The 288,358-nt window shown below is 44.8% G+C and overlaps 4 protein-coding genes across 4 annotated transcripts in view; 2 read left to right on the forward strand and 2 right to left on the reverse strand.

Moving 5' to 3' along the window:
- Positions 1-30,354: 30,354 nt before the first annotated feature.
- CRNKL1 (crooked neck pre-mRNA splicing factor 1) lies at positions 30,355-42,654 on the reverse strand. The gene is made up of 11 exons (XM_054383529.1): positions 42,554-42,654; positions 41,328-41,494; positions 40,683-40,861; positions 39,842-40,012; positions 38,844-39,035; positions 37,921-37,980; positions 36,683-36,763; positions 33,818-34,057; positions 32,940-33,041; positions 31,012-31,260; positions 30,355-30,522 (listed from the first exon to the last, which is right to left on the reverse strand). Exons 1-11 carry the CDS (start codon positions 42,637-42,639, stop codon positions 30,355-30,357), a joined length of 1,695 nt encoding a protein of 564 aa, XP_054239504.1. The 5' UTR covers positions 42,640-42,654.
- Positions 42,655-48,131: 5,477 nt separating this feature from the next.
- Positions 48,132-156,601, forward strand: CFAP61 (cilia and flagella associated protein 61). The gene is given in 26 exon segments (XM_054383385.1): positions 48,132-48,274; positions 49,370-49,520; positions 53,033-53,109; positions 53,921-53,988; positions 55,433-55,446; positions 55,449-55,576; positions 60,828-60,960; positions 62,951-63,104; positions 67,723-67,814; positions 69,353-69,531; positions 73,296-73,335; positions 75,117-75,256; positions 78,775-78,901; positions 79,899-79,976; positions 80,769-80,975; positions 82,850-82,984; positions 99,913-100,040; positions 115,574-115,672; positions 118,852-119,020; positions 120,943-121,117; positions 128,260-128,552; positions 132,795-133,122; positions 134,106-134,191; positions 137,166-137,371; positions 153,637-153,727; positions 156,380-156,601. Coding segments are annotated over 26 exon segments (3,663 nt in total).
- Positions 156,602-156,708: 107 nt separating this feature from the next.
- On the forward strand, positions 156,709-159,836 carry INSM1 (INSM transcriptional repressor 1). The gene is made up of 2 exons (XM_054383807.1): positions 156,709-156,742; positions 158,491-159,836. Exon 2 carries the CDS (start codon positions 158,502-158,504, stop codon positions 159,834-159,836), a length of 1,335 nt encoding a protein of 444 aa, XP_054239782.1. The 5' UTR covers positions 156,709-156,742; positions 158,491-158,501.
- A 14,722-nt stretch (positions 159,837-174,558) lies between these two features.
- RALGAPA2 (Ral GTPase activating protein catalytic subunit alpha 2) overlaps positions 174,559-288,358 on the reverse strand; it is a 126,212-nt gene continuing 12,412 nt past the window's right edge. The window contains exons 4-39 of the mRNA XM_054383527.1: positions 281,734-281,791; positions 278,673-278,716; positions 277,931-278,105; positions 276,894-277,009; positions 273,833-273,971; positions 273,219-273,418; positions 272,110-272,340; positions 270,139-270,312; positions 268,578-268,715; positions 267,266-267,414; positions 266,726-266,837; positions 265,266-265,503; positions 264,547-264,711; positions 261,525-261,662; positions 260,265-260,359; positions 257,523-257,613; positions 257,184-257,360; positions 255,541-255,734; positions 254,958-255,056; positions 254,549-254,704; positions 242,657-242,785; positions 241,172-241,300; positions 239,970-240,028; positions 238,985-239,093; positions 238,554-238,664; positions 237,790-237,858; positions 237,485-237,622; positions 236,604-236,787; positions 234,867-235,641; positions 234,231-234,302; positions 232,153-232,276; positions 230,904-231,059; positions 223,505-223,663; positions 219,247-219,374; positions 184,701-184,822; positions 174,559-174,597 (exon numbers count right to left, since the gene is read on the reverse strand). Coding sequence (XP_054239502.1) covers positions 174,593-174,597; positions 184,701-184,822; positions 219,247-219,374; positions 223,505-223,663; positions 230,904-231,059; positions 232,153-232,276; positions 234,231-234,302; positions 234,867-235,641; positions 236,604-236,787; positions 237,485-237,622; positions 237,790-237,858; positions 238,554-238,664; positions 238,985-239,093; positions 239,970-240,028; positions 241,172-241,300; positions 242,657-242,785; positions 254,549-254,704; positions 254,958-255,056; positions 255,541-255,734; positions 257,184-257,360; positions 257,523-257,613; positions 260,265-260,359; positions 261,525-261,662; positions 264,547-264,711; positions 265,266-265,503; positions 266,726-266,837; positions 267,266-267,414; positions 268,578-268,715; positions 270,139-270,312; positions 272,110-272,340; positions 273,219-273,418; positions 273,833-273,971; positions 276,894-277,009; positions 277,931-278,105; positions 278,673-278,716; positions 281,734-281,791 — 5,358 coding nt within the window. The 3' untranslated portion in view covers positions 174,559-174,592. The remainder of the gene's footprint in view (positions 174,598-184,700; positions 184,823-219,246; positions 219,375-223,504; positions 223,664-230,903; positions 231,060-232,152; positions 232,277-234,230; positions 234,303-234,866; positions 235,642-236,603; positions 236,788-237,484; positions 237,623-237,789; positions 237,859-238,553; positions 238,665-238,984; positions 239,094-239,969; positions 240,029-241,171; positions 241,301-242,656; positions 242,786-254,548; positions 254,705-254,957; positions 255,057-255,540; positions 255,735-257,183; positions 257,361-257,522; positions 257,614-260,264; positions 260,360-261,524; positions 261,663-264,546; positions 264,712-265,265; positions 265,504-266,725; positions 266,838-267,265; positions 267,415-268,577; positions 268,716-270,138; positions 270,313-272,109; positions 272,341-273,218; positions 273,419-273,832; positions 273,972-276,893; positions 277,010-277,930; positions 278,106-278,672; positions 278,717-281,733; positions 281,792-288,358) is intronic.

Here is a 288,358-nt window from a genome sequence, read left to right on the forward strand (position 1 = left end):
TTTCTCCTCCTTCCCAACATACCTATGTGTGTCCAGCACAAAACCAGAAAGGTGCACTGATGAGCTTACTGGCTCTGGAGCATGAAGCCTGAGGGAGCAGGAATCCCTCTGATCCCAGATGCTGCATTACACAACCACCTCCTTCTGCCCACAGTTCAGCTAATGAACAGCACTGCTTCACACATGTCTGGGGCTGCTCTCCATGAGCCTAGGGAAAACAGAAACATGGGCTTGATAGTCTCCTTGGTTCCTTTTGAAGGTCCATCCTGGACAAGTTATTTTTTTCCCAGAAATCTACCTAACGGCTGCCAATTAGTTCAAATTAATGTCAAATAGATGATGCAAAACCAGAACTTCTCCCTCATCTCTCACCACCAGGGTCAAACCCCAAACCCATAGATTTCAAAAAGAAATAAAGGGAGAAATCCCAGCAGCTTTGTGAGCAGTATTTAGTTGTGTAATTCACAAGCCAGACTGAACTGCCTGCGTAGGGATAGGAGCGAAGGGTTTGATTAATGGTGTGGTGAAGTTAAGATCTCACTGCAGAGCCAGCTGAAGGATTAATTACCCAGATGAGAGGAATCCTACTCTCTCAGCACAGGGGCACTGTTTCCACATGGGCACACACATCTGAAAGTTCAAAATCAAGACTGTTTTAAGCAAGGGCAAGGATGTTGAAGAGACTGGGGAGCATCTGCACACTGCTCCGGCTGAGATAGGCAGCATGGCTGGGAGGTGCAGGGCCCACCATAGGAAGTTGTGGTTTTGATCCCTCCCCAACTTTCACAATGTTTTCTACTTGAGTTCCTGGGGATTTTGTGTTATTTGGGTATTGCAGCATCCGGGGCTGTGACCTGCCTGTTGGGAACAGCAGGAAGAGACGCAGCCATCTCCCCCACTCCAGAGAGCACCAGGCAGAGCTCCAAGTCTCCACTGCATCATAAAACCAACACTGTGCATCTCCTGGGCTGAGCTGAAGGCAGGGCCAGGCTCAGACCCACAGCTCCAGGCAGGGGAAAAGGTTTTTCACCCAGTCCCAGGTTCAGGTTGTTGGCAGCAAAGGGTAAGGCAACACAGCTGCAGGCAAGACTCCGGTTTCTTTGCGTTCTTCAGAAGAGCTATGGCTGCCTGATAATAAAGTGCCAGATACCAGCACAGAGCTCTAAGTACAGCAGGGCAAGGGCAATGGGAAGCATGATGGGGCTGGTTTACACAGGTGAGTGCAAGCCAAGTTACATGCCCTGGTCCCAAGGGACCAGCCAAGGCCAGTCTTGTACAGCCACATGTCTCAGAGCCAGACTGAGGTCTTAGGAGAGTCTCACTGGAGGTGACAAGAGTGTTAGACAGCTGATGGCTGCTGTATGTGCAGAGATGTTTGGAAACCTTTCTCTGGGAAAATTGATGTGAGTAACAGGAAATCCTTCTGAGGAAACACTTCCCCTCCATCACTCTTTACATACAACTGACAGAACACAACACAAGAAGCTGACCCAAGACAAGAAGGACATGGACCTGATGGAGTGGGTCCAGAGGAGGGCCACAAAGATGATCAGAGTGCTGGAGCACCTATCCTATGAAGACAGGCTGAAAGAATTCAGGCTGTTCAGCCTGGAGAAAAGAAGGCTCCAGGGGGACCTTAGAGCTTCCTAGAGGAAGGCTGAGGAAGGACTGTTTTAGAAGGGCTTGGAGTGATAGGACAAGGGGCAGTGGTTTGAAAGTGGAGCAGGGGAGATTTAAGGTGGATATCAGGAGGAAGTTCTTTCCCCTGAAAGTGGTGAAATACTGGAAGAGGTTGCTCAGAGATGTGTTTGAGACCCTGTCCCTGGAGACCTTCAAGATCAGACTTGATGTGTCCCTGGGCAGCCTGATGTAGTTTGAGGTGTCCTTGCTGAGTGCAGGGTGGTTAGATAAGATGAGCTTTGAGGGTCACTTCCAACTCAATGCAATCTGTGAACCTGTGCACAGGAGATGCCACAAGCCAGCATCACAGTACAGTCATTCTGCAATCAAGAACAGAAGGAGGAGAAGAAAAAACTGGACATGTTACCTGCCCAAACATAAGTGTTACAGAGTGCTTCAATGCACAAAAGCAAGAGCAAAGTCATTTTTGTGCCAGCAAGAAAAGTACAGACCCTCTTCACAGTACACAAATGTGATTCTCTTCACCCAGAGATAACAAAGGGACAAGAATAAAACTGCCTTGCTGTGCAATACCCCTCCTTGTGCTAGCAGAGCCCACCAATGCATGGACCTTCAGTAAATTAGTCTCGGGTGCTGATGACAGTGGAGTTTTAATGAGCTCTGGCCAGCTCAAGGATTTCCAATATTTGTGAAAGCAGCAGCCCTGGAACATCCCTGGGGCTGGAATATAAACAATCTGAAATTTACTCCCAGGAGAAGTCACTGAATCGCTCTGATGAGCAGTAGGTTGTTTACTGTCAGGTTTCTTTATGAGTTTTTGACATGAATCATCTGGCAGAACTGAAGAAAAAATGAGGGAGCTAATGGGTAAAAATGCACGAGTGTCGTTAGCAAAAATTAAAGGAACAAAAGAAACGAGTCTCCTTTCATCAGCTTCAGGGAGCTAGCAAATGGGTTTAAAGGCTTGAAATACACAGCTCTTCTTTTCTATGCCTCCTGCTTTTGGGGGAGGGTGTTAGGAGAGACCACCCTGAGCCCTACTCTCTAGTCAGAGATGAGTGCACCCAGGAATCTCCAATGATTCTGAATCTCCACAGGTAAGAGCAAGTTTAGTATCTAAAATTAGCTATGATTATGGATGCTCTTCAAATTCTGAGGTTAAATTACATTTTGAGTGCCCTGCATTTAGATGTTCTGTTTGGAGAGGAAAGTTGAGAGACTGGAACAAGCTCCCCAGGGAGCTGGTTGAATCCTCATACCTGGAGGTGTTTAGAAGATGCAGGGATGTGGTGGTGGGGACCATGGTTTAGCACCAGGCTTGGTAGAGAACAGTTGGACTCAATGATCTTTTCCAACCAAAAATGGTCTTTTCCAACCAAAGCCATTCTGTGATTCAATCCTCTGTTCAGTTTATGAGCCTGAGAAGATACCTTGAGATATGAGATATGTACAGATCGATTTCTGCACCTTTCTCCTGCACAGTCCTGAGGCTCTCCCCCTGCAGCCCTGGAAGGGAAGTTTTGAGCTAGTGTCAGCAGAACCCTTCCCCTTCCCTCTGCATCATGTTCTCCAAAACTTGAAATGCAGAAAGGTAAAAAACCCCAAGCCCTGCTAAGCAGCTTGGAGACAGACAGTGCACTGCCTGAAACTCTGCAGTCAAGAGCTTTAATCTTCTGCAGCAGGTTCCTTCAGAGCAACCTGCAGGTAGAGGAAGATGACCTCTCCCCAGCCCCACCACCTGCCCAGAATCCACAAGATTGTCACAGTTTCACCTTTTGGCACTTCCTGGGCAATTCTCCGAGTGCTGCTTCAGTGAAGAAAGGGACAGCTGGGGCCTGATGTGAGCATGCCCTTCCCAAGCCCCTTCTACTCCTGCTTGGTCAAGCTCCTCCTTGTCACAGGAGCATTTCTTACTCCCCTCAATCAGAAGGCACCTTAGTTCTGATCTTCTCTCTTCTTGGGTCCTGTTTCTCTCAGTTCCTCTTTCATCAGCTATTCACAGAGCAAAGAGAGGGACAGAATATTTAATGAAATAAAAACATCATTACAGAAGGTATTTTATAATAAAATTGGAAATTCAGACTGACAAAAAATGCATCAGCAAAATAGAAAACATGCCTGACATTGTCAGCTATTTGGAGAAGACACTGAATTACCCCAAACATGATCATTCCCTGCACAGGAGGACTACCCTCTACTCTTCAGAGCTGCTTCTGCATCCAACACAATCTGCCAGCATGGCAAAGCAGAAATAGAGGGGTCAAAAGAGAGGAGCTGGCTTCTGCCAAACTCTCATTCTCCTTTGCTGTTTTAAAGGCAGCGTTGTCACTTCAAAGCTCTCAACCAACCCCCACACCCCGGGATCAGGAATTCAGCACACAAGACCTTCAACAAGAACAGATTTAATTTCTCCAGAGAGAGAGAGAGATGCATGTTCCATAGCATCACCTAGAGTTTAGAACAACCATTTCAGGTCAGGCTGGAGAAAAACTTTCTCCTGGCACTGGCTGGCTGCCTGGCAGCAGAGATGCTCTGCAGGTTAATGAGCAGTGAGGCAGGCTGCCCTCAGCTGTTGATTTCAACCTCTCTCAGGCTGCAGCAAACTTTGGGGACACCATGGATCAATAGCTTCTTAAGTGACCATGGACACTTCACTTGGGCTGTTTATCAGCTTGGGCAGTTTATGTGAGCTATTGCATTTCTCTGCTGCTCTCTCCACAATTCCACCCAGTCAAGCACACTTGTCATAAATCATTTCAGGGACAACAGATGTCGGCAGGGGAGACCTTATTGTGGCCTTCCAGTATCTGAAGGGGTCCACAGGAAAGCTGGGGAGGGACCTTTTAGGGTGTCAGGTAGTGATAGGACTAGGGGGAATAGAACAAACTAGAAATGGGTAGATTCAGTTTGGATGTTGGGAAGAAATTCTTCCCCATGAGGGTGGTGAGAGACTGGCACAGGTTGCCCAGGAAGGTGGTAGAAGCCTCATCCCTGGAGGTTTTTGCGGCCAGGCTGGATGTGGCTGTGAGCAACCTGCTGTAGTGTGAGGTGTCCCTGCCCATGGCAGGGGTTTGGAACTGGCTCATCCTTGAGGTTGCTTCCAACCCTGACAATTCTATGAGTCTATGACTCTATGAAGCCTTCACAGAATCAAATAAGTTGCTGCAAAGTTAAGGAGTGTTGTGGGAGATGCACACAGAGCTCGAGAAGGGACCTGCAGTGGCTAAGAGCACAGATATAAAGCCCTGGAAGAACATCCAGACCCATCCCAGGTACTTGCCACCAGCAGGGGCAAAGTCTTGGGTAGAGGACTTGTTGCATGCAGCTGGCTCTTACCTGGTTACTGCACAGGCTAAACCCAGCTCATTTCCACCACAAGGAGCAAGGTGGGCACACAACAAGCCCAGCACAACCTGGTAACTGTAATCCCTGCATCCAATGTGCATCATCCTCCTGCCAGAGACCCTACAGAGACACAGCTCAGGGTGAGAGAGAGGAGGAGGAAAGGAAACAAGAGTTACAGAGTGTTAGTTCTGCCTTAGTTAACACAACTCCCAGGCTCCCTGATGTATATAAAGTTCTTGTTTACAGAAATGCTGTTGGGATCACACAGGTGCCAAAAGCAGGATTTCATTGACCTCCACAGCACAACGAGGTGTCAGAGAAGAAAAGGCAGATTAGCTTAGCTGCATGCTCTGGAGAAGAGAAGGCACAGCTCCTGGGTTTCAAGAAGTCCATTTGTATGCATTCAGATAACTATACTATAGCAAGCACTGCATATTCAGGATGGAAATTTATTACTGCCTCTCAACACAGCAGTCAGCAGTCACCTCCCAACACCAGCCAAACCTGCTGCAACACTCCTGTAAATAGTTATGGGTATGGAAATTCATTTCCCTTTCCATCTGTGCCTTTTCCTTCTCCTGCAGCAGTCAGAACCTTCCCCACTGTTAGGGGTGCAGACAGCAGGTTCTGCTCCCTGCACCTCTGAGCTCTGTAACCCCTAACTGTGCAACTCCCGAGCTCTGTAACTCTTAACTCTCCTCCCCCTCTACATTGCCCTAGAGAGACCTCACCCAGAATATTGCATCCAGTTTTGAGCTCCCCAGTTCAAGAGGGACAGGGATCTGCTCGAGAGAGTCTGATGGAGGGCTACAAGAATGATTGAGGGACTGGAGCACTGCCCTATGAGGAGAGGCTGAGAGACCTGGAGCTATTTACTGGAGAGGAGAAGACTGAGAGGGGATTTAATAAATGTTTACAAATACCTGAGGGCTGGGGGTCAAGCTCTGAGGACAGGCTCTGCTCAGTTGCAGCCAGTGATAGGACAAGGCACAATGGATATAAACTCCAGCACAGGAGGTTCCACCTCAACATGAGGAGGGACTTCTTCACTGTAAGCATTGCAGAGCACTGGAAAAGGCTCCCCAGGGAGGCTGTGAAATCTTGACTAATTAAGGTTTGGTGTTGCAATTAATAAAACCATGAACATTCTGCTTCAATGAACCACATCTTGAATGGTGCCTGTACAGTGGCAGTGCTGCCTGCTCATCGCCTCAGCTGCAGAAATACTGTGAGCCTTCTGTGGCCACTGCCACATGCTTGTTGCTGGCCCAGCTGGACAGATACTGGCCAAGCTTCTTACCTCTGATCTGAAATCTGCTCGTTCTGTGGAGGGTTTCTAACATTTCACAGCATGAGACTAATGCTGTCCTCTGGCATAGGTATCACAGATTCACAAATTCACAAGTTAAACTGAGTTGGAAGGGAGCCTCAAAGGTTATCTTGTCCAATGCCTCTACAATCAACATGGAGACCTCCAACTACATCAGGCTGCCCAGGGCCATATCAAGTCTCATCTTGAATGTCTCCAGGGACAGGGCCTCAGCCAAATCCCTGGGCAACCTCTTCCAGTATTTCACCACTCTCATGGGAATGAACTTCTTGCTAATGTCCAATCTAAATTTCCCCTGCTCCAGTGTCAAACCATTGCCCCTCATCATATCACTCCAAGCCCTTCTAAAAAGTCCTTCCCCAGCCTTCCTGTAGGTCCTCTTCAGACATTGAAAAGTAGCTGTGAGGTAACCCTGGAGCCTTCTCTTCTCCAGGCTGAACAGCCCCAATTCTTTCAGCCTGTCTTTGTACCAGAGGTGCTCCAGCCCTCTGATCACCTTTGTGGCCCTCTTTATCTGCCTGAAGGTGACGCATAGCTGGGCAGCAGCACCTGAGCAACATCTGCACAGGACGTTAGAGGTTTGTGTTGGTGACACAAGAGCAGGCATGCCCCATGTTGAGCTGTGACATACTGCCCATAGGCAAAGCAATGTAGGCAGATGTTGAGCCAACACCCCTCAAACCTTCAGGACTGTCTTAACTACAGGCATGGCAGGAGTGATTAAGCCTGAAAACTCACTGGGAAAATCATTTCAGACATAAAGCAGCAAGCTCTGATCCCTGTCACCTCAAGCTACAGAAGCCTGGAGTAACACCATGTCATGGACCAAGAGTCTCAACGGAGTCAGCAGTTCAGAGGAGCTGCTTGCAGCCAGAACCTGCGCCTCAGTGCTTTGGGGTCAGGAGCTGGTCTGATGCGGCCACCAGATTGCTGGAGCATGAGAGGAGACAGATGTCCCAAGATGTCTCAAGTGCCAAAAGACTGCACAAAAGGGCTGGTCTCAATCTGCAGAAGGCAACCTTTCACTTCTCCCTCTGTAATTCAGACCTTTCACTTCGCTGAGAGCGTGCTGCTGAGAGGAGCCATCTGTACTGCAGGGGACAGGCACCTTTGGCAGAGCAACAGCCAGTGTGAGAAAGGTCAGGATTTACACTGGTCTGACAATTCTTTTGCTGAACACAGCCTGGGAACTGAGTGCTGCCGTTGGGAAGCCTGGCAGCACTCCGAGGAGGGGTTTGCAGAAGCAGAGATGTCACATCACTTCCATAATCGGTTTGTCTTCTGTAAAAAGACTCAGGCTGGCAAACACACTTTAAGCTTAGAGTAAAAATAAGCTAATTATTCTCTGGGATTTTGATGAAGTTTGCCTTTCACAGTCTGAAAACACAGGGGCAGAGATGCACCAAACCCCAAGTGTGTTTTAGCAATACATTATTAACTTAAATCAGGTAATAGATATGGAAAGGCAATACCTGACCCTGCCTGTACAGAAATGCTCTCATTTCACACTTAAACAACTCAAAAACACATTGGAGAAAACCCAAGGCAGGGGATTTAGTGTTCTCCTATAATGCTCCTATATGGTGTTTGCTTAGATTGCTGGGTTAACAAAGGACCAGGATTTTATTACATGCATGAGGAATTTAATACAAAATTAAATTAATACAACTATTTGTATTAATGAAACAAGGCAAAAAGCATGGAGAGCAGCATGTTTTAAGTGGTAAAAGGTATTATTTTTGTTTAGCTATAGGAGTTTATATTAGCAATGAAGATAAAAAGAAACAGTTTTAGTTCCCCTTTAAATGGAAGTCACAATCTTCTCTGTTCAGAAGAGCTATGAGGAGGAACAAATAGATCTATTTCCTGCCCATAGCCTATGGCAACAGAAACTTCCAGGCTTGCAAAGATTATACTGGGGCTCCAAAACATTATGCAAAGCAGAAAATAAGCTGGTTTGTTTCTGCACAGCTATAAACTAAACCCACCCCCCAGCTTTAGAGGAAGGCATTTAGATAAGGCACATTCCTAATGACCACGTGTAATTGGATGATGTGGTATTATGGCATTACTGTGAACAGTGATGCAAAGCTGTGCAAAGATAAAACAGCTGTCAGATAATCTTCATGATTAATTCTGAAAAGCCCTTGCACTCAGCTCTGCAAGATGCTGAACAACCAACCAAAAGTCACGAACTAAAGAGCCAGAGGACAAGCAGCGCAGCTCTCATCTTCCTTTCAGAGAGAGGAAAATAATTCAGGGTTTCCCTGCAGTTTAACCTCTGACTTCAAATTTTACTTTGAAAAACCAGGGGCATTTATTTCTAAAATCCACTTACTATGTGTTTGCTTTGACTCAGGAAGGATTAAGCAGGCAACGTGTTGGACTTTGGGCTCCAAAAGCTATGCAAATCCAGCTACAGGTGTTAAACGAGATCAGGTCAGGGGATGAAGTGAAGCCTCTGGTGTAAGCAGCTCCTCCAAACTAACATCTCAGCCCCAAGCCCAAAGCTCTGCAGGAAACTCTGAGCCCTCCTTGGCACAAGGAGCAGCTTGGTGGCCATCAGCTTTGCATGCTGATGAACATTCAGCAGCTCAGCTTGCCAGGATCAGAGGGTGTTAGGGGTTGGAAGGGACCTCCAATGATCATCAAGTCCAACCCTGCTGCCAGAGCAGGACCGTAGAATCTAACACAGGTCATACAGGATTGCATCCAGATGGGTCTTGAAAGTCTCCCCTCACAGTGAAGAAGTTCCTCCTCATGTTGAGGTGGAACCTCCTGTGTTGTAGTTTATATCCATTACCCCTTGTCCTATCACAGAGTGCAACTGAGCAGAGCCTGTTCCCTTCCTCTTGACACTTAGCCCCCAGCTATTTATAAACATTTATCAAATCCCCTCTCAGTTTTCTCCTCTCCAGACAAAGCAGCCCCAGGGCTCTCAGCCTTTCCTCATAAAGCAGTGCTCCAGTCCCTTAGTCATCTTTGCAGCCCTCTGTTGGACTCTCTTGAGGACATCCCTGTCCCTCTTGAACTGGGGAGCCCAAAACTGGATGCAATATTCCAGGGGAGGAGTGTGGGCAAAGTTGAGCACAACTGTGATGCACAAGCAGTGCTAGAAATCTTTTCCATCAGCATTTTGAAGTTCATTACAAAAGAAATGCACCAAAATGCAAAAAGGTTTTTTAGGCTACACAAAATCTTTGTTACAGAGGCTGTTACTACATCTGCCACTTCTTGAGCAGGAGCTGTCCCTGTCTCTCAGGTGTCAAGGCTTTGGGTGGCTGAGAGATGCTGCCTCTTTCCCATCCATCCCTCAATGTCACCTTGCATCTCTCCAAAGGGTTTCAGCAGCAGACAAACTGCAGCTCCCAGCAGCTCCCTCATCTGCTGTCTCTGAAACTGCCCAAAGTCCCCTCTGGGGACAGGCTGCAAGAGCTGGGGCTGTTCAGCCTAAAAAAAAAAAAAAAAAAAAAAAAAAAAAAAAAAAAAAAAGGCTTTGGGGAGACCTTACTGTGGCCTTCCAATACCTGGAAGGGCCCTACAAGAAAGCTAGGAAAGGACTGGAGATTAGAAAGAAATTCTTTACAGTGAGGGTGGAGAGACACTGGAACAGATTGCCTGGGAGGCTGTGGATGCCCCTTCCTTGGAGGTCTTCAAGGCCAGGTTGCATAAAGCCTTGAGCATCCTGGTCTAGTGGAAGGTGTCCCTGCCCATGGCAGTGGGGTTGGAACTAGGTGATCTTCAAGGTCCCTTCCAACCCAACCCATCCAATGAATCTATGAATGCACAATACCATTGCACATCACCATTTCTATGACTCTGTGATTCTATGATGCAGTCTGCCTCTTGCCCCTCCATGACACCATGATCTGGCCCATCACTGGACCAATTCCATCACACTCCCCCAGCTGCTTTCATGAAGTGTTTGTTGCTCATCACTTTAAAATGCACCATCCCAGAGATCCGACGGAAGGCATTTCCAAGCACTGCTTTCCATTGCCATCCTGCTAACCAGCAGCAGCTATAAATAAGCATGTTCCATCAATAATACATGAAGAAGGCATCCAACATGGGTTGTAAACCAGATGTATATACTGAACCCTTCAATAATGCCCATGAAGAACAAATGCAGCCAAGCAGCACTGAAGCAGTAACCACGCCTTCAGTGAAAGCCACCAGAAATAGTTTTGAAACTTGGGAACATTTTAATTCCTACATCCCTACCTTTTTAAATTAGTGTCTGTCCTTGTTTTCTGCCATTTTTATTGTTTTTCACTTAGCATTCTCTGTGCTTTCCACAGAGAGGATGCTTGATCACTTCTTCTCAAAGCTACCGATAAGAAAATTAAATCCCTTTGGCATCACTGCACAGGGTGGTTGCATAACAAGCCCAGTGTATATAGAAATTGCATTCCAAGTGTTTACATAAGAGCTCAGAATGACACAGATGTGCTGGGGAGAAAAAAAAAAAAAAACCAAACACAAAAAAACCCAACCAACAAAACCCAACCAAATATCCAACTCAATTTACAAGCCCTGCAGTGCTTTTGTGTCTGATAACCCAAAGCTAGGGAATCAGCTTACTAGCAGCAGACAGTTAATATTATTCTTGAACTATTTACATAACTGGAAAAGGAAGATTTAAAATTGGACAGGGAAATGTGTTAAGAAGGGTGACTTTTCTTAGCTTAAAGAAGATACTCTTTCTAGCCAGAAAGGCTGGCACAGAAGATGATGCTTTAAAGCTGTCCAAAATCTCTTCTTGTTTCTTGTGCTGATGCAAATCATAGAATTGTTTTGGTTGGAAAAGACTTCTAAGATCAAGTCCAATCATCAACCCAACACCATCATGGCCAGTAAAATACATCCCAATGTGCCATGTCCACATGTTTCTTAACACCTCCAGGGGTGGTGACTCCACCACCTCTTTGGGCAGCCTGTTCCATTGCTTGACCGCTCTTTCAGTAAGGAAATTTTCCCTAATGTTCAATCTAAACCTGCCCTGGCACAACTTCAGGCCACTTCCTCTCATCCTATCACCTGATACTAGAGAGAAGAGACCAATCTCCACCTCCCTCCAACCTCTTTTCAGGGATTTGTAGAGAGGAATGAGGTCTCCCCTCAGCTTCCTTTTCTCCAGGCTAAAAAATCTCAGTTCCCTCAGCTGTTCCTCACCAGACCTGTTCTCTAGACCCTTCACCAGCTTTGTTGCCCTTCTTTGGGCTTGCTCCAGCATCTCAATATCCTTCTTGGAGTGAGGAGTCCAAAACTGAACCCAGTATTCCAGGTGCAGCCTCACCAGTACTCGATACAGGAACTGAATCACTTCCCTTTGAGCAGACTTCCATAGACACTTTCTGCAGTCTCTTCTGTCTCAGTGTAATGTTTGCAATACAGAACAACAACAACAAAAAAAAAAAAAACCCAAAAAAAACCCAAGGTTTGTTCCACAAATCTTAACATAACCATAGCCCCAAAAGCATGAGGGCATGAGATCCGGGCTTCCAGTAATTTAACACTTCTTTCCCTTGCTGTCATAAAAATCAGGAGTGTAAAGGCACTCTAGGTGGCAGAACAATGGGCTGAGGGAGTTACCTGGGATAAAATTATATTGGTTCAAATCCATCCCATGTATCTATATGAGGAAACACTGAGAGAGTTCAATAAAAGAATTCTCTGTGGAGACCTCATAGCAACCTTCCAGTACCTGGAAGAGCCCTACAAGAAAGCTAGGAAAGGACTTTTCACAAGGGCTTGTAGTGATAGGATGAGAGGGAATGGATTGAAGCTTGAGGAGAGCAGATTTAGACTGGAGATTAGGAAGAAATTCTTTGCAGTGAGGGAGGGGAGACACTGGAACAGGTTGCCTGGGAAAGTCATGAATGTCCCCTCCCTGGAGGTGTTCAATGCCAGGCTGGATGAGGCAACCTGGTGTAGTGGAAGGTATCCCTTCAGATGGCAGGTGGGGGTTGGAGCTAGATGATCTTCAAGGTCCCTTCCAACCCAAACCATTCTATGAATCTATGAGTCTTATGGATCTCCAGTCTGAAGGCAGATAAATTTGTAGACAGGTACAAACTGGAAAGCTCTGCTGAAAAGGTCAACAACATGGAACAAAAACCCAAATCATCCCATCACAGTCTCACAGCCTCACAGTATATCAGAAGTTGGAAGGGACCTCAAGAGATCATCAGCTCCAACCCCCCTGCCAGAGCAGCATCACCCAGGGTAGTCTGCACAGGAATGCATCCAGATGGGGTTTGAAAGTCTCCAGAGAAGAAGACTCCACAACCCCCCTGGGCAAACCTCACTGTAAAGAAGTTTCTCCTCAGGTTGAGCTGAAATCTTCTATGTTCTAGTTTGAACCCATTGTTCCTTGTCTTATCACTGTGAACCACCCAAAAGAGCCTGGCCCCCTCCACTTGACACCCACCCCTCAGATATTTATAGACACTTATCAGATCCCCTCTCAGTCTTCTCTTCTCCACACTAAACACCCCCAGGGCTCTCAGTCTCTCTTCATAGGGGAGATGCTCAAGTCTCCTAATCATCCTTGAGGCTCTCCATTGGACTCTCTCCAGCAGGTCTATGTCTCTCTTGAGCTGGGGAGCCCCAAACTGGACACAGTATTGCAACTGTGGTCTCAGCAGGGCAGAACAGAGAGGTAGAAGAACTTCCCTAGCCCTGCTGGACAAACCTTTCTTGATACATCCCAGGATACCATTGACTCTCTTGGCCACAAGAGCACATTGTTGTTCCATGCAGAACTTGCTGTCCACCAGCACTCTAAGGTCTTCCTCTGTGGAGCTGCTTTCCAGCAGGGCAGCCTCTAACCTGTCCTGGTGCCTGTTGTTATTTCTCCCCAGATGTAGGACCCTGCACTTGTCATTAATCTTCATGAGGTTTGCCTGCCCCCAGCTCTCATCCTGTCCAGGTCACGTTGATCTCATATCACTGAATATGTCCATTCAGTTCCTTGCTCAATTCATCCACAAACAAGTGGGGGGTTTAATGTATCAACAGCTGCAGAGAGGCACACTGTGCAAGTAGAAAGAATCACTCAAAGTAGCATTAGATACTGCACAGATAGGTCACAGTACTGCATAGGAATTATTTTTCCATGGGGTGCTGTTCCCTCAAGACTCTCTGGCAATACGTGCTCCAGCAGAACGTTCAGAGTCAGTTCATAGGTCACACAGAGGAGAGCAGCAACTAATCTATTTCTGCCAGGACAGCTTGTTCAGCTGAAGTAGATTTGATTTGATTTGATTTTAAGGGGTGGGATGTTCCCACAGCAAAGGAACAAAGCCACTCTCCCCATCAAGCACATTACTGTAATTAACACACAAGTTGAACTCAGATGGGAGTTTTCCTGCTGAAATTCTCTCCAGTTATTATTCTGATCCCAACTGAGCAAACAAAACTTGGAGAACACACCAAGAGGCATCACCAGGTAGAAGAACAGGGCTGTGTAACAGAGGGAGTGGGAAAGAGGGGCTGCAGGTATCCCAAGCTGCCTTCAAAAGCAGAAAGCTGCAGCTCATGAGGCTTTTGCTGAAAGTTGTCCTGTGCCAGAGTGGGTGGCAATGAGCAGTGGCAACTCTGTGACGTGCTTCTCCTTGAAGTTACAAACCAAGGCCCACAGCACATCAGAGTTCTACAGCCCAAACCTCCCATCTAAAGCTCTCAAGACTGAGTAGCATAATTGTGTCTCTCCAAAAGAAAATTATTACACCTGCTTAAAATTTCCATGCTAACTACCCAATGGCTTTTCTCCTTTAGAAAGAAATAAATACTTGAGCAATTGTGTAGTTGTATATTATTTTCCCATTAAGAAATATATCATGAAGTAACAGGAGGGGGAAAACACATTGCAGAGAGTGAGCAAAGCATTGCTAACCCCCTCAGAAATTCCAAACCAGTTTTCCATCTTTCAGCCATTCAGAGTCAGATCCCTGTAGAGCTAAAGACATTCATGTTTGGGGGTGTGTCTCCCCTCATTGCCCTTCTCAGAGGTCCTACAGAAGGTATTCAGTGGACATGTGACCTGGCCAGCCTTCCTGCCATCCCTTTGGGCAAGAAATCCATCTGCAGGACTTTACAAAACACAGGGGTGTTTGGTTTTCCTGGTGGCAACATTTCTTAAAACAAATATTCAAAGTTTTGGAAACAGGCAAATTTATGACCCATAGGTAGTCATAACAAAGCACTAAAGGGGATACTGAAAGTGTTTGGGATTGTTTGTTTGAGGGTTTTCTTTGGGTCTTTTTTTTTTGTGTGTGTGTATGGCAGGTTTTTAGTTTGGTTGAGGTTTAAATGAAGGTTAACTTGTTGGCTGGGATTTTTACACAGAAGGATTTCATTACAAACCCAGCCACCAACTAGGCTTACTTTGTGTACAGGGTTGGTGTTGAGCACCCCAGAGGAGCAGGAGCTGGAGCTGGATGCCCTTTAAGGACTGTACCTAAGACCTGCTCTTGGAGGACATTTGGAGTCTAAGGCATGAAGCATGCAGGGACTCAGCACTTCATTTCAGTCCCGTGTAAAATAATCATAGAATTGTTAGGTTTGGAAGGGACCTCAAGGATCATCCAGTTCCAACCCCCCTGCCATGGGCAGGGACATATCACACCACAGCAGGTTGCTCACAGCCACATCCAGCCTGGCCTTAAAAACCTCCAGGGATGAGGCTTCCACCACCTCCCTGGGCAACCTGTGCCAGTGTCTCACCACCCTCATGGGGAAGAATTTCTTCCTGACATCCAATCTGAATCTACCCATTTCTATTTTTGTTCCATTCCCCCTAGTCTCATCATTACCTGACACCCTCAAAAGTCCCTCCCCAGCTTTCTTGAAGCCCCCTTCAGATACTGGAAGGCCACAAGAAGGTCTCCTGGGAGCCTTCTCTTCTCCAGACTGAACAGGCCCAACTGTCTTAGTCTGTCTTCATAGAAGAGGAGCTCCAGCCCTCTGCTCATCCTTGTGGCCCTTCTCTGGACACCTTCCAGCACAATCAGATCCTTCTTGTAATAGAGGCTCCAGAGCTGGTTGCAGTACTCCATGTGGGATCTCACCAGAGCAGAGTAGAGGGGCTACTCTTGACCTGCAGGCTATGCTTCTCTTAATGCAGCTCAGGATGTGATTGGCTTTCTGGGCTGCAAGTGCCCAGAATGTCTCCTTTCAAAAACTTTTGAAGTCTGAGCATTTGACTTCAACCTCTGCACTCCTGATGAAGAGAAATATTCACCTCCACTGACTGCTTTTTATAAGTTTGGGTGGGTGTTTTTAACTAAGCTACACCCCAAGAGCATTCTCTTCGTGTCTGTCCCAATAAGACAAGCATTTAAATGCACCAGTTGAGAATCCAGCTAGACAAAAAAAAAAAAAAAAATATCTCCTTTCTCCCCTAGGACAGAGGAGGAGGAAGTGAAAACCTTTTCCCTACAACGATTTAAAAGAGGCAAAGATGTCTGTGAAAAACGAAGTTACCAACAGCTCCAGGGGTTCTGTTTGTTTTCATTTTAGTAAAGTGACCTGTCATTTCTTAGCTGAGCAGGGAAAGAAATCTTGGGGAACTCTCATCAGCCAGGAAATCCCAGTCTTGAAACAAGTGAGCAGATAGACACCAAAATCCATGGTGACTGTCCCCATTGAGAATCACTTTGATGACTGATTTCTGCACAAGCCAGCAGGAAGGAGGACAGGAATAACGTTATTAAATCAGGTATTTTGCAATGAACATCTACTCCCAGTTTCTTAGGAAGGGTTTGTCTCTTGCTAAGTGTTGTTTTGGTACTTCTGGCTTCCACAACAGGTTGCCCAGGGAGGTAGTTGAAGCCCCGTCCCTGAAGATACTCAAGGTCAGGCTCAACAAGGCTCTGAGCAACCTGGTCTAGTGCAGGATGGCTCTGCTGAGTGCAGGAGGGTTGGACTAGATGACCTTTGGAGGTCCCTTCCAGCCCAAACCATTCAATGATTCAATGATCTCCTGGCTGCTGGTGTGGCTTGCAGGTTTATTTCCTGAAGCAGAATCCTTCTGAACAAAGCAAACTTTTCCTAGCCAAAGGTCAAAAGCTGCAGGGGGTCAAACGACTGAACTACACCAGGAGAGATAAGAGAAGCTCCATCTTTGAGGAACAGAGAAGAGTAATTGCTGAGAACAGAGCCTGAATAACAGCAGCAAGTGCAACACTGCAGGGGGGCCTGGGAATGCTGTAATTGATATTTGCAGTAACTAATCAGACAGGACTGTTTCAGCCATAATCATGTTTCTTAGCCATAAAATCAGTGTAAAGGAAAAACTGCGGGAGGTCCAAAGGAAACTGTAGACCATTTGGAAGCATGAAAACATCACACTGTATGGCACCAGTAAAATTTGTGATTAACATAGTGTAAAATAATTATACTGGTTTGTGCATAAGAACATTTATGCATACTAGAATGTGAAACCCTTAAGGACCCAGCCCTGAAAGTTTCCTGCACATCACCATGCAGCACACCCTGATCAATACCTTTCACATCTGGAGGTAGATGATTCTCTTCCTCACTCTCATCCTTTATTAATAAAGCTTCAAGTATGGTAAGTGTGCTTCTTGCTTCCAAGATGCCATGCAGATGAAATACAAAAGACCAGAAGGCAAATAACCAAGACAAAATCATTTTAAATATTAAACTAATCTAAAAAAGTAACTGCACCAATGGCACCAGCACCATGCTCCTGATCACACAAGGCTGAGACAATCCTCATGTAGCCCTAGCAGAAGAGTTCAAGGTGAAGCATCACTGGGGAGCTGAAAGGCCTTCAGCTAAGTTATGCTGAAGAATTTCAACTGAAAAGTTAAAAGTGTGAAATGTGTTAGGATAAAGTACTGGAGTTGGGGGTTCTTCATATCCAGTAGAAAAGACACTCTTGGATGCAGTGACATAAAGGGTGACCACCAGGAGAATGGAGACTCCCTTTTCTCTAGGAGTCCCATGAAGAAGGCAGGGGGTGATGGGTACAAGTTACTGCTGGGGACATTCCTATTGGATTCCAGAAGAAAATGTTTCCCCAGTGAGAACAGACATTTGAATCATCTCCCAAGGGAAGCAGTGATGGATTTCCCTACATTAGACAGTTTAAGACTTAGCTTGGCAGGGTGCTGGGCCACCTCATTTCAATTCCAATATCACCTAGAAAGGTTGGACCAGATGATCCCTGAGTGCCCTTCCAGCCTGGCATTCTGTGACTCTGTGACATGAGGCTTTTTAAAGTGTGATAGGTACCTGGAATTCGTCAATTTTCTATAATCACAATCCTCCTCCCACTTAAGTTAGTCAAATCTCTCACTTGAAAGCTCCTCTCTGTCCTCAAACAGTGATCCTTCCAAGGGCCACGGCACTGTCACTTGCTCCTTGCATTGTACCAGGCATGTGCACATCTCCTCTGGCTTTCCAGCACAGATAAGGACAGGTCCAGGGATGAAGCTCTCCCCACACTTTCATTCTTCTGATCTCTCCCTCTACAGCATCCAGATCCAAAATACAGTCTAAAATAGAATTTCATTTATTTCCTTCTGAACAGTAATGGAACAAATGGGCCCATGGAGATCAGCTCAGCCTTCTATTACTGTACATGCATTAAACATTAAACCAGCTTCGCTCCTTCTCCTAGCAGAGGTATTAAAAATGCACAGAACATTTCCAATTTGAAGTCCATAGTTATCCATAACACCTCTCAAAGGTTTTTATGTTTTCAGATGGCACCAGGTCATTTCCCCCAAGCAACTTCTTAAACCTCTCTCTCTTCCATTTCTCTCTGGCTGCTCCTTACTAGGTATGAATTTCTCTCAAGAATTGCACTGCCCCAGGTTTTTTCCAGACAGGACAAACAGAAAGTACTTCAGGGGTATCTAGACTTATCTCACCTCTACATCAAGCCTCCTGGAGATAGCAGAGAAGCTTGCTGCAGCCTTGGTGTGGGCCTCTAATCTCTCATTCTGTAATGTAGTTGCTGCCCCAGTTCACCTGAGGCATTGGTAGTACAGCTCTGCTCCCCCAGGCTTCAGCCACATGGTAGATCCATAATGGAGAGCAGAAGCCTAAGCTTTTAGATGGTGCTCCCAACAAGATTCATGCCTGTTTCCACAGCAAAGGGCTGCTTTCCAAAAACAGAATCTCACCCATGGGGCTGTTAGTCTGCTTAAGTCATAATGTAATGCTTGGCTGCTGCATAGAACCTGCTCTTCTCCCCTCCCATGGAGTCCATCAGCATTCCCTGGGTTAGAGCTACAGACAAGGAATAGGCTGCCTTAAGCTTGTGTATGAAGGGGGAAAAAGCACACTAAGAAGGCAATGAGAGGACATGTATCTCTTACCCAGGGATAAGTGTTTTTGTCATACACATGACCCAGCAAATCATCTCTATCAGCAGCCAAAGAGTTATTCCCAAGCCCTTTTTCCACATAGTAGAGCAAGTGTGGCCTCATTTCCAGCACCATTCCCCTGTGCCAACACCCTCATCTCTTGGAGGATGCAAGGAGGCATCTCATTCTGTGGAGCCTGTAGGAACTTCAGACCTTGAAGACCTTGACCTTTTGCAGAAATTGGCTGAGAACAGCTTGCCAGTCCAGACTTTATCAAGGGAAGGAGAAGGCGGCACAGACATGCACATAGAACTGCTCCAGAAAACCAGACAAACCTTCCTCTCTCCCCTAAATTATAAGGTAGGTATCTGCAGGAGGAATAACCTTTCTTCTCAGCCCAGCTCAGTTAGATGTTACATCACCAAGGATGTAACTGCTGATGCTGCTTCTGCAGGTCCTTCCTTTCTCCATGAAAATTTTCTTTAATATTATCTAGACGGATCCACCTAAATCCAACAAGGAGTTATCAAACCCCACTTTACAATTTAGGGCTGGAAACTGCAGTGCTGTTGTAGGAGAGCAAATAGGAATTCCTCATCTCCCTGCTTTCTGAAAGATTCCTCTAACCCATAACATCCTGAATTTGTCCATACAGATGATACACACTCAGCCAATTTGCTCACATTCCCAAGAAATGGCTCAGACTCTTTTTTTTCCCATCTTCTCTATTAAAGAGAAAATTTTTGTTGTATGAATCCTGTAGTGTGGTTGCTGAGTCTTTCCCTAGAGAAATACAATCACTATGATCGACTGTGAAAAAAACCACAGCAGCTCTGTGCTGCCCTTTGCAATTTTACAGATTCATGGATCGCATCAGCTTGGAAGGGACTCTCAAAGGTCATCTTATCCAACCACCCTGCACTCAGCAGGGACACCCCCAACTACATCAGGATGCCCAGGAACACATTGAGGCTGATCTTAAAGGTCTCCAGGGACAGGGACTGGGACTGGGCAAAACAGGCACCAGCTCTGTTCACCCAAGCAAGTGCTCAGACTTGCGAACCATGCTCAGGCCTGCAGACCACCCTCACCCTGAGGAGGGGGCTGCTGGTGCTGCTGATTGCACATGATTTGGGCTGAGGACTCTGAGCTAACACTGTGAGGGTGCAGAGAAGAAGGATGGGAGCATGCTTGATGGATGCTGTGCTAGCAGCGGGGTAAGACAGCGCCCACGGACGCAGAACGGAATTTGGAGGTGAAGGGAAAGCAGCTCCCAAACAAAATATCTTTCCTATTTAAGGCAGCAGAAGTAGCAGCCACACACTGTTTACAGCTTGTTAGCTTGCACAATTTTAATTCCAGTGTGTTCTAACCTCAGATGCTTTCATCATATACTCCCTGTTAGCAAGGTTGATGAGCATCAATTTTTATTTTCTTTTATTTGTATTACTCATTACCATAATGGAGGGTTGAAGGCAACTCTGTCAAGAGTGAAGTTCTGTTCTTCCAAACTTTTCTCTTATTCTTTCCACTGGGAAAGGGAGTTCATGACAGTGTTCCTCAAGGTTAGACTTACATTCCCAGTCAGCTGATGAATCACAGCAGGTCTTAGGTTGGAAGGGACCCTAGAGATCATCTACTCCAACCTCCCTGCCATGGGCAAGGTCACCTCTCAACCAGAGTTGGTTGCTCAAGGCTTCATCCAACCTGGCTTTGAACATCCCCAGGGAGGGGGTGTCCACAACTTCCCTGAGCCCCCTATTCCAGAGTCTCACTGCTCTTGTGCTGAAGAACTTCTTCTTAAGATCCAGTCTAAGTCTACTCTCCCTCAGCTTAAAACTATTCCCCCTTGTCCTGTCTCTACACACCCTTATGAAAAGTCTCTCTTCAGCTTTCCTGTAGGTTACCTCCAGGTACTGGGAGGCAGCTCTAAGGTCCCCCCAGAGTCTTAACTTTTTTTCTCTTCTCCAGGCTGAACAACCCCAGCTCCCTCAGCCTATGTTCATAGCAGAGATGCTCCAGCCCTCAGATCATCTTTGTAGCCCTTTGTGGACATATGGAAGCATGGAAGAGAACACTGTGTAGGCATGGCCACTTGCTGTGCACTGTTGCTGAGGGAACCATGAACTTTGTACCACAGGCAGGTCTGTAGCTCACCTACAAGGATGGAAATTCCAGCAAAATCTCTTTTTCACCCCCTACTAAAGTCACCTTCACCTGACCAGAGCAACAGCAACAGCACTCTCCCCAAGCAGCTTTCCCAACCAAGGAACAGAGGGAGAAGCCAGTAGCCTGATGTCCATCAATGTTAAGCCTACCCATTCTGAGTCACACAAAGCTGGGTTTAGGGTCATACTGGGCAGCCCACACATCCTGGCAGCACTGGAGAAGCTGCCCACTGTGGGCAGCCTGCTCTGGAGCTTTCAGGGGCCTTATGGGGACCACAGGAAGTCTTGGGAAAGCCTCTCCGCCCCATCCAGAGAGGAACACATTAAATCAATTCCTCTTCACCAAAATGCTGCTCTACAGCAATGAAACCCTTTTGAAAGGCAGACCCTCTTCCTATCACTCACACATAGCTCTGCTAGGGCTGAGGAAGAGCATTTTCAGCATGCAGTCCTTAGTTTTATCTTGCTTCTAAGCTCTTGTAACAGTAGATAAACTATCAGTTAATAAAACACAACTTACAGGCACAGACCAACGTTTATCTTCTTTCAAGAGCAGTGTTTTGTTGACTGATAGTATCTACAAAAGTGGAATGAAAGCACAAACATCATAAATCCCTCATGAAGAGGGATGGTTTCCTAGAAGTAGGTAAAAAGATAACTTCAAGAGAGAGAGTGTGCAGAATTAGGAGGCAGAAAACATGAAAGTTCTCAAACAAACAAACAAATAAACAAAAAGGGCGAACTGTAGCCTGTGAACTTCACCAGTTCTCAGATGCTGGTCTAATATCAACTGTGGCTGAACTGGCAGCCTTTCAGGGCAGTGACAGAAAGCTTAAGTTTTGCCACACAGCAGGCTCCAGAGTGCAAAACATATTTACCCCAGCCTAATGATGGAGTCAGGCCTCTTAAATGAGTAATTCCATGGAGGAGGCTGTTTTAAAATAGCTGTTCCAGAATAAATACATCCCAGTTCCCAAAAGCTCTCTGTTGACCTCCTTGTGAATCCTCCTCTGCCAGGCAAGTTGATGAACTTCCCACTGTACCAACCCACTGCTCCATATCTACTCTTCTACCTGAGAATCTACTTTTGCAAGATAAAAAGGCAGTCCGTACCCTAAAAGCTCCAAGCCCATCACACTTGGCTGAAGCTGGTGTGAAGGCCTTGGAACAGCTGCCAGAGAAGGAACAGAGGGCTGGAGCAGCCCTGTGTCCTTGCACAGCCATGGAGAAAAGAGCCTGTTCCTCCTGGAGGATGTCCCATCCCATCCTGTCTTCACCCAGGCAGGGTCACCCCTGCTCCAAGCTTCTCAGTGTCACAGGCAGCACCATTGGACCCCTGCCTGACCCCAGGATTATTCACCCAGTGGGGTGCCCCCTGTCTCCTCTGCACTGCCAGAAACCTTTCAGAAGCTGCATTGGGTTGGAAGGAACTGTCAAAGGTCATTTTGTCCACCCCCCCCTCAGTCTGCAGGGACACCTCCAACTCCATCAGGCTGCCCAGGCACACATCAAGTCTGATCTTGAAGGTCTCCAGGGAGGAGGCCTCAGCTACATCCCTGGGCAACCTGTTCCAGTATCTCACCACTGTCATTGTAAAGAACTTCCTCCTGATGTCCAACTTAAATCTCCCCTGTTCCACTTTCAAACCATTGCCCCTTGTCCTATCACTCCAAGCCCATCTAACCAGTCCTTTCCCAGCCTTCCTGTAGGTCCCCTTCAGATATTGAAATGTAGCTGTAAGGTCTCCCTGGAGCCTTCTCTTCTCCAGGCTGAACAGCCCCAATTCTGTCTCCAGCAGGAGTGTTTCTTTTCCATAGAGCCTGGAGATAAATCCAGGTAGTTTGGGAGGCTACTGGGCTTGCATAACTTAAACATGACATCCTGCTGCTCTGCAGAAATGAAGTAAACAGACATAAACCAAATCTTCACAAGTATTTCAACACCTCTTGCAAAGCACAAGTCACAGAGATGACAGAGGCTGCAGAGAGTCTAGCAGCAGAGCACAGAGCACTTGGGGATGGCAGAACACTTTGCCCCTGCAGGCAAGGGCTGAAACACTCTGAGGAACAATGCTTCAGAGACAACACAGCTTAGGATCTGCCTTCCAAGCCACAAGCTGGATGGGTGCTGCTGAGCAGGTGCCAAGGGGTCTAGGGACTGCTAGAAACATCTCTCCCCTCCTTCCCCAATGGGTAACATTAGAACATACTTCATTTGCCATGTTAGGTAGGTATAGATGGTCCTGGGGGACCAATGGCATTGTCATCCCCTAAGGGGAGCGAGGAGGATCTAGGTCCTCCTGGCAGGAGGTGAGCCCCACTTGACCAGAGGATTGGGAGCAGTGCTGATTCCAGCTGAAGGCTCCTGTGCCACCCCAAGCAGGGCATCTTGAGTGGTCTGAGGCCTTATACAGGTCATCCCATCCTGTACCAGGACTCCTGCAACAGCTCGAGATCTCTCTCAATCTAGCATCAGAACTACTCAGCATACATTGTTGGAGGTGACTCATGTCTGCTGCAGTTCCCTGATGTTACACAGGGTGTGGACATTCATCACAAAGTGCTCAAAGTCACTTCTGAAGTACCAATTAGCTGTGAGCTGAGCTGGGCAACCTCCAGCTCCCTTAAACAAAATGCTCCCTTAAAGACACACAGACCACACACAGCAACTCTTTTCCTACAGAAGAAAAATACTGTAGAGGATCCTGGTAACACATTTGAGTCCTCAGAGACAGATGCAGGCAGCATATTTTAAGAAGAGTTTGATTAAAATCATAGAACCATTTTGGTTGGAAAAGACTTCTAAGATCATCAAGTCCAACCATCAGCCTAACACCACCATGGCCATTAAATCACATCCCAAAGTGCCATGGCCACATGTTTCTTGAACACTTCCAGGGATGGTGACTCCACCACCTCCCCGGGCAGCCTGCTCCAATGCCTGACCACTCTTTCCATAAAGAATTTTTTCTTAATATCCAACCTAAACCTCCCTGGCACAATTTTAGGACATTCCATCTCGATCCATCACCTGATACCAGAGAGAAGAGACCAACCCCCACCTCACTCCAACCTCCTTTCAGGGAGTTGTAGAGAGCAATGAAGTCTCCCCTCAGCCTCCTGTTCTCCAGACTAAACAATCCCAGTTCCCTCAGATGTCCCTCACAGGACTTGTTCTCTAGACCCTTCACCAGCTTCATTGCCCTTCTCTGGACGTGCTCCAACTGTTCCATTCCCCCAGGCCAACCTGAGGCAGATCTCAGTGCCTCCCTCTGCTGTGATCTGCCACTCATTATAATTAAGCTGGAAATACTTCTCTGCATAAACCTCCCGAAGGTATCACTGGTAGCAGCCTGTTCAAGCAGCAAAATATGCCACAGCTCTTCTCTGCCTTCTGTCCTGGCCATGCCAGCTGGTGAAATGCAGGTCATGGGCACTGTGCTAATACTCCATGCCCTCCATCTCCACAGGGCTGCTGATAAATGCCAGAAGCCAGCTCTCTGTGCTCAGCCTTTGCATCCCATGGGAACAGGGTGATGGGGAAGGATCAAGGGCAGGGGTGTAGGATGCAGGAGAGCAGAGAGGCCCCTTCTGCCAGACTTCCCCTTCCTTTGGGTAAAACAACGTTCCTCATGTCCAACCTAAACCTCCCCTGATGCAACCTGAGGCTCTTTCCTCTTGTCCTGTCACTTGTTCCATGGAGGAAGATGCCAACCCCCCACCTTGCTACCACCTCCTTTCAGGGAGTTGTACAGAGAAAGAAGGTCTTCCCTGAGCCTCCTTTTCTCCAAGGATCAACAATCCAGTCCCCTCAGACACTGCTCAGAAGACTTGTCCTCTAGACCAGCTTTGTTACTTGTTTGGACACACTTCAGTACCTCAATGCCCTTCTTGCAGAGGGGCCCAAAACTGGACACAGATCCACACAGACAAAAGCACCGCACAAGGGAGGTTCCACCTCAACATGAGGGGAAACTTCTTCACTGTGAGGGTCAGAGACCCCTGGAACAGGCTGCCCAGGGAGGTTGTGAAGTCTCCTTCTCTGGAGCCACAAAAATGATGAAGGGAGTGGAACACCTTCCTTACAAGGAGAGACTAAGGGAGCTGGGGCTCTTCAGCTTGGAGAAGAGGAGCCTGAGGGGTGGCCTCATTCATGTTTACAAAGATATGCAGGGTGAGTGCCAAGAGGCTGGAGCCAGGCTCTACTGGGTGATGCCCAATGAGAACACAAGGGGCAGTGGTGGAAGTTGAGGCATAGGAAGTTCCATGGAAACAGGAGGAAGAATTATTTCCCTGTGAGGGTGACAGAAGCCTGGAACAGGCTGCCCAGGGGGGGTTATGGAGTCTCCCTCTCTGGAGATATTCAAGACCCACCTGGATGTGTTCCTGTGTGACCTGGTATAGGTGATCCTGCTCTGGCAGGGGGGTTGGACTGGATGATCTCTTGAGGTCCCTTCCAGCCCCTAACATTCTGTGATTCAGTGAGACTTTCAAGACCCATCTGGATGTGTTCCTGTGTGACCTGTGCTAGATTCTATGGTCCTGCTCTGGCAGGGGGCTTGGACTCAATGACCTTCGGAGCCCCCTTCCAACCCCTAACATCCTGTGATCCTGTGACCCATGGCAAACCACCCTGAAGATTCAGGAGACAGGGAAGAGCCTAAAAAGGCAAATGCTGGTACCATGGGCAGCCCACTGCAGCCCTTAGGTTTGTGATGCCATGAGCTTGGCACAGCAGCCCACGTGTTTCACATTCTTCCAGCCCCTAGATGTAATCAAGCCTCAAGAGATGTCAAAACCTGCTGTACCCAAGCTGTTGGGACAAGCATGGAGTTTATGCATAGAGGACATCTTAAAGTGATTCCTAATAAAACTTGTGAGAAGCTGGATCCAGACACAGCCAGCTCTGTGTGTGTGTGCACAGTATCAGAGATGGCAGTGCTTGGCTGGAGTTGGAGCAACAGATAAATTTTGTTTAGCTTGTTATGGAACAAACCTCTCCTGTTTGCCTTTTCCAAGGTAAGCTTTCAACTGGGAGAGGAGAGAGAGAAATGAGGTGGAAACGTGGCTGTGACCTGAGGAATCAACTAAACAGAAACATCTCCTTAGTGCTCTGAAGGGTGGAACAGTTAACTGCTACAGATGTAACATCAGGCCAGATCATCCACTGCAGGTGTTTAATATCAGAACCGTAGAATCACTAAGGTTGGAAAAGATCATTGACCTTTAAGATCACCAAGTTCAACCATAACCCAACTACCATGACCACTAAACTATACCCTGAAGCACCACATCTATCAACACTGCTTGAACATCTCCAGGGATGGTGACTCCACCACCTCCCTGAGCAGCCTGTTCCAATGCCTGACCACTCTTTCAGAGAAAAAAATCTCCTAATATCCAACCTAAACCTCCCCTGGTACAACTTAAGCCCATTTCCTCTTGTCCTATCACTACTCACTTGGGAGACCAGTAACCTCCTTTCAGGTAGTTGTAGAGAGCAATAAAAGCACAAAACCAATCTCAAAGATCCAAATCCAGTGCAGCTAAGTGTAGACAGCCCTGGAAAATCCAGGGTGAGGAGACTGAAGGGGTTTCCATTTGAGGAAAACCAGGGATGAGCAGTGGGTAGAAGGCTTGGTAGGGTCTCACGATTTTAGCAACATCTGCTCTGGGGAGATGGACTCAAGGATTGTAAACCAGGGCTTGTGCTGTGCAGCACAAGTGCCGGCAGGCCTTGATCCTGTGCTTCATGGAAACACATCTTAAACCTTGGAAATCCAGGGGAAAGACAGGAATCCTCAGAGAGACAGGATTCCTGTGCTAAAAACAGTCCTGTGACACATGATCATCCCTCAACCCTTCTCTACCACTTTTACCTGATGTCTTCTCCAGCTGAAGGAAATTTCTGTACTCAACCTATTGATGTTCTTCCAGGAGCTTTTCAGACTTGGAGGAGAAGAGGGAAACTGCATCCAGGTGTCAGTGATAGAAACACCCTCTGCTTTATCTGGTACATTTGTTAGAGGATCAGCTTGCTTCTATTTTTATTGGATGCTCTTCACTTAACTTCAGCTTTTAAGATCAAACATCACCTCAAGAAAGCTCAAGATAAATCTGCTGTCACTACAGCACTGCAGTATCCAATTTTTGTCTGCCACTGCCTTGTGGACCCTCTCTCTTCTGCCCTCCCTTTTAATATACACACCTTCATTTTTCTGCTGGCATGCAACTTGCAGTGTGGAAGAAAAACCACTGCAGAAGAGAAACTTCTTCAGTGGTTTCCACAAGAGGTGGGAGCAACTCTGCCATTCCTGGAACTGGAGGAAGGAAGTTGCTCATTGCACTCTACCAGTGACCTCATATGGTCTCCTGTCACAAAAAAAAAAAAATAGACAATCAAAAAGCACAACAACCCTCCTCTCCAAATAACCAAAATGCTCCCAAATCTAAAGCCCAGAAGGTATAAGAGCCACTCTAACCTTAAATAACCTAGATCTTTATCCTGTCAGTGTGCTGCTCTCAGCTGTTGTGATGAAGCAGCACTGTTTTACCATGCAGGACTGAAGAACTGAGAGAGAAAGAATAATTGGCACAAGCAGACAGCCCTGATACAACCACCAGTGGCACTACTGGTGAGGAAAAAAGCCACACAGAGTCATCAAGAATGAAAATAGAAGGCATAAAGATACACAGCTGGCTGGAAAATCCAAATGTCTGGCTTTCCACTCAGAGGAATGGTGCTTAGCAAGGAATCCAGGATAGTACCCACCAGGAATTCTTTCTTGCCAGCCAGGTTAACATGATGAAGAAATATGGGACAAAACAGGCAGTAAGAACTTACCTGACCATAAAATCACAGAATTGTCAGAGTTGGAAGGGACCTCAAAGATCATCCAGTTCCACTCCCCCTGCTATGGGCAGGGACACCTCACACCACAGCAGGTTGCTCAGAGCCATGTCCAGCCTGACTGCAAAAACCTCCAGGGATGAGGCTTCCACCACCTCCCTGGGCAATCTGTTCCAGTGTCTCACCACCCTCATGGGGAAGAACTTCTTCCTGACATCCAATCTGACCAAGCAGAGCATTGCACAGACAGGACTGGCCCTGAGCACTCCAGACAGGCAGAGTTCCATTCCTGCAGGTTTCCCAGGAAAAAGAAGGAGCTTTCCCTACCACACAGCTCTCCTGGCACTTCCCTGCAAGGCACAGCCTGTGGCCAGGCCAGATGTGGCCAGAGCAGTGACAACTGCCCCATCCTTAGTCAACAGCAGCTTTGTTTAAGACCAGACTCATAGCTTTGGTGGTTATTGAGGCACACTTTCACTTTTGTGCTAAAGATCACCATTATTTGTGGTGGGCAAGGTCCCCAGCCAGGGGAACTGAGCCCCAGAGCAGCAACCCCTGCGCTTCTTTCCCACCATGAGGGCAGGCTGCCCAGCTTCCCCTGGACACAAGTGTACAGAAAGTCTCTTTCCCCCTAAGAATTAAAAGAGCAGACTCAATGTTCTTTTCCCATGAAATGTAAAAGACATTGAGAAACCTCTAGCACTGGTGATGCTGCCTCACTTCCCAATAGGTTATTTGCTACAAAACACTAAAACATAGACTGTGTGATGCCAATTTCTACATCTTTGTCTTCTAGGAGCTCATTTCAGTATATTTAACTTCTGTTGTCAGCCCTATTAAACAGTTTTCTGGGATAACAGCTGACCTGGATAGGAAAGTGGCCAGATAAAATTTGACCTGCATAGGAAGGTGGCCAGGTAAAAGCAGACTTGGACAGGGAGGTGGTCAGGTAAAAAAAATGACCTGGATAGGAAGGTGGCCAGGTTGTAGTCTGTAGAATTTCACAGAATCACAGAATCAGTAAGGTTGGAAAAGATCTCAAGGATCATCAAAATCCAACCTGTCACCCTACACCTCATGACTATCTGAACCATGGCACCAAGTGCCACGTCCAATCCCCTCTTGAACACCTCCAGGGATGGTGACTCCACCACCTCCCTGGGCAGCACATTCCAATGGCCAACCACTCTCTCTGTGAAGAACTTTCTCCTCACCTCCAGCCTAAACCTCCCCTGGCGCAGCTTGAGACTGTGTCCTCTTGTTCTGCTGCTGCTTGCCTGGGAGAAGAGACCAACCCCCACCTGGCTACAACCTCCCTTCAGGGAGTTGTAGACAGCAATGAGGTCTCCCCTGAGCCTCCTCTTCTCCAGGCTAAACACCCCCAGCTCCCTCAGCCTCTCCTCATAGGGCTTGTGTTCCAGGCCTGTCCCCGTAGGGTTGGTGTTCAAGGCCTCTCCCCAGCCTCGTTGCCCTTCTCTGGACACGTTCAAGTATCTCAATGTCCTTCTTAAATTGAGGAGCCCAGAACTGGACACAGGACTCAAGGTGTGGCCTAACCAGTGCTGTGTACAGGGGTACAATGACCTCCCTGCTCCTGCTGGCCACACTATGCCTGATGCAGGCCAGGATGCCATTGGCTCTCTTGGCCACCTGGGCACACTGCTGGCTCATGTTCAGCTGCTGTCAATCAGTACCCCCAGGTCCCTTTCTGCCTGGCTGCTCTCCAGCCACTCTGACCCCAGCCTGTAGCTCTGCATGGGGTTGTTGTGGCCAAAGTGCAGCACCTGGCACTTGGATTTGTTGAATGCCATCATGTTGGACTCTGCCCATCTGTCCAGCCTGTCAAGGTCCCTCTGCAGAGCCCTTCTGCCCTCAAAGAGATCAACACCTGCTCCCAGCTTGGTGTCATCTGCAAATTTACTGATGACTGATTCAATCCCCTCATCCAGATCATCAATAAAGATACTGAACAGGATGGGGCCCAGCACTGATCCTTGGGGGATACTGCTAGTGCCTGGCCTCCAGCTGGATGTGGCACCATTCACCACCACTCTCTGGGCTCGGCCCTCCAGCCAGTTCCTAACCCAGCACAGAGTGCTGCTGTCCAAGCCACAGGCTGACAGCTTGGCCAGGAGTTTGCTGTGGGGGACAGTGTCAAAGGCCTTGCTGAAGTCCAGGTAGACTACATCCACAGCCTTTCCCACGTCCACCAGGCTGGTCACCTGATCATAGAAGGAGATCAGGTTGGTGAGGCAGGACCTGCCCTTCCTAAACTTGTTGTTTTCAACTCATGATCAATATGCATTTTAGTAAATGACTGAAAAAAAAGAAGTCAGGAGTGGTTAGAGACATCTCTCTTGTTAAGGAAAGCAGATCTGCTGTATTGGCATGCGATAAAGACCTGGGGGTCTTGAGCTAAAAAAACTCTGCTGCCCAGTTCTTCCAGATCTCAGCCTCCTGGTCATAGCTGCAGACTGCACCTCCCCACTGACTCTTCCTTTCAGTTGCTGGCAGTCAGCAGAAAACCAAAGGGAATCAACTCCAACACATTTTTTTTTTCCCCCACAAATAAAATGTGTCTCCAGTCAGTAATAGTAAAACTCTTCAAATGCATTTATTTGTCACCAATGAAAATACTGTACAGTACCCAAGAGAAGGGGCAGGGAAAGGCAATGGGTTAAGACTGGCTTTCATCAATGTCTTTGTCTGGGTCCACCTCAGCAGCTTCGCTCTCCTGCTGCTGTTTCTTCCAGAGTTTAGCCATGGCCAGCAGTTTGAGGTTAGGCTGATTGGCAGTGTCTTCTGGGAAAATATAATCATAGTATTCCTCCCAGCCAGCATCAGACTAGGGAAAAAAAACACCACAAAGCAAGTTAATTTGCAGGTCTGTGCCAGCTGTTAGAAGATGCTTCTAGTAAAGAGTACCAGGGAGACAGAATTCAAATGGATGTTTGTTAGACCACCTGCAAGAGCTGAAACCAAGGGGCTGAATGGGTGCAAGGCAGAACTCCTGCTGTGCCCAGCGAGCAGGCAGAGCTGATCAACAGCCTGGAAGAAACACACTGCCTGCACAGGACTAGCCAAAGCTGTTTTGATTTGCCTGTGGGAGGAGTTCAAAGTAAAGGCAGGTTGAGCATTTGGCAGGAGTCTTTCACCCTGAACCAACTGCTGAAGAGCAGCAGCAAGTGTTGCAGGCCCATGCTTTTCTCCAGTTACTGCAGTCAAACTGGTACTTGGTTCCAGCACCCATCACAGTTGAGTTATTTCCAAGTACCAGACCCCAGCATAAAGCCACCAAGGATTCCAAGAGACTACTTGCATCACTAACTCTTACCCCATCTTCAGCCTGCAGTTTCCTCCTCTTCTTTATCTTTTCAGGCATAAGTTTATCTATTCTCTCTTTAGTGGTCTCAGTTCCAAACTCCTCTTCAAAGCTTCTCCAGGATTCCAGAAGCATCACCCTCTCCTCTTTCTCCTCACAGTTTCGCATTGCCTTGTTGGCCTCTTCGTAAATCTGCCGGCACCTTGACAAACTCTCCTCCCTTCCTGCAGACAGCTCAAACTGTGCAAAGCTGATCCATACCTGTGGAGAAAGCAAACCAAAAGCAGGCTCAAACCTCCAGTCTGACATCTGATAGCGAAGTCACAGTTTAAAAACAGCCAAAGCAGCAAATGTCAGCGCCAGTCTGACGTACTTTTTCATAAGCAGGTATCTATGTTGCTGGTGAGGCACTGGAACAGGTTGCCCAGGGAGGTCGTGGATGTCCCCTCCCTGGAGGTGTTCAAAGGCAGGTTGGATGAGGCCTTGAGCAACCTGCTCTAGTGGAAGGTGTCCCTGCCCCTGGCATGGGGGTTGGAACCTGATGATCTTTAAGATCCCTTCCAACCCGTTCCATGCATTTATGTTCATTTCACACAGGTGAGATTTGCTACAGTTTGGTCAAACAGAAAATTTATATAAGCCATGCTGACCAATTTCTTGCAGTTGCTTTGGGTCATGATAAATCCATCTGCATTTAGTCAAATGACAGCAGCAAACTACATGGGTGGGGGGGGAAATTAAAATAAATCACAACTACTTTTTCCTTGCTAGTCAGCAACTACTTTTTCCAAAGCTACTCAGCAGGAAGAGGGCTGCTTGGAAACCCTCTGCAAAATCTTGATCCATGTAAGATATGGCTGCTGTCATGTGTAATTTAAAAATGTCTTTCCCCTCTTCATGGCACAGGCACAGAACAGAACTCATGTTCTCTACTGACTGGAAAAAGCTAGATAACCAAGTAGTCAGAGGTTTCCACCCATAGAATTCCAGACCAGTTCTGTGTTACAGAATCACAGAAGGCCAGGTTGGAAAGGACCCTGAGGATCATCTGGTCCAACCTTTCCAGGTGATAGTGTAGTTGACATGAGCTGGCCCAGCACCCTGTCAAGCTGAGCCTTAAACTGTCCAATGCAGGCAAATCCACTACTTCCCTTGGGAGACGATTCCAAACTTGTTCTCATGGTGAAACATTTTCTTCTGGATTCCAATGGGAATCACAGAATCCAAAGGGACCTCGAAAGATCATCTAGTCCACCCCCTACTCTAGAGCAGGAGCACCTACAGCAGGTCACACAGGAATGCATCCAGGTGGGTTCTGAATGTCTCCAGAGGAAACTCTACAACCTCTCTAGGCAGCCTGTTCCAAGGCTCTATCACTCTCACAGTGAAAAAGTTTCTCCCTCTGTCCACATGGAACCTCCTCTGCTCCAGTTTGTACCTGTTGCCCCTTGTCCTATCCTTGGACATCACTGAGCAGAGACCAACTTCTCCCAACACTGCCCTTCACATCTTTATAAGCATTAATGAGGTCATCCCTCAGGCTCCTCCAAGCTAAAGGGCCCCAGATCCCTCAGCCCTTCCTCATCAGGGAGATGTTCCACTCCCTTAAGCACCCTTGTGACTCTGTGCTGGGCTCTTTCAAGCAGTTCCCTGAGGTCCTTCTTGAACTGAGGTGCCCAGAACTGGACACAATATTCCAGCTGCAGCCTTACCAGGGCTCACGGACTGGCCTGGAAACCACTACGCAGAGTGCTAATAGCCAGAAGGCAGCCCTTCTCGTAGCCCACCTCCCTTACACACTTTTAAGCCATGATGTTATGCCTTGAGCTAGGCAGAATTTGTCATGCATCTCCCCAGGAGTAAGCTGTCTCCACCACCCCTTGTCCTTTCCATGTGCCTCCTTGTAAGACCACTCAGTGTCCTGGGTGCCCCATACAGACCTTGACGTGCTGTGTCCTCTGCAGCAATCTGCGGTACAGATTTCTTGTTTTCTCGTACTCCTCTTGCTCAATTTCAAAGTCAATGTAGGACTTCCAAAGAACCTGCAAAAAGAAGAAGTCTCTCCTTATGCTCACAGCACACTGAGAGAATGAAAATAAAAGGAAAAAGTGGAGGAGAATCACTCACTCTCACTCAGTCTCAGGGGGGCTGGAAAGGACCTCTGGAGATCATCTAGTCTAACCCCACCCTGGCAAAGCAGGTTCACCTACAGCAGGTGGTACTGTCCAGGCAGGTTTTGAATGACTCCAGAGATGGAGATTCTACCCTCTCTCTGAGCAGCCTCTTCCAGTGCTCTACCACCCACAAAGAACTTCCTCCTCATGTTCAGACAGAACTTCTTATGTTCAAGTTTGTGCTCATTGCCTCTTGTCCTGGGCACCACTGACAAAAGATTGCCCCCCCTTGACACCCAGCTTGTAAGCATTTATAAGCATTGAGAAGATCCCCTCCTCAGCCTTCTCACAGATAAATGTGAAACTGCTGTGGGAAAAAAAAAAAAAAAAAGAAAAAAAGAGTTTGAGAGATCAGAGTATTTATTGACCATAAACTAGGATTAAGACTAAGCAATATAAAATCTTGTGCACGTAATCCATTTAGCCTGCTCCTGTAAGCATGTTTCTCCCTCTATGTTTTAGCATGGCTTTTATAGTCCTGTGTATCCTGCCAAGAAACAGATGCTAAATTAATGAGGCACGGGCTAAGCCCCCACTGTAAGCAGTTCTGCTCGAGCTGGTAGATTATTTACATTTTAATTAGCCAGGCTGTGCAATAAATACCTTCAAGTTGTGCCAGCTGCAAAGTTCAGCCACCCCCTTACCTCTGGCATGTCTAGCCGGGGCTGGCCAATGGCCAGCTCGTATATTGCACGGGCTCTGTCGATGTCACCAAGGATGGTCTCCAGCTCAGCAAATTTAATCCAGGATGTGCAGTTTTCCGGAGCAAACTCCAGGAATTTTTCATACAGCTTTCGGCAGCGATCAAACTCTCGCAGTTGCAGCTCCAGTTCAATGTAACCTTTGAACAGTTTGTTTTTTGGGCATTTACCTATGGATGTCCCCTGTTAAGCACAAAAATACCCCCAAAAACAAACAGAAAAAGCCACTTAAAAATCTTGCAAGGGAAAAAAAATCCCACTTGATTTTCTGAGCATCTGTTCACTCGCCAGTATTTGAACTAAAATTCATTTTTGAAGTAGTTTTTAGGACAGTAGGAAGCCCAACCACTGTTTGCAAAATGTGCACCCACCAACACGAACAAAAACTCTGAAGGCAGAAAGCCTTCTACCTCCTTACACTTTACTCTTTCCAATCAGAGTGGTAAATATTGGAACAGGTTGCCCAGGGATGTGGTTGAGTCCCTGTCCCTGGAGACATTCAAGATCAGATTTGATGTGTCCCTGGGCAGCCTAATGCAGTTGGAGGTGTCCCTGCTGACTGCCCAACTGACAAGATGACCTTTGAGGGCCCCTTCCAACCCAATGCAATCTGTGAATCTGTCAACTTCTATATAACATGGATTTCCTATGAAGCATGAGTTGAAACTCATCCTGGCTCACCAAATGAATACTTCATCTTGCATCAAAACCTGGAGAAAGCACAGTACCAGTCTGTACCAGTCTTCCAGAAAAGCAGTTCTCCAGTATCCCATAAAACAAATTCTATCAAGGGCAGCTGTCTCCTGGACCACCACTGCTATTCATCACTGCACACAGAATTGTTCACGCTTGCTGCCTGCTGCCTTATGGTAAGAGCTAGATGGAGAATAATGCTTTATGGAAGTATTTCCTTTTTATATGCTTCAGCACCTGGAGAAAACTGTTTGTCCTAAGCCATGGTTCCGAGCTGTGAGAAAATGGTTTCTGATTCCAAGTCTGGGAATCTTTCCAAGTAAGAATTAAGAAAGAGCGTATCTGAGGCAAGCACAAAGTAAGCTTCACTCTGAGCTGCTGCTGTAGGCAGCTATTCTTCATGAAGCACTGCAGGCTCTCTCCCCTCAAGCTAATGAGAATTAAGTAATTTGAGATCAAATTCCCTTACTACAATTCTCCTGCAGAACTTTCCTCCATATTGATTATCTTGGTACTTACTAAAACTGGAGGAAACCACCACTTGGGAATATCACTTTGGTCACCACTGTGGCCCCTCAGCTCCATTTCTATTTCAAAATATGCCTTTTCTATTTCAAAATATGCTCAGTTCTTCCCCACCTGCCCCTGTTTTCTCAAGCAGCCTAGGCTCCAGCTGATCTCCCAGTTCCAGCATCTCTCAGGCTCAGGGAAGCAAAGAATTCACACGCCATCTGCAGCCAGTCAAAGTAAGGCAGAGCATGATGCTGCCTGCATGCTGAGGAGAGCTTCAGCATCAGGAGCTGGATCTTCTCTTCTGCATGGGGACAGTGTGGGACCCTCTCCTCAGGACAGCAGCAAGCCTCCTTACCAAAGAGGTGCTTCGAAGTCAACTCATCGCAAAAGAAAGAAACAGCTTGCCTAATCTGGGGCCAGCCCAAAATGGTGCTGTGACTGCAGCAGTCCAATCTGCTTTCCAAAATCAGAAAAAGGTGTCCTACTAAAAAAAAGAGTCTGACAGAGAAATTAAACAGGGGGGGAAGGGAAAACAAACCAAATCAAAACCAGAAGAGAAGCCTAAAAAGAAGCTGAGGAAACTTAGTATTTCTATTGGAGACTAAACAGCCTCATCCAGAATCTACCATAACATTTACCCCTCAAAAGGGGGCAGCCAGAAGCAGGGTGCTGACTGGGGACTTATGGCATTGTTGAGCCAGGCTAGAACAGCAGCAGCTTCAGGACAAATGGCTGCCTTCTCCTGCTGGGAGACAACAACAGACTCACAGGGGACTTAATTCCTCCACTCCACTTTTATCTGGTCGCAGGCAAACTCCAGCTCAAGAGACAAAGCTTTACTAGCACACTGGGGAGAGATCTGCTACAGTGTCATCTACAGGCCACTCACATTTATGCTTTGACTACTGCTGTGCTGTGGGTTTGTTGGACACCCCATCAGTTTCCTCTTTAAAGCTGAGCCACCTCAACTGTTACCAACATCAGCCTTCTCCCCAAATTCCTAATGCTATCACTGAGCTTATTCAGAGTATCTGAACTGAAGGGAAAGACAGTTTTTCATTTTAAAGGCTTTGCTGCCCAAATGTACTCCATTGTTCTCTGACATGCTGACATTCACAGAGGGAATTTGCACAGAAGCTCTTGAGCCTGCCCAAAGTCCCTGTGATTGCTTCTATCAGCAGCCTGGTAGCTGGGATTGAAATCCTCTATTCAGCAGGTCCTAATTTCTGAGAGTTAAAACCTCCTATTTATTGGAAGTGTTTCTTAAAATGCTATTGTTAGAACAAGTATCTCTTAAAGAAATCAGCAGCAGACAATAAATTCCCCAGTGCACTAAGCTGATTTGGGTCCTCCTGCATTCAGAGGTGTGTTCTGTCAGCAGAAACACGAAAGCTGCAATTCCTTCCTGCCCCCGGCTAATTCATCATTATCAAGCTCTGCTTCTTTTTAAATCATACACGACAGTAAATACTGGTCCCTGCAGACTCCTTGGATGCTTTAAGTGGATTAAACCAGCCATTCATAAAGGACAATTTAAGATATTTTAATGCCATTCCCTTGTTACTGTTAGCAAAGTCAATTATGGAATTAACCAAAGCTTACCAAAGCTCTCCTGGCAAGTGGGAGATTTTTCTGGCGTATTTCAAACTGGGCATACAGCAGCCATATCTTGGCAAAGGTAAACTAGAAGAAAAAAGAACAATGTGGTACTTGGGCAGGAGGTTTACTAAATAATACAGTATGTGGTGCTTAAAAGAATACAACAATTAATCTGTCTACATAAGCTGTTATTACCACAGCAACTAGTAACAACTGGATGTCTTCCTATGTGATCTGCTTTAGGTGATCCTGCCCTGGCAGCCCAGTTGGACTTGATCTTCAGAAGTCTCTTCCAACCCCTACCATTCTGTGTGATTCTGTGAAAAGTTATGAGTTCATAACCCAAAAGAACCTCTCTAGAACAAGAAAATATATACTCCACCGTGAATGAAGGACAAAGGGCCAGGACTGAAGTCGTCTTAAAGAAAGAAATATTTGTTAACGAGTCAATTGTTTGTTAGAACATCAGCCATCCCTCAATCAATTAACAGCTAGTTACAGATATTAATCTACAAGTTGATACTCAGATGACATGATTAATGACAAACTAGAAATGGGAGTACCTGATCTTAAATTTCTTGCCAATCCAAGGCAATGCTGATTCATTGTTTTAAAGGTTTGGCTGTGTAAATATTTCAGTTAAACCTAATTAGCAAAACAAAACCCCAAAGCTCAGCCTTTTCGATGGGGAATACACAACTGAGAGATGGTTTGTCAAATGCACCTCCCTCAGCTGGGGACATGCAGACAATTACAGCAGTGGTTATAAAAGGTGGACCCCATCTAAAACAGAGCAACAAGTATTCTGCAGAGATTAAAAGCAATTAGGCTGAGGAAGAAAATTAATAAGGAATAGGTAAGTGTTCTTCTCTACTGCTTAACACTACTGGACTAACCCCTGCCTATGTGTTATTTAATCTTCTCAGAAAATACTTAGTAACTTGAAAATACAGAAGAAAGCCTTGCATTCCATCTATGTGAGCAAAACTGATACAAGTTCATGACCTGCTACTCCCCATTCATGACCTGTAAATTTTAGCTAACACCTTAGCTTAAAAAACCAGAACAATCAATTTTGGAAGATGGATGTTATAAGAAACTGGAAAGGACACAAATTCCTGAGCAGTCTTCATGGATGTGCTAACAGCACACACCACAGGCTGGGAAGGGAAGGAAACCAAAGGATCTTATCCAGGGACTTTTAATCCAAGACTCAGAAGGAAGTGCTGGAGGATCCATACCTTCTTGTGGGGAATGAGCTCCACACATGCCTGATACACCTGTCTGGTTCGCTCTGGATCCTGTAAGAACAAAATTAAATACTTCATTTCCTGCTAAAGCTGCACTCTTTTAAATCATGCAATGGCTGCAAAATTGCAGAACAGTATTTTTAAGTCAAGCTGTTTAGAAGTTAAGCACATTCATCTACTTACTGTTTGCAATTCAGATGGCAACTTGTGACAATCACTAAGTCATCTCTTTAAAAATCAAAGTTCAACACTAAGAATTGGACAATAAAGCCAGGAGTGTCCCCATTTGGGAGAAAAAGTCTTTTCTTTAACAGACATTGAATGTCTTTAGTACCCTACAATTGTATGAAATAAAAAGCTGCTGTAATGGTAGAGAAGAAAAACTTGCACAGCCTCAGAAGAACACTATAGCTGCTTCACAGAACAACTTCACAAATAGTTCTGTTAAATATAAAACTACTTCACAAGTTCAGGTAACAGCCTGGAACAGGCCATTAAGATGAGGTCAGGAAGACCTACTTCTGCTTTTATTATCAGCATGTTTCTGGATGAATTGGGGCAAAAGTGAAATATGTTTTTTCCCCTATGCATAGATTTATAGAATGGTTTGGGTTGGAAGGGACCTTAAAAGATCATCAGTTCCACCCCCCCTGCCATGGGCAAGGACACCTTCCACTACACCAGGTTGCTCAAGGCCTCATCCAGCCTGGCCTTAAAACACCTCCAGGGAGGGAGCATCCACAACCTCCCTGGGCAACCCTGGATGAGAAGGGAAAAATAAGGGGTAGGAAATCCCACACAAACAGCCAATTTTGTAGTTAGTTATATAAGTAAGCCAATGTGTAGTTTTTATCTGTGCAGAAGGAAAGCATTTGGGAAGGAAAAAAAAGAAAAGCTGAGTTGTTACTACTTGCCTTTGCCTCCAGCTCTTCATACAATGCATAGTTAATCCAAAGGTAGATGTATCTCTTCCAGTGCCTCTTCTCCTGAATTGGGGGCACGTTGGCAATGGCTCTTTCATACACTTCTCGGACAGTCTCGGCATCTGCATCGCTTTCAACTAACCTCAGGTAGTCAAACCAGGCATCATAGTTATGGGGATTTGCCTTCCAGAAAGATGGGAAGCATGGAAAAACTTCAGTAAATACAAATGACAGACCTTGTTCCTTTACATGCAGTTTTAATTCAGTATCTCTCCTCTAAGATGGATCATTGGAATATTCATGAAAACTCTCAGTCTTAGATATCCTTAAGTTAGAGCTTTTGGTTAAAGCTAAAGTGCTTTTGTTTATCATTATTTTACCTACAAACACACCTTAAGGCAAATAAACTGAACTATGAGAAGGGGTGAGGAAATGATGAAATATGAAGTATTCAGTGGATAGTAGATAGGTGTGGTTGAGGCCCTGTCCCTAAAGACATTCAAGATCAGAGTCCATGCATCCTCAGGCAGCCTGATGTAGTTGGAGGTGTCCCTGCTGACTGCAGGGGGGTTGGATAAGTGATATTTGAGGGTCCCTTCCAACCCAATGCAATCTGTGAATCTGTGGCACACCAGCTTCCTCATAAAGGTATTCACATAGGTGGTGTCCTGTATGGGTCACTGCATAACAGAAATGAAGAAGTAAGATACAAGCTAAACTGCTGTGATGGCTGTGAAGGGTTTTGAACTCCCAGTTAAGCAAACCTTGGCTCCACAATCTACATTCCAACACAGAAACAAAAGCAGTGAATGCAGGTATCATGCTCTGCCCCATGAATGGAATTCTGCCTCCACAAAGAGTGCTCTCTCAGCATTTGCTTGGACTGAGCAACAAGGCTAACGAGAAACTAATCAGCCTTCATATGAGATTCTTGTGTACCAGCACCAGCTGAACGTATGATAAGCCCACAGGATATGTGTGATACCTACCTTCACTTCCTCTTCATACTGGAATCTCCTCTTGCTGACAATGATGTCTTCAATTCCCCTTCTGTCTCCGAACTTCTTCTCAAAGATGGTGTAGTTCTTGAAGAGATTTTGAGCATCCTGTTTGGGAATTCTATCCAAGGCGTACTTGTAGATGACCCTTACTCTTTCAAACTGAAAATATATTTAGTATCACTTGAGCAATATTTACAAAGTAGCTTCTGTCCTCTCTCATTTCTCATTGAACTTTTGGCAATATTTAGAATACAGAATATTTAGAATTTAGAAAATTTAGAATACAGAATCACACATCAGAGTAGATTATTTGATTTATGACAAGACTAACAGATGTCCCTGAAGAATAAATTTTGGAATAAAAGAAAAAAAAATCCTGTAAATACCAAACCACACTCTCTCCTACACATTTACAGGCTTGGAATGTTTAAAATACTTTTAAGAGGTCATGTTTAGGGTTTTGGGTTCAGGGAATGTTTTCAGTTCTTTTGATGGCCCAAGCTCTTTAGAGAGATGATCTAAGAAGACTACAGCTGATTCTGGTTTTTATCATGCAGGCCTACAACCTCTCAGAAACATACAAAGCTGAGCATATGGACTTGATGTGACAGTGTTCTCAGGCTTGGCAGATCTGGTGCCCACCTTTCTTTAAAACATATTTCCTTGATGTTGCCAAAAGGCAAATAGAATCTAGGCAAAAACTTGTCTCCTTAACTCTGCCTACAATAACAATCTCTTAGGGTGTTGAAAACCAAGCATTGCAGTGAATGTTAAATGGGCCTGAGTTGGATGGGGGCATTACCCTGATGTATTATCAAGGAGGACTTACTTCTTTCTGGTTCTCCTCAAACTTCGCAAAAGCCACATACAAATGCTCATCCATGTGCTCTTCTCCAAAGAACTCCACTGCCCTCTCATACACTTTCCTGGCATGAGCAAAATAGCTGTGCTTCTCCTCAAAGCGGGCATACTTGATCCAGTTCTTCACATCAGGATGAACAATAACAAGTGCAGGGTGTTAAAGAAACAGTGGTGGTTGAGTTGGGTATTTCAAATTGCACTACATGGTCAGGAACTACATGAAACAACTCCCAAGGATGGCATGAGAGAAATGCAGCTGGGAAGAAGACACAAACCAGCTCTAAGCATGCAAAGGTTTTGTGCCTTATTGAGAACTTCAAACAGGACAAAAACTGGGCAAGGATCAGAGAGAAGTTTAAAGAGGAGAAACTTGAAATATGACAATGGTGAGAAAAGCAGAAAGCATGAGTGCTGTTATACATTGTTGTGGTAGGATGAACAGTCAACTGAATTTGGAGGCATATCCCAAACATGCTTTCAACACCTACTGCTGACTCAGCACACCACAGTGAAAAAGAGCACAGGGATATGGCTGGCAATAGAATAGATAAGAAAGAAATGAAAAATGCAATCCTGAACTTGGGCAGGTGCTGTAAAGTACTAAAAAGGATATATCTCTCATAAATGGTCCGTGCCCTGTCCACCTCCTTGTATCTCAGCTCAAAGTTAATGTAGGAATGCCAGGCTTGCTCCTCTGGTTGCCACTCCATCCAACGTTCAAACACCTGCCGTGATCCAGCAATGTTCCCCAACATCTCTTCCATGTAAGTGTACTTATACCTTAGAAAACAAAAGCAAGCTTTTACAGCCACTTAGTAAACACATAAATTACAAAGATTATTTTTTGAGTGCTCAGTAAGAGCATTATACATTTTTTATTTTCACCTATTCCCCACCTTCACCCTAGAAATGCCTCTAGATCCTGTTGTGACTGGCAGCATGACATGAACATCCTCCTCTCCCAATAGTCTTACCACTTGGAAAGTATCATAGAATTACAGCATGGCCTAGGTTGGAAGAGAACTTAAGAGATTAGCTACTCCAACTTCCCTGCCATGGGCAGGGACCTCTCAACTGGACTTGCTTGCCCAAGGCCTCATCCAACCTGCCCTTGAATACCTCCAGGGAGGGGGCATCTACAACCACTCTGGGCAACCTATTCCAGTCTTGGCACCCTTGTACCGAAGAACTTCCTAACATCTAGTCTAAACCTACCCTCCCTCAGCATCAAACCATTCCCCCTTGTCCTGTTGCTAGACACCACTATGAAAAGTTCCTCTCTAGCCTTTCTGTAGGTTACCTTCAGGTATTGGAAGGCAGCTATAAAGGTCCCCCAGGAGTCTTCTCTTCTCCAGGCTGAACAACTCCATCTCCCTCAGCCTGTCCTCATAAAGGTGCTCCAGTCCTTTTGGACTTGCTTTAACAGTTCTATGTCCTTCTCTCAATGGAGACACCAGAACTGGATGCGGTATTTGAGGTGGGGTCTCAGCAGAGCAGAGTCAAGGGGCAGAATCCCCTCTCTTGCCCTGCTGGCCACATTCGATGTAGCCCAGCACGTGGCTGCCTTCTGGGCTGCATGAGTGCACTGCTGGCTCATGGTGAGCTGCTCATCAATCAACACCCCCAAGTCTTTTTCTTCAGGGCTCCTCTCAACCCAGTCTGCACTCATTCTCTATCTGTGCCTGGGATTGGCCTAAATACAGGTACAAAACCTTTCCAACACTTAAGCCTGAAGACTTGGAGAAACAGCAAACAAAGCACTTTCATGTGACACCAAAACACAGAAGTGCTCTGGAGTCTCTGGGGGTAGAAGCAATGCTCCATGCCCTGCAAACATACCAGAACTGGTTCACCCTGGGGAGGGTGGTAATGGCTCTGTCCCAGATGTTGCGGGCGTGATTAACCTGGCGGTTCTTCATCTCCATCTCTGCATATTTCAGCCAGAGGGTGACGTTTCTGTAGTCCACGTCTAAAGCACGCTCGTAAATGGATCGGGCTCTGGAAAGCAAAGAGAAGTTGGGTGTGTAATGTGCCCCCAAGACTTTCATGGTGTTTGTCACACGTCACAAAAGGTTTGGATCCCAAATTACCTCTGTATTTCTTTCAGGCTTTCCTCCCATTGTGCGTACTTTATCCAGTTACTGATAACAGTCCTGTTTTTTCTGATGTTATCTTCAAAAGTCTGAGGAGAAAATTATTTCTGTGAGTGACAAATCCTTCTGTGCAGATCAATCAGTGGCTTATAGAATGTTATCATGGGAATGAACTCTGAATGTCTTACACCCCTGCAGATGGTGTAACAAATCATACTCAATGCAACACTTTCTAAAAATCATGTAACAGAAGCTTGAAGAGTGGATCATCAAACAGGACAGGACTGAACTCAAGTTCCTGCAACCTGATACCTGAAATACTCATAGAATAATCACAGAATGTTAGGAGTTGGAAGGGACCTCATCCAGTCCAACCTCTCAGCCAAAGCAGGATCACCTGGGGCAGGCCACACAGGAATGCATCCAGATGGGTTTTGAAGGTCTCCAGAGATGGAGACTCCACAACCTTTCTTGCTTTATCTTTAAAGCAAGATGCCTTATCCCCTGGATTTAATGTGCTGGCTTCAAAGTTTCTAGACAAATTTCACTGCTTAGTGCCAATGGTGAGGGCATTTTCAGCCTTGTTTGGCTATTGTCAAGATCTATATTACTACTAGTACTAGTATTTAAAGTATAGTTGAACATGGTTTACACAGATTCACAGACTGCATTGGTTTGGAAGGGACACTCAAAGGTCATCTTGTCCAACTTCCTTGCAGTTAGCACAGACACCTCCAACTACTTCAGGCTGTCCAGGGCCACATCAAGGCTAATCTTGAATGTCTTCAGGGATGGGGCTGCAACCACATGCCTTGGCAACCAGTTCCAGCACTTTACCACTCTTGTTGTAAAGACCTTGCTCCTGAACACAGGTTGTGCTTAATACACATAATATGGTGGCTTCTCACTGCTGATCCTAGAGATGAGCATAAGTAACATCAACCATTGTCTTTGCAGTGCTATGGTGTTGATCACCCAACTCCATCTGCTCTGTGTTTGTCTCAGTGAGGTACACCAGCAGCCAGCACAGTGCAGCCTGAAACCTTCATCAGGAGTCCTAGCCACAACAGCAAGGAGGGAAATAAACCCTCAAGGCTGAGTACAGGGATGATGGTTGTGCTACAATGGAACCCAGATCTGAATATATGCTTCAGGAAATTAGACATCAGGAGAAAGTTCTCTACAATGAGAGTGGCTGCTCATGGACGTAACTGAGGACCCATCCCTGAAGACATCCAAGATCAGGCTTGATGTGGCCCTGGGCAGCCTGATCTAGATAGAGATGTCCCTACTCACTGCAAGGGGATTGGACAAGATGACGTTTGAGGGTGCCTTCCAACTCGATGCAATCTGTGAATGACAGCCCTGATTTATGCGGCCTGTGTCTAAAACAATTGCTGAAAACATTTGGAGTTCCCTGTTAGAAAGATGCTTGCTTTGCTGATCCAAGACAGCAATTATCAAAGCAAAAAAAGCTGAACAAAACCATAAATAAGTATGCACAAGCAAAACTATTCCTTTAAATACATTAGAAAAAAAAATATACCTCATCTGACACACAACTCACATTTCAAGCCAATCATCAAACCCAACCCTGATTGGTGTAGAAAGCTGTGTTCAAAAGGGTGCTTAAGAAGTACCATAATTACGTAGAAAAGAAGTAAAATTTGCAAACATTCTTTTTCTAAACAGTTGAAGTGGAAAACCAGCAGCATTACTGCAAAGCTTGCCGAAGTCCTCTCATGCTGACTGGCCAGATACTAGTCATAGTAAAGAAGCTGTGTATAAACCATGTATTAACCCTTGCAATGTTTTGAACACACGAGGTGCTGTGTACTACCAAATTTTATGTTAAGCAACCTGGGTTTTAAATTCACAACTTTTGCACAAAAGTAGCAATTTCTGTGAAAACGTTAAGAATCGCTATTCAAGCGGAAACCCCACAAGTAATATAAGATACATCTTGTTTAAGTTACAACGTAATAAAACCGTAGTGCTTTATATCCAGGTTTGAAGTTTTTCCTTTACCTTCCTTTTCCGGAGCTTGTAGTCATTTAACTCTTCAACATCTGTGATCTTCTGTTGTGGCGGTGGTGGAAGAAGTTCGAGTTCTCTCTCTTTTGCTTCTCTTAGAAGCTGTTCTGCTGTTATCTGAACTTCTGCAGGTGCTTTATTTTTCACCTGTAAAGGAAAGTGGCTTGATTCACGTTTTCTCCTTTTAATGCAAACCTGAAAGGTCCCCCACGACAGATTTACTCCAGTGCTTTACTACGTTCGGTATTTACCAATGACGGCCCCAGAGTCCTCCCCCACTTCCCTATCCGAGACCGACGGGGACCTTACGGCCAGCATCAGCTCGGACCTAGGCAGTTCCTGCCCGGGACGTGAGTCGAAGCAAAGCCGCCCGAGGCCGCGGGATGGGCGGTCGCACAAGCGGAGGAGCGCGGCACAGAGCCGCGGCCGGCCGCCTCTCACGCCGCATTTCAGCAAGGCTGCGCGACCGCGAAGGTTACCCGCCGCTTCACCCGGTCTCCCCAGCCGCCCTCCCCAGCCTGTGGCCCGGATCGGCCGCCTCTTCCCACGCACCTTCGCTACTTTGGGGATCCGCTGCTTCCCGGCCGCCGTAGACGCCATCTTGCCGCCTCTCCGCGCTAGCCCTGCCCTGTCACCCCCGACCTCACGCAGCACCGGCGAGCGTCGTTACCGGGGAAACGGCGGCGCGTCCCGACGCCGGCGGGGAGCTGTGTGGGGCCGGACACATAGTCGGTTCCGAGCCAGGCCGCTCCACTAGTGCCGGGGAACGGGGCTCGCCGCCGTGACAGGACGGTGAGTTCCCGGTGCAGCCAGAGGACCGGCGCTCCCCAACGGCTCGACGGGCCGGGAGAGAGGCACTGGGCGGGCTTGGCCGATAGCTTGTGAGACTGAAGGCGGGTAGCCAGGGATGGGTGCAGTAGCAGTGATACGTGCGAGCCTCACGATGTGGCAGGCTCTGTGGCAACGCGCGGCCCGAGAGGTGTTAGCGGTGAGGGCGGTAAAATCCCGTCCTGCCCTTCCCGCCTTCCCTCTCAGGGGAGCGCTCTGCCTGGTCCTTAGCCTTAGCCTTCCTAAGGGCCACCTGAGGTTTAAAACGTGGGTCTGGCCTCCTCCTGCTGTGTGTTTTGGGGAAGGGCCAACCTGCTGAACCCCTGCTGCTGAGATGAGCCATTCTTTGTGGGGCTGCTTGGGCACGGAGTGTGTGAGTGCCAGCTGCCATCTCTCCAAGCAGTTAGGCATCTGCAGAAGACTGCTGAGATGCACACCTCTGCTGTAGACACGTTTGGTGTCATTTAAAAGAGAAACGAGAAACAGCATACATAGCACACAGGGATCTCATTTGTGTTTTAAAGGGGTGTTTGTTTAAACAGGCAGGGAGGAAACTCTTCTATGCATTAGCTGAAGAGAGGAATAAACATCTGTTCGGTTGGCCGAGTCTCATCTACTCTGCTCTCCTGGTAGAAATACAGGAGCTGCTGAAGGAACTTCTGAAAATGGTGCATTTTTAGTGTGTGAATGCTGCTTTCTGTCAGTCATGGTTGCATGAATATTTAGGGCCTTCAAGGAGAGCTAGCAGAGAAGGGAGTGACGTTTTTAACACATTAAATTAAACAAGTGAAAACCAAAATGTGCAAACTGTTTCATTCAGCTGAAATAATCTGAATCATAGAATTCTTTTGGCTGGAGAAGACCTCTAAGATAATAGTGTCCAACCATCAACCTAACATCACCATGGCCTTTAAACCATGTCCTGAAGTGCCATGGTCACACATTTCTTGAATGCCTCCAGAGATGGTGACTCCACTGCCTCAAGTACCTACAAGTTCTAAGAAGATTTCTCTCTGAATAGGGCAATAAACCTGGTGGAAGTCTAGAGAACAAGTCTTATTAGGAACAGCTGAGGGAACTGAGGTTGTTTAGCCTGGAGAAGAGGAAGCTGAGGGGAGACCTCATTGTTCTCTGCAACTCTCTGAAAGGAGGTTGGAGTGAGGTGGGGGTCGGTCTCCCTAGTATCAGGTGATAGGACAAGAGGAAATGGTCTGAAATTGTGCCAGGGGAGATTTAGGTTGGATATTTCTTTTTTTCAAGAGTGGTCAGGCATTTGAACAGGCTGCCCACAGAGGTGGTGGAGTCATCATCCCTGGAAGTGTTCAAGAAACATGTGGCCATGGCACTTTGGGATGTGATTTAATGGCCATGGTGGTGTAAGGCTGATGGTTGGACTTGATGATCTTAGAAGTCTTTTCCAACCAAAATGGTTCTATGATTCTGTACCTGTGCTGTCACCTATACCAATGTCCTGGTTTCATGTGAAAGATATACCTGTACACATGACTTCCTCTGTGTTCAAAAGATACAAAATACAGGATTTCCTTTGTTATCCCATTTTAGTTGGGATCTGTGGGGCCTAATAACTGGGAATCACATCTGGGTTTGGAGCTGTTGTGTTTGGTAGTTTGGTAAAAGCATTCTGCTTGTCCAGGTGTGTTGGTTATTTAGACATTGAGTTAGCAGTGTTCTATTTTGTACAAATATATTCAAGAAATTGCAGAAGCTGCTGTGTTTGGTCAGTTTGTTTCACATGGCTAACTCTTGATTGTATCACAACAGGCTACAATCCTGAGCAGCAAGATGGCTGAAAGATAAATGAGCTGTTAATTGATAGTCACAGATGGTCTCAATGCCTGTTGCCCCTCTATGTTCTGAAATTGCAAGACATGTCAATAAATCACTTGGACCTGGCTAATTATCTGTGTGTGGAGCCACAAAAAACCATTTTTTTCCTCCAGGCAGGAAACCTATAGAGCATTACAATTCCTTATGAAATGTAAGCCTCACTGTTGACTTAAAGAAATTGGAGGAGCTGTTTTGAACAAAATACAATGAACTCACCTGAAATTGCTGTTTAAAATTACCACGATATTCTTCTCTTGCTTGTCTGCAGCTGATCCTCCCAACCCTGCAGATTTAAGGCAATTAAGTTTGAAGTTATTAATGATGGCCACTGTTGGCAAATGCTATAAATAAATAGATGTAAAAGCAATTTGTAGCCTGTTTAAAACATGTTTGCTGTGCAGCATGTAGAATGCATACCATAGGGATGACTGACTTGCATTTTCATGTGGACACTATTTGCATGCTGTATGTGTATGCAGGCAGTAAGTGTTTGTGTAGGGGCACTAAAATCCATTTGAGCTGCACCTCTTCATAGCTTTTGTAAAAACTCATTTCAAGTAACCATGCTGAAGGATGGATTGCAGCAATGTTTCTTTCTCATTTCAGTCTGTAAGATGACTCCAATAACCTCTTCAGGAGGAAAAGCAGAAGTGTTCAGGGCCAGAAGGACAGAATCCCGTGATGTTTCAGATATTATCAACCTCTTCAGCTATTTTACAGAAGTCATTTTTGGAAGGATTGATGTTGTATACCTTTTGTAAGTAATGTTTATTTTAGAGGCATTGTATTACCTGTCCTGTAGGAAACCTCAAGAAATTGTTATATTTAAAATGACAGAAGACATTATGAGCCTTTGGATGGTGTGGCATAATGACTTTTGATGTTCATAAAAAGAGAAAGAAAATCCACTTTTCTCTGCACCACTTCTCTCATCTCTACATATTCACGACTTCGTGCAGGATTGTCACTGTCTGCATGGTGAACAAGGTCTGACTCTGGACTGTCTTCTTATAAAAGTCCAGAAAAAAATATTTTTGAATAATACCTGCTGAGACCATCAGATTCCAGTGTCTGCTGTCTACTCCCTCTAGCAGATTTTTTTTGCCATTTCAAGGATGATAGCAGTAGAGAGGCAGGAACTAGGGTTTGCAATTACTGTGTGGTTGTGACCATTCCATTTTGGTTTTCTGTGTATGTCTAAATCTTTTCTAGTTTCCTCTTAATTAAAGGAGTTGTTTTTTCATCTCTTTATCCTCCCTTGGGGAGACTCTATCTGCCATAAAATTCATGTCTCCAAGTTAACAAATATTCTTGTATTTTGACATCTATCTCCTAGCTGCTGGCATGGCAGCACCCTTGATGGAAGTGGGTGGTTGTAGAACTTCTCTGTTACCATACCTTCATCACTGGAGGTAGCAATGAACCTTCTGCACTTCATCTTTTTGTGCAGTGGTGAGCAGCAGAGACAGACTGTGTGAAATGCTGATGGGTCATTTAGGTTTTTCCACCTGACTTAGTGGTAAATGACTTGGATACCAGCTGTTTGGGGAAAACATAGCTGTATGAGGAAACATATACAGAAGAGGGAGCATTTAAGTCTTTCACATCAGACTTAAAATAATTGAGAGTTTGAAAACTCAGGTGAATTGTTATAATGTCAGAATATACTGCATAAATATCAGGAATTGAGCCATTAATGTCAAGCTAAGATGTGGGTAATGAAGTTTTATTGAGGCTCAGTGCTGGGAATGTGTTTAAACATGGTTATTTTTCCTAATCTAAAAGGAATAGGAAGCAGCCACTTTAATCTGTGTAGCTTCTTGAACTTCTGAAAACTTAAATTGTTTTCCAGAGAAAAAGCAAATCTTGCTTTGACACTCTGCAATGAAAAGGATGAGGTGATAGCTCATGCTGCCTTTCTGGATTATCCAAATTGGAATATCACTGATCAGTCTGAATGGGAATCATTCTTAGATGAAAACTACATCAACAATAAATGCACTGTAAGTAAACTGTGTGACTTCAGTTGAGTTTTCATTTAAGGCTCAGTAACAAAAAGTATGCTGACATTAGCATCTTGCTTTTGGGGTAAATTTGATGTTGGTGTAGAGATTGCTGCACTCTGGTTTGTGTGGTGGCAGTTTTCGTGCTCCTTACTCAAGTTTATGAATTGTAGAGATTATGAACTAAAAATACGCACCTAGGAGTTCAGGATTCAAATGTTGCCCTTCATTCAGTCCAGCTCGGAACTAGGTTCTGTGACAGAGAAAAGATGAAAGATATTCGTGATGTTCAGTAAGTCAAAGTGCAAGGTCCTGCATGTAGTTCAGGGCAATTTTTGATGTCAATAGACGCTAAGGGATGATGAGATGGAGAGCAGCCCTGCAGAAAAAGACTTAGGGGTGCTAGTAGATGAGAAGCTGGACATGAGCCAGCAGTGGGCACTTGCAACCCAAAAGGCCAATGGCATCGTGGGCTGCATCAAAAGCAGCATGTCCAGCAGGTCGAGAGAGGTGATTCTGCCGCTCTGCTCTGGTGAGACCTCACCTGGAATACTGTGTCCAGCTATGGGACTACCAACACAGGAGAGACGTGGACCTGCTGGAGTGGGTCCAGAGGAGACCACAAAGATTCTCAGAGGGCTGAGCACCCCTCTTGTGGGGACAGGCTGAGAGAGCTGGGGCTGTTCATCCTGGAGAAGTGTCCAGAGAGGTCTTATAACTACATTTCAATAGCTGAAAGGGACCTAGAGGAAGGCTGATGAGGGACTGTTTAGAAGGGCTTGTAATGATAGGATGAGGGGCAATGATTTGAAACTAGAGCAGGAGAGATTTAGGCTGGACATCAGGAGGAAGCTCTTTACAATGAGAATGTTGAAATACTGGAATAGGTTGCCCAGGGATGTGGTTGAGATCCTGTCCCTGGAAACATTCAAGATCAGACTCAATGTGTCCCTGAGCAGCCTGATGGAGTTGGAAGGTATCCCTGCAGACTGCAGGGGTGTTGGACAAGATGACCTTTGGAGGTCCCTTCCAAACCAGTGCAACCTGCGAATCTGTGTTGACCGTGAGCACACAGCAGCTAGGCAGCACATGGCCTAAGGAGGAACTGGCAGCACTGACGTTATCTCTAGGCAGTTTGTTCATCAGTTTTCCTGGGTTGTTCTGGGGAACTTGAATCATAGAATCATAGAATCAAGAAGGTTGGAAGAGACCTCAAAGATCATAGAGTCCAACATGTCACCCTAAACCTCATGACTAGAAGATGTGTCTTGCAGAAACCCCAACAAATACAGCAATTGTATTTGAAAATGCTGTGTGCTGTTAAAAGGAGCAAAATTATTACAGCCAAAGGGAGTATAGAAAAAAAACCATGTAATTTTCTTGTAATCTGTTTTCTTTGTCACTTGAACAGTACTTTGTGTACAGGCACATTGCAGGCACAGCCATTTCATTCATTCACTCTGCAGCTGCAGCTGCTCCTCTTGGGTTATGCCATGCTGTCAGTTCTGAGCTCTTCCTCGGGCAGCAAAGCTGCAGCTGACTGCGGGAAGCAGGGCACACAAAGGCAGAAGACAGAAAAAAATAAAGCTTGATCATGTTAGGAATTACTGTTCATAAAGAGAAGTGAAGAGTGCATTGGGGCATTGAACTTTGGGAGCAGAACTCTTCTTTTTTCAGGAGTGCAGATTATGTTCTGAAATACATAGGAAAGAGGCCGTGTGGGTTTTATGCTTCTGCACTGCCAAACCAGCTGAACCTGTTCTATATTATAACTAGAGGAGATATTGTCAGGTAACTGCAGATTAAATCCGTGTAGAGGTGCTTCATGAAATAGAGACCTTCAGAAAATAGAATTTCATAAAAGTCTAGTTGACAAGTCTTCTTTTTGGAGCATGGAAATAAGGTAGTTTAAAGGTCTACACTAGGAACTGACTTGTGCAGAATTTAGTTGGTGAAGGTCCTTTACAGGATTGCCTGGTTAACCATCACTATTCAGAAACATTTACAGGCCAAATCTTGTCTCCTCTTGGATCTCAAGAACAAAACAGTTGGTCTTTTTTCCCCCTCTTTCATTTTCTTTTGCATTTAACAAAACAAAGAGAAGCCTGAGTTTTAGACATGGCTTTTGATGTTTCTCCATTCCAACAGCCTGTTGTCTTTATGCTGGTCCATACACTGCAACGTCTATTCAAATCATTCTTGCACTAAAGTTGCTGACATTTATTGGAGGATCTAGCTGTGACGTTTTAGTTGAATATTAAACAATTCAGAAGACCTTAAGCTTTTCCATTTATAGCTCCATCAACTGGGCTGGGCTGGCAATTTCATGTTGGGGAAGAACTTTTCAACCCGTCACAATTTAAAATGTCTTTCACAGAAATATTTCAGCTAGAGGTAGACCTCTGTGGATTCAGCATTTGAAAATAATATGCGAGAGAAGTCAGCTGAGTTATTAGCCCTCTCCATTCCAGCACAAGGGTTTTCCTTTGCTTGTGTTTTCACAGATTCACTGATTGCATTGCGTTGGAAGGGAACTTCAAAGGTCATCTTGTCCAACATCCATGCTGTCAGGAGGGACACCTCCAACTACATCAGGCTGCCAAGGGACACATCAAGTCTGATCTTGAATGTCTCCAGGGACAGGGCTTCAACCCTGGGCAACCTCTTCCAGTATTTCACCTCTCTCATTTTAAAGAACTTCTCCTGATGTCCAACCTAAATCTCCCCTGCTCCACTTTCAAACCATTGCCCCTCGTCCTATTGTTCCAATCACTTCTAAACAGTCCTTCCCTGGCCTTTATGTAGGTCCCTTTCAGATATTGAAATGTAGCTGTAATGTCTGCCTGGAGCCTTCTCTTCTCCATGCTGAACAGCCCCAATTCTTTCAGCCTGTCTTTGTAGCAGATGTGCTCCAGCCCTTGGATCATCTCTGTGGCCCTCCTTTGGACCCACTCCAGCAGGTCCATGTCTCCGGTTAACTGGAGGCATGTACCACAAATATCTTTTAGTCTGCCCTGGTTTTGCTTGGATGTAAAATGTGTCTAGTGATCTTAAGACTTTGTAATTTTTCTTCTTTTAAAGAAAAAAACATTTTAGGAGTATTGAAATATGTGAACTTAGGGTTTGGGTTTCTTTTATTTAAACCTAGAAAGAATGTCTTTATCAGCCAAATGTTGAATTAAATGTTCTTAAGATTTAGTTGTTAATTGTTGTGGTTAACTGAAAATGGTACTACTCTAGAATGAATACTGTTCAATGTGAAATGATGTGTGTGTGCTGTAGTCAAACAACAAGTGAGCTTGAGTATAAAGCAAAAATATTACAGAAGAACAAATTATGATATAAAAAAGTCTTTTCATCACATATCCACACATGCTTTGCAGTTAGTTATATATATGAAGCTACTCATTTTGAGTGCAGATCATATAGATTGGAAATAAATGTACATAATAATGCTTGGGCTGTCTTAATACTAGCTGCATGGTATTTACATTTTCATTCTTCATTTGTAGCCTTTGAACACATTGTTCATGCATCTTTTTGTGGCAAAAAATGAGTATAGAGCTGCATGTTCCCAAGAAGTTGTTAGGTGAGTTCATGTGTCACTTTTTGTGGTGAAGGATGTGCATTTTCCTCCTACAACATTAGTTTGAGAGGCTGCAAAATTTCAAAGTGATCACTGGATTGAAATTATATATTTCTGGGAAGGTAATAAAACATAACATTGTGTTGTTCAAATGTGCCTTGTTGGCTTTGAAACCAAGCTGTGAGAGTCCCAAGTTTGCTTCCCAAACGACAGTGTCAAGGTTTAGCTGTGTCTTTGCTGCAGTGTTCCACAGAAATAGCTCTGCAGTTGCTAGAGAACACTTTTTCCCAGGTGATCCATTCATAGTTTGTTAGCTACCTAGGTTATGTGGTAAGGCTGTGAACTCTGTGGCACAAACAGCACAAGGGATTACTGTGTTAGTTCAGTATTTCAGTATGACGCAGCTTGGGTTATTTGCTATAGCTCAGAATATAGTTACATAAACAGTGACTTGCCCTTGGTGCTGCTGCTGTTGAATTGACAGTTACTTTGTCATGTTGAGCCTGCTCATCCAGATGCCAGGTCAGACATCTGCCAGCAGAGATCTGGCATCTTCAATTTTTTCACCACTGGGGAACAGATATGAAAAGAAGGATGTTTGAAATCTAAGAATTAGGAAATTGAGAGAAATAAGGTAGTAAAAAAAGTCCAGATGAATTTCATATGATCTTATTTGTCAGAAACGTTTTAATTTTTGAGCCATGTGGAGTCCTGAAGGAAGATTATAGACAGAATTTTATACATTAAAAGCCTAGATGCTATATCTGATTGGGTGTAATGATGAAAGACTGAATACAGCTGTTTATTTGTCCAGGAGAGCTTTTATCACAGTCCCAGAGCTGCAGTTTATACTTCTCTTTATTCCAGCTGATGAGAATTTAGGTAAGAATTAATGATATTTTATTCTTAAAACGATGAGAACAATCTCAAATCTCATGACCGTTAATATAGACTCAGAGGGTGGCTGCTTTGTGTTTTTTAAATCCTGAGAACAGTTACCGTTTTCTAAATGTGGAAAACAGAGTTTTGAAGTATCCTCTAATGGACATCCCTTGTGAAAGTGGTTTATGTGGCTGCCTGTCCCTCCAGCAGTCTGTCCGTTTTCTGCATTTTAAATTTGCCAGAAACAGGACTTCAAACAGGGAAAGATCTCAGAAATAAATTCCTTACAAGGTCTGTGAAGATTTCTGGCTGAACAGAGAAACAAAGCTGGTGAAGGTCTAGAGAACAAGTCCTGTGAAGAGCGACTGAGGGAACTGGGATTGTTTAGCCTGGAGAAGAGGAGCCTGAGGAGAGACCTCATTGCTCTCTACAATTCCCTGAAAGGAGGTTTCAGGGAGGTGGGGTTGGTCTCTTCTCTCTAGTATCAGGTGTTAGCATGAGAGGAAATGGCTTGAAATTGTGCCAGGGGAGATTTAGGTTGGATTTTGGGAGAAATTTCTTTGCTGCAAGAGTGGTCAGGCATTGGAACAGGCTGCCCAGGGAGGTGGTGGAGTCACCATCTCTGGAGGTGTTCAAGAACCGTGTGAACATGGCACTTTGGGATGTGGTTTAATGGCCACGGTGGTGTTAGGTCAGTGGTTGGACTCACTGATCTAAGAGGTCTTTTCCAACCAAACCAATTCTCTGATTCTGTTGAGTAAAGAGACTGAAATCTTCATTTAGCCAAGTGAGTACAGAAATGGAAGAGGACACTTTGGCAAGACTCAGGGTGCTGGAGACATGGAAGGAAATCTTTTAGAGCAGAGGCACAAATATGGAGAATGCGTATCTTAACCAGAGACCAGCATCTGGCTTGGAATCTCAGTCCAGAATTCAGACTAATTCAGACTAAACAAAGTGTCTGATTTTTTTATTTTTTAATCTTTTGCTCAAAGCCTTCCTTGAAATTAACTGAAACCTTTTCTAATGTGCCATTTTCTAGACATCTCAGTTTCCAAGTCATGCTAAACCACTCTGTGGTGCTGTGTCAACTACCGAAAACACTACTTGAATAATGATGTTTGTCAAACCTACCTAACAGCAGATGCCAACTTCCCTTCAGCATAATAAGTCCTGACAAAGAGATTCTCTGGTGGTGCATGGGATTAGTTATGACTAGCATTTCTGTAGGGGTTTGATTCTACCAGTTCCTGGTTGATTTGAAGCTTATTCAGCTTTGGGATGCTGCTTTCACATTTTTCTACTACTGTAATTTCAGCTTCATTGCTTGTCATAGAAGACTTAGAGCATTAAGACATTTATGGTTTAAGTTCAAAACTCCCTTTTCCTCAGTTTTGGTGATAATTTAAAAGTTTACACAATGAAGTTTCTCTTCTCCTCACAGATTTTTGTCATTCACAGAGCCAGAGATGGGAAATGTCTTTGAAAAGATGGTGGCTGCTCCAGGTTCGGTAGTGGATACAAACTTTACCTTGCTGGTGTTCCCCAGGCACCAGTATCACCCACAGCTGCATATTCGCCAAGCAAGGTAAGGGAGTTTCTTCCTTCCGCTTCTGTGAGCAGATCTCTCTGGGTTCATGATCAGAGGGCTGGAGCACCTCCTCTGTGGGGACAGGCTACCAGATCTGGGGCTTTTCAGCTTAGAGAGGGAAGGTTCCAGGGAGACCTTATAGCAGCTTTCTAGTACCTGAAAGGACCTTCAAGAAGGCTGGGAAGGGACTTTTGACAAGGGCTTGTTGTGATAGGATGAGAGGGAATGGACTGAAGCTTGAGGAGGAGATTAGAAAGAAATCCTTTAGAGTAACATTGGTGAGACACTGAAACCAGCTGCCCAGGGAGGTCATGGATGCCTCTTCTCTGGAGATGTTCAAAGCCAGGTTGGATGAGGCCTTGAGCAAGCTGGTCTAGTGGAAAGTGTCCCTGCCAATGGCAGGGGGGTTGGAACTAGATGATCTTTAAGAATCCATTTCAAACAAAAACGTTCTATGAATCTATGATACCCCGTCTTGCCTAGGATTTCTGTGGTTTGTTATGAATAATAAAAAATACCTACCTTTGGGATTTTTATTATTAGGGAACTAAATGGGAAACTGTTTCGGTTTTGGTTTTTCTTTTCAATTACACAGTGCCTGGTGATACAGAATTTATACTTGAATGTTGTCAATCAATAGATGCTCTGCATAAGCTAAATTCTGTTTGCAGTTGATACTTTGCCTTTCCTTTTCCTCTGTATTCACCTTTGTACTTCACTGGCATCCATAGTAACGTTCCATGGAGCCCTTTGGAGACTTATCTCTGGAAGCTGTCCCCAGCCACCTGCCTAGCAACATGTTCTGGATCAATGAAAGGAGATTAGGGTAATCCCTGTTCCTTCTTCCCTTGCTTATAAGGGTGGGGAAGGAGCTGTAAACTGATACTTTGCTTAACCATTAATTTTGAAGCTATTCTCCATCTGACCTTTTAACGTGAAATAAATCTGTAGTGTGCCAGAACACACTCCACTGAGCTTCTGTATTTAAGTTTCTTGCTGATACCTTGTCTAGATAGTGAGGTTTGTTCCATATGCACAAGAGCTGACAAATTTGCAACTCTGTGGAATGCCTTTCTTCGGCTTGCTGTCACAGTATAGGCATTTTGTAGTATTTTTATATTAAAAAGCTGTTGGATGTTTGGGAATTTTTGGTGGGTCTTTTTTTTAAAGACTATGGTGCTAGTGGAAGTTAATAAAATAAAAGAAAATTAAAATAGTTCTTTTCCTACATTTTGGAGTGTGTGTGTGGAGATGAATGGGCTTGCACTGAGCATCATTGCTAGGTCAGTCTCTCCAAATACCATGAGCTGGCAGAACTGTCATCTGCATCTTGATGTGTGACCTTGTGGCATGTTGTGTTGTAGAGCAGAGTGCTGTAAGGGACTTGGAGCAGTGGGCAAAAAAGCTCCATTTGGACGTGTTATGTGTCTATCTTCAACCCCAGTGAAATAGCAGGTTTCAGGTGGACTACAGTCTCATTCCTTTACCCCTAAACTGGGGGTCTGAGATTTCACAACACTATCAGATTTGCTAAATTGATTAATTGTGTTGAAGTAGTGAAGTTCTGAAAATGGAAAAATTTTGCTGCAGCTTTTTGCTTGAGATGCTGCCTGCAAAGAAGAGGAATTCTGCTAATTTTGTTTGAGATTAAAAAAAAGTGTGAACTACTACAAAATTTTACAGGGTTTCATTGATCTAAGGACTTCATTTTAGTTCCATCCTTTGAATCAATTCTACAGCCAATTGATTGTGTGTTATATTTGCTGTACTTTTTCCTTTTGGAAAGAATCTATTACAGTGAAGATTCTCACTTAAACAGTGGGAAAAAAAGTGGAAAAAGTGTGGGGCTTGGAAATTTGTCACCCCTGGCAGGTGTTTTCAACTGTGAGTAGGTAGTGATGATACTCCTTTTTACTGGTTTCTTAGGTTGGCTTTCTTAATTTACAAACAGAATGGAAGAATCTGGTTACTGCCCTTCAGAAGAATAATTAGATTATTTTAAGCTCCTGGCAGATGGAGTAGTACCTAAAGGTCAAAAGTTAAGCACTTATTCTCCCAGCTAAGAAGCCTATTAGTAAGGGTTGTGTAGCCAGTCCTCACCCTGGGCTCTGGCAGCTCCCTTGCTGTCCATCCTACCCCAGCATGCTGACAGACTGACCCCAGCAGGGTCAAGTTATCCAGGGTCTCATCCCCAGGCTGTGTTGAACCATGGGAGCAACTGGAGGAATGAGAGAGCTTTCAGACAGATGGCCCGAGAATGAAAAAGCAGAAACAACATCAAAATGAAAGGGATCACTGTCCCCCACCAGAAAGATAATCTCACTAAGGTCACTTTCATTCTGGTGTGTAAGAGTAGCAAAAGCCTAGACTGTCCTTCAGACTTAGCCTAGAATTGGGCACTGCTTAGAAACTCAGACCACATTTACTACAATTAGAAATACAGGGGTTTGGCCCAGTGTGTTAACTTTAAGGCTTCTTCCAAGTCCAGAAACATGTACAGAAAGGAAATGAGAATAACTTTTTTTTTCCTAAATTGCTGCATATTCAGAACTAATATCTTCAAATTATAGGTACAAGTATTTAAATGCTCCCCCTCTACTCTGCCCTGACAAGAGCACAGCTGGAGTATTGTGTTCAGTTTTGGGCTCCCTAGTTCAAGAGGGACAGGGAACTACTGGGGAGTGTCCGACAAAGGCTATGAGGATGATGAAGGGACTGGAACATCTCTCAGATGAGGAGAGGCTGAGAGACATGAGGCTGTTTAGTCCAGAGAAGAGAAGGCTGAGAGGAGATCTTATTAATGTTTAATCTGAAGGCTGGGTGTCAAGAAGAAGGGGCCAGTCTCTTTTCAGTGGTGTCCTGTGACAGGACAAGGGGCAATGGATACAAATTAGGACATGAAAAGTTTCACCTCAGCATGAGGAAAAAATTCTTTACTGTAAGGGTGTTGGAGCCCTGGACCAGGATGCCCAGAGAGGATGTGGAGTCTCCTTCTCTGGACACTTTGCAGATCCATATGGATGCATTCGCGTGTGGTTGGACCCGATGATATTTCGGAGGTCCCTTCCAACCCCTACCATTCTATGATTCAGTGATTCTATGATACAAGCATGTGTAAACTTGAGCAATAGGAGCTGGAAACAAAACACAGGTTTTCCTAGAACTGAGGGACGTGTTCATCATAATTGCTGATGGTCAGAAATATATTTCTACAACACATAACACTTCTAAAGCTAAGAGAGCTACTTTTGAAGTTATTTGTAAACGCTTGAGAGCTCTTCCTAGCCGTTTCGGAGCCGCTCCGTTGGCTATCCCAGCCGTGGCCGCTAGAGGTCAGGCGAGTCCCGCAGCGCCTCGGCGCTGGAGCGGCTGCGAGGCCGCCGAGCACCCCGGGGTGCCTGCCTTGGACAGTATCCCCGAGCGCCTATGCGTGCGTGAGGCAGGAGTCTCGAAACGCCGGTAGATCGTTAAGGATGTTCTAACCGAGGGAATGTTCCGGAGAGAAGGGTGCAGACCGTGCGTCCTCAGCCAGCCTGCAGATGATACCAAGCTGAGTTGTGCGGTTGATACGACTGAAGGAGGGGATGGGTGCCATCCAGAGGGACCTGGGCAGGCTGCAGAAGTGGGCTGAGGAGAATCTCATGAGGTTCAGTATGGCAGAGCGTAAGGTTCTGCACTTAGGTCGGGGCAATCGTCTATATCAGTACAGTCTGGGGTATGATGAAATTGAGAGCAAGCCCTGCAGAAAAGGACTTTGGGGGTTCTGGTGGGTGAGAAGCTGGACATGAGCCAGCAATGTGCACTTGCAGCCCAGAAGGCCAGTGGCATCCTGGACTGCATCAAAAGAAGTGTGGCCAGCAGGTTGAGAGCGGTGATTCTGCCCCTTTGCTCTGGTGAGACCTCACCTGGTGTACTGTGTCCAGCTCTGGGATCCCCAACACGAGACATGAACCTGCTGGAGTGGATCCACAGGAGGCCACAAAGATGCTCAGAGGACTGGGGAAGGACTATTTAGAAGTGTTTGTAGTGGTAGGATGAAAGGCAATGGTTTGAAGGTGGAACGGAGCAGAGCAGATTTGGGTTGGACATCAGGGGAAGTTCTTTACAATGAGAGTGATGAAATACTGGAACAGGTTGCTCAGGGATGTGGTTGAGGCCCCATCCCTAGAGACAGTCAAGATCAGACTTTGTTTCCTTGGGCAGCCTGATGTAGTTGGAGTTGTCCCTGCTCTTTGCAGGGGTGTTGGACAAGATGACTTTTGAGGATCTCCTCCAACCTAATGCAATCTAATAAAGCTGTTCTGTGTTAAAGCTGGTTGCCATTGGCCTCTATGCTATGATCACAGCACATGATGAATGAATTCTTTCATTACATTGGTAAAAACACCAAAAGTTCTTAAGACTTACACTGGTCCTGGCTAAGAATTAACTTTTTTTTTTTTTAATGGTTTAATGGGAAAGAGTCTCTGTCTCTACCTAGCATGGGGCCTGCATGTCTGAAACTTGGACTGACTGGGAATGGACTTGGGCAGCTTTTATGCCAGCATCACAGACTGGGGTAATAGAGACAGATAAAGCCTGTGGCAGGTTCCCACCTATGCAGAAAGCCCTTCCTGAGGCAGACGAATAAAATAATTGCACTTTGGCCTTTGTGTCTTTTTCAGTGGTGGAGCATTAACTTGACCTTACAAAGGCATAATGGCTCAGTTTCTGCCAGCTGATTCCCACACTGCTGTGTGTAATAATAGCCAGTACTCAGCCTTGTTTCTGCCTTACAGGAAGGCACTTTTTCCCCTTTTTTTTTTTTTCTTTTCTTTCTTTTTTTTCCTAAATTGCACCAATGTTGATCTTTGAGATCTCTGCCAACTCCAACCAACTGATGACTGAGCTTGCTGAGTATAATTATTTTAAGTGAGTCCTAAAGCTTAGATCCACCTGACCTGAGATGCCTTAGGCAAAAGAATTTTGAACTGGGCTGCTCTCTTATTTTGTCAGAGAAAGGTGAGCATCTCCATTGGGCAGACCAAATCTTAGGTGTGTTGTGCTGGCTTTTGGAGATGGTTCTCTACCTGCTCTGGTGCTGAGGCTCCCAGCTTAGTGTGCACTGGGGACATGTCCTAGGTGAAATTATCTGTGCGCAGAGGCTTTGGATCAAGTATATAGAATTGCCCATATGCCATAAGAGTAGAGCAGAAGTTTTGAGACCTATTTATGGCAGAATTTTTAGGATCTAATCTCTTTTTTGTAGGTTGGAAGATTATGATCATCTCATGCCAATCTGGACACATCAGAATGAGACTCTGAAAGAAACCTATAGTGAACATTTCCTTGCTGATCTCATAGCACATCAGGATGAAGAAAACCAGGCTGTTGTCTGTGAGGTCAGTCTGCCATGAGCTGTTTGTCTGATCATAACATTAGTGATGTCACATATGAGTGACTGCTCACACTGCTGGTTAGTGAATAAAAAGAACAAGCTCACTTCTGGAAGGTAGAATTTGGGTTCTGAACACCACATATTTTGTGTCTTTATTTGGGAGTGATGTCACCTATTAAGTAAATGAAGCAGCAGTTTTTGGTGACTGGGTAGATTATTTCCAAGTGGTTGGAACAGACCATCTTGAAGAAACCACATTGCCATTTCACACATTTGCATTATAGATGCCCAGTTTTCATTCCTGGTGAAAATGACTATTACATGTGAAAGTAGCCAGTAATGCTTTGACAGTTAAAAATGATGTGGATTGTTTTTTCCATCTCCTGGCTGAGGCAGTCAGGTTTTGGGGTTTTTTCTTGAGTTGAAGACAGAAAGCCAGGCATCTTAATTTAAATAAGAAAGAGGTGGTAATAGTTATCCTGCTGGAAATTCCTGTTAAGATTTTCATGTGTTAGTAATTGTGCATGGCATGGTAAGCTAACAGGCAACATAACCTACTTAATTCCAGAAGTCTGCTTTCCAAAGCAAATGATTTTGTAAAACCTTAACATGTAATCACTGCCATCAGAAGCCAAATGGGAAACAATAAACCATTAGTGTAATAGCACATTGCAGAGGGTTATCTTTATAAATAAAACATTTCAATTGTCCATTTAGAGCTCCATATGATACCAGCAAAAGGTGTTTCAGCCCCTCGTAGTTTATTCTTGCCACCGCTGCCACGGATTGGAAGGGCACCTCCAAGCAAACCCAGATAGATGCCAATTTTCCCTGCAGAGAATGAAGCTGGCAACCTCTTTTTGCACATATGGTAGATGGATTGGTTAATCAGCCTCTGCTGAGCCTTGGGTCCAGAATTACAGAGCAGCCAGACAACTGCAGCGCCCCAGCTTTTGTTCGGTTACGCAAACAAGGCAAACGAACAATCACTTGTTGTTGGGGGGGGAGGAAGAAATATTAAACTTCTTGATTTGATTTTTGTTGGAGTGCTGATGGCCTGATAAAACAGCTATAGACATCCAGCTGCTGCGTTTTCATTACATTTACAAAGGAGGCTTTCATTATGATACATAATTTGAATGTGTGTTTCACTGGAAAGTTGCATCTAGTAGTAAAAATTGAAGAGTTTCTTCTAGAGTTGTCTTAGCTTAAAGCCAAAAACCCCTTCAGCATGCCAGTTCTCATTTTTCAGAGCGTTATTTCTTTCTGGAGACTGCAGCTTTCTGGACAACTTTTAGCAGGAGTCAAACACTCAGAGGAAGGTGGCATTTCAGCACTGCAGAGCTCTCGTTTGTTCCATACTTGCCAGGGTACTTATTTATTTATTTTAAAGGATCTTAAATTTATTCAGGGCTTGAAAATATTTATTGCTCACTATTGCTGCAAATAGTATGTCCCACACATACTATATGTGGTATTAGATACTGTTTATATCCTCATGTAATTGCTTTCTGTCTGAATCACTGTCATAAGGAAATAAAATACTTTTCAGTGGCAGCACAACTTCATTTGCAAAGCAGTGCTTAGTAATTAGTCATCCCTCATGGCTGGCTAAAACCAGATTTTGCTTTAGCTCTACTTTAAGTTAAATTACACTTTTTTGGAGGTATGTAGTTCAGGTATTTTTTATTTACTGTAAAAAATGTTTTATTGAAGCTGTAGATCACTGTTTGGTCCATATATGTAGTCCTAATGCTCTTGCAGACCTATCTGACAAAAGAATTCTACTATCTAATATAGAAGTCCTAATGCACACATTAGAAGGAAAAGATATATTTTCAACTTCTGCTGAAGCAGTTTTTCTGTACTTTTCCATTGTGCACAGCCAGAGATGGAGCACTAAATTCATGTTCCAGAAATTTCTTTTGTTGAATTTTGTTGTCCTGAACTAAAATCATATGCTCAGCCTTTACAATGCTGCTTTTATATTCCAGGATGGTGACACTGCAGTAGGATTCATGAGCTTATGTTCTCAAGTAAATGTTTCCTTGTTTCAAGAGTGTTTTCAGCTAAGGCTGTTCCATGGGCTCTGTAAACCACATCCTGAAGATATTCTCAACATGCCACAGCAGCCCAGCACTCAAGAAGGTATCTACAGTCTGCAGTACTGGATAGATGGAGGGCTGAAACACCTTTGCTATGAGGAGGCTGAGGGAGCTGCAGTTGTTCCGCCTGGAAAAGACTCCTGGGGGACCTTATGGCTGCCTTCTAATACCTGAAGGGAACCTGTAGGAAGGCTGGAGAGGGACATTTCATAAGGGTGTCTAGTGACAGGACAAGGGGGAATGATTTGAAGCTGAGGGAGAGGAGGTTGGATCTTAGAAAGAAGCTCTTCAGTATGAGGGTGATGAGACTCAGGAATATGTTGTCCAGGGAGATTGTGGATGCTTTCTCACTGGAGGTGTTCAAGGCCAGGTTAGATGAGGCCTTGAGCAGCTGAGTCTAGTTGAGAGGTATCCCTGCTCATGTCAGGGAGGTTGGAGCAGATGATCTCTCAGATCCCTTCCACAGAGCCATTCTATGATAGATTCAAGGTGCATTCATTTCTAGCTTCTGAGTAGGTTCTTCAAAAGATTGGTAGAGGATGTAGGTTCTGTGAGTGGTGAGAGAAAAGCAATTACTGTCTCCTTTTTGTAGAAGGTTGCCTGGGTTGTTTTTTCTCTCTGACTCAGAAATGATGGTTGGTTGTGGCAGCTGCTCTATACCAGGTATGGGATAGCTTTCCAAAACTTGAGACCCGGGGTTAAGCATCAAATGTATTTTTCTACCAGTTAGCTACAGTTGTATGTTAATTGAAGACTTCATTTGTAATCTGGTTCTAATGCCACAAAGTTGATCAGAGGGCTGGAGCACCCCTCCTATGAAGACAGGCTGAAAGAATTGGGGCTGTTCAGCCTGGAGAAGAGAAGACTCCAGGGAGACCTTATAACCACATTTAAATATCTAAAGGAGATCTACAGGAAGGATGGGGAGGGACTGTTTAGAAGGGCCTGTGGTGATAGGACAAGGGGCAGTGGTTTGAAACTGGAGCAAGGCAGGTTTAGGTTGGACACCAGGAGGAAGTTCTTTCCCATGAGAGTGATGAAGTACTGGAACAGGTTGCCCAGGGATGTGTTGAGGCCTCGTTCCTGGAGACATTCAGTATCAGCCTTGATGTGTCTCTGGGCAGCCTGATGGAGTTGGAGGTGTCCCTGCTGACTGCAGGGAGGCTGGACAAGATGACCTTTGAGAGCCCCTTCCAACCCAATGCAATCTGTGAATCTTTATGCGTCTTTCTGTCACTAACTAAGCAGCTGGTTATGTGGCTGTTATGTTGTCCCCCACTGTCTTGTGTCATCTTACTTCCTTGTAGCCCAACTTCTGCTCTTTCTTTATATTTTGAGATCTTCTAGGGTACAAGATCATTGGGAAATCAGGGACTCTCTATTCTTTTTTGATAGTGGCTATGATAAAACGACACATCTACAAGCCACAATACTGCAAATTATAAACCCCAGAAGCATAAATACTTCACCTGTGTGTAGAACAGAAGTGTCATGTACATGATTGACAGTTGTCATCTTCATTTTTTCAGTGTCAAAGGGCTTTTTGTGCAGAAGGGCAACATTTTACTCTCTACTAATTGTCACTAATAGAATTGAAAAAAAAACAAACATAAAAACCACCATTAGATTGTGGTCTGTCTGCTTGTCTGAACATAAAGCAGTAGGCCAAAAAGGCAGCTAGGGAGCTGCAGAGCAGTCACCAGCTGGTATCTCAGAGCTGACAGAAAAGGGAAGATCAGAGCTGCTCCTATGGGCTTCCCCTCCCCTATGAAGAGGCATCGTGCAAGTCAGAGCTGAAGGAAGCCAGCTTGTCTGCTCCTGTGTGTTCTGGAGGATTGTTTCAGAATAGGTCACAGACATATGTAGAAACATAAACAAGGCTGAGGGAGGAAGAAAGATCTCTCTTGGGAGTCTTTCTGAAAATCAGTTGCAACACTGTCTGGCCAGTGTGCTCTTGGTGTGACCCTGCTTGGGCAGTGGGCTTGGACGAGGTGACCTCAGTGGTCCCTTCCTGCCTTTACCATCTTGTGGCTGTTACCTGTTCTGGTAAAACCCATAGACACCTTTGTGTGCTTTCCTTGTCCAGAGAACGCGAGCTGTATGCCTGCTGGGCCTTTTAATGAGTGAAACCATTTCAATTTGCTATCCAATACCAGCATTAGCTTCTCTTAAGTTAGAGAAGTTTGTTATTGATTATTGAAAATGTGCTTGATATCATCATAGAATCATAGAATGGTAGGGGTTGGAAGGGACCTCCAGAGATCAAGTCCAACCTCCCTGCCAAAGCAGGATCACCTAGGGCAGGTCACACATCAATGCATCCAGACAGGTCCTGAAAGTCTCCAGAGAAGGAGACTCCACAACCATTTTGGGCAGCCTGCTCCAGGGCTCCAGCACCCTCACACCAAAGAAGTTTCTCCTCATGTTGAGGTGGAACTTCCTGTGTTCCAGCTCATACCCATTGTTCCTTGTCCAGTCACTAATTAGTAGTGAAAAGAGCCTGGCACCTTCATCTTGACAGCCACCCCTCAGGTATTTATAGACACTGATAAGATTTCCCTCTCAGCCTTCTCTTCTCAAGACTAAACAGCCCCAGGTCTCTCAGTCTTTCTTCATAGGAGAGATGTTCAAGTCCCTTTATCATCCTCATAGCTCTCAGTTGTCCTCAGCCCATCGATCCAGACTGTCCAGATCCCTCTGCAGAGCCTTCCTACCCTCAAGCAGGTCAACACTCCCACCCAGTTTAGTGTCATCTGCCTGCTTACTGAGGGTAGACTCACTTCCCTTATCCAGATCATTGATAAAGATACAAAAGAGGACTGACCCCAATACTGAGTCCCTTGATGGGGAGGGTCACCAGGCACCTTACATCAATAGAGGTTGTGGACTGTCTTTTAGTTTATTTGAAGGCTGAGAATTTAAAATGCAAACTGCATTTCTTGTAGAGTAATTCTGTGTTCCTAAGAGAACGAAAAATAATGAAATAAAAATAACAACAAACCAACAAAAAACCCCCAAACACCAACCTCTTTTTTCAAGCTCTTTCAGTTGTGAGACCACAGGTTGATGTTATTTTTCCTCAAAATGTGATGCTGAATAATAATGAAAGAGTGCACAAAAATCTGTCTTTAAGCCAGTATTGATATGCCACTTACGTTTCAGGGTAATTACAGTAATTTGGTTGTTACTCTATATGGTGTCAGGAATTAGCAGCAAGAAAACATGATGCAGCAGGAATGATTCAAGGGCTTTTCATCAGGCTTCATGGTGAACTGGCTTCTTAATCCTGCTGCCTGTTACCTCTGCTAACAACCCAGCAATCACTGGATTATTTTAATTTTCTCTTTGTTCAGGTTCTCTACTTCCTTTAGTGCTACAATATTTATGTCCTTGTCCCAGTCACTTGTGTACAGCGTAGAAGTAAACAGCGATGCAGCCACGTTTGACACTAGTGATGGTGGAGCCATTAAAGGATTTCCTTGTTGTACAAAGTCAGAAACAACATATCAATATTTACATGACAACAGGAGACTTGTATTAATTAACTCCTGACACCTGCAAGGCTGTTTATAATGAGAAATGTGACTGGGTTAATCAAGGCGACATTTGATCATTTCTGTGAAGTCTGACATCTGTGATACCCCTGGAGAAACCATGATTTCTAACCCCTCTGTTTCTTCTTGCCCTGCATATTGTCTCTGCATTCTTCTCTACTACCAGAGAAACAGATTTTCAGATAACAGATGTAGTAAAATACTTTTGGCTAAATTATTTTAAACCTTTGAGGAGTTTTTCTTTTTAGAAGAGCTTATTGCTGTGTGCAGAAATGCTTACGTTGGTGAATGTAGCTTAGGTGGGGTTCTCCAGGTGAAGTTCACAGAGAGGAGTGAAGAATTCTCTTGTCACAGAATCACAGAAATAGCCAGACTGGAAAAGACCCTCAGGATCACCAAGTCCAACGCTAGAAAGTTCACCCCTAAACCATATTCCCAAGCACCACATCCAAACAACCTTAAAACACGTCCAGGTTTGGTGTCTCAGTCACCTCCCTGGGCAGCTCATTCCAATTCCTGACCACTCTTTCTTTCTTTAGAGACACACCAATAAGCAAAAAGAAGTTGAGAGAGCTAGTTAGGTCTAGGACCTGGGAAGGGAATTTAAATCTGTCTGTTGTCCCTCCTTGTGCCAGTCAGTACGGGTTTTGACTTGATTAGGCTTTATCTTGAACTTCAGTTCTTTTAGGGGAACTAATCTGAGAATCAAGAGTCCTTGCTCATCCTTGTGGTGATCAGAACACAAATTAGTAAGAGGCACAGGGTTTGAGACACCAGTCAATACACTAATGACTCATCTTAGTCACTTCAGATAGGTACAAATTTATTGCATGCAATACACAAGTGAAGAATTGCTTCCAAACTGTGTCTTGTTGAGTTCTTATTTTACAACTAATTATCTAACTTTTGGTTTTGCCTTGAAATCAAATAGTCTAATTAAGTTCTTAGCCAAATAATGATAGGAGGGTCCATTTTAGCTGTGGTTGTTAAAAATAAATCAGCCTTTCAATAGAGGTAGTCTGACACACTCTAGTTATTGCTGTGACTCTGAGGGTTAAGCTCCTGTTTTTAAACCTGATCCGTTTATTCTTTTTTTTTATTACTCAGATGAAGATTTAAGCAAGCAAACAAGTCAAGAAACTGAGTCTGTTTCATCTGGAAATGCTGAAGTTATTCAGGACCAGGATGCAGCTGTGCAGGTAGCACCAATGTATGCAGCAATGCTGGTAACATTCAAAGATAACAGAAAACAAAGGTGGAGGCTTCTAGGACAAGAAATGCTTCTTACTTCCACTTCTGCGCTGTCCTCTGCCCAGGTCCACATTGTTACTTACCTACTGCGTGTGGATCAGAAGCTGCTCTAGATTCTGAATGGAGATGGTTATTAATGGGATGAGTTCTCCCATCCAGTTCCACCCTAATAGCCAGCCAGTATGGGGTAGGAATAAAGTGGCCCTGAGAGAAGGATGAGGACCATGTTTGTGCAGGCCTGCTGCTGAGTAAAGGCATGTGACAGCACAGCTTTTAAGTGGGCTCCTCTGCAGATGTGGAGAGAGCATTCCTGTATCACAGGGCAAGAATTCTCATACTCTGAACATCTGCAAGTCCTGAGACTGTGGAACTGAGGAACTGAGCTAAAAATCTGTGGCTGACAGAAAGCAACCAAAGCTGACAAGGAGCAATATAGCTTCATTTGCCCCTGTAATTTGCAGAAGTTAAAGGGCACATGTTCTGTCTGTGCCTCTTCTGTTGTGTGAAGCTCAGCTTGATAAAAGACCATTACTATGAAATGTCTTGGTGCAGCATAAATCAGCAGGGTCTTTGTCCTGAGAAACTCTATATGGTTGCATCTGTATTTTAGTCTCTCAGCAATGTATCAAAGCTACTCTGCTTTTCTTCTCATTGCTGTTCATTTCCACAATAGCCTCATTTTCTTAAAACAACATATTTGTAGCTTACACATATTTTCAATTTATGTGGAAACAAAAAATTTTCTATCAATTTTTTTAAACTTTTCTGAAAGGTGAATATTCTATTGCCTCACAAAGTGACTGTAATGTTAACTAGTTGGTGCATGTATTGCTCTTCAGCACCAATGTGGATCTTTTTAAAGGTTATTTTTAGCCAGTGTTTCAGAAACAAATAGATACCACAGTAAAAATACCTCCTTGAACTTCTGTGTTTATGAAACACAAGTGAGCATCAGAGAATGCCAGGTTGGAAGGGACCCCAAGGATCATCTGGTCCAATATTTCTAGGTGATACTGTAGTTGAAATGAGATGGCCCAGCACCCTGGAAAGCTGAGTCTTAAAATGAGATTAATGGAGAGGAATCCACTGCTTCCCTTGGGAGATGATTCCAATGTCTGACTGTTCTCATGAGGAAACATTTTCTTCTGAATTCCAGTGGAAATCTCCCTAGCAGTAACTTGTCCCCATCACCCCTTGTCTTTTCCATGTGGCTCATTATAAAAGGGAGCCTCCACTGTTCTGGCAGGCATCCTTTATGTACTGGTCCATGGTAATGAGGTCTCCCTTAAGCCTTCTCAAGGCTGAACAAACCCAGTGCTCTCAGCCTTTCCTCATGGCAGGGCTTCCAGTCCTCTGATCATTCTTGTACATCCCTGTGTGTGTGCTTGGAATCCCACAAGATAGGAATGATGCAAAATCTTGTAATTAAAAATTGTAGCTATTTTCTGAAATGCTGTAGCTGCTCCACTGTCTGTTGTTACTGCAGAAGGATGGAGCCATTACCATTTCCCATACTGACCTGCTGTTAGATGATGTCAAAGATCTGAAAGCCTCAGCCACACTTCCTGAGACCAAAGAACAAGGTTCTTTTCGTCCAGTGTACAGAGGAGCTTCAAATGCTTTCTGCATCCAAGTGTTTTGCATTGATGAGAAGCATGAAACTAGGTAAGGATGGATAAACAGTTCCTTCATTACCAATCTTACTAAGTTTCCTGTCTTACGTTTTCAGGGCACATCTGAAAATGATAGCATCCACTGAAGTTAGGTTGTGCTTTTTGTGACTTCTTGGGTTTGTTTTGGGGTTTTTTCCATTTCTTTAACCATCACTAATAACTTACTCAAATTTTTAACCTCCAGCTGCAGACTTCCATCTCTTGTGGGGACAAAAAGTTGAGAATTTATTGCTGTTGGAAAAATGCTAGTTGAAGTTGTGGCAGAAGGCCACTTCTTCCTCTGAAGAAACACTAATTACAAAGCTGCCTCACTGCAGGAAGATCTGGACCTTACAATACTGGCAATCTCATTTCATGGAGCAATAAAATGGTATTTAACTCTGCAGTTAAATAAGCTCATTTCCAAACACTCAATCTCCCATCACTGAGAGAATTGATTCACTTTTCTGGAATCCACTACAGCAGGGTGAAGACAGAGGTTTCTTTTTTTTTATCTTAAAGTGACTGCTGATGATGATCTTGGACTCTAGGACCCTGGTGGAGTAGGACAGATCTATAAATGTGGTTTCAACAATTTTTTTCTGCCAAATTCCCCTGCACCCTTGAAGAGCAAACCTATACTCAACCATATCAGCAAAAACCTCTCCAGGATACTCAAAAAGTAGATAGAAAGAGGCTAAGCACACCCAAGGTCTTGCACATTTTCTAACACACGTAATTTCTAGAGACATGAGTTATCCATAGCAAGGAGTTTATAGATGGAGTTCATAGATTCATAGAATGGTTTGGGTTGGAAGGGACATTAAAGATCATCCAGTTCCAACCACCCTGCTATGGGCAGGGACACCTTCCACTAGACCAGCTTGCTCAAGGCCTCATCCTTTGAGGCCTTTGAACACCTTCAGGGAAGGGGCATCCACAGTTTCCCTGGGCAACCTGTTCCAGTGTCTCACCACCCTCACTGGAAAGGATTTCTTCCTAATCTCCAGTCTAAATCTGCCCTCCTCAAGCTTCAATCCATTCCCTCTTGTCCTATCACTACAAGCCCTTGTAAAAAGTCCCTTCCTGGCTTTCTCCTAAAACCCCTTCAGGTACTGGAAGGCTGCTATAAGGTCTCCCTGGAACCTTCTCTTCTGCAGGCTGAACAGCCCCAACTTTTGCAGCCTGTCCCCATAGGGGAGGTTCTCTAACCCTCTGATCATCTTTGTGGCCTCCTCTGGACCTGCTCCAGTAGTTCCATGTCCTTCTTATGATGGGGGCAACAGAACTGGATGCAGTAAGCAGGTGGGATCTCATGAGATCAGAGCAGAGTTTGACAGTTGTAGTATTATCTGAAAAAACGATCTTTCTACTTGTAATAATAGTCCTTGGTGACTGAGAGATTCTGGATGTGGCTGGATTAAATGAAATTTAGGAATAAACTTCCTGAAGAAAAAAACTGCAAAGTCCTTGAAAACTACTTTTATATATTAAGGTGTTTCATGATTGAGGAGGGCCCTTTCCAAAGGCATTGAACACTGAACCTGCTACAAATGCAAATACCTGAAGTTACCAAAGCAAAGCAAACACATTGCCTTCTTGGTGAATATTTACTGAGTAATATAGCTGGAGGAGAGAGGAATGTCTGTGGTGTACACAGAAACACTGATTCATGTACATGCAATAGAACAATCACTCTGCAGACTCCATTCCAGAATAATTAACTTATGCATAGCCTAGTCTAAAATATAACTCAAACAAGATAATTATTCCAAATCAAAACTACTTTATTTAAAAATAATGCAGAGATGAGTGACTTGCTCTGGAATGGCTCCTTCATATTGAGACAGCAACATAAAGCAGTGGTCTATACCTGTGTCAGGAAATAATCTCTCTGGAGAACAGCTGAGTTTTCTACTTGTAGCATTCTGCTTTGGATCTGCCACTTTTTTTGCCCCCTTCTGACATTCTGTCCTTCATATGCACCATTGTTGTGTCTCTTAAAGTTATCTTCGCTGCATTTATCATTCAGCAGTCCCATTTATTTATCCCTGGAGACATCTCTCTAACAGTTTGGACTCCAAGATGGATATCAGTGGAGAATATAGCATTCCTTTCTGAAGAATTGTCCTAAGGTTAACTCATGCAAGATCCTCTTCTCAGAGTTGAGGAATCTGTAGATGTTGGTGTTTTCAAATATTTCACTTGCGTGCTCCCCTTGCTTGCATTTGCTTGACCCACCTGTTTGTGAAAAACACTAGAAAAGCAAATATGTTGAAAGGATGGCATGAGGTCATCCTGACTGTATCTCAGAGTCTTGTCCTGGAGTTTCTGCTGCCCCTGCACAGCCTGAATCCAGAAATGGTTGGTTGAAAGCATAGGTATGATTGCATCGTAGCCCCCAGGACAAGTTTACAGCTGGGGAATTTGTGCTAGCCAGTCAAGCTGCTGAATGTTTCCACCTCTTAAATGCAGAGCTGTTATGGGGCTTGTTAGTGCTTTAGTGAAATGCAAAGAACTAAGTTACTGGTTTCTCAGCAGATATTGATACCTTCTAATGCCCCTTGAAGAATCCCCTACTTCATTTCATAGGTTCATTGAATGGTTTTGGTTGGAAGGAACCTTGAAGATCATCTAGTTCCAACCCTCCTTGACATGGGCAGGGACACTTTCTACTAGATCAGGTTGCTGAAGGCCCCATCCAGCCTGGCTTTGAACACCTTCAGGGAGGGGACTTTCATGACCTCCATGGGCTACCTGTTCCAGTGTCTCACCACCTTCATTGTGAAGAATTTCTTCCTAGTCTCCAGTCTAAATCTGCCCTCCTCAAGTGTCAATCCATTCCCTTTCATTCTATCACTACAAGCCCTTGTAAAAACTCCCTTCCTGGCTTTCTTGTAGCCCCCTGTCAGGTACTGGGAAGCCACTATAAGGTCTCCATGGAGTCTTCTTTTTTTTCTGGGCTGAACAGCCCCACCTAGAAATTATTTCTCTTTTAATTCAATAATATTATTGGTGAAGTAGTTAATGGCAATTTAATTACAGTTTTGGAGGGAGGAGGAGTTTGAGCAATATATTTAGGTAACATATCTCTAGTCTCTTTCTTCAAAAGCCACATTTTGTGTGGTGGGAAATATTTCATAAAGCTTCAGCATAACTCTGATAGTTTTAGAGCTCTGATATCTGAAACTGTAGGAGAAACAGGAAGAATTTGTTAGATTGCTCATGTCTCACATTTCACTGTCACCATGGAAAAGAGAGCAGAATTACTCTAAACCAGCAGCTGAGAAGTGGAAAGAAGCAAAGTACTCAAACCCCATTTCTAGGTATTGATGTTCCAGTAGCCTGCTAAGGTGACATCGATTGGGTTGTCCAAGTGGGTAGTGAGAGAACTGGAAGAAAATATTGTGGGACAGAGCAACCGCCGTTTGTAACCTCAGCTGATGTTTGCTGTATGCTGGTGCTGCTCTGACAGAACATGAATGACTTCTGAACAATGTCAGAGTCAGGTTTTTTTCTTTTAGTGAAGAGCCCAATATTTTGTTGTTATTTCAGACAGTGGGGGTTAGCCTGATGACCAGTGATGCTTTAAGCACTAGAAGTCAGCACCCAGTGTGCAGCTTGCAACATCTGCAGTAGATTAAATGATGAACTAGCAGCACTGTGTGATTAGTACAGAGAATGAATGCCCCTTGCACCTGTGGGGATGTAAATGTGGAAGTGTAGAGGATCTGTCTGAGGTGTGCTTTATTTCACAGTCTTTCCTCTGGGTTGCAGGTCGCTGGATTTTCTGCATGATGTTTTCAAGCTTTTTCCGGTATGTATGATTAAAGTTTTAATGTTTCTGTGAATAGAATCATAGAATGTTAGGGGTTGGAAGGGACCTCTAGAGATCATTGAGTCCAACTTCCCTGCCAAAGCAGGACCACCTAGGGCAAGTCATAGAGGAATGTGTCCAGATTTGTCTTGAAAATCTCCAGAGGAGGAGACTCCATAACCTCTCTGGGCAGCTTGCTCCAGAGCTATGTCACCTTTACAATAAAGAAGTTTTTCCTCATGTTGAGGTGGAACCTTTGTGTTCCAGTTTATACCCATTGCCCCTTGTCCCATCACTAGACATCATTGAAGAGACTGGTCCCGTCTTGACACCTACCCCTAGATATTTATAGACATGGATAGGATCCCCTCTCAGCCTTCTCAAGACTAAACAGCCTTTCACCATCAGAGAGATGTTCATCCTTGTAGCTCTCCATTGGACTCTCTCCAGGAGATCCCTGTCTCTCTTTAATTGGGGAGCCCAAAACATGATGGGAAGGAGTGCAGTTGTCAGCCAGAGTATTGGAATGTGAAGGCCAAGTAAGTAGCTCAGAGAAACATGCAACGGGTTGTTATCCTGGGCTGAGTCCCCTGAGGGGTTTGACTCCTCTTCTTGGTTGCTTTTGGGCTTTATGTTGTGTACACAAACCCTTTGTTTATATTCCATAGGCACTTAGAAAACAAATGTTTCCAACTCCTTTAAAATCATGTCTAGATCCAGACTGTAGTGTGCTGAAGGAGGAAAAAATGAGATTCAGATAATATCTTCTTACTGAAAGATACCCAATGGAGTAATCAGCCAGAGTTAAACAGATTAAACATCTCTCAGATCTGTGTTACTTGGGAGTCTCTCAGCATGCGTCATGTTGCATGAAGCATTCCTTCTGCATTGTCAGAGTTCTCCAACATCCCAGTGTGCAGTGAGATTACCTTAAAATGTGTATTCAATGCACAAGGATGAGGGAGACTCTGGTGGAAGGGAGCCCTGAGCAGTTTGAATGGGTGAAATTATTTGTGGCATGCAGTTTTACCTCCAGAGAATGCTCTCTTCCATCTGAGAGCATTCAATGGAGATTCCTGCATTCCTTTGCACCTCTGCAGCCTTCAGAGCACAGATCCCTGGACAGTTACACCAACTGCCATTACAGTGTGTTGTGGTGTGTGTAGTGCACACACCCCAGCAGTGCCAGATTCTTTTGGGACAAGCTGGACATCCCCACACCCATGGATTCGAGTCAGTCTGTACACACTGCCTCTTTGGTCAGCATTTCAGGACATGCCCTAGTTGTGGCCTCACTTGGTTGCAAATGTGCAAAAGAACACCAGACAGGCATACATTGTCCTGAGATTTCACTGTGGAAGAAGAGTAAGGTAGGAAAAAAAGTACCTTTGGAGGGAAAATGGTAACCCTAATAGTGCTCCTGCTGGGCAGTTAGATTAGATGATCATTGCAGGTTCCTTCCAACTGAAATATTCTATTCTACTGAGGAAGAAAAGAGGAGGGATGATGGGGAGAGAAAAAAGGACTCTTAGGGAATATCAGGTATTAAATAACTCTTCAACAGGAGAGCTAAAAGGCCCATCACTGTGAGCCAATTTAATGTTGGGCTCCTCAGTTCCTCTGCAGCCCTGGAGCCAAGCCATCTAAGTAGAGCAACACTTGGTGCACACACATGTTGTAAGCACTGCATTCAGTTTTCCTGTCCCCTCTAGTCAGAAGCTTTTCTGTAAGGTTTACAATGAGATCACTAAGAGCCTTTATTGTCTGCAATTTTTCTTCAGGACAAAGACTTCTGTGTCATCCTAGTGCCACATCATGTCCCAGAGTCCCACCTGCTCCGGAGTTTTGTTCGGGTTGTGCCTTTCTTTACTTCCAGACTCGATCGTGAGCTTTACCTCTTCCACCGTGCAGCATTGATCAAGTGAGTGACAACAAATGATGTGCTCTGATCTGCTTTTGCCCAATAGACTTGGGTCATCCAACCTAGCACCAAAGGGACGTTCCTCTGCTGACTCAGGCCAAGCTGCTGTGCCACAACAGCTTGCAAAAACAGTAGGTCAAGTCCCCAGAACAGTATAGCTGCATAGCACAGAGCTATGCCTAAAGCAGTTGCCAAAAGGCTAATCATGTCCCGGGCTGCATCAAAAGAAATGTGACCAGCAGGGTGAGAGAGGTGACTCTCCCCCTCTACTCTGCTCTCATGAGACCCCACCTGCAGTACAGCATCCAATTCTGGTGCCCCAGCATGAGAAGGACATGGAACTGCTGGTGCGGGGCCAGAGGAAGCCACAAAGATGGTCAGAGTGTTGGAGAACCTCCCCTATGGGGACAGACTGCAAAAGTTGGAGATGTTCAGTCTGGAGAAGACTCTAGATAGACCTTATAGCAGCCTTTCAGTACCTGAAGGGGTTTTAAGAGAAAGCCAGGAAGGGACTTTTTACAAGGGCTTGTAGTGATAAGATGAGGGGAAATGGATTGAAGCTTGAGGACTGCAGATTTAGACTGGATATTAGGAAGAAATTCTTTCCAGTGAGGATGGTGAGACACTGGAACAGGTTGCCCATGGAGGTCATGAATGCTCCCTCCCTGAAGGTGGTTAAGGTCAGGTTGGATGAGGCCTTGAGGAAGCTGGTCTAGTGAAAGGTGTCTCTGCCCAAGACAGGGCGGTTGGAACTGGATGATCTTTAAGGTCCCTTCCAACCTAAACCGTTCTATGATTCTATGAATTAGGAGCATAGCTAAATAACTTGGCCTTTGGCAATGTTACTGCAGCTGTCTTCCTTCCCATTCTGGAGGGAATTCTAAGCCTCCTCAGATGTGTCTCTACACAGCACTATACTAGACAATGCAGAAATGAAGTAGTTAGTGACTCGATTTTTAAAGAACCTAAAAATGACATGAAAGTGTAAAAAAAGAAGCCTTCTGACTGCCAGCATCTGTATAGAGATTCCTTTCAGTAAAAACAAAGTGCAATAGGCACTAACTGAATAAGGATGAACAGTGGTATGGACAAGGACCTTCCTCAAGTTACCTCAGTATGGACCAAGGTCAGCAGGGAAACATGGTGCAGAATTTGGCCCTTTGGATGTGGGTCAGGTTGCCTAACATTGATACCTGAAAGCCTGATGGAGATGTACTGCTTGGAAATGTGATATAAGTCCCATAATTGGAAGGCAGTCCTGCATTGCTGAAACATGCAGAGCTCAGCAGGAACCTCACTAACTATCTATTGTCATAGAATCATAGAATGGTAGGGACTGGTAGGGATCTCTAGAGATCACTGAGTCCAATCCCACCATCAGAGCAGGATTACCCAGAACAGGTGACACAGGAATGTGCCCCAGATGGGTCTTGAATGTCTCCAGAGAAGCAGACTCCACAACCTCTTTGGGCAGCCTGTTGCAGTGCTCCATTACCTTTACAGTAAAGAAGTTTTTCCTTCTGTATTCCAGTCTTTATCCATTACCCCTTGTCCTGTGACAGGACACCATTGAAAAAAGACTGGCCCCTTCTTCTTGACACCAATCCTTCACATATTTATAAACATTAATAAGATCTCCTCTCAGCCTTCTCTTCTGCAGACTAAACTGCCCCAGGTCCCTCAGCCTTTCCCTTCATCACATTTTATATCATTTTAACTCTTTATTTTCCTGTTGAATCATTTCTTTCATACCTGGCAATTTCTGTGACACTCTGAACACTTCTGTAGTCTGAAGTAGTGGTGAACAGGGACACAAAACCTCTCCTGCTATGATGTCTGCTACATGGTATGAGTTTTCCAATGCTTCGTTTGTACAAGAAGCCTATAGTGGCCCAAACACCAAGCTTAAATTATGGCACAGTTAGAGATTTCCCTGGGTTTGTCTTAATGTAGCTAAATACTGAGTGGCTTCAGAGAAATACTTCTGGTTTAATTGCATACTTAATCACCTTTGGTGGTGTACAAATAGCTCACACAGGAACTGCCAGGCTACTCTTGGACCCGTGCAGAAGCTTTTATCATGAGACCAAAATGGGCTTCTGTGTTCAATGGAAGAATCCAGCTGGCTGGAGAGGAAGCCACTGGAGTAATTCTTGTTAATCTCAGCCACAGCTGCTCAGTAATCCACCAGTAGGACTGGTAGTCGGATGTCCTCTTGTGAATTTGGTCAAAATTAAACTTGTTATTAAGGTTTTTACAAACCCTTACAATTCTGATTAAATTGTGCACATTCCAAATGATAGCAGCCCTGCCACGAGCACAGAATAGTAGCATTACACACCCAGCTGTGCAGGGAAAGAAGGAAAAATAGCTTTTCATTGAGGACCAGGATGAGAAAAGCTATGGAAGAAACCAGGTGAAGCTTCTGGGAAGTTTCTGAAGAGCAGATACTCTTAGATAACCCCAAAATCTGCAAAAGTAAGAGGTCGATATATTGTACTTGCACTGAGGGCTCTCAAAAGGCATGAGAGTGAAAAGGAAGTCACAGAAAATGGATTAAAAGAAAAACAGGGCTAAGAAGATGGGAATATGAAGACATGAAAGGGCAAAATCAGAAGAGGCACAGGCACAAAATGAGACACTGATTAGTAAAGGTTGTAAAAGGAGTAAGAAAAAGTGTTAAGTACACAAAAAGCAAGAGTGCAGCAAATGGAAGTGTAGGCCTGCTACTTAAGAGTGAAGGAGAAAAAAATAACAGAGGACAAGGCATAGCCTGAGATGCTTAATGGGCACTTTCCCTCAATTTTCACTAAAAAGCTTAATAATAATAATAGCATCCTGGTCCCCGAGCAGTCAAAAGAATTGAGCAACTAGAATGAGTTAATTCACTGCTGGAAGAGAAATGGGCACAGACCTTGGATAGTCCTTCCCACTGTTTTATTCTTGCAGTGGATCTGGTGGGTTGGTTAGTTTCTTTAAAAACCAGTTTCAATTCTTTTGCATGTTCCCTGTTTCATCATAGTTCTGATCATCTTTGTGGCCCTTCTCTGGACCTGCTCCAACAGCTCCATGTCTCTTATGCTGGGGGCCCCAGCACTGGATGCAGTACTGCAGGTGGGGTCTCATGAGAGCAGAGCAGAGGGGCAGAATTCCCTCCCTCATCCTGCTGGCACACTTCTTTTGATACAGTCCAGCACACAGCTGCCTTCTGGGCTGCCAGCGACCATTGCTGCTGCTTGTTGAGTTTTTCATCAACTGACATCCCCAAGTCCTTCTCCTCCAGACTGCTCTTGAGCCACTCCTCACTCAGCCTGTTTGTTGTGTGATCTTCTGTTGCTGCATAATTAGTTAAGGTGTGTATTTGGAGCAAGAGTCACAGCAATCAATTTCATCTTCTCAAAGTGGTGTTTCGTGATTCTGGAAGGCATGTTATCTTAAACATGGAAACTGTTGTCTTCAATTCATCATAGAGTGAAATTTTACACTCTTTTTCCTTTTTTTTATTTTCCCCCCTACAGGTCATTTAATGTAAGAAAGGCAACAACCAATGACCTGCTTGGTGTCAAAATGCTCCTTAAAACCCTCACTTTGAAAGAAAGTATACTGAATGACTTCAGGATATTTACTCTGGCTCGCCGAGATCCAGTGAGTATTTCTGGCAAATAGATTTATGAGAGAATGGATGCATATTGGTTAAAAACATCCAGAACTTATTACAGACTCTTCAAATGCTGGACAGAAGGAGGCTGGCTGCATGTTCAAGGGCACACCATGAATACTGAGTCAGTTTTGGGCCCCTCACTTCAAGAGGGACATTGAGGTGCTGGGGTGTGTCCAGAGAAGGGCAACAAAGCTGGTGAAGGAAAAGCTGAGAGAACTGAGTCTGTTCAGTCTTGAGAAGAGAGGGTTTAGAGAAGACCTTATTACCATGGACCAGTACATGCAGAGTGGCTACTGGGAGTATGGAGACTGCTTTTTTACAAGGAGTCTCATGGAAAACACAAGGGGTGATGGAAACAAGTTAATGCTGGGGAGATTCCCATTGGTCTTCAGAAGAAAATGTTTCCCCATGAGAACAATCAGACATTGGAATCATCTCCCAAGGGAAGCAGTGGATTCCTGTTCCAGCAGGTCCACATCTCTCTTGTCTAGGGGGTCCTATAGCTGGACACAATACTCCAGGTGAGGTCTCACCAGAGCAGAGCAGAGTGGCAGAATCACCTCTCTCGACCTGCTGGCCATGCTGCTTTTGATGCAGCCCAGGATGCCTCTGGCATTCTGGGTTGCAAGTGCCCATTGTAGGCTCATGTATCTTCTCATCCACCAGCACACCCAAGTCCTCTCCTGAAGGGCCGCTCTCAATCTCATCATCCCCCAGTCTGTGTTGATATCAAGGATTGCCCCAGCCTAGGTGCAGGACCTTGCCCTTGGCCTTATTGAACCTCATGAGATTCTCCTCAGCCCGCTTCTATAGTCTTGTACACAGATTAACCCTTTATGCCTTGAGGTTTGCAAGAGTGGCTAAATTAGGGTAGTATGTAGCATGTGCACTGGGAGCAGAGTATCTTAACTGTCATCATATGGGCCAAAACCAGATTGCTAACAGAACAGAAAACATGCATGTATTGCTTTTGCCTTACAGGATGGGATCCCAGTACAGACTTTTGTAGCAGAAGTCATGGATCAAATAGTTGGCATTTCTGTCATCAGAGATGAAATGGTAATTTCTGTTTCTGTTTTGCATGAAACTGTAATAGTTGGCCTTCAGCACTAAAGGCTGAGTTTTGTGCTTGCTGCCATATGTATACCTAACAGAAAGTTGGTGTAAAAGACACTGCTTCTGTGCACCGTCCTTCTAAATTTGCCTTTTTAACTTCCTTCTCCAGCAGAAGATTATGACTCACACTGAATTTCAAAACAAATAAAAACCAATGTTGCACATTATTCTTGCTTACTTTTATGGCATTCTGCTATGGCTGAAAAGACAAACGGTGGATTATTGCTCAGTACTTTTAAACAGTCACTCCTGTTTTCAGAAATTCACTCTTAATTCTATGAAGAGCTTTGAGATAAGAACATGCAGGAGTTTCTCTTTAAATGTACCAAAATCCCAGCCACAGGAAAAACTTGCTGGAGGGCATTTCTTACACAGCTATTCTCTGTCGAACTGCCCTTTTTCACTTTAAGTTTTGAGAGGGCAGTCTGGGCTTCTCTGGCTTGAACTCAGCAAAAGAAAGGATTTTTTTTCTTTTCTTTTTTTTCCCCCCCATAAATGTCTACTGACCTGTATCAGACATTGCGGTGACAGAGTCAAAGATGTAAACAGAGGTGGGTGAGCTGCAGGAACAGATTTGATACAATAGAAAGATTTGCAAGAAAAGATGTTCAGTCAGTGTGCTTTAATTAAGAACAACTTCCACAGGCACTTAATTTTGGTGTTCTCTGGCCCTTCCTGGAATACCATAAATGTGGCTGTTTCATCACCCCTAATTTCCAGGTTCTTGTTTTCCAGGATATTGAGTATATTCGATCACATTACAACATTGAAGATTTTATTAGCTTCAATCACTACCAGCAAGAGGAACATGGCCATCTTTACTACTTTGCTTTAAATCCTATATTTCATCACTATGCAAAACACTTTCTGAAGGAGATTCTTCGCTTGGCCCACAAATCCTGTCTTTACTATCCTATTTATCCACAGCATGTGGAAGACAAGGTAAGGAGACAGTTACTTGTATTTCTTGCATTAAATATTGTCAGCTTTGCTCTCTTTCTTTTTCCTCTTTGTTTCTGTGGGTGACTGTAAACAGGGATTTTTCTCAGCAACTTGCAGCAAGTTGTACTTTCTGGAGCGCCTCTGCCATAAGGATAAGCGGAGGGAGCTGGGGTTGTTCAGCCTGGAGAAGAGAGTACCTGGGGGGACCTTATAGCTGCCTTCCAACACCTGAAGGGAACCTACAGGAAGGGTGTAGAGGGACTTTTCATGTGAGTGTCTAGCAATAGGACAAGGGGAAATGGTTTGAAGCTGAGGGAGAGTAGGTTTAGACTGGATCTTAGGAAGAAGTCCCTCAGTATGAGGGTGGTGAGACTCTAGACTATGTTGCCCAGGGAGGTTATGGATTCCCCCTTCGTAGAGGTGTTCAAGGGCAGGTTGGATTAGGCCTTGAGCAACCAAGTGTAGTTGAGAGGTGTCCCTGCCCATGGCAGGGGGGTTGGAACTAGATGATTCTTAAGGTCCTTTTCAACCCTGACAATTCTGTGATGTGTTTTGTCATCAATCTCATGTTTAAAAAGGGAACACAAAGTAAAATTTTCAACTCATGAATGTGTAGCCACCTGAAGGCACTGTCTGGCCCAGCCTAATCACCTCATCTCCTGCCAGCATTCATGGGGAACACAGGGTATCTCTGGAGGGCAGTTCATCCCTCAGTCAGATCTTTCTAGCTAGGATAGAAGGAATTGCCCTCTGGAGATGCTGGTCTGTAACTCTAGAGGGTGACTGCATGGCCAGCAAGAGCTTTTAGATGGCAACTGAGGTGAGTCCTGCCCTCAGTGACTTGAGTGTTTTTGAAATCACCATTGATTTTAACAGGGGTTTTTGGCAGGTTAACCACAGGTACATTTTCAGAAGGATGTTTTTTTCCTGTGCACTTTTGTGGGGTTTTATGAAGTGTTGTCTTGAGGAACCAATGTCCTCATGTAGCACGAGAATTTCAGATTCTTAAGAGGCACTTGGAAATGTGCAGTTTAATGGCAGGGGATGGAAGAGAAAAATTAAATCTTACTTATGATTCTGGTTTGGTCTATTTCCAGGCTACAGAGTTCCTTTAAGTTACTTTAGCTTATCATTGGTCTCTAATAAGTGGTAAATGTGCAATTTTCCTCAATTCTCAGCATAGTGATATCAAGGTTTTTTTCAGGATTTGTAGATGGAATGGTACTTGGATGTAATTGAGTTTGCATTAATGTTCATTCTCTGTTTCCTGTAATTCTCTTATTTATTTTTTTCCCTTTCATGTCGTAAATGATGACAGAGCCAGTCATGCTGTGACAAATGGAACACAGCTATTTCTGATGATGCCTGCTATTCACATTAGCATTAAGGATTTTGTTCATTTCAAGCTGATGCCAGTTTATTAACATTTATCACTTGGATGAAATTGACATTTTGGTCGGTATAGGATTTCTATATAAATTCATAACCCTTCCTTGCCAAACAAGCAAAGGTTAGCAGTAAGCAGATAACGTAGCTTAATGAGGTCAAATCAAGCTGATTGATGATCACTATGGAGAAAAATATCCTCCTGGGGAAAATACTTTTGCTGAAAAATCCCATAAACCAAACCACTTGTTTATCTGTCATTCCCACAGAGATAGTAATGTAATTACTCTCATAATTATCTTCATTAGTGTCAGGAATTATCTGCAATTCATTCCTCTGCTCTGAGTATGTTTGTTTATTTGCTGATTTTTCTCTCAGATTTAGCCAACGGAGCTAAGAATTTTTGTATTTGCAAAGCCATACAGCAGACATCTGTGATGCAGTGTTCTGACATTCTCTCTGCTGAAATATAGATTGCTGCCTTTCAGTTTCAGAATCCCCGTGCCCATTCCCTGACATCTGCCCTTCATTACATGGTTCCCGTGCGACCGAGACGACAGATTGTCTATCCTCTGGAAGAGCTTGGCATAAACGCTCCATCAGAGCAGGTCTCCAAGGATCAGGTGGGTAACAGAAGCAGCAGCAGGCACAAGGCATGGTGCCAGCTAATGCAGGGTTTGGCAGATGGGGTGGCATTACCATCTTCGTGTTGATAGGTTGCTTCTTAATTACACTGAATGTGATGTCCATACCCCTACGATCTCAGCCTCGCTTCTGCATGACCATCACTGCCTCTAGGCTTGAATTTCAAATGCATTACAAACACCAATCACTGAACCATAATGTGCTAAATGCTTACATCTGAACACTCTTCTTTCCTCTCAGTACTCTCAAACTCCCAACACATTTTACATGCTCTGGCTTACTGTTTAGCCCTTCTCCCTGCGAAGTTTAGTTAGCTACTGTGTTCTGCAAGTGGAAAAAAAGACAATGTCATGCTTCTGACAGTTCCTGGAGAAACTGCTGAGGTAAATGTTATTTTCCAGGCCCAAATTTGGGTTTCTTCTGTGCACCAGATACCCTCAGAGAACACTTCAGAATATCAGGAATGATATAACAGCAAGGGCAAAGAATATTTTCACTATTAGTAGTACTTATTTGTGTAGCACTAAGGCAGCCTGGAGGTTCTAAATGAAGTCTCTTAAAATTTCATTTGTTAAATAACTTCTATACCTTATTCTGCCTTTTCATTTTTAAGCAATGCCTGTTACAATTTTAAGTAACTAAAATTTGATGTGACAATGATTCCTCATAAAAGCAACTCACAAAGCTGAAATATTATGGCAAGCACCATTAGTGATGAATACTCTCAGTAGGTAGCTGTAATTTCCTAAAGAAACATAATTAGGGAGCTTTATATCTGTCTTCTAACTTCCAGTTGGCTGATATGGGCTCCCGTATAATATTTTTAGTGTTGTCCTTTTCACAGTTAGTCAGTAATTTTTGGCATCCAAAACTCTTAATTAGGCAGCAGTTGGCAAAGCAAAATCCAGAACATCGCTGAGGCCATTGGTCTGACTTCAGCTTTGAGCAGTCCTCCCTCAAAATGCACATTCCTGCCTTCCTCTTCTCTGCAGAATAAACTGTCTGAAGCTGTTCTTTAAACTGTTTTATCTTGGCAATTAACTGTTGCTTTCTTACCTGAAGAGCTCATTTTAGCTTTTTTTGTTAAAGCTGCAAAATCAGACTTCCTGTGTTCAAGAGATTTGCAGATCTGTTGTCTGCTCTGTTCCCAGGTTTCTCCTGAGGATTTCTTAGTCACAGGTAGTGAAATAATTGTTTAAAGCCTTCAAGGTTTAATGAATTTCTATTTAATAAAATGTGTTAGATTTTCCCTAACAAAGTTTGGCTGAAAAACTCTGAAGGGTAGCCACTGTAGAAGGATCCCTGAATCTGCACTGGCATTAATTATAGATTTAGACAGACTGTATTCTATCAACCCTGACATCTGGGGCTGATCCCTAGGTGGTAACTTGAGGATAAAGCTAGTCTGCTACTACTGCTGGTAGTTTTTTGAAATACCAAGAATTTGAAACCATGTAAAGCTAAATTGACTCTTCTGAGTGAATGAAATGACCTTTGGGCACCATACGCTGGGAGAGCTTTAGAACTTGAGAGGTAACCTACCATAGGGGACTGAGTATGCTCATAAAAGAATGAAGCTGGTGCTGCTTTTAAGTCTTGGATATTTTGTTAGCTCAGGTAGTAGCCAGGCAGAAGGCAGTTGAGAAGATTTTTACTGCTTGTATGAGGAAAAAAAAAATAAACACAGAATGCCAGGTTAGAAGGAACCCCAAGGATCATCTGGTCCAACCTAGGTGATAGTATAGATTAAATTAACTGGCCCAGCACCCTGTCAAGCTGAGTCTTAAAAATGCCCAGTATAGGGGAATCCACCACTTCCCACATCAAATGTATGTCCTAGAGTGACAGCAGCCAGGAAACTGAGTGCTGAAATGGAAATTCTCTAGCTGACAGGGCCAGGCTTTGCTCCTGCAGTGGGTAAGAAAGATGCTGAAGCCATAGTTTATAACTGCAGTAACACATTTAGCTCCCCTTCTCCCCAAAGGTGTGACCATGCTGGTGACTTCAGTTGTCCAATAGCTTGAATAAAAACCAGCAACTGAAATCAAGAACTTGCATGCAGACTCAGCATTTGCCCCCTCTCTGCTTTAATGTTTCAGAAAGGAAGATTGATTCCCATCAGTAGTCTGGCACTTCCATGCAAAGTCCTGCAGCTAAGCTGCAATTAAAATAGGGTGTATTTGATAACATGAATGTACTCAGATTTCAGCAGACACACAAAATTATTATACTTCTACCTTTTTTGGTAGCTATCAAATGTGTAGAGGTAGGTGCTGCAAAGAGCATAATATCCCACCAAGCTGTTAAATGTTATAACTCTGCAAAATAGAGAGGCTGAGATTTGTCACCTTAAGCACCACGAAACAGGGTGGGACACGTTTGGCTATGGCAGATGCTAGCAGACTAGAAAGTGAGGAAAAGGGGGAATGGAAAATCAGTGTTGCAAGGAAAGTGGAGAAGAGAGGGAGAGAAGTGAAAGGCAGGAAAAGAGGCTGGAGCAGGATTAGTGCAAAGTTGTCTGAGGCAAGCATCTGAGTAGCAGTAAGGAGAAAATGTCTGCTGTCATCTTTGTTAGGGTGTTTTTAAACAAGATAGGGGCAGGAGCCTGCAGAATCTTAAAAGTTTTGGGCAGGCAGAGATTCAAAGTAGTTGAGACCACCTATCATTTCTTTATCACACTTTTCTATTCTAGTTTACCAATCTTGTGCTGGCTGAGGGGACTTTGCTTTCTCATAGTAGAAAGCACTTCTTGATCTTAACCTATGCTTGCTGTGCTCCTGAAAATTGGTGGATGGGTTAATATTTGTTGTTATATGATCAAATTCTTGTCTTAGATAGCTATGCAATGATGGCAGGAGATTTTTGTGTTACCTGCAATACAAAGATGGTAAATGAAAGTCAGTTTCAGAAAAGTGAAATTTTCCTTTGACTGCCTGTCCTAATTGATTGCTTGGCTATTGCTTATGGATGGATATAATTGTAATGAAATTCTTGCTTTGATACCCACAAGATGCCACTTGATATCTAGCCTGTAACATCTGCCTCTCATCTGCTTTTTCAGCTGCCCTCCTTGAGCTCTAGCTTTTTTTGATCTCTTTCTTTCTCTGTCTTTCTTGTGTCTTTCTTGACACAAAACATTTTTCAGCAGCCGCAGGCTGGGGACTTAGCAGCTCAGCCATTCAGTGCCTAAGCACAGCTCTTGATTTGTGCATCTCTATCTCTGTAGCCTTTAGTGGCACACAGGGATCCCTGGGGCTAAGTCAGCTTGTGTATCTCTCTACTACATTCCAGCCTGCTTGTGAGCATGAAGATTCACTCATAAATATTGACCCAGTACAGATAAATCAAGCAGGACCCACAAGGACTCTCTCCTGTATCCTCCAAAGCCAGAAGTGAAAGCAGTCATCTAAATCAGAAGAGCTTTGCCCTCAGGTGATGCCCATGCATTGCCAGTCCAGATGGATCTGCTCTGCTGGAGAGGTGGCTTTCCTGCAGGTTTTGATCAGTTGTTACAGGCAGATGAGCACCAGAAATTAAGTCTGTGGTAACCTGACTCATTGTCCCTGTCAAATGTCTCTGTTTTGCTGCAGTTCCTGTCAAAATTAAATGGGGGAAGCACCAAGTGCCATCCTGCCATGGATTTCTGGCCTGCTCACTCCTGCAGGAGCTGTATTTCACGGAGTCCCAGAAAGCATAGATCCTTCTTCCTGTTGTCTCTTGGGGCAGTTTAGATAGAAGGTAGAGAGATTTACTCTCAAAATCCAGAAGTTTCTCTCACAAAAACATACCTTACCATTACCTGGATGACTTTTTAACTGCAGTTTTTCAGAAGAGTTTTTCTCTCCATGTCCTTGCAACATTTCCCTTGGTTCAATATTGTTTCTAGTTCAAGCCAGGCTTTTGGTTTGTGTTGCCTCTTTGCTTTTGGCTAGAATGACTGTGACTGAAGTGATGAAATGCAGAGTTTAGGAATTCTGTGTGTTCCTCCTCTCTACCGCCTGGCCTTTTTACTAAAGCTTTGCACAGGTTTGCATAGGCAACCACTGTTTTTTTCACTCTCTGAAACCACAACTCTGTGCTGCTTCATCTCTGCATCAGACCACCTGTCATCTCCCAGGAAGTAGCTCTCCAAGGGCTGCAAACTCTTATGACCATAGTAGTATCTCCAGGTAACAGTGACTAATGACAGAGTCTGGTCTTACCTCGCTCCTTGAGATGACAAATACGATTTGCCTCTGATTTTGTGAGTCTCTTCCTACACAACTCCATCTCCTGTTGCTCTACTGAAGAGATTTGGGTAGATTGGTTAAGGGTTGACTGAGAAAGCATGGAGGGGGAGGCATTAAACTCCCATCTTCCACTTGCAGCCCTCTGGAATGACACAGATGCTAACTGTCTTATTTCCAACTAGTCCTGGAAGTGCCCAGATTTGGGCATGCCTGTTCAGCCCTTGCCTCTGCAGCAAGCGTGTCAGAGGCTCCACATACCGGCTCAAAATTGCATCAGACCACACATCTGCCATGCTCTAGAGTTCTAGGGGATGGGCCTGAAAAAGCTCCTGTCTGCTCATTAGATCAAACACTTTCTACAGCTGTTCAGAATCAAAAGGAGATCTCTGATTTTGGTATTCTGAACCAGTAAGCAGTATCAAAGCGCCAGTTGGCAGAAGATCCAAAGACTCAAAATCTTAATTCCCACAGTGTGAAAACAGATCAGATTATTATTATGTTTTGCACATCTGTCAGTCATTTCAGTCATGTGATGTTAAAAGCCAGTTGGTTACAACAGAATACCAAATATCTTACAAAGTGCTGCAGGCCTTTACGGTGCATGTAATTATTGGTGGAGTAGAAAACTATAGGTAATTAAATAATTTTTAATGGTTTCTTCATAAATAAACAATTTATAAACTTGTTTGCTTTCTCACCATCTGGGAGCATTCTGTTATCCATCTGCTTCATGTAATTATCAATAAAAGGAAAGAATAGGTGATATAATTAACAAGAATAACTGATCCACAATGAAGAACAAAAATGTCACACATCTGTTGAATTATTTTCTTGGTTGAATTGTTTTCTAGGTTCTGCCCTTTCATTATTATTCATGCTATTGGGGTTTGATTTTTTTGAGGGGGGTTATGTTTAGTTGTTTGGGGTGTTTTTTTTATTTCATGGCTGCATTCAAGCTGTCAGGTTTTATTGCACAGTTCAGAATGATTAATTTTTTTTTTGCTGCTGTAGCTCATAGAAAGAACACAGAACAGTTTTGATGACTACTGAATCATTGCAGAAACTCATACAATGTTGCATGAATTTATTTTGAAGGAGAACAAACTACCCCAATGCTTTCTCAGTTAATTTTGTCCTTCTCGGGAGATGCTACAGGTGCGTGGCATGAAATGTTTAAGTCAGGACAAGAAGTACTGAGTGAATGAGGGTCAGGCAAAAATCAAGTGGGATGTTGAACCCAGCTTTATGTTCTCCAGGTTAGTTGACTTCAAACTAGTTCAAAAGTTGAGTGTTGCAGGGTGGCTGGATGGATATCCAGGAAGTGACTTGGAGGTCAATATCTGTGCAGCAGCAAGTTTTGTACGGCAATGGTGTCATTTCTGTGTGATAAACAGTGTGCTTTCTCAGCAGCCCTTTAGCTACACCTCCAAACAAAGTCAGCTTTCATCTTACAGCCTTTAATCTGCTGCTGGAGGTTATAAATTTTCCTGAAGAAAGTTAGTTGAAAGTCAGTTTACCTGACTGAAAAGCACACAAAGGACCTTATCGGGAGAAACACTGTTTGGGATCTGAATAAAAGACCTCATGTACATAAAATTCAGTAACACAGTGCATGAAAATGTGTCCCCTTTTGTTACGAGCAGTGTCATCAGCCAGGAGAGGGCACCAGTACAGACTAGGGGTCCTCTTGCTGGAAAGCAGCTCCATGGAGAAAGACCTTGGAGTCCTAGTGGACACTAGGTTACCCATGGGACAGCAAAATGCCCTTGTGGCCAAGAGGGCCAATGGCATCCTGTGGTGCATCAAGAAAAGTGTGGCTAGCACGTCTAGAAAAGTTCTCCTCCCACTCTACTCTGGCCTGCTGAGACAACACCTGGAATACTGTATCCAGTTTTGGGCTCTGCAGTTCAGGAGAGACAGGGATCTGAAAGAGAGAGTCCACAGAGAGCTACAGGGATGATGAAGGGACTGGATCATCTGTCTGATGAGGAAAGGCTGAGAGACTTGGGGCTGTTTAGTCTTGAGAAGGCTGAGAGGGATCTTATGAGTGTTTATAAATATCTGAAGGGTGGCTGTCAAGATGAAGGTACCAGGCTCTTTTCAGTGGTGCACAGTAATAGGACAAGGGGCAATGGATACAAACTGAGGAGAAACTTCTTTACTGTGAGGGTGATGGAGCACTGGAACAGGCTGCCTGGAGAGGTTGTGGAGCTTTTTTATGTCCATCATAAGGGTCAGGACTTGAAAACAGAATACGACATGTCCAGTATGTTTGCCATGGTTTCTGAAAGAAATCAGAACCTAAAAATGCTACATTAGAATTAAAAATGAATCAAACATTCTCAAGCTTGTCAGAAACTTTCACTTGTTTTGAAAAGGAAAATAAAACAGATGTATTTTGAGTGTTGGTATAAGAAAGCCTTCTCTAGATGATAGTTTCCACCAGCAAACCCTTGAGGCATTTCACTCTGTAGCTTCTAGTCTTTTATGTTTAGACCAGCTAATTAGAAGTTGACTTAACTCTTCACATTGGGACATACCTGACTACACCTTCCTCGGTGCTTCTTACTGAAAATTGAGTTGGATCTTGAGTGTTCTGGAATCTTTTGGGGCCTACAAGAAAGGTGGAAAGGGACTTTTTACAAGGGCTTGTGTGGATAGGATGAGAGGGAATGGATTGAAGCTTGAGGAGAGCAGATTTAGACTGGAGATTAGGAAGAAATTCTTTACAGTAAGGTTGGGGAGAAATTGGAACAGGTTGGCCAAGGAGGTCATGGTTGCCCCCTCCCTGGAGGTGTTCAAGGCCAGGTTGGATGATGCCTTCAGCACCCTGGTCTAGTGGAAGGTGTCCCTGCCCATTGCAGGGGGTTTGCAACTCAATGATCTTTAAGGTTTCATTTTGGCCTGGTTTCAGTCCTGTGTGAACACATTTGAGGCACTGGGATGTACCAAAAGGGGCTAAAATGTGAAAGGCTTTTGATGGATTTGTTTAATCTCTAGGACTCTACTAAGGTAAGATAGGTAAAAAATAGAGCAAATAGAGCCTATCTAGGATGGGCAAGAGAATTCCCTGCTTTATAAATATGAAGATCTGTGTATCCAAGTGAGAGCAGAAGCATTCCTACATGTTCTAATTTGTTTATGTGCACACTGGTGTTCCAAACAAAGGCTTGGTATTTATAGTTTTCACTTAACCAGAAAGTAGTATTAAATTTTAAAGCAGTAACTGTTGCTCAAGATGCTATTGTGCTTAAGTGATTAATTTTTCATGCTTTAGTACTGTGTGCGTGGATTAAAATCCATTATTTATTGTATGTCCACTTGGTGGGTAAAGGTGATGATTTTCTAGCAGCAGTAGTCATGCAAGCACAGCCCATTCTGAACTGGTGGCTGATAATAATAAATTTCCTTACTGTAAATGTCAGCGAGTTTTGTGTGTTGCTGCCATTACATCTTGTTTGGAAGGCTGAATATTACACAATTATGGGAGACACCAGATGGCATCATTAACAGGAATGCTCTGAATGTTTACCACTTCTGTGCATGTGTGAAATTAAAAGTAAGATGACCTCTCTTTATTTTGAAAGCAGGGTGTCAGTACTACACAGGTGTTAATGACATTTGCAGCAAACTAAAATAGTTGGTTTGGCTTCAAAACAGGTCAGAGTCATTTTAAAGCTTTTCCAGAGCATTTTGTAGCCTGACTTTGGAAATAGCATCATTCCAACTTGTGAGGAGGGCACAGGTATTTTTTTTTCCACTGGAAGGTAATGTTTGCTGTTACAAAATGGAGAGCCACAGCTGCTGTCAGCTCTAGGAAGCTGCAAATCAATCTCCCCTCGTATCCTTATTCTGTTACTTAGTTACCTTCTGTCTGTTATTTTCAGAAGGAAATGTGATGATGTTTGTGACATTTTATTTTTAAAGCTTTTAAATTGTATTCATCTATTAGATTTGTCACTGAATTTGGTATGTGGATAAAATGCTCCCCTAGTTGCCATAAGTCTGTAAGTGGGCAGAGATGCTTCTGCCTTCTCCCTTTCCAAAACCCAGTCCTGTTTTGATATGGGCATGGAGGTGGTTGTGTGACGTGTTATGGTGCTGTCTTCTCTCAGAGAGAAACATTCCTGAGCCAGGCAACACTGAAAGATTTTTCCCAGTGAAGTCTGGTCAGGGATGTTCAGGGTTCTTTCATAGTGCCTTTTGGAGCTGGACCAGAGAGTTGAAGCAAGACCTGCTTAAAATCAAAGCTTCACAAAGTCCTTTTGTTTGTTGTGGCAGAAAGTAATGTCTGGAAATGCTGGCAGTATTTTCAGTTAAATATGTTTGCTGTTTGTAGATAAATCTTAATTTTATTTTAAGCTGTTTATTCTACATGAGGACAGTGGAATCAATGTGTACTCTGATAGCATAATAATGCTATAAAGTTCATAGATTCATAGAATGGTTTGGGTTGGTTCCAACCACCCTGCCATGACCAGGGACACCTTCCACTAGCCCAGCTTGCTCAAGGCCTCATCCAACCTGGCCTTGAACACCTCCAGGGAGGGGACATCCACAACCTCCCTGGGCAACCTGTTCAGTGTCTCACCACTATCACTGTAAAAAATAAGCCCAGTATGTTGAGGAGACAGCATTGAAGTTATTGATGGACACAGTATTGGAGGTGGAGTCTCACAAGAGCAGAGTAAAGGGGAAGAATCACCTCTCCTGACCTGGTGATGATGGTTTATGTAAATTAGGCATACAGAACTGAAAGCCATCCAGCCCAACCTCTCCTGCATTTCCTTCCACATTTATGTAGATTCAGACTGGATGTTAGGAAGAAGTTTTTCACCATGAGGGTGGTGAGACACTGGCACAGGTTGCCCAGGGAGGTGGTGGAAGCCTCATCCCTGGAGGTTTTTAAGGCCAGGCTGGATGTGGCTGTGAACAACCTGCTCTAGAGTGAGGTGTCCCTGCCCATGGCAGGTCGGTTGGAACTGGATGATCCCTGAGGCCCCTTCTAACCCTAACAGTTCCATGTTGGGAGTACAAGGAGATAATATCTGTGAGGTGTGTCAGGCTGAAGTTCCTGGCTGTTGCTACATTTTTGTAAATATACATATACAACATTTTTTAATTTTGTTTTTTTTAAATCTTGGCCAAAAAAAAAAGTTTCTATTTACTACCTGATGTCCTCCCCCTCCAAGAATACCTTGTGGGATAGAAATAAAGAGGCAAAGATGAATTGGGAAACACTGAATGCTGTCAGAGGGTTCTTGACTTTCGTAGCAGATGAGAACTGGTCTTCAGAAAGCAGAATTCTTTATCTTAAAAATCGAGGAAAACTGACCAGCCACGTGCTTTACACCCTTGCCAGCCTGAGTGACTGATTTTACAATCATGGAATTGTTTAGGTTGGAAAAGACCTCTAAGATCATCAAGTCAGCCACTGACCTAACACCACCGTGGCCATTAAACCACATCCTGAAGTGCCGTGTCCATACATATCTTGAACACTTCCAGGGATGGTGACTCCACCACCTCCCTGGGCAGCCTGTTCCAATGCCTGACCACTCTTTCCATAAAGAAATTTTTCCTAATATCCTACCTAAACCTCCCCTGGCACAATTTCAAGCCATTTCCTCTTGTTCCGTCACCTGGTACTAGAGATAAGAGACTAACTCCCACCTCACTCCAACCTCCTTTCAGGGAGTTCTAGAGAGCAATGAGGTCTCCCCTCAGCTTCCTCTTCTCCAGACTAACACCCCCAGTTCCCTCAGCTGTTCCTCACCAGCTCTGTTCTCCAGACTCTTCACCAGCTTTGTTACTCTTCTCTGGACACGCTCCAGCTGCTCAATCTCCTTGTAGTAAAACCGAACCCAGTATTTGAGGTGTAACCTTCTGTGCCTTCCTGTACATGATTTTCTTCCCCTCAAAAAGGGAGGAGATCTGAACTTTTGAAAATGGCACCATTTAGACTTTATCTGTTTTTTTTTAAAACTGAGCAGCAAATAATTATGAGATCTTTATGTGCATGAAGCCCCCCGTTTGGGCTGGGAATCCACACGTTAATGTTAAAAGGAAAAAAAAGAGCAGCTTCTTACCACGGTAAGAGTGGTTCTGCAAGGAAATTAAAAGTGTGTATGTGTGTGTGCTCTGCTCTCCTTTGCTGCTTTTTGGAACTTCACAGGAGCTCTCTAGCTTCACAGGGAGGCACAGGGATGGCATAGGACTGCCCGAGAACATATAGGCTGCGGTTCCAGAAGTCGAAGGTCAGCATTGACCCATATGATGACTGGCATAGCACTGACTTCCTCCTAAAGGCCTCTGAGGTCTATGGATGAAGAATGTCACAGAAGGATTAGGGATTGTCTGTGCAAATTGCTTTTATAGAGCCACAGTTACTAAAGAAAGATCTTTTGACAAAGACAGCAACCTGATCTAGTGTGAGGTGTCCCTGCCCATGGCAGGGGGATTGGAACTGGATGGTCCTTGAGGCCCCTTACAACCCTGACAATTCTGTGATTTGTTAGTGTTTGACTACAAAGGTTTGTATCTGTGTTCCAGCTTGTAGCCAGTTTGTATCCAACCTGGAGCACAGGAAGTTGCCCCTCAACATGAAGAAAAACTTCTTTAATCTAAGGGTGACAGAGCTCTGGACCAGGTTGCCCAGAGAGGTTGTGGGGAGACTTTTGAGACCAGTCTGCATTGCTGTGTGACCTGCCTTAGGTGATCCTGCTTTGGCAGTAGGGTTGGACTGGATGATCTTCAGAGGTCCTTTCTAACCCCTACTATTCTGTGGTTCTATGCTAAGGCTAAAATCTTCAGCACAGTTGTATTTCTTTTCCTTTTGCCTTCTGCTTTTGTTGTTTGTGTAAATCTGTGATAGCTGGGAAACAGCTTTTGAAAACATGTTTGCAGACACTCCTAATGAGATTTTTTTGGACTATGTAGGAAAAAACAACAATGCAGGCTGAAAAAGAATGCATTTCCCAGTAATTATTGTTCATATCTCCTTAGTAAACATTGACTTTCCTTTTTCTCTTGTGATTAAAATGGAGTTTGGAATTAAAATAGCTCTGTTTGTTCACCACTTTGTTTGCCCACCACTGTCGCTGATCTCAGCACTAATCTAGGAACAGGTTTGTTAATCATTTTTACTCCTGATGTTTTTTACAGTAAGAGAGTACAGATTATGCAGGTAGTGTACTGCAGTAGCTATTACTCAGGTTTCTCAGGAGCAGATGCTAAATTAAAACCATTGCAGATTGGCATGGAATACTCCAAGATCAGGCAGGGAAGGTCCCTGTGCCTTGCTGTGGTAAGGAGGGATCTGAGAGGCCTGGGGCTGTTTAGTCTGGGGAAGAGAAGGCTGAGAGGGGATCTGATCAGTGCCTACAAATATCTGAAGGGTGGCTGTCACGAGAATGAATCCAGTCTCTGTTCAGTGATACGCAGTGACAAAATGAGGTGCAGTGGATGTAAACTCAATGTCAGCATGAGAAAAAAAAATTGCTGTCCAGGTGCTGAAGCCCTAGAGCAGGCTACCCAGAGAGTTTTGGAGTCTCCTTCTCCAGAGGTCTTCAAAACCCACCTGGATGCAATCCTGTGTGACCTGCGCTAGGTGATCCTGCTTTGGCAGGGGGGTTGGACTCGATGAATTCTGGAGATCCTTTCCAACCCCTACCATTCTATGTTTCTAGGGCACTGAGTACCTATCACATCAGTCCCATGTTTGTCTTGTAGTACCTTGAGCAGTCCTCCCAAACTCAGGGGCACTTTAACAGACTTAAAATTGAGCCCAGTAAACAAATGTGTTTGGCTAGAAAAGGCCCAAGTCCTTGGTGTGGAATCAAATCAAGTCTAAGTTCTGCTGTGTTACGGAGTCTTTGCATGAAGAGTTCTTGTGATGGGTGTAACACCTCTGCACACTGCTGATGTTTCACTGGGGTGCACTTACCAAAACCCTGTTCAGAGCATAGCACTGCTGCTTTCCTGTCCAAGCTGAAATCCTCTGTCCAGCTTGCATGTTTGTTTTTGGGTGTTCAGTCTCTATTTTTACACTGTAAGTGAAAATTTCTATTGTAGAACGTTACAGCAAATATTGTTTAGAAATATCACAAATCCTCTAATGGTTATAAACAGCACTAAAATGAGCTGCAAAATACTCTGTGAGTGTGTACAACCAATGTACACCAATTGTGCTGTGAGATCACAAGCCAGAGGCAGGCAGGGTTTGTGTTTCCAAAGGAATGCCTTTGGTGATGCCCAATGACAGGACAAGGGGCAATGGGTGGAAGTTGAGGCATAGGAAGTTTCATGGAAATATGAAGAAAAAAATGTTTCACTGTGAGTGCAACAGAACACTGGAACAGGCTGCCCAGGGCAGGTGTGGAAATATTCAAAACCTGCCTGGATGTGTTCCTGTGTGACCTGCTCTAGGTGATCCTGCTCTGGCAGGGGGGTCAGACTGGCTGATCTTTCGAGGTCCCTTCCAGCCCCTAACATTCTGTGATTCTGTGACTCTGCAAAACCCATAAGCAGTTTTAGTGCAGGAACAGTTGGAAGGCCTCTCCCTGCCTGCCACTGGCTGTCCCCATGAAGCCCTGTCCCCTGTGGTTTAAGGAAGGCAGGTCAGCTCTGTCAGCACCTGAGCTTGGGGGTGCGGGTGGCACCCCTGCCCACCTATGGGGAAGCAAGGTGGTAGGTGGTGCAACTGCAGAGGCTGCCAGATGCCAGAGTGGCCAAGAGGGAAAACCATCCTTCTGATAACCAAAGAAAATACTTTTTTTTTTTCCTGAGCTGTGCATGCCTTGTCTAATGATGGCAATTATTGCTTTTTGCCTTACATTAGTTAATGATTGCTGGTTTATTTAATAAATTGGATACAAAATAAACAAGTTAGTTTGCTATTGACCTATCAATTATGATGTCTGATTACTCCTCTGGGGAACATATGTAGTCATTTGTCCTGACATTTTGTTAGAATAAGGTGGTATTATGGGACCCATCCACCTAATTCCTTACTCCCTGGGGCCATTTAGTGTACTTAGCTGTTAGAAAGGTGATTTCTGAAGCATGACAGCTGTTGGTGTTGGGGCCATTGTGTGGGGAACAAAACCAGTTCCACTCTACTCACATGCTGCCTTTGTATCATTGCTACAGAAGCCATTTCATAAATTAGATACAACTCTTGCCTAGGAAATGGTTTTATGTTTGGATTTCATTGCTGAAATACATTTAAAAACCAACCAAACCACAACAACACAGCACTGCAGGGCAAGGAGGTGTTTGAACTAGGCATTGCTGTAAGGTCTCTTGGGTTCATCTTATTAGCTGCTGATGTTCCTGTCTAGTTATCCTGGTTGATTAGGTCCATTACAAGTATCTTCTCTTAATTTCACCATTTTATTAATTATGTTAAAAGCCACATTTCAGCAAAACCATCACTACTAATTTCCCCTCCAGCAGATGTTGCTTTTCTATGAGCTGCACAAAAAGCCTGTCAGAGCTCCTGTGTGCAGAGACCACAACCCAAGGAAACTGAGTGCCAAGAGAAGGGCCTTAAGTGCACTGTCCCCAGTGCCTGTTTGTGGTACATCAGATCTGTGCAAGTGTTAGAACAACATCAGAATGATCAGGACAATGTCAGATGTTGTAGTTGGGGCAGAGCCATTTAGTGTGTAGAAAACACACAAGTTGGATTTTTAAGCAGTGGGGATTGCCTTTAATAATTGGCATCAGTTCTTCTCACTTCTTGAAGTCTCTTCCAGTTTTCAATGTCTTTCCAGTTCTCAATAAAAGTAAAAATTTTGTGATTATCTTATGGAATTTTCTCAGTGAAGTGAGGTCCCTGAGATGAATCTGGCTCACCACTGGATGTCATCATTGCACTGTGATGAACTGCAACTGGAAGAACATTTATCTGGCAGTAAAAAATAATGTTGCCTGGCCAAGGAAGAGATTTCATTTTCTCATTTACTCTACAGTGATAGTAGTTTGCAAGTAATTGGTCCATGACCTTTCTGTAAGGTGTAGGACAGCACTCTGGTGTGTTATGTGGGTAATTCTCCACCTTGTGCAGGGAGGGTGTGCTGAAATCTCAGCTGTGGGTCTCTGCTACTGCAAAGAAATGGTATTGGAGGTCTTTTGGGGATCACAGTGTGCCAAGTATTTCTTGAGAAAGCCACTATCATTGCCATAGCTTTAAACCAAAATGCTTATTCTTCACATGGCCCTGGGCAGCCTGATCTATTGGAGGTGTCCCTGCTCACTGCCGATGACCTCTGAGGGTCCCTTCCAACCTGATGCAATCTGTGAATATCTTGAGTTATTCTGTCAACTTCTACAGAAGGAATGTCTTTCTACTGCAATTTCATAGGAAGAATTTAGAGGACTTAATTTTATTAACCCTCTGTCTCCTATTCATAAGAGAAGAACCTGTTAGAAGCCTTAGATGACTTCCAACCAAAGTGACACAGCAGAAATACATCAAAGTGACTGCATTTTCTGTTAGTCTCTTTGGTGCATTTTTGAATCTGGAGCTGTGCACCCTGTGAAATGGGAGTGCATACAACCCAAAGCAGTAAGAAATGTGTGATGCTGCAAGATGGAAAATACTTCCCTGTCTTGCATTGGAAATTTGTAAACTATAGTTCAGGGCAAATTTGACAACTGCAATATTACCTTTTGGCACTTTGTTGTATATTTGAGAGTCTCTGTTAGCTACTGAGACGCCTAGAGACATAGATGGAAAAACAAAACCCAGCACAGAGTTTATTACAGTATCACAGAAATGTCAGGGTTGGAAGGGACCTCAAGGATCATCTAGTTCCACCCACTAATGTCTAATCCAAATCTCCCCTCCTCTAGCTTGGATCCATTCCCCCTAGTCCTATCACTACCTAACGCCCTAAAAAGGCCCTCACCATTATTGTCTAAACCAGTGTTTGCGTTAAGAAGAATAGAAACTTAGAAGGGCAACAAAGCTAGTGAAGGGTCTGGAGAACAGGTCTAGTGAGGAACAGCTGAGGGACTTGGGGTTGTTCAATCTGGAGAAGGGGAGGCTGAGGGGAGACCTCATTGCTCTCTACAACTCCCTGAAAGGAGATTGGAGTGAGGTGGGGATTGGGCTCTTCTCTCTACCATCAGGTGAAAGGATGAGAGGAAATGGCCTGAAATTACCCCAGGGGAAGTGTAGGTTGGAGATAAGGAAAAATTTCTTTATGGAAAGATTCGTCAGGCACAGGAACAGGCTGGAATGTGGTGGAGTCACTGGTCCTGGAGGTGTTCAAGAGCCATGTGGCCATGGCATTTCAGGACATGGTTTAATGGTGTTAGGTCAGTGGTTGGATCTGATGATCTTAGAGGTCTTTTCCAACCCCAACAGTTTTGTGATTCTATGAGAAGCCAGTAATTAAAAACTCTGTAGTAAGACGTTTGGCCAGAGTACTGATCTCAGTAGCACTGGCATTCCAGTTTACTCACCTGACAGCCTGGCTTTGAGTGTAGTTGATCTGTATCTGAGAAAAAAAAGAAAGTTAATTCAAAAATTTTGTAAGAGAGTTTTCAATTAAACACACAAAAGCACTCAACATATAAGTTTCTCATTAATTTACAAGGAAAACCATTTCCAAAATGAAACAGCAAGAGTACAAACTAGAAGGTATAACAAGCAGAAGGTATAAAAATGGCCTTAACACCAGGTAATTTTATGTTCCCTAGGTGCTAGCTAAGTGGTAGTAAACTACAGAAGCAGCAATGTTTTCTCCTCTCTTACAAGCACTCCACAGAATGTTTTGCAGGAGGAGCCAGACCATTAAGCTCTGCTGATTTTTGGTGACCAATTAAACATGCACAGCTTTCCACATCTTAGTATCATTCGTCTTGTGCTGTGCACAGAAAAATCATAGCAGTAGTTGTGCTGGTGAGCCAGGCTAGGTGTTGTGTGAAAGGAAGACAATGCAGTACTGATGGTTTCATGATTCTTAGCATGTTACTCATGGGGACAGCAATGTGTTCTTGTGGCCAAGAGAGTCAATGGCATCCTGGGGTGCATCAAGAAAAGTGTGGCCAGCAGGTCTAGGTAGGTTCTTCTCCCCATCTACTCTGCCCTGGTGAGACCACACCTGGAATACTGTGCCCAGTTTCGGGTTCTCCCAATTCAAGAGAGACAGGGATCTGCTGGAGAAAGTTCAACAGAGAGCTACAAGGATGGTGAAGGGACGTGAACATTTCTCCTATGAAGGACTGAGAGACCTGAGGCTATTTAGTCTAAAGAAGAGAAGGCTGAGAGGGGATCTTATCAATGTCTATAAATATCTGAGGGGTGGCTGTCAAGATGAATGTGCTAGGCACTTTTCAGTGGTGCCCAGTGACAGGACAAGGAACAATGGGTACAAGCTGGAACACAGGAAGTTCCATCTCAAAATGAGGAGAAACTTCTTTACAGTGATGGAGATGGAGCCCTGGAGCAGGCTGCCCAGAGAGGTTGTGGAGTCTCCTTCCTGGAGATTTTCAAAACTCATCTGGATGCATTCCTGTGTGACCTGCCCTAGGTGATCCTCCTTTGGCAGGGGGGTTGGACTCAATGATTTCCCTTCCAACACTTACCATTTTATGATTGCATAGCTAGCAGACTTTGGCTGTTTTATTTGTTTTAATGCATTTCTATGTCATTTTTTTTCCTACAGCTGAGTTATTCTTTGAATCACATAAACCGAAAGCTGGTGCTGGACTGGAAGGTGTCTGTCAACACTAGAATTGTGGTGGTTGGTGCATCTGATGTTGGAATCTCTTTTCTGGAAACACTCATTTTTTGGTAAGTTCTTTATTTGCTTTCCTTTCCTGAGCAGAGTGTTTTGCCTTTTGTTTGAAGGGGCTTGTGTCTTCCATTTAGAAGCCTGCTTTGTGTCTATCCAAGTGCTTAGTGTTAAAGGTCTGAGTGTCTGAGGATGTGAAGAGACAGATGCTTGCATCCTGGCTGTCTCTAGAACTCTCAAGTGCTGACAGAGTTGCTTATAGATCCTCAAGGTGAAAGCACACAGAAGATGGGAATTTTACCTGCTTAAAATCTCTTTGACTGTTGTTCTTACACAAAAATATTGGAGGAGGAGGTTAAGTCCATGGCCCTATTAACTTTAAAGTAGGTGTGCCCAGTGGGGTCACAAATCACTGTCTGAACCACTTCTTATACCTCCTTGTGATGCTGTTTTCAGAATTGTGCTAAAATCAGAGATTGGCTTATGTTGGAAGGGACCTTAGAGATCATCTACTCCAACCTCCCCACCAGGGCAGGGATGCCTCTCAACTAGACTTGATTGCTCAAGGCCTCATCTAACCTATCCTTGAACACCCTGAGGGAGGACACATCCACAACCTCCCTAGGCAGCCTGTTCCAGAGTCCCAAGACCCTCATACTGAAGAACTTCTTGCTAAGAACCATTCTCATGTATGACATGAGCTTGTGGGGTTGTACTCTCACTGTGAGTCTTGATTTTGATAACACCTCTTCATACCTTTTGATTGCAGTGAGGCTTTTTGATGTCTGGGATTGTTCAGTAACCAAACATAAATGGTCATTCCTGGTCCTCCTAGCACTTCTGCTGTAGAGTCTAGAGTGGATCCTACTGTGGGAAAGGGCTCTGCAGTAGAACTGCACATCGAGTTGCTGTGCTTACCTAGAGTTATCTGAACTGGTGAACACAAACTGCATAAGGGGAATAAATGTATACAGCTGTTCTTAGACCTTCCCCAGTCTAAGCCAGAGTCAACTTGTGGACAAATCTTGATGTTCTACAGACTTTCCAAACCTGGGACAGGAGTGCTCTCTCCCTGATACCTTGCTGCTTGCACCTCCTTTGCCAGCAGCCCTTCCATAGCTGTTTTAGGGGGTATGAGGAAGTCATACTGTGTATGTGAGAATGCAATTCCTTTTATGCAGTTGTTTTCCTCACAAATCAAACATGCTAGAAATGTCTTGAAAAACTTGCAGACATGAACATAAAATTCAAGCTCTGAATGTGATTGTGACAACAGAAGATTGATTACAAATACTAAGGGAGCCTGCATTTTATGGGTGGCAGAGAATTGAAACTTTTACCTATTTTTTTCAGACAAGAGTTTGTATTTGCAGGTGAAAGTTTGTACTTCTACACCAACCATTAATAACATCATAAATTAAAATGCAATTTGGCAAGAAAAGAACAAGCTGAAGTGCTCTATGGATATTATTTGTGGAGCAGTGAACAAAAATTGCCTGCTTCTTGCTCTCTTACTTCTGACTTCATGCAGAGCAACCTCTCTTGGAGTAGATCCATTCTCCTGTCATCCTTCCATTCTCAGTACCTTTTAGGCTTTCAGTTCCACTCCAAATTCGGTTAAAAATGTACTTTAGATCTATCAACCACTTTCTTGTTATTCATCCTGTGCTGCTTATTACTAGGCTTTCAGTATAAAATGCTGTGAGAGAAAAACAAAGCCTATTTACAATCCAGGTCTGTCAGCCAGAAGTTAAGACAATGTGTCCTCTGTGGCCAAGAGGGCCAATGGCATCCTGGGGTACATCAAGAAAAGTGTGGCCAGAAGGTCTAGGGAGGTTCTCCTCCCCCTCTACTCTGCCCTGGTGAGACCACACCTGGAATACTGTGCCCAGTTTGGGGCTCTCCAATTCAAGAGAGACAGAGACCTGCTGGAGAGAGTCCAACAGAGAGCTACAAGGATGATGAAGGGATGTGAACATTTCTCCTATGAAGGACTGAGAGACCTGAGGCTATTTAGTCCAGAGAAGAGAAGGCTGAGAGGGGATCTTATCAATGTCTATAAATACCTGAGGGGTGGCTGTCAAGATGAATGTGCCAATCTCTCTTCAGTGGTGCCCAGTGATAGGACAAGGAACAACAGGTATGAGCTGAAACACAGGAAGTTCTATCTCAAAATGAGGAGAAACTTCTTTACTGTGATGGAGATGGAGCCCTGGAGCAGTCTGCCCAGAGAGGTTGTGGAGTCTCCTTCCTGGAGATTTTCAAAACTCATCTGGATGCATTCCTGTGCCACCAGCCCTAGGTGATCCTCCTTTGGCAGGGGAGTTAGACTTGATAATCTCTAGAGGTCCCATCCAACCCCTACCATTCTATGAATCTAAGACATTCTGTATTGAACAGGACATGCAAACAGTGTTGTGTCTGTGAGGCAGTATCCTTCTCTGAGATGCCTCAGCCAGTAGTGTTGTGCAAGCCATAGTCTAGCAAAGAATTCTTGTAGTCCATGTCCTTCTTTACAGAGCAGAGAGTGCTTGTCTTGAGTGCTGCACAGCTGGAGAAGAAATCTGAGAGCAATGGAATATTGCTCCAAGAGGGCAGAAAGCAAGCAGTCAGCCAGGTCACAGAATTTGTGTTAATGTGTATATAAATGTAGGAAAGATTCTTGGTTTAGTTTTCACATCAGCAGCAGATAAGTCTCCTGATCAATGTGAAGGCCTTTGAATAGAATTTAGTTTAATTTACTCACAATTTTCATATACTCTTTGCAGAGGTTACATGCAACTAAAAATAGCTAGGCTGAATCAATTTGTAAGCCCCTAATCCTTAAAAAGAGGAAGTAGTTTTCTCCTCATTATTCTTCATACTTAATTATTTTACATTATCAGTCACCATGGTAACACACAAATATAATTCAGTTACCTACATAACAATGACTAGAACTAGATTTCACAAGTGTTTTTCAACTTCTTGAAGACTGAAGAAACACATTTTTCACTGAATAGAGCAGCCATGGGTACTACTCCTTAGTCACCCAATCTGAAAACAAGGTTTTCTCACTCTGCTCAGCACTTATCAGGTCACACCTGGAGCACTGCTTGCAGTTTTGGTCCCCATTGTACAAAAGAGGATGCAGACAGGCTCAAAATTGTCCAGAGGAGGGCCATGAGAATGATGAGAGGACTGGCAGCCCTGCCATGTGAGGAAAGGCTGAGAGCACTGGGATTGTTCAGCCTTCAGAAGAGAAAGCTTAGGGGGGACCTCATTGCCATGGACCAGTACCAGAGGGTGTCTAGCAGGAAGGTGGAGACTCCCTTTTTACAAGGAGTTCCAAGGGGTGCCCAAGGGGCGATGGGGACAAGCTACTGCTGGGGAGATTCCCATTGGACTCCAGAAGAAAATGTATCCCCATGAGAACAGTCAGACATTAGAATCATCTCCCAAGGGAAGCAGTGGATTCCTGCTCCAGGTGTTGGGGGTCCCATTGCTGGACATAGTACTCCAGGTGAGGTCCACCTCAATCTCTCTCTTGTGGTGAGGTGCTCAAAGCTGAACAAAATAAATATGAATTTTCTTAGTTGGGAAACAGCACTGACAGTAACATAGAGCCTGGCCTCCCTTCTCTTGCCTGGTCAGCAGCAGGTACAGTGCAAAGGCAGCTCTGGAGCCTGTGCTTCAGCCACAGCTATCCCACACGTGAGGAGCTGTGGCAGCAGAGCCGGGATGCTGTGGAAGTGGGGGGAGCGAGTTGCATCATAAATTGCTGCAGTAATTAACTTCCCTGCAGGAGCATGGCATGTGGGGAAGGAATTGTGATTCCCACAATTCCTGCATGAGGCTCCTCCTGGGCAGTGTAATTATCTGCTTCCCCTCGGACAAAGCCATGACTTAGGTCATTCTCCAGTACTAAGACAAGGCTTAGCTACACTGCAGCAGCATCAGACCGTTTGTTACGGTGGTGTAAACTCCAAGCGACGTCCGATCCTAAAGGAGGAGCAGCATCTGAACAAACAGCCGCCTTGTGACAAGCGGCTCAGCCCAGCAACACGAGCCTCAGTCTCCATTGTTCTCTGCCCTCTAAACTGTTGGTGCTAACTGCCGCTCCTGCCTCCCCTTTGTTGTAGGGTGCGGGGAGAAAGCCCTTTCAGCACCTAGTGAATCGAGTCAAAAGAAACCGCAAAGAAAGGTGAAGCTAAAATGCAAGTCTCTTTATTTTTAGTTTCTTTTGAGTGACTTGGTCTTGGGAGGCGAGGGGAATTACAAGGAAAAGAGTTTGATCTGTTGTTCTGGTAAATACTTGTGTGCCCCCACTCACACTTGCAGTACTAATGAGCCAGTAACATGAACAAGTTATCATGAATGAAGACCCTAAAAAGGGGTGTCATTTAAGACTAAAGGAAGTCTTTAAAGTTACCCTTTTTTGGTCATTCCTACTGACATCAAGTTATGCATATACTGAACTTAAAAATTCAAAAGCTGTTTTGTTATGCATATACTGAATGGATAAATTACAAAGTTATTTTGTTATGAATATACTGAACTTAAAAATTTAAAAGCTGCTTTGTTATGCATATACTGAGTTTAGAAATTACAAAGCTATTTTGTTATAATGTACTGAACTTAAAAATGCAAAAGCTATTTTGTTATGCATATACTGAATTGATAAATTACAAAGCTGCTTTGTTATGCATATAGAGAATTTATGAATTAAAAAGCTGTTTCAAATATCTAGCCTGCAAACACTCAATGAAAATTGTATCTGAAAGTGATTTGCAAGTGTAAAATCTGTTTTGGTGAATACAGAATATCCAGTGCCTATAAATACGAGAAAAGGAGTAATGAATTCACAGTTCTGCAAATCCCAGCTCTTGGAGGTGAGGTTCAGCAGAAGAAATATTAACTGCAGTTAAATATTTTATCTGAAAGCTAGGGTTGGGGATACTGAGTTGCACAGTCCTCACCTCAACCAGGATTCCCCCAAATCTGTATCCTGATGACTCTCCAACATTTTATCTTTTCATATTCCCCCAATGCTTTTGAAAAATAACCTCCCTGAATCACAGAATCACAGAATGCTTTTGAAAAATAACGTCACTGCTACATCCTAATTTACCAGGAGGGCAGGATTGGACTTGTTTCTTTTCGTTTTCTTTGAAAATTTCAGAATGATGGTGATGAGAGCAGCATTAGGCCAGAAGAATACACGATTAACACCCCCCACAACCCCCCAGCCTTTTCAGTTTGTTCTGAGGCAACAGCATGTTAACCACTGCTCCCTGACAGCAGGTGATTGAAGTTTGGCTGCAAGAAGGAAGAGAGCTCACTCACAGCAGTATCTTGTCATTGGTTCCAGGGTAGTGAACCAATTAGCTTTTTATCCACCTCTTTGCATATAGCTGTGGAAAGCGTTATTGTCTTCTGATTGTAGGGAAAACCCTTTTTAATCCACGATTTCCAAAACCCCCTTAATCCAAGCGCTGGTGTAAACAATGCCGCCTTCTCAAAGCATGTTGGAATTACACAGAATGTGCTGCACAATCTAGCAATAAACAAATGCTAGCTGAGATCACAATATTTTCGCATGAAAAGGCTGTGAAATGTATTTCCCTTTCCACCTGTGTGCAGTAAAATATTTATGGCAGCTAAAAAGCAAACGAATTAAAATATATTTTTGTCAAGGCCCTGAACTTTCTTCTTTTTTTTTTTTTCTTCAAGTTAAATTAGAATCTGTGACAGTAAATCTGTGACTTTTTTGCTAGGATCTAAGACAGTAAATCTGTGAGGTTTTATCTGGAATCTAAGACAGTAAATCTGTGAGTTTTTGTCTGGAGTCTAAGACAGTAAATCTGTGAGGGTTTTGTCTGCAGGATGGTTTCTCCTTTGTGAGCTAAAGGTATCTGAGATTAGCTTCAAAGTGGCCAGGGTTTCTAAACGCAGTTGCTGACAGAAAAGCTACAACTGCTGTTATCTGGCAGCACAGCACTATACAATATCCTGCACATCTGTCCTGTTTGGCAATAGTTAGCATAATGCTTGCTGTTTAATTAGGCTTTTTATCTTTGCATTTGTCTGAGAACATCTGAAGCCTTCCATGTTGCCTGTCACTAATTAGTTGACTAATTAAATAGTTAGTGCTTACTTGCTGATCACAGAGCTAACACGTAATGAATGGTTTGGTGATCCTCATTGTTTTATCCTATCTATCTTTGCCACATGAATTGATATACATGTGCTTCCCTTTGCCTGTTGGGGTGGGGGTTTTTTTTCATACCAAGGCAAACCCAGAACAATGTGGTAGTCAACCATGTGTTCAGTGTCACCAGGCCCGTGTCCTTCTGACATTGTTGCCTTCCCTGGTTTGTGGTGAGCAGAGATCAAGTTGTGACAGAGATAAATCAGACAGGTCATATCTCGCCTTGTTGCACAGCCGGGATCACAATGGGCATTGGCAGTGACTGATGCCAGGCACAGAGTGGGGGAGAGGATCTGGGTCAAGATCAGCCATTTGACTTGCCTCTGCCAAAAAATGATACTCAATTAGCACCGATATGTGGTTGGTTTAAAGTTATATTCTGCCCTTGAAGGCAGTTTTGAGTTTTAGATTAGATTATTTCAGCTTTTAAGTACTTGCTCTTTAAACACATGCAGACATCTGAGCCCAAACTGTTCTTTCACACTTTGAATGTGTGTAACTATTTTTACCTATTCTTTTGCTGCTATTTCTATGTTAATACTCATAACTTCTTGATATAGCTGATTGTGGAAATGGCAGTTTTCCATGCAAGGATTGTTTCAAAATGGAAAGGAGTCAGAAGAATTTTTATAGAGTGGTATTTTGTATTTTTTTATACCTCTCCCACTGACTAATTGTGACGTTAGCCTGGCTGCTTCAACAGCTCTATACAGAGCTGTAGCCTGACTGCCCAAAGCATCTGGTAGCTCTCTGATCAGTGCAGTTCAAAGCCCACAAGCAATCCAAGGGCAAACACTGCATTTAGGTTTTCCACTTCTCTGCTAAAGCAATGGAGGAGATGTATCTTTTCTTCTCTTCATATTTATTTTCCCATGTTTGAAGCATATTTCTCAGAGGTGCTGTGGAGGTGTAACTACCACATTCTTCAGAGCAGCCTATAAACTGCCTGTATGTTGGTTTTGAAGCACAGAAGGCTCTTTGGATTTCTGCAGTGGAGAAAAATTAGTTGGGTTGTTAAGTTGTGAACCTTCCCTCTAGCAATGAGCACAGATTTTATTCCTGTTCATATGTACATATGTATGTATCCCAAGGGGCAGAGTGAGGAGTGTGACAAAGATCACTAGTGGAGACAAGTCTTAGTGCACTTTACATTCACAGAATTGTTTTGCTTAGAACAGACTTCTAAGATCGTCAAATCCAACGATCAGTCCAACACCACCATGGCCATTAAACCACATCCTGAAGTGCCATCTCCACATGTTCCTTGAACACCTCCAGGGATGATGACTCATCCACTTCCCTGGCAGCCTATTCCAGTGCCTGACCACTCTTGCAGGAAAGAAATTTTTCCTAATATCCAACCTAAACCTCCTATGGCAGAATTTCAGGCCATTTCCTCTTGTTCTATCGCCGGGTACTAGAGATAAGAGACTGACTCCCACCTTACTCTAACCTCCTTTCAGGGAGCTGTAGAGAGCAAAGAGGTCTCCCCTCAGCCTACTGTTCTCCAGACTAAACAATCCCAGTTCCCTCATCTGTTCCTCACCAGTCTTGTTCTCTAGAGCCTTCACCAGCTTTTTTGCCCTTCTCTGGACACACTCCAGCACCTCAATGTCATTGAAATGAGAGCTGGGAGTTTGTACAAGGAGATATTTTGTTATGAGATGGTGAATCTCTGCTGTGTGTGGTGTTACCTGGATTCCCCATACTTCCAATGCAGATTGGTAAGGTTGGGTGGAGGTCCAGAGTGCTGTATCTGGATTGCTTCCAGTACCCACCTTACCACACTGCACTGTGGCATGGACTATAAGACATGGTGGTGTGCAGTTTGCTTCCCTTGGAGTGTGGTGGTCAGCAGCATCTCTGCATTAATCAGGCACAATTTCAGTTTCTTGTGAGCTGCAGGACATGGGTTGGGGCAGGAGCTGTTGGAGAAGGGTCACATTGCCCCGGTGCAGAGAAAGTCTCCATGGCTCCGTGGTGCTGCACTCCAGGGGCTGTTCCACGCTGAGGGCTGCAATATCAGCATAGCAGCTGTGCTCACCAGGCTGCCAGGGCTGGAGGTGCTGCAAGGCCCAGATCTGCAGCTGCCACATGCAGATGTTTGAGACCAGGAATTTTAGCCCAGCCAGCTCTTCCATGTCCTTCTTGGGCTGCCAGCTTTCTGTCAAGAGACATGGCACTGGTGTGGTGCTTCACAACATACAACTTTTATGAGTATCTTCTGCATGCTCTTGCTGTCAGGAGGAGAATGATGATCTGTGGCACTAAGCAAGGACAAAAACATTGGTACAAATCTCAAGGTCTTCAAATGCAAGGGGATTCCATCTTTTGACATCTGTGAGCTTTTCTAGGGTGTGTGGTTTTTTGTCTTTCAGAAGGCAGCATTGCCAGATCTGCACCAGGCAACATCACAGAGTCAAAATGTAATCTCCTCTGCAGAAACAGGGAAAATTGGGCTCTGTGAAGTAGACAGCCATAAAAAAACCCTTTGGTTTTAACATGGGTGACTGGCAAATAATATTAATAGGACATCTTTAATAGGCTAGAATTTATATTGTATGTTATTCAGTGAAACATACACAGAAAAGCAGACAAAACAGCAAAATTTCAGCCATGCTCTCATTTTATTCCCCAATTTATGGTATCTTTATTTGTGGGAAATGGTGTTGATGTCTCTCAACTGTGATTTGGAATCTGCCAGATGATTAGATTTAAACAGCTCGAGACTGTAACTAGCAGAGCCATCATCAGATATCCCTCATTTTCTGTCTAGAAAGATAATGGTCCTCTTTTATACTTTGAACAGGATGAAATGCTGAAACATTTATGGAATGGAAATTGAAATTTTAGTAAGGAAATGCTCTCACTAAAGCAGTGGTTGGATGCACTTTGGTTGCTCATGTTCAAAGCCAACTGGCATGGTAGTGCTAACCTTGTAAACTTTGTGGCTATAGATGTTCCCTCGTCATTATGTGGATGTGTCTGATTGAGCTGTGTATATTGGATGGGCCAAGGAAAGAGCTCTTTAGATTTTATGTCAGGTAACAACTCATACTGTAAGGACCTTGGCACACTGATTTTGATAAGCTAGATTCACAGATTGCATTGGGTTGGAAGGGACCCTCAAAGGTCATCTTGTCCAACCTCCCTGCGATCATCAGGGACACCTCCAACTACATCAGGCTGCCCAGAGACACATCAAGGCTGATCTTGAATGTCTCCAGGGATGAGGACTCAACCACATCCCTGGGCAACCTCTTCCAGTATTTCACCACTCCCATTGTCAAGAAATTCCTCATGATGTCCAACCAAATTCTCCCCTGCTCCAGTTTCAAACCATTGCCTCTTGTCCTATCACTCCAAGCCCTTCTAAACAGTCCTTCCCCAGCCTTCCTGTAGGTCCCCTTCAGATACTGAAATGTAATTTTAAGGTCTATAGATCATGGAAATGCCATGGACCTTCCATAACTACTATAGTTTTTGAAAGAGTCTTCTAAGAAATCTGTAGCTGGGTTCTCAGATGAGTCATGATTTGCTTTGTGCTATGCTCACAGTGTTTCTTGGTGCAGTGTTAAGGCCATTCACATTTAAGCCTGAAGTGAAATTAAACTGAAGGAGTGAATAAGCAAATATACAAATAAGCAAGTACTTAAGGCTTAGTATTAAACTGTGCTAGAAGTTTGTTCCCAAGTGCTGTTCTCCAGCATCTGTATATTGATAACACACTTTCACAGCCTTGTGCACCAACCTGTAAGCACTGACAGGATGCAGTCAGAGACTGCTGAGGAGAAAGTGTAATGAGAGGTGGTTAAGGGAGGGAGAAGAGCTGAGTGGTAAAATTGCAAAGGTCAGGATGGGTTGAGAAGCAAAGTGTGGAAAAGAATTAGTCTAACAAAGGAAAAAAGACTCTGCTGGATTACAGTGAAGAGCCACAATCACTGGAGAAGAATGGTGCAAAAAAGAACTAGGAGAGACCAGTTGACATAGGTGAGGAAAGCAAAAACAGTCGCTGGGAAATGAGAGGTGCTTAGAAGGGATAAAAGCAATGAAAGTGACAGAAGGATGGCTGGGCTGTAGCAGAAAAACGAGTTGTGATATGGATGGGAGTTTGAAAGAAGGAACTGGAAAAAGAGATTTCTGGAAGAAATCAAGATTGTTAGGTGATGTAAAGCCAGGTGTAAAGCTGCTCTCCTCTGGAACACAGTGCTGGGTCAAGGGCTGGACTGGATGATCTTTGAGGTCTCCTCCAACGAGATGTATTTTGTGAGCTGATAAAATTAATCACCAGTAAACCTAATGGGAAATTTCTGGGGAAAAAAAGGCGGGGGGGACTTTAATAAAAAGCACTGTCTCATCAAAATGTAAGTTTTTGAAGGGAGAATGTGGCTGGGACACAACAAAATATTTTCCTGAGGTGTCATCTGAAACAAAACAAAGCAAAACAAAAGCAGCTATTTTGGTTTAAAAGAAGTTACATTTTGAATTGTTCAAAAAACAAAATCAGAACCAAACAGTTTCCTCTTAATCTCTGCTCTGAACAATTTAGAAGAGTGTTTTCTGAAACTGGGGAAATTCACCATCCGTTTTAATGTTTTGGCCTATCTTGGAATGGAAATTGTGTTTTGGGGAGAAAAAGATGGGAATTCTCCCACTGAAGCACCCGGCTTCTCTGTCTCCTAGTGTCAAAAGCAACAATCAAATGTGAACTACTGGCAATCAGATTCCCTTATCTTTGTATTTTAGTGGTTGTTCTTGATGTGCCTGTTTCTGGTCTTGGGTGGGGAAGAGTCATCAGTGGTGCAGTTTAAAGGACAAAGGAATATGTGAAACCTCCCTTTCTTGACCCTTATACTGAGAAGTGTCGCAGTAAAGACTTTGTTGTTATCCCTTCTTTACAGGAGCAAATTCATTCACAATCTTAACACTTTTTCCTGAGGCTGATCCAATGGAGAACTGGCTTATCTTTGTTTACTCGTAATTAAAGAGGGATAACTTCTAGATGGACATCTGTTGGTCAGCAGTTAAGCTGCAGCCCTGTTCGGAGGGCTGTAATTGATGCACTTACATAAGGTTCTCCAGAACGGAGGCTTTTGGTAATTGTTGATACAAACAATAAACCCTTTCTGCGGCTTCTGTTGCTGACTCCCTTCCCCAAAGCTTTGTAACCAAGTGCTGTAGGATCAGTTGCAGAGCCTAGAGGAATGGCATCACGTTGCAGGGCACAGTTTTGCTGTGTTTTCACTGGATTTTGAGTTGATTCTTCCTTCTCTGAGTCAAATGTAGCTGTCCAAAGGGTGGGAGGAAGGGGAGAAAAGGCTGAAGGCTTTTGCAGCTCTGCCAGTGAAAGCAACAGGCTTTGTCCAAGTGAACAAAAGCAATTTAGAGTGGTGGCAATATGACAACACATTACTCATAAATACTACTTAAAGTCTATAGTGCTGAGCACCAAATTTATCCTTTAGTGAAAATAGGGGGTTTTGAGTGGGGCTTTCTCTTTTGCTATTGATACCAGCAACCTGACTGTAGTTTCTGTCTGTAATTTTGTGCAGAGCTGGAAAGTTTGTTAGAGAAACTTTTCCAAAGTCTGTTCTTCAAGTCACATCCCAATTGCTTTGTTCTTGCAGTGTTTGGGGTGTTGATCTTTCTGGTAAAAAAAAAAAAAAAATCATACTTTGGATAAATAGTTACATTATTTGGGAAAAAGTGAACTCTCTGCCTTTTACAGTGAGACTAATACCTGGGCACTTTATTTTTCTGTGCCTTAAACACCAGATTGTTGCCTTCCTGGGCCCTTTTTTATCATTCTCTCATTCTCTCCCATTGTATCATTCTATCATTGTATCATTCTCATTCTGGGCTCCTTCATCCTCTCCAAAATCTTAAGGTTTTTTGTTGCTGTTGTTGCAGGACAGAGATTTCTCCGACTTTGAAGTTTTATTAATGCAAGAATTTATGACAGCTAAGTTTCTAGTGCTGTAAACAGACTATTTGTTAGCAATTTTTGAAGGAGCTCGAGCTGCAGTTTTCTCAAGCGCTCTGCCGTGGCAGAGGATAAATTAGGACTTTATTTTGGGATGTTATTCCAGGTATTAAAGTTACTGCTTAAAGATTATGGTCCAGGAGAGAAGTGTATGTGGTAACCACTTTTGATAGCCAGATAAAGCATTCTCTCCTGTCACTCTTTGTATTTTAGTTTTTATAAATTACTTTAAAAAAAAAAAGAAATCTTCACATAGGTTGAAACACTTCAGTTCATGGAAAAGGTTTCACTTCACTTTACTTTTTTTTTGGTAACAAAAGTTATTTGACTTTCGATTTGTGATAATGAGGGGTTTAGTGGAAGCAATTAATTAAATCGTGTGTCAGACAGTTTCTACCACCTAAGCCTCCTTCATTACATAGTGCACGCAAGCTAAAAAAAAGAAAAAAAAAAAAAAGAAGAAAAAAATCCAGAAGAACTTTTAAGGGATAGTCCAAACTTTTTGGTCTGTTCCATTATTTTAGTCACAGAAAATTTGCAATCCTTTTTTTTTCTTTTCTTTTTTCGAGAACAAGAGTGTTTAGACTGATTTTTTTTTTTTTTTGTGGCTGCCCTCTAGAACTGTGCAGTGAAACCCAATGCCTTTTACTTATTTCCCTAGATACTCTAATCCCTCCCTGCTTTAGCAGTATCTTTGAGCTGTTCTTCCCTTTGTATCCACAGCAACATGAATCCCTGCTGGAATTATTTGCTTCTAAAATGCAGGTGCACTTGTTTAGTGTTGTGTTGGTTCAGGCTCTTAACCTGGAGACTTTTTCACCAAATGGGAACCTCTGCTTTTACCCTGCTTCATGTTAGATGTTGATATGTATATTAGGAGCATATAAGACATTCACTCTCCCAACACGCAGTTTCTGTATCTCACAGCCTTTGTTGGTTTTCTCTTAATAGGAGCTTTTAGGCAGCAGTAAGGAAGCAAAAGCCATAAAAGCCATAATAAATAAACCATCCTTTTGTAAGCCTAGAAGTAATAATGCTAGGTAGAGGGAAGGAAAGGGTGATACAGTGTGATAAGGTGCACAACAGTCACTGATCAAAACATCCAGACCTGTTATCTGCCTGTAACCCTGCACACCAGTGCCTGATGGTAACAAACAGCTTGCTTGTAGTTCCCAGGCTTGTATTTAAGTGCCTGTGTGTATATTTAACATCCTAAGGTGAGGCATACCAGCTCCAGGTCTGAAGTAAACCTTTTGTCATACAAGATGCTAGGGAATTTTAAAAATCATCTAAAGATTCTGGCAATTTTCACAAATGCCAGCCTGTGCTTAGACATTTAACAAGTGCTGGTTCTTAGCTGAAGAAGAATTTTACCTCTCTGCTTGAAAAGGTGCCCATTATTTGGATGAATTTGTGCTCTGAGCTCTGTGGCTCCATGAGGGCAGTGTGCCCAATTCTCAGAGCCATGAGCAGTGTCAGGGAGCAGCCTTGGGGTCTCTCCAGTTCTGCCTCCAACAGCAGTGTGCCTTTCTGATAGCATTAACCCAGTTCTCTTTGTGCCTTGGTTTTTCTTGATGGAAAATGGGAATCAAAGATACGACTCGTTCCATCACAGTATTCTAAGGAGATGCTAATCAACATTTTGATGCCTCTGAGATTAATGAATGGGAAACATGAATTAATGTTTGGGGCATATGGGAATGCCATGGGAGCACTGAGGTAGAAGTAAATCATTAGTTAGTAAATCGTGCTGAGTGAAAGGTCTGAATTGAAGCCTCACGCTCAATGAGGAAGAACTGAACAAATACCATATGACTGTGGAAATACTGGATGGCTGCATGTGGGCTAAATAAAAGTAGAGCATCTGCAGGAGAAAATAGTATGTGACCAGATCAATACAGTACATCATAGTGCAGTCATGCACAAGAAGCATATTAATGGTGCCTAGGACCTTCTTTCTCTGTTTTTTCTGATGCTTGCTTGCAACATTTCCATCCTAAACTTTGTTAATGTGGTTTAAACCCAGTTATTTAGCACCTGGATCTGGAGACAGGTTGGCAAGAGGCCATGCAGCAGGTACGTGACGATTTCAGCTCTAAGCTGAAAAGGAACTTGGTTGCCATGAGGGCAGGCAGGATAGGAGAATGTCTAGGTTGTTTATGTACTGTTGCAGCAATTTTACTCATAATTACATGCAAATTAAATGCTAGGAGTCACATTACTCAGGTGTATAAAGTTATTGTAATTGTCCCTCTGCATTTGCTCCCCACTAGAAGTGCTCCAGGAGTGCAGATGATAGTCTGTACACTCTAAATTCAGGCTAGCCTGTAGGGCTAACTCTCATCTACGTGAGGAGACCACTTTGTGTCACTCAGCTGGCTTAATGTGGCCACAAATGAAGAGCAAATTCTATTTACAACCACCTCTGCAGAGTGACCTTAATTTAAAGGAGAATCAGGCCCATAATCTGTATAAATATATGCCCTCTGTTACATTAAGATTATTTATTACATTGCACTCAGCCTGAGTATGCATGGAGATTTACCATAGATAATCCATAATCCAGAATTAAACTATTAATATGCATTTTGAGAGGGGCAGCCATAACCTTGAAATTCCTTGGTTTAAGACTGACCTTTAACTTTGTTTGAGTATATTTTTAAAACGTATGAATAACAAATTAACAGCGCTTGATAGAAAACATTCTGAGTCCTTCCTACCATTTGCATCAATCCACACTTAACTCACAGAAAGCCTGGAAGATTAGAAGGCTTAATCACTTCTAATATTTATTTGTTTTTAAATGTCAGATCACATTTAGTTCAACATACTGTCAGTCTTGTTTCCACCACCACCCCCCCAGCACTCTGGCATTAGAAAGTACAGTGGAAAGTGTTCTTCTTTTCGTGTCCAAAGACATTGTCTCAGCAAAGTGACAGACCCCTTGGAATCTGGCCTGTGTAAAGGAATTGCTTTCTGTATCCTCCTGAACATGGAACTAAAATCTGTGCTGTTTCTTTGATTTGTCCTCCTAAGTTCAGCAGAGCTGTTGCAGGAAGCAGATGAATTAAGCAGTTGTCAGGAATTCTTTTCTGCAGCTTACAGAAGATGAGCCATGAGCAGCCAAGCTGTTTGAGCAAAGGCTTGGTGGGCTTGCAGTATCTTTTGTAGTCATGGGAGGTAAGCTTAGGGGCAGCTTGTTGGTTGCATGCTGGAGTCTTAAACATCTCTGTCAGGACCAAGACAATGCTGTGGTGGGTGCTGTACAGCTGGAAAGGCTCAGTGCTGCAGTGGGAAACTGGGCTGTGACCACAGTGTATAACCATACACTGAAATGCATTCACGTTGTGCTGGTACCAAGCAGAGACACAGCAAACTTCCACTGGTTGAACTGTGATGTTTTGTTCTTCTTTCCACAGTCCACATCTGAAGTTCAACAACCTGACCTTGATTTCAATTCATGGCCTTCCAGGAAAAGACCTACCTGGCTCTAAACACAGAAGATTTTTAATTAACAGGTTTGATTTAATATCTGAACTTGTCTTAAATTTTAGATAGATGCATGGACAGACAGCTTCAAAATAATCCAGTCTGTCTGTCCAAGGTGCATTAACTTGCAAAATGAGTGGAATAAAATGTTGCTGAAGCAGTAACCAGGACAGCAATCCATTTCACTGTACCAGGGCACTGCCTCTGCTTTCCAGGACTCTTTAGACTGTTCAGAGCTCCAAGTTAAAGAGAAAAGATAAAAGATGTTCACTTGCTTTTGAAACAGTTTTAAACTTCCATGAGTTTTGTTCCAAATTATTTTGAACAAAAGAAAATGTAAGGACTGAGATTAGCAGTGGACTGTGGAAGTCTATCTCTAGTCCCACCCAGGTCCTGTTCCTTGAGCTGGCAGAGCCATGGCTCTGGTGCCAAACAGCTGAAGGGAAGGGTGTGAAAGATAGCTATGATATGTCTAGTGAGTGGATGGACATTTCCTGTTTGCTGGTACATAAAATACCTTCCAGTTAGTAGGATAAAATCTTACCTCATTCAAATGCACATTATGTAATTTTCACTTAAATTTACTCTATTTGTTTTGCTGGGTTTGCTTTTCACCTTGGAGTAGTGACTAGGAATCCTCACTGTAGACAGGAGCATGATTGTTCTGGACATAGAATTAAATTCATAGATTCACAGATTCATTTTATAGTTTGGCTTGGAAGGGACCTTGAAGATCATCTAATTCCAACTTCCCTGCTGCCACGGGCAGGGACGCCTTCCACTAGTCCAGGTTGCTGAAGGCCTCATCCTACCTGGCCTTGAACATCTCCAGGAAGGGGGCATCCATGACCTCCCTTGGCAACCTGTTCCAGTGTCTCATCACCCTCACTGGAAAGAATTTCTCCCTCATCTCCAGTCTAAATCTGCCCTCCTCAAGCTTCAGTCCATTCCCTCTCATCCTATCACTACAAGCCCATGCTGACCAGCTCCAACTGAACCAGCTGCTTTGAATAGCTGGGGGGATGAACTTAACCTAACTTCCAAAGATTTAGCATGTGACTGTTTGAAACCTGTGTGTTATTTTTCAGTGGAACTCTTACTTGGTATGTGCCAGTGCACTAAAGCCTGATCTAGTTGAGGATGCCCCTGCTTACCACAGAGGGGGTTGGACTGGATGACCTTTGGAGGTCCCTTCCAACCCAGACCATTCTTTGATTCTGTGAAAACAAGTCAATGTCTGCTTGCTGAACCTTAAACATGAAATCTCTTTGAAGACATGAAAATGGTGTGATGTGAACATGTTTAAAACTACCTTCTCATTTGAAATTTTACTCTGTCAAGGATTTTTTTTATAAGCATTTACCTAAATTCACTTTTTATTGTAGAAAAGGCTGTGTTTAAATACAAACCTAGCAAATGAGGGAATTGTATGCTGACTTAAAAGCATGTGGCTCTTTTTCCAAAGTATACTGTTAGAAAGAGTTGCAGTAACAAAGCAGCTTTCCTGATGGAAAGTTGCAGTTCATAGCTGCCTCACCAGAATTAGCCCTTAAAATTTGAAAGCCGATTAAGGGTGAAAATTGAACTCTGCAGGGTATTATTTTTGAAAGCATCCCTGTGAGTTTGGAGTGTCAGTCTCCTGGGAGCTGTGCACCTCAATTATAAAGGTGCTTTTGAAAACCCTCCTCTGTCCTTGATGTCCATTTTATTTATAGATGCCTGCATGATTACAGTTCAGAACTGTCAGTGGGTTTCTTCCTTTATTTATTTGCTTCTGGTATTTGTGAGTACAGAGGATGCAGAGCACCTCAGAAAGCCTCATCAGTCAGTCCTGAAATTCTTCAGGTCCTGAAAGCAGCTTTACTTGCCTCTGTGGCACCTGGTATGACAGTGTGGGGAACTCAGTAACAGCAATTAATATGTAGCATTGTACTGAAAAACCCTAATTTAAGAGAATTCTGCCTGGTTCTCAGTCTCAGGAAGGTGTGGAGTGGAGTCTGGCTGGATGTGCAGAACGGTCAGCAGTGTGCTTTGTGTTTTGATAGCAGGCTGTTGCAAGATCCAGTGGAGTTCAAGCGTCACCACAGACCTTTGTGGAAGATGTTCTCTCTTTGCTCTTCACACATTTTATAATGATGTGTCTATGGCACATCTATGTGGAAACATTTTATCTTCAGAAATCTTTGTCTTGCCAGAATTCTATTAAGCAGACAGGGTGGTACAAATGCAATCATAAAGAAGTATCCTGGGTTTTGCTTAGTTGGGTAGGGTGAGGGCCGTACTATGAATTACTAAAGATCTTTGGAAATAATTTTCAATTTCATTACTGAGGCATTAAAAGAGTTTTTCTTCCATTCAGTTTTTGCTTCAAATTTAGCTCTTTTAATAGCAGCCTGCAGATCTTTGACACTTTCATCCTGCACAGGGTTACATAGAATACTTTACACTGAAAATACACTGCAACACTGGATGGCAGAAATTGAATCATAGACTTACAGAATGATAGGAGTTGGAAGGGACCTTCTGAGATCATTGGGACCAACTCCTGTGCCAAAGCAGAATCACCTAGGGCAGATCACACAGAACACATCCAGGTTGGCTTTAAACATTTCTAGAGAAAGAGACTCCACAATCTCTCTGGGCAGCCTGTTCCAGTGCTCCATCACCTTCATAGTAAAGAAGTTTCTCCTCATGCTGAGTTGTAACTTCCTGTGTTCTAGCTTATGTCTGTTATTCCTTGTTCTATTACTGGGTAAAGAAGAGCAAGTGGTGCCTTCATTGCATTTATGTCTCATCATAGTCACTGCTGGTGCAGTACCAAATTAAGTAAAAGTGGGGGGAAAAGCTTAATAAGGAAGCTTAATAGGAGGAAGAATTAGACTATTAAAATATTTTCTTGGCAGGTACAAACCTCTTCTCCTCTCAGCCTGCAGAGCAAAGGCAGAGTGAAGCACAGATTTCTGACTTTGTTTTTAAATTACATGGTTGCATGGCCCAGCACTGGGTAGGATTGTTTGGGTTTAGCAGAAAGTTGTCCGTTTGTAACCGAGTGTTTCATAATGACTAATCTCCTCCTCTAGGCTGCCATAGACTCACAGCAAGGGAACAGGCTTGAACCGCTGGGGGACTTGGGCTAACCCACCAGATGTCTAATTAATGCCTGCTGTCAGCTGCCGAAATGTCACTTACAGATATTCTTTCTTCACAGCCACTGTTTTAATGATGAAGATTATGCACAGATGTCACTTTGTTCCTGGGTTAACGTGGTGGTTGGTAAAATGACCAGCATCAATCGCCCCGAAAAATACGTGGTGGTGTCCAAGGAGATAAAGGTACCATACGACTACCTTGTTCTCTGCACGGGGCAGAGATACCAGGTAAGGTCATGTGCAGAGTGAAAACCAGAATAATATATTCAGATTTTACAGTGAACAGTCTTTCTGTGGTAGGCACATCAGCAGAGTGGTCCTTAGCAAGTGCATAACCAGAAAGTTCGCAGCCCTCCGGTGTCACTGGTTGGACTATTTCAGTGATGCTGTAGATGAGAGGTTTTGCAAAGGTTCCTACCAGCAAAGTCACTGCTCAGTATCAGATGTCAAGCAAAGCTGCCAGTGTTTTTGCTGCCATGACCATTAAACCTGCTGAAGATAGGTCCAACTGACATGTGGCCCCAGCCACAGGAGACTTAACTCCAGCTGGTCTAGCACCATTTGACCTAGTTTGGGCAATGGAGAGAATTCCTTATCAAAGTAATTACTCCTCTCATGTGATGACCCTGCCTGGCCATGCACGTGGTGCTGTATGTTATTGTAGCACTCATTATGTTTCCAGAGAGACGGAAGCAGACCTTTAGTTACATGTGAAATGAAGCTCACCTTCAGCCCTTCAGGGTCAGCTTCTACTCAGGCATCCCAGGCAGGATTCATCTGTTCTTGTGTATCATCATGTGGCTTTCAAGCTCTGTGAACCAAGTGGCCATCTTTTGTGTAGCCCTGCTGCCTGCAGTGATTTTGCCTTACTGATTGGGTTTGGAAAGGAATAGCAAGCCAAGGCACTTTGTCTTTAAAATCAGGAGATCAAGCTGAGCATGTGTTTGAGCAGGTTTTAACAGTGCTGTTCACCACAGGTCACAAATGTGAAGTGTAGTGAGTTCTGGACTGCCCCAGATTTTCCCTAATCACTTTTCAGAGTAGAGCCACACTTCAAACAACAATCCATGTTCCCTGTTCAACAGGGATGAAACAAAAGCTGTCTTATGGGCTGCACGACTTAAAATGCTCCTAGAAAAAGGAGTTTGGAGGTAACTCTGACTTGCAAAATAAGTTATGGGAAGTAACTATGCTTAGGAGGAGAAAGAAAGAATTAAAAAAGCAATGGAAGACTTAGAGAAGAAAACCTAATGCCATCTATTCTCACGTTTAAGTTCTACAAAAAATAAGAAGGAATCATTTTTAACATCTGGCTTCTGTTCTATTACACAGAGCTGTAGTCTGTCCTTTCTGTAAGTTGTCCCCTATTTGGTAAGCAGTCAGATTAATGCCTAGTAAAACATTATTCATTATGATTAAGAGGATTTACTTGCTGGGTAAGTAAGATCTTTTGATGTCATGCCTGTCTTTATACGACCAAATAGTCTTTCAGTTGACCCAACTGGCAGTGAGAACATTGTTCAGGATGATAATCACTGGTGCTGTAGAAGCTATAGATGAGAAGATGAGATTGCTTTTCTTTGCTCTGTATCATTCAGGTTGGAGCTTGTCACTGTAAAGTAGCATTATACAATCAACACTTCAGTGAATCCTGTTTTTTTAACAGTCTGTCAGATTTTAGCCCCCTCTCTGGGACAAAATCTCTTTTATTTCAAGAGGTTGTTTTTTGTTGATAAGGAAATGGGGGCAGACTTGCTGCAGAAAGTTTCAAAAGCCATTTAAATGTCTGTATTACTGAAATGACTGCAGGGATCCTTCAGCTGTGTATTTGTTCAATTTTGCAGCTGGTTGTGGCATTGGTGCTTTGCCTGCTTTGTGACTGAGCTGTTCTGGCACTGCTGTTTAAAAAGCTTCGGATACTTACACACATATGTGTGCTTGTATGTGTACTCAGGCTAGCATGAATCTGTCTTCTCTGTGGCCACTGCTGGATTTGCTATGTTAGGAAGGGTTAGTTAGGATGCAGGAAGATAGAAACCTGTAAGCAGTCAAATGGTTTGTGTCTTTTTTTTCTTTCTTTGTCGTTAAATCTTAACAGATCTCCAAGGTACATGCCTTATATTATTCACTCATTGATTTATTTCTTCCAGGTCCTGTCTCCCACTGGAGCAGATATCAGTAAACTCCCACCTAACAGGGAAGTCCTCAGTAAGTGGCCACAGAGGTACACAGGGAAAGTCCCTTTCAATTATTTTACCCTCAATGATGACCAGGATTGCTTGAAGGCACTGCAGTGGCTGAAGGAGAACGTTGTAAGCACGGAAGGTAAGCATTTCCCTAACACACAAACACACACTTACAGAAATGTTTCCTAGGCTTATTGGTTCCTTAATACTATGGTATAATTGATGGCTGATTAATTCTAACAAAGTCTTTCATCTGCTGCTCTTTGTTTTCCAGATTAATCTACAATTTGTTGTCATTTTTGATACCCGGCATATTTAGCTAGGAAAGAGAGGCTTGAGGAAGATTAATTATCTATAATTATTACATGAAACAAAATGAGTCCCTAATGCAAATCTGGCTGATGTCATTAATTAGCCAATTAAATAATAATTTAATTAGTGGATGTGGGGTTTTTTTCTGCTGTGTTGAAAAAAACCCTAGGTTTGAGGTGTAATACAAAGAAATTTGGAAGTGGTTTCTTTCACTGTCTGACATCTTTGTATTTGGTTGCATCAGCCACAGATAGTCACACAGAACTGCAGGCTCGTAGTATTTTCTTTTTGACCCTTGAAATCACACTGCTGTATTTCCTCAACCTGTTCACCTGTGCATCATTCATATATTCATTAGTTCATTCACTGAATGTATAATGCTGCTGGAAAGATCTGGAGTCACTCAGGCTTCCCAGTTAAACTTTTGACTACAGAAAAAGACACCAAACACTAAATGAATTCGTGTAACATCAGTTCTGTGGGCAGACTTCAGAACAGGAAAGCTCTTTGTGGGAAGTCCCAGTTGAATGAGTGCAACCACAGGAGCTTCCTAAGGTTCAGGCTATCTGCCTTATTCATAAAGAATGTAACAGAAATGGGTGGTTATTTGGTGTGGTAGTCTACGGGGTTCATGTCCTGCTTGGTGAACCTCTAGGGAATTTCTCAAGAAAAGTTTCTTTATCGTCCTCCAAGTCTTGCTGTGGTGAGGACAGGAGACAAGAAACATGATAGCGTTTCCACTCACATTTTCCTCCAACAGCTTCCTGGCATTGGGCATGTAAACAGAGCCTCTTTAGCAGCCTCTCACCTGGTTTCCAGCTGACACCTGGCCCTGCTTGCACAGCTTTACCTGATGTCCAGCTGATGGGCACAGCTGCATTTGCAGAGACAGATGAGGTGGTTAATGTTCCTCCTCCCTGCTACTTGTCTTCCTTGTAAATCCCTGCAATGCCCAGTCCTGGAATGTGCTCAGGTACACCTCTGCAGAAACGTGGCCTGCCAGCTAGCCACTGGCTAAGGCACCCAGGAGGATCACTCTTCAGGCCAACAGCAGGGTTACAGCTCCTCATCTGCTTTGGGATGAATGCACCTCCATTAATACTAAATTAATACTGTATTAATCATAGTGTCATTATTGCTGATGACTGTGGTTGCAGGATAAAGCTGGGTATCTTAGTTAGATGCTGTCCTGTCTTCAATTATAAGCTAAATCCCCAGCCTCCAAGGAGGCTGGTCCAGAGGGACTCTTTGGAGATGTGGTCTACAGGAGATGTGATACCTCCCCTCTTTCTCCTCACCCTGCCTCTGGCCCCAGTTCCCTTCTGTTGCTCTTTCCACTTCATGCTGCTGCCTCTGCAGATGCAAGCTAAAGAGTGCCCATCTGGGGAAGTCTTTCTCCACCCATCTCCATTTCTACTCTGCTGCTTTTCCCAGCCCATATCCTTACAAACATTCTTTCAGACTTGATCACAGCTGCCTCCAAGGTCCCTGCTCTTTTTGAAAATCAGTCCATTTCTGAGCCCCTCACCTGTTTTGGAGGCAGTTCAACAGGCTCACAGAGATGCACAGGCAAGGCTTCTATGGACTTCAGCAACTGTTCTGCATGTCTATCAGCTCTCTGCAGGACATGCTACACTCTACTCGGATGAGCAAAGTTTTATGCTTGTGTTTACATTTCAGCTCTGACATTCTCCAGATCCTAGGTTTGCCTTCAATAAACAGTAGCACTGCACATCACACTTCATCTCATCAAAACTGTATTGGTTGTCAGATTCCTGCTAACCTGCTTCAAACTGTTTTAATTCAAACCATTATAGGATTAGCTTCTGTTTAGTGGAAATGAAGGGGCTAGCAAAACTGTTTTCTGCTAGTTGTTGTGGCTGCATGGAAACAGGCATTTCATCCTCCCACCTCAGATACTTCTCAGCTTATACTTGATTTTTTTCTCCATGCAACTTTCTTCTTCTTGTGCTCCTCTCACTCAGCCATTTGCTATGTTTATCAGAACTAGTCTGGAGCCTGCTGTGCTGAGCCCCACTCTCCTGCTCTGTCACTGGATGAGCCCTTCCAGGGGCCAGTGTAGCCAGCCCAGGGGTGGGGACAGGGACCTGCTCCCCCCCCAGCACGATGGGTGCATGGAGCTACCTGGTCTGGGGAGAAGAACCCAGGATGAGGGAGGCCAAACGTGCCTTCAAGACCACCTGTAGTTCTGGAGGGTTTTTAAGGGAACTGTTAATCACTGAGTTTCACAATGTGAGTCTTATTAGCCTAATTGGATGAAATCTTCCTTTGGTGGCACTGATTCTGAGAGTAGCTGTTAATTAAGAATTAAGGTAGGGTTTTTAATTGCTTCCTTTCCCTGTGAGAACTGGGCACTACTTCGTTCTGTATTAAATCAGTGGATGCTTTTTGGGGGTGGAAGGCAGAGCCAGGCCGGGTGTGCATGCTGGCAGGAGGCAGTGGTAAAAGTGTTGGAGTTTCAGCACTGACTATGCCACAAAGGATGGGCAGCAGCCTGGGCACTGCAGCCTTCCCAGAATCACAGGCTGGAAGTGACCTCTGAAGATCACTTAATCCAGCTAGATCATCTAGTTCTTCCTCAGACCCCTCCTTGCCTAAGGTGATGGAGAAGCTGGCTGGCACTCAGTAGCAAGAGTTGCTTGAGGAGCCCAGTGAGAAGTAGTGAGGCAGCTCTGCTGCTGCTAGTTCCTGCAGCGTGGTCCCCAAGCTGGGTGGTGCTGGTGGCTCCAGAAAGACCTCCTGCTGCTGGGGTCTGGGGAGTGGGGCAAGCAGCAACCCCAAGGGCTGCAGCTTCCCTGATGAAACCCAGCCGCCTAATGCATGTAACCTATTACAACTGTAATTGTGACTAATTGAAATTCATCTCCTATTAGCTCTGCACTTTCCATGAAAATAAAAAGTAGGATGGGAGTAAAGCTAAGGAACAAAACTGCTTTAATGGCCCAAAATGGAGCAATTATTTTTTTCTCTTTACCTAAACATAGTTTACTGCCTTATTAAAAGCATGTTTGTAGGAATACTCCAGCATTAAAATTCCAGTGCATGAATCACCAGCCCCAGCCACCGATGCTTCAGCTAATATTGGTTTTCTCCTCTAGCTTTTGCAAACTAGGAAGATTCAGGTCATGGTGGGGTCACTGAAATCTTGTGCTTCCACTTGTGGAAAAATGAATGAGCCTGCTCTGCAGCAGAACGCTGACATTCTAGTAATAAATGTTCAAACTACTCTAACGCTCTTTATTTATGGCTGCTTTTTTTCCCCGTGGAAGGTTATTATGTTTACTCACAGATAGATACATTTTCCTGTAGTTAAATAATAAAAGCGTCCTGAGGAACTGCTATCTGTCCAGTGAACATAATTTCAGTCCATAATGAATATCTGTAGTTCCTAGGCTACTAGCACTGTAATCTAAAAAGCCACTAATATTGTAATAAGCAGAAATCGTAAACTGTTGATTTACAAGGGGTCAGTGAAGGAGCATTGCTTTCCCTCATCTAATGCAGTTGTATTTAATATTACAATATAAAGCAGGAATGTTAATTTTCCTTCAGAAGGGCAGGGCTTGAATCTGATCTTGTATATACCAAAATGCCAACATGTAATGCAATAACTGCAGTGTCCTCTGAAGAAGCTGCTGCTGCCAAAGGCTGAGCATCACCCACTTGCCCAGACCTGCTTGACTGAGAGTCAGAATGAGACTTAGCTAGGCCATGTCTTTCATAGGTCCATAGAATGGTTTAGATTGAAAGGGACCTTAAAGATCATCCAGTTCCAACCACCCTGCCATGGGCAGGGACACCTTCCACTAGACCAGCTTTCTCAAGGCCTCATCCAAGCTGGCCTTGAACACCTCCAGGGAGGGAGCATCCATGGCCTCACCACCCTCACTGTAAAGAATTTCTTTCTAATCTTCAGTCTAAATCTGCCCTCCTCAAGCTTCAGTCCATTCCCTCTCGTCCTATCACTACAAGCCCTTGTAAAATATCCCTCCCAGCTTTCTTGTAGTCCCCTTCAGGTACTGGAAGGCCACTATAAGGTCTCCTTGGAGCCTTCTCTTCTCCAGCCTGAACAGCCCCAACTCTCTCAGCATGTCCCCATAGGGGAGGTTCTCCAGACTTCTAATCATCTTCGTGGCCTCCTCTGGACTTGCTCCAGCAGTTCCACGTCCTTCTTATGCTGGGAACCCCAGAACTGGACACAGTACTCCAGGTGGGGTCTCACCAGAGCAGAGAGGCAGAATCCCCTTCCTCATCCTGCTGCTCAGACTTCTTTTGATGAAGACCAGGACATAGCTGCCTTCTGGGCTGTAAGTGACCCTGTCCAGCTGACAGTTTTTCAACGGAAACCTCCAAGTCCTGCTCTGTGAGACTGCTTCATTCCCCCTCACCAGCCACTGCACCCTCCTCAGCTGCTTATGTTTTTCTCTCCTTGCTAGTTGAAAATGTGTAAAGGTAATGTGGGGCTGTCAGCATCCAGGTGCTGTGTTCTTACCTACACCATTATCACATTAGGTGACTAAAAATGAGTATATCCAAGTTTGTGTTCACCACTGGTGCTGCTTATTTACTTTTTGCATTACACCTGGCTGCAGTAGTGCAAGACCCCAAAGAATCAGTCATGTGTCTTCCTTCTTTTTTTGGCTTTCTCATGAGAGTAGTACTGCTGACAGTAACCTAAGAGTAGTACTGCTTACAGTACTGCTTACAGGGAGGCATGAGTGATGGAAAGGGTTCTGGTTTGGAAAGTCAGCTTGGCCATGCACACCTTGGGTGGAATTTCCATTATCACACATTATACAGAGTCTGTATTTCTGAAAGCAGTAAGAGGAATGCTTTTGCAGGTAAAATTGTTCTGTCCCCCTGGTCACTGATGTGAATAGCAAAAATATCTGTTCCAGCATTTCACTGATTGCATCAGGTTGGAAGGGAGCCTCAAAGGTCATCTTGTCCAAACCTCCTGCACTCTTGCCCAGTGCTACATCAAGTCTGATCTTCAATGTCTCCAGGAAAAGGGCCTCAACCACATCCCTGGGCAACCTGTTCCAGTATTTCACCACTCTCGTTGTAAAGAAATCCCTCCTGATGTCCAACCTAAATCTCCCCTGCTCCAGTTTCAAACCATTGCCCCTCATCCTATCACTGCAAGCCTTCTAAACAGTCCCTCCCCAGCCTTCCTGCAGGTCCTCTTCACATACTGAAATGTAGTTATAAGGTGTCTCGGAGCCTTCTCTTCTGGCTGAGCAACCCCAATTCTTCATGGAAGAGGTGCTCCAGTCCTCTGGTCATCTTTATGACCCTCCTCTGGACCCACTCCTGCAGGTTTACATCCCTTTTGTGTTGGGGGTCCCATAGCTGGACACAGTTCTCCAAGTGAGGTCTCAATTTCTGAGCATGTGTAATCACGGGGCAATTCTTTTCTCTGGCAGTTGTGAAGAGATGCATTTATTTGGCAGCCACAAGTAGCCAAGCTGATGCAGACAGATAAAAATATTTTGTAGACAAAGGAGAATAATAGAACATCTGCTAAACATTTGTCTCATTAATATTCTTAGGAGCTAGGGCTTGTGAATGCTGTGTTTGGTATTGCTCTGTGTCTCATGCAGTAAAACATGGTGAAATTAGTTTAGCCTATGAAATAATAAAATTTAGGTTGTAGGGGATTGCTGTTTCTTGTAGTGAGATATAAATGCCAATGCCAAGATAAACATGCAAGTTAGCTGCATAAGGCACTCTCCTACATGCTCACTATGCTTCCTGCAGAAGCATGTAGGAGAACAAACACTGCCCAAAGTCAAGATATCAAGCTGGATGTGTTGGAAATGCAACTCTTTGTCCAAACCCTGATTGCAGTTACTGCTCCAGAGCTTGTGGGGAGCCAGTGCCAGCTGCTATTTATGAATCCAGGCCCTTCACCAGCTCTGCTGCCCTTCTCTAGACACACTCCAGCAACTCAATGTCTTTCTTGTAATGAGGGGCCCAAAATTAAACACAGTGACGCACACTCACTCCCCTGGAAGGTGTGAGATATGGGTTTGAATCAGAGCTCCCTTCCCCCAGAGAGTGGAAACATGGGGCTGGTTTAAGCAGTGGTTTCTGCTCTGGCGGGCAGTGCCCTGCAAAGGGGGCAGCAACATCCAAAGGCTGTTCTCAGACCAACTGCTCCGAAATGCCTGCCTCAAGCCTGCTGATTTCTAGGCAGCTGTCAGGGCTGGGGGCTGGCTACAGTGGTTGGGTTTGGGGTGTCCTCTGAGGCACACTGGAGGGAGGCAGCTGTGATCAAAGAGCAGTGCAGAGCGGTCAGCTGCTCCCACCAGCACCCTGGCCGCCCATGCCCCTCCGCAGGGTGCTTGTGAGCCATGCCAGTGGGGAGGAAGCAGCAGGCTCAGGGGTACAGCTGCAAGGGTGGCCCTGTTGTCTGGAGATTAGGCTCTGGTGGCAGCACTAGTGACCTCCCTTATTGCACAACAGCTTGTTTTCTAGAACCTGGCCTTTCTGTATTTTGGGAAGGAGAGAGGATTGTTCTGCATGATATATTTCATTTGCTCCTATCTCTCCACACCCCCACTATAAGTCCTTTGAATAAGCAAAATTGAGAAGGGAGAGGAGAACAAAATAAAAATGAGTTTGTTGTGTTTTGTTTTTTTTTTTTTTTCCCCGAGAGGATTTTCAATCGAAATAATTTCAAATTACAGGTTCAAAATGAATGTCATACTTCTGTTAAGTATTTGCCTACTTTATGGGATGTTATGTACAGATTCTTCACTAAATTATCTTAGCTACTGTTGCTAGGTAACATTGTTTGCCTCATAGCATCAGAGAAATAAAAGGGTCAAAGAGAGCAATTTCATGTTATTATCATCTGAGTTATACTAATAAGGTTTTCATTGTACATCTTAGAATTTTTTCCCCCCACCCCTTTTTGTTTGGTTTTTTTTTTTCCTCCCTTAGGGAACATCATTGTCTATGGGCATACAATTGACATTTACACCACGGTCGAAACCCTCTTATCTCTTGGAATTAATGGTTCTCGCATACATCTGGTGCAGCCTCCGCTCAGCTCCAACCTTACTCGCCTTAACAACAGCGAAATCGAAAGTGCCGTTCAGGAGGCACTGTCAGAGGCTGGCGTGGCTGTTTATTATGACAGCATCCTGGCAGAGTGGAGCCCAGGCGAGGACCCAGGCCTGATCACCAGCGCTGCCTTCACTGCTGCTGCACAGCCCTTCACATTGCAGTGCTCGGTAAGTGTCTGCTTGCTTTGTCTTGCCTTCGGCCTGCTTTTTGAGACAAAGACCATCACGTTTTAGGGGCTCCCTCACTGGTTTGTCCCTTTTCTCGTTGTCTCTTGAGAGACTGAACATCCAGTTGTGAGTCAAAAGGATTGGGGTGTCTTAAAATATCCCAGTCAAACTGTTGTTAATGCCCTGGCTGATTTGGGTTAGAACATACTTGAGTCACCTGACTCACAAATAGTTGTTCACTGCTGAGTAACAAATACTCTTAATTCACTTTCTAAATAATTCCAGAAATCCTTTTATTATTTAAATGTGCACAGTGACTCCTGTCTAGAGTTATGTGATTTGATTAAGTCATAACAGAAGCCAAAAATGCTAGGATACAGAGGCCTACTATGTAACTCAATCAAAATATATTTTAAACAGATTTTTCTCCATCTCCATTAATGACTGTCTTTTGCATAGATTTATAGAATGGTTTGGGTTGGAAGAGACCTTGAAGATCATCCAGTTCCACCCCCCCTGCCATGGGCAGAGACACCTTTCCCTAGCCCAGGTTGCTGAAGGCCTCATCCAACCTGGTATTGAACACCTGCAGGGAGGGGGCATCCATGACCCCCCTGGCAACCTGTTCCAGTGTCTCACCACAGTACAGATGTTTCTTCATCTACAGTCTCAATATCTAAATAAATTATAGGCACACTCACTGTGAGATTTGGGACAGGTTTCAGCCTTTCCTAAGAGGCAGAATAGTTCTGGTTTTCTTTATTGTGAGTGAGCACTCCTGACAGAATCACTTCAACAAGGTGCACTGCAGGAAGCCATGTGGCCCCCTTGGCACAGCCTGCTGCCTGCATGCCTCTTTGTGCAGCAAATCTGCTGTGAATCTGGTGAGGAAGAGCTGTGTGCCTGTCCTGGAGATCTCCCCAGCAGTCAGTGGTCCCTGCTGTCTTCCCCGCACTGGAAAGCTCCAAGTCGCTGTTTTTTTCCCCAACCTTTTTTAACGCATGGATAGTTAAGACCTTCCTGGTGGAGGTGAATTCCTTGAATAGCTCTTTTATCTGATAGCAGTCTCCTGACTTTGACCCCCATATCAGTAGTGATGTTCCTTCCACTTTTTCCTCACATGCAACTCTTCAGTTTCTCTCCTCTTTCCCTGAAATATCTCTGGTTTTATTCTTCTTCCACAGAGATCTCAATGTGGTTCTTGTAGCTTAATGTCCATTCACTACCTCCCCATCAGCCCTCCACTTTTCACCACCATCTTGCCTGTCTGGCCTATGCTGCTCCTTCAAGACCCAAATGTCCTTGTGGTTTTCCCTCTTCGGGTTTCTATTACCCAGCCTCTAAGATAAGAGACATGCAATTACTTGTGATGTCAGGGGCCTTATGTTCTCCAGCACTGGTTCAGCTGTCCTGTAAACCTCCTATATCTGCCACTAGCTGCCTAGAGCATGGGCTCAGAGAAGCACAGGGCTCCAGAGAGCCATCTCCACCAAGGAGGCAGCTGAGTTTGCAAGAGAACAGGGTGTGCAGGAATCACCACTGCAGCAGCTCCAGGCCTCTTGGGATTTGAGCCAATATCAGCTGTTGATTGGCAGCTCTTGGGGGCTTAATTTGTTGAGTCCTGCAGGATAAAAAAAAAAGGAAGAAAATCTCCTCTTCCCCTGAAGCGGCAGCCTCCTTCCCTCCCCTCCTGGGCTGACAGATGGCTCCCAGCCTGGAGGTTGCAGCCGTCCCCTCCCCTCTGGTGACACTACCCTGCCTGTCAGCCAGCAGGATGTGGGGTTGTGTGGTCCCCTTGCCCTCGCAGGCAGAGCTGATTTTGGATCTGCTAGATGGTTAGAATTCCCGGCACTGGGCATACTTCCTGACCTGTTTTATGTACAAACAAGCCAAGAGGCTCTGGCTCCTCTGCTGCTGCAACTCTGCAGTACCAATGTGGCTAAAATTTCCAGCTCACTTTTATTCCCTGGCCAGTGTTTTTCCTTGTGGCTGTTCATCCAGCCAGCCCTGAGCATATGATGCTTGCCCATAGTTCACAGAAAAGCTCTTTGGTGGTATAATTGGGTAATACCTTTACCCAGGCCACAACTGTGTCCTCCCTGAGGCTGACATGAAGGGAAGGACATATTACTGCTGCTGGTTTGCCCTGACACAGTTAGGTCTCAGGCTGTTCAAGATGAAGGCAGCAAGATAATCAACACACACTCATCTGATAACTGCCCACCCTGCCCTCAGCCTGTATAGTAATATTTCTGGCTGCCAAGCAGGAACATTCAACTTGTCTAATCATCTTAAAAGCTGTGGGCACTGGCAAAAGGGAAAGCTCTTTATACAGGCTCTGGAGCTTCACAAAGGCTTCTGGACACAGCCTTACTTATCTGCTCCTCATTCCTCCTGTTTTAGAACTCAGACACTGCCAGGTGACACAGATTTTACCTTCCCTCTCTTGGCTTCACTTGAGCAGGCACTTTTGTCCTTGGCAAGCACATTTCTGGTTCCAGATGGGCTTTTGCCTCTTGAAAGTTACTTTTAGGCAATATAGAAAACCAGATAAAACACATCCCAAGGGAAATGTCAGCTGTGTGTGGCTCTAAATCAATTAGAAAGTTCCTCTGGGCTAATGACTGCTGGGAGCCTGTGTGGAGAGTGCAGACAAAGGGTGAGGGCTGTGCTGGGAGCCTGCTGCCCGGCCTCCTGCGCTGCGCTGGATTTCAAAGCAGCTCTTCAGGCATCCGGCACGTTTCTCATGACGTGCTGCCTGCACATCTGTTCCACGTAGGGCAAGTCAGTGGCCACTTCCAGCACCACCTCCTTTTGAGTGCTTGTCCTGGCAGTACTGCCATGGCTCCTGTTTTGGGGAGATAGAGTCTGATCTGCTTCCTTATTGTCCCAGGAGAGGGACCATGCAGGTGCCGCAATAAGACAAAAGGGAATTATCTCTAGCTGTTTCTCTCTGAGACTTAGAGGAGGAATTTAAGGATTAGGGGTGATTCTGTTTCAATGCCCTTGAAATCTTCCTATGAGGAAGATGAGCTCATGGCTTCAGTAGATGCTGGTTCCAAAATAAATCCCCACCTCAGGGCCAGTTCTCTAAGGAGGAGCAAGCAGGCAGTGTTTTCAAAGAATGGAAGTCGTGTCCTTTTTCAGTCCCACAAACAAAACCGTAGTGAATAGGTATCTGCTGTACTCATTACCAGGCTCAGAAACTGACTGCCAAACATATCAGGTACTTCACTTAGAGGCACAGTCTTCTCTGAGCTGACCTGGGTGATCTAGGTGGATCTGATATCATCTCGACCTATCCCTGAGCGCAGCCAGCCCCCCAGCCACTGTGGCTGCAGTAATCCCAGGCAGTATGGAGGTCTGGGTTAGTTTGCCTCATAGACCAAGTGTTATCCATATCTGGAATAGTTAGAGATGTGTTTCAGTCCTGACAAAGTTTGGATATGCTCACCAAAATGTGCATCACTATCAAGTGATGTAAATCACTTGGGATTGGACTTGATGATCTCTTGAGGTCCCTTCCAACTCCTAGCATTCTTGAAGTGTAATAAATCTGAGTGCTTTCCTTTTCATGTAAACAGTTGGTCCTTTTGTACCTCTCACAAACTTCTTGACCTCCACAGCTTCCACTGGCTCAAATTCTGCCAGTTTGAATGAAGATGACATTTCCCCTGAACAGTTTTAATTTCCTATCTTTCCATTTCATTGACCATCCCTGTGCTGGGAGCCATAGCAACAGAGTTTGTTAGTAAACAGGCACAGCAGTTGGAAAAAAACATTTTGTGATAAACAGTTATCCTGCTAAAAAGCAGTGTACACTGGACTTTGCTATTGCTTAGCTTTTCAGATTGGCTTCAACTTTGGAAAGGAGAAATCCAACTTGATGAAGGGTTCAAGTCTATTTCATGCTCATCCTAACACAGAAAAATGCACATCTACCTCTTCAGGCTATTAGGTCTCTGTGGTTAAAAAGGTTTTACAATAAACCCCATCAAATAACCAGAAGTAGATGAGTCTAGCTTAGTGATTCTCCTCTCTACTCTCTTTGTTTTCATTTTAGTCACTGGATCAGAGGGATGTGGCTGTGTAGATAAAAATCCTTCTTTAGTTCACGTTCTTGTGTTTTAAACCAAGCAGCATTCAGGATGAAGCAGAGGTTTAATTTAGGAAATTAGCCAGTAACTGATATCTAATAATTTATATTGATTTACATTCTGTTTTTTTTTTTTTTTTTTTTAGGCATTTTTTAGCTTTGCCTACAGGGCAGTGGATTATGAAACCTTTAAGGCAATTAATGATGCTTGCCTGGTGTTTGATGGAAGCCTTGTGATCGATAGCAAATTCCGCACTAACGATGGCAGCATCAGGGCCGCAGGTCCCTTGACAAAGTACTCCAGGAGATACTATGCAGATGGATGGACACACAGCAACTTCAATTCAAAGGAGATCGGCTCTGAGCTCGCTACATCTATGCTGGATCTCTTTGATCCAACCCTTAAGCCATTTTCTAAGCCAGCAGAAGGCACAGAGAGACTCCTTCCCATGTACAAAGGGTGTAAAGTTAAAGGTATGTCAGACCTTTTCTCTCTCATACTTTCTGTCATTCTTTCACACCCTCTTTGCTGTTCTGTTAGAAGGGTGGGTCCATTTTGCCCAAGATTCACAGATTCACAGATTGCATTGGGGTTGGAAAGGACCAATTGGTCATCTTGTCCAATCCCTCTGCAGTCATCAGGGACACTTCCAACTACATCAGGCTGCCCAAGGACACATCAAGTCTAATCTTGAAGGTGTCCAGGGATGGGGCCTCAACCACATCCCTGGGCAACCTGTTCCAGTATTTCACCACTCTCATGGTAAAGAACTTCTTCCTGATGTCCAACCTAAATCTCCCCTGCTCCACTTTCAAACCATTGCCCCTTGTCCTATCACTACAGTCCCTTCCCAGCCTTCCTATAGGTCCCCTTCAGATATTGAAATGGAGCTATAAGGTCTGTCTGGAGTCTTTTCTTCTCCAGGCTGAAAACCCCAGTTATTTCAGCCTGTCTTCATAGGAGAGGTGCTCAACCTTCTGATCATCTTTGTGGCCCTCCTCTGGACCGGCTCTGGCAGGTCTATGTCATTTTTGGTGTTGAGGGTCCCATAGCTGGACACAGTACTCCAGGTGAAGTCTCACCAGAGCAGAGTGATGCTAACTCATGGCAGGGAAGCTCCTTGTATAGTCAGTGCAGAAGTCAGCTGCAAGACAGGCTTACCCTGTAGATTTTTGCTAGTAAGGGGCCAAGATGGGCTTTCATTTCTGTTGCAGTAAATATGGAGTGCTTCCTATGAAACTCGGTGTCTTGATTCAAAGTTCGAGATGAATAAAACCATAATCAGAACTTTTCAATGTGTGACTACTGCACCAATATGTATAAAAGTACCCAAAACCAAGTAGAACATGAAACCCACCCAAAGAAAATTTGGATTACCACAACAGATTATGGGAGAAGGAGGGCAAACTAATTATTAGGTATGATATAATAAATCTCCTATTTTCATTTGTGGCAGGAGGTGTTCTTCCTGGAAGTTATAATTACTTGCATATTTCCAAACCAGAAATCCCCTTGGACTTAGAACCTGCAATGTGTGACCATGTAAGTTATATTATTTAACCTTTCTTTGTGTTGTCCTCCATCTGGAATGATGTTATTTAGGCTAGCACAAGTACATGCATCTTAAAGATAATATCTTGAGTAAGCATGGGTTTAATATCTATTTAGGGACCTTCCAGAGCTGGGACTCATGAGTACATTCTAGAATGAAACAAACCACATCAAAACAAATCTCTGTGATTATTGGAAAATATTAAATGTATTGGAATGTAAATTCACTGTCACGTTGTAACTGTGGAATACATACAGACAAGATAATCTGCTTTACTACTCCACTGCATTTACTACTCCATTCTTGATTCCTTTGCCATGAAATCAACTGAAACCAAAGATGGGGATTGTCAAGCCCTAGTGCCTTGAACTCTTCTTTACTGTTTGTATCACTTTGGATTCAAATAGCTTCATGTGGGGCACTAAGCTCAATTCCTTGACCCTCTTTTTCCAGAGCTCTGTACCTGGTTCATGAGCATTTTGTTTCAGTAGAGGTTATCATGTTGGCTTTTCCTCAGGACTCTCTTTCAGAATGGCTTTTGTTTTGCTTGATTCTGGAGAGAGAGAGAGAGAGAGAAAGAGAAGTAATTTTCTGTCATAGAGAGTATGTTACTTTGGAAGGTTGGAAGCTAGTGGTGGTGTTTGCCATCAGCAAGAGTCAGCTAAGCCTGGCTGCATCATATGAATTGGGCACAGCTAGTGAACAAGTATGACTTACATAATTAATTCAACCTCTTAGATCCTTCTTTCCATACTTTCTGATATTTGACTTTAAAAAAACCTGAACAAACAAACACCACCACCACAACAACAACAAACAAAAAACAACCCATGACCTGGAGAACTTGACTTGTGAAACAAGAAAAGGGTGATGGTCATGTACTATAAAGCCAGAGAGAACCATCCACCTAGGCAAGCTCCTCTTCCATACAGAGGATACCTTTTTCCTCAGGGATTTCTGCATCCAGCCCATTCTTGTAGTTGATGTAAAGAGTGGCTTTTAAAATTCTACTTCATTGTTGATTTTAATGCTCAGCACCAACAGGCCATAGGAAAAAAAAAGGTTGTGTTATGTTTTTAAGGTATCTATGCTTTGTGGGGAGGAATCAAAACATGGCTCACCTTGTATTCCAGCTTTGCAGATCCAGGATGAGCTGGCAAAGCAGCATTCACTGGGAAGCAGAAAGGACTATCAGAGAGAGGAAAAAATTGGTTTTGTCACTCTAGATTGCTAGAACATGATTAGAATTCTTTTGCTGTAGCTTTGATTACCTAGTGTCTGAAAAGGGAACATCTTTAAAGCCACTCCAGAAACTTCCTGTAAATCCTAAAAGAGTTTCCTAAGAAAGAAGTACGAGAAGCCAGTGAAATGTATTAGCTGAGAGATGTGGAAGTAACAAAGGTTACTGTAGCCTAGCAACAGGTTTTAGAAATACAGAGAACTGGAACATGAATGCAGCTTTGAAAAATAGCTTCAGGCTATTTGAGCATCCCTCTGCACTGTGAGGCTGGGAACAGATTTTTGCATTTTCCTTAGCTGAAACTAAATGCTACAATTTGAGCATCAACATCCACATTCTTCTTCTTCTATTGATAGGAGAGTTGTATTAGCAAAACTTGGAAGCCCCAGTCCAAGGAGGGACTCACTCAATCATGTGTATATGTGTGTGGGTGTGTGTACACACATGCATGTGTATGAGGTGTAAGTATATGTTGGTATATTTTTAAAGCAAAGTCTTGAACACAGCTTAAAGGAAATGTCCCAAGAGATCAATCCCAGCCTCCTGCAGGTTTTAGAACTGAACAGAGTGGTCCTCTCCTTGTCAAAAGGCTGTTCCAACACATCACACTTCTGACTGCTGAGAGGCTTCTGCACAAAGCCAAAAACGTTTCATTGATACATGAGAAATCAGTGAGGTTTGCTTGTAACTGATTAATGTGGTAGCATCAGCCCTCCACCTACCATCACCTAGCTTCTGCAGTGTGCCCTAGGTTTGGGCTCTGCTGATGTGCTGTCTGAATTTACATATATAAAAATCTAGATGTATGGTTATAAATCCAGAGAGAGAATGGCAGTGTATCAGCATGTTCTTCACTTGTCAGGATGGTGTCCCACAGTAAATGATGATGTGCCATGTGTACACACTGATATGGACTGTATAATAAATTAGGATGAATGGAGTTCAGTTCAGCTGCCTAAACAGAGGCATCTAGTGTTGTTTAGGATGCCCCAGGGCATCCCTCCTGACCTCCAGCTGCTGCTTCAGGAGGTCACAGGTCTCCCATGGATCCTGTGTCATAACTGCCAGTGGAGCTCAGATGGCTTTGATACCCTTCAGTGTCTGAAATGACACTTGGGATAAGGGAGCTGAAGCTCATATGCTGCACAGTTTGTGTGCTGTTAGTCAGGGTCTAAACAACACAGCAAATCTCTGTACCTTGCTGTACAAAACCTGTTACCAGGAAGGAGTATTCTTGGTTAAAAATAAAAGGGTTGTGGGTTTTAAGAAATGGTAAATAGCAGCTAGGGAACCCTCACCAGTCCTGCTTGTGTGCCAGGTCACAGAATCACAGAATCAACCAGGTTGGAAGAGACCTCCAAGATCATCAAGTCCAACCAATCACCCAACCCTAACTAATCAACTAGACCATGGCACTAAGTGCCTCATCCAGGCTCTTCTTAAACACCTCCAGGGACGTTGACCCCACACCTCCCTGGGCAGCCTGTTCCAACGGCCAATCTCTCTTTCTGTGAAGAGCTTCCCTCTAAGGTCAAGCCTAAACTTTCCCCTGCATGGCTTGAGACTGTGTCCTCTTGTTCTGTTGCTGGGTGCCTGGGAGAAGAGACCAAACCCCACCTGGCTACAGCCTCCCTTCAGGTAGTTGTAGACAGCAATGAGGTCACCCCTGAGCCTCCTCTTCTCCCAGCTAATCTCAACAGCCTTCCTCCAATGTTCTGTTCCAGGGGATGGAGATTATAACAGGAGAGGCAAGACGTGGGAATTATTTCCGGATGCATCTGAACAAGGACAGCATGGTGGAGAGCATCACCTGCTTTTCAAAGGAGCCCTTTCCTGTCTCCAACTACATTTGCTTGTATGGGCAGCACGAGCAGCTTCTCAATGACCTTTGTTATCGCTGGAATGATGGGCAGATTACAGATCTTTACAGGTAAGAGGAACTCAGCACCAGGCCTAAATTCAACATTCTGGCAGAATTTTAGTTTTATTTTACTGTGGTTTAGCTTCTGGCTGTTTTCCCTTAGAACAAAAGACGGATTAAAAAATATGTTTTCCATTATTTGGCAAAATTACCAGTGACAATGTGAGCCCTGAAGATCTTCCTGGGAAGAGCTGGGTGTTGAGAGTTATCTGGAGAAGAAGCAGTGGTTTACTTGCCCAGCTTTCATCTGAAAGAGTATTTTATTGTCTTTATAACTTTTGCTCAGGACATTCAATGGGCTTAACTCATTAAGCTGAACCTGAGCAGTCCTTTTTTTAGGAAGATTCATATTGAAAAGTCTCTTTTAAAGGTCAGCAACTTTTCTGCTTATCAGGTGATAAAACAAACCCCCAGATTTATCCTCTGGACTGTGTTGTCTGTGCAAGGGAGTTATTTTCACTGAATTGTATAACAGGGGGCTGTGTCAGGAGGCTGCATGTTTAGTGGGGATTCTCCCTCAAGCCTTCAGGACCTCTCCCACCACAGTATTTTGCAGCAATGAAACAGGTCTTGTAGACTTTGAGGTGCTCCTTCCACCAGCAGGGAGCAAGGAGGTCCTGGGGACTGCGTGTTCCAAGGCAAGGACTGAAGTTCTTTCAAGTAGTGGGAGAGGCTAAAGAGCCTGGCTCTTCCTAGCCAAGATTTATGTGCCATCTGCCTTGAGAGAATTTTTCATTGCTTTTGGAAGTGCAAACTTAATTAGGAAGGTTATTATGGAGAGAGGAGCATCTGAAAATGTTCCTTGAAAAGTTCAATGTGAAGGATGTGCTGTGGTCCCAAAGACACTTTGCATGACAATAGTGATTCAAAAAATTCTGTAGGAATGAAGCACCTGATACCTGGAAACAGTAAGTTAAGAGCCTCTACTTTCCTGTGCCTTTCTCTAGCTTTTGCACTTCTGGTGCAATGTCAAAAGTGTCACCAGAACATGGATAAGGCATTGAGTGTGTGCTGCTAAGGACACAGAAATGAGGATATCTGCTGAAACAGGGGAGTGGGATCAGCCAAGCTTTTCAGATATAGACAGAAGATTGGTTGCTGTGCTATGTTTTTATGTACAGTGGCATCAGCTGCTGGCTCAAAGGGTGAACTCCCCTGCAAAGGCTTCACCAGGACTGGATGTGCAGCTCTCAGAGCTCTTCTGATATGTTTTGCAGTCCTCTTCCTCCACTCATTGAAAATATTAGAGTCTAGTTCCTCACTTTTTAACTCTCATCTTGTACTGAAAGACAGGGTGAACCCAGACTTCAGATGTGAGGTTTGAAAGTTTCTGGGACAAAAAAGCTTCTTCACAGATTTCACTTCAGGAGACCCCTGTATGCCTCTGCTAAGGGGAGTGTGAAACTTGTGAATTACTGCTGCTCCTGGGATTGACTTTGATTTATGTCAAATGTTGGGTTGGGTTACAGGAGAGGAATGGCACCCTGCAAATGTAAAGTTCATGTAAACAGTGTATTGTCAATAGGTGTTAAGTAGAAACTGAAGGAGGATGACACAATTGCATGAGTTCCAGGCTGAGATTGTTTTTCTTTCCTTGTCACAGCTGATCTGACAAGCTAATACATTTTGAGCAGTGGAAGAAACTCAATATTCAGGTTGGGGCAAGCTATCATCAGTCTTTTTCATGGTTTTAGAGTATTCAAACACAGCTGTGACTTGATCTCCCTTGGTGTTTGTCCAGATGTGGTTACACTGTCAGTTGTTATGTGTACTAGCAACCTTCATACCAGTATCAACATCTGGAAGAGTAAATAATCTTGGTTTGGGATTGTTACATCACAGGTGGCAGCACTTTCCTGACCATGACACAACCAACATTTATTCCCTTTTCTCTCTCTTGCTGCATGTTGGCCCAGGGACCTCTGTGCAGCTGCACTCACCTGCACTCTGTCTAGCTCCAGACAGAGATTTTGAAGAGATGAGATGTTAACTTTCTGAACAGACAGCTTATTTCTCAATGGGAGAAATGAACACTGTGTTAGCTTCCCTTGCTCTCCTGATAGGATCCCCACGCAGTGCACAAGCTGGTCAGGGGGATTACAAGTGAGATCAAGTTCTAAACATCCACTGAGATTTTAAAAATCTGAGGAGAGATGAAGATCCTGATCATGATCTGTTAATAGGATGAGTCAGCCAGTCAGCATGGTGAGAAGTGCAGTCTTATTTGATGGCAGCACGTACACTTGCTGGGGGAGTCAGCAGCTCTGACCACTGCATCTGAACTGTCTTTGTTCACCAGCACCTGAGGCTGTGCACCTCTCACATCCACACACTCACAGACACCATGACTTGTGTGGTCTGGCTAGGACCTGTCTGCCACACAGAAGGACACCACTTATCAGGTCCTCATCACATCTCTTGAGCTCCTCTTAATTAGTGATGATCAACTAATTTTGGACTTGTCTTTTACAGCCTTTAGATGTGGATGTTGTGAGGGAACTTTTGCCTCATTATTCTATCTCACCTCTCATTAGGTGGCAAAATTCCTGAATTACAGTTGCCAGGTTTTTCTTATCTGGTTATTTCATTGCCTCCAGTACTGTTTTTCATTTCTTTATAGCTTACCTTTAGATAGGTTTGTTCCTTCTCCTTGCCATTTGGTCATTTGAATGAGATCACATATGCTGCTCTGTAGCAATTAACATCTGCTGTTTTTTAATCCTTGCTCACTGGTTTCTTCCAGTGCTTTCACACACACATGCACACACAGAGGCACATTGCCATTCACCTCAGTCTAGGTGTTCCTGTTAAAAATGTCTGCACTCTGAGGAAGTTAGATGGATCCTCTGGCAAGCTTAACAAGTAGTAAACAGAGGATTGATCTACTGCAGGAAAGTAAAGCCCTTTGCAGTCAGGCAATGCAGAGTGAAGGGCTGAGGGAGGAGAGGCGGTGAAGGAAGGGAGCAAACTGCCTCTAATCTCCACATAACACTCCTGCACAAAGCAGACTGGCACAGGAAATGGCTTCTGTCAGGAGGAGGCAGGGCAAGGAAAAAGGCTGGCAATATAGTGTAGTCTCCTCTCATACCATATCTACAATAGACATACATCCACATAACCCAGTGCTGTGTGCAATGCACATAGATATGGACAATACACAGTGTACAAAACCTAGCCATGGGGAGAGCAGCTATCAGCAAACCACTGCAATGAAAAATCTGTTAGCAGCTCTTGTGAGATGAAGATTGTCCTGAGGCTTTTTATGTGGGTAAAAAGTGGCGTCTGGTCTGCCTTTGGTGAGGAGCATGGAAATGCATTCATGAGAAAAAGAGGGAAAACTGTTTTGGGTGGTGCTCATGTGGCCTGTAATAATCTCACAGGACTGTATGAATGCAAACCTGATGTTAGGGACTGAATTCCTGTCTTTGCCTTTGGAAAACATCCTTTGAAACTAGTACAAGTTACACTTACATCCACTTACACTATTTCTAGCGAGATGTGAAGTGCCCTTAGTGACAAGAAAATGCGGACAGTGGAACTGTTGTGGTTTGTTAGTTAGGCTTCTGAACTTGCTGGTTTGCAATGTTCATTCCCCTCTTCCCTTCTTTATGCCTCTGTTCTGTGGAGGGTCTTCCTACCCAGCAAGAGAGTACCATGTTTTAATTTTTGCTCTGCATTTAGATTTCCCAGCATGGCATCTAGTTCCAGGAATGGACACAGTAGAACAGCTGTCACCTGGGAGCTAATTTATTTCTTTGTAGCATACAAATTATCTTTTAAATAATTAGAGACTGCACCTAGCAATGAATTTCCTCACTGATTCATGTTCGCTATACAGGCTGAAAGTTAAGCCCATGGTACCAGATTTCCTGACCACAGCATTATGGTGCCACTTCCAAATTAGCATGAACAACCAAGCCCTGAAGATGCAGCTAACTGCATGGAGTAATCCCTTCCAGTTGTGTCTGTGAAACCACAACTAGTAGTAGTAATGAGATAATGACTTCATTGCTCTCTATCTGAAAAAAGGTTGGAGGTGGGGGTCAGTCTCTTCTCCCTAGTATCAGGTGATAGGATGAGAGGAAATGGCCTGAAATTATTTCCAGGAGAAGTTTAAATTGGAGATTAGGAAAACTTTCTTTCCTGCAAGAGTGGTCAGGCATTGGAACAAGCTGCCCAGGCAGGTGGTGGAGTTGCCATCCCTGGAGGCATGCAAGAAACCTGTGAACATGGCACTTTGGGATGTGGTTTAATGGCCATGGTGGTGTTAGGTCAGCAGTTGGAATCAATGATGATCTTAGAGGTCTTTTCCAACTGAAACAATTCTACAATTCTGTGGCACTAAAGAACATGTCCTTCTGCTGGCAGAAAAATTCCCTTGATCTCAGTATGAGTTCAACATCATTAAATGCTATGGAACTTGACCCACAAGCAAATGAAAGACTGAAATCACTTCTCCCTTCCCCTGCAGTCCATGTCCTCTGTGGAGGACACTGAGCAGGGCTGGGGGCATCCATCTTCCAAACCCCAGTGCAGGTCAGAGGCTGCTGTCCCAGCCTAGTCCTGTCCCAGGGAAGGAAGCTCCTCCAGCCCCTGGACCAAGAATCCAAGTCCTTCTGTCACACTAGCACTGATTATCCAGACTGCTGCCCTTTAAAGATTTTCTTTTTCACAGGTTGTTAGGGGTTGGAAGGGACCTCCAGAGATCAAGTCCAACCCCCCTGCCAGAGCAGAACCATAGAATCCAGCACAGGTCACACAGGAACACATCCAGACAGGTCTTAAAAGTCTCCAGAGAGGGAGACTCCACAACCTCTCTGGGCAGCCTGCTCCAGTGCTCTGTGACCCTCATAGTGAAGAATTTCCTCCTCATGTTGAGGTGGAACCTCCTGTGCTGTGGTTTCTACCCAGCACCCCTTGTCCTATCCCAGGGTGCAAGTGAGCAGAGCCTGTGCCCTCCCTCTTGACCCCCAGCCCTCAGATATTTATAGACATTTATTAAATGCCCTCTCTGTCTTCTCTTCTCCAGACTAACAAGCCCCAGGGCTCTCAGCCTTTCCTCGTAAGGCAGTTCTCCAGTCCCTCAATCATCCTGGTAGCCCTTATTGGACTCTCTTGAGTAGATCCCTGTCCCTCTTGAACAGGGGAGCCCAAAACTGAACACAATATTCCAGGTGAGGTCTCACTAGGGCAGAGTAGAGGGGAAGGAGAACCTCCCTGGCTCTGCTGGAATATTTTCCAAAATATTTCTTTCCCAAAATAATTAAGTTTCTGCAGCCATGTTAGGGTCTGATTCTCCTGGGTGTTAGGTACTCCAGGTTAATTCAGAGTAGCTCTGAGTGGGCTCAGTTTGTTACTTAGCTAAACTAAGAGCCAATGTTTTCATTTCTATCTATGCAAACAACAGCTGAGGAAAGAGGCTGCTAGGCCAGCAGATGACCACATCCAGTCAGACAGCTGTCTCTTCTGACTGCACCACAGTGGGATGTGCTTCATCCTTCTGTTTTATAGGATGCCAAGGTCTAGTGGGCAAGTTGTCAGGGCCTTGAACAGGCAATATTTACTGACAGAGGAAAGTCTCATCCTGACTTTTCACAGAATTGTCAAGGATGGAAGGGACCCCAAGGATCATCTAGTTCCAACCCCTCCACTAGATCAGGTTGCCCAGAGCCACATCCAGCCTGGCATTGTGCTGTAAGAAAAAGGCACCATTGCCATCAGTGCTTCACCTGGGCCTTTGGCCATTAAGTTCCTGAGCAGAAGAGGTCTTACCATGCAGCTGTCCCATGCCAGGGCAGGCAAAACCATAGGAACCAAAGACACAGTGTTCTGAAAAGCTGAGGATTTTGTATATAAACCTTTAATGTCACCTGGAAATGTAAGAGCATTACTCCCTAGATTTGGAGTCTGCTTCAGGAAGGAGCTTCTGCAGTTTCTGTTCATTTCCATAAGGCTGCATCTCAGAAAGGCTCAGCTGAAATTTGAGCACCCAATAGTGCTCAACAAGGAAGACTTCTCTTGAAGAAAAGAGAGAGCAAATTCCAGTAGGGTTCATATGAAGTGTCCCACATAACCAAGCCCTTCCCATTGGAAGTCTCTGGTGTTCACGTGAAAGCCTTCACATTCTTTCCATTGCTGTAGCAGCAGGTAAGAGAGAATGGAACTCCAAAATATTCTTTCTTTTCTTTTTACACTTACAGATTTGCTACTGGCCATCAGTGCTCTGCACTGCCTCACAAAGGAGGAATGCAGCCAGCCAGTTCTACCTTTTTTTATTCTCCTGAGAGGAAGGCATCCATAAGGCAGTTGCTGTGTTATAGAAAGTGTCCACAGAGCAGTGGAATCTCCCTCTGCTGCATCCTAAGCACAAAATGGATAATTAGAGGGGTCTCCTGATACTTGGCAACCAAATGGGTGCTGACTGGCATCATGCCTTTAATATGAGATAGAAGTGCTTCATGTAGGCTTCACTTGGTGTTAATGAAACCCAAATATACCAACACAATGCATAAAAGTCTGGCCCACTAGATTCAAAAATACTTAACTAGCTTATTTATCAAATGAAGTGTGGCGGTTTTTTCACCTGGGATGTTGTAATACTCTATAAATGAACTTGTGTTCAGCCATGACCTACAGAAGATGCTGACTGCATGGCATTAATGTGACAGTGGTTCTGATGAGGAGGTGAGGGAGCACAACTACTGCATGACAGTGAGAACAGCAGAAGCAGCATCACTGGAGGATGCTCAGGCACAGATTTGGGCTGGCAGTAATGAAGATCATCATGGGATACCCCTCAAGGATAACACCTTTATGCCAATCAGTTTCTAAAAGGCATCCTCTGAAATATGGTGTGGCTCAGCCTTTCCCTTCTCCTCTTTCTTCTTGTACCTATTCACCAAGGATATTCTCTGTATAAAGCTGTAGTAAGATGCTGTGTGTTAAGCATTTCTGGTACTTACCAATCTGTAAAGTGTGCTGCTAGACTAACAGATGGTGTAGCAATCAAAGTGTTCTGAGTAACGTAACAGAGACCTAAGTGCTCTATTTATGTTGTGTTTATATTTAGTCCTTACCCAAAATGTGCTTTTGCTCATCTGTACTTACCACAGGAGCCACCTTGGTGCATGCAGGCTGGATGTTCAGATATCCATCTGTAGGCTTCCCAGCCAGGAGCTGAGAGGTGTTATCAGGGTCACTCCTGTGAAGGAGTTTCAGAAGGCAGCATTTTAAAGGATGATTAGCAGAGACCTTACAGGCACTCATCCAAGCTAAACTCAAGAAGACTCTGTTGCTGTTCAAGCTGTGGCACAGTGTGAAATAATTCTTCATTTGGCAAGTAGGAGTTGGAAGGGTGGGTTGTGACCCTGGCAATACCTGTGCACAGGACAAAGAGTACAGGGGATTTTGCTGAAATGCACTGACAAAGGCAGATAGGATTCAGTGCTCACATATGGAGGGAATTATGGAGCAACTTAGCATAGACCTGTGGTGACCCAGCCCAGCTAGCTGTTAGAAGATCTGCCTGCAGCCTGGCTGTGTTGGCTGCTGCTGTCCAAGGGGCTAAGCATGCTCCACACTAAGTGGCACAGCTTCAACAGCAGCAGGTACTGATATGCCATGGACATGAGTAACAAAAAAACTCCCTTTCACCAAGATCCTCGGAAAAATTCCACCCAGAAACTGTAACAATGAGTGCTATCACTGGATGTGTCCTTAGGCCTTTTCTTCAAACTCAGCCATCGAGAGCAGTCTGGAGGAGAAAAATTTGGGGGTGTCAGTTGATGAAAAACTCAACATGAGCCAGCAGCGGTTGTTGGCAGCCCAGAAGGCAGCTGTGTGCTGGGCTGCAGCAAAAGAAGTGTGACCAACAGGATGAGGGAGAGGATTCTGCCCCTCTGATCTGCTCTCATGAGACCCCACCTGCAGTACTGCATCCAGCTCTGGTGCCTCCAGCAAAAGAGGAGTGTGGAACCACTGGAGTGAGTCCAGAGGAGGGCCACAAAGATGACCAGAGAGCTGGAGAGCCTCCCCTATGGGGACAGGCTGAGAGAGTTGGGGCTATTCAGCCTGGAGAAGAAAAGGCTCCAGGGAGAGGAGACCTTCCAGTACCTGTAGGGGCCCTACATGAAACCTGGAAAGGGACTTTTGAGAAAGGCTTGTAGTGATACGACAAGGGAGAATGGATTGAAGCTTGAGGAGGGCAGATTTAGACTGGAGATTAGTTGGAAATTCTTTCCGGTGAGGGTGGTGAGACACTGGAAGAGGTTGCCCAGGGAGGTTGTGGATGTCCCTTCCTGGAGGTGTTCAAGGCCAGGTTGGATGAGGCCTTGAGCAACCTGGGCTAGTGGAAGGTGTCCCTGCCTATGTCAGGGAGGCTGGAACTAGATGATCTTTAAGGTCCCTTCCAACCCAAAGCATTCTATGATTTATGCTAACACTACAATTTTTTATCTGTAGAAACTGTACATTCAAAAATATTTTGAGCATCATGACCAACATTTACTAATTTTGAAGTGACCATTCAGAGCTCTTCTACCCAAGTTCAATTAGGTAGAAGAAGATCACATCACAGTATTGGTTGCACTAATCTAAAAGTGATGTGTTAAGCAGTGTCATTTAATAAGAATTTAAGCAGAAGCACCACACTGGACTGTTTATTGATGCAACTCTAATAAATCACAGAGTTGTTTTGGTTGGAAAAGACCTTATCTAAGATCAGAGAGTCCAACCATCGACCTAACACCACCATGGTGGAAAGAAGGACAAGAGAAGAGGAAAGAAGGAAAAAGAAGGACACTTGATGTTTTCAGTATTATTTTTAAAAGGACTAGATGAAGTTACAAATGTATTACTTACAGCCTGAATAATCAGAGATTACTGACTATGAAATACATGCTACATAGGGAAGCTGGTTTTAAGTCAGACTTTCAGCAATGAAAAGTGATTGTTTGTTAAGAGAACTACTTGAAGGCACTGCTCTCTGGAATTTGCTGGATCCCACACCATTAGCACACCCTGAGTACATGTAAGGGATTCCACCTTAGGCTTTTGTTCATCATGCAGACAGTGAGACTTATTTTCTACAGGGATGAAAAAGGCCAGAAAAGAAATGTGGCAGGTAGTGAGCATGGCTGAGAGGGACTAATGCTACTCAGTACACTTTACAGCCTAATTAGAGGAAAATTTTTGTGCTTTTTTATGAAGAAAGAGACAGGATCAGGAGAGAGGAGCACACGAAGGGATATCAAAGCACTAACAGCTTTCTTGTTACCAGAATTAAATGCTAACCCCAGGGTGCACTGGTTAAAGCTGTACTTACACAGCAAATCAATATAAAAGGTAGAGACCTTTAGGTGGCATTAGATTTCTATATATTAATGTAGTTTTTCAGGGGCAGGCAGCTTACTAATGAAGAGCTACGTTATAAGAAACCCCACGTCCAGATCAGTAAGTAAAGGCTGTGCAGCTGAATCTTCCCACATTCATTGGCAGTCAAACCTTGCTGATTGATATTAATAATTATGCAAAACTATTATGAATGGTTGAACTCTGAATTTCTAAACAAGGAACTGCAGAAAATCCATCCCGTCACTGCACACAGCTTGTTGGTTTCATTTCCTTCTAATTGTTTTTCATGCTGACATCACATGTGAACTAGTTCCATGTGAAAGCATGCAATAAGCCTTATTTTTGGGCTCAGTCATACTTTCCTCATCCAAAGGGCAGACAGCAATGTTTTTCTATCAATTTTAAAGAGCAGTTCAGTCAGAATCAGCCACACAATAACTGCTACTATCTAGTAAAGCAGGTAACAGGCTGAGGGGATCTCATCAGTGCTTGCAAGCACCTAAGGGCTGGGTGTCAGGAGGATAGGGTTAGACTCTTCTCAGTGGTGCCCAGTGACAGGACAAGGGGTAATGAGCATAAACTTGAACATCACAAGTTCCATCTACACATGAGGAGGAACTTCTCTAAGGGTGACAGTGCTGGAGCAGGCTGCCCTAGAGAGGTGGTGGAGTCTCCATCTCTGCAAACATTTCAAACCCACCTGGATGTGTTCCTGTGTGACCTTCCCCAGGTGACCCTGCCTTGGCAGGGGAGTTGGAGTGGATGATCTCCAGAGGTCCCTTCCAACCCTGCCGTTGTGTGTGTCTGTAAACTTTACCAAATTCCAGTGCTAAATAGCGGAGAACATCTCTTGAGGATACCCAGAGTACAGAAGGACGGCAATGAGTGAAGTGAGATCTGCTTTCTGCTGGTAACAGCACTTTAATGTAATGTTTCCAGGACACTAAAAATGCAGGGAACAGAAATGGCTTATCAATCTTGATGGAGAACCATCAGATGCACGCTGAAGATGCTGGCAGGCAGTACATTGTGTAACCATGGCCCACATCCCCCTGGAGGCAGCTGGTCTCGGGAGCAGCCCCAGGTTTTGGATTGGGCCCAGAGGGATCAGTGTTGCCTTCCATCAGTTCTGGACTCAGTGGCCTTTTTTCTTGAGAGCTGCACTGCTCTATGTTTTGCTATTGCAGCTACAGAAAAAAACAGGGGTTGCAAAGAACAGGTTTGAAATTGGTTGTCTTCCAAAGATAAGACACCATGGGTTTGGTCATAGCTCTCTTAAAAGTGGGTAAAAAAAAAAAAAAAAAAGGCAGAGGCTTCCTTTCTGTGATTTACTGATGCAAAAGTACAGAAGAAGTGTCAACCTATAAATTAGTGAACACTGCCCAGATTTTGTAAATCTGCCCAACAAAGTCAATTGCAGATTCATTGCCCATAGGACTACTGATGTCACTAATTACTGGGTCACAGCAGTAACAGAGAGTCCCAGGTTAATGAATTTCCCAGGAGTCACTAAAATACATGAACAGAGTTCCAGTGGGTAGAGCAAGGAGTTAAACAGCTTTCTGGCTGTAACCCTTACCCAAGTTAGTCTTGCTCTTTAGCAAGCTGTCTTTCAAAATTATTGGTCAGATGATATTTAGCAGGAAATGCTCAATGCTTGGTGGGGGGTATTTTATCTACATTGTCTTTAACTTTACACTTTGTGATGCCTGGTCCAGCTACACAAGGTCTGTCTGTAAATACTCTACTGGTATCACATCTTTGTAACTGAGTCTTACAAACATCCCTATGTTGTCCCCAAAACAGCTTCTCTTTTCCTGCCAAGGTGGGACATTTCTTCTTGTGTTAGTCATAGAATTGTCAGGGCTGGAAAGGACCTCAAGGATCCTCTAGTTCCAACCCCCCTGCCCTGGGCAGGGACACCTCACACTGCAGCAGGTTGCTCACAGCCACATCCAGCCTGGCTTTAAAACCCTCCAGGGATGAGGCTTCTACCACCTCCCTAGGCAACCTGTGCCAGTGTCTCACCACCCTCATGGGGAAGAATTTCTTCCTATCATCCAATTTGAATCTACTCAGTTCTAGTTTTGCTTCATCCTCCCTAGTCCTATCACTACCTGACATCCTAAAAAGTCCCTCCCCAGCTTTCTTGGAGCCCCCTTCAGATACTGGAAGGCCACGATAAGGTCTCCTTGGAGGCTTCTCCAGACTGAACAGCCCCAACTCTCTCAGTCTGTCTCCATAAGAGAGCAGCTCCAGCCCTCTGCTCATCCTCGTGGCTCTTCTCTGGACACGTTCCAGCACCTCCTGATCTTTCTTGTAATAGGGGCTCCAGAACTGGACACAGTGCTCCAGGTGTGGTCTCACCAGAGTGGAATAGAGGCAGAGAATCACCTCCCTGGCCCTGCTGGCCACACTTCTCTTGATGCAGTCCAGGATACAGTTGGCTTTCTGGGCTGCAAGTTCACAATGACAGCTCACATTGACTTACATTCTTCCACTTGTGTTGGAGAAAAGACTTTTGCTAATCTGCAGACTATTTGGGAAGTAATGTTGGATTGACTTGCACATTAAAGTTGCAGCAGATCCCCACCCATTGCAGTACTTTCCCCACTCTCAGGAAGTGGAATTCCCTGCTCTTCATAGGCACTCCTGGCATAATTGTATCATACTTGAGCCCTTGTCATCTGACCAGCTGCTTCCATTTATCTGGGTTTGTCCTTCTGGTTTGGTTCATTGTGCTTGTAACAGCAGCAGGTGCTTAGTGAATAGACAGTGGCAATACCAAGGATTCAGGTATGCTGCAGGAACAAAGCACTGGTGTTTGGGAAGCTTTCTCCAGCACCAAGGGGAAACTCAGCTTCCATCAACTGCCAATGTCATTCCAGTTTAAAGAATCCAAACTAACAATATTCTGAGGTCTGAGTATTTGAGAACTGATTTTTTTCCTGATGTTTCTGATACAGCCTGGAGATTCTGCGTTTTGAGTGTTGCCTTTCTCCTTTAAAAAGGGAAACTTGAAGCAGGAAAATGCTGTGCTTCATTTCCTTGAAGGGAATCCCAGCTTGCAGAATTTTGGAAAGCTGCAGTTGTGTGATGTAATGGGTCTGGGTATTACAGTTATGCCAAGCTTGGGAATGATGAAAGATGAGGTCTGCCAGAGCAGATAAGATCACTCCACAAGGCTGGTCTTCACCTCTCCACAATTACTTTCTTGTCATGAGACTTAAAATTATTTATATAAACTTCAATTTTATTTTATATTTTAACTTCATGCCTTGCTTTTTGTTTTGTTGCTGTGCAAACCTTGTGTTATTTTGAAGGGTTTTGATTCCATTTTTAAGATTTCCCATCTTTAACCCCTAGCTGTGGGTGCCCTTAGACCCGATTTAGATGGCAGAAACACTGCCAGGGGTCAGCGTTGGGTCCTCCCTGCCAAGACACACTGCAGATGTTGGGCAGCATCAGAATTAACTCCTGCAGATGCAGAAGCCTCGTGTCCATGTCATTGCAAATGAAATGGAGAATAAATACAGGCACCTCTGGGATGGAAAGCCAGGGGCTTGCCTACTCCATTTATGCCGGCTAGCAGTGGCCAACTTTGTCTGTTTTATCTAACACACTGTCTCCTGAAAAGGGAAAGATTCCATGTCCTTTGCACAGGACACCCTTAAGTATTTTCCTCCTCCTTCCCTTTCATCTGATGTGGACTACACATCACAAATGAGGCAGAACAGACTTTGAATATTGTTTGTCAATGAAAGGCGAGACCAGCTCCCTAGCAACAAAAAGGATGTCACTTATTGTCTTCCAGAGGAGACCATTTCATCCCATCTCGTTACAAATGCCTTCCCATGATAGCTTCTGTCGATATAAAGGTCTGCCAGCAGGGGATCCCCATTAGGAAGTGACCAAGTTTGAAAACCCGTTATGCTCCTGGCAAACATTGTCATCTTGTACATATTTAGCCTGATCACTCTGGCAGGTTATGAAAGACTAAATGGTGCAAACACATGTGGCAGATGCCATTCTCATGATAGTTGAGGAGCCTTTGAGCCTCTGTTGGTAGCATGCCAGCTTCATCTTGTATACTGAAGAGCATTATACTTTCAAGCCTTCCACGGCTTGCCCTGAGGGACTGCTGCTGAAGTGGTAATAAAATTCAGAATGAGCCTCAGAAAGTCAACTTGTTGGTTTGGCTTCAGATGGGCTTTTTCATTATTAAACTTCCCTTTAGCAGCCATATGTAGATCTGCTCTCTCAAAAACACCATGTGCTCCTTTAGAAAGGTGATTCTAACAGAAAAGATAGATAAAAACACAGAGCAAAGAGAGGGAATTGCTTCTGTGGAGTCTCTCTTTAAATTGCTTTTGGTGGCTTGCATGTCTTCAGGTAAAGGCAAGTAAAGGGAATCTGGGAGTAAATGGTGTTTACTGGTAGCATCTCTGGGCAGCCCAGCCTGTCTAGAAAATACAGACAAGATATTCTCCATTCCCCCCCCCCAAAAAAAGCATTTTATTTGCATTAAACATTGCACACTGAGTGACACATTACAGGTTTTGAGCTCCAAATCTGTGCCTATTGACAGGACCAGTTAAAAATGAATTTAGGGACTGAGCTGATAACAGCAGCAGTGAGAAGTAGCATCCCTGAGGCACTTGATAAACATCGTTTAATGCAAGATCTCAGGGAAGCAGGTGAACAACTTAACCAAGGTAAAGCTGTTGGAAGTTGTGCCTCAGTCAAGAGATGAAATCACCTTTATCAGGGTAGAATTAAAACAAAGATGTCAGCTTGAAAACAAAACATTTGGCCTGTGGAACATGGCTTTTAGCAGGGCATATCAGTAAAAATAATCCTTAATTACCTTAATGTCATCCTGTAGAACACTCCCCTTGTCTTTGCTTTGCTAATATCCCCATTGAGTTAAAGGTTTGTGTTGGATGGGGTTTTCTGCAGAAACCGAAAGGTTTTAAAGTATTTGGGGAATATCCTGCTCTTCTCTAGCTCTCTGCATACATTATAGGTATTTAATGTCTTAACTAAAGATACTTAAAGCTGAGTTGATCTAACATTTCATATCCAAATGAATAGGTAGTGTCAGTTGTGGTGACTCTGGTGCTGGCAGCACTTCCCATAGCACAGGCAGGGTACCTGTGGCAGTGTCAGTCAACACTTACGCTGTGAAAACATCTATTGGAGAGAGTCCTGCTGTGGTGGACACCATGCAGATCTATGAAGGGCAGCCCTGGCCAGCCTGCAGTAGAAAGAGAAGTGAGATACAACATGAGCAATGCAGACTTGCTGAAATGGGTCCACAGGAGGCCAGAAAGATGATCAGAGGGCTAGAGAACCTCTATGAAGGCAGGCTGAAAGAGTTGGAGCTGTTCAGCCTGGAAAAGGCTCTGGGGAGACCTTATAACCACATTTCAGCATCTGAAGGGACCTACAGGAAGGCTGAGGAAGGACTATTTAGTGATAGGATGAGGGGCAATGGAGCAGGGGAGATTTAGATTGGACATCAGGAGGAAGTTCTTTACCATGAGAGTGGTGAAATATTGGAACAGGTTGCCCAGGGATGTGGTTGAGGCCCCATCCCTGGAGACATTCAAGATCAGACTTGACATGGCCCTGGGCAGCCTGATCTAGTTGGAGGTGTCTGTGATGACTGCGGGGGGTTTGGATAAGATGATCTTTGAGGGTCCCTTCCAGCCCAGTGCAGTCTGTGAATCCATGAGATGAACGGACACAGAGAAGAGAGCTCATGACGGGATGAGTGTGTAAAAGCTCGGCCAAGTCCCACCAGGTCCACACTAGTTTTAATTGTGCAGAACATCAGAGCATCAGTGAGAGCTGGAGGTCTGTTGAGAGTGGGAGGAGGAAATCCTGACATTTGACAGGAAGGAAAACACAATCTCCTGCAAAAAGGAACCTGCACACCAGTTTGCTGTAGCCTGATCTGTCAGAATTATTAAACCACTGTAGTGCCTTCTAAGTTGCTCTCTCCAGATGTTCCTTTAAAGACCACACAACTGACTCCTGGCAGCAGTGCCAAGCATGCTGCTGCTGTGCCTTGGTCGCAGCCACACACATGCACCCATCTTAAAGCTTCCTGGGTGACCCTGCTGACATTTGTTCAACCCTTGCTGGGATGAATGTGCTGCACCTCCTGACTCCAGTTAGCGTTAACAAGAATTACACACAGGGGGGCATGTCACTGGAGCTAGAGAAATTATTTTTCCTCATAGAGGAAAGAGAAATCAATCACAGCTCTGTAATCCAGCTGCCTCCAGTTCCATTTACAACCTGGAGGTTCTGCATCAAGTTCTGTCTTCTCCATCCTTTTACCTTTCATTTTTTTTCCCCAGAATGCTGTCACAAACATTGTCACTGAAAGAAAAAGTTAGCAGAGCAAACGCTCCTAGAAAGGGTTGAATTTAGCTGCAGTGAACTGATGCAAAGAACATATTGCAACACCATGGTGGCCTGTTTTTCTGGCCTGTATTAATCCAGAAACCTTAATGATGAACAACATTTGTGTCATTGTCTACACAAATTTAATTTGTTTATGCAGCGGTTCAGTTAATCCTGCAATCTGCTTTTCTCAAATGAGGACAGATAATGGAGACACCGTTCTTTACAGGTCTTCAGGCTTTTAAATTCTGATAAAATCAGGATTCTTCACTGGGTCTTGCCACAGCTCTGAATTAAGCCACTTTAAATGTAATTACTGAAGCTGGCTGTACATCAGGAACATCCATTAAAAGAATTGATTGACCATGCTGTTACAGGAGGCATTTTATGAACAAACGATCACGATGGGTCCAGAACTGTAATTTATAAAGGCAAAAAAGCAGGTAAATACTTTATTAGTGGTTAATGAGAGGTTCACAAGATAACTAAATTTCTTCTTTTTTAACCAGCTACTTCAGGGAACCTTGGTCCATGGCCATCTATCACGATCGGTTTATTGATCTCAAGAAGGAACTGCGCCAAATCCTGGTGTTGGAACAGGTAAGAGAAATGACTGGTGGCTGCATTTTATTATTTAGGCAATTTGTTAGTGTTGCTCACTTCGGTTTCTTCTCCCATCTTTCTCCTGAAGCCTTACCTTTCTGTTTAGCTATTTCCTCTGGGAAACCTGAGCAGATCCTAGTCCTCACAGGGAGGAGTTCACCAAGGACAGCACATTGTTCAGCTCTGTTATTTGGGCACGTTTTCATATTTGCCAGTAGAACTTTACCTTGCTTTCCTTCACAGCATTTTTGCTTTACACATGCAGTTTAGTACATCTGCCTAGCAGAATCTGGAGGCTTATTTGTTCAGCTATCCCCTTTTTAAATTAACGTTTCCTAACACAAATACACTACTGGCCATCCTAAACCCATCTCAGCTGAGCCTATGAAAAGGACATTTTTCAACATCTACCCAGAGGGAACAGCTTTTGTAGCTGAAAGAGTGAAAGCAAATGGCTTTTTCAGTCATAAATGGATTTCCTGACTAAGGATGAAATTAAAATGTTTGCTAATGCTATTTACAGCTTTGGCCTCAGTACAGTAGATGGAGGCATGAAGTCTCAGCAGCCCTTAACTTTGCCTCCAAATCCCACTGCAGCCTGGGAACTGTTAACTGTAGCAGGCTTTTTTAACAACCCCAAGAACTGCCTCCCCCTTCCCTGATGAATTTCTGACTCATGTCAAACATGATTTGCAGTCTGGATCATGATACTTGCAGCCCACTGCTTGGGACAGATTCAGCCTCTCTCTCCTCATGCAGATTTTGCTTTTGTTCAGCTCAGTGGCATCCCATGCCACAGCCGTACTTTAAAGTGTGTGCTCACCAAGCTTTCGGCTGAGAGCAAACAGACGGAATCAAGGGGAAATGGGGACAGGGTGACAAAAGGAAGGGACACTGCATAGGCTGTAGCCCACCTGTTTTGGTGGCCCAGGCTGGTGTGCTGCCGCATGTCACGGCTGTAGCCACCCGCACGCCGGACCCAGCCTCCTCCCAGAAGGGCCAGGTGCAATTTTCCTTCTATTGTCACGATACAGAAAGTGCCTCAGTGCAGGTTTATTTGAGATTCTCTTGGAAGACAGCTATGAAAGAGCACAAAATGAAATCCTGCGCTGAATGGGAGGCCTGATGAGAAGTGTTTTTCTTGCCATCATTCAAGCACATTTCATGTGCTATAAGTGGGAACAACTTTAGAGAAAAGGGGAATTGGTGTCCTACAAATGAAAAGACTCACTTGCCTTACCCTTGTCTTGTTGCAGTCATCCTGCCACACAAAAAATAGTCTGAGGGGACTGAAAGCACCTCTGTGAGTCAGAACTGCTTACATGAACACAGCTGACTGTATCTGCAGCTGAACACAAATCTGGCTTTACTTTGTCTTATTACATGAAGTTTCTTCAGTGTGATTTTAATCATATTTACTATATGTCAAATTTTTTCTTGTCCTTGGGTGGTCCTTCTAGGCCAACAGGTAGATACCATACATTTAGGGAATATATCTTAAATGCCTCAGGAGTGGGTGTATTTTTTCTATGGAGCAACAGATCTACTGCATTTGGCTCAGGACTGGGTGTCTTTCACTATGGAGCAACAGATACTGCTTTTGCATTCTGTTGCTCATGCTCCAGCTCTCTTTAGCTAGTAAGGACATGTCAAAAGGAGGGGAAAAGACACCTTTGAAAGGGATATTTAAGAACGTCGAGTGTAAATACACAGAAGTCAGACATGACACTTTCCACAGAAACTGGAGATGGGTCTCCTGCCTCTAGGGATAATATTTATGGAAATGTTCACTAGCAGTAAGGAAATACACACAGAAAAGCCAGTTATTGCTGGGATGGGGACTAGGCGCGCATGCGTGTGTGTGTGTGCTTGTATGTGTGTGTATGTTTTCAAACTGCACCCCAGTGCTGTGCTTGCTGTATGCCTGGCTCTGGCAGGAGCTGCTGCTGCCTGTGGCTGGAAGCAGGCAATGGCACTGGCGATGTTTACCCCTCGGCAGGATCACAAACATTGTGTTTATTGCGACATGCAGGGCTCCAGCGATGCAAACATGCAGATGGCAGGGCTGGGCTTTTGCACCTACATCAGCTGTTGGAGTGCCACAGCAAGCCGAGGGCACATGTGTACGGCGACTGTCTAGAAACGGCACTCGTCCTCGATGGGAAATAATGGGCTGGTTCTTGAATAGCAGCTGGGCTTGCTTCTGGAAGTCACTTGGAAGCAACCAGTAAACGAGGCACTGAGGGAAATTTCCTCCGGTGAGCGAGCGGCCAGGGCCATGTCCAGGAGGTCAGGCATGTCCATGGGCTCTTGCACACAGAGTCATTGGGTCAGCTCTATGCAGACCTACCATGAGGGTCATTCCAGGGGAATAAACAACCAAGCAGGGCTGGCACTGCCACCATGATCTCAGGGGAAGAGCCGGTTCACCGGGCAGCCAGCTGATGCCTTCCAGGGAGTGCTGTGGGCCCGGGCCAGGGGTGCCGCTGCGTGCCAGTTCTGCTCCGTGCCCTCTCCCCTCCCTGCGTGTCACCCTCGATACGTTTTCACGCCGTTTTCGGTCCCCACCGCCACACTTAATGACTCGGGGACGTGATCCCGTGTGAGTGCGCTTCCCGGGGTGCCCTTCTGACGGCTGTGCCTTTGCAGGTTGCCGGACTGCCCACTGCCGCCAAGTCGACCCCAGAGGACCTCACAGAGCAGAGTCCCTGCCCTCCGCAGCTGCGGGACCCCATCCTTCGCTACCTGCGCCGCCATCGCTACCACCTGCCCATGTACACCCCGGTAGAGACCGCCGCCACCGGACCCTCGCCCGCAGCAGGTGAGACGGCAGCGCCGGGTCCGCAGGACAGCGGCAGCACGCTTGCATAAAAGCCGCGCCGACGGTAAAGGGAGGGCCTCGTCGGGGGAAGGGAGTACTCGGTGTGCAGCCCCGGTGGAGGAAGGGGGCCCGGCTCTCGGTGTGCAGCCCCGGCGGGGGGGCAGCGGCGCGTGCCCGGCGGGCCCGCAGCTGTATGCTAATGCGCAGCGGGCCGCCCCGCCCCGCCGAACGCCTGTCCCCACCAGGCGGGATGGCGGGGGGAATAACACGGACAGGGCGAACACACAGCATTGGCCCTACTCCTCCGCAGGACCCGGCTCGCCCGGTCCGTCCGGACCGGCGGCAAGAGTGTCCGGGCTCTCGGTGACCCCCGGTGCGGGGCGCTCCCCCCGCCCGGCCCGGTTTCTCCGAGCCCTTTGTGCCGCCCGCCGGGAGGGTCGCGCAGCTTTATGCTAATGAGGCGCACAAAGGCGGCGGGCGGGGGGGCGCGACTCCGGGGGTGCCGCCGCTCGCTCGCGTGCCGCCCGCGTGCCCCGCCGCCCCCCACAAAGGGACCCGCGACGAGGGGGGGAGGTCGCACTCCCGGGGCCGGCCGGCTGCTCGCAGCAGGGGACAGCCCCGCCACCCCCCCGCGCCCTGCCACCACCTGCGACGCGCCGAGTAGCGCGGTCCGGCCGCCCGCCCCTGCTCCTGCCGACCGCGGCGCGGAGCGCCCCGCGCAATCCCCGCGTGGGCCCGGTCGCGGACAAAGGGTTAAGGGGCCCAGGGATCGGTCCACAGAGGCTGCACCTGCTGCCGGGGACTTGGCATCTCATGCAGCTGGGAGCGGGATCTGACTTCCCCCGGGACCCGCAAACACAGCGCGGGCAGCGTGTCGGGAGCATCCTACGCGTGCCCGTCCGCTGCGCCGGAGCTCAGGGTGTTTGCTTTTACACCCCGCTGTGGCGTGCGGGAGATGGATGGGGAGAGAGGGGTGTCCCCGCATGTCAGCTGCGTCGCCTTGCACCGAACGCAAACGATTTGGGACGGACACATTCGGGAGCCGTGCCACTGCTGCTGCGGAGTGAGGCCGGCCCAGGGCTGCCCGGGGAAAGCGGGAAGAGCGGCTGAGCGACATGAGGTGCTCCGGCACCGCGTAACAGGTTACCGCCGGTGGGATCTGCCGGTTCGCGGGGAGAGGGCTGCGGCGCTGCCCGGTCACGGCCCCATCGGATCGGCCGCGGTGCCGTTCGGTACCGGGGGGTTTACGTCCCTCACGATGTTAGCGGGCACGGCTTGTGCCGCCTCCGCAGGCCCGTTGGTTGTTCTTCCCGGCTTGGTTAGACTTTTCGTTTAGCACCTGATGCAGGCGGCGGACAGAACCCATCCGCCGCACCTACGGGCCGCCCCTCCCGGTGGGCAGCCTTTTCCACCAAGCCCCACTCTCCCGGTACCCGCCGTACAAGCGACTTTTTCCTCCTCCTGCGCCAAGTTTCTTTCTCCCCGAGCTCCCGGTGCTGGCCTGCCCCCACCCACAGCCTGCCCGCCGTGCCGGACTTCGCGGGGACAGAGCCCTCGTCCCGGCTTCACACAGCGGCGGGGACAGCTCCGCGGACAGCTGCCGCCGGTCCCTGTCGCCGCCGGGCTGCGCGGCCCCAGCCCCCGCCGGTCCCGGCACGGTCGAGGCGGGGCAGCGGCCCCGGGGCGGCACACAAAGGCGCGCGCGTGCCGGGCCGGGCGGGGGCGGGGCCGGGCGTGTGCCGCGGGCGGGGGCCGCGCGGGCTCAGGTGCACCCGCCCCGCCCGCCGCCGCCCGCCGCGCCGCCGCTGATTGGCCCGGCCCGCCGCCGCCGGCCTGAACAATGGCCCCGGGCCGCTTAAAGGCGGCGGTGGCGGCGCGATGGGCAGGGCAGAGCGCATCGCAGCGATCAGCGTGCGCCGCGGCCGCTGCCGGCCCGGAGCCGGCGCGAAGATGCCTCGCGGCTTCCTGGTGAAGCGCAGCCGGCGGCCCACCCCTGTCTCGTACCGTGCGCGCTGCTGCCGCGAGGCCGCTGCTGCCGGCCCGCCGCTGCCTGCCGGCGGTGCCCCGCCGCCTGTCTGTCCTGCCGCCCCGCCGCCGCGGGACTCGCCGCCGGTGCCGTTCGGGACGCCCGATGCCGCCGTGCAGGCGCTGTACAGCCCCACGCGGCCCGTCAGTAGGGACAAGTATCTGGAGCGAGGCTTCAGCCTGGGTTCCCCCGTCTCTGCCGAGTCTTTTCCTGCCCCGGCCGTGCCCGGCACCATGGACCCGCTCCTCTTCGCGCCGGCTGAGCTCAAGCTCTGGGCTGCCGCCGCCGGCCACGCTGAACCGCCCGCCGGCCACGTCGCCGCCGGTACTACTGCAGGCCCTGGTGCCGGCGGAGCTCCCGCGCCGCCCGCCGCGGCGGCGCCGCCCGTCTCCGGTCGCCCTCAACCTGCCAAGCGCCCACCGGCTTCCGCGGAGCCCGGGAGGCAAAAGGCTCCGTCGGGCAAGAAGGCGAAGGCGATCCGCAAGCTAACCTTCGAGGACGAGGTGACCACGTCGCCGGTGCTGGGGCTGCGCATCAAGGAGGGCCCGGTGGAGACGCCGGCTAAGGCGCGGGGCGGCTGCGCCCGCCCGCTCGGCGAGTTCATCTGCCAGCTCTGCAAGGAGGAGTACGGGGACCCCTTCGCGCTGGCGCAGCACCGCTGCTCCCGCATCGTCCGGGTGGAGTACCGCTGCCCCGAGTGCGACAAGGTCTTCTCCTGCCCCGCTAACCTCGCCTCCCACCGCCGCTGGCACAAGCCGCGCCCGCCTGCCGCCAAAAGCGGTCCCGAGGCGGGCAGGGCGCCGGCGGAGGAGCCGCCGAAGGAGGCGGGCGGGAGCGGCAGCGAGCGGGACACGCCGAGCCCCGGAGGCGCCTCGGAGGCCGGCTCCGAGGAGGGGCTCTTCGAGTGCCCCCGCTGCGCCAAGCGATTCCGCCGGCAGGCCTACCTGCGCAAGCACCTGCTGGGGCACCCGGCACCCGCACCGGGGCCCGCACCGGCACCCGAGCCCGCCGCCGAGGAGCCGCCCGCGCCGCCCCCCGCCGAGTGCCGCTTGTGCCCGGTCTGCGGGGAGACCTTCCCCAGCAAGAGTAGTCAGGAGCGGCACCTCCGCCTCCTGCACGCCGCCCAGGTCTTCCCCTGCAAGTACTGCCCGGCCACCTTCTACAGTTCGCCCGGCCTCACCCGGCACATCAACAAGTGCCACCCCTCCGAGAACAGGCAGGTCATCCTGCTCCAGGTGCCGCTGCGTCCCGCCTGCTAGAGCCGCCCGTGCCTTCCCGGGAACCGGGGCCGCTCCCGGGGCCGCCGCTGAGCCCGTCCCGCAGGCTGCGCTTCGGACTCGCCACACGATTAGCTTTAATACGGCTTGTGAACTGCTGGAATCTGGCTTTACATTTACCTTTCCGGGGTCTTTTCGTTTCTTTTCGTTGTCGGCTTTTTCTTTTTTTTTTTCTTCTTTTTTTTTTTTTTGTTTTTTTTTTGTCGTTCGTCTCGGTTTTTCTAATTGTGAACAGATCAAACCGCTTGAGGAGAAACGAGACTTTCCCTTAGTATAGCCACAAATGCCTTGACTCTGCTGTTGATGGTCTCCAGAAATTGCTGTAGAAACTGCCTTAACCGTGACATGCCAACTCTCTGTTTCTGTTTGGTTTGCCCTTCCTGAGGTTAGCTCATGAGTTGACTATCTGTATATGTTGGTTTGAGTAATTATGTTATTTATTCGTTATTTATTTATATTAATTATGAAGATTGATATTATTTGATTGCAGATACTCTAAAGTGCTTTTTCTTTTTTTTTTTTTTTTATTTTTGTCTCCCTTGCCTGCCATTTCACTGTGCATTTTTAGAAGATCTTTTTTTCTCAAGGGATCTGCTAAAAAAGGTTTTAACTTTTATACCTAGAATAACTCACGGTCTTAACCATTTTATCCTGTGCAGCTGACAGCTCTTACTTTTAGATGCAATCTCTTTTTCTACACACATTATTTTCTTAACTGTTAGCTATTTATAGAGTGCTTCGATAGAACTGTTTCAACTGTATAATTATTTACTATTCAAATAAAATATTTTCAAATTCATGTGTGCCCCTCCTGCTTTCTCCCTGCTGCCTGGTCCCAGGAGGGTGCTCTGGGAAGAACTGAGGCCAGACTCTGGGCTTCAGCTGGCAGGATTCCCTGCTAGGCACCAGCCTGCTCCGCACCTTTTGATGAGATTAATTAAAAAGGAATTAAAAGCAGGAGAGAGAAGAGCAGGGTGTGAGGTGTGCCCAGCCCAGGGGGAAGGTTGTGGCGCTGCCGCATGTTGTGGGCAGCAGCTCTAGGCTGGAGCCTGAGCCCTGCCCATGGACTGCACAGAGTGCCCCTGTGTTCTGCTGCTAGGAAGCACCATGGAAGGGGGACCATCTCTGAAGGAAAAGTGGAGAATGGGAATCCTTGCCTGTGAGAGGATTTGCTGTTTGCATGGGTGGCTTCTCCTGGTGCTTGGATTGCTGAGGTGTGGGGTTAAGGAGCTTTGTGGGGAGGCTGCACCCAGCTCTCACTGAGCTATGGAGGCTGATGCAAGGAAGGCCAAGCTTTGATGTGATTCCTCTCAAGGCTGGGGCCTGATCCTGCCTGGTCCCACTCTCTTCTGTAGAGGGATTTCTGCAGCATCCTCATAATACCCACAGGGTTTTTGGCAAGCCAGATGTGCCAGGACTCCTCCTAGGAAGGTGAGAAGACACCAATGTGTGGGATTACATGGGGTTGGGCAATAAGTTGTTTCTTAATTTCCTTAGCAAAAATCAGTGTGAGGGGGAAGATGTAAGGGGTCAGTGAAACCCCTCTCTCAGGTGTTGCAGTAGTGATCACTCCCTTTGCCAGCAGGAGAAGCTACCTCATGACATGCAGATCTGCTTGGCAACCGTGGACACAAGCATCTGGTCACATTCTGGTGTGCTAAGGGCTGAGGCTGGGCTGAGAGGTCTTGTCTTGGGTGTTTGTCATACTTTGTCTCCAGGACTATAATGACTTTGAGGCTTTAGCTCATGGGAAGAAGGTTTCCAGCCTGTTTTTGCCAAGTTCACTCACCCAAAGGCTCTGGTCTGAGATGCTGCTGCTTTGTCATGGCAGGTGACCTTCTGAAGAAGGAAATGTCTGAGTGTATTTTGGTAGAGCAAAGCTTCTAGACAGAAAATCTTTTTACAGAAAGGTTGTGGGGTTTTTTCCCCTCCTTGTTCAGTCAGGCTGAAAAAGCACCAGAGCCAGTGTGCTCCTTCTGCCTTGATCGAAGCTAGGAAACCAGCTTGGTTATCATGGGACTGCCTTCAGGTCTAGGTGAAGCTGTGGTTTTAGCTGTAAACTGATACACTGAGAACATGGCCTCCACAGACTGAGAGATGCAGGCAACAAAACATGCTTGGGAAGAAAGGTGTGGGTTTGCTCTTCCTGCCTTCCCTGGCCTTGGAAAGCCCCAAGTGCTGGGCTGTCACAGCCCAGTGTGTCACAGCTGCCTGTGTGCCAGGCAGGCCAGGTGCCCATCCCTCAGAGAGGCTCCATCCACACCCCCGTGGCAGTGTCCCTGCTGAAGTATTTGCTCTGAGCCTGTGGCACAGCTGCTTCATGCCACTATCAATTTCCCACTAGTCAAGTAAAGTCATGCCTGTCCTCTTGGGAGTCAGATAAAGTCTGTTGGGCTCAGAAGAATTCCCTAAGCTCAGGGAACTGTTGTGATGGCCATGAGCACCCACGCCTCAGCGTTTCCTGATCATGGGAACATTGCTAGCAGGGAAAAGTGTTGTTAGTGGGGGCTTGTGTTTTGTGGGGGAGTAAGGAGGGGTGACACTGGAGTGCTTTGGAAACTGGGCTCTGTTCACAAACAACTGATTTTGACATCGCTTCATGCACTGTAGCATCCTTGGCAGAGAGTTGTGGGGCCATGCTGGCTGCACCGCTCCTTCCATCGGCTGCACTGCTGCTGAGCTTTGTGAGACACCAGCTCAGCATCCCCATTTCGTATCTCTTGTGGCTCAGGCAGCAAGGGGCACCATGTCACCACGGCTGCTCATGGCAGGCATCCTTTGGGTGGTATTTTGAGGAGGGCTCTGTCCCCACTCCTCACCAACTTGCTCCAGCGTGGAGCTGCTCCCACCACCCTGACTGAAATTTGGACCTCAACCTGGCTCCCTTTGCCTCCTTGTCCATGAGACCCTCAAGCTCACATTTAGCCTGGTGGTTGTGCTGAAAGGTGATGATGTGGCCAAAGTCAGAGCTCACCCAGCAGCTTCTGGGAGTGCAGGTGCTGCGGTCTCGGTGCCACGCTCTCGCCATCCGGCAGGCCAGGGCTGTGCAAACAAAGCCTCCTGCTGTCAGCTAACAAATCAATTTGCTGATGCCTCTCAGTGCATCCAGCAGGAACAGGTCTGGGCACCATGGAAAGTGCTGATCCTGCCCCAAACGTGACGCGAGCTGCGGTTCTTGGTGGCAGTTGGTGTGCAGGTACGGAGGTGGCTCACTCACTCCCTGGGCACATGGGCAGAGATGTCTGCCCAGTTTGTGAACTGCCAGAGCCTTCCTTTCCTCCGAGCACACAAAGAGCTGAACACATGGTTTGGAAGAGGTTGTTTGCAAACTGAAAGGAACCAGGGAGATTAATTACAGGCTGCAGGGACCTTCAGGGTCCTCAAAGATGCAGATTGAACACCAGTGTGGGCAGAGAGCGAGCAGGAAGCCGGGAAGAGCTTTTCCTTTGGCAGTGTTGCTGCCAGCAGAGGAATAGTCTCTGTGGTGCCATTTCTCTACTTCTCTTGTGTCATTTTTTTAGCAATTTTGGTATCAACAACCTGCCACTCTCAGCCATCAGTCTGCTGGCTGCCTCCATCAACTGCCTCCCTCGGAGGAACTGCTGTAGGCACACCCAAAGCTTCAGGAGATTGGCTGTGCCCAGCACCTTTGGGTTTGCATCCTGGGCAAGAGGGTGGGAGACATCCCAGGGGCCTGGGCAAGCCCAGGAATGGGCTGGGGGCAGGGGCTTTGCATGGATTTCAGATCTCTTCCACATGCCAACCTGGTCAGTCACCCACATTGCTTGGTAGTGAGCTGGTGAATTGGAAAACAGCTCATGGAACTGCAGGCACATCTGCCCAGCCTGCCCAGTGCCACATGGTGCCACAGGATGAGGTGTGGTGACAGTGTGCCACAGGGTGATGTGGGCTGGCCGTGCTGACACTCCTCCTATCCTGTCACCCACCTGCAAGGGTGCTGGGTCCTTGTGGGTGTTTCAGGCCAGCTGCATGATGCAGCGAGTTGGGCACCCAAGTGAAGGATGGTGGTGCCAGGGCTGCACCTTGCATTCAGCAGCTCAAACCCTTCCATGCAGATTAACGACCTCATTATGGATTTAGAGAGTTTTCACTGAATTTAGGTGACAATCCCCATTACAAAGGTCTGCTTCATGGAGACATTTATGATCTGTTAATTGGAGAGGTGGACAGGCCAAGTGTGGCCTTTCATCTCCTGGGGCTGTCCTACAGATAACAGCTCCAGTGCAGGACACTGGCAGGGTTTGTGTGAAAATACATCTTCTTTCACCTAAACTCACAGCTCCAAAGATCCACAGTGCCTAGCCAAGGCACAAACATCCAGCAGGAGTAGGGAGGTGCTTGTCCCCTTGTACTCGGTGCTGGTGAGGCCACACCTCGAGTATTGTGTCCAGTTTTGGGCACCTCAATACAAGAGAGATGTGGAGGTACTGGAACTAGTGCAGAGGGCAAGGGAGCTGGGGAAAAGCCTGGAGAATAAATCTTATGAGGAATGACTGAGGGAGCTGGGGACAGTTAGTTCGGAAAAGAGGAGGCTAAGGGGAGACCTCATTGCTGTCTACAACTACCTGAAAGGACATTGTGGAGAGGTTGGTGTTGGTCTCTTCTCACGGGTGATGAGTGCTAGAACAAGAGGGAATGGCCTCAAGCTATGATTCGGTAGGTTTAGACATTAGGACATTAGGAAGAAGTTTTTCCCAGCAAGAGTGGTCAGGCATTGGAATGTGCTGCCCAGGAAGGTGGTGGAGTCCCCAGTCCTGCATGTGTTTAAAGGTGGTTTGGATGTGGTGCTTGGGGATATGGCTTAGGGGTGAACCTTGTAGAGTAAGGTTTTTGGTTGGACTTGGTGATCCCGAGGGTCTTTTCCAACCTGAATGTTTCTGTGATTTCTGTGATCCCAGTGATACTCCCTCCCCAGCTCCTGACTTTGCTGTTCTTACCCCAGCACAGGCAGGAAGGGACTGAAACCAGGCAGCAGTGTGCATGGTGGCAGGGCACCGGCACAGCTGTGGCAGCGTCGTGGGCACAGAGGAGACTCAGCGCTGGGACACTTCTTGGAAGCCATCCTCCTGTTACGGTAACTTGGCTGCTGCTGCTAGCAGGCAGCCCCAGTGACACCTCCTGTCCTGTGGAAAAGCAGCACTATTAACAAATAATAATAAACTCCTCGGGCTTCAAAGGCCAGGGAGCACAAAGCCCAGCTGGTTCCTGCCTTGTCTCTTGGGCCCCAACATGCCTCGCCCAGAGCCAGAGGAATGCTGCCACTTTAGAGGGGATTTTTTTAACCTAAAAACCTTCATTTTAAAAACCTTTTCCATATACACTGGGGGAGCTGATGTACAGAAGGTGAAGAGAATGACCAGAGAGGACTGGAAGCCCTGCATGTGAGGAAAGGTGAGAACACTGGGTTTGTTCAGACTTGACAAGAGAAGGCTTAGGGGAGACCTCCTTACCATGGACCAGTACATAAGGGGTGGCTACCAGGAGGAAGGAGACTCTCCTTTTACAAGGAGTCACATGGAAAAGACAAGGGGCAAGGGGTACAAGTTACTGCCTGTGAGATTCCCTTTGGAGTCCAGAAGAAAATGTTTCTCCATGAGAACAGGTAGAGATTGAAATCATCTCCCAAGGAAGCAGTGGATTTCACTCCATTGCTCAGTTTTAAGCCTCAGCTTGACAGGCTGCTGGGCCACCTCATTTCAACTACACTATCAGCTAGCAAGGCTGGACCAGGTGATCCTTGGGGTCCCTTCCAACCTAACACTCAGTTTGTGACACTTCCTATGCTGCACCAGGCTCCTGACCTCTGACAGGGTTTGGGTGGCTGCAGGATGACTTCAGCTTCAGTTGTGTAGCAGTGGAGGGTTTAGTTATCAGGGTGAGGAACAGAGGTAGCTGTTTATTTGCTAATTTTCCTGGATTTCATATGTAAATTCCATCCACTGCAAATACAGTTGCAAGAGAAAACTGAGGAAGAAGCCATACATGGGATACTGACTGGGAATATTTGTAGGCACACACAGACATGAAATACAGACTTTGTGCTGTATAATGATAATTCTACCTTAAATATATATATATTCCTTTTCCATCATAAAGAGATTATCTATAGAAGTTTAATTAATGATATGTGGAGCACAGCATGTAATTCTGTAAGCACAGAATACATCCATGTAGATCATATAATATTTATTATATATCATTGTATTTAATATAATGAGATATAATAAACTTATAATAGCTGATATAATGATGTAATAGCTATGTAGAGTATTATAGAGCAGGGATATTATCATGTGTACCTTGCCTATTCTAGAATGCATCTTGCAATGTGTTCTATACAGTACATAATGTTGTGCCAGCAGGATGAGGGAAGGGATTCTGCCCCTCTGCTCTGCTCTGGTGAGACCCCACCTGCAGTACTGTGTCCAGTTCTGCTGCCCCCAGCAAAAGAAGGACATGGAGCAGGTCCAGAGGAGGCCATGAAGATGATCAGAGGGCTGGAGAACCTCCCCTATGGGGACAGGCTGAGGGAGTTGGGGCTGTCCAGGCTGGAAAAGAGAAAGATGCAGGGAGACCTTAGAGCAGCCTTCGGTATCTGAAGGGGGTCTACAAGAAGGCTGGGGAGGGTCTTCTGACAAGGGTTGGTTGTGACAGGATGAGAGGGAATGGATTGAAGCTTGAGGAGGGCAGATTGAGACTGGAGATGAGGAAGAAATTCTTTCCGGTGAGGGTGGTGAGACACTGGAACAGGTTGCCCAGGGAGGTTGTGAATGCTTCCTCCTTGGAGGTGTTCAAGGGCAGGTTGGATGAGGCCTTGAGCAACCAGAGCTAGTGGAAGATGTTCCTGCCCATGGAAGGGAGAGTGGAACTAGATGATCTTTAAGGTCCTTTCCAACCCAGACCATGCTTTGAATTTATGATTCTATGAATCTATGACTCTACATCATCCTTGACAGACCATTGCCATTCATGTAACAACATCATAGTGTCCTGTGGAACACTGATGACCTTGGCAGCCAGCTAGGTGCCTTTTTATTGCTCCTTGAAGAGCTTTTTGTTGTGACTCAGATTTATTAAGCTTGTGAGGGGGGACAGAACAACATCATCTGTGCTCTCTAGTATCCCACGTTGTTCTATACACAGTGCATTGACTATTGCCTGTTGTATATCACAGCTGCATTATACAATCTATAGTATCCTGCAGTCTACTGTAGCTATTATCCATCCACTGCTGAGGTGATTTTATTTGACTATAATTTTCTTACAGAGGTTTTTGCAGAACAGTGTAGTACACAGATGTTAAGCACAGTCTCATGGTTTCTATAGGCCTGGGTACCTGTAGCTAGGGTGGCACCAGGTGTGTACAGAACCCACCAGCTGTGCTTTGAGCAAGTTAATAAGGACAGAAGAAATATTATTCTTAAGCAAATGTTAATGTATAAATAATAGGCAATATATTCTATACTGCATGTGTAATACACTGCACATTATAGAATGTATATCACATTATATGCATAATAGGTCATCGATTATGCCAATTATATTTATTATATACATGTATCTTTCTCTTTTTCCTTATCCTTTTCCTTTTTTCCTTCCTTTCCCCCTCCCCCTTTTTAATCTTTTGAAAGTATTTTTTCTTTTCTTCCCTTCCCCTCCTTTCCCTCTTTCCTCTCAGTATTTTACCACTCTCACTGTAAAGAGCTTCCTCCTGATGTCCAACCTAAATCTCCCCTTCTCCGGTTTCAAACCATTGCCCCTCATCCCATCACTTCAAGCCCTTCTAAACAGTCCTTCCCCAGCCTTCCTGTAGGTCCCCTTCAGATAATGAAATGTAGCTCTAAGGTCTCCCTAGAGCCTTCTCTTCTCAAGAATGAACAGCCCCGATTCTTTCAGCCTGTCTTCATAGAAGTTCTCCATCCCTCTGGTCAGCTCTGTAGCCCTCCTCTGGACCTGCTCCATCAGGTCCACGTCCCTCTTGTGTTGGAGGTCCCAGAGCTGGCCACAGTACTCCAGGTGAGGTCTCACCAGAGCAGAGTGGCAGAATCCCCTCTCTCCATCTCTTGGCCAGCTGTCACCAGCTGTCTTTTCCTGCTGCCTAGTAAGCCCTTAACATTCCCCCAGCACAAGGTGTGAGCACCCCTGATGTAACACAGTCAGAGTGGACTCCCCACATTCTTCAGAGCTGTTTCCATGGAGCAGAAACTCACCATTAGGAAGGTTGTGTTTGATGTTGCTGCAGGTGGCTCAGCACTAGGGCATAAGGGACTACCTCGTGGTTTGGAGCAGGGTGCCACAGCAGCATGTTTCTGCAGTGCTGGGGTGGAAACAAAGCCTTCTGGGGATTCCTGATGGCCTCTCATTGGTGTTACAAACTGCCAGCAGCCTGTCAGTGGCAGCTGCAGCGAACACTGCTGTCACCTGGGGTCTGTGGCTCCCACCCAGCTGGAGTGGCTGCTGAGGTGGGGTCAGTGCAATGGGGATGTGTCAGGGAATGGGATGAACCCTCCCCCACCCCTCCAAAATAGAGACGAATGGTCTGTAGCAAGGGGATGGGGGACGAGGAAGGAGACATGGATTCTGGCCAGCAGGACCTGCACATAGCAGAGGAGCAGCCTGCAGGAACGTGTGGGGCTGAGCCTGCCAGGAAGGCTGAGTCTGGTGGTGTGTGAATGGTCCCACCCAGGTAAGGTGCTTGTGACACGTGGGCTGAGACACCTGTGGCATCCTGTCCTTATGGAGAGTGACAAAGGCACACTGCTGAGGACATGCACAAGTCTGCAACTGACTTTTATTCTTTAGAAGGGGTTAAAATCCTCTGACTTTGCCTGAAGCTATTCCTCAGACAGACAAAAGCAATTCTCAGGAGTAGCTTGGCAGCATTCAGGCCGACAAACCTTTTCTGCCCTCTTCAGCCCAGCCCCTGTCACCCTGCGCAATGGGAAGTGCTGGAACAGTGAGAAGCACCCTCCCTAGGGGAGCACCCGGGAGGTGCAGCCAGCATGGCTGAGGGGCTTGGGCCCCCAAACCGAGAAGACAATGTGGGGAATGCAAGGTGGAGATTCAGATCTGTGAAGCCACAGCGCTTGGGCAGCTTGGATCACATCCCACAGCTGCAGCCCAGATTAGGGACAGTTGGGACCAGCTGCTGGCATCACTGGGTGGGCAAAGAGCTGCAGCACCACCCACTCCCCATGTATCACACAGGTAGGGACCTTTTTATTGCTCCTTTTGTGGTGAGCCAAGATTTACTGAGCTGGGTGTGGGGGTTAACAAGAGTTTTGTGATCCAGTTCATGTACAAAACCACAGCTGAAGTTTTTACAAAGGACTATTTTTAGTTATGTTTTTTTCTTACATCAGGAAAATTCCATTTCCATTGGAGTTTGAATTCTTCCCTGAATTCGAGGTGTGTATTGCTCTAACAAGAAAAGTCTCCTTTTATTTAGGAGAATGAAATTATTTCAGACCATTGACGTGCTAAGAACAAGGCAGCCTCACCTAAGCCAGTCCTGCAAATAAATTAAATCAAAACACATGGTTTATTTTCTCATTTCCTTTCCCAACACAAAATCAGTAGAAAGCAAACCCAAGATGTGAGGCAGAACTGGCAGGCAAAGCCCTTAGTGAAGGAGGCTCCTTCTCAGCAGGATGCTGAGTCATCCACGCCCCTATGGACCAGCCAGGGTCATGCTCAGTGCCACTCTGGGCAGCCTGGCAGCACCCTGGGCTGGGCACCTCAGACCAAATCACCCACCAGGAGCTGCCCTGGTGTCAGTGGCAATGTTCATGAAACAGAATTCCCTGCAGGGATGTGACGGAGCTGGCTGCCAGCAGGCAGACAGACGGATGGATGGTCACAGTAACACGGGAGTGGGAGTGCAAAAACCATGGTGACCCTCAGAGCCAACCACGAGAAGTTCAGAGGAGTGCATTGCAGTGCCAAGCAACAAACCAAACCAAACCCAACGAGGGGACCCAGAGGTGAGGAGGGCTGGAGGGGCTGCCACAGCGCTGGGGCAGACACTGGTGGTCAAACATCAGCCACCAATGCTAAAAAGGGGAGCACTGACCTTACATCCCCACTGCCAGGAGGGGCAGGACAGCCCAGGCTGGATGGGAGCTCAGCCCCAGCCCCAGTCAGTGTCTCGTGAGGCCCTTCAGGGTGGAGCAGTGATGGATTTCTGCCCTTGGCCTGGTTCACACCCAGGGGCTGCAGGCTGGCTGACTTTCTTCTGCAATTTTTTTTTAACACAGGGGGTTTTAGCCATTAAAAAGTTATTGCCCCTACAAAGCTATGACCCACATAGGCCGAACTACATTTCTTACTCAAAGTACAAGCTCTGTGTAGTACCCAAAGGGCCAGGAGGATCCTGCATGTCCTCAGAAGCCTTCAGATTGATTTTATTCCAGCTAAAGAGGTGTCAGGCTGCAGACCATTGCCCTGAAGTTGTGACAGGGGAGGTGGTTACCTAGGAGGTGCCTGTCTCATGATTCACAGCATGGCAAGAATTAGTCATGTGGCATTGGCTCTTCTGAAGGGAATTTGGGGTTGTTTTCCTAGCAGGAGTCCACAGCCACTGTGTGCACCAGGCAGGGCAATGCTGAGGCCAATGGCAGGGCAGAGGAAGGGGCTTCCCTCTGAAGTCAGTGCAGAGAGGTGAACGGTTGGACCCCACTGGCACAGCAGCTGCTAACTGGCACCTCAGGCCTGGGCCTGGCTGGGCACAACCCAGCAGCTGCTGCAGCAGCATCAGCTTCAGGGTGTTAGATACTAGGTAGTGATATAGGCCCTTGAGCAAGACACCATGGTGGAACTGATTTTAGTGCATAGGAAACTGGCAGTGCCCCCATGGATGTCTGTAAGTGACCTCTTTTGGGAGTACTCTTCCTTAGCTACGTGCACAGAATTGGGGCTGGGTGACACAGACACAGGAGGGGAGCAGAGGCTGACCAAAGGCTGGGCAGCAGCTCCAGCATTCACCTGTGGCCCAGAGGAGGGGAACATCTGTACAAGGCTCGGCCCAAGAAAAGCCCCATTCAGACAAGAGGCCCTAACACCATCAAGTGTCAACTGGAATGACCAAAAGCAATGCTCTAGAGTTCCATTCACTAACTGGTTTCAGTACTGGTTTGTGCCCTCTTGCTGGGACAGCAGCACTTGTGCACAGGTGCTGGGGGAGGAGAAGTGCTGCCAGCAGCAGCCAGAGCTCCTGTGGCCTTTGGTGGCTGTATGACAGACACAGCCGTGCGAAATGTGCGACGGTAGCGCAGGGGAGCTCCGACCACGTCTGCATCTCTGCATGCATCAGCTGCATGCATCAGAGCAGGCCCTGCCCCCTCAGCACCCACCCAGCCCAGTGGCGAGTTCCACAGAGGCTGCCAATCCTTTATCCATGGTAAGGTCTCTGGGGTCCCCTGGGCCGGGACTCTGCTCCAGCAGCAGCTCAGCTGGAGGCCTTGCTGAGGGCGCTGGCGGAGCGCCGCAGCTTCCCGGAGACTTTGCTCTTGGAGGCACGGGGCAGCGAGGGCGAGGGCTGCTCCGCCAGCTCCAGCCCTACGGTGACAGGCAGGTCAGCGCTCGTGCTGCTGGTGAGGCAGCCTGCAAAACACAACGGGCACAGCAGGTCAGAGAAAGCAGATCCAGGGCTGTCCTCGAGTCACAGCAGCTGCCAGGCACAATGCAGCCCCTCGTCCAAACCAACGCTGGCACCAGCAGCGCCTGCAGCTGCACGCTGCCAGGCACCAAAGCAACCCCGCACCAATCCTGCTTGTCCAAAGCTCCAATGCTACCAGCACAGCATGACTCCAAAAATACTTAAAAATACTTCTTTGAAGTGTGTGTTCTAGAAACTGGGGGTTTGCTGTGTCTCACTGAGCAGCACCTCCGTAGTTAATCTCTTGTGGAGAGCTTCCACAAAACTCCTTGGCACCTGGAAGATGTCTTAGCCTCCGATTTAAAAAAACCCTAAGGAATGATGAAGTGGTGTCCCTCAAGGGTCTGAACTGGGAGCAGTGCTGTTCAATACCTTCACCAATGCTATAGATAGTGAGACTGAGGGTACCCTCAGCCCGTCTGCAGGTGATAGCAAGCTGAGTGGTGTGGTTATTAAGACTGAAAGATAGGATGTGTGCCATCCAGAGGGACCCAGACAGGCTGGAGAGCTGAGCTGAACTGAGGGGAATCTCATGAGGAGCAATAAGGCAGTGGAAGATTCTGCACTTGGGTTGGGGCAATCCTCGATATCAATCCAAACTGAGGGACAGTGAGATGAGAGAGCAGCCCTGCAGAAAAGGACTTGGGGGTGCTGGTGGATGAGAAACTGGACATGAGCCAGCAATGTGAACCTGTGACCCTGGGTAGCCTGATCTAGTTGGAGGTGGCCTCCCAAGATGGCCTTTGAGGGTCCCTTCCAACCCCTGCAGTCTGTGAATTTTACTCACAGGCTGAGGCACCTGGGTGGCTGTGGAGGTGTCTATGTGTGTTTGAGGTTTGTTGTTGAAGAACATTAAGTCACACCTCAGTTACTCCCCACAGGCCTGGAGGCAGCAGTAGACGTGTGTCAGAAGGAGCACAGGTGAGGATGCAGCGATGATGCGGAGAGGTAACGGCGCTCCAAGGGATATGCCACATGCATGCTGCAACCTGGCCCTGCTCTTACTTCTGGGGCTGCCACTCATCCCCAGGGTGCTTCCTGCTGTGAGCATCATTTCATCAGCTCCCTCAGGGCAGGGTATTTTTAATCCATGTCACAGTGCTCTAAATTGTAACACAAAGGTGAACTCCAGGCTGAGTGAGTTGGAAGTAGCTCTGTGTGCAGAATACAACCTGGTGATTGCACAGAGCTATTGCCAACTCAAGAAGAAGTTGCATTTTCAGGCTGCACCTTTATTTCACAGATTGCAAGAGGCTGGAAGGGACCCTCAAAAGTCATCTTGTCAAATCCCCCTGCAGTCAGCAGGGACACCTCCAACTACTTCAGGCTGCACTGGGCCACATCAAGGCTGATTTTGAATGTCTCCAGGGACTGAGCCTCAATCACATCCCTTAGTTGACTGAGCTGTGCTTGCAACATGCAGCTCATAGAATGGTTTGGGTTGGAAGGGACCTTAGAGATCATCGATTTCCAGCACCCCTGCTAGAGCAGGCTCACCTAGAGTAGGTCAACACACCCAGGTAGGTCTTGAATGCCTCCAGAGTAGGAGACTCCACAACCTCTCTGGGCAGCCTGCTCCAGGGCTCTGTCACCCTCACAATGAAAGAGTTTTTCCTTGTGTTCACATGGAACCTCCTGTGCTTCAGCTTGCCCCCATTGCCTCTTGTCCTGTCATTGGACATCCCTGAGCAGAGCCTGGCTCCATTCTCCTGACACTGCCCTGCACATCTTTATAAACATTATGGTATTAAACATTGTATTAAAAAATAAATACTGTACTAAATAAAAAGGGTGAAAAGTGTGACTCAATGTGCAGAGGCACTTGCTGTGAAAAAACGTGGAGCTGTCAGGTTTGGGTTCAAACCAACCCCTGTGGTGCTGTTGGTGGGGAGGAAGGCGTGGGGGGTGTGCAGGGCCCCACGGGAGGTGTCCATACTTTACATTCCTGCGGTCAGGCAGAGTGGCAGATGGTCAAAATAATGCAGCTTTCACCAACTGGATGAGCTGAAGCAACACTCATGCAAGGGCTGAACAGTGCCCAGCCCGTGCAGGTGAAAAGCAGGACGGCAGCAGCCCATGCTCAGCAGCACCCCACACATTCCTTCAGTCCACCTTTCCTCTGGCTGCCGCCTGGCCACACACCCCTGCACCGCCATGATCGATACAGAGACAGCAGCTGCGGACTGAGCGAGCAGGAAGCACAGAGGAGAAAAAGGCTTTCATACAAATATTATAATTCCACTTGCAAGCTGTCTGGCAGAGCTCTAATTACTTGGCTGTCTTGCCAGGGAAGCCTGCGGCTCTGTTCAGAGCCTCCCCTTGCTCGGGCACGCGGTAGTGGTGACGTTGAGATGCTCGCGAGAGGCTGAGTTCTTTTTGCAGGGAGATCAAGGAGGACTTCCCCCCCTCCCCACCTCTTGCTGTGTTTGTTTCAGGGGCTGCACAGGCAGTGCGAAATTATAAGTGGCCAAAACCAAGCCGCAGCTGGGCAGTGGTGTACTCAATAAAAACTGCTGGTTTCTGACTCACAGGTGGACCAGTGGAGAGCTTAACATTTACAACCCAGGCAAATGTATGAAATCTCCAAAACTGGGGGAAAACTCCAACAGAAACTGCACAGCAGCCACTCCTTCCTGCAAGTCAGGCTGGTTTCCAGGTGAGCTCTGCCACAGAGGTGATGCTGTGCACCTCCTGTGGGTGCTGGCCCATGGCTGCCCCATCCCCAGTCGTGTTGCCTTGCCCACAAAAGGGCACGAGCAGGCCTCACTGTGCCCAAAATGCTTCCCACTGGAGCAGGAGCTGCCATGCCCAGCAGCTACACAGGTGGGCATCACCCCCAGGGCTCAGTGTGAGGGTAGCAGGAGGAGATGGCAACAGGCACAGGCAGAGACAGACCCCAAGAGCCCAACAGCCACCACGGCCACGCGCTGAGCACAGGAGGAGGGAGAGGAGGAGGCAGAGGAGGAGAGCTGTTAGTGAGGCAGTGCAAGGCCAGCAACAGGGCCTGCGGGAAGCATGGCTCTTACCTGCGGCAATTACCGTAACGAGACCGTTACAAGCTCTAATCTGAGGGGAGAGAACACAAAGTCAGGTAAGTGCAGGAGCAGCACGCCCAGCAGGCCCAGCAGGCCCAGCACGCCCGTGGGAGGCTTGGGATGGCTGCCCAGGGGTGTCCGGCGCAGCCAGAGCTGCCCCCAGGCACTGCGGCAAAGCTGGCACAGGGTGGGTGCCTGTTGTAAGGCAGCTCGTGATAGGAAGTTCACCTCCATATCCTAAGGACCCAGGGGAAAATGGGTACCCACAGCTTTGTGCTGGCCCCTGTCGGGCTCTTGAGTGAAAATACAGAGGGAGGCTGTGTTGGGCAAAATTGGAATGAGTACTCATGTCCCTGCCACCTGTGCCAGCCCTGCTGGCGTGGTACGTGGGGAGCCTCTTGCTCCAGCTATACTCCCAATGCCATTAGTGGTCACAGTGTGTCAAACTGGCTAAGATTTGAGGCTTCACACAGCCCTAAAGCACAGTGACACTGCAGGCAGGTTAAACCTCCAGAAAGCAACCATCAGACCTATCCCTGAGCCACATGAACTTCCCAGGAGTGGAAACCCCTGGGTGTGCAAATCCATGTCGTGGGTGGGTACACGTCTGTGTGGAAATAACAGGCCTGTGAATGACAGACCAGAGGTCTCTTGTCTCCTACAGGTACAAATGCTTCACCAGGGAGGGCTTAAGCCTTTAAAATAGGTTCCTTGCAGGGGGGGATGAAAAATTCAGTTAGTTACACAGATAAAATACACTGTAAATGAAGAGTTCTCTGGAAAGCTAGAGACAGACAGCTTGTGGTATTCTAAATCTGCTGAACAGAACAATCCTGGTTTCTCAAACACCACTGGGATGTGCTCTAGGAAAGAAAGATCCTTTAGCAGTTTCTCTTCTTGTGAAGGAGAGTCCTGAAAACAAAATACTTTCCTCTGCCCACCCTCAGCATATACTCAAGCACAGCAATATTGGTACTGAAGGTGGGGAAACATCTTGGACTTCCCATGGAGGAAACAGACAAGACCTGTGCCAGGACCAGAGCAACACAGCACTGCCATCGTGCAACTGAGCTGCTGGGGTCCAGCTCCTCACCAAAATGGGCTGAACCCTCCTAAAGGACCTCACAAGCAAAAAACTAAACCAATCTGTCAGCTCCCTCAAAGGGACACTGATGTCAGAGGATTTTTTTCAACCCAACCAACCCACCTGAAGTGTTGCACAGTGCTCCTGTGGCTGACAAGAAGCTTTCCAGGTTGACGCTGTTTGCAGCAGCAGCGTTTAATGGTACAGCAGGTACCTCAAATAGCTTTTTAAGATATGGGACCCTTGCTGATGTGGTGAGAAGCTGCTGAGTTTCTTTGAAGAACTACAACTGAAAAAAGGGTCCAGGTTGTGTATTGCAAATGTCATGGTGTGTAACCCAAGTATGGAAAAAGGATTGCAGGTTGTGTGTGATCATTAAGGATTTTGAAGCTTTATACTTGAGAAGACCCTTGAGAAGTTTTCATACAGGCAATCACCCACCCCCATCCTGCCCCCATGAACCTATCAGCCACGACAGGTCTGGGGAGATCTTTCCCAGTAAATGTGAAGGTAACAAAATTCCCAAAAGAATTCCTATGCAAGGCACCGCAGAGCTGAAAGGCTCTACAAGGAAAGGTTTGCTTCAGTGCTGCTTGGTTATGGAAAATAAAACAGCACCTTGCAAGAAAGGACCTGAAGCAGTGAGAAGAGTCTGAACTAGAGGTTAACCATAGAATCATAGAATTGTCAGGGTTGGAAGGGACCTCAAGAATCATCCAGTTCCAACCCCCCTGACATGGGCAGGGACACCTCACACTAGATCAGGTTGCCCAGAGCCACATCCAGCCTGGCCTTAAAAATTTCCAGGGATGAGGCTTCCACCACCTCCCTGGGCAACCTGTTCCAGTGTCTGACCACCCTCATGGTGTAAAACTTCTTCCTTACATCCAATCTGAATCTACCCATTTCTATTTTTGTTCCATTCCCCCCAGTCCTATCACTACCTGACCTCTTAAAAAGTCCCTCCCCAGCTTTCTTGGAGCCCCCTTCAGATACTGGAAGGCCACAAGAAGGTCACCTCAGAGCCTTCTCCTCTCCAGACTGAACAGACCCAGCTCTCTCAGTCTGTCTCTATAGCAGATCTGCAGCCTTCTGACCATCACTGGACATGTTCCAGCATGTCCATATCTTTCTTGCTCCAGAACTGGATGCAGTACTCCAGGTGGGGTCTCACCAGAGTGGAGTAGAGGGGGAGAATCACCTCTCTCGACCTGCTGGTTACCACGGGAAGAAACAACCCTAAAACCAGCCCTGGCAGCCCCCAACTCAGGTGATGAGTGCTTGGTACCACTATGTACAAGCCTTGGTCGTTTTAGAGGTTTGGAAATAACGCCCAAAAATCAAAGTTCTAATTAGGTGTGACTTGGAGTTAAACAGATCTGCACTGGTCAGTTGGCTCATGGGATCACAGGAAGCATTAGTGGGTGTCCCTCCTTGGCATGCAGGCACACAACACATGGTGTGGCCTTCAACCATGGCCCCAAAGGCAGCAGGATGGCACTGCTTGGGGGCTCTCCTCCCCGTGGCTGCATCACTGCAGAGGAAAAATGCAAAGGGGCCACATAGCCTGGAGCCTTCTCGTGAGCTGACAGCTCGAGCAGCTGGAGCTGTCACCCAGCAGCACAGACAAGCCCATCAAGCTAATATTTTTTTCCCATTCCTGCAATGATTGCTAGGGAGGAAGCCTGCCCTTGCCATCTTCCCTCACAGGGATTGTAACCCTGGGAGAGCTCCTCTGAGATGATCAATTAGGTGAAAAGAAGGAGCCCGTGCACAGAGCCCTGGTATTACTCTACTGCAGATCCTGAGGTTACACTGGGATGAGGGAGAAGCAAGCCCAGCACATACACAGCCTCCAGGCTGTATGACCTCAGAGCTGGTGGGCAAAGGGCAAAGCTGCCTGGCACCCAAAGCCATCTGGGACTGATTTGCAGGGAGCTGCAGAGTAATGATGCAACCTGCTTACCATTTGGCAGGGATTTGTGCACCTCTGAACCAAGCCTGGCATCCTGGTGTGAACTCACACCAGATCACCTAAGCCTGAGGAGCTGCAGAGGGTGCAGAGCTGATGGCACCTAACAGTTCCATGATATTGATTAGGATTTTGTCCTGTTTATTAACAAACCATCCCTAATCCTTATAGGGATGCTGACAGTTTTACTAGTTCAAGAAAGTATTCCTCTGTCATGAGAAAACACAAACTACCACACTATCCACACCACAACCTTTGGCTGGTGCAGGGAGGATACAGAATCACAGAATGCCAGGTTGGAGGGGACCCCAAGGACATCTGGTCCAGCTCTTCTAGGTAATAATGTAGTTGAAATGAGGTGGCTCAGCACCCTGTCAACCTGAGGCTTAAAACTGTGTGATGTAGGGAAATCCACTGCTTCCCTTGGGAGATGATTCCAATCTCTGACTGTTCTCACAGGGAAGCATTTTCTTCTGGATTCCAAAGGGAATCTCCTAGGCAGTAATTTGTCCCCACTTCCCCTTGTCTTTTCCATGTGATTCCTTGTAAAAAGAGAGTCTCCATTGTCCTGGTAGCCACCCCTTATGTACTGGTCCATGGTAATAAGGTCTCCCCTACGCCTTCCCTTCTCAAGACTGAACAAACCCAGTGCTCTCACCTTCCCTCACATGGCAGCGCTTCCAGTCTTCCATCTATAGCTACTAGCAAGGCATTTAAGCTCTCCAGGCTGCTAAATGCATGACCAGGTTAATGAATTGAAGAAGACACCACAGCCTGGCAAAGATCTGCACTCACTGCCCAAGCCTGGAAGAGGAGCAGTGGTGTTTGTCATTTCTGGTAACCAGCGCTGCTGCTGCAGGAGGGAAGTGCCTCCGCTCCACCACTGCCTGCCCTGGCTGCAAACATAGGATTCTGTTTATAGCACCCTTGTGCTGCCTCAGAAATCTTTGGGATTTCTCAGCTTTCCCATTAAGCTATCCAGCAAGTGGACCAGAATCACCGTGCCACGTTTGAACACACCCATGTGGGTTTCCCTAACTGCGAGGGAAGGAAGGAGGATTTATTCCGCATGCCTCGCTGAAAGGCATCTCTGGGGAGAAAGGGTAAATTTGGGGTTTCTGCAGAACATCCTGACTTTCCTCCTTCATTAAATCAGGTAATTATGCTTGATTCAATTGGAAATTTCATTTGGCACCTTTTCCTTCTCTGCTGTTGAGCAGCTACTGTGGGCCAAGAGACAATTTCACCAAGCAGGAAAGGACAGTCTGCCACCAGGCTCTGCCTCTTGGTGATGCTGAGATGCAGACAGAGCCTCTAACAGTCCTTAGGTGAGCAGGCAGCTACTGGGAGAGGGATGGGAACCTTCTGTATTTCTGATCCAGGGGTCTGAGCCTGGGAGGGAGGGAGGTGGTCATGAAATTGCCATTTCTGCTGATGAGCACAGCAGCATGGTGCTGAAAGCACAGCACAGCACTGGGTTGCAAGGCACTGCACGTTCCTGTGCTGGTGAGAAGGTCCAGGCAGGCAGCAGCTCTGTGGGGCAGGACAGCCGTGCATGGGTCAATGACAGCCAAGACCCTGTGGCGAGGAGATGAGGAGCACCTCCTGAATCCACTTGTGCAGCTTCAGGGCCCCTTGGAAGCTGCTCCAAGCTGCTGGCTGGGACAGGCTGCCAACCTGGCAGGGAAAGATGCTCTGGTTTGCCGAAGATTAGCTGTGAGAGCTACCTGGACCAGAGAGGGGAAGCAGGCCAGGCCCCTGCATCCACTCCTGAATACTCTGCACAGGGGAGAGGAAATACACCAACAAACACCTCAAGCCCTGCCTCCTTTGGTAACTCTTCCCACTCCTCTCCTGCACCTCCCTGAGCTCCTCCCCTTTGTTTACTACCTGGACAACCTCCACAACTGCAATGTCTGACACCCATGGCTGCACATTTTCCTTCTCACCTCCTGAGAACTGAGTTCACACAGACCTCCTAATGAGTTATCTGCTAATGACTGAACTTCTCCTGCTTCCTTCCACCTTGAAGAGCAATGCCTGTGCTGGAAAAGGGAGGATTTGGCTCTGAGGGTCAAGCCCACTGGAAGCACCAGGCGTAGCTCCATGGCAACTCCCGGCAGGGCCGGTAGCAAGGGCCAGATGGTTTCAGCACCACCTCTTCCTGCAGAGGGAAGGGCTGAGCCATTGGGCTCCTAGCTGCCCGTGGAGCCTGGAATTTTCTAACTCCCAGTTACTAGAAATTAATTTTTCAGTTTCAGGCAACACTGTCAGATTGCTCAAATGCAACACTTGGCTTGTGCTGTAGTGTCATGGCACAGCTCCTCGTTTTCAGATGTGTGTTTGTTTAATGTTCAGCTCCATTCAGCTTCCCTAAAAATATGCAAAAATATTATACAGCACCTGGAGAGACTTTCATTTCCCCCTAGTACCAGAAGGGACAAAACAGCCTACAGATTTCCAAGGGAACAAAAAAAAAAAAAAAAAAGGCGGGGGGTGGGGAGGGCAGAAAAAAAAACAACCCAAACAAATCCAGAAGAAATCATTGCTCTGTTAGGATTAAAAAGAGCACAAGTGTGGTTTAGACAACAGCTTCTCTGGGATTTGTTTAGTTTTGTTTCCATCAAAAATCCATTTCAAAATCCCATCCCCATCTGAAATACTCCTTTTGCTTTAAAGTGGAAAAGACAAAGCTCAACACCTAGCAAAAAAAGTGGTTTAAAATCAAAGCAAATCTTGTTTGTTGTACATTTGAGTGTTTTCCCCAAGAAATGTATGCCTGTAAAAGTCCAGAGACAAAAGAAAAGCATATGTCACCTTTTCAACAAAAAGGCTGCAAAATCTCAGTTTTATGTAAATAAGCAGGCACAGCTCCCAAGGCTTGGAGAAACCAGGGAACGCTGCAAACGTCTATAGTGCCTCGACTCAAGTGTTGCTCCTGGGCAAGGCTGTAATATTCATTAAAGAATCCATTTATCAACAGATACCACATGTCAGAGTTTTTCAGCACAGTTTTCCTGACACTCCACCGAATATGCTGCTTTATAAAAGGGAGATGGAAAGCAATAATCTGAGATGCTTCTGCTGCTGCCGTTCCGCTCCCCAATAGCCATTAGCAACTCAACCCGCCAAGATTTACACTATATCCTTTCTGATAACGTCAAGCATTATGCTTTATTTTCCAAATCATTAGCATGCACAAGAATGACCTCATGGTGAACAGATGCACTTGGATATGGCAGTGATTAGATCAGTCCTCTCAGCAGTCAAGTGTGCCCATTTCAATTAACCCTTTGAAGCACTAACTGCACGGCTGCGCTGCTGGAAAAAAAAAGAGAAGCAGGTTTGCAGCTTCTCTTGAAAGTAGAAATCCACCCTTCTAAGTATACAACCCTGAAATACAAATCTTGCTCTGGTGGAAAAGTTCTCTCTTTCCCTCTCTGGAATATCCAACTGCTTCCATTTCCTAAGGGTTAACACAATTCTGGCTTCTGATCTTAAATAAAAAAAAAAAAAACCAAAAAACAAAAAACCAACCCAAGCCCAACAAACGCTTCTTAGCCAGACGAGGTAATTAAAGTTGGAACGCTTCTGCATCTGTTTGTGTCTGCTTCCTTTCCATCAGTTTTTTTTTTAAAGAACACACAACTATTTTGTTGAATAACTGTTTTGCTTTTTTTTTTCCTATCTTTTTTTTTCTGGCTGAGGGAGAAAGAACAGAAAAAAATATAGCAGCTTAAAACGCTGTCCTCTACAAGGAGGGAAATCTGCAGAGGGAAAGGATAAGAATAATTCAATAGTGTTGGATTACGAAGGATTTCCTGGGCTGACTCTCATACCCAGCCTAATTAAAATACAGCATGTAATGTACCAGTTTAACAACAAAGGACCCTACTCTGGGCTTTTGTTCCTAATCTGCACATCCCCTAAATGAGTTCAGGGATGTCCATCCTGCCTACCCGGCTGCGTTTGCAGCCTCTGGGATACATGGAGCTGTGTGTGATACAGAGAGAGGGAGTTTAAGGCTCTGCTTCTGAAAACAGCAAATGAGGTCAACTGGATGATTTTGGTGCATGAAACACAGCACCTGCAAGACGCTCTGTGACAGGGGAGGAGAAGCCAGGGCAGACTGCAGGAAACCCCATCCCATCTGACCCTGGGGAAGCATCCCAAGAGAGGCAGAGCTAGAAAACACAAAAACATTTAGTTCCAATAACCAGATGATCGTTAATAACACACTAATAATGTGTGCTATGGACAGCTACAGATTGGCTTCATTTAATGACCTTGATTTGCTTCTTACGCTGTTAGCCACTGAAAACAATCTTAGTCTCAGTTAAAAGTGACCCTTCCACTGTGCACACAAGTACAGATGTACACAGTGATGACAATAAGTTGGTAGTAAGATCAGAGGAGAACTAATCTTAAATTTAACTGAGAAGTTGAAGTTAGGCAGGGTTAGTGGTATCAGTGGGCTTGTTACTTGGGAAGGAGAAACACAGGCTGCAATTTCATTTTTCTGTTTTAGAACAGAAATTCCCTTTCCACACAAAGAAAAATGTCATCCCTACTCCTTAAGTGGAAGACAGCCACTTGGCAGGCACAGGACAGGTGAATCTAAGCCTGGAGGGGGTCTGGCTGCCCGTGGCACGGGGGGACAGGCTGGGTGCTGGAAAAAGCAGGGCTGCTTGCCCCTGTCTGTGCCCATGCCTCCAGAAGAGTGTTTCATCCCTGTCTGACCACTAAGGGATGAAGAGATGGCTGCACACTTACTCAATCTGCTGGTTCATTCTTTATTTCCAGGGTGCTGCCAGTGCATTTCAGCAGTACCTTGCCAACCTGAACCAGGACAAACATGGAAAAGACAAGGCTGAGGCAGGTGCTTGTGCTCTGTAGGCAGCTCTGCACAGGGCTCTCTGCATGTGGGACAGGCACTCGCCCGAGTGGCGGCTGGCAGCAGTGCTGGAGTGGGGAGATTGCATTCAGCTCCTGGCCAGGATGGCATTTGGTGGGAAATACAGCAAAATGGCAATGACTGGCACAACTCTTGGCAATACTCAATCAAATGTGCAAGCAGAGAGGTAGGGAACGAGAGCAGATTCTCACTTTGACTTTGACTTTGATGCTGGAAGTCGAGACTGGCCTCTAGTTTCTTTGTGAGGGTGACATCAATCCTGACATTCCTAAGTCCGAAACTCTGGACCTGACTGTGGCAGGTTTTACTCTTAAAAAGAACAGAAGTGTGAAATCACAAAACCACATTCGGGTACTACTGATTTCAGTGTCCTGACAGACTTCAGTAGCTATTAGGAAGCATATTAAGTATTTCTGACATAAAAAAATCTATCACAGGCTTTAGAAAGTATGACCTGCATGTTACTATTTAGATGAACTAAATTTGTGTATAGTAAGGTCCCTGTGGGCTGTAAGAAGAGGGTGAAAATGAAATCCAGTCCTGCACAGAGCAAACCATTTAAACCCTATCAATATATCTGCACTGCTATTTGCTGATATGCCGACAGATAAACGATTCCAAGTGCTAACAGCACCGGGCACGAATCTACATTTCTATTGAAACTGATAAATTTTTTTTTGTCTCAGACTTTTGGCAGAGTGTATAAAAGAATTCAATTCACAGCTGTCCCACTTTCTTTTTTTTTTTCCTTAATGTAGAAAACATTAATCAAAGCTTTAAGTTATAAGCTTTTCTACTGTTGTTTAGTATTCCAGTTCAACAAAGATCAATAGAGGCCATCCCTGTGTTTCTTGACGCCTCTCCAGGAAGCAGAGGCGCGATTATGTAAATAGCACCGGCTCCCCTTTACTTCTGCCAGCTTGCTTATCTCCAAAGCCTTCTGCCTGCTGCTCCTGGCGACCAATGCAAGGACACCCGAACACCTCTTATCTCCTCACAAAGCTCTGAACGCGCGAGGATTGCAGCCAGTAACGCTAAACAATGCTGTGCGCCTGATTTTATTTGTAAGTGATTTATTTTGGCAAATTTAATTTCTTCCTTCAATTTTTCATTTTAGATGGAAGAGATTGGCTAACGAGTTCAGGCTAAAGAGAAATAGAGCAGATGTCCTGCAACATCTATACGGCTCTGAAATGATCTATTAAACAATCCGGAAGAGCGGCAGGGAATAATTAGAAAGCGCCAGTTTCACCCTGTGAGTGTAAAAAAGGGGATTAAGGAATCTTTGTTAAAGAGTCCAACACACGGCGACCATATACTTTTTTTTGGAGGCTGGAGAAACAAATCTTGAGGGTACTAGAAATCTGCATTTCAGAGGCAAAAGCTTCCTTTCAGAAGACACTTGTTTAAACTCCAATTAAAGCAGCAAAGCAGCGGTTCGGATCTCGCCGACCGCGTGCTACCTCCCAGTCTCGACAGGGCACGAAAGGAATCGACTCCCGGGGTTCAGCATCACATTTTCATCACTTGGTAGGGCTGATGAATGATGATCAGCATCAGTGTGTGTGGATATACACGCACGTATAGCCATACATAGATTAAAAGCCCTCAGACAGGTTCCAGGCCAGGTGTTGGAAGGCAGCCTGACATTTGCTCATCTGTTTTGAAGGGAAGCGTCAGCACACTGCACGCTGCTCTGATTTTCTAACAGAACACCGTTCTTACATTTCTTTTGCATTAATCCCTGACCCTGGTATCTCAGCAGCATAATCCCCATTTAGCATTAGTAGCAACGGCTTCTACTGTGAGGAACTATTTTTCGATAAGTAAGCAGCGATTCAGGCATAGCTTTTGAACAACATATTCCCAGCTCAGCAAGAAACCCACACTCCTGAATGAACCCGAGCACATTACTGAGAGAAAGTTCATTAACCTTGCTAGATTCGGGGGTTAACAGGATAGCCGAAGAAAGGAGCAGAGTGAATAGCTCTGATGCAAAACAAATTAAAATGAATGTCATCATTCCTTTTGATATTCATTAGTTGATTCAGGGGAAGAATGGTCGTCTTAAATTTGCAAGCATTTATCTACAAAAAACAGGTGTACATCTGCTGCTCAAGTGCTTCTTAGTGCTAAAGAGAAGAATAACGTGCTGAGACTCACCAGTTCCACTGAGGGAGTAGCTGGGAGAGGGAGAAAAGACCTGAGCGGCAAAATCCTCGAATGTCATTACTTCTTTGTGGTTCTGGATTATTGCTTCGAGATACAGAGCTCGCTCCTCGTAGCTGCAGCAGCCAGGGTTAAGGAAATGTGTGCGCAGAATTCCATGCCGGCACTGGCACTTTGGATACACAGCAATGGAAAAGAGGAGAGCGATGCTGCTTAACAGTTCTGAACACAGGCAACAAGGAGCGAACACTTAGTGGCTTGAAATTAAGGGTTACACGTTTTAGCTTTGTGAATGAGAGGCAGTGACTCAGTAGGTCCGGCAGATTGATAAAGTTACCTGAGGGCAGAGCAAACCCCCAGGTCTGCAGGCTTTTAAAACTGAAATCCAACTGTACGGATGAGCGGTGGCATTACAGATAGGTCCTGGTGCAGAATATTCCTATGACAATAGCCCTGTCAGAGTAGAAAAATGGTTAGAGTGGAGAAACAAGCTACAAGACACAGAAGAACCCATCACTCCCCCCCGATGTTTATTTGATCACTGTACTTTTAAAAGAAATTAACCACACTAAACCAAATTCCTGAGAGCGTGACACCGATATTTAAGGCAGGTGCTGGGAGGTGTAATCGTCTGCACCCTAAATAAAGGATGCGCGGTGGAAAAATCCACCCCACAACTTGCATGCATTATAGTCTGCATAATGCAGGCAACAAAGCAATCTAAAATCAAGACTATTGCCTTTTAATTAAAACTCGGCAACCTGGAACACACAGCATTCAAATGTGTAATCAAAAACCAGTCACCAATAAAACTTACAAGCGTAACAAGCTGAAGCAACTTTCCAGCTGTCTTAATAGGACCCCTGCTTGCGGCAGCTTTTCACAGCAGAGAAAGCAAATCTTTCCCTTTTGTGTGCAGCTTCTGTTTTCTCAGAAGGTGAATCATACACTTCCAATAACAGGATAACGCCTGAAACAAATCTACAATGGGGCTGGAGAGCCTCACGTATGACTTTATGAATTAAGGCTCGCAGGAGCCAGGATGACATCTCATTCTCCGTTTCCTCATCTAAAACAAAAGTTTTCCGAGCCTCATTGTGTGGCTGTTGCAGGGAAATGTGTTCTGACTCTGCAAGGCTGTTAGGCGGGAGCAAAGGCCAAATCAAATCTAGAAATTAGAGGCCCTGAGAATAACACCAGTGACAACATAATGCAGGTGAGGGTATTTAAAATTGAAAAGCATTACTAATTAATAGTGAAGTGCCATTTGTGACTTTCATTACATTAACAAAACCACTCTGAAAAGAGTATTTTTTTATTTAAAAAGAAAAAACAAAACAACAAAACCATCAGACTAAAGCAGTGCTTGAAAATAGGACAGGATGGTCTAGTGTTCTACTTCAAGGGAACCAGCAAAGGGTTGTCCCAAAGGTACCTGAGTTCCTGGTAAAAACAAAAAAGAAGAGGAAAAGTCAAAAGAAAGAAAAAAAAGAGGAAACGCCAAAAAGAAAAAAGATTTTTTAAAAAGGAAAAATAAAAGAAAAAGGAAAAATAATAAAGGAACAAAAAAAAAAAAAAGAGAGAAAAAGAAGAAAAAGAAAGAAGAAAAAGAGGAAAAAAAGAAAAAGGGAAAAAGAAGAAAAAAGAGGAAATAGGGTAAAAGAAAAAAGATAAAATAAAGGAAAAAAATGAAAGAAAAATGGATAAAACAGACAATAAAAATGGAAAAAGAGAAAAAGGAGAGGATAAAAAGATGGAAAAGGAAAAAAGAAAAGGAAGGGGAAAAAAGAGGGAAAGGATAAAAGAAAAACTATTTAAAAAGTAAAAAGAGAAAGAAAAAAGGAAAAAAAGAAGAGAAAGGAAAAAAAGAAAAAAGAAAAAAGGAAGAGGGAAAAGGAAAGAGGAAAAAAGAAGGAAAAAGAAAAAAGGAGAAAAAAGATAAAGTAAAAAGAAAGAAAAAGGAAAGAGAAAAAAGAAAGAAGAAAAAAGAAGGGGGGGGGGGGGGGGGAAGAGAGAGAAAGTAAAAAGAAAAAGGAAAGAGGACCAAAAGAAAAAAAAAAAGAGAAAAGGATTTAGCCTTTAATGGTAGCAGAGGACGACTGCTATGTGATAAATCTTCTTATGAAGTTCCCGTGGAAGGCTGGAGAAAGGAAATCAATAGCTGGCGATTCAGAGTTTGCACCTGCTGACAGCGTTATTTGCTTAGCTCTGCTCTCCCCTCTCCCCTAAGCCCAGGAGAACGCATTCCTGCTAGCACAAGCATCAGCCCGCCTGCATTCGGGGCTGCCTCCCCATTATGGGCTGAACTCCTGATGACTCTTGTTAATGAATAGGCTGCCAAACTTCCTGGGAGAGGAGGCACACGCCTGGGCCCTCTTCTGAGAGCGGCCGATGGATGCCATTCACTTCTCATTACGAAGGCGCTCGCTCGGCGGCGCGCTCAGGCTGTTGCCGGGGCCGTGCACCGGGACGCGGGGGGCTGCGGGGCCGTCTGGCCACAACAGCCCCTCCGCCACCGAGCCGGGGCCGTCTGGCCAACAGCCCCTCCGCCACCGAGCCGGCACGTGCTGGCGCAGCGGGAGCGGACCCGGCCGTGACAAATTGCTGAAAGGCCTCGGCTAAAGCGGCGGCCGACGGCCACCTGAGCCTGCGGGCCGGCCGGCAGCGCTCGATTCATCGCGCAAGCCTTTTAGGCTTGCGGGCTGCTTGTGGGCCCGCTTTAAACAAGGCGGGGAGGCTAGAAAAGGCTTTTCACGCTATGCCTAATAATATCCTGCTGTTTAATGAAAGACCTTGCACATCGGACACGTAGGCGCACAATGCGCCCAACAACTGCGGACACACCGCGGGTTCGTACCCCTCTTGCTAAATATTGCACGGGGAAATAAAAAGAAAAGCGAGGAGATTTGGACCGGGTTAGCTTTATGTCTCGTAAAATCCTTATTTATGTGACACGAGATGCCCCTAACCACACAAAAGGCAGGGAGTAAACCCTCTCGGCCAAACAGCTGGGCAGCTAGCAGACAGGCACACGAAAAATTATGTACTGAGCTAAGCCAAGGTCTGGGGAGCTGTGCGGATCGATTAGCAGCTTTAAGGGGCAAAAGGAAGACCCTAATTTGGTGCTGCTCCTGCAGATTAAAAAGCTGAGGCAGTGGTGCAAGATACCAAAGACCCAGCAAGGAAGGCTGCTGCATGAACCAGCTCTTCTCAGCTCAACATACTCCTTAAGCCTCTCCCAGGCTTTTCCAAGCACCTGCCATACAGGCAGTGAGTGAGGTGCACCCAGTCAGTTTCACTTCCAGCCTAATCTAAAGAGCATTAAGTCACTGCAGGAAAATTAAAAAGGAGACAGCAGAGAGTTCAAGACACACACACATATTAGGGGAAGCAGTTTGGAGGCATTAAAATCAAAGTCAGCTGAAGTTTTGCCAAAGTGTAGGAATTGCAATGGAGACATGAGGAACATAGCAAACAAGCTGTAAAGAACTTTCTGAGAAATACCTCCAGCCTGAGAAGGTCAAGGAAGCAGAATGACATCATGAAAACCATCTGATCTCTCCAGCAAAATCTTTGTTCTGTCACTTGCTCAAGTTGCAAACAAAACTTACTCCTGTATGCAAAGAAAACCAGCATCTTGCTACTTAATTGTGTTTATGTCTGGAGGTTGCATTGGTATCACTGTGTTAATCACCTGTCAGATACCCTAGAGTCCCCAGTGAGGTGTTCTGAGGATCTGAGAGAACATAACCCACGCAAAGAACTGTAATATGTGACAGAGGAGGAAAACTCAGCATTTCAGGACCGTTTGCACAGCAGCAGCTTGAAACAGTAATTTTCAGCTGCAGTCTCAAGAAGCTTCACATTTATCACCATGTAAGAACACATTCATCTGGATAATCACTCCTGAAACACTGGAGCTGTCAAACTGCAGCCCCTCTCACTGTTCTCTGCCTTCAACCTTAAGAACCAGCGACGTGGTTTCATTCGCTTACATATGTTACAACACTGAGCTGCATCGTTTCACTATGAAATTTATGCCACCTCTCTCCCGTGAGCTTTCAGCACAGTGTGCCTGACACAAAGATGCCCAGGGATGATGCTAAGCCTCGTTGCATTATTTAGACCAAGCCAACATGCACACAGCGCCACACCAACTACTGCACTTGAGACAAAAAAAAAAAACAAAAAACAAAACCAAAAACCAAAACCACAACACGCACATCAGTGAACTCTCACTCCTGGCTCGCTGCTCTGTTCTGGGCTGAGCAGGGCCAGGAGGAAAGTGCCTGGCTGGCTTTTCCACACAAGCCTCAGGGCTAGATTGCTGAAGTGAGGCATGCAAATCATTTTCTGAAGACGGCTCGGCTGCGGGGAGGACGGGTGATGATCTTGAACCCTGCCCGGTGAAGTAGCTGGACAGCTGGCTTCCCTGATTAACTAAGCCCCCATTTATCTGGAGGTTTTGGGCGTCCCCAGAGATCTTCAGATAAATGGAGTTATAGGAGACATTCAAAGGAGCTGATCAAAAGCAGCCCCCTTTTAATATGTATGGCAATTTGACCCACCTCTTCCAGCGGCTGCATTATTTTACATTTTGCTTCTACCCCAGCCAAACTCTAGAGCAAAATGTTATTTATTTGCTACATTAAATGACAAACAGAGCCATGACAAGGGGTGAATTGTTGGCAGTGACTACATAGATAGAACTGTGGCAGAGCAGGAATTTAGCTCCAATTTGAATGCAGCGATCAGATCTCAGGAGTTGAATGTTATTAACTTTCACAACCATTTTATCGGTTTATCAATTATTTTAATAGTTCATCTGTACTAGGTAAGCTGTTTGAAAACAACAGTAAAATGTGGACATTAACTATTTGCATTAAACCATGACTTGCTCCAAACAAGGATTAAGCTTATTGCAGGCAGAGGGATGGTCTGTGAAGCTCTGTAGTGAAACACACACAAGACCTCCTTCCAGATGGAGAATCCAAACAAAGACAAAAGGTAGGATTCTTTTGCAAATGCTGATAGCAGCAAGTGCAGAGCTCTGACCTAAAGCATCACTCCCACTGCAGAGCCGGTTTCAGACACATGGTTTAAAATGTAAAGACTTTGAAAAGCCTTCAGTCCTCACCATCTGGGTTCTGCAGGTGAACTCAGCTGTCCTGGGATCAAGATCTGGCCAGCGTTTCCCTCTCTGCACATACACACAAGGTTCAACCATAACTAACTACCTCTTTGGAAACAGGGGGAATTTGAAAGGTGATTATTCGGACACATTCTGAAAACTTAGAACTTTGGCTTATTAGCCTCAGCTCTGTGCTGACCTCGGCACAACTACCAGCTGCTACCAGTGCTGATGGCAGTGGTCAGCAACTCCTACCCCACACTGTTTTCAGAAAATACAAATGTTCTGGCAATCTTTACATTCTCTTACCAATCCACGGAAACAACCATGCACTGTGTTGACACAGCACTCTCTTCATGCAAATTAACAATAAAATTATTTGGGGGGTTGTGAACAGGCAAAGGGAGAACTGACTGGCTGCCCTCACCAGCTTGTCATTTGTGCTGTGCCAATGCCAAGGGGCTCTAGTCCTGGGATTGGAACCCAACTGCTCAGGTCCATGGAGGGCACACACTGCAACGACTGCTCCTCTGGCTCCAGAGGGACTGCCAAGGATGTTAATGTGGACTGTTGGCATGAGCCTACTGCAATTCCCATCTGTGAAGTGAATCCCACCCTGAGAAGGGCTTTTGGGGCATCTGGCCAGTGGAGAAGCTGAAAGTATAGAGGTAGACAGGTCTTTCCAGCCCATCACACATCAAGGCTGTCTACATGTCCACATGCCAATTCACCCAACTAGGAAGGCTTGTAGAAAAGAGAAAATCCTTGAGCTTATTGTTCAATGCAAGAAGGCATTTGCTACATCTAGGCTAGAGCCCTCCAGCCTCACCAGTGCTTTTACTGGTGCATACACAGTGTGTGGACAGGAGATAGAAAAACCTACTTTGCAAATAGCAGATTCCAGAAGGCTTGACAGACTCTAAAGGTGGAGGAAATGTACAGCTATGGTAAACTTTTGGCTTACTGATTGTCATTTAAGATTTCAATATCAAACAACTACTGACAACTCATTTCTGACCGTTACAAGTATTTCAGCATCCTCCTGATTTGCATCCTAAGAACCAAAGATGGTGGCACAAGAAAGGCTTGTTCCTGACACTGTGATAGCAGTTTTGAAAACAAACGAACATAAATGTTTGGGACTTACCAACCTGGAATAAAGCAGGGACCATAAACCCGAAGTTTAGATAAATGTATTGGTAGATGACCTTTATGCAACTCATTGTTCCCCTTAAACTGTGAACAGGAGACAGCTACTGTGCTTTTAAAATGCTGTGATAGGCAATCTCAGTGTGAAACTCAATATGCTTGATTGGGCTTCCCATCCTTTATGGTCTGGTGACCATCAGTACTGCATAAATTTAACTGCAAACTTTTGGGGGAATTTTAGTAACATATATCCTTCACTAAACAGGTGCAATTAAATTGTACCTGTCAACAGCTGCAGCTTTAGGTGCTTCTTTTGAGCTGTGGCAGCTGAGGTCACAACTTTCCAGAGTGATGCATGCCTTAAATTGGTCGCTGCAGTGTGTAAGATGGGTATTAGATGAGGTTGGCTCTGTATTCCAAATCAAACCAACAGTTTTGTGCAGGAGGGGAGTGGGATTGGCTCCCTTGCCCCATAGCCAGGCCCCAAGAAGACCATCTGTCTGCAGTGCAGCCGGGGGAGGCAGGGCTCCATGCTCTCCCTCGGTGGAGCACAGTCGGCTAGTGCCAGGGCTGCTGTTCCTCCTCCTTATCCAGAACAGGCAGATTATCTGCTGCTGCCAAAACCAAGAGCTCATCCTCTCTGCAGCATAATTTCCCTCTGCTCTGCCACCCCTCTGTGCAGAATCGCACAGACAGGCAGCCCTCTCTTACTGCTGTGCTGGGGGCAACTTGAGGGGTTATTTCCAGTCACTGGGGTGGCTGGAGCCCAGGACATCCTGGGGTACAAGGCAGTGATTGTCACTGAAACCGACAGGTATGGAGCAGTTTTCAAAGGGATTTTTTTTGTTTGTGGAGCATTTGCGCAGAGCCTGAAGCTCTGCCACCTCCCTCCCCCCCCACCCCTAGCGGGCCTGGGTCTTTTCACAGCATTACAAAAGAATCTTGGACCTGACTGATGGAGCTTAGAACCCACCATAACACAGAATCAAATAAATACATTGCTTCAAGTAATACAGCAGAAAGCTACAGCATTTTCCAACAGGCACTGTGCAAAACATTTGTCTCCTCCTCACAGACGGTCCCCATCAATTGCTTTGAAGAGGAAAGTGAAACAAAACAACAACAAAAGCACGTTTCAAACCATCTCCCTGGAAATCAAGTCTATAACAGCAACATTGTACTGCAGGTGCCCCGAGGCCAAAAAGCTCCGGCGCTGGCTCTTGGCTCTCGCGGTTTGTTCAGCAGCACGGCGCCCAAGGTGTGCCGCGACCCACCCGGCTGGCAGCAGCCCTTGCCTGCCGCTCTGGGACACCAAAAATATGTGGCACATTAGTCATGCCGAGTGCTTCAGGGGAGAGTTTTGCATTTATTATGAACAAGGCAGAAAACAAGCTTTCATCTTAATTTACTACTCCTCTTCCTTGCAGGAAGCCCCCAGGAGCAGATCCTTCGTACCATCAAAGAGCGATGGCCTCATGGCAGGAGTGAAGGTGCAATGGGTTCCTCTCGTGCTGTCACACAAGTTCTGAACTTTAACAGCACTCCTCGCTATCCTCATGTGAAGCTGGATTTATTCTAGAGTACTTGAGATGATCTTGAGCTGGGCAGGGACAAATTTAATGAAGTTCAACAAGGGCAAGTGTAGAGTCTTGCACCTGGGAAAGAGCAACCCCATGGACCAATATAGGTTGGGGCCTGACCTGCTGGAGAGCAGTGAAGGGGAAAAGGACCTGGGGGTCCTAGTGGATGGAAGGTTGACCATGAGCCAGCAATGTGCTCTTGTGGCCAAGAAAGCCAATGGTTGCCTGGGTTGTATTAGAAGGGGTGTGGTCAGTAAGTTGAGAGAGGTTCTCCTCCCTCTCTACTCTGCCCTGGGTAGGCCACATCTGGAATACTGTATACAGTTCTGGGTCCCTCAGTTCAAGAAGGACCTCAGGGAACTGCTTGAAAGACTCCAGAGCAGAGCCACGAAAATGATTGGAAAATGAGTGGAACATCTTCCTTACAAAGAGATTGAGGGAGCTGGGGCTGTTCAGCTTGGAGAAGAAGAGACTAAGGGCTGATCTCACTCATGCTTATAAACACATAAAGGTGAGCATCAAGAGGCTGGAGCCAGGCTCTGCTCGGTGATGCCCAATGGCAGCACAAGGGGCAATGGTGGAAGTTGAGCCATAAGAAGTTCCATGGAAACAGGAAGAAGAATTATTTCACCGTGAGGCTGACAGAACGTTGGAACAGGCTGCCCAGAAGGGTTGTGGAGTCTCCCTCTCTGGAGATATTCAAGACCTGCCTGGATGAGTTTCTGTGTGGCCTGTTGTAGATGATCCTGCTCTGGCAGGGGAGCTGGACTGGTTGATCTCTCGAGGTCCCTTCCAGACCCTGACATTCTGTGATTCTGTGATCTCCTATCAGCTATTCCTGCTCTGCTGAAGATAAAAAGTTAGAAATGCACCTCCTCATCTCCTTTATCAGTTTTGTTCTCCCTAATGCAGCAGTGTGCTTTGGGTCCTACCCTCAGCCCTCTGTATATCCAAGGTGCATTTAGCAGCTGTGCTCTGTGCTTCACCACATTGATAAGGCTTCGATTAAAGTATTTCCATTTATTAAAATGATTACATAATTGCCTATTATCAGCTAGTGCAGCAGAAGCCCTCCTGGTAAATCACTCCACAGTGGGCACAGATATTTAATCACCAAGAAGGTATTTCTGAAAAAGTTCTGCATTGCAAGGACTATCAGGGCTTCACTTGCAGAAGATTTTGACCAGCAAATTAGTGGGGCATGATTCCCTCACTATATATTTTCTTTAGAAGTATCCATATAGTTCCCTATCCACTCCAGAGAGATACCTGAAATGGACAGAAGCTGTTCAGGTCTCACTGAAATCACCTGGCCAGTTGCCCTGAGCAGAGAGACAGAATCACAGAATTGTTTTGGTTGGAAAAGCCTTCTAAGATCATCAAGTTCAACCACTGACCTAACACAACCATGGCCATTAAAACACATCTCAAAGTGCTATGTCCACATGTTTCTTCAACACCTCCAGGGATGGTGACTCCACCACCTCCCTGGGCAGCCCATTCCAGAGCCTGACCACTCTTATAGGAAACAAATTTTTCCTCATATCCAACCTAACCCTCCCCTGGCACAATTTCAGGCCATTTCCTCTCACAGATGTAGAGTTCCTCTCTCCTGAGGGTGGCGGGGTGAGTTATCTTCTGGCTGTCTCCTTTAGCAAAGCCCTTACTCACCCAGGGAACTACCCTGGAGACCATGAAATTAAAGATTGATGGGAGAGGCCTGGGGAGCAGAGGGTCAAGATCAGCTGTTACCCCTGAGGCAAGCACAGGTTGCAGGAAGAGGTGGGCCTTCAGGAGAACCTCATTAAGGGCAGAGCCTGGCCATGCCTTCCCTTTGCCTATGCACTGAGCAGGAGCTTAAGAGTGGGAGCTGCAGAGCCTTCAGCAGAGGTGTGGAAGGCATGCAGCCTGGTGACTGCAGAAGACAAATCTCTGGGTCATGTTTTCAGAGAGATCATTAGGAGAGCGGAGCCGCCCCGTTTTATCAGTGTGTGTACAGCTGCCGATGCTCCTGTGCTGCAATTATCTGCCTGCTGCCACTAACGGGGTGCTCATCAAGGGACAAATAACTGGAGGAAAGGTCACATGTTACCCAGCAATCCTCCCCCCCCCGCCTCGGGTGCTTTGTTGCTGCCTTAATTTTATTCGAACACTAATAAAATGCACCAATTGCAGTAATTCCACTAATGAGCTGTTACTTTTGGCCATCTTAGAAAAAAAAGGGCAAAGGTACAAAGGTTCAATTATTTGTGGTTTCCTTCTGCCTTCCAGGGCCTTCAAATTGGCTGCTTGAACACACAAGGATAATGCACTATCCTTGCTTCACTATTGTTAGCCACATACCAGCAATACTCCTCTCCCTTTTATTATCCTCTGTTCTAGCACACGTGGGTTGGGCAGAAGGGGAGGCTTCTTTGGTCACCTTGAGTATTTTCCCACTAAACCAGTATGCTAATAACATTTGGTTGGTGAAGAGCAGCAGTAGGATCTTTCAGAGGTATCTCAGATCGCTGCAGAAAGGATGCTGTATGGAGACAGATGCTGTGCTGCAGTAAAAGCAGCACATCTTATGAGACCACATCTTGAATACTGCATCCAGTTCTGGTGTACCCAGCAGAAGGAGGACACAGAGCTGTTGGAGCAAATCCACAGGAGGGTCACAAAGATGATCCAAGGGCTGGAGCACCTCTGCTATAAGGATAAGCTGGCGTTGTTCAGCCTGGAGAAGAGAAGACTCTGGGAGGACCTTAGAGCTGCGTTCCAATACCTGAAGGGATCCTACAGGAAAGCTCGAGAGGGACCTTTCATAAGGGTGTCTAGCAACAGGACAAGGGAGAATGGTTTTCAGCAGAGGGAAAGTAGGGTTAGACTGGATGTTAGGAAGAACTTCAGTACCAGGGTGATGAGACTCTGGAACAGGTTGCCCAGAGTGGGTTGTGGATGGCCCCTCCTCAGAGTTGTTTAAGGCTGGATGAGGCCTTGGGTGACCACATCTAGTTGAGAGGCATCCCTGTACATGGCCAGGGAGCTTGGAGTAGATGATCTCTGAGGTCCCTTCGAACCTAAGCCATTCTATCACTGAAAAGCCTCCCCAAAACTTGGGGTGAAAAACCCCCATGACACTGGGTAGTCAACATTTGTAGTCCTCATTCGTAAGAGAAAAAAGTGAGCAAGTGGCTGAACCCTTAGGAGAAGGGATTGCTCAGGAGATCAGACAAGGCTAAGTGATTAAGGAACTAGAAAATAAGTTGGGCCTCTGTGGTTTTTTTTCTTTCTTGACAGATTTCCTGTTTCTCCTGCTTTAATAATTTAAAGAAAATGTAAATGAACTATTAAAAGCCCCTTCTGCTGATGTGTTTTAGAAGCACAAAAGTGACTTTAGCTAAGACTATTTTATGAATAGGAATTCTGTAGTTCTAAAATCTTACAGAGAACTCGTTTTGTGTTTGCTGAGCTAGACACTCCCTTTCATAAGACAAAGCATCTGGGTTTGGTAGCAGCAGCAGCAGGCTGCAAAATATCCAAACCTTTGGTTAGCCTCAGACTTCAGCATCTCTAGCTTCAGGCCATATACATGTATTAACTGGGGAATCAAGTTGGAGAAGAAGCAGGAACAGTTTTCTGGTAGCTTATTGTTTGTATTTGACAGCTGTTGGAAACTGCTTACACGCTGGAAATATTAATAGTGCTGATGGAGATAAGTGAGGCAGGCAGGCATTAGAGGAGCTGTTTATCACATGGCTCTCCTCTATGGCTGCAACTTCCTCTGGACAAGTCAGATAATGGGATTTGATCCTAAAACACGCACAGCAGATACTGGAATGTTTACTTGGAGACCTAACCAGAAAATAAAGGCAGCAGTGTGGTGAAGTGAAAGCCTTGCACCTTCTGCTTAAACACCAGGCTGCTCCTGGAGGTTTGCACAGCCACAGCAACAACTTTTTCACTCTGCACAAGAGGGAAAGAGAGTCCAGCTCTCAGGCTGGAGAGGTGGGCTGAGGAGAATCTCATGAGGTTCAGCAAGACAAAGTGCAAGGTCCTGCACCTAGCTTGGGGTAATCCTCAATATCAATCCAAGCTGGGGGATGATGAGACTGAGAGTAGCCTTGCAGGAAAGGATTTGGGGGTGCTGGTGGATGAGAAGCTGGACATGAGCCAGCCATGTGCACTTGCAGCCCAGAAGGCAAATGGCATCCTGGGTTGCATCAAAAGAAGCCTGGCCAGCAGGTCAAGAGAGCTGATTCTGCCCCTTTGCTCTGGTGAGACCTGGTGTCCAGCTATGGGACCCCCAACACAAGACAGACGTGGACCTACTGGAGTGGGTCCAGAGGAGACCACAAAGATTCTCAGAGGGCTGGGAGCACTTCTCCTACAAAGACAGGCTGAAAGAATTAGGGCTGCTCAGCCTGGAGAAGGCTCCAGGGAGATCTTACAGCTACATTTCAGTATCTGAAGGGGATGGAGAGGAAGGCTGAGGAAGGACTGTTTAGAAGGGCTTGGAGTGATAGGACAAAAGGCAATGGTTTGAAAGCAGAGCAGGGGAGATTTAGGTTGGACATCAGGAGGAAGTTGTTTACAATGAGAGTGGTGAAATACTGGAACAGGCTGCCCAGGGATGTGGTTGAGGCCCTTTTCCTGGAGATCTTCAAGATCAGAATCGGTATGTCCCTGTGAATCCTGATCTAGTTGGAGGTGTCCCTGCTCCCTGCAGGGAGGTTGGACAAGATGACCTTTGAGGGTCCCTTTGAACCTGATGCAGTCTGTGAATCTTTCCTTTTTCCTATGGATCTTGTTTCAGTGAGTTATGCCTCTGTATCTCATGATCAGATTGATGTAACATCCTACATGTGTACCTTAACTTTCAGCCAGGACCTACATTGCCTCCCCATGATGAAATTCCACCTAGAGCTGAGAGGGATCCTGTGAACCTACAGATCTTGAGGTGGTGAAGCCAGGGCAGCTGGGGGACCTCGCTCCTATGCAGAGCATAGCCCTGGCTGCAATTCTCTCACCAGAAATGCCAAGGAGCTGTTGGTGGAAGGCTACTCAGGCAGACCAGATCTTGCTGTACTTTACTCAGACTTGTAGGAAAGGTGCAGTAAATTCTCACATTACTACACTTACTGCCATTACAGTCACCATATTTCCTCAGAGTCTATGTTTTCGAGCTCCACCACAGCAGAATGGAAGTGAACACACAGTTGAATCTTCCAGGCATACTGAAAACCTGAAGGTAGCAGCCATAAGCTAAGTCACTCACAGCTCTGAAAATTAAACAACCAGAAACAGGGGAAGAGGGAGATAATGATAGATTCATAATTCAAAATTCTGGAGAACTGTTCATCAAACTTATCAGACAATTAAGTAACTTGCAAGATAATTTTGCTACAGCAGATCAGAAGTCAACTTTTGTCTCAACATCACACTTAAATTATAAGGGAAGGGAAGGAGAAATTATCAAAATACTTCCCTGCACAGTCACTTCAGAGATCTGGATGCTTTGGAAGTTGAAAAGGGGGTAATTACTGACAGCTTGAAGATGACAAGCAGTGCAAAGACAGCAAAACACTTGTGAAATAGCTGACAAAACTGGAGGAAAGAATATGATTCACCAGCACATCACTGCAGGTGGAGCACATCAAACCTTGTAGTCAGGCAGCTGGGTGGCAGAAGAGGTCCCCACAGGTGGGGTATGCTGAGGAGGGCTCCTGTACCCTGGCACCCCACCCAAACTGCACCCTGCTCACTGCAGAACCCCACCAGACCATGCAAAAAGAGAGGATGTCTTCAACTAAAGCACCTTTCTAAAGGACAGAACCTTTCCCTGCAAACTGGCTAGTCTCTTCTGTAAGGAAGCATGGAAATTGTCTTACCTGGGACACACTGGCACTACTGACTGGGGGGGCTGGGAAAGCCCAGCACTCTTGCCACAACACTCCTGAGTTCCTTATTAATTTTCTGTGAAGCTAACAGCGCAGCCCTGCAGAATGGCAAGCTGAGGTGATGAGGAAATTACCCAGAACATCTGTGTTAAAGAGGGAAGAGTCCACACTGAACTGTAGATGTGCATATCTGACTTGCAGAGACAAGAAGGCAACTGCAGGCCCATAAATCAGCTGAGATTATATCCAGCTGCAAACCTGCTGGCAAAGTCTGTGCTTCAAGGTTCTGAGCAAGATGCTGCAAGTGTTCTGTACGTGGTGCACATACACCAAGGACCAGTGTTGCCCACACAAACAAGAACAAAAGGAAATGCCTTTCTGGACTTTAAATACACTGAAACTGAAATTATCCTTTAGTGGAGTTTGAATCAATCTTTTTACCCACACTGGGAGTAGCAAGCTCTCTGCTACACCAACTTGTATCTCACGCACATAGATTGATAGAGTGGTTTGGGTTGGAAGGCATCTTAAAGATCATCCAGATCCAGCACCCCTGCCATGGGCAGGGACACCTTCCACTAGTCAGGTTACTCAAGGCCTCACCCAACCTGGCCTTGGACACCTCCAGGGAGGGAGCATCCATGACCTCCCTAAGCAACCTGTTCCAGTGTCTCACCACCCTTATTGTAAAGAATTTCTTTCTCCTATCCAGTCTAAATCTGTCCTCCTCAAGCTTCTTATTCATGGCAGATTCTACACCTTGAATGGAGAAGTCAAAAGTACTGTGAGCCTGAGGAAAGATAACAAACTACTCCATAGCCTGTGGGAACAGAATACTCAGGGTATCAGTGACACAAATATATTTGATTAATTGTTATTCAACAGTGATGTTTGCAGCTCTTCAAAATTAAACCTTTTCCGAATGAAAGACCTTTGGGAAACACAAAGTTTTACAAACTGTGCAGTGGTTACAAATGTGTGCAAATATTTATTACTTACTTTGGAACAAGGATATCCCACAGGGGATCTATCCCCCAGTCTAGAAAGAATAAGCTGAAATACCTTGAATTCCCATTCCCCAGGAACAAGTGCAGCAGTGATTTCTGAGACCATGCATGTCCCACAGCCAAAGGGCCTGCTGTGGGTGTGAGCTGTTGTTGAGCAGCACATGGACATATGGGATGCCTGGAATTTACCAGTGTGAGATTTCACCTCCTGGCACACATCTACACAGGTCACCTTTGTGCCTTGGATACAACTGATGGGCTAAGAATCTCTCCTTCAAATTCTCTTTGGTAGAGAGAAAATCCTCTCAGATGATCATCTCAGTGATGCCCAATGACAGGACAAGGAGCAATGGGTGCAAGCTGGAGTAGAGGAGGCTCCACATGAACATAAGGAAAAGCTTTTTCACTGTGAGGGTGACAGAGCCCTGGAACAGGCTGCTCAGAGAATTTGTGGAGTCTCCTTCTCTGGAGACCTTTAAAACCCACCTGGATGTGTTCCTGTGTGACCTACTCTAGGTGATGCTGTTCTGGCAGGGGGGTTGGACTAGATGATTGTTTGAGGTCCCTTCCTACCCCTAGTGTTCTGTGATTCTATGATACTAAAGGTTAATAAACCATCACTCTCAGTTTGATAAGAGTGTAAGGATCAGGCAGCTACAATCAGAAGGAAATATAATTGCTCAAAATAATTTTGCCCCTCCTAGTTTATTACAGACCTTTTCACTATTTACAAATCTTTCCTATTTTATCTAGGACTAGGAGGAATTTCTTTAAGGGTGGTGGAGCATTGGAGTAGACTGCCCAGAAATGTGGTGGTCTCCCCATCTCTGGAGTCATTCAAAATCTGCTTGGATGTCATCCTGTGCAACCTGCCCTAAGTAAACCTGCTCTGGGGGGGGTGCTGGACTAGATGATCTCCAGAGATCTCTTCCAACCCCTGACATTCTGTGATTCTGCAACAGTAAATGGCTCAGTTTCAGCTCTATTATACTTGATAATTTACATTCATTACAACCAGGGATAGTAACTCTGGGGCTTATTATCACATCTATTACCAGAGACACCACTTGCAAGATGCTCAACACTAAATGTTCTTGCTGCTGCAGTGATACAGGCTGGGAAATTGCTCTACATTAGAGAGTAGAAAGGAAAGACAAATTGGGAAAAGACCACCAAGACATCAGTAGGGTTATCCCAGCTTTAAGCTGAAAATAAAGAGAGAAGAAGGTTTACAATCATGATTTGAAATTTGTAACCCTTGTAAAGCAGACTTGGGGCCTGAGCAGGGAATCTCCTAGGCACAGGACTCTGAGAAGTGAACAAGAGACACAAAAATCCCATCTTCTCAGGTTTGCACTTGTGGCCTAGAAACCCGATGGCATCCTGGGCTGCATCAAAAAAAAGGATGGCCAGCAGCTCAAGAGAAGTGATTCTGCCACTCTGCTCTGCTCTGGTGAGACCTCACTTGGAATATTATGTCTAGTTATAGGACTCTCAACACAAGAGAAACATAGACCTGCTGGAGTGGGTCCAGAAGACGTCTTATAGTGATAGCATGAGGGGCAATGGTTTGAAAGTGGAGCAGGGGTTGGACATCAGGAGGAAGTTCTGCACAATGAGAGTGGTGAAATACTGGAACAGGTTGCCCAGGGTGGTTGAGGCCAGGAGTGGCTGAGGCCCTGTCCCTGGAAACATTCAAGATCAGACTCGATGTGTCCCTGGGCAGCTTGATCTAGTTGGAGGTGTCCCTGCTGACTGCAGAGGGATTGGACAAGATAGCTTTGAGGGTCCCTTCCAACCTGATGCGATCTGTGAATCCATGATTTTCTGAACTGTGAAGCCATGAGAGCATGGGGGGGAGGGGGTTAATTTCAAGGACACACTGTCATGCTGGCCCTTCATTGTTCAATGAGTCCTCATCACTCTACTGTGCCCAAGCCCTCCAGGGAGCCCCAAGCATGGGCCCAGGGCTGGCAGCCTGCCCTGTGATCCTGCTGGTTTATCCCTTGGTGAGGAGCAGGCAGGAGCAGCCAACACCTGGTCCTGCGTCCGGAGCCCTCCTTGGCAGCTGACAGGGAAATCTCCCTGCCAGGTGGCTGCACTTCAATTACATTGGCTAGGCATTGTAGGGTTAACAAGGATCCAGAGGAAATCTTTTATTCATATAACACAGTGCTGCCTTTTGTTGATCTTTGAATAATGTTGCTTAAAATCCATTAAATTAAAACACTCTTTCAAGCAGGCAGCCTGCAACAGGTACAGCAGCGTGGGCACACCACAGGCTGCTGACAGCACTGTCACAGGCACAGAGCCTGCTCAGGACAATCTGAGCCCCAAAGAGCAGATGATTAAGTCAGCATTTAAAATAACTTTTTTCTTTTTTTTCCTGGAAGTGACCTCTCAGTAGGGGGAATGGATTCCCCTTTCATTGCACGGCTCAGCCAGCATGCATGCTGGGACATTTCCCCCTGTCCTGTGTGGAGTAAATTAAAATTCTGTTACATGTTTATGAAATCTGCTGGATAAGTGGAAGGTAGGGGGTGAGTGAAGAGGGAGCAAAACTCGGTCTATGTTACTCCCTCGCAAAAAAAAAAAAAAAAAAGGTTAGTGCAGTAATTTCACTGCTGCCAATGTTTTGTTGTTTCCAAAAGAATTTCTGCACAGGCTTGAAGTAGCTCAAGGTGGCCACAGAGTCTCATCATCACATTCAAATATTGGGAAAGAGGGGAGTTAGTGACTGAGCTGCACCTCATGGTTTTAAAACAACCAAGTTCTACACTCAAGCACAGCAAAAATTATGGTGAAGTTGGGGAGAGAGTACTAGGGAGGATGCCAAAGGGCTGGCTGGCTACAGAGCCTGAGCTGCCATTGTTTTAATGCCCAGGATTAGTCAGTTTTTAAATGAAATTCTAAAAGCTGTGAGAATAAGAAATCCCTCAGAAAGCAGACTGTTGGGTATAGGTAAGGTAACGCACAGAGGAACAGAAGTGCCCCATGGCAGGACAGAAGAAACAACTTCTGTGTACAGGAAGAAATCAGATTACAGAACAATGTGAAGGACTCTGAGAACAGCAAGGTGGTCAGAACGAGCATGGTGGAGTTGGTGTGGAGTGGAAATCCTACAGCAAAGCAGGAAGAAACTTCTGCTTGTGCTCCCTGTGGCAAACACCAGGCAGGAAGGAGAGGTAGGTGACAACGGTGCAGCTTGCTCCAAGGCTATCAAACCCCATAAGAGCCTCTAGTGAAAGAGCAGAGCTGCTCTGCACTGCACAGCCCTCTCCATCTGCTTCCTGCCAGATCTTTTTGACATGTCTCATTCTCCAGCCAGCACAGAAATGCTCCTTTGTTTGCTGGGTGGAAGATGACCACAAATCACCTCGTGGGCTGACCCTTCCCCGGCACGTGCCTTGAAGCACCACCTCCGGCTTTATGGATTGGAAGAAGGATCCTAACAAACACACATGCTGGTGAGGTCAGTACCTGCTGTATGAGCCTCTGCAGGAGGCCTGGCAGTCAGGTGGTTCAACCAGTTTCAGGGCACAAAAGGTGTCCAGGTTGCACAGTCCTCAGCACAAAAACAGCCCAAGTCAAAACCCAGGAAGTCTTCCTCTTGCTCTTGGCTTCCACTGAAACTGTAATTTTCCTAGTGTTAACACTCTTTCTTGAAGACAGTGCCCTTTAAACTATGTTTCTGAAGTTCCTGAAGTTCTTTGAAGTCCTTAACTGCTGAATCACTGCAGATATAAAAGGAGACCACGGGGGAAGGTGGGGGAAGCAAACAGAAGATGAATTTTTAATGAACCATCAAAGTTGGCAGCAAACAGAGAAGGAGAACACAGAGGGACAGCAACCTACGGGAGAGGTGACACAGCAGGAATTGTCATCATAGAAAGTATTTTAAGTGCACGCTTCAAGTTTTCTTCCAATTAGTTTTAAGCTGAAAGTTTATCAAGGAAATACCTGTCCTCCTGTAAAGCTTTTGGAACAAAGATATTTTATTTAGGTTTTAATTTTTACTGAAAATGAGAAGTGCTATGAGAAACATTTTTGAAGGTGTTCAGAGTTCTAATCCTCTGCTTACTCTATCACACAGAATCACAGAATGTTAGGGGTTGGAAGGCACCTGAAAAGATCATCCAGTCCAACCCCCCTGCCAGAGCAGGATCACCTAGAGCAGGTCACACATGAGCACATCCAGGCGAGTTTTGGATGTCTCCATAGAAGGAGACTCCCACAATCTCTCTGGGCAGCCAGCTCCAGGATTCTGTCACAATGAAAGAGTTTTTCCTTATATTCACATGGAACCTCCTCTGCTCCAGCTTGCCCCCATTGCCTCTTGTCCTGTCACTGGACATCACTCAGCAGAGCCTGGCTCCATCCTCCTGACACTGCCCTGCATATCTTTATAAACAGAGGGCACTCCTCAGGCTCCTCCAAACTAGAGAGCCCCAGCTCCCTCAGCCTTTCCTCACAGGGAGATGTTCCACTGCCTTTAGCATCTTTCTGGCTCCGCGCTGGACTTTTCCAAGCAGTTCCCTGAGGTCCTTCTTGAACTGAGGGGCCCAGAACTGGACACAATATTGCAGAAGCAGCCTCACCAGTTGGTTTACCACTCAATTGGCAACTATACTGTCTCCTACAGAATGCAAGCACCACTGATGTAACTCCTGTGCAGTCACACATTAACACTTCCATGCCGACTTGCAGGAGGAATGCAGTGAACTGTTTCTTCACAGATAGCAACCAAAGAAGAACTGGTGTCTTTAGCAGAAGTTAGAGCAGCTATGAACAGTCCTTCTGTATGCAAATTTGGTACAACCACTGTGCCATGACATCTATTAGTCCCCTGCTACAGGAGCTTTGAGCTGGCCCTCTGAGTAGCCTGCAAAATTTCATCCATTTGCTGGAAAAAATCCGCTGTGACACACAAGATGAGGCCTTCCAAATAATTTCACTTGCTAATTAACTTTGGAAATAGATTGCAGCCTGGTTTTCAGGAGTGACTTTAGCAGACCGCAGTGCTTACTGCACCACCAAGCTTACTCTCTCAGCTGAGTCCTGTGCTTGAGTGTAACAGCAGTGACACTGACACACTTAAGGGGATTATTTGAAATCAAATATTTGGCTTTTTTGCCACTTTGCAGTAAATGCCTTCGCTTTGCCATGCTGTTTCTCTTCACAGGCACACTGATACCTGATCCTCCCTGTACAGTGCCATCGATATCACCACATCCTCATACTGTGCCACCTTGAGCAAGGTTGGGCTGCCCAGGTTATCAGAACTCCCACATGAAGCAGAAACTGTTCTGCAGCTCAAAACAATGACCAGCACTTCTGAATGAAAAGAGAGACAGTGAGCATTAGCACATCAAAGGCCTATTTCTGAAAGAAGAAAAATAGCATGATGCACACTTTAATCTTTCTGACAATCTATCTGTGGATTGATCTGAATTCTGTTTTTCACACAAATGTGAATCCTCGCTACAAGAACATCTTTACCAGCAGCAAAACAGAACAGAGAAGGATGTGCTAGAGCAAGCTTTGAACTTTAAAAATATGGATTAACATGCAATAGTATTTCACAACTAATAGAACATCCCTCTCATCTCTCTTAATAAATCCAAATAACGTCAAACACATTTTACAGGCAACACAGAGAAAAAACTCGTTAGAAGTGGGTTTAATCTTCAAATTAAAAAAAAGGCAATTTAAAAAAAGTCAGTAGTAAACAAAATAGAGGGAATATGAAAATCTTCATCTAAATGTCTATTATTCAGAATCAGTTACCCATCACAGAAATGATTCTGAATAATGTTTCTCACTATGCTCATAGGTGCTTTTTAAATGAATATAAATGTACTAAATATAAATACAGTAACAGCCTTTACTGTAATTCATTCAGTTAGCACTTCTGTGTAGCTAACTTAAAGGTGGAATGGGATCTGTACTTAGAGGTTTAAAAGGCAACATAGCTAAAATAGATGCACAACAGGTATTGTACTAATCGTGCTCATTCTGCTGTAGTAATCACACAGATTTCTGCTCCCAGATCTTCTCACATGGCAGAAGACTTTTGTCCATCAGCCCAGAGAAGCCAACACTGAGGAGCTGCTCTGATCTACACAGTTCTCTGCTCAGCAAAGCATATAGAGAAGCATAGAGAACATACAGAACACTCACCAGCAGCACACCACTGCCAAACGCTGCAACACCACCTCAGTGACACAGCTCCCTACAGCCTCTCCATCAAATCATGACAATACCTGAAGGGATCCTACAGGAAGGTTGCAGAGGGACTTTTCAAAAGTCTGTTGTCTAGTGACAGGAGAAGGGGGAATGATTTGAAGCCGAGAGCAGGGTTAGACTGGATTTTAGGAAGAAGTTCTTCAGTACCAGGGTGGTAAGACGATGGAACAGGTTGCCTGGGGAGGCTGTGGATGCCTCCTCACTAGGTGTGTTCGAGGCCAGGTTGGATGAGGCCTTAGGCAGCTGAGCCTAGTTGATAGGTGTCCCTGCCCATGGCAAGGAGGTTGAAGTAGATGATCTCTACGATCCCTTCCAGTGTCAGTGGAAATGTCTCTTTTAAGACAGTGAAACACTTGACAATCATGTTAGAATTGGTCCTAAGGAGGACAGTAGCATGAGGAAAACCCATGACAAAAGATTAGCATGGCCAGGAATGGTCAACAACACCGAACAGTTTGCCGGTGCTGTACCTTAAACACCCACAATGCTACAGGACAGGGCGCTGAAGGTACAACAAAACCCAGAGGCTCTTTGCATTCATTTCACAAATAACATCTGAAATCTAGATGGCAGGCAACATGTTTACTCCTCTATACACAGTGGGTTCAGCCCCATACCCGAGGCTTGTATATCACTTCCTATTTAGCTTTTCCAGGACACAGCTTTACTCAAAGCACCAGCTCAGATGCGTGCTGGGGGAGGAAAGAATGGCTGGACCAGACAGATGGTCTGCCTTTGGCTGCTGAAAAGGATTGAGGGAGTTGAGTAAGTATGACTTAATTCTTGTCCTGAATATTTAAGGTAAACACAGATCAATCCGAATTAGGCAAAGCACAACTACAGCTCTACAATGCTATGCCCTAGATAAAAACCAGCAACAGATCCTGAGTACAAAAACACCCTAGGAAGAAGTCTCCTCTTTCTACTTCATTGACCTCTCCAGCTCCAAAGGCAGTCACCAGAGTAAGCTGACATTCACATTAAGCACAACTGTTTGACTTCACATTCTTAATATACAGGATCACAGAATGTTAAAGGGGGGAGAAAGGACCTCATCTAGTCCAGACACTCTGGAAACACTGCCTCTTCTGTGTCTGACTGGGGCACAGAAATTTACTTCCATTTTATAAAAATGCAACTATTTATTCATTCTGCATCAATCAGCAGCTCAGCAGGTTACTGCACTGCCAAAACACCCAGAGGTAGAGCAGCAGAATCATTCTGAGTGTTTAGGAACATCTGTCCTGCTGTTTTCTCACATTTCTGGATCAGTTTACAATGGTTTTTATAACTCCAGCAGCACTGGTAGATTCCTCTCCATCCTAAAATCTCATTATACTGAATACTACAGGAAAAAAAAACCCAGTAACAAAACTGTCTCAGTCCTGTGCTCTAAATGTAACAAAAAGATGTACTACAAGGGCAGGAAAGTGTGTGCCTGCATGCATTGAATTCTTAATGTTTTCAGTAAGTGCTAAAATGGAAAATGAATCAATTTGTTTACTGGTTTCTCTGTATCTTCTTCAGTGACACAAGGGAAGATTAAACATTGTTGGTTTGGGCATAAAAAAGAACACTAAAATCCATGCGAGCCTTTTATTTGTAAACACTAGTTTCACCAGCTACTGTAACTGACCTGAAAAAAAACCAAACCAAAACAAAACAGCCCACAACCAACAACACTGATTCAAAAAGTAAAACCTCTCCACTTTGCTTTCTGAGCTCCCAGTACTTTGGGTGTTGACTTTTGGGATTCCAAAATGAATGTTGCTGTGGTATTTCAAAAAACGGAAATGCTGGCATGCAAATCCTATTCAACAACTTGAGAATGCTGAGGGCTTTTACAAGGCAAAGAACACGTTAAAAGTTCATTAATTAAACAGTGCTTGTGAACAGATGGAATGGCTATCTGGGCTCTAATTACTGTAAGTTGGTACAGAGGTTCGCAGACCTTAATGAGGTTCAATAAAATGAATGATTACACATCAATCACAATTAGAGGAACCTGTAAGATGAGCTGAATTATCATGGCAACAAGTTATAAAACACGGGAGCACAAAACCCAGCAGGCTCTGTGGAAGGCTATAAAGAAAACGTTTCTGAATTGAAAGAGTTGTTCCAGCTTGGAACAGATTCCTCTTCACTGCCAAGCCATAAAAACGACTGAGCAATTGAACCATAAGGGCTGCGCTGTCCCTCTCTGGGGGACATCCCAGAGGATTGATCAGCTGGGCTCTGCAGAACCAAAAGGGTTAACAACAGCAAAGCAAACAAGGCAAGGGGTTGAAAAAGAACCAGGTAGTGAAACAGAGAGAAGGGAACCCTTTGTCACACACTAAATACCTCGTTGAAAATAAAGACACAGCTGTTTCTTTTATCTTCCTGGTGAAATGGAGATGTCAAGCATCAGGCACAGAGGTTGTTTAAAACCAGCACAATCAGAAACGTGGCTGTGTGGAAAGCTGTGCTGTTGAGGTCATTCAGGCTGATATGGGTGGAAGTACCAGACCTACAACTCAGAACCTTTAAATGACACCAAGTCATTCTTACCAGTGGAGCTGCCTGTGGAAGAAGCATTTTCAGAGCCTTGGATTTCCCACCTGTAAGAGATGATGGTAGTCAGGAGAGGAATCACAGAATGTTAGATGTTGGAAGGGAGCTCTAGAGATCATCTAACCCAATCCCCCTGTCAGAGCAGGATCACCTAGGGCAGGCCACACAGGAACGGATCCAGATGGGTTTTAAAAGACTCCAGAGAAGGAAACTCCACAATTTCTCTGGGCAGGAATGTGGTTAAGATGGAGACAGAAATTAATAGCAAGAAGAGTTCCCATATGATAGCTGAAGTTCAGTGTTCATTCCCCAAAGGAAGGACTCTTTATTACCTTCTCTGTACTGCTACACTTCTACTGGTTTAACAGCATCAGGCTGGTAGACAGTGCCCTTAACTCCAGAAGTCAACTTTCAATGCCAATAAGTTAGAGTTGCAGGTATGGCACAAGTCAGGGTAAGAACTCTGAGGAACAAAACTGCATGCTAGGTTGAGGTTTCTACGTTGTAACGACTTCGCTTTCATGCTGCTTCATTTTTGGTATGAACACTTTGCAGCAATGAAAACCTGAGCTAGCCTCCAGTTTGTTTGTTACAATGACAATGCTCAGATTTCCACCTGATGGAACTGCTGCTTGACCCACACCACTCTGACAGGCAAGGGAATGCTCAGATTTCCACCTGATGGAACTGCTGCTTGACCCACACCACTCTGACAGGCAAGGGAATGCCTGTTTCAGCTGAGGAAGCCAGCAAAGTGTAGAGTAACAAGGTTTTCTAAGATCAACCACTGTTACACAGGTGAAAATGAATGGGATGGATAACCCTACACAGAATCATCATCATCATCACAGAATGGTTTAGGTTGGAAGGGACCTCAGAGATAATCTACTCCAACCCCTTTCCATAGGCAGGAACACCTCACAACTAGACTTGGTTGCCCAAAGCTTCACCCAATCTGACCTTAAACACCCCCAGGGAGGGGACATCCACAACCACTCTGGGCAACCTATTACAGAGTATAACCAAACTCATACTGAATAATTTCTTCCAAAGAACCAGTCTAAACTAATTCTCCTTCAGCTTCAAACCATGCCCCCTTGACCTGTCACTAGATATCCTTATGAAACAGGTACAATAAATCTACTTGTTAAGAGGGATTTACAGATGCAGCTCTCAAAGACCAGTTTAGAGAAAGTATCAAAACTCAGCAAATAAACTGAGATTTATCTTTTCTTTTTTTTTAACAGAAAGTGCTGTACATGTACTAGATTGTTACTCAGCATTAGATTTAAGAAATCATTAACAGCCATCTGCTCCCGTTTATACACTAGAACCCTGACAGTTAAACTTACTGTGAAATACACACAAAAGTATGATACTGAAGAAAGAAAAAACACCAATTAAATGTGCCAGCAAATAACCCCCCTATGAAAAAGCAGCTTTCTCCCGTTCCTCTTTTCCTGTCTCTACACTTACATCCCCAACCTAATAAAAAAAAGCCCTCAGTAACAGTAGGGCTCTGAAAGTTTTTCAAAGGCATGTAGAGGGAAAGCCTTTCCTCTTTCAAGAATGATCTGAGATTATGGTGCTCCCCATTAAAGTAGTTTTTGTGCCTCATCCTCTCAGTATCAGCTGCACAACATCAGTCAGGTTGGACAGATGTCAGGAGGTGATGTAGTCTCACCTCTTCAAGCGTGGTCAACGCTGAATGCACCAGCTCACTTTAACTAAGAAACAAAGCAATTAATAAAGTTCAAAGATAAACCTCAAAAAAAAAAAATTGTCCTGTTTAGAAAATTATTCTTTAACTTTTGAATGAAGTGATCACACCATCTATGGTTCATGGGAAGCATCACTGGAAGTCAGATTTTCTTCACAATAGAAAGAGAAGTTTGAAAGGTGATGTAACCCTGTACGGTGATTACACACTTGTGTGTAATCCCCATGAGTGCCCAGCTCAGTGGGGATGTGCACATCCAGCTGGACTCCTGCATCTCTGTGCCTTCTTACCACCCACAGAGAGGTGAATGAGTGGTTGCAGGGACACAGGAGCTGCCTTGCTGGATCCAAACCGTGATTTCCAAGGCTGGTACCAGAGTAGGCCAGTGTGGAGTCACCAGCCCCATGGACACTCTCAAACTATCCCCTAGCAAAGACTCCCTGAAGCTGAGGCTTCTCCTTCAGCAGACTCCATGCAGGATCATTCTCCTTGCCAAAGCAGTGCCCACAGGGGTGCCCTGTAACAAGTTGCTTCCTGGGAGCCTGTGCCACTGAGCCCGGCCACCTTCACTCAGGTCCCTTTGTTCCTTTGTTGTGATGGAGGGAGCAGGAGCTTCCCGCTGTGCCGCCTGCTCCCTTCCCCACTGTTCATACCTCCCTTATGCTTTTTGTCTCTTAACAACGGTAAGTGAGCCTCAGCTTTTCACTCCCTCTTCTAACGACTCTTTTCATGACCTATATAATTCCACATTCATGGGTGCCAACCAGAAGGGGCTTTAGTTTTCTCCGAATTTTGCAGTTTAATTTGATGATTACACTGTAAAGATTAAGGTTCGTCCTTTTAATCTGAATTACTTGAGGTAATTTAACTTAATTTTATTAAAACGTAGAAGGGATGGCTGTACATTCTGCACAAAGGAATTAGATTGGAAGGTTAAGAATCAGCCTCAGCGATCCCAGCAGCTCCCTCTAGTTGGAACGTGCATTATTTTTTCCCCCAAAGAGCTGGTTTATAGGAAAAAAGAGCCAGATATTACAAGCTTCTTACAATAAGCAGCTTGGTAAGGCGTGCTGTGATATACAATCGCTGTAGATCTGCTTAGCTGCACTGCTTTGAGTCTCTCTTAAATGGGAAGAACTTTTTAATATCTGTGCTGACTTCTATTTTTATAATACATAACTACCAAAATATTAACAATTCCCAACAGCTGACAAGGAATCTACTTTGGAACACCACCACCACAAAAAAAAAAAATTACCATATGTTAGAAGGGTGATTTGAAAACTTCAATGTAAAATAACTGCTAGAACTTGCATATGCTTTAAATAAATATAGGGTTTCATTTATCGATCCAGAAGCCACCTCCTTGCATTTCCAAAGCTTTGAAACTAAAGAGGCTTTTTTTTTTCCTTTTTTTTTTTTTTTTTTTTTTTTAGCCTGAGGGGTTAAAAGTGTGGGTGTGGAAGTGGGGCTTTTGTTAGAAAAATTAGCAATGCTATGAGTCATTGTGCATTAGCGGCAGAATAGTTTTGCATCTTGTATGAATCCAGACACCATATGCCATGCGAGGGCCTGCTCCTCCGTGCGGTGCCGCCGCTGATGGGCGGCCACGTGGGCATCCCCAGCGGAAAGGCTGTCTGCGTGCGGCGGCCAGCGCAGGAGCGCGGCCGTCCCAACGCGCGGGACATTGTGGCGAGCAGCAGGAACAGCTGGTAAGCTAGCGCAGCTCGCAGGGCTGGCCGAGCCGGCAGAGCCCGCAGAGCCAGCAGAGCCAGCGCGCCGCGCCCGCCGGCCAGCATGCTAATGAGACGGCACAAAGCGTGCCGCGGAGGGGACCCGGCCCTCTGCCCCCAACGTTCTGGGGGGGAGGAGGTTGGGGCCTGCTCCTCCAAATCGCCTAGCTGCGGCTCCCCATGTGCCCACCTCCAGAGCTGCGGCAAGAGCTGCGGCCGGGCACCCAACTCTGCTCACAGATTCATACAATTGTTGGGGTTGGAAGGGACCTCAAGGATCATCCAGTTCCAACCCTCCTGCCATGGGTAGGGACACCTCACACTACATACAGCAGGTTGCTCAGAGCCACATCCAGCCTGGCACTAAAAACCTCTAGGGATGAGGCTTCTACCACCAAACCTGGGCTTTATCCTTGCTAGTGACATGCGGAGCTGTCTCCTTCCTCCACTAGCCATGCAGCCAAGATAACAACCCACAGTCAGGCAAAGCCAACAGGCGCTTTGTCCACACAAGGATGGCATGGTCTCAATTAATTTGGAAGTCCGTTCAGATAAAACCTTTTTCTTTCCCACCCATTTGTGACAAAAAAATAAACAAAAATAGCCCTAGAACAGTCAGTGCAAGTGAGCACTGAGAAGCAACGTACCAAAAGATTCATAGAATGATTTGGGTTAGAAGGGACCTTAAAGGTCACCTAGTTCCAGCACCCCTGCCATGGGCAAGGAGCACCTCCCACTAGACCAGGCTGCTCAAGCCCTCATCCAGCCTGACCTTGAACACCTCCAAAGAAGGGGCATCCATGACCTCCCTGGGCAACCTGTTCCATAGTCTCACCCCCCTCACTGTAAAGATACAGCAGAGGTTTTAGCTACCCAAATCTTTTCAAAGGTAATAGGGACAGAACATCAACACTCTGCAAATACAAACCCCTTTAACTTAGCTGGTATATAAAGGGGGAGGGGGGTGAAAGGGAGGAAAGGAAAAAAAACCAAAACCCTAAGACTGAAGGAGGTACTTAGTAGTGACTTGAATATATCAATTTTGCTTCTGTCAAACTTAAGAGAGAGACCCTCATTAAACACAAGTTAGAACTTCTTGGTCTAATACAAAAGCAAACATAAACCAGCATGTGTCAGGTGTGATAGGCACCTCTGTACATCCTGCTGGATGAAAACAGGGGCTGGAGTTCACACCTTACTAGGAAAGGGGCATTTACCAGTTAGAAACAAAACCCTACACCAATGCTGACTGGATGGTTGTCACTGCCGGTTAAATTGAAAGCAGACTTCCACCACACATCTCCTGGGAGCCCTTTGGGTAGGGCATGCAGTAACAAAACTGCACTTCTAATAAACTTAGGTTATGTTTATGGAGAACAACAGAACCACTCTGTAGGTATTTAATGAGTAATGCCACTGAAGTTAGTGGACAGCAGGTGAGCCAGAGATGAGTGGCAAATAAATCTAGAAATATGGCCAGTGTCAGGTGCTACAAAGAACGCTGTGAATAGCTACAAGCTATTGCCCAGTCAGTCCAGACCTCAGAATCCCTGCATTGCTCTCTGCAGCCCTTGCTCATAGTGGTCTTCACTGGCAGAGACATCCACTGCATTTTGCTTGTGAGTGTACGAGGAACTATATTGCGCTTATACACATTTAAACTGGGCAAATATTACTCCCAGCAATCTTCAGAGCAGCAGTGGTACATGAAATCTTCTGCACAACTGAAGCTTGATGCAGGGCTAGGACACAAGTTTAAAGCAGCACTTAATAAACGCCCCAGCTTCTGGCAAAATTACTCACGAACAAATAAAATATTACTGATGAAGAAACGGAATAAAGCAACCAAGTGTTTCATGCAAAGCAGTAGCTTCCCCACAGCAGAGGAGAGTTAGGATTCAAACTCCCAACTCAATCCTGATCTACTGCTTATACTTTATGTGCTATTTCCAGCAAGATCATGACTTTCCAGTCTGGAAAAGGTTAAAGAGGTATGGCTGCATACTTCAGGAGGCTTGTTTTCAATTAGTGCACCTGTACAGCATTTAAAAAATCCAAAGCTGAGTTTGTTTGTTGGTTTGTTTGTTTCCTATTTCTGATATAGCACACAGTGAATTACTTTCCATTTAAAAACCCATGTCACTTAACCACAGGTTCATTTTTGGAACTACCCATTAAATCACTTGGGAAATAAAAGCTTTTAAAGCTCTTGGGGCTTATTTACTCCCACTGCAGAGTACAGTTGCTGCACAGCCATCACCGTCATCTGCTACAGAATTTGCTTTGGACTTTCTCAGCAACCTTTTAACAGCTTTCAGCTGTAGGGAAGAATAATGATACAGCAGAAAAATAAATGGTACTGTTAAGATGCAAACTTGACTGCCTTGCCTTCTGTCACACGGTGAAGCTCACCGGCAGTTCTCAGTACCGCAGACGCACGCCGCGTGTCTAACGAGGGGCTGCGAATGGGGACAGGTAGGTACAGATGCCTGCACAAAAACATTGAAATTTAAACCCATTGTGGCTGTACACCATTCAGCAGCACAAGAAGTAGTTTAAATCCACAGAAGCATTATATACTCTCTATATATTCACAAGCGGGATGCAGTAGATTTCTCTGCAAGTCTATGAAGAGCTCTATGAATAAGAGCTGAAGAGCCGCCTACACAATCCCATGTAATGCCACCTAAAAGCTTTGCCTCGCATGACTTATTACAGGCTGGAGCAGATTAGAGGCATCGATCGCTGCCTGGAGAAGGTTCTGGCTGTGAGGAGGGAAGGCAGCCGCAGAGGCAGACAGCCTGGCCATCGATCCGCTGCAGCGGGGAGCTGCGCTGCAGAATGAAGGTCAGCGCCGCTTTACACCACCCCGAACAGCCAACGGCGCGTTCATCAGCATCCCTCAGAGACTGCTGCGGTAGGACCAAACGCTCCCATCATCCGAAACTCAAACCCTCTGCTTCAGCTGCTTACCACAACCACCAGAGAAGAGAAGGAGGGCCAGTTAGACCTGCTGCTCAGCGCAGACAAAGCAGTGGAGGGCTGGCTACAGGCAGACGCTCCTGCGAGCCAGAACCGATCACTTCGGCAGAAAACTGTCAGATGCCATGTCACATAAATTGTCACAGCTCCTGTGACACATGCTTCAGAATTTCATAGCAATTTCTAACAGCATCTCTATAGCTCAGGGGCATAACTTCATTGGATGAAATCAAGGGAGCAAATTGTGAACCCTTCTCCAAACACAGTAACAGCCTTTCTGGTTTATGTTTGCAGTACAATCGAACACTGCTTTGTAACCAGAGTTCTATCTAAGTGCAAGCTCGTTTGGAGAGCTACACAAAATGTGTTTGCAGGCATCTGGCATTACATGCACCTACAGCCATTCACACAATTACACCCATCAGAGCAACTATCTTTTTTTTCAGTCTCTGAAAAAGCAGGTAAGCAGATCAGCCGCTCTACATTAAGTTAATCAGAAATTGGCTTAAGCCAATAAAAGGAATTAGTTCAGAATTCAAAGTTGATGCTCTTGGCTTAATCTTCTTGATTCCAGACGTGACATACTAATAGATGGCAGATGTGTTCATATCTAGATGCAATGCAATGAATTAAAGTTTTGTGTATCTTCATGGCAGGGGATAAAACTTTACACACATAGCAAATTCACTTCTCCAAAGTTAAGGGCTGGGTTTTCTGCAGGCCCACAAACAGGATTGCAAATCACAGAGCAGGCAAATGGTGACAGCCAGTGCTCAGATATTATGTAAAGCATCCTCATTATGTTCAGGTTTTCTGTCTGAAGGCACGGACCAAACTTACAAATCTCTAGACACAAACAATTTCATTGAGGAGCAAGGAAATGACTCCACTTTGAAAGATAATCAGGATTCTGGGTACTCAAAAATGCTTTTGCTCAGTCACTATCTCCAAATCTCACAGTCTTCTAGGAGACCAGCACTGAATTATAGACCAACCATATTGCCTGCAGACTTAGTTACACTTTCAGATTTGGAGATTTACTAGCATCTGAGCTTAAAAACTGTCATCTTAAACAGCAGCTGTACACAAGACCCATCATAAAGACTTCTTCCCCTTGCCACCAGTATTTATCTGTACAGACAAGACCAGTTTCCAAACGTGCATTACTGAAGCTTATGGTAACTGGGACTTCAGAAAGTGTCCAAAAACCCTTCCCAGTATACAACTAATCTAATCTAAGATGCAAGAGAGCACAAGGGTGCAGTTTTACATCACTCCCACCATAGTTTGAACTACTCAGTATTACTGGAACCAGAACAGACCCTGCTTAGGGGGTTCTGCTCAAGCCAAGCCAACTACAGCTACCAATGCACTGGTTTTCATCCCTGCTCTCATCTCCTAAGGCATCCTGCTTACAGACTTGCATTACTCTGAAATACTGACAGCAGTTTTAACTGGTCTTAATTAAGGGGAGCTCTAGTTTGGGTAAGTAATTATTCCTCTGTGAGATTTGTTGGTCCTTCCTTTCCCCAGGACATGAAAAGGAGGCTTTAATGCTCTTAACTTGCATAAATACATACAATTTCACACAACAATTTTATTAAGTCTAAACATTCTTCCTCCTTGTTCTTCTATAATTTAAGCCACTTTATTGTTTATGATTTCTGTAAAGCACAGAGGCATGTTTAAAACAAACATTATTGCCTGAGACTGGTGAGGCTGCTGAAACACATTACCCAGCACTCAATGCTTACTTAAGGCTGGTGAGAGCACCAATTACTGTGGCCTACAGCAGCCAAGCTGCAGTGCTTTGCTGCACCAAGCACGAATGCACTCCTGAAAAATGGTTATTTTGAACATATCCTGATGTCTCATCATGCATGACCATGTAAACACTGCAGCAGCTACAGAGACAACGGAGCTTGAACCTGGCACAAGACAAATGAGTTGTGCATTAACCACCCTGCTTTTGCTCCTGTACCTCTTACCTAGGCTTTAGGACAGCTTTAAAGTGAAGTTTAAACGTAATGATTTTTAAATGAATATTTGGCTCACCCTAATAAATTCCTTTAAACAAAACCAAAAAAATGAGAAACAAAAAATTAATCTGACGTGGTCTGCCATAGTTACCTTCCTCATTTTCAAAGGAGTTTCCAACAGAAAACCGTATTTGGGTACAACAGTGGAATTTGTGTCATCATGACCAAGTGATTACAGTGCACAGCGAGATTCTCCTGCGGCTCTGCGGTCCTGGTCCCCATGGAAACCGGACTCGGATATTGTCCTGCACTCGCTGGAGCACTGAGACTTGCAAGCCTTTTGTGCCTGATGAGATTTCTTCCACAACCTTCCAGCAACAGACCCTATGCTTCCTCCTGACTCTTTCCTAATTGAGATGCAAATTAATCTCTGTGGCTGATTACGCTTCCCTTAGAGCCCCTGACAAGTGCAGCTGTAACTGGAGTTTACAGACTTTCCAACAAGTGACTTCAGCTGTCACTGCTGGCAAGATGCTGCCCCGGCTCCCGGCACGCGACCCTGCACAGGCACCACCGCCAGCTCCAGCCCCTTGTACCCTGCAAGGCAGGAGCTGGGATCAGGGCTCTGTCCTGGCAGGAGCAGGAACCCAGAAGGTATGTCTCACACTGCTACAGCTCCAGCATGAGTTATTTGCATCTCCAGTCTGACAAAGTTACTAAACTCTTTCATTTACTGCTCAAATTACCAGGTCTGCTTTCCCCCATTCTCCTCACAGCAGTTGGCAAAGGGAACCCCAGAGCAAAGTCATCCACTGCTTGTATTCCCTTTGGGAGCTGCAAGGCAGTATTATTGCACTGAACAGGCTCAAACACCTTCTTCACACATCTATACATTTACATTCCAATTTCTGACACACTAAAAATTTTGGTATATCTAAAATGATGTACAAACATTTCATGACCTACAATAAAAGTTGTGGATAGCTTTCTCTCCCACTCCAATGTTGTTCTTTTGGGATCTTCCCAGCACATTACCTTTGTCCAGTTTGAGAAGTTTCTCAATCCACTTCCATTTATTGGACAGAAAGTGACAGCTGACTCACCACAGAAATCGTTGGTGCAAAAGCAGGCACAAAAAGAGGGAAGAAAAGAATCTGGGGCCAGATGCTGTTTCAGCTAGACCTCAGGCATATGCTGAGAAGTGGCATGTGCTATCATATTTGTGCTGCTCATGTTTCCCTGGGGACAAGGAGAGACCCAGGGACAGACCCTGCTGGAAAGCAGGAGCACAGCAGGCTGGCGAGTGCTGTTTGCTCACACAATGTTGAAAGCCAGAGGATGAGCAGGGTTAGGAATCAGAGGATTCCGACGAGAAGTGAGGTGCTGGGATAGTGGTAAGAGGCAGCAGGATCTCCTCGTCCTTGTAATCACTGTTACACTAATTTTACTATGCTTACTATGTTACTATGTCTATTATTATATATTGACTATAGATGCAGACGGATTAAGCTAAATTCTGAACAGAAGTTCCATAATGAGCTAAATTTCTCATGAAACAGAAGTGGAAAACTTGGCAAGTTTGGAATCATCTGTCAGGTACTGCCAGGGTTTTGTGGTTCATGTATCGCATTTAAACACCAACTGTCTTTGTTTTAAAATGAGTACACAGTGAAGTTAATAAAATACAAATGTATTTCATCACAATGCTACTTTTAGTTTCTGATGGCTTTTGGGAAAGAATTAGCCTTTTTAAAGGCAAAAACAACCCACAGTACTCTGAAGATATTTTGTGTCTATGTTCTGTCAAAGACGGAAACATTTCATTCACAAACTTTCTCTAAGTCTTATGGTTAAGAAAAATAGTCAAAATCTCTGCAAAGAAAATGATGTGCAGTGAGTGCTGGTCCTGAGATAGGTGATATGATTAACAAAAGCTATAAAAGGTTTCTAGCATAATTCTGGCATCCTGAGAAACTCCTAGAATAAGTGAAAACCATGCTGTTAGTTTGTGTAGTAGTCGAGAAGTCTCTGCTACAATTCCTGTAGCAGTTATCTTCCAGTCACTGCAAGAAAATATGTCCTGAAATGCCCAAATACAGATATGAGGAGAACGAAACTGGAAATCAGGAATGGAAACAGCTCTATCCAAGTCATATCCCATCTGTGTTATTAATGCAATGAGTCCATGTAAAATCAATTGGATTGCTGCCTTGAGTAAGGTATCACAGTATCAAGGTAGGAATAGAGCTGAGCTCTGTGTTGTTAGCCTAGTATACACTGTAGATAACTTCTACTAGTGTGAAAGAAAGTTGAGTATTATCATTATCACAGTTCAAAGTGCAAAGACTGCCTGAAGCTGCTGGTCCAAACAGCCTCGTGATGTTCTGATGTCAATTTAAAAACACAGGATGACAGCTGAGTGTGCACAACGGAAAACATTGAGCTTGACATGAAGAAAGGTTTGTGATTTTCCCAAAAATGCAACAGGAAGGACTTTCAAGCTTACCTCTCTGCAGAGAGCATTCAGGAGTAAGAACCCTACCCAGGAGAGCCATGCCCCAGCAGGAGGAAAGGATACAAGCTCTGGTAGAGTGGGATGAGTGACTTGACAGCTCTGCTGGCATTGATACACGTGGCACATATCAGGCTTGGCAGCAGCTTTGCAGTCACGATGGCTCCATCAAAGAGAGGACCGAAAAATGGCACCTGTGGACCCCAAATAAAGGCAACACACATAAAGCTGAGCCAGCAGAGGCTGAAAGGTTAGTGTAGAGCACAGAGACAATGGCTGCTCCTTCAGGGTTACATGCAGAGGAAACCACCAGAGAATGTCATTTGGTGACGTATGGCTCCTCAGATAAAGGCTATACCAGGTACAAGAGATGCTTTATACACATAACAGACTTGGCCATGTCAAACCCAGGGAATTTTTATGTGTAGATCTATAATAAACGTTAGCATTCATATGTAGTCAAACTCATTTCCCTTTCATAATTCAACGACAGCAAACCAAAAATCAACCCAACCAAAACCTGAAACAGACAGGAGAAGCAATTATCAATATTTAAGCTATGGATTTTTTCCATCTGTACAGAGGCTTATCACATAAATAAATACCCTCCATTATTCTTCCGCAACTGCTAGTGGGTGACTGTGACAGTCATTCAATAAATGGACAAAGGGAATAATATAAATCTCCTGCATCTAGGGAATTCCTCTAATTAGAAGTGGCAATGAATTGCAGAAGAAATTTGGTTTTAATATAACATCTGCAAATGACAGCTGTCTTATCACACATTTATTTGGTCATTCCTTTAGTTAAAATGATTATCCAGCCCCCTCCCAAAAAAAAATAGATTAGTGTAAAATGTTTCCATAGTGGTTTTGCTTTTTAATGCTAGGATTACTAGCCAGGCAGTTGGAAAGCAAGGTGGCAGAAAGAGAAATTATGCCACCAAAACGATAGTGTTCTAGGGCATCAAGTTTTCCTGTCTTAAGGAATAACATTTCTAAGTATTGACAAAAGAAGAAAAAAGAAACCTCTATTTTAATGTAAGTACAAATAAGGAAGTTAAGTACACAGCAATATTAAAATTGTACCACCAAACAAACAGCAGATATTTAAAGTCAAATTAACGCTTAGATGAGCTTCTGTCCAGGGAAATTTATTGCCAGGCTTTTTTGACAAGCCAGTTTTGCTTACGGGACTTTGCTGCACTGTTTCTTCACCACCTGGTCTCTAGGGCGTGTGGTAGATACAGAGTATGACAGGATTTATACACTTAAAATACAGATAGGGCATGTATGGTGTGTGCACTTATATATGTGAGTATATCAATATATACACGTGCTCATCTTGAAAAACATCTTTCATTGGGCACTCCCCAGCAAACTTACCAAATCTCTCTGATATTTTAAAGCCAAAAGTTTAAACCCTGTTTGCTCTAAAAGTTTCCTCATTACACTCCACTTAACAGAGCTTTTTGTACTGTACCATTCCTCTTAACAGAAATCAGGCCAATTAAGGCTGAACACTAAAACCTTTCCTAAGCTTTCCTTAGTCTCCCCAACGTGTCCCCACAGCGTAGCTGCAGTGAGTGACTTTCATGAAATTTTTTCAACAATAATCCAACAGATTCTTTCACAAACTGTGTCTGAGGCACATGGTTTGTCCAAAAGCACACCCAGTGTTGGCACAGACAGCCAGATGGATACAGAAAATCAGGGAGAGGACGGAAGTGTCTTTGTAGGAGAGTGACGGATTTTACATCAGCAGAGAAAAGCAAGCGGAACCCCCGGGAGTGCAGCTTTACCCCAGATTGCTTCGTGGCTTTTCCTTGTGGGGGGTAACACTCAGGAGCCCCACAGGGTACTGCTGCCCTGCCCTGGCAGGCTTGTGGAGCTGAGGGTGAGGCGAGGGGGCACACAGCCGGGCCATACGCCCGCCTGGACACAAAGCTGGGAATTATTAATTCCCGAGCAGACCTGCGGCCATGCCGAGGGTCACTGAAGTCAATGGAACTCGCATATCGTCAGCTTCCATCTGTACAGGGGGCTCTGCCTTAATGAGGAGTTCGAGGGGGGAGACCCTGCTGCACGCCCCCTGCTCATGACTCCTCCGTAAGCTGGGATTAAATACCCATTTGAGGGAAACAGCGTTCTGAATGGTGACCCCACCACCACCCCCCAAAAAAAAATATACATATTCTGCTTTGACAGGAATCAACAAAAAAAAAAAAAGAGTAAAGGGAAATATCCCCTTCCTCGAGTGCTCCAAATGTCAGTGCAAGTTACCCATGAAACAAAAATTAATATTCAGCCCGCTGCAAACACCTGCTTCATTACAATTTCCAGGAGGAAGGGGGAAAAATAAATAATTATTTCTGTTGCATGCAGTAAAAGTAGGCAAGGTCAAATAAACCTTTTGAGCACAAAGCCTTCCCCTCTATAGCAAGCAGCACTAGTTAAAAGAGTGGGGAATGGGTAAATTATTGTACCAAATGGCTGAGAATTAATCTCTGATGACTAGCTGCAATCTAACGAGGCATCTGTGTCCCAGGGAACCCGCAGTATGTCCCTGGCGGTATGTGCAGTGTGTAGAGTCTGCCTGGCATTCTTTGTCCTCTTTTGCAGGCAGCTTTTCGTCTCATTGTTCAGAATATCCTCATGCATCTGTGACGCGTGGAATGCATTCACACTAACAGACTTACTATTGTCTTCTCCCAGAAGCTTTGTCAAGCAAAGACTGCATCACGGTTCCCGATAATTATATTGCTTAATTAATCAAGACAAAAAAAATTTGCAAATCATTGCCCGGTTGCCAAGCAGGGAGATAAAAAATGAAAACAATACGAGCTGAAGCAATATAACAAAAGTAACAGCTATCTGATCAGAAATTCTTATATAATGAAGCTATTAATGCTAAATCGGTTAATGTTAACATTGCTCCAGGTGTCTCTACTTAGATGCAAACAAAAAGGCTAACATTATGTATATAAAAGGCCAAATGTTGCCATGGATTCTGTAACCTGATAGAGAGGACAGCCTTTTCATTTGATTAGGGAATGCAATTTAAATACCAGGGACTGAAGCCAAACAACAGACATTTCTCTGTGCAAGCCTCTTTCATTCACCCTGGGGTCAGTAGCTGGTGAACAAAAGGTCAGCCACACTTGCCCTGGAAATGTCTGGATTAATTTTATTACATTGTAATGGTTTGTACTTTAAATGTAGGGATAACACTAAATTTCCAGTTAGCTATTATTCTTTCTGCCCGTTGGGTATTTTTGACTAATATGGAAGACGACATAGCTTTTCTCCATTGGTTCACGGAATTGTCAAGCATGTTTGGAACACTAAATCCCCATTTTCCTGATGGAACACAAAAAGCTAAAATTCCCAAGAAGTAGACTGAAGAGCTCAAAATCAAGTGGAGGAAAAAAACCCCTCACTATGTCAATTAATAACAGTTTTTTAGGGTGAAATGTCTGCTGGCAAGCCACTGGTTGTCAGTATCATAGCTCCTTCATTCACAGCTCAAAAGTTGGTAAAGAAGTCATATGATGTGCATGCTTTTCCACAGCTGGTTTTTCTCTTGGTCAACTATTGTCCCTCATAGAGGGGAAATGGTATTTACCACACCGATGACTTTCATAGAGTGTATATTCTATAGATTTTTTTTTTTTTTGCCATCCACAATGTACCAGAGAGAGATTTGCTTTTGTATACATCTGGATGGATGTACATACATCCCCTGACATTTTGAAAATGGTCTAAAATGTGGTTGTTTAACAATGATTTCAACAGAAAACACTAAACCTCAAAAATTCTACTTTTAGTGTAAGGATATCCAATGCCTACATCATCCCAGTGAGTCAGATGATGATGACAATCTCAAAAACACGAGGTTCTGCACAGTATCGTATGCACAACAATAACCAACCTGTATGGGGTGAATTAATAGCAAATGAGGAACTTAAAGCTTTAGCAGTTTGCTTTTATTGCCTCACATCGGCAATTCACAATGATTTTAACCACTGTTCCTTGTACAGTAGCTCCTGTGGGTTGAGAGTTCTGAAATATTTCTCTAAGCACTAAGCATAAATATAAAATTAATTAGTAGCCATTGTGATCACTATTAACAATTCTAATTTTCAAACAAAAGCTCCATGCTCAGCAGACTTCTAAACCCAGATGGAGAGACTGAATTTACTCTTTGCTGGAAAAACAAAACACCAACCCAAACTCTAAACTATTGACCTTTACCTAAGCCACAAAACTGTTGGTCACTTGCACACAACACATGACAGACCCCAACAAGCAGTCAAAAAACGTACCTCAGGTTTCTTCATGATCTCTATGAAAAACATGTGGTTCTTCATGGGATAAATAACAATTAGAACATCTCCAAAATCCGTTGGTATAATGCCTCTGCGGTAGTTCCGGGTGTGCTCAGACCAGACAATGTGAACCTCATCATTTCCCAAGTGACGAAGCTGCAACAGCAAATTGGCTCTTTATTAATCAGAGTGATAACAACAGTTTATGAGGGGTCACGGCTTACAAATTGAATTACAATGCTCAATAGTAGAAATATTTCATTACAGGGAAAAAAAAAAAAGTTAAAATATTGTTTTTCTCCAGTTGCTCATGAAAAGCTCTGCTAAATAATTCGCGCCATTCAGCACGCATTGTTGGCTGATGGCTTAATTAAGTAATTATCAAACTAGCCATTAGCACGATATGTAAATGTATGTTACCTACAGTAATTTAAGATGGAAATCGGAATTACTGGAACAAAACATTAACCAACAGAACCCCATATTCTGGCTGAAACAAGGCAGTTGCCACAGAAATATGAAAATGCCTGAACTTGGGTTGTCAAGAAACTTTCCCTCGTGAAGCACTCTTGTTGAATTTATTACACTACAAATAGCTCCTTGCTGATTGTGCCTGGAGAGGACTTCTGTTTGAAGACATTAAGGAGTAGTATCTGGGCAATGTGAATTAAGAGAAAAACTGGGGGAGTTCCCTTTTTTTCTTTATTTGAAGCAGAGTTGCATAAAATATGGAGGAAATTTAAATGTGACACATACAAAATGCATCTGCAAGCCTGTGTGTTTGCTTTGTTATTGGAGGAGCTGGAGGTGATCTAACAGATGGCAAAAAGTGTTTGGCAATCATGTACGAGCCACGCACAATAGTTTCAACTGTAAGCTTTAAAGTTAAAATTTAATCCACATGCAGAATGCCAGTCCAAAGCATAAAGAGAATTTCAGTCCCTCTTAAAGCTTAAAAGACACACGCCCCCTCCCACCCCCAATTTGGTGCTAGCCTCTGGAACAATGTGCACAATAGAGCTAACAAAGAAGCCAAAATGTAGCTCTGCCTTCTTCACTGTCTCTGAGCACAGGGGAAAAAAAAGAAATGAAGAAAACAAAGAAAGGATAGTAATTTTTATTGGTAAATAACAACTAAGTGAGCTCAACATGCCTTGTATCAGCCTGTACTGTACCACTGCATTTTCCCTCTCCAGAACCAGGCAGCACTTTTAAAAGTAAAGGCTTTCACTCTTCCTTTTCCTTTCACTCCTACTCCTGCGCTGCAGTTGTAAGAGAAATGTGACAAGAAGCATAACACATGGAAAAACACAAAGTTCAAACGATGAACTACACTTACAGTTTGTCTTCCAGCTAAATTCAGTGTGACTTTGAGTCCCAGTTTATTTCAAAGGAAAATAGTTATATTTTATTTACACCTATCAATAAAAGACATTTATAGATCTGTCTGGAGAAAATACCATTTGTGCCTTATGAAAACATGAATGATCCTATTAGTAGAGCTTCTCACATGTACAGAAGTCAGTATAAATTACTGTTCTCATGGTCATCCTGATTTATGGGCAGATATATTTTTATATTTAGACATAAAGCACCTCTCACCATATTGAAAAACATTCTTTGTAACCTCTTTGAGGCAGAGAGTTTTAATTTATAATAATTTATTATTCTTCTTCTCTTAGTTGAACAGAAAAAAACCCAAACAAACAAAAAAACACCAAACAACAAAAACCCCACACCACAGCAGCACCCAAGAAAATACTTTAGTGGAGAGAACCCCAGTGCAGACTAACACATACAAAACCAAGCAGCACGTGCACAACAAAATCCTGATTTCCTTTTCTGTGAACAGATGCAGCCAGGTCACCTTAAAGGTGACTAAAAGTGAGATGTAAAGTTTAGTCTTTAAAAGCCCCAAAGCTGCCTGGCTGCAAGACTTTGTGCAGTAAAGGTTTCACAGGCTGAGATCTCAGTGTTTGGCAGCACATGGCCAAAACCCAGCTGTAATTTGCTGTGAGAGCTGAGGGAAGGAAGGGCCCAGCTCGCACCAGCTGTATTCAGAGCAGCCCAACGGCGATGTGTTTGTGAGCTGTGCCCACGATTCGTCAGGCTGAACTCTGCATGCCCTGATGCCAGAGCACTGGGAAAGCCCACACCCGTGGTATTTACCACCTCTGCTTAAAAAGCCCCACAAAGAAATCTGGAAAAGGAATCCTGTGAGGTGATGCAACTGTCCAGTTGCACTGGGCAATTCACAAACTGAACATGGCCTTTCTCTCTACAATAACAGACCCTGAAGGAAAGGCTGTCTTCCCTCCTAGTGCCTTCAGAATGATAAATAGCACACACTGCTATAAAATCATTGAGCAAAATAGGTCCAAATACTGCTTACAAGTCCCTTTTTAAATCACATGGGACTATTCTGATAATGAATATTTTTCCTACTGAGGATCCCAAAACACTTCACAGTTATATCCAAGAGAATAAATTACAGTAAACAGGGATAAGTTAGACCAACTGAGGCACATTGTGCTTGTTTGAGGCAGGGAGTGGTGGCTATGAGCTCAAAATCTTGCAAACATTGTGCATTAATAAATTACTACCTTGACCACAATCCTCATGCTAGTAACTCATGTTAAAGCTTGAGGTACTGCCTGCCATTGCTGTGAAGTCATCCACCTTTAATCATTACATTTAAATGGCCTATTGCTGCAAATAGAAAATTGCTATTAATCACAAATATTTGTTCTTGAAAGATACTGTCATTGATTGACTATCATAAACTCTGCAGTGACAACAAACCAGCTGCTATTTTCCTGTGTCTCTCATTCAAAACATGAGTTGTCAGATAGACTCAATACCCTGAAGGACAAAGTTTTGCTCACAGACCCAAAGTGATACAAACAATGTCTGGAGCCACAGGCTCATGATATGCCCTCCATGGAGTTTAGGGAAAGGGGAAAAAAAAAACAGAAAGAAATACATTAAAAAAAAAAAAGGCATCCCACAGGAAATAAGATACAATTAAAAAGCAAAACCAAACCACAGACCACCTCAACCACAAGAAATCAACAATTTTTTTTAGGTATACTGCTGAGTTGAACAATTTCTCTACAAGTGTTTTAGGGAAAGCAGCTAGCTCATTTCAACTCCACTATCACCTAGCAAGGTTGGACCAGGTGATCCTTGGGATCCCTTCCAACCTGGCATTCTATGATTCTATGAAATGCCACCAGCTTCTCCTTCCTGTGTGAGCTGACTGTGTGGATTTTCAGCCTGCACACAACATGAACAGAATCTATAGGTTCTGAGCCACACAAGCTTGGTGCCTCGGGCCTGCGCAGCACTCCGTGCCTGGAAGCTGGCTCCGTGCACAGCCTCTGCGGTGCGTCACGCCGCCGTTAATCACGTTGGCTCCGTGCTGCCTCAGCCCCGATGCGGGCTCCAGGAGCCTCCCCAGCGCTGGCAGGCTGCTCCCCTGCGCCTGAGCAAACAGTTTTGCAGGCTGCCCGCTGCGGCGGGGCTGCCCGCTGCCTGCCAGGCAACACGCTGCCGACACTGGTCACGGTACACACCTCATGGCCTGACCTCCTTTCCCTGCTAATTGCATTACACAGCCAGCTGGCTCCAGAGAGGAGTCGTCTGTTTGACTGAAGAATTCCTGCTTTTGGGCAGGCAGGGCTGCTACTTTTGCTAAGTAACAGTCGGGCCTGACATCCCCATTGTTTGCCTGACAGTGGACCCATCCTAAAATCTAAGTTTTATTTGTAAATTAACCAAGAAACTTCCTGCCAGAACAGTGCTGCCTGGAGACTGATAATGTGTGCCTTTCATTCCCTTTCACTCTTACTGTATCACTGCCAATTTGTTTTTCTGCTGCTCGCCAGCCCTAGGCTATAAAAGCCTTGTAAGACATAAGTGCAATTATAGTCCTGGAGTCAAATGAATTGGACAAATCCAATAGCACAGCTCTGTCCCCACTTTGCAAACCCCTACAGCAGTTAGATTAGCTGCTAAAAATCTAATCTAGCTCTAGCTAACAAATTTCTGCAGCGAAGGAGCAAGAGTTCAGTATGGGGTTGCAACCAGATTTCTGAATTGAAAAAGTTCTGCTATGACAATGGAGAAGATGGAATAAATCACTTACAAATTTTGCAGCTCATTTTTAAACCCTTAAGTACAATTTAGGCAGAACACGACAGGGGACAGTAGGATGCTGTTACGATGATTGATTTTCACTTCTGCCTCAAGACAGGCAGATAAAGAATAAAAGTTTAGAATCAGTGCTGCTGAACCCTACAGCAGCGAAAGATATCAGCTGAATTTTGATTATTCCACTTGAAAAGATTTCTTTCAGGGCTAAGATTTATTTGGAGATTTTTTCTTTTCTTTTTTTCTTTTCTTTTCCTGCCCAGAATAAGCAATATAATGCCAGTATATACTTCAGAAACATTAAGACAAACTGCAAATTACAACTGTACTGTACAAAAACAAGGGACCCAGTTTACCCCCAGTAGAAATGCACTTATTCTTGTGAACTCATAGCAGAAATGAATTTATCCTCTTGTGTTCACTAAAAATAAAAAAACATAGTAACATATTTAAGTAAAATTACTGCATCTGCTTAATTCCCCCAGCCCACAGAATTTATGGCCTGCTGTACTACTTCCTTGGCCAGCAGGTGGTAAGACCTTCTGTTCCGCTTGGGAGCTTGTGAGCCAAGCACACTGAGTGGGATTGAATTCTTTTTGCCTATCTGCAGGCAAGCCAAGCAGAGAAGAAACCCCAGAAATGAGATCAGGATTTCAGAGATAAGGGGGAGCTTAGATCCCAGATTGTGTCCACACAGTCCTATCTGATGGAAGCATGGGGAATGCAGGAAAAAAAAAGTTGTAGCCCCCACTGCACCCTGACTGACATAGATTCATAGATTCATTCACCAGGTTGGAAGGGACCTCAAAAATCATCTAGTTCAACCTTTCATATTTTCCCAGTAACTCTGTCACCACACACAGATCTACTGCAGCAAACATTGAAAGTGGAGCAGGTATTAAGAGTGGCATCGTAAGCTGCCTTCTCACACCCTGCTATGAAAAAGAAGCATTAGACAGGTAAAAAACTGAAAATAATCTTTTTAACTCTGTTCTGCTGAGTCCTCACTTGGAGTACTGTGTCCAGCTATGGGACCCCCCAACACAAGAGGGATGTAGAACTGCTGAAGCAAGTCCAGGGGAGGCCACCAAGACAATCAGATCATCTCTCAAGAACTGGAGAACTACCAGCCCTGCAGAAATTTTACACTGCTGCTGAAACACACCAAGCCTCCACTCCCAGCTGCAGTTTTGTGGAATTTGCTAAGGACTCTGCCAACCTGCACAGAAATCCATGCCTGCTTCCACAAGAGTGCTGACAAATTAAACTAGGCCATTCCATGCAGGAGCACAGAACCACGGAAGATCACTCCTCAAGAAAGGCCTCTGGAAGTCATCTGGTCCAATCCACTGCTTACAGTGGGGCCAGCTCTCCATATCCGTTAGGTTGCTCAGACCTTTGTCCTTCTTTATAGGAACACGCAGTTGATCCCTGCAGGGTTCCATTCCTTTAGCAGATTTAAGTCTTCAAGCAATTACTTGGTGCTGTTTTCTGTAGATAGTATCTACTGAGGCTGGTCTTGTTTCCTAGCACTTCAACACAAGGAGACTGGCAACTACTAAGTACTTTTGCTTTTTCTTTCTCACGAAAAAGAAATTCTCTTAAAGCAAACAGAGGAGACAATTACACAGAACAGCCAGGCTCTGAATGTCTGTGTTAATCCCTAATGTGGGTGGGAATTAGGAGAATTAGTAAAACAGACTGTTTGCAATTAAAACCCATTTTCCCCCTTGCAGTAGCTCTGTCAGACTGTGCTCTCTCCTCTCCCAGGTGATGTAGTACTCAACAGCTAGACAGGATTTGGTGGACCACTGGAACAGGCTGTCCATGGAGATAGGTGAGGCCCCATTCTTATTCAAGGTCAGGCTCACCAAGGCTCTGGGCAACCTGATATAGTGGAGGATGTCCCTGCTGACTGAAGGGGTACTGGTCTAGATGACTCTTAGAGGTCCCTTCCAACCCAAGCCATTCTATGATTTCACAGCCTTTGCTATGCTTCCCTAAAACTCAGGAGCTACAACTTAAAATGACCACAATCCCTTTAGTAAAGACATGGGAGCAGTTCTCCAACATGAATGTGTGTGCTGCAAAATCATAAACTGGTTGCATAAATAAAGAAAAAGATGTAATTTTCATAGATTCATAGAATGAGTTGGATTTGAAGGGACCTTCGAGATCATCTAGTTCCAATCCCCCTGCCATGGGCAAGGACACATTCCACTAGCCCAGGTTGCTCAAGGCTTCAACCAGCCTGGCCTTGAACACTTCCAGGGAAGGGGCATCCAAGACCTCCCTGGGCAACCTGTTTCAGTGCCTCACCACCCTCGATGTCAAGAATTTCTTCCTAATATCCAGTCTAGATTTTGTTGAATTTTTTTTTTTTTTAATGACAGATATGACAACAAAAAAGAAAGGACGACAGTTTTACTATTAAATGCTGGGCAAGTTTTGTAATCTGGTAATCTGAAATTCTACCTTTTTATTTCCAGGAGGAGCACATGTTATCTTTGAAACTGCCTGGACAACAAACACAATCCCCCAGACATGTTTACAGGTAACTTTCAGAGCACAGCAGCATATCCCATGGCAGACCAGGCAGATGTAGCAACATTATTAATGCACATTAACTATCCATTCAGGACAAGTTGCCACTGCTAATTAAAAAGGCGAAGGTATGCAGCTAAAACCTTCTTTCACCTTAAGCAGCAGTTAGCAAGCAACATAATTTCAAATCACTCCTTGTTACAAAAGACAAATGATTAAATCCCTGATACCCAACAAAATTTTGGGCTGGGTTTTGGCCATGTTTGTTGGAATTGTGAATAAAACTGGATAATGGCTTTAAATATCAGCTGGCTGCTTTTGGTACTGTGCTTGTCACTCTTCTTTCACTTCTTTTCTTTCCTGTTAGTTACGTGAGGGATGATTCATCTCTGAGGTTTTATTATCCTGCATTTGGTTGTTTTGTTCTACCAAACTACAACAGTTTTGGCAGGCAGACAGCCTACAAATGAAATTATTGCTAATATTATTACTGATGGGGGTATTTGAGGCTACCATGGAAATGTTAATTGTGTTTCAGAATCCAGAATTTAGATGCCATTTAATTCAGATCATCTAGCTGCAGAGCACCACGTGGCACAGCAAAGACAGCCTGCTAGGACCAGTTAGCACAATCTGTTTTCAGTTTAATTTAAGCACTTGAGGACAACAGACAACGTTGTGAAACACGCAAGTTATTTACCTTTTTGGTCAGTGAGTCGTCTGAGTCTGATGGCATTCTTGTGGACACGTGGAAAATGATCTCCACAGTAGAGGTAGCATAATAGGGAGCTGTTTGTCCTGTGCTGCCATTGCGCTGCAGGCCACCCATAAACCCACCGTGGGTTGAGAGGTCAACCTGAGTGATTGAAAGTCAGCATCAGAAGAAATATGGAAAGGCTGAGGAATGATCAGGATTTGTTTATCACAGAATCACAGATTGGCTCAGGTCGGAAGGGACCTCAGAGATCATCTTCTCCAACCTCCCTGACATGGGCAGGGATGACTCTCAACTAGACTCAGCTGCTCAAGGCCTTTTCCAACCTGGCCTTGAACACCTCCAGAGAGAAGGCATCCACAACCTCCCTGGACAACCTGTTCCAGAGTCTCACCACCCTCATACTGAGGAACTTCTTCCTAAGATCCAGTCTAAGCCTACTCTCCCTCAGCTTAACATCATTCCCCCTTGTTCCACCACTAGATGCCCTTATGCAAAGTCCCTCTGCAGCCTTCCTGGAGGATCCCTTCAGGTATTGCAAGGCAGCTCTAAGGTCCACCCAGAGTCTTCTCTTCTCCAGGCTGAACTACCCCAGCTCCCCCAGCCAATTCTCATAGCAGAGGTTTATGTCAAGAGTTGGTGAATTCACCACTCTAGAATTCTGTAGCCATCCCAGAGACAGAGAAGCCTTCCCCTGTGGGCTTCTGATCTTTGTTTCCCATTCCTTTATTTGACCTTTAATACAAGTCCAGATAATTCATGATGCACACTCCCAGAAATCAGTGGGCAAAGAATTGTGAAAGCTACTTAGGAAATCTAAACATTCTGAAATGCTCCAAGGCTCCAACACCCTCACAGCAAAGAAGTTTTCCCTCGTGTTGAGGCGGAACCTTCTGTTTTCTAGTTTGTATCCTTTGCCCCTTGTCCTATCCCAGGACATCACTGAACAAAGATTGTCCCCTTCTTCTTGACACCCACCCTTCAGATATATATAAGCATTAGTAAGATCCCCTATCAGCCTTCTCTTCAGCTATATGGCTATTTTCCTTTGGTTCCAGCAAACAGGAGCAAGGAAACAAAAGCATTCTGTGCTGCACAGCTGCTCTCAGGCCTCACCAAGCACACCAGAACTTCTCTCTTTGAAATTTACAAAATATTATTTTCCATTTTCTCATGTTAACCACCTTACACAGATGTTTGTATGCTCTCGCTTGCCTACATTCATGACTATTACCTCCCAGCCCAATCCAGCCACAAAATCCTCATAGGCCTGGCTTCCCCTGGCATTGGAGAGTATGGAGCACTTATCCTCCTGGCCTTCTGCGATGTAGAACACAGCAATCTTGTGAGTTTCACGGCTGCAATCAGATGTAAACAGAAACAGAAGTTAAACAAGATTTGGCTCTGGGAAGGTACAGCTCACCCACATTCAGAAGCTATGGGCAGGGGACCACATTTAACACCACATGTGCCTTTCCTTCATGTGCACAAATGCATCACTCAATTTCAGTTGCAGAAATGCATTTTCACCATTTTTTTCCCCCTGCGACCACACTGTGGACACAGTTCAGAGAGCAGAGCTGAGGCTGTGTATTCTGTGACTCAGCACAAGAATTACTGACCAGTTATGGGGTTAATTGCTTCCATCTATGCCTGGGGAAAAAAAAGGCTCCAGTGAGACCTTATAGCAGCCTTCCGGTACCTGAAGGGGTCCTACAAGAAAGCTGGGAAGGAACTTTTTGCAAGGGCTTGTAGTGATAGGATGAAAGGGATTGGAGCTTAAGGAGGACAGATTTAGACTGAATATTAGAGAGAAATTCTTTACGGTGAGGGTGGTGAGACACTGGAACAGGCTGCCCAAGAAGGTTGCAGATGTTGCCTCCCCTGGAGGTGTTCAAGGCCATGCTGGATGAGGCCTTGAGCAACCTGCTCTAGTGGAAGGTGTCCCTGCCCATAGCAGAGGGCTTGCAACTTGATGATCTCTAAGATCAACCCAAGCCTTTCTATAATTCTGTGCCACCTTGCTGAGACAGGTGGATTGTACAGGTGTTAATGGGAGCATCTCTTCACCTACAGTATTTTAACAGCAGGGTGGATAGTATAGAAGTGAAAAACATCTCTACTTTCAGATCCCAGGCACATTTTACAATGCCAACAGCAACAGCTGGCTTCTTGAACTGAAGCTGAGTGGATTTGGTAGGAAAATCATCAGGATATAGGAAAATCAGAACTCTGAAGTGCTGCAGACATTTTAAAAATAGCTGTGCATCAAGTAATGAGAAATCAAACAATATTCAAAGGCTGTTCTGCCACTACCTGGCTGTAGGGTAGCTGTATGGAGATCACCCCTTGATTACTGCTCTTGACACAGGAATCATCCTGAGAAAATTCCAAGGGAAGTGGTGGATTCCCCTCTGCTGGACATTTTCAAGACTCAGCTTGACAGGGTGCTGTACCATCTCACTTCAACTCCACTATCACCTAGAAAGGTTGCACCAGATGATCCTTGGGGTCCCTTTCCAACCTGACATTCTGTGAAAAATCACAGAATCATAGAATGGTTCAGGTTGGAAGGGACCTTAGAGATCATCTACTCCAATCTCCTCACCATGGCAAGGATGCCTTTCAACTAGACTGTTCAAGGTTTCATCCAGCCTTGCATTCAACACCCCGAGGAAGGAGGCATCCACAACTTCCCTGGGCAAACTATTCCAGAGTTTCACCACCCTCATACTGAAGAACTTCTTACTAAGATCCAGTCTAAACCTACTCTCCCTCAGCTTAAAACCATTCTGACTTATTCTATTTCTAGATACCCCTAAGTTACACTCCAGCTTTTCTGTAGGCTCCCTTCAGATATTGCAAGGCAGCTATAAGGTCCCCCCAGAGTGTTCTTTTGTCCAGGCTGAACAACTCCAGCTCCCTCAGCTGATCACCAGTCATAGCAGAGGTGCTCCAGCCCTTGGATCATCCTTGTGGCTCTCCTCTAGGCTCACTCCAGCAGCTCTGTGTCCTTCTTATGACATGGACACCAAATAATCCTTTATGAGTTGAGCCAAGGGCACAAAAATTTTTGGATTTTCATCCCTCCCACCTTAGCTGAAGAAAACAGGAATTAGGTTGCTGTGGTTTATTATTTGCTATTGAGTTTGTATCTTGTGTACATCATGCCTGTCCATTCAGGCTCCAGAACTCATTAGAAATAATCCATTTTTTCACAGATGCAATTTTATGAAGCTTTTGTGATGCATTTGCTCTTCTTTTGGAAAGGCCAAAACCTGGCCCCTGGAGTGCTGAGGACACATCACCTACCATTGGCGGGAATCCAGATTTTTCAGTTCTCGCAGCAACTTGGAGTTTTTCTTCAGCAGATGAAAGCTTTTTCTAGAAAGACAGAAAAAAATATTTGAAGAAAAATGCAACAGAGGAGGCATAGGATTTTCTCATTGAAATATCCACGAGAAGGAAATCAAATCAGCATGATTCAGGTTATTTTTTTATTAGTCTAATTAAAAATACTCTGCAGGTGTCTATTTAAAATAATCACCAGCTCTATATAAGAGTTTGAAAGGATGCTGTGACTTCCACTCAGCTATGTAATTCTCACTTTCTTAAACATGTGCATGTTTGGGGTAGCAGTGAGGAGAGCCAAAGTACCATAAACACGTTCTGGACCCTCTCTCCCTGTGTTTCATAGATTCATAGAACGGTTTGGGTTGAAAGGGACCTTGGAGATCATCTCATTCCAACCCCTCTGCCATGGGTGGGGACACCTTCCACTAGACCAGGTCACTCCAGGCCTCATCCAACCTGGCCTTGAATACCTCCAGGGAGGGAGCATCCACAGCCTCCCTGGGTGACCTGTCCCAGTGTCTCACCACCCTAAGTGTAAACAATTTCTCTCTAACATTGAGTCTAAATCTGCCTTCCTCAAGCTTCAATCCACACCTTCTGTCCCAGGAGTTCATTCCCAAGTCGTTTAGCAACAGCCGACAGAAATAAAAGGACGCTTGAGGCTCAGAAGGACGTGGTTCTTCCTGACGAGCCACCTTCATACTGCAGTCTGAGTTGTACTTCAGCATGTGCTCTTTCTCCTGGGCACTCTGCCTCATCAGGGCTTCAGTGATAGCATACTCCTGCTCGTAGCTCATCCCAAAGGGTGGCGGCGCTGGCTCGTTCAGCTTCCGCTGGGGATGCAAAAGGCACTCGGGACTGGTGTTACCAATCTTCTCCAGCAATTGGTCAAGAGCATCTTCTCCTTCCTCCACCTGAGAAACATCCCTCTGGGAAATGAAATGCTGCTCAGGGCTGCTGCCTGAAATCACAAACGGGTTGGCTGCGCTCTGCCGTGGAAGGCAGCCCTCCAAAGGTCCATACAATATTCTGCCATCCCAAGAGTACTTCCCTGAGATATCTCTGACGATCACCCTGACGTCCGAGGGGGCTGCTGTGGGCTCAGTGGCCGTTGTCTTCTCAGCAGGGATCTGGAGGTATGATATGAGAGTGCTGTCATTAAACACAAAGAGCTGCAGGTTGGGACTCCGGAAGACTTCTGAGGAGAGCTCAGAGGACTCCACGTAGGAGTTGTCGTGGTTCTCACTGAGGAGACTGTGGAGGATGGCAGGGCCTCCGCTGAGCGGGTAGTGGCTGAGGTGATTCACCAGGTGAGTCATCACCATCCGAGCCGTTAAAGGTATCAACTCCAAATTCCTTCTTCTTTTCTCTAAAGCAATCAATGGAAAGATAACAGATCAGTAAGAGTAGCAAGAGGTGATTGAAAAGGAGCATCTGCAAACTTGTTCTGTTTCAGAGGCTTGCCTTGCCTTGCAGTCCTAACCCTGTCCAAGAAACTGTTTACTATCCCTTTCATAGACCCTCAAAGCTCAACTTGCCCAACCACCATGCAGTCAGCAGGGACACCTCCAACTACATCAGGATGCCCCCCCATGGGGCCACATCAAGTCTGATCTTCAATGTCTCTAGGGACCCCCTCATATTGAAGAACTTCTTCCTAAGATCTAGTCTAAACCTAGTCTCCCTTAGCTTCAAACCATTCCCCCTTGTCCTGTCTCGAGACACCTTGATGAAAAGCCCCTCTGCAGCCTTCCTGTAAGATCCCTTCAGGTGCTGGAAGACAGCTATAAGGTCCCCCCAGAGTCTTCTCTACCCCAGGCTGAACAACCCCAGCTCCCTCAGCCTATCCTCATAGCAGAGGTGTTCCAGCCCTTGGATTATCTGTGGCACAAATCATACAGGTTTTTCCCAAATCACTCAGACCAGGCAAATTATCTATGACAAAGCCATTATTTCTGATGCAAAACTCAAGAGGAGCAGCTCCATGCTTTCAAAAAGAGTTGGATTTGGGGCTTATTGATCAAATTTAATCCTAGATACTAAACTATAAGTACCAAAGGCAAACCCATTTTCTTAGTCTAGCCTATCTCTGTGCATATTTCTGGCTTTACAGCACTTCAGTGTCATTTTCTTTCTGTTGTCACTCCTGTGAAGAGCACCAGCCTTGAACATCCCACTACAGAGGCAAGTGAAACTCATCCAAAAATGCACTGCCCAGTTTTCCAGGAACAGTTGCTACATGCAGTAAGAGGCACATTTTTCAAGGAAGAGCTGTAACCTAGAAAGCTTTAATTCCTCACTGCTGAATGTTGATGGCTGAATCTCTCTTACCCTCAGCGACAGTGAGCAGGTTGCCCAGATCAGTGGAAGAGTGGCACTGGGCTGGCTCAGAGCTCTTGACATTCCCCAGTGGCAAAAAGGGGTCGTAATCACTGGAGGAGAGATCTGCCAGACTCAGCACATAGTGGCTTTGCTGAGTGTATGTGCTGGAGCCATTAACACAACAGTGCAGGACCTGCAAGTGGACAAGTGTGACACCACAGAGGTATTTTACCATCCCATTTCCAACAGCTCAAACATTTCTGCAATGATTATTTTCCCTGGCTTGGTGTTTTAAGTGTTTTAACTCTTTTCTCTTTGCCATTCTTTGTCTGTTCTAATAGCACACATTCTTAACTTCTCATCTGTACAGCTTGTGCCCACACTGAGGGAATTCATCATCTTCTACAGCTTGTTAAAAATAATAAAAACATAGAATTGTAGGGGTTGGAAGGAACCTCCAGAGATCATTGAATCCAACTCCCTTGCCAAAGCAGGATCACCTAAGGCAGGTAGCACAGGAAAGCATCCAAATGGGTTTTGAACATCTCCAGAGAAGGAGACTCCATCACCCTCACAGTAAAGAAGTTTCTCCCTATGTTGAGGTGGAACTTCCTGTGTTCCAGCTTGTACTTTTTCCTTGTCTTATCACAAGACACCACTGAAGAGAGTGGGCACCTTCATCTTGACACCCACTCCTTAGATATTGACAGACATTAGTAAGATCACCTCCCAGCCTTCTCTTCTCAAGACTGAACAGCCCCAATCTTTCAGTCTTTCTTCACAGGAGAGATGCTCAAGTCCCCTAACCATGCTTCTATGCCTAGCAGGACCTGTGAAAGGAATCTCTAAACATCTAGACACAAATGATCACATTCATTCCTCAAACTCACTCTGTAAATGTAGTCCAGTAGAGGAGCTTTGGATGCCTGTTGATCTTCAAGAACACCAGTAGACACTGGCTCCAGTAGCATTTTCAAGGGTAAGGCCATACACCAATCCAGCAAGCAAAGCAGCAGTGAAACTATAAACTAAACAACAGGTAACACAGTACTAAGGTATCTCCTATTAAATTCACCCAAACTTAAAAGGTATCAGTCTGAAAGTATCAAACAACTCTGGTTCAAAGTGACTTCATTTAATAACCATCTCAAACAACACAAACACAGACTGAAGACCACTCTTTCCAGGGGTGTACCTTTTTATCTGCTTCCACAGAGGAGTATTCAGCACTTGGCAAAAGAAATGCAATAGTAGCCACAAGGATCTAGAGTAAAAGAAACAAAATTCCAGAAAGTTATCTAATTTCTTTCACTATAAAGACAGAACTTCATGAACTTCAGGTGAACAGGGTATATAAAAGGTTGACTTCCCTAAGGAGCATCTAACTGCCCTTGTAAATCAGTGTCCAAGTGAAACAAGAAGTTCTACTAAGCATTTTGGAAATAAATCATTACAAAGAGAAGTACACTGCTCCTAGGACCACAGCAAGTACCTCTCCCAACAATAAAGGCAGAAGAAAGAAAAGGGTAACAAAGACAGCTACAGCAGCTCAAGTAAGGGAGGCCTTAGGGCAGCCTTCCAGTACCTCAAGGGGGCCTACAAGAAAGCCGTGAAGGGACTTTTTACAAGGGCTTGTAGTAAGAGGATGAGAGGGAATGGATTGAAGCTTGAGGAGGACAGATTTACACTGGAGATTAGACAGAAATTATTTACAGAGACATTGGCACAGGTTGCCCAGGGAGGCTGTGGATGCCCCCTCCCTGGAGGTGTTCAAAGCCAGGTTGGATGAGGCCTTGAGCAACACCTGACCTAATGGAAGGTGTCCCTGCCCATGGCAGGGGGGTTGGAACTAGAAGATCTTTAAGGTCCCTTCCAACCCATACTATGAATCTATGAATCAAGGATTAAGACAACTGGGCATATGATTTCCACACAAACATCTTAAAGAAGTTGATGTACCTCAGTAATTTTTCTGGACAGGGAGGATTCATACTTCTGAAGCTTTTGCCAGTAAGACACCAGCAGCTGAAGAACATCACAGGCTACCTGAGCTACCAGTTTATTAGAAAACTGGAAGAGAAAAGGTGGTTAGAAGTCAAATGCAACATCCAGATACATACAACACAATGCATTCAAGTTTTCTACATTTTGAATTATTGTGCATCTACACAAACAATAAAAAACCACTGATGTTGTAAGAATCTCAAGGAGTTGTGTCAAATGGCAAACTGTCAGTGCTCTGAGCAATGAAATGACAAGCCAGCAGGCCATGCTTCCTGGCACCAGCCACAGCTTAAAAAAACTTAAAATGCGTTTTTGTTTTGTTGGTTGTTTTTTTTTTTTTTTTTTTACACAAAGCTTATTGGTCAGAGAGACTCTCAGAGTCATACCTTCAGTGTCACACCTATGACATTGATTGCTTCCTTCACCTGAGGGTGGTTTGTGCACTGTGTTAGCTCTTCACAGATCCAGACTCCCAGGCCACAAATGGCTATGCATCTTTTGGGAAAGAAAAAGTGGTTTTGTCAGAAGTTTTAGAGAAACATTTACAGAAGAAAAAAAATTAAAAGGAAGATATGCACAAAGATGCCATCAATTTTTCCTCTCATGGAACAGGTCAAAACCTGTATGGTGCAGAGTGGACCTCATCCTGGGCTGCATTGCAAGAAATGCAGCCAGGAGACTAAGAGAGGTGTTTCTGCCACTCTATGCTGGTGAGACCTCACCTGGAGTATTGTTTCCACCTATTGGACCCCCAGTACAAGACAGACATGGACCTGCTGGAGCAGGTCCAGAGCAGGACCACAAAAATCATCAGAGGGCTGGAGAACCTCTCCTATGAAGACAGGCTGAAAGAGCTGGGGCTGTTCAGCCTGGAGAAGAGAAGGCTCTGGGGAGGCCTTATAGCTACATTTCAGTGTCTGAAAGGGTTCTTCAGGAAAGCTGGGGAAGGACTGTTTAGAAGGCTTATAGTGATAGGACAAGGGGCAATGGTTTGAAACTGGAGCAGGGGAGATTTAGGTTGGACATCAGAAGGAAGTTCTGCACAATGAGAGTGGTGAAATAATGGAACAGGTTGCCCAGGGATGTGGTTGAGACCTTGTCCCTGGAGATAGTCAAGATCAGAGTGGATGTGGTCCTGGGTAGCCTGATCTAGTTGGAAGTATTCCTGCTGATTGCAATGGGGCTGGACCAGATGACCTTTGAGGGTTCCTTCCAACACGATTCTATCTGTGAGTCTTAATAGGGCTAAAGTGAAGAACCCATCTAAATGAGACCAAACCCTAAGGCTGCAGTAACAGCTCAGCTGTCCAAGCACCAGAAATAAGCCACCAGACTTTCCCATTTTACCATTTCTCTTACTCAGTATTTTACCTTGCAGCTTCACTTGGCTCCTCTGTAGCATTCTTCAATAAAATATTTATGAGGTAACACTAAAATAATAATAACAAAAATTAGAATAAGCATCTTTTTCATACATCTGGCTTATTTAAAGTTGATTAATTTTGACAGTTGCAAGTGCAGTAACTTTAATTCTCAGTCTATGCTGAAAGCACTTTTACCTCATGTCAATTTTAGTTTGTCGAAGAAAAATACTTATTGATTGCAACTCAAATATACAGGCCCTTGTGGTTAAGACTAATTGACCTAAAAATCATAGACAGGCAGCAAGGTGGAAACTGATTTGTTTTCAGAGTTGATATGTATTTATTAATGATGAGTGGTGATCACTTCATAACACAAACTATGGTGTCAAGGTTCTAAGCAAACCATGTTATGAAAACTTGTATGTACTACTCAGTACAGAAAAAACACTTTCAAAATGCAGACTGTTCAATGACACTCTGTGGCTTGATGAAGAAAATAAGATGGGAGCCACGCTTGCTAAGGGGTTTGCTTTCTCCCTAGTTGTACCTTCTCAGGTTGCATAAAGAATTTGGAGATTCCTCCCTAGCCACACCTCATTTTGTGCAGTGCAGGCACCATGGTGCCTTGAGTTTATCAAAAAGCAACATAAGGTTGTGTGAGGGCAACCATTTGCAAGTGATACTCCAGGTTACCTTTGTTGGGTCTTGGGGAAGAGCATCTGATTTTCCCCTGCAAGATTATTGTTATGAAGGTCATGAAACTACTAAGCTTTCCATCTCACAGAGCAATTCAGGTCTCAAGGTGTCCTGCTGAAATTAATTCACATAAGATGATGGTTCTAACAGTGGAATTTTCCTAATGTTTTCCTGTAATACCAATTAAGACAAAAACTCTTCCCCCTTAGGCACACCCCACATGTCTTACAAGACAGATATTATGAAAGGACACTTTAAATAATTGACCTGACAGGCACCTAGCTGGAAAACATTGCATTAGATCACAGTCAGTTCACTCTCCTTGAACATAAGATGGAGTGTGCAGTATCTAAGCTCTGGCAATTTTGCTTATCAAGTACATAAAACGTACGTGTAACGTGTGCAGTTGGGGGGCTTGGAGAAGGAGTGGTTTATTTTTGAAACAGAAGTGTTCAGCAAGAATGAAGTGACAGAACAGCAAAACACCTCAGGACTAATGAATTGTGACTTTACCTTCACGTCCGCAGTCCCTGCGACGATCTCGCCGGCTTCCGAAATGGGCCGCAGGATGGGGATTTCTTGGTAGATATTGGGAAAGCAAACCAGAGAGCCAAGGATGGTGTGAGCTTCTGAACGGGGGGCCTAAGGGGGGGAAAGTAAACAAAGGTATTCATAAAGTCCTGAAATTAACGAAGATATGAGGCTGGCACATAACACTGTAAACACTAAGTGTGCTGTATTCAAAATGCATGTTAAAAGCATCCTGAGGAACAGACTCCAGAAGCTTTTTCTTCACAGCTACAGCAGAAGCTGCATTAAAGCAATGACTAACACACACTTGCCTGTCCATGCTCTTTGTTGCTCTGCTCTTTTTTCTGAGGCTGAGCTTCTCCTCTAGCAGGGACTCAGCCCCACTCCTACGTATATTCCACATTTTTAATACCTCCTCTGACATGAGGCAATCCAACTACCAGCAATTTGCTGTCAATAATAAATACAGATCAACCCAAAGAATAGCTGAGTAAGTTTCACCCCCAATCCACTACTAGCTGAGAACAGCACAATGCTCTCAAAAGGACTGTGTGTACATGACAACAGTGCACAGAGAGGTCCCTGCTTGAATAAAGCTACCAAAAGCACCATGGCATGAGTTATAAAATGCATTAACTACTGCTATATAATCTTGCACAACGTTAAAAATGAAGGGCATACTAAGTTTAATGCTAGCAGCAGAAATGGATGGTGGTGTTTGGGGTTTTCTTCCATGGGAAGTTGAGTATTCATTTCTTATTAGCACTTGGAGCTTTGGATCAGTGATCAGGCTGATGATTTTTTAAAAGATGTCAGAAAATGAATGGCTGTAAAGTCTTGGGAATAGAATTGCAGCAGCAAGGCTTGGCATTTCACTTTGGTGGAAAGAGGAGAGGGCTGTGGCCTCGTGCTGGGCCACCCACTCAGCTGCACAAATGTCAAGAGCAGCAGTAAAAGCACTTGGTCAGAAAGGACAGAAAGGCTTCCCTGAATTGAGGTTTCACACACAGCAAGGCTTTCCTGTTTCTCCCAGGATTACCAGACCTTTGCCCTCATTTTGGCATCCTGTCACTGATTTGCTATTTTACTTATCCTTCACTAACGTAAGCATTTAGAGTCTCATTTCTGTTACTGTTTGCATTTAGCAAGAAATTCTGCAGTTCCAGAGTGCCACACTTCCCCTGTTTGCCCCCTGAAAAAGCTAAGGGGGCCTGTGAAATCCAAGCCCTGCTCTCAGCTCACAGTCGTGCTGCAATGCTGGCGAGATGATGCCTCACGCTTTGGCCTTTTGATGAAACACTTCTGCAATCGCCTATGTCACCTTATCCCACGAGTTCACACATCAGCTGCCATGCTACCTGTCCCAAGAGCCCTGTTTCACATTGCACTAATGAGCCAACACCTGTCAGAGCGGAGCCATCTGAAGCAGCTCTCGGGGGACAGGGCCTGGGGCATTGCCATGCTCACCTCCAGCATGTCTGTGCTCAGCACCCTGGCTGCTGCTGTAATGAAGTCTCCAATCAGCATCGTGAAGCCAGGTAAGCCCAGGAAGAAAAACCAAGGTGGGCAGTGCTTTATCACGGTGTTTAAGATATCCTGAAAGAGAAGTTGAGCTGTTTGAGAAGACACAAGCAAAAGGAGAAAAAAAAAAAGGCATAAAAATAAAAGGGAGAGTTGGAGAAGATTTAACTTTGTAATTCGAGGAGGTTTAACTTTGCAATTCACCAGTTCCACGCTAATCAAGGTGATAGTTGCGAGGGCTGGAGTACCTCCCCTGTGGGGACAGGCTTCAGAGAGCTGGGGCCATTCAGCCTGGAGAAGAGAAGGCTCTTGGGAGACCTCATAGTGGCTTTCCAGTACCTCAAGGGGGCCTACAAGAAAGCTGTGAAGGGACTTTTTACAAGGTCTTGTAGTGATAGGATGAGAGGGAATGGCTTGAAGCTTGAGGAAGACAGATTTACACTGGAGATTAGGCAGAAAGTCTTTACAGTGAGGGTGGCGAGACACTGGAATAGGTTGCCCAGGGAGGTTGTGGATGCCTCCTTCCTAGAGGTGTTCCAAGCCAGGTTGGAGGAGGCCTTGAGCAACACCTGGGCTAGTGGAAGGTGCCCCTGCCCCTGGCAGGTGGGTTGGAACTGGATGATCTTTAAGGTCCCTTCCAAACCATTCTATAAACCTATGAATAATTCAGAGCCCCACAGCTCTCTGTAAAAGTGATTGTGACAGAACCAGTACTTTCCCCTGCAGATGCATTTAACAGAAAAGGTGTCTTTTGTATTTTGGTAGTATTTGTACTCTCAGATTCCTATTAAAAGCACCAAACACCTATCTTCATGTCTAAGCATAGAAGAACTGTTCTCCTGTTCAAGATGACTTTGGACTCCAACCATTCACACTGTTAATCAATTTAAGATGAAGCATTGCACCATTTGAAATGAGGTACTTCCTACAATCGCATTACTCAGAGCTCTGTAGCCATAAAAGCATGAGGTGACACAATGAGGGCTGCCTTTGCCCTGAAGGAGCTGAAGGCAGACACTGACAGCAGCTTGCTTACTCCTGTCAGGCAGCTCCACCACAGAGAGCATATTTCAGCTTTTCTGCACTGAGAAATGTAGTGATGTCAAATGCAACAAGTGATTGCACACAGCAGGCTAACAGATGAATCTATGCTAACCAGATTGTTCTGACTCTTCCTCCCAATAATTAAGACAGCAAATACAGATAAGCCTTGGGGGAAAAGAAGAGAGAGGTTTTGCTGAACTTCTGAAGGAATAGAGGCTTTTTTGGTTTTCACAGGCAGTATTATATGGGTGAGAGCAGACTACCAGACAGCTTTGCTCTCATCATTACCCCATGACACAGGACACAGCCAAGATAAGCATTTCAATTTTAATCCTTCCACGTTTCAATTCTTCACAGTCTCTCCAAATCAGAGCAGAGTTCCTGTATTTGAGTTAAGATTTTCATCCTACAAGGTTTCAGCAAGTTTAAAATTAAGCACAAAATCTATATAATCCTTACCTGCAGCATCGTATTTGCTGAAAAATTAAAGTTATTGCTACACTGAGCAGAAAATTATTTTTTGTCTCAAAAATTCAAAGAAAAGTTGCAAAGGAAAACCATTTTCAATCTGGCTTTGTGGTGTGCTGAAAAAGACTTGAATTTAAATTTAGCCCCAGAATGTGTCATTTGCTCTACTGCTAGAATCAGAATTCAAACTCTTGTCTCTGAATGAGGCTATGCTTTAACACCACTAGACAGGCTGAAAGAGTTGGGGCTGTTCTGCCTGGAGAAGAGAAGACTCCGGGGAGACCTTAAAGCTATATTTCAGTATCTGAAAGGGACCTACAGGAAAGGTTGGGGAAGGATTGTTTAGAAGGTCTTGGAGTGATAGGACGATAGGACAAGGGGCAATGGTTTCAAACTGGAGCAGGGGAGATTTAGGTTGGACATCAGGAGGAAGTTCTTTAAAATGAGAGAGGTAAAATACTGGAAGAGGTTGCCCAGGGATGTGGTTGAGGCCCCATCCTTGAAAGCATTCAAGATGAGACTTCCAATGTCTCTGAGCAGCCTGTAGTCAGAGGTGTCTCTGCTGACTGCAGGGGGGTAGAACAAGATGAGCTTTGAGGGGCCCTTCCAACCTGATGCAATCTGTGAACTTTCTCAAAGCACCACTGAACACCTGGAGAGTGTTTCACTAAGTGCTTAAAGCAGCAACCTCCTATGAAATAGCTGTCTTCCAGATTTTAAATAATGCGATTCATTTTTAACATAGTAGCAGATAATGCTTTCACTTTCCTGAATAAGCTAAAATGCCACTCGAGTTAATGTTTAAACGACTTTTAATCACTTCCTTTGATACATTTTAAAGTCAATATCAGTCAGTGCAAACATTCAAAAAAAGAAGGAGCAGATGGATGCAGCGGCTCATAAAGTGGGTGGTAAACTCCCACTGGGAGCAGAACAAAAGGCCCACCTCTTCATAATTAAAGCTCTGATTAGTGCACCGGCTCCTCACCACAGAGCACACCTGTAGGGACGAGCTGAGCCAGGTACCGCGATGTGTTTGGGCTCTGAATAATTGGGCACCGTGCTAAGGAGCAGCAGATGGGAACACGCTGCTGTTGACACATGCCAGGATAAAAGAGCCTGTGATAACCTGGCCTGAAAGGTAACCAACTGCTGGAAGCACAAAGCCCTGCTGCAAACAGCAGTGTTAGCTCCTGTCCCTGCTCCATCCAGCCCATCTGCCAAATACCGCTGTAACAGTCACCCAGCCACATCAGCTTCCCGCTTCTAGCCAGGGGCATCCTCACTCAGAAAACGAGGATTAGAAAAAGTAATTGCAGGCCCACTGCTTTAAGATGGCAATACCTGGGAGTTTACAGAACAGAAGAACTAACACTACATGAACAAATGCAGGTCGAGGGAGGTTCTTCTGCCCCTTTACTCTGCCCTACTGAGGCCTCATCTGGAGTACTGTGTCCAGTTATGGGCTTCCCAGTTCAAGAGGGACCAATGGAGAGAGTATAACACAGGGCTATGAGGATAATGAAGGGACTGGAACATGTCTGATAAGGAAAGGCTGAGAGACCTGGGGCTGTTCAGCCTGGAGAAGGCTGAGAAGGGATCCGATGAATGTTTGCAAACTCATTAAGGGTGGGTGTCAAAAAGAAGGTACCAGTCTCTTTTCACTGGTGCCCAGTCATAGGACAAGAGGCAATGGATACAAACTGGAACACAGGAAGTTCCACCTCAACATGAGGAAAAACTTTACTGTAAAGACCTCTGGAACAGGCTGCCCAGAGAGGTTGTGGAGTCTCCTCAGAGACTTTCAAGACCCATGTGGATGCATTCCTCTGTAACCTGCCCTGCTCTGGCAGGGAGGGTTGGACTTGGTGATCTTCAGAGGATCCTTCCCACCCAACTATTCTGTGACCACTGAAAAGAGAGACTAGCACCATCTTCTTCACAACTACCCTTCAGATATTTAGAAACATTAATAAGATCTTCTCTCAGTCTTCTCTTTTCCAGACTCCCTTGACCTGCTGGCCACATTCTTCTTAATGCACCCCAGGACACCACGTTTCACCTCAGGCACTTCCCTATAAATCTGTGATAACTTGAGTGACTTGATTTAAATGAACACAAGGTGAGGAACATCCTGACTGTAACACTGCTGTTCTACAAGAGCTTACTCCAAACAGCATGGACAGGGAAGAAACCACCCCCCAGGAAGGAATTCCAGGTAGAATGGGAGAGTTTTCTCCCCTTTGCCACTTAGCACACTCTCCTGGAGAAGCCAGCTCACAATAAAAGCACCATTTCACGCAGTAATTCAGTAGCATTGGGAGCTTATCAGAAGAGCCAGGCTTATGAGAAAGGCAGGGAGTGAGAACATCTGTCCTATCAGTGATACTGCAAAAATCAGGTAATTCAAACACAGGCAAGTTGTTTCCTTCCCTTCAAAGCACTGTTCTCTAAATGTAAACTCTGTCCAGCAGCTTACAGCCTAGTAAATGAATCACTTTAATTGAATGCTATGTACACAGTAACTGGAAAAACACAAGCAATAAGAAAAACATATGGTGATGGCAATAGAAATTGGTTTACTCGTTCTGAGCAGTGTTGTTTCTTTACTTCTTTCATAATTGACCTTTAGAACGATAAATGTGTAAAATAATTTTGGTTTATTATGGCTCCAAACCTTTCAGCAATTACACAAAATGAAAATTTAAAAGGAAGTATTCATTCTGGAAGCATTTCCATTGTTTACATAATTGCACAGCTATAATTTAGCCTTCATGTTGTTAGAGAAAAGTGAAAAAAGGACCATTATGGACTATTTCAATTCAAAATGATGCTCTGTAGTGTTAAAAATGGGGAGGAGGGGAAAGAAGGGGGCAATCACATGCATGTCCCTTCTCAAATGCATTAACCCTATAAATGGCATGATATTTCAATGGAGGATCATCTAGTAATCCAAATAATAAGTTGGTAAACATCCACTGAGCAAGTGGGGAAAAAAAATAAAAATAATTATGCAAGTTCACTGAAAGGTCAATTACAAAAATATTCTTCACCCAATTTTGGTTCAAGCTTGTGCAGATTACAGGTGTAACCAAATAGCCTGCCATCTGCCTTCATCACGTTTCCAATTGTCCCTCTGCAGGAACAACATGGATTTTTCACTTAAAGTTCACTCTGTTCTTCCCCAACAGACACCTCATCAGGGGCTGAAATTTACAGCACGGGGAAGATTATTAATTTACACCAAATTTAAATGGTAATTCCCTCATTCTGTATTGTAAAGGAACAATTCCATTTACTCACGCCAACTTCTCCTAGCTCTGGTTACACTGTAAGTAAGAGTTAACTTGCTGAAAATTAAGTGCCAGTTAAAAATTTATTAAGTGTTCTGATACCCTCAGAAAGCCCAGGATTAGCTTGTCAAAAAAAAAATCTATTGCAATGCAGCAATCCTGGCAAGCTGTGCCAGGGAAGGTTTAGATTGGACATTAGGAAAAGCTTCTTTACTGAGAGAGTGGCAAGGCATTGGAGCAGGCTGCCCAGAGAGGTTGTGGAGCCTCCTGCTCTGGAGGCTTTCAGAAACCACCTGAATGTGTTCCAGTGTGACCTGCCCTAGGTGATCCTGCTTTGGAGCCCCTTCCAACATCTATGATTCTATGAAGCATCTGTAGAGCATGAGGTTAGTGCTCAGAGAGAAGGTCGGTTTAGGGAAGGGAAGGTGAACACTGATAGGACAGGTTAAGGAGGTCCCTGCAGTGGAGCAGCAGGAAGGCAGCTCCTCCACCTCAGCTGGCAATTAGCAGCACAGGATATGGCATTGCTTTGCACATTTTTATTAGAGCACCTATCAAAAAACAAACAAAAAAAAAAGGCAAATCGATCAAACCTTCACTTGCTTAAAACAGTCCCTCAGAATTTAGCATGCAACCTTGCTTAAAAAAAAACAATGCTAATAGCTAATTAATTGATAGCTAACGGCTGGACTTGATGATCTTAGAGGTCTTTTCCAACCAAAACTATTCTATGATTCTAAGCAAGAAGTTGAAGTAAACCATACTCAAGCAGAGAAGTAAAATTGCTCACAGAGGGAAAGGGAAGGATGCTGAAGATGCAGCCCAGCTGAAATAAGCAGAAGGAAGGGGGAAGTCAAGCAGAGAGCTGATGGAACAGCAATGCAGGGGCATGTTAACAAAGGAATTTGCTACAGGAGATCCCAAAGCTACAACAGTGACTGGAGAGGTGGAAGAAGAGGTGTGAGCAAACTGGAAGGAGGGAGTTGCTGCCTCTGTTTCCGAAACTCTATTTCTATGCTGGACAGAGTTCAGGAGATCCTCACAAAAGAGCTTACAAGCAGTGAGCACTCGAGCAAGATACTACTGAGAATGCAGAAGAGACAAGCTATGAAACAGGTATTTGGGTGGTACAGAAGCAATTTAGAAAGAGCAAAGGTATTAAAAAAAAAAACTGTAAAAACAGAACTACCAAAATTATGCCAGAATTCACAGCTCCTCCAACCAGCATGGCCTGGTTCTGCCTTTATTCCAGTCAATCCTAGCAGCTTTTTCCTCCAGCACTTCCAAGTGACCTTACAATGGGTGAGCAGAAGGGTATGACGGATTTCCTGTGACACCTTGTTTGTATTGTCTCTACTGGAAACCTGCTGCCTGTTAACACCTTTTCAAAGTACTTTTAGAGCACATAATGGAAACAAGCAAGCAAATGATATACAGAAAGTGAGATATGGGGGAGATGAAGAGAGGGAGAAAATCATGGTAGCCATTGGAATAAAGTCACAAGAAACTCAAATATGGGAATGTAAACTTTAACAGACACTGTGGTAATTATTTTCTTTTAAATGGCAGTCTGGAAAGGAATCCCAAATGCATTATTGTTTCTGAAATGCTGTACAACTAAGGGTCCTCATGTGCAATATTATCAGGCAGAAATCCAGGCAAGAAGTACTTATCCCACTGCACAGAAAAGCAAAGCTGCTCATTTATTATACCTTTAGAGGAGAATTCTCTACATGTCCCAGTGAAGAGCACTAATGGCTGAGCAGTCTGGAAGCTGTACACCACTCCTCACTGCTGAACAAGTACTGAGCAGAAGGATATAAAAGCTCACAAGTGCTTTTTTGTTTTTTGAACTTCAGATCAATGCTAATCCAAATAGGTAATTAATATGGCTTCTGTGGTAGCAACTCTACTGGAAAATGCTTCACATGATAAATTAGCCATCTCTCAAGCAAAGAGCTATGCCAGAGTTTCCACTGAAGCTTCCCTACAACTGGTGTAGCTTCCTTCCCATAATTAGCAACAGTGTATTTCAAATAAATGAAGAGGCTTATAGACAAGCATAATGTACATTAGGGTATTACCATCTTTACTGATAAAAAAAAAAATCATAGACTGGTTGGGGTTGGAAGGGACCTTCAAAGGTCATCTTGTCCAACCCCCCTGCAGTGAGCAGGGACACCTCCAAATACATCAGGCTGCTCAGAGCCTTGTCCAGCCTAACTTTGGGCAACCTGTTCTGGTGTTCCACCACCCTCACAGTAAAGAATTTGTTGCTAACATCCAGTCTAAATCTCTTCTTCCCTAACTTCAAGCCATTGCCCCTCATCCTATCGCTGCAGGCCTTTGGAAACAGTCCCTCTCCAGCCTTCTTGGAGGCCCCCTTCAGGTATTGGAAGGATGCTATTAGGTCTCCCCAGAGCCTTCTCTTCTCCAGGCTGAACAACTCCAGCTCCCTCAGCCTGTCCACAGAAGAGAGGTGCTCCAAGCCCCCCTGATCATCATCTTAGCCCTCCTCTGGACCCACTCCATCAGGTCCATGTCCTTCCTGCCCTGGGGGCCTCATAGCTAGACACAGTACTCCAGGTGAGGTCCCACCAGAGCAGAGTGACAGAATCACCTCTTTTGATCCCTGCCCACACTTCTTTTGATGTAGAGCCCAGGATGCCTTTGGCATTCTGGGGTGCAAGTGCCTGTTGCTGGCTTATGTCCCCATGCCCATCAACCAGTACCTCCAAGTCCCTTTCTGCAGGGCTGCTTTCATTTCCCAGCCTGTATTGATAATGAGGATTGCTCTGACCCAGGTGCAGGACCCTTTTACAATGAAAAGGAATCAAGCTTAAGGCATAGCTGTTAACTTCTCTGCCTACAGCTGGGCTGCATTCTGTGGGCAGGCCAGGCTGCATGTGCTGAAATTTAATCACCAAGGACATCTGTCAACTCATTTGGATTTGCAGGGTTTTTTCTTTCTGTATTTCAAGTTTTGCCCTCACAAAAATGAAAGAAAAAGGCAGCATCACAGTTCCTTTCCTTGTTTATTAGTCGTCCTTTCCACAAAGGATTCTGAAATCTATACTGTTTGTTCTGTTCCTTAATCAAAGAATCATTCAGCTTAGAGAAGACCCTTCAGATCATGAGATCAAATCATTAACCCTACTCTACCAAGTTCACCACTAAACCATAGACCTAACATTTTTCCTAATGTCTAGCCTAAATCTACCCTGCTAGAGCTTAAGGCCATTCCTTCTTGTTCTATCACTAATCACATGTAAGAAGACACCAGCACCAACCTCCCTGGGTAACCTGTTCCAGTGTGCCACCACACTCACTGTAAAGAATTTCTTCCTAATAACTACTCTGAATCTTCCCTCCTACAGCCACAATCCATTCTCTCTCATCCTATAACAACAATCCCTTGTAAGAAGTCCCTTCCCAGCTTTCTTGTAGGCTCCCTTTCAGATACTGGAAGGCTGCTATAAGGTGTCCCTGGAGCTTTCCCTTCTCCAGGCCCCCAACTCTCTTAGCCTGCCCCCACAGGGGAGGTTCTCCAGCCCTCTGATCATCTTCATAGCCTTCTCTGGACTCACTTCAGCAGTTCCATGTCCCTCTTATGTTGGGGGCACCATAACTGGATGCAGTGCTTCAGGAGGGGTCTCATGAGAGTAGAGGGGGAGAATCACCTCCCTCATCCTGCTGGTCATACTTTTTTGATCAGGTTTTAGGGCCCTCTACAGTATCAGAAAAATACCTTGCTGCCTTGAGCAGTACAGGAGCAGAACTATCATCCTGCAGGCCATTGCCTGCAAGCCCCTTGACCTCAGGCCCCTTCACAAGCTGGAAGTCATTAACAGCTCCAGACTGAGACTTGCTCTGCACCACCTTTAACACAAAGACTGCTCCCACCTGAAAAGGTGATGCAATTATTGCAGAGAATTGTTCACTCCTTCATGTGGAGATGTTTGTTGTGAGACACTTAGACACACACGGACAAATTAGATGCAGCTCATTACCTCACTATCTCCTTCTCATCTGCTCAGCTAATTGCTACATCTTGAACCCTGAGTGCCATGGGAGAGTGTTCCATGAAATACACCCTCACACTGCTCTTTTACAGACCCCTGAGACAGGGCTGCCCAGGCTGTACCTGCTGGGATTAACATTGTATTCACGTGTGAACTTACTGCAAAATGGGGTATTTTGGTTGTCTGGCAACACCAAAGTCTACACAATACAGCAATGTTAGATACATCCTTAAGAGAAGAGAGGAAAGAAATTTATTTCAAAAATCATCACAGAATGGTAGAGGTTGGAAGGGACCAGTACAACACCCCTGCCAAAGCAGGATCATCAAGGGCAGATCACACAGGAGTGCATCCAAGCAGGTTTTGAAAGTCTACAGAGAAGGAGACTAACCACTCTGGGCAGCCTGGTCCAGTGCTTTGTCACAATGCAGAAGTTTCTTCTCACGTTGAGGTGGAACCTCCTGGGTTCCAGCTTGTACCCACTGTTCCTTGTCCTATCATTGGGCACGACTGAAGAGCCTGGCACCTTCATCTTGACACCCACCCCTCATATTTATAGATGTTAATAAGAATCCCCTCAGCCTTCTCTTCTCAAGACCGAACAGCCTCAGGTGTCTCAGTCTTTCTTCATAAGAGAGATGTTCAAGTCTCTCTATCATCCTCATAGCTCTCTGTTGGACTCTCTCCAGCAGATCCCTGCCTCTCTTGAACTGGGGAGCCCAAAACTGGACACAGTATTCCAGGTGTGGTCTCACCAGTGCAGAAGCAAAGAAAAAAAATAACTCTGATCCTAAGTAAAAACCATTCAGGTCAAAGAGGGATTTTGCATCTGCAGTCACCACCCTCAGCATACAAACTTTACACCCATCCAGCACCTTGAAGCTAATTGTACTGGTATAAGGATAATGCTGCTTATCAACACGTTACATGAGAAGCTAAGCTCCAGTAACATCAGAGAGAACTCGTGGTCAAGTGTGCCACCAAGAGGAAAAAAAGAGAAATGAGTGAGGCAAGGAGGAACAAAAGAGCAGCAGCAAGAGTGCAAAATAATGGTAAACCCTGGAATGGTGTGACATGTGGGATCTACCTTCACTGTACAGTCTTCATCATCTTTACTTGCCAGATGAGGAAAGGTGAGAACACTGGATTTGTTCAGTCTTGAGAAGAAAAGGCTTAAGGAAGACCTTATTACCATGGATCAAGACACAGAGGGTAGCTACCAGGAGGATGGAGACTGCCTTTTCACAAGGAATCACAGGAAAAAGACAAGGGGTGATGGGGACAAGTTGCTGCTGGGATGATTCCCATGGGAATCCAGAAGAAAATGTTTCACCATGAGAACAGTTAGAGATTGGAATCATCTCCCAAGGGAAGCAGTAGATTCCCCTACACTAGTCAGTTTCAAGACTCAGCTTGACACTATCACCTAGAAAGTTTGGACCAGATGATTCTTCAGGTCCCTTCCAACCTGGCATTCAGTGATTCTGACTTGTCACGTTTTCATTTGTGCCTTATTAAATACCAGGTGCTTTTGTGAATTTCTTCTGATGTCCAACAGCAGGTGGGACTCAATTATTCCAGAAGAAAATCCTTTCCCTTTCTGCTCTCCCCCCCTCCTTATCTATCTAAAGGAAGATCTTTCCTAACTTTTTTTTAATTCTCTAACTTTTCAGAAGTGAGCTTCAGAGGGCCAGAGCCTGGTACCCATGCATTATTTCTCTCTCTCTCATCTGCCCTCTGCTGGCATCCCCAGCACAGCTCTGGCCACTGCACTCAGACTTTATTTTGGGGAAGAAACCTCACTGCTACAGCTATAAAAACACAAAGTTCTTTATATATTTTCCTTTTTTTTTTTCCTAAAGAGTATTTCCTATAGTCTTTATGAGTATTTAGCTGGCCCTATAATCTTCTTACATCTCAACAGATTAAGTCTTTTCTTCATCACCCACTGAATACTTTATTAGGCCAACCCAGGGCTCAGGGACCTAGAAACGCCTTTGTTACAGTGATAAGATAACCTTCTGTCTCAGTCCTCCCCTTCAGTCCCCTTTGCACTAGTCAAAAAGAGCTGGGATGACAATTTTAGACATCCCCTGAAGAATGAAGCTCACACTTCAAAAGAACTAAAGATTAAACATCCTGGTCAAGCACAGTGCTGCTGGAAACTTAATGGAGTACTTGAACATTATTAATGTGGGCAGCTTGACCCAGCTACTAACTGTGCAATGAAGGTGGACAGAAACCCAGAGATTATTCCTCAGGAATGAAACATCAGCAAGCATCTGCAATGCAATTGTGACAGTAACTTGCAAATAATTCACAGCTGTTGAAAAATTTGTAACTGGGAAAGCAATGAGAAAGGACACAGGTTCACAGACTGCACTAGGTTGGAAAGGACCCTCAAAGGTCATCTTGCCCAACCCTCATGCAGTCAGCAGGAAAGCCTCCAACTACATCAGGCTGTCCAGGGATACATCAAGGCTGATTTTGAATGTCTCCAGGGATGGGACCTCAACCACGTTCCTGAGTAACCTGTTCCAGTATTTCACCACTCTCATTGTAAGGAGCTTCCTCTTAATGTCCAACCTAAATCTCCCCTGCTCCAGTTTCAAACCATTGCCCCTCTCATCCTATCACTACAAGCCCTTCAAAGCAATCCTTCCACAGCCTTCCTGTAGGACTCCCTGCAGCCTTCTCTTCTCCAGGCTGAACAGCCCCAATTCTTTCAATCTGTCTTTGTAGGAAAGGTGCTCCAGCCCTCTGATATCTTTGTTGCCCTCCTCTGGACCTGCTCCAGCAGGTCTGTGTCTGTCCTGTGCTGGGGGCCTGTGTTAGCTAGGACTATGCAACCTAAAGAGAGGCACAGACTGGGTGAACACAGGATAATTTCATACATCAATTGTGGCAAAGCATTGCTTCCTTTCTGCTTCAGATCTTCAAAGAGGGAAACACAGACATTTCCATCAGCACACAGCAATAACTTAGGCTTTTTAATCAAGTGAAGCTTGTACCTGGTCTTCACTTGTTAAGCCAAGGTGCATCACAAAATAAAAATGAACCAGGAAATCAGAATTGGGCAGAACATCTTGACGCCGAGTCATCATAGCACAGATCAGCCTGTAAGCCTGGAGCTTGCCCTCCTTGTATTCATTTGGCAGGGTGGTTGCCTGAAAAGAGAAAAACCTTGTATTATTACTTGTTTTCTAGCAGCCAGCTAACATAAACCAGCCCATTTTCCATAAAGCAAATCTGTTTCATGTATTTATTAAAATAGATTCAAGCCGAAATTGCTTTTGGAGGATATTTGTCTTGTTAGCAAGCTGCGACTGTAAGCATGAAAAGCAACACAACTAAACACAGACAAATTCAGTCCAATAAAGACAAAAACACCAGTGTGTGAAAGTTTTAGAACTAACTCACCTTGAACAACCATGAGGCAAATATCCTGAGAGGAGGAATTAGGACAGGAGGAGAGGGAGTAGACTGATTGTCCACACTTATAGCAAGGTTGTCCCGTATCTAATGGTTCAAGGAGAAGAGAGTTAATAGAACTAACAGCTCATTTTATTAATGCTCTGCATTTCATATTATTCTTTCTCATTTTATTTACTTGAAGACACTACACTCTGCACTATTCAGAGATCCTACTTAAGCCAAAATTCCCAGGAAAGCTTGTTCTTTAGTGTTTCCCATTGTCTAAGCATATAGTGCCCTTTAAGGGCACACCATGGGCTTTTAACCAGATACCAGCATTTGCAGCATGCTATTTCTATATCTGTATTTTCTTTTCTCACCCCATTTCAATTAATTTAAATTCTGTACTCATTGCTCAGGAACCTTCTTCATTGGGGATATCTACTGGAAATCATACAAGACTAGGTTTCTTTATGACAGAATCCTCCAAATCTGATGCTTCTGTTCCAAACGCTAATACTAAACCAAATCTCAAAGCACTTTTCACAAGAACCATCATTCTCATTAGATTAAGCATCCCGTACAATACCTTGGCAAGTTTATACCACAACTCGTAAAGGTAGCCAAAAACTTTTGCATGGATTTTAGGTGACTGAATATTGTTCACATCCCCAAGAATTCCCAGGACTCTCCTCCATAACACAGCAGCAGAATCAGGATGCCAACCGACGAGGCTTCCACCAGCAATTATACTGCAGTCATCAGCAAGGAATTCACTGCTGTCTGTAAATTTTAAAAGTTCCATTTCATGGATTAGAAATGCAGCATTAGGATGGATTTGCTCAATCAAAGAGGAGCTTTACTCACAGATAGCTTTGGGTTGGAAGGTTGTCCTCAAAGCTCATCTTGTCCAGCACCACCACAGTCAGCAGAGACACCTCCAACTGCACCAGGCTGCCCAGGGACACATCAAGACTGATCTTGAATGTCTCCAGGGACATGGCCTCCACCACACCCCTAGGCAACCTATTCCAGTATTTCACCTCCCTGGGAACAGGTTGCCCAGGGAGGTGGTAGAAGCCTCACCCCTGGAAATTTTTAAGGCCAGGCTGGATGTGGCTCTGAGCAACCTGATCTAGTGTGAGGTGTCCCTGCCCATAGCAGGGGGATTGGAACTTGATGATCTTTGAGGTCCCTTCCAACTCTGACAATTCTATGATTCCACATCAGGATGACAGCTTAAGACCAGTTTTGCATCAGACAGACTGTCCCACTCAAGGTTTGTCTCTTTTTTTGGCATGGAGGCAAATGCAGTTAAATAGAACATTCATGTACTTAGAGATTTATTCAATTAAGAGCTGGCTTTTACAGATAATATTTCTACTTCTAAGAGTTCTTTCTTTGCTAACCTCATGCAATATAAAATGGAGCTGAACAAAGGAACTAAAAGGAAGGTCCTGCTCAGGCATTGTCTCTTATACAGTAGTAGTTCCTGAGATAGCAGAATACAAGGAGAGAAGGAGAGCAGGGGTTGTGAAGATTGAGGGGATAATGAAATGAATATGCTTAAACTGCAAAAGAAATTCCATATTGAAGTGCAAATTTAATGATAAGAGCTGTTACATGATCTTCTAGCAGACCAGGCAGAGCTGAGCAGAACTGATCAGCTATCACAACTCTGCTGATTAGCAGTAATTTAACAGAGTAAGCAAGCCCATTATTTCCAACTGTGTGATCATTTTCTGGACCACAATTTACTGGCAGCTTTGTCAGCTGCAATCCGATTCTCCAAATTCTTCAGACTCTGGGCATTCAAAGCTTATTTTTGAATGAACACTATGGACAGAACTTGGTGATATATTCCCAACAAAATATACTTTTTTATAAGCAAACTGACCTGTATAAACTCCTGCACAATCTGTACCAGGTGATAGGATGAGAGGAAATGGCCTGAAATTGTGCCAGGGGACATTCAGGTTGGATACTAGGAACAATCTCTTTACTGAAAGAGTGGTCAGGCATTGGAACAGGCTGCCCAGGAAGGCGGTAGAGTCACTGTCCCTAGAGATGCTCAGGAAACATGTGGCCATGGCACTTTGGGACATGGTTTAATGGGCATGCTGGTGTTAGGTTCATGGTTGGATTTGATGATCTTGGAAGCCTTTTCCAACCAAAAGAATGCTACGATTCCTCTGTGAGATTAAAATGTAAACATTTTCTGGACCACAGTACCTGTTAAATTTGCAGTATCTGAAGGACTAAGCTGAAGCCAGCGAGGTGCATCAGCATCCACACAAACATCTTCTGAGGCATTAACTTCATGGTCCTCTTCAGAAGCTTGCCAGGGCATGAGCGCGATCTCCACCTCATTGTTATAGCCAACCCATGTGTCGCTGCTAACACTTGCACCTGGAACAAGAAGGGAATTAAGAGAGGTCACAAAGCCTGCTTCCAAAGACTGCATTAGCAAATCAGGATGAGGAAAGCACCTAACACATCTGTAACAAGACAAAATTAGGACATTGATTTCAATTGCTACACTTAAGCAAAAGACTGTTTCTCGGAACTCACTTTTTTCTCTCTCTGTGTAATTTCCATACGATTGCTGCAAGTCTGCTTTCAAATCTAATTCAGCTGTACTGCTGCTTCTTCCTTCCAGTGCCTTCAAAGTAAAAAAAACAAACAAACAAACAAAAATCATCTCAGCTTATTACAGCTTTGAGAACTACATCACATTTTAGCTGATTTGAGATACACAGTCATTAGAAATTAATGACAACAAGGATTTCATGCAAATTTAGACTACCCAAATATCTTTAAATGCCCTATTTAATATCTATAATACCCAAATATCTCTAAGTCCAATTAACAAAGCTCAGAGTTTTCCAAAGTTACTTTAGGCATGGGATTTCCCCCCATACTCGGCACTGGTGAGGCCACACCTCAAATACTGGGTTCAGTTTCGGGCCCCTAACTCCAAGAACGTCACTGAGTTGCTGGAGTGTGTCCAGAGAAGGGCAGTGAAGCTGGTGAAGGCTTTAGAGCACAAGTCTTGTAAGGAGCAACTGAGGGAACTGTGGTTGTTTAGCCCAGAGAAAAAGAGGCTGAGGGGAGATCTCATTCTCTACAACACACTGAAAGGAGGCTGGAGGCAGATGGGGTCGGTCTCTTCTCCCAAAGAACAAGCAATAGGATGAGAGGAAACAGCCTCAAATTTCAGGGAGGTTTTAACTGAACATGGGAAGAAACTTCTTCACTGAAAGGGTTGTCAAGCCCTGGAACAGGCTGCCCAGGGCAGTGGTTGAGTCTCCATCCCTGGAAGAGTTTAAAAGCCATGTAGACCTGGTGCTGAGGGACATGGTTTAGCGGTGACCTGGCAGTGCTGGATTAACAGTTGGTCTCAATGATCTTACAGGACTTTTCCAACCAAAATGATTCTATGATGTTTTCAGTTTCAGTCTTTATCCCCCAACAAGCAGAACTTTTGACTCATGTTTTTCCACAAATGTTCAAGGCCAGGCTGGATGAGGCCTTGAGCAACCTGGTCTCGTGGAAGGTGTCTCTGCCCATGGCAGCGGGGTTGGAATTGGATAATCTTTAAGGTGCCGTCCAACCTAAATCATTCTATTAAGCTATGAATATTTTTTGAAGTATTTTCAGGAAGAAATCAGTAGCCATCTAAGATGGGTTTGGTTTTTTTTAACTGCAGAGAACTGACAGTCATGCCCAAGGAATAGGTTTGCTCATGCTGCCTGACAGACTGCAGAGCAGTCTCTGGTGAATCCTGCTCTCAGCGATGACCACACTTCAGTAGGTTGTGATCTGAAGCCAGACTGCTTCACATGGTACATTAGCAAGTTTTGAAGCACAAATATAGGCAGATCCCAGCTTACACTTGTAAAAAAGGTGGAATTGAAATACTGGGAGCAGCCCAGCAGTATGTGATTGTGCATAATTTATAACATGCCATTAAAATAGAATAGGGAACCAGGTTAATTTTTAATTCACCCAACTACTGAGTTTGCCCTCTCTCCCCTCCCCTCCACCATGCAAAGCACCCTGGGTTTTCCTGCCTTTTTGAGACACTTTATTATTCCTAAGACAACTAATGAAAGTACTCTGCAGAAAGTGACTGGTCTCTCCTTCCTAGAGCTGAGCTTTAATGGCATTTTTAAGTCTAAAAATATGGGAAAGCCATGGGCCAAAGATGAGATTCAGCTTTAAATCTTCCATGCCATATTGCATTATACACAAAGATGATCAGCCTCTGTTATTTATCATTTCTATTTAGTCAAAAGTTGCATTAAAAATTTATGAAGCTTGCCTGTCCTAATTTTAGCTACAGAAACATCTGTCATCCATAGCTGGAGACAGAAATTGTGCTGAAGGAAAGCATTTTCCCTGGTACTTTAAACCATCAAACGTTTATTCCAGTGTGCTGTAGCTCTGTAATAGCCATGAGTTATTGCTGTTTACAAAGTTATTAATCCACATTCACAGATTGCATTGGGTTGGAAGAGATCCTCAAAGGTCATATTTTCCTCTGCAGGCAGCAGGGACACCTCCAACTACATTGGGCTGCCCACAGACACATCAACTCTGATTCTGAAGTTCTCCAGAGACAGGGCCTCAACCACATCCCTGGGCGACCTATTCTGGTATTTCACCACTCTCATTTTAAAGAGCTTCCTTTTCATGTCCAACCTAAATCTCCCCTGCTCCACTTTCAAACCATTGCCGCTTATCCTATCACTCCAAGCCCTTCTAAACAGTCCTTTCCCAGCCTTTCTGTACTTCAGATACTGAAATGTAGTTCTTCCATCTCCCTGGAACCCTCTCTTCCCCAGGCTGAGCAGCTTGTCTTCATAGCAGAGGTGCTCCAGCCCTCTGATCGTCTTTGTTGCCCTTCTCCGGACCTGTTCCAGCAGATCCATGGCTGTTGTATTGGGAGCTACAGAACTGGTTGCAGCACTCCAGGTGAAGTCTCACCAGTGCCGAGCTGAGTGGCAAAATCACCCCTTTGGACCTGCTGGCCATGCTGCTTTGGATGAAGCCCTATAAACAATTTCTTGTTTATATTTCATGTTAAAAAAGCGCAAAAGTTTCATGCGAGACCAGAAAACCCGCAATTACAATGAACACATGAAAAGGCAGAATGATCAATTACAACTTAATCCTAGATTCCATACTCAAGATGTGATTAAGGACTCTTCACACTTTCAGTTGCTGGAGTTTGTAAATATTAGAAGGCATCAGACTGGAAATAAGACATTGTTAGAGAGGCAGCAATGATCACTTTCTGGTTTGCCTTACTTGCTCAGCTTCATGTTCCTTCGTTGTATATCCCTTATTTTCCTGAGCTGATTTGGAGTCTGAAGTTAAATTATAAGAACTTCCAGCCTTTTTACCTAGAAATACAAGGAAGAAGAAACAGACATTTGTGGGATCAGAATAGATAGCAAACAGTATCATTATTTAAGTTTCATTTATACCTTTCCTTCCTATGTTTACAGCTAAGTGAAGTAATACAACATTAAAACCAGATGGCTTGGAAAATCTTTCACAAGCATAATTGTTACTTGGAATACACAACATTTAAAAGCCAGCCAGAAAATAGAAAGTTTAAGAATTATGTACAAAATACATCTCTGGGAATGTTTCACAGAACCACAGAATGTTAGCGGATTGAAAGGACCTCCAAAAATCATCTAGTCCAACCTCCCTGCTAAAGTAGGATCACCTAGAGTAGGTCACACAGGAATGCACCCAGGTGGGTTTGAATGTTTCCACAGAAGGAGACTCCACAACCTCTCTGGGCAGCCTGCTCCAGGGCTCTGTCACCCTCACAGTGTAGAGGTTTTCTATATATTCACATGGAACCTCCTCTGCTCCAGCTTGCCCCCATTGCTCCTTGTCCTGTCATTGGACATCCCTGAGCAGAGCCTGGCTCCATCCTCCTGACACTGCCCTGCACATCTTTATCAAGAGGAATGAGGTCACCCCTCAGGCTCCTCTGCTCCAAGCTGCGGAGCCCCAGCTCCTTCAGCCTGTCCTCAGAGGGCAGATGTTCCTCTGCCTTCAACATCTTTGTCGCTCTGTGCTGGACTCTTTCAGGCAGTTCCCTGAGGTCCTTTTGGAACTGAGGGGCCCAGAACTGGACACCATGTTCCAGATGTGGCCTCACCAGGGCAGAGCAGATGTGGAGGAGAACCCCTCTTGACCTACTAACCACAGCCCTTCTAATCCACCCCAGGATGCTCCTGGCTTTCATGGCCACCAGGGTATGTTGCTGACTCATGGTCATCCTGTTGTCCACCAAGACTCCCAGGTCCCTCTCCCCTTTTCCTTTCTCTTCCTTCTCATTTTTAGTCACCTGATTTATAAAAGGTACTGTCCTGCTTTGTGTAACTTCTTAAAAACAGTTCTTTTAGCAAGACACCAAGAATGTATTTACTAAGAAAATGAGATTAAAAACATTTTAGATGACAGCTGGAAACAAAAGTAGATAAAAGCAGTATTCATGAGGCTGAACTCCTTCAGAAGTACAGCATCACTGCACTTTATCAAAATTACCTTGGAAAAAATCAGATGGAAACTGATCTGTGATATCTGAAGTGCTGCTGCTTCGAGTCAGCTGCTGCTCTTGGTCTGCAAACAGGCCTGCAGTTTCTGTTCCTGTTGAATTTTCCAGCTGCTGAGATTCTTCAACTTCTGTTGATTTAATTAAAACACAAGATATTTGCACAACCTCAGAATGATGGATACATGGAAAATCCTTACCTAAGTTCCCCTGACTGCGTATTTTGCTTGCACCAGCTCAGACATTCAAGCATTTAACTAGTTTCTACAGTAGTTCCTCAAAGAGGCACTGCTCTCCTCCTCCTCCCTGTAAAGGCTCCTTGTTTTGACAATAAATCCAAGGACAGAGTAACAAGAAAGGGCTTTAAGAGTAGCCACATTTTGCCACCCTTTGTAACTCTGAAACAGGACAAGACACACTCCCACCACACTTGCTCATCTCTTAGTAGCTACTAATATTACTTAACACCACGTTCTGAACAGATCAGAGGCACAGGAAACAGCATCAGTGCAAAACATCTTGTTCTACACTATTAGAGAACAATCAACTGGACAGAAAGGGAATGGACAGACAGCAGTTAAAAAATATAAAGAACATTTATATAAAAGTTGACTTTAAAGTACAGTACCTGACAGTCTGTGAGAGCAAGAAGTGTAAGAGATACCAGGTAAGAGAGAGCTCACAGTGTGAAGCAGAAGAGGGACACTTTTAGTGGCTGGCAAAGCCTCATAAAGATGAACACAGTTGCTGATAGACTGGCTTCGCTTAGCTTCCAGGAAAAAATAAAGCAATAATTATGTCAGAAGCAAAAAATGTAGTGTCTGGGATTCTAGATGTCATGATACATTATACACAAAGCTTTGTAGAACAAAAAGAATTAGTTTTACAACCTTGTCAAAAGCTTTAAGTTTCCCTTACAGAAAATGAGCAATTTATCATTAATTACATTACTAAAAGTTATGCTGAATTAGAAGTCTCTAAAATAAATTCATTAAGAAAATCAAATATCTTATTCACCATAAAGTTTCTCTTCTTGTACACAGCAATGTCTATGTTGACAATTAGAAGATAAAAGAGAGGAAGGAGGCAGTGAAAATATTCAAGCAAGGCAGTAGGCACAAGATTCTGCGCTGCTGCAGCAATACTTGGCTGTTACTCTGATAACCCCAGATACAAAAGTAGCAAGAAAAAAAAGTCTTAGCTGGGAGCAGAAAGGGCTCTGGTGGTTTTATGCTGAGTTAAGGGCTGCTTTGTTGTTTTTATACATGGGCTGGAAAACAGAGAGATTTTTTTAAAGCCCCCAGTAAGAGACACTTTTCCCAAAATATCCACTCTGCTAAAGAGTCACAAAATGTTAGGGGTTGAAAGGGACCTCCAGAGATCATTGACTCCAAATGCCCTGACACTACAGGATCACCTAGGTTAGGCAACACAGGAACACATCTAGATAGGTCTTGAAAGTCTCCAGAGGAGGAAACTCCACAACCTCTCTGGGCAGCCTGCTCCAGGGCTCCATCACCCTCACTTTACAGAAGTGTCTCCTCATATTGAGGTGGAAATTCTTATGTTCTAGCTTGTACCCATTGTCCCTTGTCCTATTACTGGGCACCACTAAAAAGAGCCTGGCACCTTCATCTTGACACCCACCCTTCAGACAGACATTGATAAAATCTCCTCTCAGCCTTCTCTTCTCCAGACTAAACAGCCCCAGTCCTCCCATGAACTCCCCAGTCCTCCCTCTGTGTTCACCTTAGGGACTGCTATACTGCAGTCTGAAAGATGGCACCTCTGGAAATGTTGGCTTAGCATCTGAGTCTTCTGTGTTTCTAAATAGTCTTAGATTAGAAAAGGAACGGACATGTGATAGATTTGAAATGATCACTTGGTTCACCACCATGTGCAAACAGTATTTTTGTACAGTATTTATGACCATATTTTGCACCTGCAGACTTGGGAGCCACCAGTCATCACAAATCCCATGAAAACCAGAGGAATTCTCTTTTTTGCTATGATCGTGAGACATAAAATGGAACTGAGGGCTCTTTAAACATGAAGTTCATCTTCCCAGCTAACAACCTACTTGCTCCCTACCAAATAAGATTTTCTTACTAAAGCTAGGAAGTTCTTTCAATTTGAACTCAGCCCTTGCTGAACAATACTTCGAGGTTCGCTCTACTAGGGGAGAAATGCTGCAGCAGAAGACTTTGCTGGGCTGGAGCACAAATAGGAACTCACTGGATTAAAATAAAATAGACACGAAATATGGATTTACTCTGTTGCCAAAATGTTTTGTGATCTAAGCTGAAGATTGTAGCTTAGTTATGTAGCACATAGCCACAAAAACATATTAAATCACCTTCTTCAAGGTCTCCTGGTAAGGAACATGACTAATCTGTTGACGATGAGGAAGGAAGTTGTGCCTGGAAATATCTCCTGCTCAAAAGCAGGAGACTTTCTATGAAGAACAGAATGAGATGGTTGAATAACCTTCCCTACATAGGTTTAAAAGGTTCAGAGACGTGGTGCTAAGGGACAGATGTGGTGCTAAGGACTTGATGACCTTAAAGGCCAACTGAATCAATTCTATGAGTTTTAAGACAAGGCCCAAGGAAGCGGAAAACAGAAACACATTACCATGAAGTAAAGAGAAATCAAATTCAGGCTGCTGAAATGCTAGAAAAATCAGTTGTGTTCAGTGCCTGGGGTCTCTCATTCCCCCATCACTCCTCACATCTGTTCTCCTGTTTCCGGAAGTACACCAAATAAATCACATGACTGATTTGCAACTAAATGTAATGCATTTAAAAGCATATATCCAGAATTTTCCAAAGTATTTGGAGTCTTTGTTCATACTAGTGATGGTCAAGACACCCCAGGCAAAGATGCACAACATCTCTGTTGAAGCATCCAACTATTATTTGCACAACTTCTGAAAGCAGCCACAACTCAAAGGCAGATTTCAAATCTGAGTGTTCCTGAGTGTTTGGGAACATCAGGATGTAGTTGTGGTCTAACCTGTTGCTCTCTGACGAACAATGTTTCTTGCTTTCTCAACTCCTGGGGCTCCAGAGGTTGTAGCACTTCTGAATCTCATTGGCTCCACAACTTCAGGATGACTTTTCCAGCTTAATGAAAAAGATCTTCCCACTACAGCTGTCTTCTGAGGCTCTAAAATGCCACCTTAGAGATAAAGAAAACAAAATTCCATAGCATTGCATGCTTGGGCACAATATTTATGCTCAACAATGAATGGACTTTCAAGCACTCTCACAAGAAAAATATTAACATTTTAAACAAGAGACTCACTTCTACTATGAATAAAAAACAATCACTACTTCAACTATGTGCAACAGCTGCAAGGTGGTACATAAATGTAGCTGAAGTATTGTAATTAATGCAGTTTAATAAAAATACATGGAAAAGAATGTTTACATGGATGACTACCAGACTGAAGCACAGAAATCCACTGGAATGTAAAATTTCCACTACACAGAAAATCCTGGTTTTGAGCACATACTAAAACGTGCTCAATAGCTTTCTCCCACTGACCCAAATCACCTTTCCTCCCATGATGAAGGATGAGAATAAAAAAATCCAAAGCACTGCATATTTGATTAAACAGGTTCTTAGACAAGATTAAGTAGTATTTACGGTTAGATTAAATTAATTTTTAAGATTAAACCTCAATCTTTAACTTGTTTGGTATAAACAAGCACTGAAGCACAGAGACTAACCTTTGCCTCTCTGCTTTTTTTCTTTCTGTTCACTGAGCTTATCCAAGGGTAAATTGGTCATTTCTACCCCATACACAGTTCTTGCTAGCACTGCTGTCAGAGAGTCCATAATATTGGCCCACTCATTTATGAGCTCCTCCCAGTCTGTCAGGGCAGACAGAACACTGAGCAGCTCATCCCACAGGTCCCTGGAGATGTAAACACTCAGGTTTGCTCTGATCCAAGCCACGATGAGGGTCTGGGAGAAAAGAAACAAGGGACAGATCATGTATTTGTCAAAATTATTTCACTGACCTGAATATTAGCAGTGAGAATTCATGCTGTACAGGTATTCTGTAGAGCTATTCTTCATCATAAAGACACTCCCCGAAATCAGTGGGCAAAGAATTGTGGAGATTACTAAGGAAATCTAAATACCCTGAAATATTTCAGGTGGTCTGAATGTCCTCTGGTAGACTGAAATAATACCCTTTGTATAATCATAGAATGATAGGGGTTGGAAGTGACCTCTTAAGATCGAGTCCAACTTCCCTGCCAAAGCAGGATCACCCAGGGCAGCTCACACAGGAACATATCCAGGTGGTTCCAGAAAGTCTCCAGAGAAGGAGACTCCACAACCTCTCAGGGCAGCCTGCTCCAGGGTTCCAGCACTGTTATAGTAAAGAAGTTTGCCTCCTTGAGGTGAAACTTTCTGGTATCCATTCTCCTTGTCCTATCACAGCACACCATGGAAAAAGACTGGCCCCTTCTTCTTGACACCCACCCTTCAGATATTTGTAAACATTAATATGATCTCCTCTCAGCTGTCTCTTCTCCAGACTAAACAGTCCAAAGTCTCTCAGCCTTTCCTCATCAGACGTTCCAGCCCCTTCATCATCCTCAAAGCCTCTGTTGGACACTCTCTAGTATATCCCTGTCCCTTTGAACTGAGGAGTCCAGAACTGCACATAATACTCCAGAGAACGAAGAGCTGTTTCCTACACCCACAGAATGACTGCAGAGATTGAGATACAGCAGCGACACCCAGGCCTAGGCACTGTAGCTGAGCATGTGAAGTACAATACAAGGTATAAATGTCCTCATCTCAATCAACGTGACTCAGTTTTGACTTGCCAGCTGAACTTCTAGAAAAACAGTTACATCAAGCTTACACGTTAAAGATACTCATTGAAGATATGCCCCAAAGAGACTCTGTGTGCCTGACAGTTCCCACCATGGCTTGTAATAGAGCCCCAAAGAACAAATCACATCAGTCTCCCTTTGTTAGGGACAGTTTACCAAATAATTACTTGGATTTCTGCAAAGGAGAAGTTTTTTTGTGTTTTACAAGTAGGTTTCACAGTACTGTGAGATACTTCTTAACTATGGGTAATCATCATTAAAAAGAAAGGCAACAAAACAAACAAAAACCCCACAAACATAAAACACCAATAAAAGCCAAACAACCCCCAAACACTTACTCGGAAAAGTAATCCTGACATGCTTTGAGCAAATGTATCCTTCATCTGGTTCTCTTTTGGCTTCTGCATCACAGCTTCTGTTATTCTAAGGAGTATCTGTAACATCTGCTCCCTGGTTCCAAAACAAAATTGCACTTTCTGTTCACATGTCCTAGTAATTCCATTTGTTAGTTTTTGTGCACCAATGCCCCTCTTAATACTCCAGTAAGTCTTACTCATGGAGAGTGGGATCACACTTCAGACTTCACAGATCATTTGCAAAGCAATATTAGTTGGTTGTGGACTGTAAAAACTAATTCTTGAGAAGGTGAAGTCAGGAATGGAAATACCAGCCAGAACCATGAAGTCAAACAGTACTGTGATGTAGATGCAGCAAAACCTGCCATCTCACAAATCAATTCAGACAGCAGTCACTGGCAGGACTGGTGCTGTAAGGTGTGCTCCTGAGAAAGCCAGTCTTTTCCCCACCCATCAGCTCTCCCATGGAAGTTGAAATGTTGCCAATTTTCTGCTAAATGATGCAGAACACATTAAGCTTACCACGTCCTCTTATTCATGGACAGTTCCATTATCATGCGCCTGAAGATACTCAGCACTGCTTTGCAGGCATCCACTTGCTCCTTGAGAAGCACAGGGACTTCAACACATGGCTCCAGTAAGAAAACATTTGCAGAGTTTGTCAAGAACACCTTCAAGACAGGCATTTACAGTTAGCTTTTGTAGTGTTAGGAATACAAAACATCAAGACTCACAATTAAACACTTCTCCTCCTCCAGCCAAACCTTTCACTTTTGTGTTTTGCCTACAATTTATTTTTCTGCACCACGCTTGCTTGGCATTTCAGACACAAAGGCATGCATTGCAAACAGCATGAGGGTTCTAGGGGTCTCTTCCACTCATTTCCTGGCACTATGTGCTTGAGCTACCCCCAGTAGTTCCAATAAATGAGGTTCAGCAAAAGCAAATGTACAGTTCTGATTATTCCCGGTATCCACAGTAGAAAAAGGATGAACCTTCCATCTTAAAACAAATAAAGAATCATAGACTCATGAAATCATAGAATGGTCTGAGTTGAAAGGGACCTCCAAAGGTCATCTAGTCCAACCCACCCATGCCTTCCTTTAGTAAATCAAAAATGATAAAAGAAACAGTGTTCTCAACCTGCAAAGTCAGTTCTTCACTGAACCAGTCAAATTCCAGTGCAGCTTGAGGCTGCTTGGAAAAAAGGCTGGCCTGGGAGTCTGGTATGGAACCAAAAGGGGTGACTTATGTTCATTAAGTGTTCCTAAAATTTCTTCTTGTGAGCCACAGGGTAGGTGACAACATTTTGGCCTAATTCATCAAGGTTGGAAAAGCCTTTAAATAAGACATGGTCATAGGGCTTACAAACAATTTTTTTTAAGTTATACATTTACCAGTACATAAAGGGTGGCTACCAGGAAGATAGAGACTCCCTTTTCACATGGAAAAGACGAGGCATGCCAGAGACAAGTTACTAATGGGGAGATTCCCACTGGAATCCAGAAAAAAATGTTTCACCTGGAGAACAGCCAGACACTGGAATCATCTCCCAAGGAAAGCAGCGGATTCCCCTACACTGGCCAGTTTTAAGACTCATCTTAACAGGGTTCTGGGCCATCTCATTTCAACTCCACTATCACATAAAAAGGTTGAACTAGATGGTGTTTGGGGTCCCTTCTGGCCTGGCATTCTGTGATAGATGAATTCCAAATTGTATCTTACAAAATTCAGCATGTGCTGGTAGTTATTTTCCTTCACCACAGAGACCAGACTATAATTTGTAGTGTACACTAGATGACCATGTAAAGCCCAGGCATTCTCTATATCTTACCTGTAAGGCAGCTTGAGCTCCAGCTTTAACATTTTTGTCCTCTTCTTCTAACACACATCCTCTGTTAACAGCACTGGTAAAGGAGTAGGTTCTTCCCCAGCTGGATGAGCGCTTATGTCCTGAATGGTCAGAGGAAAGCTTTCAAAAACATCATTCTGTTAGTGACCAAGCAGAAAGGAACATGTCCACTTTTACTGAAAACCATTTGCGAAGCACAGAGAAGGGGGAACTGTCATGCCCTCAATCCATTTCAGCAAGGAATTCACATCCATTGTTTCTTAATCTCTCAACCCACAGACAGCATATGGAATTTAAAGGCTCATACAAGTTTTAAGAGCTACATTATTTGAAATATTTTATAGTCCATTTTGTAGCCACTGCAGAATATTTGCATTTAAGCCTGGCAAAACTAGAAACCCCTCTATAAATAATAATTTGTCAAAATTTTATAATTCTCACTACGTTTGTACAACTCAAACCTCATTCTCAGTACAATGAAACTTCCTTTTAAATGGCTTCACCATGTCAAAGTCAACTTTTACTGATGGTTCAACACAGGATACTAAAAAGATGATGCACAGGATTTGTATCTGCACTTCAATTAGTAGATACTGTCAAATTCTTAACTACCACCAAAAGCAAAGAGTGCAAATGGCATCCTGAGGCGTGTTAGAAGGGCTGTGGTTAGTAGGTCAAGAGAGGTTCTCCTCCCCCTCTGCTCTGCCCTGATAAGGCCACATCTGGAATCTTGTGTCAAGTTCTGGGCCCCTCAGTTCAAGAAGGGCCTCAGGGAACTGCTTGAAAAATTCTAGCACAGAGCCATCAATATGCTGAAGGAGTGGAACATCTCCCTTCTGAGCAAAGGCTGAGGGAGCTGGGGTTCTTGAGCTTAAAGCAGAGGAGCCTGAGGGGTGCCCTCATCACTGTCTATAAAGATGTGCAGGGCAGTGTCAGGAGGACAGAGCCAGGCTCTGCTCAGAGATGTCCAGTGACAGGACAAGGAGCCATGGGTGCAAGCTGTAGCAGAGGAGGTTCCACATGAACACAAGCATAACTTTTTTTCACCGTGAGGGTGTCAGAGGCCTGGAACAGGATGCCCAAAGACATTGTGGAGTCTCCTTCTCTGGAGACATTTAAAACCACCTGGATGCATTCCTGTGTGACCTGCCCTTGGTGATCCTGCTCTGCCAGGGGGATTGGACCTGATCACCAGAGGTCCCTTTCAGACCCTAATATCTGTGATTCCTCATGCACTAGGCCAACAGCCTGTGTAACTGTTAACATTGCAGAAGGTATTAGCATTTCTTCCATTAAGTTCTTGCAGTCCTATTTATACAGACTGAAAATAATCCACAAACTACACTTTTCAAGATAGGTGCAATCTCTTCTGGCACTCAGGAAGGGGTACTGAACATTATTTAAATGTCTAGATCTTAAATAAAAGCACTTTTAAATCTTGACTTCCCACACAGTCTTTAAATCACTCCTCATTTACAAAGCGAGTTTCAAACTTAAATCACATATTGTAGGTGAACAGAATAAAGTAACTCTGATACCATACATGTTTACCATCTGTTTGCACTACTGAATCCTCCAAGGTGACCACAGCATCCTGGCTGTCTTCCTTCTTGTCTGGCTCCTCCATGAACACAGGCTTCTCTTGCAGTATCCACTTCCGATACACCTTAACCACTTTGCGTGTGGCAGATACATCAGAAGGTGGCAACAAAAAAGCCTGCGGGAAAAGTCAACTTGTTTACTACACCCAGGAGATAGACATAAGCACACCCACACACCCCTGCCCATAAATCACACAGCTCAAAAAAAAAGGAAACTCAGTTTTTCACTTTTCTATCTGTACTTGAAGGAGTAATGATAAATCAGCAGCCTACCTACCAGCATATACCTACATCCCCCACAACTCCCCAACTGGTAATAACCAATCATTTACAGGTTGTATTTGCTTGGACAAAAACAAAGAGGTAGTCTTTGCTACTTGCAAGCTCTCTGACCTAACATGGCTTCATCTCAGAGGCCATTAGAGACCATGGAGGCCTGGCAGGCTAAATTTAACTATCATGCTGTGCTTTCTGGAGAAGAGGCAGGCAGAGCTCACGATACACAGGACTCCTTTATCTCTCCATCTGACTAATTGTGGGGACCTACAAGGATAGCAAGCAATGGCAACACACTTCTGCCCAGCACAATCTGCATCACATCTGCCCCCCCCCAGTAACTACCCCACCTTCCCAACTGCCCTTGCAAAAGAGGTACAATGCTCTGCAAGGAGACATGAAGGATGACAAGGATGATGGTACACTCAGCTTGGAGGTGTTGCCGTGGTTCAGTTGGTCTACACCTTGCACCAAAACCCCTTTAGTGAAGAATAAAAGAGATGTCACTGTCAAAGGTGACTCATTTCTGAAGGGAGCACAAGGCCCAATATGCAGACCAGACCCACTTCTTAGGGAAGTCTATTGCCCACCCTGGGGCCCAGGTTAATGCTGTAAGGAAGAAGGTTCCTTCTTGAATACAGCCCTTCAATTACTATCCACTATCAATCTTTCACATAGGCAGCAATGAAATAGCAACAAGAAGCCCACGGGCAATGAAGACTTCAGGGCCTTAGGGTGACTGGTTGAGGGACTGGAAGTACAAGCACTGTTCTCCTTTATCCCTCCAGCTGCAGGGAGTGATGAGGGAATCAACAGAGTCAGGAGATCAATGCCTGGCTCCAAGCCTAGTGTTCACCAGCTGGACTTCGTGTTTTTTAATCATGGGTTGAGTTGTAGGACACCAGGCCTGCTGGTAACAGACAGGATACACCTGCCTCAAAGGTGGAAAAAGATACTAGCAGGGGAGCTAGGCACACAAAAATCATCCCTTCCAGCCAAAGTGCCACCCACCCCACTGCAAAGCACTGCTATGAGGAGGTCCTACACCTTGCCACACAAGATACCTCACAGCAAGGCATGCATGCTCACTCAGCTGCTACAAAGCATCTTGTGCACATTGCTGTGACCTGGAACTTCTATTTATAAACCTTTAAATTACATCACAGTACCAAGAACAAAGAAAGTGGCCCATTCAAATAAGACATAGAATCATAGAATTGTTAGGGTTGGAAGGGACCTCAAGGAACATCTAGTTCAAATCCCCCTGCTCTGGCCAGGGACACCTCACACTAGATCACATTGTTGTCTGGCATCAGCAACAAGCTTCAGTTCCCATACAGATTTTGTCCTTTTCTCATTAAAACTAGACCTGAGAAGGACTCCAAACTAAGTGTGCTGGTGTGTTTATCATCAAGTCTAACCAGCTGCCTGACCCACAGCCTTCACACTGTGCTTTCACAGAATCACAGAATGTTAGGGGTCAGAAGGGACCTCAAAAGCTCATCCAGTCCAACCCCTCTGCCAGAGCAGGATCACCTAGAGTAGATCAAATACGAACACGTCTTATTTCTAGAGAAGGAGATATTCAAAACCACCTCTCCTCAAACGCAAACACACAGCTGCACACAGGCACTTACCTGTCGAAACACCTCATTAACAAAGTTCACATATCCTCGAGTGGACAGGAGGATTCTCTGCACCATCTCATAGACACTGCGATGCTGCTCCTCGATGCTGCAGAGGCTGGAATTGCTGAGCCTTCTGTCGGACAAGGTGCTGCTGTTAGAGTGGCTTCTCTCTGGCTCACCAGCGTAAGGCATGCTGCTCTCCAGCTCTGCACTTTTATCTTGGCTGACACCACCAACAGTCTGCACAGAACAATACCACACGCCTCATGGAATTACTGAAACAGCATCCACCAAAAATCTGGAATGCTTACACAGAACTCAAGACACGTGTGCTCCTCTTGGTCAGAGCAATCCTTAATGTCAATACAGGCTGGGGAATGATGAAATTGAGAGCAGCCCTGGGGGGTGCTGGTGGGTGAGAAGCTGGACATGAGCCAACAGTGTGCACTTGCAGCCCAGAAGGCCAATGGCATCCTGCATCAAAAAGGCTGCATCAAAAGCAGTGCGGCCAGCAGATGAAAAGAGATGATTCTGCCACTCTATTCTGCTGAGACCTCAAATGGAGTCCTATGATCGGCTGCAGGACCCCCAAGAGAAGACAGATATAGATCCATTGAAGCAGGTCCAGAGGAGGGCCACAGAGATGATCAGGGGGCTGGAGCACCTCTCCTATGAAGAAAGACTGAAAGAATTGGGGCTGTTCAGCCTGGAGAAAAGAAGGCTCTGGGGCCTCACAAGAGTAGAGGAAAGGGGCAGAATCACCTCTCTTGAGCTGCTGGCCATGATTCCTCTTGATGCAGCCCATGATATGATTTGCATTCTGGGCTGCATGAGGGCACCGCCTGCTTATAGAGAGCTTCTCATCAATCAACAGCCCCAGATCTCTTCCTTCAGGGCTACACTCAACCCATTCTGCACCCAGCCTGGATTTGTGCCTGGGAGTGGCCCAACCCAGACGCAGGCCCTTGTACTTCGACTTGTTGAACCTCGTGTGCTTGGCATTTGCCCAATAATCAAGCGCATCACTTAAGGGTAGCATTTCTTTCTTGTTCCTGTGGCCAGTGCACTGTGCAAGTTTAGCATGTATGTTAAGAAGAGAGAGAAACTTTAAAACACACCTGAATAATTTTAGGGAGCATTTCTCCTCCGTTTTTTGTGTTCTGGGCAGCAGTTAAATATTTCTTTTCAAGGAAGAAGGTAACGAGCCACTTGATAAAAACAACTCGAGCTGCCATGTATGGGATCTTTGTGCTGTAGACATTATCATTGTTTCGTGTTGTAGTAACGTACACTGGTCTTGGTCTGACATCTGGAACATCTGGTGAGAGAAAAAAAAAAAAAAAGATAAAGAGAAAGTGCCATCTTAAATAACAGAAATTGCTTCCAGACTCTGGTTAAATGTATTGAACACCACACTTTCCCCACACGAAACAACAGATGCAATGACTGACTGCTCTTACTATACTAATGTGGATATTCTACCAGAATGCTATTACTCCTGAAGAAAAAGCAAGAGCTTAAAAGCACAGATTTTACCTGAATGCTGTAATTTGGATCACACAAAACAAAGGAAAGCAAAAGAAAAGGGCTACAAACAAGGGGGCTAAAACAAGTCATGAGACAAGGGAGGAAAAAAGTCCTTACTGATCAGAACTGCAGTGATATGCCAGCAGGTAACAGAGATGCTACCATTATTTTTTATTCTACTTAAAAGACAAAATCCACAACTCACCAAGAACAGGTTTGTAGAGGTTGGTGAGCTTTGTAAAGGACGGAAACAAGTGAGGAAGGTAATATTTTCTAAACAAGGCGAAGAGAAATTTAAATCCAGTGTCTTGGTTCTCCTTATTCTTCCATTCTAAGCTTGCAGCCTTTGTCGTGTAGTTAAAAAGAAAGAAAGAAGAAGCTTTACATTAATAGGTTACACTGTCAATCACTCCACGCTGAACACAAAAACAACTACAGTTCAACAAGAGAGAGAAAAAATTAGCACTGCCCCAAGAAACTTTACAAACTGCCTAAGAACAGAAAATATTACTGTGAGGGCTTTAGCATATCAAAGAAAGCAAGCTCATGAGAAGCCAGCATATTTCTGCTGTTCTAATGCAGTGAAGCACAGAAAATGTCCTATTAATGTGCCTGACCAAGCTGTATCTTACCTATACATTTAGAGAAAAGCTACTCTGGGCTACACTGGAATCACAAGTGTGTTTGTCACTAGAAACACTCTCAACACTCATGTTTCATATGGTTGCACACACATATGCAGCACCCCTGGGCAAAACTGGACTCAAGACAGAAATCTTCTGCACTGACAAGCGAGAGGCTGACACTCGAGTTTCTTTTTAAAGGTACTCTTCCCTTCTTGCACAGAACCAGTACCTGAAGAGAGCCTTCCAGTACCTGAAGGGGACCTAAAAAGAAAGTTGGGAAGGGACTTATTACAAGGGCTTGTTGGGATAGGACAAGACATAATGGATTGAAGGTTGAGGAGGGGAGCTTTAGACTGAAAATTAAAAAGACATTCTTTACAGTGAGGGTGATGAGACACTGGAAGTGATTGCCCAGGGAGGTTGTGGATGTCTGGAGGTGTTCAAGGCCAGGTTGGATGAGGCCTTGAACAACATGGTGTCCCTGCTCATGGAAGCAGAGTTGGAAATGGATGATCTTTAAGGTCCCTTCCAACCCAAACCATTCAATGAATCAACACCAGAGTCATACATGTACTTTCAAGCTACTCTTTAACCAGAGTACAACTCCTTAGAAGACTGCCAAATTTTAACAAATAATTGTTCTTTTCATACTAAAACACCTTCAAGTTTGGAGTAAGTTGCTCATAACTAATGTGGGTGTGTTTCATTATTTGTGTAAGAAAATTCAAAACCATTTCAAAGAAGAAAGGAAAAAGCAGAAGCACTTTTTCCACTGTTGACTTGAACCTAATCTCTTACATCACTTTTTTTTTTTGTGAAACTCAAGTAAGCACTAAAAGTGTTTTATATTTTGCCATACACTTAAAATTCAGGGCCAGCTCTTCTCTCCTTTTTTGATTTTTTTAAGCAACACCGAAACACAAGAGGATTCTTAATTTTTTAGTAAAAACCTCTTACAAAAGCCTGTCCAACAATATAGTTCACTGAATCTATATTTAAAATGATAATTTATTAAGTTAAAGAAACACTGACTTGCTTACATCTGTAATATGATGACTTATTTTCATTTAAACATATTTCTTATTTGAATCTGTGCTTGATCTGAAAGGTCCTTCCACCCTCAACAGTTCTAAATCTTTTCCCAAATCTCTAGAAATTTTGGAACTTGGAATGTTCTGCTTTTGCAAAACACATATATAGAACTTGGAAACAAGACTGCTCAACCTTATTATTTTATTTATTGTGTGAACTAACTCTCATTAAATTCTACCCAGTTGCAAACATCAGTTTCTGTGAAGATGCAGGTTTGCTCTGAGTGATCATTCTGCACCTGCAGCAGCAAGAAGGTTCCTGCCCAGCTGTGCTCTCCTCAAAAGTGAGTGTTGATGAACCACAGTGCAGTTGGATTTATAGTGCAGTCAACTTTTTTCAGATCCCAAAGATGTAATAAAAGGTTTAGTAAGAAGGGTGAAAATATTTTTAACTGAAGTGCTGTCAGACTAATATGCAAACCAAAGAGTGCCACTTTTCAGAATGAAGCATTTATTCAGGGTGACAAAACCCTTCCTAACACTGTTTTAGTCTTGCCTTTTGATAGAAAAATAAAAAAATGTATCTGAAAGTATTTCATTATCTTTTATCTTTACTTTACTTTTTAAGACTGAGTTCTTTCATGTTCATTGTCAATACAGTTTCGCCTTTATGTAAAATGTTGTTTAATTTCTACTTTTTAAATAAAGACATTATCTTCATTTCTTTCCTGGGCAGATTAATCTGATCTATTTCTAATTAAATTTTATGTACATGCTACTTGCATCCTTTTGAAATAATCTCAGAAGTCATCTCTCCTTTTTTTAACTCTCTCTTTTCTCCAGTGGTCCTTTACATATCTTCTCAGCTATGTATGTGTCTGAGCAGAACAAACTGCATCTTTACCCCCCATCAATTGCCTAAATGTGACCACAAGCACATAAAATATTCTGTTGCCCTACAGGTTAGGGTAATACATCTCCCTTAAGAGGAAAGGCTGAGGGAGCTGGGCCTCTTCAGCTTGGAGAAGAGGAGCCTGAGGGGTGACTTCATTCATGTTTATAAAAATGTGAAGGGCAAGTATCAGGAAAATGGAGCCAGGCTCTGCTCAGTGATGTCCAATGCCAGGACAAGGGGCAATGGGGGCAAGCTGGAGCAGAGGAGGTTCCACGGGAACATAAGGAAAAACTTTTTCACTGTGAGGTTGACAGAGCCCTGGAGCAGGCTGCCCAGAGAGGTTGTGGAGTCTCCTTCTCTGGATCCATTCAAAACTCACCTGGAGGCATTCCTGCATGACCCACTCTAGATGATCCCACTCTGGCACAGGGGTTGGACTAGATGATCTCCAGAGGTCCCTTCCAACCACTAACATTCTATGATTCTGTAAACACTCATTGATTCTTATGACAGATGTGAAAAACATCTTATTTTCACGGAAAATGGCAGGAGAAAATACCTTTGGAATGATTTCCCTTCCAAAAGCAAGAAAATGCAGAAGGCAGCTTCTCCCTGGCAAGGGGCAAAACCAGCTCCATATAGATACAGCATAGACTTAATAGACCACAAGTAGACTCCTTCAACTATGAGTAGTTAAAAAGATATCCTCCTCACCTGAAGTACCATGTATTTTAATAGCAGCTGAAGAAAATAGCATGTTTGGTCTTCAGCAATCTTCTCTCCAGAGACAGCTGGCAAAAGTGGAGTTATTTCTTCTGGAAAAATCTTAGCTAAAAGGAGAAAAAGGAAATGTTGTAAAAATTGAAAACCTGAAAACAGTGAAATAAAAGACAACTTCAATAAAACTTGAAAATAATTGTTAATATGCTACTAAGTTGTACAAAGGCAAAGTTCAGCCTGGAGAAAATAAAGCTCCAGGGAGATCTTAGAGCAGCCTTCTAGTACTTGGAAGGGGCCTACAAGAAATCCAGGAAGGGACCTTTTACAAGGATTTGTTGGGATAGGACAAGCTTGAAGAGGGGAGATTTAGACTGGATATCAGAAAGAAATTCGTTAGAGTGAGGGTGGTGAGACACTGGAACAGGTCACCCACGGAGGCTGTGGATGACCCCTCCCTGGAGGTGTTCAAGGCCAGGTTGGATGAGGCCTTGAGCAATCTGGTCTAGTAGAAGGGCAGGAGGGTTGGAACTAGATATCTTCAAGGTCCCTTGCAACCCAAACCATTCTATGAATCTATGAATTGCTTGGGCTTCTTGTATTTTCCCTATACCCCAAACAAGGATGGCAACGACCTCAAGTTTACTGCAGTTTGGAAGGGTTACCATGAGCAATCATTGCAGATGAACCCATATAGAACCACACACCACCCTCATGCTTTACAATCCTTAAGTCTACATGTCTAGTGATTTTGCAGCAACACGTTTATATAGCTGCATTTCAACTTCAACACAAACAAAACAAAGCAAGCAAAAAACCCACAACAACCACCCACCCAACAAAACCAAGCCCCAGAACGACAAGATCAGAAAGCCATACAACTGCAACAAACACAAGAGCTTGACAAATTCAGTGCATCCCAGAGCAACAAACAGTACCATCCAGATGACAGCTTCCCCACAAGAAACTCACAAGCCCTATACATACACCATGGAAGGGGAGGCAAAACACAGAAATTGTGTTTGTTTACTCACCATCTGGGGAATTAGGAGGACTAATGAGGTTGTCTAGTGTACAGAGACCTCGTGAGGACATAATGGGTGGAAAGCCAGGCACAAGGCATGCAAATATTAATATCTGCTCTTCCAAACAGTTAGTCTGAAGTGCCTGAAGCCAGAGGAGAAACAGTCGGATTCCTTCACATCTTATCTACAAGGGGATGGTTTTGTAGAAACAGATATTAAAACACATGTCAGTACAGTAACAACAGTTAAATAGTTGAGAAAATGCAGGACAAGTGCTTTCCTCCCATCTATGTGCTACTGAGTCTTTCCATCACACCAGGAATAATCACACACTGAATTTATTATGACAGGAGATGGGTGGGAGCAAGCTGTAGCCAAGGTGGTGGCACTGCCAGGAGACAGCATTACCACTCCAGCTTCAGAGGTCAAAAATTGCTAATTCCACTCCTCCCCAGTTCCTGAGGCCAAATGTACCCTAGCTAGTCTCAAGACTCAGCCTTAAAAAGGGCTCTGCATGCACAACACCAAGTGTAGCACAATCAGGGACCTATCAACACTTCATGCCTTATGAAGTCTGAAATCTTGGCCCCACAGAGGTCAAAGGATTGCAACAGTAAAATTTAGGATGAAAGGCTGAATAAGTAAAATTACCGAGCCTAACAATCTGGAAAACACTGACACTGAAAAACTGCCATGTAATTCATAAGGATTAAAGCAAAAGGAAATGAGAACACATCATCAAGAGAAATACCTTGAGAGAATTTCCAGTGTGCAAAAGCTTCTTCAGAATTGACCCTGGATTAGAAACATTAAATAAGCATGTATCAGATACTCACATGGTTGCTTTCCACCTCAATGGTTTGTATAATACTAGAGAAAAGGTTAGTTTAATGTCATTTATTAGGTGGCTTCTGCACTGGAGTTTAAGAAAACTACAAGATGAAAATAAAACCAAAGTAAATGTAGTTATGATCAGCACCATTGGTGTTGTAAGGTTAAATATGACATCTGTTTACAGTGAGGTACTTTGGTTTTAGTCAGATGACAACTGACTCAAATTACTTTCATTAAAAATAAGTTATCTAGGGGAAATTTTGATTTACTGAGTTGGAGAAATCAAGAAATCCAACCTGTAGGATTAATACATTCAGATTCACAGATCGTATTAGGTTGGAGAGGACCCTCAAAGGTCATCTTGTCCAATCCCCCACTAATATCAACAGTCACGATAAGAAAAAAGTGCTGGCAATCTGCACTTCATTCATGTCTATAACATATTTTGATTCTTTTTCAAAATACCAGGCAAACTGCCTGAATGTCTGTGCTAAAATAGTCAGCACAAGACTGACTTTGCATAATTTTGCACCAAATGCTTCAGGTATGAAAATGTTTTTAATCCAATTGCAAGAAAAATAACAGGATGTAGCACTCAGCTGTTATTTCTCCTGGATTTGGGAACGATGGACATTCCTTATATGTCATCCTTCCCTCAAAATCTCACCATTTCACAGTATTAAAGGGAAATGATTAACATCTATAGCAAATATATCAGCAATGCTGATGAACATTAAGCGAACACAAATCACAAGGTCCAGCTGTAAATAACTGCACTGCCAAATTTTATTGGACTCAGCTGAAAAATTATCCAAATACCACTATTCAAGAGAAGCATAGGGAATATATTCATTATAAAACAACTGACTAAAACCAATTTACTCTGGACTAATTCAGATGAGATGGTAGTAAAGTGAGCTAGCAGATGCCTCCTTTTATTTTTGTTGGTGCTAACTGGAAATGTGACAACAGCCCTTTCCTTGACCTTTAGCTTCCACTCATTATTTCCTCTGCAACAGCAAATCTATTGTTCTGATGAAAAACATGGCAGCTGATGGAACAGTGCTAGGAACCAACCTCAACAACAACAACAAAGTACTGCTTAGAAGAAATATAACCCCCTCTAATGCAGCCTAAAAATCACTTTCACTTGATAATTTCCTCTATGATTCATCACTACTTTGAAAATTCTTCTGAATGCTACCAAAGTGGTCACAACACTTTGGTTTGCTGTTTGTTAATTCATCAGATTTCAAGGTGTTTTGATTCTTAAAATCAATGTGTTAGACCTTTCAATATTTCTGCACCCACGTGACTCTAGCTTTATTCAGTCAGGCCAAATGAGGAGAGGAATTGATGTGGCTTCCTGGTTCCTGTACATGACCACAAGGCCAAAATATTCACTGTATAAGCACAGTAGGCTACAGGGAATATTTAAAGTTCACAGGGAATATTAAAAAGTTCACCATCTTCAAACTAAAGACAATAAAGCTTTGGTTTTTCCATAGCTTTAATGTTTGAAGCCAAATTTAAAATCTAGTTGAAGCCTTGTAGGGAATATATTAAAACATCTGAAAACATATGGTACTTGTGCAGAAAAATTCATCCTCTTTTTCTTACCGAGACTTCCAAAGTTCCTGAATGACTAAAGCAAACCTGTTAGGTATGTGTTATCTTTACACTCAAAACAGTTACAGTGGAAGAACATTAAGTGCATTAAATCAGGCACTCCAAGGGTCCACATCAACTGAACTGGTAACTACATTTTGTTCTTTTTTATGCAGGTGCTGCCATACAATCCTCAGCTCCACATTTTGGACACCCTTTTCTGCAGCCCCCCAAAATGTGCAGGAGATCAAGGAGGGGGGGAAAAAAAAAAAATGGAAAGGTTTACTAACTCAAGACTTCTCTCTGCCAGACTCCTCCTATTCCTCCCTTTGCTCCAGAAGCCAGAGGATGTAGAGTAAATCCTGTAGGAGCGCAGGGAAGAAAAGATAGCCTCCTGGTTTGACCAAGTGAGTGCCATCCATAGGTACCGTGGGTCTGTCATGGCCAGTACTGTGCTCTAACATGATGCCTGTGTACCCATAGTTCCACTTATAAAAGCCAGTAAAATTGTGCAACACCCATTAAAAGAAAAGCTGATTAAAAAGAGCTACTAAAAAGCGCCTATTATTGTCCCTAAATCTCTTTCCTGCACTATCCCAGCTCCACACCAGAAATTCCTCTCTCAATTCCCACAAATGGTGTGCCAGCTGTTTCACAAAGAGTAATGAGCTAAACTGCACAGAGAATGCAGGAGTATCAGGGAAGAAATCATGCTCCTCCTCAGTGCAACACTCCATGGTCTGCACTCACTTGAGCACAGCCTGTGCTCAGCTACCAAACAGCCACCTAACCCACAGCACAGGTCCAGCAGAATGAATTTCCAGGAGGTGGCAAAGGTCAGGTTCAGCACAGTACCTATTGCTAGGCAAACAGCAATATTGGAGTTGGAATTTGTATGGGCATCTTGTGTTTGATCACTTGCAAAAGACTATAATAATGCAAACTTGCATGAGTCACATACAGACACCACAACCCTCCTCCATCTCAATTTCTGGTGTTTGTCTGAGAATAGAGAAGACAACATCACTGGAAAAGGCCTGTTGGTTTATAAACCACATCACCTTGAGAGCTTCTAGCACAAGAGACAAAAAGGAAAGAGGGTCCAGGGAAATCCAATAGAAAAATTAAAGATAATTCCTGAAAAATCAAAATTAAGGTGGCACCCAAACCCACATAGAGGAAGGAAACAGAGCTGTTGTAGCAGGTAAGAATACTTTCAATATGCTTTGAGGATTTTCAGCTGCCAGGTTTGTATTTAAGTAGTATTTGTGCATGGGCAACACTAAGGGATTCTGTGGTTAACATGACTTGCAGAACCAGGGAAGCGACTACAGAAAACATTGATTTTATTTGTAACCATTCCTTCTTACCTATACTGCGAAAATGCCATCGATAAAAAATCCTCTCAGGTAGTAGCTGCAATATTTTCTGCAGGAAACAAAACTAAATAGTCACATTTTCCATAATAAACCATAATAAAACTGGCTCAATTCAGAGGATATAGGGAAACTGACAGACAAGACATATATGAAATGGTAATAAATACATAGAGAACACAATAGAAAGCAAATACCTATCATGGTAAGGACTCCTGCCCATTATTTTAGTCTCTTGTTATGAAGAAAGATACTTGGAATGCTCCTGAATAAATAGAATGACACTGTCCTGAGCCATTTTCCCTTTCCCACTGCCAGGCAAAGCCAGAATATCAACTGATCCCTAATGCAGAACTTAGAGATTTCTAAGCAGCTCACTCTGGGTTATATTTTTCTCAAGTGCCTGGTAATGACTACTGCTAGATTGATACAGGCCAGGCTTTGAGCCTCTGGGGCTTAGGTCTGTCTTTTCATCAGCTAATGGGGTCTGATCTCCCAGCTCAGGCTGAGATGAACAGCAGTGCAGTTATTTTCACTGTGAGATCATTTACCTGTGTTTTCAGCTGGTGAGTGAAACCCAGCCAAATTACACGAAGCTAGATGAATTTAATTCACAGTACATGCAGTTAATAAAGCACTTATGTGGAATAATATGTAGTGGCCTGCCTCTGTAGTTGCAGACTGATCCTAACAGAGGCAGATCAAACAAAGAAAGAGGTTGTGGTCAAACCCATTCTTCTTCAGTTTTGTTATGCTACAGGGTACCAGCAAAGCAATTTAAACATATGCTTAAGTGCTTTCCTGAATGGAGTCTTAGCTGCAGAGAACAGTTGGGGCTACCAAATGTTGCTCCATGCCAGTTTACAGGATGGTAACACTACTAAATAATCTGGATAAACCAAAACAATTTGTGGGTCTTACTTCGGTAAACATAATTTTTAAAAGAACCTAAGATAACAGGCTCCAAGACATCTTTATATCCCTTTTATAAACTATCAGAAGTATAGACCAGAGCTTGGCAAGTAGGTGCATGAGGACAGGGCAGATAACTTAATGCTGCTCAGCCTCTCAAAAACAGGGAGAACAAACATGGGTTTGTGTAGAGTTCACAGAAAAATGTGTCTGGATCTTAGAAGTTTTAAGCTACTGAAACATGAATTAAGAAGGTATATTTAAATGGGTAATTAGTTGTCGACATCTACTTTTGGAAATGAAATTATATTAAACAACATTACAAAAGACTAACAGTCAGAGTTCCTTGTAATCATCCAACAAAAATCACTGAAATAAACTTCTGGTAAATTCTCAGAAACACTACATGCAGGATGCAAAATGAATGACAAGTCATTGGAGCAAAGGTGACCCATTTGTTGGTCTTTTGCACATAAAAGCTCATGAGAGAAAGCTCATCAGGACCAAGAATGCAAGAATTGGCATTTTAGGCAACCCTTCAGAGACGGCCAACACATGAATCATTATTGCTGTTCAGAACAGTATGCTCGAGAGATGGAGCAAGACAGACTTTTGGTTTTGACACCAAAGTGCTTCAGGAATTCTACATGACACCCAAAACAGAGCCTTTCTGAGAATGGAGCATTCCTTTCTCCATGGCAGAAGATGAAGTCATGACAAGTTCACAGACTTTGGGAACTAGACCTCAGGTCACACAGACAGACTAGTCTTCACATCTTCACCATAGCACATGCTCTCCAAACAGCGTTCGGCATTTCTAAAAGTTTCCCTAGAATAAAAATACAAATTGGGTACATCCCTTCTACGTTCTGGTCAATTTTGGTTTGGTGTTACTCCCTCAGCTCCCTCCCCAGGCCATTGGGGCATCAGGGACTGAAGGAGCAGGCAGCTGGTGGCCAGAGGTCTAGCTCCATGTCCATGATCAGGACAAACGAGCTTGGGATGAAGGATCCAACTGGCTGAAGATGAGGCCATGAATCACAGCTGGGCTTTACCTGGTAGTTAAGGACCTTGTTTCTGCCAGTCAGATTGCAGGATCCACAGACAAAGAATTATCATTATCCATCTAAATATTAAAATACTAGCAGCCCACCACCTCTCAAGACAAATTTTGATATGGATCTTCAGCTAACTTGGCAGAGGGCAGAAAGGAGCCTCTAACTAAACCACAAATACTTCAGATGGCTGCGGAAGTCAGGACAGAGCTCGCTCTGCATCCAGGCATGTGTCAGACTGAGCACACACCCAAAACACAGGAGAAAAGGGCCACTTCAACAAAACCCTGAGACAAACTGGAAACAGAAAAATGGTTTGAATTCACACATCACACTGCAGGAAGAAACCTTCAAATAACTTCATGTTTATCACAGAAACCCAGACAAAACCACGTATATCTTGTTTCATTGCTGAAGTCATTACAAGAAGTACAGTAATCACTAGAGCAAAACTCATTTCTTTTTTTTACAGGCCACACTGACTAATCTTCAGCTTGTCCTGGATGCAAATTCTCTGTCATTTGATTTAAAGTACTGACTTTTGAAAACCAAGCATATTAAAGTTCAAAAAGTGTATCAGGACATTTTATTAGAAACGTGTCAGTATGTGGCAACAGTACTTGTGAAAATGTTTGTATTTCAGATGGTGCAGCTTGTGATAGGACAGGAGGGAATGGATTGAAGCTTAAGGAGGGGAGATTTAGACTGGATATTAGAAAGAAATTCTCTGCAGTGAGGGTGGTGAGGCACTGGAATGGATTGCCCAGGGAGGCTGGGGACTGTAGGTTTTCAAAGCCAGGTTGGATGAGGCCTTGAGAATGCCGGTCTAGTGTGTAAGGTGTTCCTGTCCATGGCAGTGAGGTTGGAACTAGATGATCTTTAAGGTCCCTTCTAACTCAAACCATTCTATGAATCTATAAAACTACTTCCCTCAAAGCCTTAAGCAGCAGGCATGGCATCCCTCTGTATTATGAATGAATGTCTGTGACAGTCATCTGCTGATGGAAATGTTCCTTAGTTGCCAAAAGAAACAAGATGGATTTCCCAAGAGCTTCAGCAGTGTTCTTAGAGAACATTTACAGTTTACACATCCCAAGTGATTCAGATCAAACCCCCCAGCTATTAGTTGTTCCACAACACAACAGCACATGGAAGGGAGGTCCCTCTGCAAGAGGTGAAGTACACTGACTGCTATTTGGGCAAGGCCAGGGGCATGGTGGCACGAGGTAAGGGCAGTATCTTACGTGTCACACAATTTCACCTCAACTTGGACACGAAATTCACTTGATAAGGTGTAAGCTGCATAAGCTGATATGGTGACAAAGCTGCATAAAAGAGACTCATTTTGAAAACAAATTTAATAACCACCCTCACAACTGTTTGTTAGTGAATTTTAGGTTATGCTCAGAGAAAACCTGGAAAACAAATGTTGTAGAGTACAACCACCACCAGAAAAAGCAAGCCGAAACTTGAAATTGCATGAAGCTGGTGGAGTTGAGGAAGAAAATGACATAATTCCTTGTCAGGGGAGTGAATCAAAACAATTCAAGGGCTGAAATAAATAGCAATAGAGCAGAAGTTCCTATCCATGGAAAGCTTCCATATCCCAAAATCTTTTTCACAGAAAAAAAGCTAAGACACTTAATTTTTCATGCCATTCTCCTTTTCAGCATCTCAGTGTGTATTATATACATGCATTTTGAAAAGATGCAAAGATGTGATTAATCACTTGCACAGCCCTACCAAACAGTAAATAGAAGTAATTTTTTAAAAAAGCAAATTAAATTGCTAGCATCACAGCCACCTACTGAAGACATGAAAGCTTTCCTCCAGATTAGAAGGATATAAATAACCTAAATGCAGAGCCCACATTTGCTCCTGCAATGCAAAAATAAGTTATCATGGTTAAAAGTCTAGCCTTTTAAATGAAACCTTCTGAATGCTATAATTCAAAGAGTGCCTTGGAATTAGTGATTTTTTTTGCCTGTGTACCTTAAAGTCCCCAGACTAAGGTGGTGTTGCAGTGTGGCACAAGTCACAAACAAGCCCAGTTGCTGCGCTTTTGACACAGCGCTCCCAAGAACATTTTCTCCACCCTTCCAACCCCTGGTGTTCCAAAGGTACATCCTGCTGCTCCTATCAAACAAATGACAGTCCCTTCCACTCCAGCCTAGCCTATTTGCGACCCCACTGTGGAATCCAAACTGGCTATTGACATCTTGTTTCCAGTTTCACAGTACGCTAATAAGAAATATTTTAAGAAACCCCACAGTGCAAAATAATATTGCTTTTTGAGAAAACACAGAGATCTATTTAATGCTTAGTGCTTTGCTGCATCTATATGGTAATCCATTATAGCACACTTGAAATAGAAATTAGGTATTACTACTGATCAACACATCAGGGTATCTGTCAGTTCTTTTAACTGATTATCCATAGTTCTTTTTCTTCCAGACTTCCTGCATGACTAGGAATAATGTTCAGTTTAAATCTTACTTTACAGGGGATGCTGCTTTTTGAAAGATACATCTCTCTCTCTGAGAAAAATAAAATAAAAAGATACCAAGCCTTGCATTTCAACAGATCCACTCTGACTTAACCAATACTGCAATTTCTTTTCAAAAGTCTTCTGCCAACTTTGTTGAATCATATCATGACTGGCAGCTTTGTGCCCATCACTGTGTGCTGCACTACCCTGTGGCAGAACACAGAGAAGACAAGGCTGTTCAGCAAACTTCACAATGAAGATCCCAACAGCCTGAAAGTTTTCCAGCTTCACTGGCACAACACTAAAATGGTAAGTGTTGTTGTTCTACCTTCTGAAGCTACAAGGAGCTTCAAGTCTCTCATGAAGCAACAACAAAATGAAGTATGTTCTTGTTGATTAAATGTGCTCCTGGCAACAACATCAACGGCAAGCTCAGAACAACATTAATTCCAGGAGGATGGAGTCTGAGAAGAAAAAAACAAAATGGCTTTTTCCATACATCCATTATGTGAAAAGGAGTCCAGCAGAGCCTGCAAGGATGATTAAGGGACTTGAACATCTCTCTGTTTAGTCTTGAGAGGAGAAGGCTGAGAGGGGACCTTATTAATGCCTATAAATATCTGAGGAGTGGGTGTCAAGACGAAGGTGACAATCTCTCTTCTGTGGTGTCCAGTAGCAGGACAAGGAACAATGGGTACAAGCTAGCACACCGGAAGTTCCACCTCAATATGAGGAGGCACTTCTTTACAGTGAGAGTGATGGAGCACTGGAGCAGGCTGCTCAGAGAGGTTGTGCAGTCTCCCTCTCTGGAGACATTCAAAACCCACCTGGATGCGTTCCTGTGTGCCTTGCCCTAGGTGATCCTGCTTTGGCACAGAGGTCGGACTAGATCTCTGGAAGTCCCTTCCAACCCCAAGCATTCTATGATTCTACTGTTTGGTGGTATCTCCACAAGAGTTTCACAGTGCTCAGACTACTAAAATCTGCAGTAATTTCAACAATTTCCATCTGTTATTCCCTGATTTATGCAAAGGCAAGAGCCCAATGAAGTTAGTATGCCTGCAGCAGTTCAATCCAAATGAAGGGATACTCCATTTATTGCATCAATAAATTATTTACAGTTATTTGTTGAGGGAAAACATCTGCCCAAAGCACACAAGATAGTTACTCTTGCCCTAGGCATACCATTAAACAGTTAGATCTCTGAATTGAACATTGGCAACATACAGTTGGGATTTACAACAGAATGCTGTGAAAGCAACATCAGTATTATTTTAAGAGCAGTAATAGATGAACCGACCAGAACCATGGCAGAACAAACTGTAGATGGGCCAAGAAGTAATTTTCCATGTGTAGGAAAGAAGGGCTACAAACAAATGTTTTGCTAATAAACAAATAAGCTCTTTTTCCTCTGTTGAGCTTGAGAAGGAAACAAGCAAGGCTGTGACACACTCAAGATTAAACAGTGGAAGTGGAACCATCTGACAAGCTGTAACAGAACCTACTACTTGAACTTAAAGCTGTGACTCTTAGCAGTAATTTGATTTCAAGTGTAAGATAACCTGCAGATGGGCATATTAAGCCACTGAGCCAGACAGACATAAGGAAAATACAAACAGTAAAACGAAAGTTAAACAAAGGGGATAAGCCCAAGAAATGAGAAACAAAGACCTCTGGCAAGAAGAATTCAGCAATATCTTCATTTGATTATTCCTTGTGAAGTATTTGACAAATACTTTTCACGTTAGCAAATCATAGATTCATAGAATGATTTGGGTTGGAAAGGACCTTAAAGATCATCTAGTTCCAAGCTCCTTGCCAGGGGCCCAGGGACCCACGAGACCAACTTGCTCAAGGCCTTGTCCAACCTGGCCTTAAACACCTCCAGAAGAGGACATCCCCAGCCTCTCTGGGCAATCTGTTCCACTGTCTCACCACCCTCCCTGTAAAGCATTTCTTCCTAATATCCAATCTAAATCTGCCCTCTTCCAGCTTCAATCCATTCCGCCCTCATCCTATCACAACAACCCCTTGTAAAAAGTCCCTCCCCAGCTTCCTTGTAGGCCTTTCATACACTTCTAAATCTGTTCAAGCATTTTACTAGGTTAGACCTAAAGTGGGCAAAATAACAGCAGACTGTTAAGTGACAAGCATGCTGGGCTAC

Source organism: Indicator indicator, chromosome 9 (genome assembly GCF_027791375.1).
Source record: "Indicator indicator isolate 239-I01 chromosome 9, UM_Iind_1.1, whole genome shotgun sequence".
Lineage (NCBI taxonomy): Eukaryota > Metazoa > Chordata > Aves > Piciformes > Indicatoridae > Indicator > Indicator indicator.

Excerpts from the sequence above, each read along its gene's own strand:
- INSM1 (XM_054383807.1), top strand. The coding sequence starts at position 158,502 with ATGCCTCGCGGCTTCCTGGTGAAGCGCAGCCGGCGGCCCACCCCTGTC.
- CRNKL1 (XM_054383529.1), bottom strand. The coding sequence starts at position 42,639 with ATGGAGATGAAGAACCGCCAGGTTAATCACGCCCGCAACATCTGGGAC. Across the intron at positions 31,261-32,939 it reads AGAGGACACAGCACGTCAAG|GTATGGATCAGCTTTGCACA; the intron begins GTCTGTATGGGG and ends CTTTCTCCACAG. Across the intron at positions 30,523-31,011 it reads AACTGCAGGCTGAAGATGGG|TCTGATGCTGGCTGGGAGGA; the intron begins GTAAGAGTTAGT and ends TTTTTTCCCTAG.